The sequence below is a fragment of the Sander lucioperca genome, chromosome 11 (genome assembly GCF_008315115.2).
Source record: "Sander lucioperca isolate FBNREF2018 chromosome 11, SLUC_FBN_1.2, whole genome shotgun sequence".
Classification (NCBI taxonomy): Eukaryota; Metazoa; Chordata; class Actinopteri; order Perciformes; family Percidae; genus Sander; species Sander lucioperca.
The window spans coordinates 5,629,411-5,880,890 of NC_050183.1; the positions used below are offsets into that span (position 1 = coordinate 5,629,411).

General features: G+C 40.0%; 15 protein-coding genes and 1 long non-coding RNA gene across 49 annotated transcripts in view; 7 read left to right on the forward strand and 9 right to left on the reverse strand.

Annotated features, from left to right (window-relative positions):
• The window catches only part of p3h2 (prolyl 3-hydroxylase 2), a 58,898-nt gene extending 36,372 nt beyond the window's left edge, over positions 1-22,526 (forward strand). The window contains exons 2-15 of the mRNA XM_031307243.2: positions 6,550-6,702; positions 7,954-8,143; positions 11,323-11,454; positions 13,818-13,945; positions 16,394-16,483; positions 16,985-17,025; positions 17,658-17,749; positions 17,886-18,013; positions 18,099-18,194; positions 18,479-18,629; positions 18,917-19,034; positions 19,167-19,242; positions 19,881-20,021; positions 21,218-22,526. Coding sequence (XP_031163103.1) covers positions 6,550-6,702; positions 7,954-8,143; positions 11,323-11,454; positions 13,818-13,945; positions 16,394-16,483; positions 16,985-17,025; positions 17,658-17,749; positions 17,886-18,013; positions 18,099-18,194; positions 18,479-18,629; positions 18,917-19,034; positions 19,167-19,242; positions 19,881-20,021; positions 21,218-21,310 — 1,629 coding nt within the window. The 3' untranslated portion in view covers positions 21,311-22,526. The remainder of the gene's footprint in view (positions 1-6,549; positions 6,703-7,953; positions 8,144-11,322; positions 11,455-13,817; positions 13,946-16,393; positions 16,484-16,984; positions 17,026-17,657; positions 17,750-17,885; positions 18,014-18,098; positions 18,195-18,478; positions 18,630-18,916; positions 19,035-19,166; positions 19,243-19,880; positions 20,022-21,217) is intronic.
• A 193-nt stretch (positions 22,527-22,719) lies between these two features.
• ccdc181 (coiled-coil domain containing 181) lies at positions 22,720-27,715 on the reverse strand. Of its 2 annotated transcripts, none has more exons than XM_031307493.2 (6): positions 27,500-27,706; positions 25,973-26,077; positions 24,563-25,549; positions 24,258-24,404; positions 23,931-24,088; positions 22,720-23,343 (listed from the first exon to the last, which is right to left on the reverse strand). In XM_031307493.2, the coding sequence occupies exons 1-6, from the start codon at positions 27,554-27,556 to the stop codon at positions 23,172-23,174; spliced, it is 1,626 nt and encodes a 541-aa protein (XP_031163353.1). In that variant the 5' UTR covers positions 27,557-27,706; the 3' UTR covers positions 22,720-23,171. The 2 variants fall into 2 exon arrangements, with proteins under 2 accessions (XP_031163353.1, XP_031163355.1); XM_031307495.2 differs by having other exon boundaries at positions 22,721-23,343; positions 25,973-26,082; positions 27,500-27,715.
• A 1,268-nt stretch (positions 27,716-28,983) lies between these two features.
• On the forward strand, positions 28,984-33,405 carry cpox (coproporphyrinogen oxidase). The gene is made up of 7 exons (XM_031307438.2): positions 28,984-29,698; positions 29,975-30,118; positions 30,248-30,358; positions 30,521-30,662; positions 31,398-31,616; positions 32,599-32,703; positions 32,803-33,405. Exons 1-7 carry the CDS (start codon positions 29,131-29,133, stop codon positions 32,885-32,887), a joined length of 1,374 nt encoding a protein of 457 aa, XP_031163298.1. The 5' UTR covers positions 28,984-29,130; the 3' UTR covers positions 32,888-33,405.
• Positions 33,406-51,162: 17,757 nt separating this feature from the next.
• prrg1 (proline rich Gla (G-carboxyglutamic acid) 1) lies at positions 51,163-57,706 on the reverse strand. Its single transcript, XM_031307000.2, has 4 exons — positions 57,602-57,706; positions 56,747-56,787; positions 55,717-55,877; positions 51,163-54,199 (listed from the first exon to the last, which is right to left on the reverse strand). Exons 2-4 carry the CDS (start codon positions 56,754-56,756, stop codon positions 53,750-53,752), a joined length of 621 nt encoding a protein of 206 aa, XP_031162860.1. The 5' UTR covers positions 56,757-56,787; positions 57,602-57,706; the 3' UTR covers positions 51,163-53,749.
• A 4,696-nt stretch (positions 57,707-62,402) lies between these two features.
• Positions 62,403-69,131, forward strand: tmem47 (transmembrane protein 47). The gene is made up of 3 exons (XM_031307002.1): positions 62,403-62,837; positions 67,197-67,337; positions 67,632-69,131. The coding sequence occupies exons 1-3, from the start codon at positions 62,612-62,614 to the stop codon at positions 67,808-67,810; spliced, it is 546 nt and encodes a 181-aa protein (XP_031162862.1). The 5' UTR covers positions 62,403-62,611; the 3' UTR covers positions 67,811-69,131.
• Positions 69,132-69,356: 225 nt separating this feature from the next.
• On the reverse strand, positions 69,357-77,945 carry tab3 (TGF-beta activated kinase 1 (MAP3K7) binding protein 3). 6 transcript variants are annotated; one of them, XR_004898697.1, is made up of 8 exons: positions 77,713-77,945; positions 76,828-76,999; positions 75,287-76,544; positions 74,222-74,382; positions 73,698-73,791; positions 72,694-72,783; positions 70,669-70,752; positions 69,357-70,244 (listed from the first exon to the last, which is right to left on the reverse strand). XR_004898697.1 is itself a non-coding variant. In XM_031306997.2 (7 exons), the coding sequence occupies exons 2-7, from the start codon at positions 76,927-76,929 to the stop codon at positions 70,099-70,101; spliced, it is 1,845 nt and encodes a 614-aa protein (XP_031162857.1). In that variant the 5' UTR covers positions 76,930-76,999; positions 77,713-77,945; the 3' UTR covers positions 69,357-70,098. The 6 variants fall into 6 exon arrangements, 5 of the variants coding, with proteins under 5 accessions (XP_031162857.1, XP_031162856.1, XP_035862751.1 ...); XM_031306997.2 differs by lacking the exon at positions 72,694-72,783; XM_031306996.2 differs by lacking the exon at positions 72,694-72,783 and having other exon boundaries at positions 70,633-70,752.
• Positions 77,946-82,733: 4,788 nt separating this feature from the next.
• On the forward strand, positions 82,734-95,058 carry nexn (nexilin (F actin binding protein)). Of its 5 annotated transcripts, XM_031307376.2 has the most exons (15): positions 82,734-82,947; positions 85,054-85,510; positions 85,654-85,851; positions 87,113-87,197; positions 87,310-87,458; positions 90,244-90,447; positions 90,573-90,746; positions 90,919-91,107; positions 91,497-91,688; positions 92,089-92,133; positions 92,445-92,639; positions 92,876-93,097; positions 93,280-93,468; positions 93,600-93,963; positions 94,126-95,058. In XM_031307376.2, the coding sequence occupies exons 2-15, from the start codon at positions 85,103-85,105 to the stop codon at positions 94,137-94,139; spliced, it is 2,628 nt and encodes an 875-aa protein (XP_031163236.1). In that variant the 5' UTR covers positions 82,734-82,947; positions 85,054-85,102; the 3' UTR covers positions 94,140-95,058. The 5 variants fall into 5 exon arrangements, with proteins under 5 accessions (XP_031163236.1, XP_031163235.1, XP_031163237.1 ...); XM_031307375.2 differs by lacking the exon at positions 94,126-95,058 and having other exon boundaries at positions 93,600-93,983; XM_031307377.2 differs by lacking the exons at positions 92,089-92,133; positions 94,126-95,058 and having other exon boundaries at positions 93,600-93,983.
• A 3,002-nt stretch (positions 95,059-98,060) lies between these two features.
• Positions 98,061-108,087, forward strand: mindy4 (MINDY lysine 48 deubiquitinase 4). Of its 4 annotated transcripts, none has more exons than XM_031307426.2 (18): positions 98,061-98,369; positions 98,698-98,817; positions 98,903-99,126; positions 99,214-99,487; positions 99,592-99,833; positions 99,926-99,984; positions 100,180-100,289; positions 100,368-100,484; positions 100,589-100,680; positions 100,880-100,981; positions 101,203-101,266; positions 101,587-101,652; positions 101,739-101,806; positions 101,918-101,981; positions 102,247-102,408; positions 103,480-103,660; positions 105,288-105,366; positions 107,164-108,087. In XM_031307426.2, exons 1-18 carry the CDS (start codon positions 98,310-98,312, stop codon positions 107,210-107,212), a joined length of 2,133 nt encoding a protein of 710 aa, XP_031163286.1. In that variant the 5' UTR covers positions 98,061-98,309; the 3' UTR covers positions 107,213-108,087. The 4 variants fall into 4 exon arrangements, with proteins under 4 accessions (XP_031163286.1, XP_035863434.1, XP_035863432.1 ...); XM_036007541.1 differs by having other exon boundaries at positions 99,214-99,241; positions 99,338-99,487; positions 100,180-100,484; XM_036007539.1 differs by having other exon boundaries at positions 100,180-100,484.
• A 12,484-nt stretch (positions 108,088-120,571) lies between these two features.
• On the reverse strand, positions 120,572-128,572 carry alkal1 (ALK and LTK ligand 1). Its single transcript, XM_031307509.2, has 6 exons — positions 127,886-128,572; positions 127,330-127,608; positions 124,701-124,754; positions 123,960-124,043; positions 122,192-122,265; positions 120,572-120,811 (listed from the first exon to the last, which is right to left on the reverse strand). The coding sequence occupies exons 2-5, from the start codon at positions 127,595-127,597 to the stop codon at positions 122,201-122,203; spliced, it is 471 nt and encodes a 156-aa protein (XP_031163369.1). The 5' UTR covers positions 127,598-127,608; positions 127,886-128,572; the 3' UTR covers positions 120,572-120,811; positions 122,192-122,200.
• An 883-nt stretch (positions 128,573-129,455) lies between these two features.
• Positions 129,456-137,586, forward strand: zgc:153738 (uncharacterized protein LOC558115 homolog). Its single transcript, XM_031307492.2, has 19 exons — positions 129,456-129,635; positions 130,165-130,492; positions 130,646-130,765; positions 130,979-131,161; positions 131,260-131,331; positions 131,757-131,962; positions 132,078-132,162; positions 132,260-132,370; positions 132,527-132,602; positions 133,839-133,945; positions 134,613-134,699; positions 134,805-134,866; positions 134,984-135,066; positions 135,432-135,539; positions 135,623-135,822; positions 136,589-136,675; positions 136,779-136,956; positions 137,043-137,281; positions 137,382-137,586. Exons 1-19 carry the CDS (start codon positions 129,625-129,627, stop codon positions 137,490-137,492), a joined length of 2,454 nt encoding a protein of 817 aa, XP_031163352.1. The 5' UTR covers positions 129,456-129,624; the 3' UTR covers positions 137,493-137,586.
• A 1,304-nt stretch (positions 137,587-138,890) lies between these two features.
• si:zfos-1056e6.1 (uncharacterized protein LOC107988029 homolog) lies at positions 138,891-144,424 on the reverse strand. Its single transcript, XM_036007678.1, has 9 exons — positions 144,279-144,424; positions 143,072-143,139; positions 142,816-142,863; positions 142,593-142,657; positions 142,453-142,490; positions 141,941-142,020; positions 141,672-141,734; positions 140,246-140,296; positions 138,891-139,229 (listed from the first exon to the last, which is right to left on the reverse strand). The coding sequence occupies exons 1-9, from the start codon at positions 144,352-144,354 to the stop codon at positions 139,176-139,178; spliced, it is 543 nt and encodes a 180-aa protein (XP_035863571.1). The 5' UTR covers positions 144,355-144,424; the 3' UTR covers positions 138,891-139,175.
• Positions 144,425-146,329: 1,905 nt separating this feature from the next.
• obscna (obscurin, cytoskeletal calmodulin and titin-interacting RhoGEF a) lies at positions 146,330-205,008 on the forward strand. Of its 16 annotated transcripts, none has more exons than XM_036006987.1 (84): positions 146,330-146,582; positions 147,471-147,588; positions 147,678-147,944; positions 148,800-148,961; positions 149,146-149,250; positions 149,344-149,610; positions 149,829-150,098; positions 150,518-150,784; positions 150,938-151,201; positions 159,075-159,341; positions 159,651-159,920; positions 160,066-160,332; positions 160,527-160,793; positions 161,384-161,656; positions 162,350-162,613; positions 162,763-163,029; positions 163,490-163,756; positions 163,905-164,174; positions 164,717-164,983; positions 165,153-165,428; positions 165,826-166,092; positions 166,180-166,206; positions 167,002-167,268; positions 167,929-168,195; positions 168,279-168,545; positions 169,023-169,289; positions 169,531-169,797; positions 170,006-170,272; positions 170,526-170,792; positions 170,969-171,247; positions 171,386-171,643; positions 171,806-172,072; positions 172,393-172,659; positions 172,940-173,206; positions 173,481-173,747; positions 173,981-174,247; positions 174,528-174,794; positions 175,020-175,286; positions 175,569-175,835; positions 178,519-178,785; positions 179,040-179,306; positions 179,548-179,814; positions 180,058-180,324; positions 180,443-182,704; positions 182,791-182,863; positions 182,964-183,058; positions 183,163-183,275; positions 183,384-183,584; positions 183,698-183,780; positions 184,079-184,252; positions 184,573-184,732; positions 184,869-184,970; positions 185,240-185,404; positions 186,180-186,338; positions 186,419-186,596; positions 186,872-186,985; positions 187,927-188,094; positions 188,622-188,724; positions 188,820-188,949; positions 189,053-189,158; positions 191,822-191,930; positions 192,451-192,581; positions 192,662-192,774; positions 195,143-195,311; positions 195,508-195,595; positions 195,686-195,886; positions 195,987-196,047; positions 196,138-196,215; positions 196,305-196,477; positions 196,632-196,658; positions 196,784-196,936; positions 197,490-197,535; positions 197,637-197,714; positions 197,890-199,594; positions 199,798-199,926; positions 200,048-200,170; positions 200,847-201,014; positions 201,218-201,323; positions 201,726-201,965; positions 202,957-203,180; positions 203,293-203,307; positions 203,545-203,641; positions 204,015-204,164; positions 204,279-205,008. In XM_036006987.1, exons 2-84 carry the CDS (start codon positions 147,549-147,551, stop codon positions 204,457-204,459), a joined length of 19,452 nt encoding a protein of 6,483 aa, XP_035862880.1. In that variant the 5' UTR covers positions 146,330-146,582; positions 147,471-147,548; the 3' UTR covers positions 204,460-205,008. The 16 variants fall into 16 exon arrangements, with proteins under 16 accessions (XP_035862880.1, XP_035862882.1, XP_035862881.1 ...); XM_036006989.1 differs by having other exon boundaries at positions 203,566-203,641; XM_036006988.1 differs by lacking the exon at positions 203,293-203,307.
• Positions 191,025-192,754, reverse strand: LOC118496216. Its single transcript, XR_004898722.1, has 3 exons — positions 192,624-192,754; positions 191,766-192,526; positions 191,025-191,587 (listed from the first exon to the last, which is right to left on the reverse strand). It is a non-coding gene; the product is annotated as an uncharacterized LOC118496216 (long non-coding RNA).
• On the reverse strand, positions 205,006-210,875 carry guk1b (guanylate kinase 1b). Of its 4 annotated transcripts, none has more exons than XM_031307223.1 (9): positions 210,743-210,875; positions 209,420-209,535; positions 209,188-209,229; positions 208,709-208,834; positions 207,297-207,393; positions 206,398-206,536; positions 205,998-206,082; positions 205,832-205,917; positions 205,006-205,666 (listed from the first exon to the last, which is right to left on the reverse strand). In XM_031307223.1, exons 2-9 carry the CDS (start codon positions 209,529-209,531, stop codon positions 205,634-205,636), a joined length of 720 nt encoding a protein of 239 aa, XP_031163083.1. In that variant the 5' UTR covers positions 209,532-209,535; positions 210,743-210,875; the 3' UTR covers positions 205,006-205,633. The 4 variants fall into 4 exon arrangements, with proteins under 4 accessions (XP_031163083.1, XP_035862896.1, XP_031163084.1 ...); XM_036007003.1 differs by having other exon boundaries at positions 209,420-209,537; positions 210,746-210,854; XM_031307224.2 differs by lacking the exon at positions 208,709-208,834 and having other exon boundaries at positions 210,743-210,874.
• An 822-nt stretch (positions 210,876-211,697) lies between these two features.
• Positions 211,698-242,521, reverse strand: rnf220b (ring finger protein 220b). 3 transcript variants are annotated; one of them, XM_031307504.2, is made up of 16 exons: positions 241,711-242,521; positions 239,757-240,368; positions 221,585-221,711; positions 220,428-220,470; positions 220,244-220,336; positions 219,451-219,493; positions 219,046-219,135; positions 216,749-216,792; positions 216,261-216,348; positions 215,700-215,796; positions 215,257-215,316; positions 215,039-215,097; positions 214,860-214,944; positions 213,748-213,856; positions 212,549-212,623; positions 211,698-212,450 (listed from the first exon to the last, which is right to left on the reverse strand). In XM_031307504.2, the coding sequence occupies exons 2-16, from the start codon at positions 240,346-240,348 to the stop codon at positions 212,379-212,381; spliced, it is 1,677 nt and encodes a 558-aa protein (XP_031163364.1). In that variant the 5' UTR covers positions 240,349-240,368; positions 241,711-242,521; the 3' UTR covers positions 211,698-212,378. The 3 variants fall into 3 exon arrangements, with proteins under 3 accessions (XP_031163364.1, XP_031163363.1, XP_031163365.1); XM_031307503.2 differs by having other exon boundaries at positions 215,039-215,100; positions 241,711-242,520; XM_031307505.2 differs by lacking the exon at positions 219,046-219,135 and having other exon boundaries at positions 215,039-215,100.
• Positions 242,522-247,636: 5,115 nt separating this feature from the next.
• The window catches only part of dmap1 (DNA methyltransferase 1 associated protein 1), a 21,592-nt gene continuing 17,748 nt past the window's right edge, over positions 247,637-251,480 (reverse strand). The window contains exon 12 of the transcript XR_004106282.2: positions 247,637-247,668. The gene's annotated coding sequence lies outside the window, so the exon portion shown is untranslated. The remainder of the gene's footprint in view (positions 247,669-251,480) is intronic.

The window sequence follows — 251,480 nt, forward strand, 5'->3', positions numbered from 1 at the left end:
TTGTCAGTATACAATAACTTCTGTAAAACATCAGAAAAGAGTCAAAGTTGCCCATCACAATATCCTAGAGCACAAGGTAACGTTATCAAATGCCGTTGTCTAACTGCCAACAGTCCAAAACCCCAAAATATTAAAGGGGCTGTACTCGACATAGAGGTTAATATTATTAATAGCATCAAACAAATATTTGCTATGTAAAGATATAGAATCAGAATCAGAATCAGAAGGGTTTTATTGCCAAGTACGTTTTTTAACACATACAAAGAATTTGTTTTGGTGTTGTTGGTGCACGTCACACATTCTCTAGATGGAATATTAAACAATATAAGTATAGGTATAAACAATAAACAAAGTTAAAACACAAAACAAAACAAAACAGAGCGCACCAACACACCGTGTCACCATTCTGCGGCGTGGAGTAATGGCGTCCTGACCAGAGAATGAAGTCACACTCCCTCTGTGTGTTGTAATCTTTGTCTTGATAGCCGGTTCGTCAATATGTTATCACGTATTGAGGAATGGGCCATGAGACCAGCCCGCTGTTGAGTATAGCCCCTTTAAATTTACTACGATGGAAGATCAAGCCAAGCCGTCCTCACAATGTTGGACATTTTTGCTTGTGAAAGTAGGTGCTGATTAATATTATTTTGAGCGTCTTATCGTTGCAGCTCTAATCAATAAAACGATAAAAATGCCAACACAATACTTTTTTATACCTTACTTTGAGAAATTAAACCTTTTTCTCATTTAACAAAAGCCAAACTCGTCAAATTTAAAATTTTGTCTTAACACAAGCAGCTGTACAAGAACTCTAATAAAGCTCTTAGTACTTGACATTTGTCAATAGTCTGTTCTGCGGACACAGTTCAAGTGGTACCAGTAAAAACCAAGTGTTGAGTGTTGATACCTTGCCCTTCTGATAAACTTACAGCCGAGCAGGAAGTAACAACCCCTCTCTCAAAGTATTTCCTGCCACAATCCATTTAACAAACTCAAACATGGACTTTCATCTCTTATCGTAAAGTTCTAAAATGTTTAGCTTTGTTGTGTCTGCACATTTCATTTTCTGATAAACCAAAGACCGGTAATTATGTGGTTTACTTGCTTGTCTGGGGAAAACTACCTTTGTGACGAATATGCCTCATACCCTACACCTCATGACACAAATATTAGTTTAGTGACAGTAAACTTTGCTAATGCTCTGGTCAGAAAAAGGACTAGAAGTAAATATTCCTCCCATTAAAACACTCGGTGCTCCTCAGACATATGGCTGGGATGTTTAGGGCCCAGCTGTGCAGCAAATATGTCTGTCCTTGTGTTTATAAGTCCATAGCTCTTGGCAGTTATTATCTGTCTACTGTACATTTCAATACTGATCATAATTCTACTTTAATGTGATTTAAGTACACGCTTTATATTCTTTCCATCCTCTTCTTCAACAGTTTTTACAAGCTCAGGTTTAGCTGAAAAGATTTTTTGTTGTATGTCTGGTAACGTGACAGTTCCTCCACAGACCATTGCTTAACAGGTCTATCACATGGACATTTGTGAAGCAGACACCACCTCACTCACTTCACTGGCCTTAAATAGATTTAGCAGCCTTGATGGTTTATTTAACTGCAGCTGTAAGATTTTTTGGTGCGATTAGCACATAAGTGAAGTTCAGACTGGAATGGTGTTCATGTATTGTTGATTGTAAAATCAACCGCCCTGACAACGACATAGCTTTAAGAGCGTTCCCAAAAAAGAAAAGCGTTTGCTCCTGCCACGGTGAAGTCTGGGCGCCAGAGCAAAATCTGTGTGTGCAATGCAGGCTGCAAGTGCTTCATACCCTCACCTGTGATCAAAACCGCTTCCCCTGCACTGCCTCCCCTCATTGAAATTACTGGAGGCAGCGAGTTACCGCACGGCAGTGTGAAAGCCCCATTGGACTTCTACAGGAGGTCTAAAGGACACTCTTTAACATTAAAATCCTCACTGCACATGCAGTGCAGCTGTTCTTGTGTCCAGAGTTAACCTGAACACTCACCTTTCTCTATTAAGAGAGTTTCCTAATCTCTTGGGAACTGTAGTAACTCTTTGAAACAGCTCGTCTCTCTCTCTGCGGTTGCCAGGTTTGACACTCGTTGACCACTTGTTGCCAGCTCCTCTCTAATTTTTTTGGGTGGTAGTTCTGCCTCTGACAAGCCATCTGTGTAACAGTTTCCATGCTTGTTTGTGGCATTGGGATACGTGCTTTTTGTCACAACATCATCTCTGCATCTGTGGCGCCGGCCCAGGCCTATTTACATACCTGTGAATCAAGCAGGAGGCCCAGAGGAGAAAGACATGCAAATGTGCGTTTGCCTTGGCACTCCTCAGTGCCCACATCAAGAGCACTTCTCTCAGAGTGGCAGGGCGGTCCAGCAGCTCTAACACAGGTTGCTTTTTAATGAGGAGGGCAAACTGAGGGCTCAGACTGAGTGGTAGTTATTCACCTCTACAGGTGCTCCTTTGAAATTCATGTAAGAGGAAAAATGCACTCATGTGGTACAAGATGTACACTTCTGAATGTATTCAAAGGTTTGCTTTTAATGGCAGAGTTTTAGAGATGCTGTGATTTTAAAGGGGGCATATAATCAAAAACTCACTTTTTCAGGGCTTGTGCACATACATTTGGGTATCTGGAGGGCCTATCGACCTACAATCAGTACAATAAGAAAACGTTTTTATTTTTTGTGGGCTACCTAGATCAGAAAACATAGTATTCAACAAGCCATTCAAGCAATATGTCTGTTGCTAGCTCATCGCCATTTGTCAGTGTATTTGGAGCAAACTGACTTGCAAGTTGAAAAACAATTGAACAAATACATTGCTTTAATTAATATATTTCTCTTCTGTAGAGAGAAGTAGCACTACGGCTAAGGTGTTCACAAGAAAATAACTTACTTTCTTAGTATCCATTTTCTCCTCTGTGGCAGCAGACACAGGAGAGACAGTCATTTTGATTTACCCATACACGACTGTTGTCTAGGCTGTATTGTTTTCCATTACACTGTTCAGTATAATGGCAATCTCACTTTAAACCCATGATTGATTTCTTGTCATCCAGAGGGGGTGTTTCAACCTTTCACTCTGCTCTGCTTGATATATGAGCATGTGTTTTCAATTCAGAATCTCCAAACTTGGACTGTTTTGGTTTTTTGACAGTTTGATACAGCACTCTGACTCCCAGAAATCCTCCATGTTGAATGATCTGTCTCCATAAAGTAGTAGCGACCATCTTGTAGCCTATGTGTGGGCTGAGGTGCTGTTAAATATGATTGTAAATCACCAAATTGTGAGTCATACACTGAAACACACAGTAGATCTGGTCTTGTTTTCTTCTGCCTAAATGTTCCAGATAATTTTTTTTATTTTTATTTTTTTTATTTAAGGGTTTGTTCCTTTTTTAAATAAAAGGGTCCCAAAAGCATAATGTTAGCCATGACTGTGAAAACTCAACGATAGAAGTGGAAAAACACAGTGAGCCTCCAATGTTCAAGGCTTCCCCAGGTTTTAGGTCTCGAGACAATAGATCTGGCAATGGCTGACCACAGCTGTGTTTGTCCTGGGATGGTGTACTGGAGTAATTCCCCTCTTCCTCCAGTTGACCCTCTGGCCTGAGCCAGGTTATCCCCGAGGGGCAGAGGGCGGCCGGGGCCAGAGGAGGTGGAGGGAGGTCTGGTCTGTGGCTGCAGTCTAACTTACCCTTACTTCTTTCCTCCTTTGTACACCACAGCCACTGTGATCATTTCTGTTTAGTTTCCGGGAGATTTGACTAAACATATCAGCAGATGATTTTCAAATTCAGTAAAGCGAAGTTGACAATAGCGTCTTTAAGGAGCTATTCTTGGGGAGACCTTGTCAGGAATGCAGCAGCACACATGATAGAGCTGGGTTGTGTGCTTGAGATTGCAGCATCAGTTGGAGGAAAAAAAAAATCCACCCTCAGATACACTTACATTGATTTCATCTGCGTTTAATGCATTCCAAGTTTTACTGTGTGGTCAAGTGTTGCGGCTGAGTTTTTGGTTTCCTCAGGTTACCTTAATGTGCAGTCTATTTCTACTTCACTTGATTGTGATTTACATCTGCGTATTTTGTCATTCTTGCTTTATGATGAATTCAACTGCTGTTGGTGTTTCAGAACGCTGAATATGAATCTCTCTTTCAATTAATATCAATTGTAGTTGCACTGGAAATATAGCAGCATGGCATAACATTTTCTGTGTTGGGCGGGTAATCCATGTCAATAAGAAAACTAACATGATCGATACAGGAATGTCCACTACAAGTATTGAGTGCCAATAAACGTTTCTGTTAACATCCTTATTTGTCAGGTACACTTAAGTTTTTTTTTTAAATCTGAACTCTGGTATTGCTTTTATTCAATGTTAGATTTGTTCTTCAGCTGTTACATACAGTATTTTATTAAATGTGTAATGCAGCGCACATGAATGCAGTGCACAATAAGACTTTTTTTTTCACTCAACACTTAACCACGCATGTCCGGCTGGGCTTTTCTCTCCTGCCTCTTCTGCTGCCACATGAAATAGACCAAACTATATTTCACAATGAGTCATACTTCATAAAGAAGTGGGTTGTTTGTGAGAGAAAAAAAAGGCTTTCTGCTTCTTCTGTCAGACAAGTTTGTGTTTTATGATGTACTGTGCAGACTTTGTGGAACACAATGTGCTTTGTTTTTGTATCTGCATGGGTTTGTCTGTCCTACATTCAGCGGTATGCTGGTTGTCATTCTACTCTTGAACTACAGATTTCCCAAATCTTGTATAAATGTGGGATTTCCCAAGCTTTATCTTGCTAATTCACCCAATGAAAAAAAAAAAAAAAAAAGCACAAAGGTTTTCACAAAAACAAATGTATTTCCTGGCAAACGTGAATCAGTTCTGAGTGGCAAAACAAAGGGCTGAGTGTGTTGAGAAGCTCTCTCAGCCAGTTATGTTTTTGGCAGCCGTGCCAGAGTGACCTTCTCAACTGTGAAACGCTGAGATCTGCTTTACGTTTGCACCTGTTGGGAACACAAATGATTTAAACAAATGCAGTCAGATGTCTCTGAGATTACGTTGCTGCAAGAGGTGGTCAATGCCTTCACAAGAGACCAAGCTCTGTCTCTAACCTTGTCTACATTCACCTCTCTGTATCTGTCTTTCTTTTCTCTGCATGTCATCACCTTCTGTTTCCTGCATAACTCACTTTTTACCCAGTTCAGGTACTGTCAAACCCAACGTAACTCTACTATTTTTTATAAATTATTTATTATTAGTTGAAAGTACTGTATTCTATAGAGAATGTATGGGAAAAGAAGAAAGAGCAGATTTGGCATGCAACAAAGGTAACAGGGCAGCATGCATCTTCAGCTGCTTTTCTTTTGAGTGTAAAAACTGTCTGCGTTGAGTTCATGGACCTGTGCATCAAAGGGTTATTGTGAAATGTGGTTGTGTAAGACAGCCCATGTTGAGGCTTGAGCATGATTAGGATGTTATCTGATAGGGACCAGGCATGTTTGGATGGTTGAGTTCTTCCAAAATAAAAAAATAAAAAAGCATCTTAAAGCCACAAGAAACTAGCTGGCACCAGACATCTGGGATCTCTGAACTGAGCTTTGTTTTTTTGCTGAGAGCAGATCCACAACTGTTGTGTGTTGTGTAATACCAGAGAACAGAGTTAGATGTTAAAGGAAAGCTGTGGTCATGGTGGGGAAGGGGAGTATCCTCTGTCTTGCTAACTTCTCACTTATTTTACTACTTGCCACTAGGGGTGTCACGATACCAAAGATTCAGTAGTCGGTGCCAATACCAGTAAAATAACACGATTCTCGATGCCGATTTCGATACCATGGTAGAAAAAAAAGGATTTTCTAAGATTCCATGTACTTTAACTCTGTGTGTCCGCACCTTTTAGCTGTAATCATGACGGCTTTCTCTAATGACAGGATGTGGATGGGACTGGTGCGTCGCTGTAAATCTGCTCAGTTTTTTCTGTTTTCTGATTAATCAAATTCAGAAATATGACTTATTTCAAGTGGATTCCAAATTACTTGCCAAGAATGGATTCATTTGAAACGCTTGAATGCGCCCTCGTATTTTGGCAAGTGGTCTGTTTGTCCTGCAGGAGTGGCTTCAGAAGAACGTCTGCAGACTTGTCTGTCTGTTTTTCCTTATTTTTTAAAAGCAAGGATTCAGAGTAACATATGGCGGCTTTGGCAGTTTTAAACAATGGAGACTGGTCGGTCTGTTTCTGTTTACATTTTGAATCTTGATTGAAACTATTGAAATATTGATTTAACAGAAAAACACACTTATGTTGGGATTGTACTGTACGAACACCTTCTTCTTGCAGTTAAAAAAACGTCATTAATTTCACGTGATTTTAACTTCAACTAAACAGGTGAATGTGTGCCTTAAATGCACAGGTTGTACAGAAAGCTCAGCCACAGTGCTGAAGTCTGTTCTGTTATCATTATTATTTTAAAAACATCTCTCTTTCTTTCTATGTTTCTCTCTTTAGTTGAAGCAGCCTGAAAAGGCAGCAGCGGCGGCTCACACTTATTTCCAGGCCAACCCAGAACATGTGGAGATGGGTCAGAACCTGGAGCAGTACAAAGACCTGCAGGGCGTTAAGGAGGACCACTTTGTGGACCGAGAAGCTCGACCTCACCAGGTAAGGCAGGAAATCTTAATATGCAAGTTTGGATATAGATATGTAGATGTTAACTTTTTAGTTATTTCTCACTTGTTTCTTCTCTTTTTATCCCTTTCCAAGCATGTGTCAGATCATTAACCTGCCATCTTTTTTCAATCCTGGCCAAATGTCTGGCGACTTTTTCTTCTTCACGTCTTTGCTAAAGGGAAAAGTGCAGCTGTTGTCCCTGTATAAAGGATCCTTTGTGTTAATGGCCCGTAAAGTTTAATGACTGGAAACTCATATAGCGCTGGTTGTGGTGAAGCTGCAGAGTTTTGGATCCTTTGTGCTCTTATTCATTTCCAGTCTCATTCCACTGTCTGTCCCTCTATTATCTCTTTATCTTCAAGTCAAGCTCATACAAGTTCTTATGACACCTTCTGGGAGAAGCTTCACACTAGGGCTGGGCAATGTATCGCTATTATATCGATATCGTGATATGAGACTAGATATCATCTTAGATTTTGGATATCGTAATATCGTGATATGACATAAGTGTTGTCTTTTACTGGTTTTAAAAGCTGCATTACAGTAAAGTGATGTACTTTTCTGAACTTACCAGACTGTTCTAGCTGTTCTATTATTTGCCTTTTCCCCACTTAGACATTATGTCCACAATACTGATGATTGTTTATCTAAAATCTAAGCGTGAAGATATTTTGTTAAAGCACCAATTATCAACCCTAGAATATCGCCGCAATATCGATATCGAGGTATTTGGTCAAGAATATTGTGATATCTGATTTTCTCCCTATCGCCCAGTCCTACTTCACACTCAGTACAAACCTAACTACCTTATTATACCATTTATAGCTGTACCTCAAGTAAACTTTGAAACATTACTGATAATTGAAGTTATTGTGTGTCTGTAACATCCACTTTCCTGTCCAAAGCAACTTTTCTTTGGGGACCATAAATGAATGTACATTAGATCATATGTTAAATGTAGAAGTGACAGTGGGAATCCTTTTTGGCAGCTGTTCACTCAGCTCCAAACAAGGCATCATCGCTGCTGCAGGAACATTGATGTGCACCAGAGGATTTGTAAAGAACTTTTATGAACTGGCTACAGGTTTACATTAAAAGTGACCAACAAATATTTACTTGACTAAATGTCAAAGATAAATACTTCAATACACAGGCATATCATAAAGAGCTTTGCTGAACAACACCGGAGGTCATTATACTCCTTCCTAACTCTCATGATCCTCCGTCTCTCCTCTATCACAGCGCTCCTTCGCGGCAGCAGTGAGGTTGTATGATAACGGCGACCACAAAGGAGCCATCGCTCTGTTCGAAGAGGCTTTGGTGGAGTACTATAAAGCAGATTCAGAGTGCCGGGCCCTGTGTCAATGGCCGCAGAAGTTTGAGGGCCACGACTATCTCCGCTACCGTTACAGCCTCCATGAACTCGTATCAGGTAAGAGCCAACATCTGAACAGGTTCACTCCAACAGAAAACTGTTGTTAACATTCATCTATCCTGTATTCATCCTCAAGCAGCACAAAACATGTGATGTAAATAACCAGGGTTCTAATAAGGCCAGATATATTGCAATAAAATCCCAGTATGCACATGGACATGATTTGGATTTTGGATATAATTTGTTTGTGTAATCAGCTATATTTATTCTTAAAATTGGCAAATCAGAGAAATAATGAATATTTAAGTTTCTAATTGTAGAACCAGGACTTTCTTGTTTAGGTTGGGGTTTAAATTATTTACACCCTTTTTGTCCATCCATAACAACATGTTGATGTTGAATAGATGTTGATATGACAGCTGGCACTAATTAAAAAAAAACATGCAATACACGGGAAAAGTAAACAGTAAGATGCAATCTGACACTGGTTCAAGCTGTTTTAGTGTGAATTTAATTGTAGCATAATAGCATATTGTGATATTTTATTGCTATAATGAACTAATGTCTTATTTGACCACATCAATGCATTAAAGCTTGCTCAGATGTTCTTTGCCTTCTGAGAAACCCTGCCTTGTATTTTCAGTTGATTTGTAAATACCACTTTGTATACATTTTTAGACACACCGTCCTCTGACAGTCACTTCCTAAATCCTGTCTTTAGTTGATTCTGAAAAGTCCCAGAGGTTCATTACATGTTCTTAGATGAAAGGAATGAGACTGTCTAGTTGTGGAGCATTTCATCAACTTGTTCTGACTTATCCAGACTTATTCCTGACTTATTATTGGTTACATTTGAACTTCAAATTATTGTATTAATATTTTTCTAGTTTTCATCAGCTTTTACTGGCACTCCACGTTTAAATACAGAGATTTATATGCCAGTGCTTTGGACTTAAATTTCGTGGAGATAAAAAGGTGTAAATACATGTCTAACTGCAAAGGCTTCAGAGCAGATTCATAGGTACAAATAGGAGCATGGCCAGTACAGTGTAATCTGTGGGGAAAACAAACACAAGCAAGGACATAGACATCAGGTCCCTTACACAGATGTTGGATTTTGTCCCACAGACTTCCTTCAGTTGTTCATTATCTGATCATTGACATTACTTAAATAGGTGTGATTACATTACAGACCCTTGGGAGCTACTAAACTCTACGTATGATGTCATTAAGATGTGTTCAGACATGATGTTGAAGACTAATGGCACATGCCAGACGATGGCAAATGTCTTCCTATGTAGAATCAGGCATTTTTAGATGTGGAGGCATGAATGTATCCACAACAAAGCACCACATCATAATTACGTGATTATACTGTTATACATACACATCTACTTTAGTCGGTGGTGCTTTTGATGACACAAGTCAGGCCATTCTCTCTGGAAATTGAGACGGGTTTTGTGCAGTAGCCGCAGCTTAATTGCTGACAAGTGTGCTTTGTCTCAAATATGTATGGCCGGGGTTGCAAAAACACAGAAACGAAGGCTAATTAGTTTTGGCCGTGCTTTGTTTGACTTACAATCAGGGGATTATTTTCCATAGCACCATTCTAGAAGAGTCTGTGATTATGATGTTTATTTGTGTTCAGATGTACTTGTGTTTTTTGTGAGAGTAATATAATCTGTTGTGTGAGTTAAATAAACGAGAAAGTTTTTCATAGAATGACTTCCTTGTGTAGCGGTTTAATTTTCAGAAAAAAAAGATACCCTTTACAGTCCTGCATGATTCTAAGCCTAAAAACATTTCATAACTCTGCTCCTCTGAGGATCTTGAAGAGATCTAAACAGACCACAACTCTGCTGTCTGAGGGTGAGGAAAGTTACGCTGCAGCTGCTCAAGAGTGACCTCACTGTACATTCACGCTCACTAAACACACACACACAAGCATGCTATCACCCACTCAGCTGGCTCTTCTCCCGGGGACATAAGGAAATGATATGTCGCACCCTGTGAAATCGGTTGTTCCACAGGTAGTGATAAATCCTGTTGTTTGTCAATCCCTCAGGGAAGACAAAGACATGAAAGCAAATTACTGTTAAAAAGAGAACAACATTTAGTTGATCTACTTCACAGCGACAGGGAACAACACAATGACAAATTTGATTTGCTACAGCTTATCAAGTTGAACTCATTCCAGTGTTTTTTCCGCAACAGACCCTCCACCAAAACTGGACAACAAGAAACAACAGACACCACTTTCAACATTTGTTTTATACACAGTTCTTATTATTTACAGCGTAGGGACACATAATGAAATGCTCTCATGTTCAGTGTGTATCTATAAAGTATGCAATAGACAAATAAATGGCCAAACCGGTTTGTCTGTAGTCCAAGGAAATTTGTGTAATGAGCTTGAGATCTGCTGCTATTAGACTGACTGTAATGCTAACAAGTAATTAATTATTTCCTAGCTGGTTTTCAAGTGGTCCTTTAACCCTGAGCCAATATCACACCAATGATCTCAGCAGAGTTAATGGCTGTGGGCATGAGACCATACTATAGTGATCAGGGCTGTCAGACTGGGGGTGGAATTGTGAGGAGGGCCCAAAAAGATGCTAGAATGAATAGCTGTGGATGCGGTGAGGGGTCCATAGAGAATGCCTTTCTACAGGGTCCAGAATTCTGTGCTACACCCTTGGTAGTGACCGTTGACCATATTATATCAGTGCATTCAATTTACAACATACCACAGAAGGTCTCAAAACTGACTCAATAGGCCTAGCGGTATTAGTCATATAGCTAACTGTAACTGTAGTGCAAACACTCTGTAATGGAAGCTGGTGGCCACTGTTCTGGTTTCATATAAACAATTTACTGTTTTAAACTATGCTGGACTGATAAAACCATTATTTATCTTAGAATCAACCAATACAATAGTTTTGTCACAACTGTGTAAACAAGACATCTACTGCATGCCTTTTAGTCCTGGAGGAGAGGTAGGTAGGTAGGTAGGTAGGTAGGTAGGTTAAATATTTCAGAGATAGGGTTTACTGTCAGTGGATGCTGATATAAATGTTTTGGACTGAATGTACCAATTGGCTAATCAGTATATTTGACCCTATTGGTATCCAGCCCATAAACCAACACTCAATGTAATAAGAAGCCAAATGCCACATACTACTATCTCAAAGATAAGCTGATGATCTGAAAACTGATCTGAAACCATTTTGTTACAGATCACTTCACTCAGGTGCTGCACTGTGAACACGAGTGTGTTCGAGACCTCGCCACCCGGCCAGGCCGCCTCTCACCCATGGAGAACTACCTGCCTCTGCACTACGACTACCTTCAGTTTGCCTACTTCCACGGTAAGTTGTTCAAGGAATGTAAGACTTATTCAGACCTTTTAGAGGATTTACTAATTGCTGATTTCATTTTTAACCACTTTTCTGATCTCAAACATTTTTTAAAACACTGTGTAGCAAAGGGAGGAAAACTGTTCCCGAACACCTATCTGACTATGCTTGGTGTAATTATGAACAAAGAAGATGGATACACCCATAGGTCACACACTCACATACATGCACGTACAAGAACTCATGTTGACCACAAAAAGCTGCAGACAGGTTGAGTCAATCAACAGTTGGCCGCACCCCGTTTAGAGTTTCACAAGTATTAATGACATTTTATGGTGTGTGTTTGTGTCTGTCTGGGCAACTTTTATACTATATGGCATATCCAGTCTGATGTAGGGCCTCTCAGGTGTGTGTGTGTGTGTGTGTGTGTGTGTGTGTGTGTGTGTGTGTGTGTGTGTGTGTGTGTGTGTGTGTGTGTGTGTGTGTGTGTGTGTGTGTGTGTGTGTGTGTGTGTTGTTGAAGTAGTGAAAAACTCTTCTAGACAAGGGTGTTGGCACAACAACAAAGCGTATAGTTGGAAAAGACAGTGTGCTGAGTGGTTGTGAGATCACCAGATTATACTTAATGACCCATAAGCATGTGGCTCTAATAAAGCGAAGTGGATCGTTGGGTCTGTGCAAACACACTGAGCAGCTGCTGATGTGTGTGTGTGTGTGTGTGTGTGTGTGTGTGTGTGTGTGTGTGAGTGTGTGTGTGTGTGTGCTTGGGTGTGTGTGTGTGTGTGTCTTGTCTGTGTTTGTAAGGCTATTGAAGCGTGAAAAGCTTTTTTTTTTGTTTATAAAAAGAGTCTCAGTGAGTCAGATATTCTGTATTATAAAGTTGGAAATGGCTCACATCCCATCTTTTTAATATACATTCTTTACTTTTTTTCCCCGATATCGGAACTCCTATACTTATAATACTATCTATGACTGGCATTGTTCAACCATATCCATTCATTATATTTGCATTCTGTCCAGTCCTTCTTTTCCGTGAGTTTGTATCCAAACAATGCATGCATGTACTGGGTGAATTGCAGAGATTGAAAGTAAATGCTAGTGTAATGCAGTCATAAATTCAGAATTACCACTTTGGACATCTCGTTTAGTCTTTTTTTATTAAAGCAAGATTCAATGAATCCTCAGGTTTGTTCGGTTTGTAATCACAGGTGTAACAAGAAAATCTATGAAAAACATGGGGTTACTCATAATATCTATAATGAACATTGCTTTACATATTTGTCTGTCTTCCAAAACATTTAATGGGGAACAAAAATACCTGGTAGGATGATGCATTGTTGCAGGGGAGAGGTGCTTTAAAATGCAATCAGTTACATTTCTTAACGTACCTTAATCTTAAATAAATATTAATTGTGTTAAACATGCACTTGTTAAACCACTTGTGTCTTACCCACTTTAAAATGAAAACAGTGTATGATTTGTATGTTGGCAATCCTGTTTTCGAAACACTGAGCCAAGTTCGTTTATATCCAGCATAACTAGATATGTTTACAGTATGATTTTTACTTCTTCTTTTAAGTACCAGCATTGTTCTTGTTAAAATTGTAAATCTAAGTCAGTAATCTGAGTGCTTTAACACCCAGCAGCACTGTGGCCTGCTGTGTTTCACACTCCTCAGTTGCTCAACACCACAGTGCGGCATTGGACGTTTGCCATCACTCAGTAGAATTATGCTTTAGCTGCTTAAGTTTCCGAAATAAATTCTCAAAGACGTTTTCTGTTTGACTGAGCTCAAACCTCCAGACTCTTGTTGACCAGGGAACACGCAGCTGACAACAGCAGATACTACGCTGCTTTAGCCTTGGCCAAGACAGGAAGTCTTTGGCTAACCCTGAACCTTTACAAGAATGCGTTTGTGTGTGCACTTAGCGGCTGTTGTGTAGCGCAGAAGATGTGTGTTTGTGGATCTGTGGTTGAATGGATATATAGGATGACAGTAGAGAACGGTCCTGCTGTATGTTTGTCTCACTTCATCAGTGTCGCAAGTGACAACTCCTGAGTCCTATCAAGGCACCTCAGAATCGGCCGTGTGCGTGCGTGGGTGTGTGCATGCATGCGTGTGTGCTTTTTCCACTATGTCAACCAGTGCAGCTTTTGTCCCATTGTGGTAATGGTTTGGGAATGTCAGCCATGATAGATACATTTCCAAATTACACACACACGTGGATGTGGTCATCCAGTAGATAGCTCAGCAGCTGTAAATACACAGATCCATAGCGCTACGAGAGGTTAAAAACTCCACAGATTACTTTTAATTGTGTTCACTGTAAACCAAACAGAGAAACCACTTCAATTGCTTTCTGTCTCTCTCTGCAGTGGACAGGCTGGATAAGGCGCTACAGTGTGCTCTGACCTACCTGTTATTCCACAAGGGAGAAGAGTCCATGACAGACAACGTGAATTACTACAGAGAGGTGCTGGCACATGATGGCGAGCCAAGAGAGGTGAGGATCTGCTGTTCTCCTGGGGAAATATAAGAAATATTTCTCCTCTGAGATTTAAGTGTAGTTGATGGGATAGTTAGTAGAACTTCATTAAGGATAGTATAGTCTTTAGTAAGTTCAACATTATACTTTTGAATCATAGGGAATGTAGGGAAGGAGACTAGAAAGGAAAAGTGTGGATGTGAGGGAAAAGGAGGAGACAGGAGGCTGCAAGCCGTTTGCTGTATTTCTTGGATGAACTTGCTTCTCGCCACTTGGCAGCTATTGCCTCTTAAAGTTTGCTTTTCAGTTGTCCAGCTGGAAGTATTAAGCAAATTTTGCTACGTCAATGTGTTTACAACAACATATTTCTTCCTCAGGGCATGTTCCTTATTATTTCCTTGCCCCCTGGTATTCACAACACTCTGAATGATTAAAAGCTGAATGTCTGCCCGCTAGAGCAAATTAAATTAGTTAAATCTGGCTACCCATCAGCCACTTTAGCATCAAGAATTTCTTCTTGTGAGGGGAACACAATTAATTGGGAGGCAGTTTGGGACAACATTTACCACTGTTCCAAGAACCCAAACCACCAGTATATCCACTTCAACATATGTCATAGGACATATTGGACTCCCCAGAAGAGATACGTCTCTAAAGTCATTCCCACTCCCTATTGTACGTTCTGTCAACCTGAACAAACTGGAACTTTCCTGCATATGGTCTGGGAGTGTGAACAGGTGCATGAGTTCTGGAATACAACAACATCAATAATATCTGATGTGATAGGATATCTAATTCCTACTGACCCAATTGTTTTGTTACTTAATGACGACTCTAAATTACACTTGCTCGAGAGACAGAGGAAGATTTGGCTAGCCGGCTCAACTGCAACCAAGAAAATGATAGCTCAACCCCCCCACTCGCTTTGTATAAAACAGTGGTTAGCGTATTTTCTAGACATAGTTATGCTTGAGCTCTCTACAGCAAGGATTAACAAAGCTAAATCATCAACTATCAGCCTATGGGAAAGCACAGCAGCACAAATATCAGACCTAATGACCTCAGCGCCACAAGAAATAGAGGAGAGTGACTAGGCAAGGTGTGATTTCTGTTTGTTTGTTTGTTCTGTTTTCCTCGAGACCACAGAGGGTGGGGGGTGGGAGAGGGTTTTTGTTCTTGTTCAATTTGTGTTTCTCTGTTCTGTGCACCATCTGATATTTCCTGGCACATATTGTGGAATTTGTTCTGTATGTCCAAATAATAACTAATATTGCTATTGCTAATTGCTAATGCTAATAACAATAAACAATTGATCTAAAAAAAATAATTTCTTCTTGTTCCTAAAACTCTGATCAGCTGCTTTGAAAAGTCAAGCAGTGCCTAGTTTAAGTCTCAATTACAAAACCTCTTTTTCCTAGAAAGCCTGGTACTCATTATAGCAAGCGAGGCTCTCAGAAGGACTGTGTGAATGTACGAGTGTGTGTTGCTGACATCGCGTATGTGTGTGAGAGATAAAGAGAGGGCGACGTGTTGCAGCTCATGCTTATGTTTTTCTATTCATAGCTTACATTTTTCTAGCCCTCAAGTCTTTCCAGTCCCGTCAGTTTACAGTACAGTCATTGGCTCACAGATCGCCTTTCCTCTCTGCGTCCTCCGGCCTCAGGGAGCTCATTTAACAGACCCCTAGATCTCAGTGCCAGGCCCAAACTGCCTCCCTGCCAAATAATCCTGCCTTTCAGGAATGGTGGAGGAGGAGGAAGAGTCATGTCAGAGTGCCCACAAAAGTCTCTGGAACAATTTGGGGGCTGTTTGTATTCGGGGTGCTGGAAAAGAGGGCTTTTCTTTTTACTGGATGCTACTGGATTCTCAAGTTTCATAATGGTCATCATCATGGCCTTAACTCCAACCTCCTCTCCACTTCTCACACAGACAAAAATAACACACTTTCTGCACCCATTGTTGCTTTATGATCCAAGTCTTGTGAAAAAGCAGATTTTTGCTTCAATTCAAGTTTTTACTTCAGGCAGGAAACAGTAGTAAAACTGTCCCTCTGAGAGGACAAAAAGAAAGAGAGAGGCCATCACACTCCATTAGTCGTGGCACTGAGGCGAGGGAAAGAGAAATTCATTCTGGTTAACTTTGTAAGGGTGAGGACAACAGTACACTGTCACTTTAAGAGTTTGGAAAAGTTATGGTGATGAGCTTTGATAAATGAAAGATCAACATTAAACCATTAATAATTTTGTCTCTACTGTAACTGTGAGCATGGAAACAATGCAGTGATTTAAAAGACGATTCTCTCAGCTGACAAATTGGCATACTGTTAAATAAATAATGTATTTCTCTACCTTTTCTGCAGTTATTTTCCTACTTTACGTCCGTCAAGGACAAAAGCATGTGGTTACATTTACTTTAATGACTCAGGAAACTGTTCACAATAAAATGTTGGTGTATTTGTGTTCTCAGGAAGCTGCATGGTACCTGAGGAGGCACAAACAGGAACTGGAGCTTCTTCTCATTGGCAGCAAAACCATGGGTGTGGAATTTACAGAAGGGGTGAGTTACCAGAATGCATTATCCCAAATCTTGTTCATTTTTCATGTGCAACTACAAACTCAAAGCAGACTGCTAGTATTCATTGAAAGATCAGCAGTGCCCTTTAATTCCCAGTTTTGCCCAGAAATGAAAAGAGACTGTAATTTAACTGGCAGTTATCCATAAGCCAGTTCACATGTGTCTGATGCAGAGCAGATCTCCTGCAGGGTGTGTAAACACATTAGTGTGCCCCTGCTGCCTGGCTGACTCAAAGCAGGGTAACAGGTGTCTGGCACGGCCACCGTGCACTACTGTCTTCTCAGCCAACAGCGACACCTGCTGGCCACTTTGACACATCACATTCAACATTTCTTTGTACACAGCATTTATGAAACTACATATGAATAACCTAAATCATCAGTCAAATCAATCCCATTGTTATTTATCTGTTTATTTACGACCTGGCACCAGAGCTTTAGAAAGTAAGAAAATGTGCAGGTTACATATTTGTCTTTTTTGCAGAATTACTGGAGCAGCACAGGGGGAAGAGAGGACTCAAACAGGTAAAGAGATCTCTGCATCTGTAAAACTTTGAAAATGTAACGTCAAGTGTAGTGCTGTATATATTACAGTAGAGTTTGTCTTGTCATTACCTGGGGCGTTTTCTTCAGTAGTAGCAAAAGCCGTATATACAGATATATAGTAGCCTATATAATAAAAAAATTGAAAGTGGCTATATCGGTATTATTGTAATAACAATGGATCAAATGACTGATGAATAAGTGTAGTGTGAAAAGGGTCCACCCTACACTGCAGTTTCGCTCCAGTCTTTAGAGATTCATAGCTTATTTCAGCTCGTTGTTTTCAACTTTCCTGATTGTTTTGTTGACTCTCACTGCTCTTTTGTGTTTGGCCGCAGGTGTTTTCAGCTATAAAGCTCTAAAACCCAAATGTACGCTACCTGCTCAGCACTAACAGCAGACAGACACAGTTAACAACTAGCTGGTGAACATAATGCAGCATTGAGCAGCTAAAAAAAAACATATTTTCCTCAGGAGTTGACCATGTTAACTGAATATGTCTGCTTGTTTCTGCTGTACCCAAAAAAAAAATCTGTTATGGCAGGTTTAAAGTTTAAAATCAGAATTTTTGACCCCTAATGACAAAATGCATCCTCTATTCTGTGTTCTTCCAGGATTCCCTCTGGTACAGATGGCTGGATGGAGTATGTTCCCATTTCAGAGAAGAAGAACGTCGCTCTCGCTGCTCCACAGCGTCTCAAAGAAGGTAAACATGAGATGAAGCGGAACAGGAGTTAAACCGCTAAGAGAAAGTCATTAGTGTTCAGTTAAATGTTCTCTTACCACCACGGCTGAGAGATTTCATGTGGCATTCTTTAAATACTGTTCTGGGATCTGTGTAGGTGGCCCCTTAGTGTATGACAGCGTGCAGCTGGTGCAGAACTCTGCAGCCTTGAACGGGACCCAGCGGGTGCTGCTGGATCATGTCATATCTGAGGAGGAATGTTTAGACCTCAGACGCCTGGCACATGTAAGAACATTACACAATGTTGATAAAAATAATGATTTTAAATCTTAACTTTTATAGATTAATTCTGGCTGTTCTTGTCTTTTAGGCTGTCACCATGGCAGGAGACGGTTACAGAGGGAAGATGTCTCCACACACTCCCAATGAGAAGTTTGAAGGAGCCACTGTACTTAAAACTCTGCAGGTACACTCACCACTAAGCATAAACAAATGATTGCATGACTCGTCCACCCAATAGTTGTCAAGGTTGCAAGAAACCGGCATATTGTCTGAGCAAAGATTATTTGAAGAGAACAGTTGAATCTGAAGTCACAATTCAAACCAGGGGATCAAAATTATCTCGTCAGTAGCTTTATCATATACAGCCCTCAAAAAAATGTGTTACATTAGCTGTATAGTATCTGTCTTGATTTATTGTTTGACTCTAGGTGTTATTACAGTCTCCCTTTTGTTATTTCTTCCCTGCAGTATGGCTATGAGGGCAGAGTGCCGATGAGGAGCGCTCGCCTGTTCTACGACATCAGCGAGCGAGCGAGACGGGTTATTGAGTCTTACTTCCTGCTCAACTCCACCCTGCACTTCTCTTACACACACCTGGTGTGCCGGACAGCCATCACAGGTCACTCACACACACAGAAGCATACTTTACTTGACACAGAACACACATGTACTGTCATTTGAGACTCTTGAGAATAAGCTTAATTACTGTACTTTAATGATTCAGGGAAAGAAAGCACTCCATCAGTAGATTTAATAAATGCTCCTGCCATCCTTAATGGTTCACTTACTGTATGGTGGTAGATTTAAAAATAAAAGACCCAGGAAGAAAAACCTGGAAAAGTACAGAGGATATTTGATTTATCGATTTGTATGTATGCTTTTTGTGTGTTGGTTGTCCGTTCACAGGACAGCAAGATCACAGGAATGACCTGAGCCATCCCATCCACGCTGACAACTGTCTGCTGGACCCCGAGGCCAATGAGTGCTGGAAGGAACCACCAGCATATACATACAGAGACTACAGGTATGATTCACTAGGAATCATAAACTTACTTTGCTGCAGCTGTATTACACAGTAAAACATTAATAATGGTCACTATCATATGCGATTTAATGTTGATTGTACTGATGTATACTTTACTTTCTTTATTTCCAGTGCACTGTTATATCTAAATGGAGATTTTGAAGGAGGGGAGTTCATATTCACAGAAATGGATGCCAAAACAGTCACGGTAAGATGGTTTCTCCTCAGATGTGAGATTTACTTCCCACAGGGGACGGCCGCACAGTTTCTGCAGGTTATTTATTTGGTTAGTACAATCACAATGTATAGTTAAATTAAAACCTGAACAGGGTTTTTATTTTTAATTTTACAAAACTGGGCTTTTTTTGTTGAGGAATAGAGAAAGAGACTTCTAGTATTCTCCCAACATTTAGCCAGTCTCTTTTTTTGAGCCCCACCTTTGGCTGAAATCACCACAACTATTTGTATTATATGCTGGTTAGAGGAGGATATATGAGGGTTATGGGAAGTTATATGATGTTTAAATAATATATTGAAAGGGAGGAATCACTTCAGGGTAATCTCATCCTGCTCTCTTCTCGCCACAAGCATTTTACTTGACATCATATGGGTAGAAAGAACAAACCAAATATAAACACAACAGAGTGTTCATAAAAAGAGTTTATGATCAGCTTTGATGCTCACTTTGGATTACACTCTAGGACCCTCCAGCAGGGCAAATGTCTGCTTTAACAACCAAGCTGAACGTAAATAAGACAGTGAAGTGTTGGCTTTACTAAAATAAACAGATAATGGTAATTTTTGACCTCACCTCTGTTCCTGCTCCGTTTCCTCCATCCTCTTCAGGCATCAGTGAAGCCCATGTGTGGCAGGATGGTGGGTTTCTCATCAGGAGGGGAGAATCCCCACGGTGTGAAGGCCGTCACCAGCGGGCAGAGGTGTGCTGTTGCTCTGTGGTTCACCCTAGACCCGCTCTTCAGAGAACTGGTAAACTAATGTTTCAGTTAAAGAACTATTCATACCGTAGGGTAATAACCACTTTGCTTCTAGGTCCTAATCTTGGATCCAATTTTGAGGTTTTTGTATCTCAACAATTATTGGATATCTATAAGATTACATTTTGTACAGACACATTACCCTGGATGAATTGTAATAACGTTGTGATCCTCTGACTTTTCATCTAGCAACATCATCAGGTCAAAATTAATATAGGTCAAACTTGACATTCCCATCAGCCTCAGTTGTACTTTGGATTAAGTGCTAATTAGCTAATCTTACCATGCTAACACGCTAAACTGAGATGTGTTAGCATTAGCTCCTGACACCACTGTGCACAAGTACAGCCTAAGAGAGCTGCTTGCATGGCTGTTGACTCTTTGTTTCATCTGACTTCATCTAAATCTACCAGACAACGCAGCTTTAAATACTCAAAGCTAGTCTTTTTGGAACTATAAACTGGGGATGCCAAAGAGAAGCGTGCTTCTTCCCCATAAATGAAAGGCCATAGTTCCTCTATGTGCTGTCTGGTGTCAGATATGGACACTGGTGGGAAAACTAAGTTTGGGAGGCCCGCCAAACCAACACAGGAAATGAGCAAGCAGTCACCTCCTGTTTATTTTCTATGAGAAATTACTATGATTTTTTTGTGAACCTCTATAGTCAGTCTACATCCACGACATTCCACTTCTGGGATTGCTACGTTGCTGCCGGAAGTTCAGCCGGATTTCCCTCTTTTTCGGCCAGATGTCCGTTACCTTCCTCTTTCTTTGTGTTGGAATTTTAAACTCCGGTGGATTTATGAGGACTATGGTTAACTGCTCCTCAGATCTCTGCAGGGTAAATCCAGACAGCTAGCTAGACTATCTGTCCAATCTGACTTTTCTGTTGCACGACTGAAACAACTTTTGAACCAAAAAAAGTTCCTTCCCGAGGCTATATTGCAGCAGCACCGTGGCTCTGTCCAGCACTTAGCACTGCCCAAGACGATTGTGATCGGTTTAAAGAAATGCCAATAAACCAGAGCACTTTTTGCTCCCATCCTGGAATGCTATGGGGACTAGCCAGACCCTCCTCCGCAGCGCTGTGGAGGAAGGTCTGGCAAAGCGAGACTATGATTTGGCTAACTTGATTATAATTATTGCTCTAGTTTAAATATTACTTTTTTTCCTCTTTTCCTCTCCTAGGAGAGGCTGCAGGCAGATGAGGTGATCCAGGCGTTGGACACACAGTCTGTGTGGGGTCAAGGCCTCAACATCAACCCTAAAGATGAACTGTAGAAGCAGAAAAACAGCTTCACCCCATCCCCTACTATCAAATCCTTCTATATATGTTAACTATTTATTAAATTGACCTTTGGATAAGAACTTTTCTATTTTTGTACTGTTTGAAGTGCAAGATTAATAATGTTGTTATTTTTGTGTTGTCAGTTGTATTTTTTGAATGTTTCCTCTACACACAAGTACTTGAGTTTACCTTTTGTTCTTTGTCTTTCCCTCCAGTGACAGATTCTATTAGAGAAAAAAAAACAATTTACTTTGTTTTGTTGTACCTGGTGAGTCAGCTGTTTTATGCAAGACGATGATGATGATTTTATCTGTAATCTCACTGAACTGTGAAGAAGCTAAAGAGAAGAACGGCAGTTGACTTTTTCTTTTTTGCTTTGAGTTGTTCTTGTTCTGGACAACATATCCAATGGGTTTTATTCATAATTCACTATGTACAGATGTTAAAAAATAATCGTTTTAGTGGTCAGTAGTTTAAAAAAAAATCACAAATGGTAGCCTACTGTTACATATACTTTTTTTTTTCAGTGCCAGTAATAATTTTTTTCAACGTAGCCTGTGCACTGCTTTTCTAATTTTGGTACCTGATTTTCAAAAAACACTCATACAAAGAGTTTAAGAAAGAGATGTGTTCTAATATGCTGAATATTTAATGATCATGCACTCTGTCCTTCTCTGTGTGTCAAGTTTGAAACTGAAAATGTCTTCTGTCTACTTCTCTGTCCACTTTTCCTCTTGTTGGTGTGATGAATCACTCCGCTCCTTTCTGGGCACACAGCAGAATATACTGGTTTTACATGCTCACTGGCATAACAACATGGTGTTTATGTTTTACTTTTATTTATGTATTTTTATGAATAGACAGCTGCCGTCGTAACTGTCGGCATTTAATATGAGGAACTTTTTTTGATAAAAGATGTCAATCATTCCTGTTTCAAGGAATACATATTTGTATCAATCTTTTATGTCTTTATATTTGTGTTGATGATACAGATGATAGGCCGAGTCGTGCACTGTAAATCCAACGGAGAGAAAGGTACAAAGAGTAGCTTTTTTCCTACATAAATTCAAACTGCTAACCAAAAACTTAATCCTGTCGTTTTATGAGGTTGGCCACTTTTGTTTCACTGATATTTAATTCTGAAATGCTGTAGCACAGGAAATGTATGTGTACATGCCTATAAATTAAAAATATAAAACTCCATATCTATATTTAATTGTGTATTTGTTTTATTTATTCATGTCATAAAATTAAACATCATTATTTTGTATCAAATAAGAATGCCTTTTAAATGAAGAAATTGATACATTGCTTGTGTTTTGTCTGTTCCATGCCTTTCAAACAGACAGGCATATTTTCCTCTTACATATATATATATATATATATATATATATATATATATATATATATATATATATATATATATTTCATTCCTTATTTACAGTTTCATCTGTTCAAGTAACCTGTTGTGAACTTGAAGGTATCCTTATATCTATGTAACCAAAATCTCTCTGACAAAAGGCATACAGTAACAAATGGTTCAGCTCTTGTGTTTAAGCTGATTAAGGAGCTCCATTTAAAGTAAAGTGCATCTGCCACTACAGAAAGTAAATACAGTAAAAAAAGCATTCATTTTATCACACTGAGTAGAGGTCACTGCGGTAAACTTTTTTTTCTTTAGAAATGTGCTTTAACACAGCACAGAAAGATAATAAAACAAAACCCTAGCAACAACTGAACACAGAATAAACTATGTCTTATGTTTCAGAACAAGTCTTGCATTGCCCAGCCTGCGGTTTTTGATGCCATGTGAGGTGATGTGTGAATCCAGCGGACATGTTGGATTTGTTTGCTTCAGAAGCGGTAGGCCAGCTGTTCGGTGAATCTGAATGGCTTGGTTTCATTGACAGTACACAGCAGGTCCCTCATGCGGCGCGCACGTCGCTCCTCCAGCACCAACCGACGGGAGCGCTCTCGAGCCGCCTGCTGCTCCGCTCGCTTCTCCGCCTGTTTCCGCTTCAGCCACCTGAGGATGGGAAGAGGATGGAGAGGACCAGTAGCGAATTTACCCTTATGATAAAAGCACATGTGAAATGCAATCTTTCACAAGTGAAACATTTCACATGAGATGTTGTGATTTCACATGTTAAACCAAATCTCAAATTTATAAAATTACATGTTAGTATTAAAATTCACATGTGAAAAGAGACAAGTTTTTTTAACTTTACATGTGAATGCAAACTTAACATGTGAAATGTTTAACTTCACATGTGACTTAACTTTTCACATGTTAAGATTTGTATTCACATGTAAAGGTAACAATGTCTTGTCTTATCACATGTACATTTTAAAATAAACAGGTCATTTCTAAATGTATGAACCAAATTTGACATTTGGAAATGGCATGTTTTTAACTAACTAGTAACTAACAAATTTGTTAGCAAGTGAATTGTCCAATAGGCCAGTCTATGGTCATATCACACAAAAAAACATACAATAGTATTGTACTGTATATATGAAGATACAACATAAAGAGATAAATATTGATAAACTGTGAGAGGTTGTGAAATTATTTGGCACGTAAAGTTAATACAAATATAAAAGTACACTCACAGTTGGAAGGCACGTTCACACTCCTCGCGGCTGCGTAGGAAGTAACCACTGTCCTCCTCAAGCCTCTTCAGATCCACCAGCTGCCTCTCTTTCTGCTGCTGCTCGTGCTTCCTCTGAAGCCACAACCTGAAGGACTCCTCCGGGTCGCTGGAGTCTTTCTGCACGAGGACGCATCAGGTAATAAAGTGGAAACAATGGCGAACATTTATTATAGCAATGTTTTTCAATCGCCCTGGCTAGTGCAGTGATTTGCTTTTCCTTGTATTTTTTTTTATGAATGAGGTTGGTTGGTTCAGGATTATTTGCCTTAGAGCCTTATAGCCTTACCTTAAAATTCTTCCTCTCCATCTCCTGGGCTCGGTGGATCCTTCTCTCCTCCTGAAACTGCTCTTTCTTCCTCAGCAACCAGGCCTTAAACGCCAGCTCGTTCTCCTGCCTCTTCTGCTTCTCTTCCTCCAGTTTTCTCTGCTCTTCCTGACATGGTAAGCAAGAGTAATTAAAACAGTGTCTATGAAATTAACAAGCCTCAAATTTGAAATGCTATCCTGTTGTTTTAATGTTAGATGTGCTACTTTTACTGGTGAGAGTTCAGAATGTACAAACTTTTAATTAACATGTAACTATGTTCCTACCTCTCTGGCCAGCTTCTCCTTCCTCTCCTGTATCCTCTGCAGCAGCTCTTTCTGCTGCGGGGAGAGGGTGTAGGTGGCCTGGCAGGGTGTCCCGGTAGCTGACTGCACCCGCCGCTTGCTGCCTCTCTTCTGGCTGCCTCTCTGGCTGTGGCTGGCTGAGCTGGGTCTGCACCTGGGCTGAGCTGGAGGTCTGGGGGCATGGAGGGGATCGATGCCCTGCTGGAAGCAAGAAGAGCCAGCAGCACGAGGACGCGGAGAGGAGGACCTGTGGGTCCTACTGGAGCTCACAGTCTGCTCCTGGTGACGTAGGGAGGAGTAGTCACTGTAGTTGTTTGCTATAGGAGGGAGAAGTCCTTGACTCTCCACCTCTTTCAGGCTGACCAGGTCAAACTTACCATCCTTTTCTACAAGGACTCTGCCCTCCTTTATCCCCCCCTCACTGCTCTCCCCAGCCCTGCCGCATCCTCTAGATCCTACACTTTCCTCCCGAGGGGAAAGTTTGAGCTCAGAAAGCTTCCCTGACACTTCAATCTCTGCCTCTGAATCCTTGCTGCCCTTTATCTCTTCCACCTCACTACTGTTTCCATCTTTCTCAAACTGCAGTGGAGGCACCACCAGGTCCACCAGCATCTCTTTAAAATGCAGCCTCCTGTGCCTTGTCATATCTGGAGCTTCCTGGTCCTGTAGCTCCCGGTTAGCCTGCTGGATCTTCTCCAGAATGTACTTCTTCTCCTCTTCTGTCTGGTCATCCATCCCTGGAGGAGGTGGGACTATAGGTGATGACTTATTTGGGCTGTCTCTGTCTGAGTCATATTCTAGTGGCTCCATAGGTGAGGGCCACCTCTCTTCATCTTCTTGCAACTCCTCTGTTTTCTTGCCTCTCTTGTCCTCCTTGTGGCTTTTGGGCTTCTTTTTCTTTCCTTTCTGTTTCTCATCCTCCTCCAGTTCCTTGTCAATTTCTGCTTCTATGTCATCATAGTCAGGACCCTGTGGGGTCGAAAGGCAGCAGACTAATTAATTAGATTTGGAGGTAGATGAATGAGCAACATCGATACTAATAGGCGTGCTGGTGTGATAACAGACATGTGTACGTGTGTTCATAAATATTGCATCCAGCAGTGGCACACAGTGAAAGTATGTCACTGTATGTTAACAGAGTTGGTTTCACATGCAAACGGTGATATGTGCCAGCCAGGCAGGATGGGTAACTCAACACTACTCACTATTACACTTTCACAGAGCAGGGTCAGGGACCCATGCAGCACCCAGTCTGCAGTAAGCAGAGCAGCACTCCAAACTTAGTTTCACACAATAAAACAAAGAAGCAGGAGGATTTAAAAAAACAAACAACAGAAAGTAAAAAGGGGAGATGCAATTAGCCTGTCCAATGATCATATATGAATTGCTAACCTGGTCCTCACTCCGGCTTTCCTCACTGATCAGCCAGTCCAGATCCTTCTCAAAGTCGTCCTCATATTCTTCCTGAGACTGTTTGCAAACCACCTCACTCATAATCTTCACTGGAAGAAGATCAGAGACACATTTTAGACAAGAATATTACTACATTGGCAGCAGGGCCTGAGGAGAGTTATATTAGTCATTCAGTCCTGAGCACGATATCTCAAATTCTACTGACCAGATAACCAAGACATTTGTTGTAGAAATGTATGGTTCTTGGATGATTCCTTATGATGTAGGTCACCATTAGGCCAAAATATCCTCTTGACCCACACTTGGTCTAATGAAAAGGTCTCTCAAAAACTAATTTGGATATTTGTGGTTCCCAGAAGATGCATTCAAATATTTTTGATGTCCCCAAGACATTTCATCTCATACCAACTTTAATTTTTTAGCTTCACTACGCATAAAGCTTTTTTGTAAGTTTGGGGGTGAGGAAGTTGATGCCGGCAGTCTATGTCACTATGGGGCTGAACCCCTTTTTTTACAATTTATTTTTAATTATTTATATAGCCTATATTATTAAATATATATTAAATTTGGCCTTTGATTGTGTGGTTCATCAATGTATGAAAATTTGTGTTGAACCCTTCCAATTGAAGACCTATATACCTCTGTGGATAGAGCCACATAAAAACAGTTTGTCAGTGTTTAATACTTTAAATGTCAGTGTTGGACATGGCAGTCACATTAAAGTAGATATTATGCAAATAAAACACAATTTAATACAAATAAGAAAATATTGCAAATTGCATTATAATGCGGACATGACAGTAACTAATGGTGTATTTATATTTACCACTATATTGCCACCTCATGACGTCAAGGTTAGTATGAGCCAACAGAGGTTGGATAAGTGGCAATGCTACACTTCCTGTATGACCTGTGTGACTGAGGTTGTTAACAGACGTACAATTGCGGCTTTGAGGTTGGACAATCACAACAAGATCAGAAAAATCAAATTACAAGCAAAATTATACCAAATTATACATTCACTTTAGTTGTTGTGCCCCATGGATTGAAAAGCACCTAAGTTTTTTGGATTAGGCTATTGTGTCACTAATTCCATTTCCCACACATCTCACATCACTTTACGTACACTAGTTGTACTGTATTCGTGTTGGGGATTGGTCGTCACCTACAGGACAGAAACCAGTATAACAGGGTTACCAGTCATTTTATCTTGTTTTTGTTTGTAATATAATAATAGATAATAATAAATAATGCCCTCTGCTCTGCTGACATGTAGGTTATGTTTACAGTAGCTATGGTTCTGTTGTGATTTCACTGGCTACAATACAGAGTTTACCATAATCCTGTTTGTTTTGCTCCGTCTGCGGGCTATAAAAACAAACAGGACGCCGACAGAATTAAGAGGCTGACTTGTAGGGCACAGTTCACGCCCTAGACTCATTTTAATCAGAATGTTTTGGCTACTGGGAGTAAAAATTGAGGTAACATGGTTGTTAGTAAACTCACCACCAGCAGGTTCTTGCGTAGTATTACTGGCGAGTTAAAAGCGGTGAAAGAACACATCCAGCCGGGTTGTTTTGTGACTATCACTTCATCTAACTGGCCCACATAGTGCCTGGCAGTCTGCGAGCAACACCTGCGCACATAATCTGTCTCTAGTCCGTCTACAGCCCTAAAAGGTTTAATAGACCCGTCGTCATAGAGACCTACAACACGCTTTACTACATGCGCATGCGCACACTAAACTCGCTTACAACTAATAAAATATCCATGCACACAAGAGAAAACAGGCATCTGTTCCCGAAACTCAAAAAGAAAGATCTTAAAAAATTGTTAAGGGGAATTTAATAGTTTACTATAAAAAAAATATCACTGCCTGTGTATTCATTTAACACATGAATAGTTCCAAACAACATGTAGGAGATTTAGAATTAATAAAATTACGAGAATGACAGTGTTTATGGCTCGCTCATGAGATTTAAAACATTTAACTAAAATTGGTCTGCCCACGCCCTGGCCGCAAAAGAAAACCAATTTGGAAAAAATATATTATAAAATGTCCCCAATAAAAATTCCTCCAAAGACCATGTATTTAGTGTCAGCTGGATTGTGGCAATTAGATGTATTGCTTATTTGTTTGAGAGTATGCAATGCTTAAGTACATTAAATGAAATAATAAAGGCCTTAAGTGAGTCTTGCATGTGGACGGGTCAGCTTTGGTAGAGCAGGCACACACATATAGAGGTTTACTCCTCGACGCTTCGGGTTCGACTCCGACCCGCGGCCCTTTGCTGCATGTCATTCCCCCTTTCTCTCCCCTTTCATGTCTTCATCTGTCGTGTGGAAATAAAGGCCTAAAATGCCCCCAAAAAATTGAGAAAAAAAGTGAGTCTTGCATTATTACTTCTCTTGTAGAGAGGTTGTTGCAGACAAAAAAGAGATACAATAATACAAAACAGAATACTAAATGATGGATGAAATAAGATATCTGAGACGATTAAAAAATGAGGCACTATATAATTTACAAAAGTTTTGAATTCATATATAATCTTATGTATAACCAAGTTATCACAAACGTGGCTCCTACTCATTAGAGAGTGGGCCCAGCCAATTACTTTATTTCAGGCATATAGTCCATAGTCCAGAAAACTACAAGATAAAATAAAATATTTAAAAACTATTTATAGTTGACAATGCTCAAATCTTTAAGAATGCTTTGTGGACAAAAGACAATGCACGTTTAAACAATACATATACGAGATTCTGGTCGGAGTATAATTCAAGTTCTGTCTGTATATTGTATCTACATTCGTTTGAGGATTGGGTAAGTCAATCATGTAACACACAAAACAGAAGCACGTGAGTTTGTCTTTACTGGAAATGCAACATTTCTTTAATGCGCACTGCATTTTGGGTCTTGATGTTCGCTTTAGGCTTTCACTACGCGGAGAGCTCATAGGTGGAGCTCGACGAAGAACGACATTTCCCGTGTTGCCTCTGTCACTAGCTGGAAACTACACGCCCTTTGACTTGACGCACGACTAATAGCACGTAGGCAAAATTAAACTTCTGATGATTGAGTAAGTACAAACTGTCAACGGTCGGTACGCACCGAGAAAACAGCAGTTCTCCTACAAATGGCAACCATTGTCTTTTGTTCAGTAAACAAAATGGCACAGACCGCCGCGAGACGATGTTTGTTTTCACATTTAAAGGGGCTTGCTAGTTCAGGGGAGTCACGTCTGCCGTTATCCTGCACTCACAGCCCGTCAGTGACTTTCCTTGCGGGTATAAGATGTTTTTCCAGGGGTTACAGCGTGCGTTTCATGTCCCATGGGACCGCAGGCAGAGCCGCAACCGGGCGAACCAGAAGGGGAGCCCTGGCGCTCATTGGGGCCGCAGCAGTAACGGCATCAGCGGCGGTAGCGGGGTTTTTAGCCAACGCTAACCACTTCCAGCGTGCTGAAATGGCAACGAAAGTATCTAAAGCCGCGGAGGAGAATGAGCAAGAGGGGGATATCTTGGAGAGATGCCGGGGTTTCATGTCTCCTCCAGTGACCGACATCGGTGTGCTACAGGAGAGGAAAGGGGAGATGCGTACGAGGATGGAGATGTTGATCATGGAGACGCAGGCCGCCTTTTGTAACGCTCTGGAGGAGGTGGATGGTGGGAAGTTCAAGGTGGACCGGTGGCAGAGGAATGAAGGTGAGGGAGGCTCACCTGATATGGTTATGATGAGACTGAAACTGCAGAGCTCAGTGTGTGGAGCAGAACAGATCCATGTTCATCGTGGCCATAATGCTTAAGGTGTTAATGAGACTCTTGAGGTATTTGAGTTTCAAGCGTGCTGCATATTTTTGTGCTGAAAGCAACATGGTCAGAGATGCATGCAAGAAGGCAAAAAGCCTAATCTGCCAGGAAACAACCTAACTCGCATCTATCTCTTACAATGTATTCCATTTTTGACCATGTATGTGTCAGGTGGCGGAGGAATCAGCTGTGTGATGCAAGATGGAAAGGTGTTTGAGAAGGCAGGGGTCAATGTATCAGTGGTGTTCGGAAACCTGACCGAGGAGGCTGCCAGACAGATGAGGAGCAGAGGGAAAGTCCTCAAAGGGAAAGATGGTAAGTTTTGTTAAGTTGATATTTGTATGCACACTTAAAGCTTGATATCGTTCTTCAAGAGGTGTGGTAACCTCATTCAGAGTAATATGTGATGGATAAAGTTTTATGTCATGCTCTGTTTTTTCTCAGGTAAGCTGCCATTTTGTGCCATGGGTGTAAGCTCTGTTATCCACCCCAAGAACCCCCACATCCCCACAGTGCACTTCAACTACAGATACTTTGAGATCGAAGAGGAAGATGGTTAGTGTCAGTCCTTGACGTCAGCAGTTGTGTCTTGGTGTCAATGACACTATTGAGTGCATGAATGAATGAATGAATGATAACCCTTGTGTCTTTCTTGTGTGTGTGTGTGTGTGTGTGTGTGTGTGTGTGTGTGTGTGTGTGTGTGTGTGTGTGTGTTAGGCACTAAGCAGTGGTGGTTTGGTGGAGGCACAGACCTGACTCCAGTTTATATTAATAAAGAAGATGCATTTCACTTCCACAACACCCTGAAGGAGGCCTGTGACAAGCACCACCTGCAGTACTATCCAGACTTCAAGAAATGGTACAGTTTGACTCAAGATTAGTCCTGCGTTTTTGAAACTCCACATGTTTGTGTAACTCAGCACGTACACATGTGGAGGTCTGATTTGTGTATGTGGATTACAATGGGTGTATCCTCAATGTGGGATGATGATAAGAAAAAGTCTCTGCCTAAAATTCTTCAGTTGCAGAAAAACCGTTGAGCCCTGACGTAAGCCGGTGACTGAGCATTTAGGATATGAAAGGGACAGGTGTGGTTTAGCTAATGTCTTGTAATAAGTACATTTTGTTAACTTAATTTTAATTTAAATCTAAAAGGAATATTTAGGCATTTTGAGAAATATACTTATTTGCTTTCTTGCCAAGAGTTAGATAAGAAGATTGATACCATATCTGTCTATTAGAAATAAAGCTAGAGACAGCAGCTGGTTAGTTTGGGCTGAGCAGTAGGGGTGCTGGCAGGCATAGCCAGTCTAGTTGTTCCCCATTGCTTCCGGTCTTTATGCTAAAGCTTCATATTTAACAGGCAAACATGAGAGTACATTTTAATTCTCATTTAAATTCTCGATAAATTCTAGATGTGCTTTTATCTGACTTATTTTTAATTCCTTTCAACCTCTTGTCTTTAAAATATTCAGTAGATCTGAGCTATGCAAATATTTTATTTAAAGTTTAGTAACCGTGGTTAAAAAAAAGAAAAGAAAAATGGGAACAGCTATTGATTAATGTATTTGCCTATTTGGGTATGTATTTCTAGGTGTGACCGATACTTCTACATCCGGCACAGAGGAGAGACTCGGGGTATAGGAGGGATCTTCTTCGATGACCTGGACTCTCCGAGTCAGAAGGAGGCATTCAACTTCGTCCAGAGCTGTGCCCGCACCGTGGTGCCCTGTTACCTGCCCATCGTATACAAACACCTCAACGACTCCTTTACTGATGAGAACAAAGGCTGGCAGCAGGTACGACGAGGAAGGTGAGTTAAAAACGCAGAAAAGAACCAGTGGTTGTTAATAACTAATGTATACATAGCCCATTTTAGTTCAATGACTCAAGGCTTTTCAAACTAGTTCTACTGAACAAACATTACCTTGATCCATCATAAGTAAAGGCCAAATCTGACTTCCCCATACATACTGTTACTGCCTTAAAGTCAACCAAATCAACTATGAATTCATCAACTATAAATAAACTCACACAAACATTGCAAGTTGCTTTGCAAGTTGCTTACGATAGATGATCCATCACAGTTAACATTTAGTTTTCTTTATTTTGTAAAAGCTAAAATAAAAAAAGACTTTGAAACCCATTAATGAAATGCAAAATGATTTATGAAAAAGTTTTGATGTAGACTCAGTTAAAGTTTTGTAGTTAAGCAGCTGAAAGTGCTGATACATTTGAACTGTCTTTAAAAGGGTGATAGAATGATTATATAGGGTATTTCACACTGTTCCTTAAGGTCTCCTAATAGGGTATGTAACATTGGTTGGGCTGAAAATTGTATTTTGCAGTTTTGCATTCTATCACCCCTTTAAGGTTGGTGTGTGCATTTGTCGATCCTGAAAGACATACTGCGAGAAAAGATGGGCAAAGGTTGATGTGAATTAGATTGTTTTATAGCATTACAAAGGTTCATGCACTGCAGCTGAGCCTCTTCTATCAGAGCTGCGCACAGCCACATAAATGCACCAACCTGAAAGACTTCAATGATCATCCAAAAATAACTTTGACTGCAAATACAAATTACTAAATGTTAACTGTGCAGGATTACCTACATATCTAAAGAAAGTTTTTAGTGAAGTTTATTGTTGATTTGAATTCACTTTTGCACATTCTTGGTTTGCATGTTGTTTTGGATTGGATTAAGGGGCAACATATTTTTAATAGTGTCCACTTAATTTATCATAAACCACATGAAGCTAGGTGTCTACAGTAGGTTTTGTGTGTTTCTGTCGTAGATATGTGGAGTTCAACCTGGTGTATGACAGGGGAGTGAAGTTTGGCTTGGCCACGCCTGGCTCCAGAATTGAGAGCATTCTCATGTCCCTCCCCCTCACTGCCAGGTAAGATTACACTGGTTTGAAGAACTGCTAGCCCTGCTCTTGTATGACAGAAATGAGCAGTCTTTGTTGCTTGGTAACAAACTAACCCTTCATCCTCAGGTGGGAGTACATGCATGAGCCTGCCAAAGGTACCATGGAGGCTGAGATGCTGGAGGTGTTACGAAACCCCAAGGAGTGGGTGTAACCACCACAGTGTTCACAGGTTCACATGTCAATATGGACAAATCCTCCATGAAACTGTCTTTGTTGTATTGTATAATGGTGTCACCTGTCTAGATCAGCAGCAGTTAACACTGTGTTTACCAAAATAATATTGCATTGTATGTGTCTGAAAAGTTTTTTAATCTGCGATTGGTATTTTTCACTCTTTCCTGTTAGCTTTGTTTTGTCCAATCAGCCTTGTTAACACTGAATCACATTAGTTATGCATTACTACTGGTGGCCACAGGTGGTCATTGCCTGCTTTTTCGATGATGTGCTCTTTTTAAGAAGTGTTTGTGTCAAACACTAGCTGTATTTTTTTTCTATGCCTGGGCTGAATGTCGCTTGCTCTACTTGAAGCTCTTTAGCACTACTCTGCTTTTAACAAAGCACTGAAAGGGAAAATAGGGACAAACTGAGCCACAGCATGTACTGTATGTGTGTGCCACCACTGGTATCAAATGTTAATAAATCTGGTTTATATGTTTCTGTGCATCTGCTCGAAACAATGGGTTAATTTTGACAATCAAAGACAAATAATAAGGGACTAATAATTCCACTTGAGCCCCATTTATGTTGTGGTTTGTCCACTTCTGGTTAATGAGTCACTTCCTGGTTTGTTTGAACAGTAGTAAAACAATAGTTGGATGTTGGATCATGTTCCACAGAGAGAATGTATGTGATTTAAAGGCCAGGTGGCTCATTGACACAAAAAATGCAATTTTAAATGCAAAAATAATTTATATCTAACAAATAAATTGTTGTTCTGTTAACTTTTGTGTCTTTTTCTGACTTTATTCTTAATTCATTGTGCATCATTTTACAATAATAATAGTGTAGTCATAAAAAAGTCATAGTATAGTATGTCATAAAATCAGAAACAGTCATATGTCATAAAAGGTCATAGAATTGTATGTTATAAAAAAATTCATAGAGTAGTATGTCATAAAAAGTCATAGTATAGTATGCCATTAAAGATTTCATTAAAATGTCATTGTATTGTCATGAAAAAAGTCATAATATAGTAGGTCATACAAATGCAATAAAAAAGTCATGATGTAGTATGTCAAGAAGTCATAGTATGCCATAAAAAACAAAAATGTCATAAAAACCCACTATAGTATGTCAAAAAAGTCATAGTATGTCGTAAAAATCATAAAAAAAGTCATAGTATAGTATGTCATGAAAATTCATAGTATAGCATGCCATAAAAAACTAATAAAAAAAGTCATAGTACAGTATGTAATACAAAAAGTCATAGTATTGTATGCTAAACAAATCATGAAAAGATTCTTAGTATTGAATGTCATTAAAAAGTCATAAAAGGTCATAGTATAGTATGTCATAAAAAAGAATTTGAAAAAAGTCATAGTATGTCATAAAAAGTCATAGTATTGTATGCTAAAAAAGTCATGAAAAAAGGCATAGTATATTATGTCATGAAAAGTAATTAAAAAAATTATAAAAGTCATAGTATTATGTCATAAACATGTCATAAAAAGCCATAGTATAGTATGCTATAAAAGAAATCATGAAAAAAGTCATAGTATAGTATGTCATGAAAAAAGTTATGAAATAAAGTCATAATATAGTTTGTCATGAAAAGTCAGTGTTACAGTATGTGATAAAAAGTAAAAAAAATAAAATAATAGTATTGTATGTCATACAAATGTCGTTAAAAAGTCATAGTATTGTATGTCATAAAAATCATGAAGAAATCATAAAAAGTCATAGTATTATGTCATAAAAATTTCATAAAAAGCCATAGTATATAGTATGCCATAAAAGAAATCATGAAAAAAGTCATAAAAAGTCATAGTATAGTATGTCATGAAAAAAGTTATGAAATAAAGTCATAGTATAGTTTGTCATAAAAAGTCATAGTGTTACAGTATGTCATAAAAAGTAAAAAAAATAATAGTATTGTATGTCATACAAATGTCGTAAAAAGTCATAGTATAGTATGTCATGAAAAGTAATAGTATTGTATGTCATAAAAAATCATAAAAAGTCAGAGTATAGTATGTCATTAAAAAAGTTTTAAAAAATCCTGAAAAAGTCATCAAAAGTCATAATATTTTATGTCATAAAAATCTCATAAAAAGCCATAGTATAGTATGCCATAAAGAAATCATGAAAAAAAGTCATAGAATAGTAAGTCATAAAAAAATCATAGAATTGTATGTCATAAAAAATCTCAAAGTCATAGTATAGTATGTCATAAATAAAGTCATAGTATTGTATGTCATAAAAAATCATATAGTATGTCAGTAAAAAAGTTATGAAAAAAGTCATAGTATAGTATGTCATAAAAAAGTCATAAAAAGTCACAATATAGTATGTCATGAAAAAAGTTAAGAAAAAAGTCATAGTATAGTATGTCTTGAAATTCATAGTATAGTATGTCGTACAAAAAGTCATAAAAAGTCACAGTATAGTATGTCATGAAAAAAGTTATGAAAAAAGTCATAAAAAGTCATAGTGTATGTAAGAAAAAATCATAGTATGTATGTCAGAAAAAATGTCATAAAAAGTCATTGTATAGTACGTCATGAAGTTTTTTATAAAACGTCATAGTATTATATGCTAAAAGAAAGTTAGAAGTGGATGCCATAAAACACTTGATAAAAGCTCATGGTATAGTATGTCATAAAAAATCATTAAAAAAGGTCTCAGTATTGTATATCATCAAAAAGTCATCAAAAGTCATAGTATAGTATTTCATAAAAAGTCATAATGTAGTATAGCGTAAAAATCAATAAAAAATCATGGTATAGTGTGTTGAAAAACGTCATAGTATAGTATGTTAAAAAAGTCATCAAAAAGTCCTAGTTTAGCATGTCGAAAAAGTCATAAAAAAGTGATAGTATATGTGGAAAAACGAGATGACAAAGCATCAGAAGAAGGGCCAGCCTGGACTGGCCTTTTTTCGACATACCATACTGACTTTTTAATCAATTTTTTCAACATACTATACTACGATTTTTTAATCACTTTTTTTCGACATACCATACTATGACTTTTTTCGACATACTGTACTATGACTTTGTTATCACTTTTTTCGACATACCATACGATGACTTTTTTATCACTTTTTTCAACATACTATACTATGACTTTTTTGACATACTATACTATGACTTTTTTATCACTTTTTTCGACATACCATACGATGACTTTTTTATCACTTTTTTCAACATACTATACTATGACTTTTTTGACATACTATACTATGACTTTTTTATCACTTTTTTCAACATACCATACTATGACTTTTTTATCACTTTTTTCGACATACCATACTATGACTTTTTTTGACATACTATGCTATGACTTTGTTATCACTTTTTTCGACATACTATACTATGACTTTTTTCGACATACTATACTATGACTTTTTTATCACTTTTTTCGACATACTATACTATGACTTTTTTATCACTTTTGTCGACATACTATACTATGACTTTGTTATCACTTTTTTCGACAAACTATACTATGACTTTTTTATCACTTTTGTTGACATACTATACTATGACTTTTTTATCACTTTTGTCGACATACTATACTATGACTTTGTTATCACTTTTTTCGACTAACTATACTATGACTTTTTTATCACTTTTGTCGACATACTATACTATGACTTTGTTATCACTTTTTTCGACTAACTATACTATGACTTTTTTATCACTTTTTTCGACAAACTATACTATGACTTTTTTATCACTTTTGTCGACATACTATACTATGACTTTGTTATCACTTTTTTCGACAAACTATACTATGACTTTTTTATCACTTTTGTTGACATACTATACTATGACTTTTTTATCACTTTTGTCGACATACTATACTATGACTTTGTTATCACTTTTTTCGACAAACTATACTATGACTTTGTTATCACTTTTGTCGACATACTATACTATGACTTTGTTATCACTTTTTTGACATACTATACTGATACTTTTTTATACATATTATACTATGACTTTTTTATCACTTATTTCGACATACCATACTATGACTTTTTTCGAGATATTATACTATGACTTTTTTATGACTTTTTTCGACATACTATACTATGACTTTTTTATCACTTATTTCGACATACCATACTATGACTTTTTTCGAGATATTATACTATGACTTTGTTATCACTTTTTTCGACATACTATACTATGACTTTTTTTGACATACTATACTATGACTTTTTTATCACTTTTGTCGACATACTATACTTTGACTTTGTTATCACTTTTTTTGACATACTAGACTATGACTTTTATATCACTTTTTTCGACATACCATAATATGACTTTTTTCGACATCCTGTACTGACTTTTTAATAAATTTTTTCGACATACTATACTACGATTTTTTAATCACTTTTTTCGACATACCATTCTATGATTTTTTTTCGACAAACTATACTATGACTTTGTTATCACTTTTTTGGACATACTATAATGACTTTTTTATCACTTTTTTGACATACTATACTAATACTTTTTTATACATATTATACTATGACTTTTTTATCACTTTTTTCGACATACCATACTATGACTTTTTTTGACATACTATGCTATGACTTTGTTATCACTTTTTTCGACGTACTATACTATGACTCCTTTTTCACTTTTTTCAACATACCATACTATGACTTTTTTTGACATACTATACTATGACTTTTTTTATCACTTTTGACGACATACTATACTATGACTTTGTTATCACTTTTTTCGACATACTATACTATGACTTTTATATCACTTTTTTCGACATACCATACTATGACTTTTTTTTATCACTTTTTTCGACATACCATAATATGACTTTTTTCGACATCCCATACTGACTTTTTAATACATTTTTTCGACATACTATACTACGATTTTTTAATCACTTTTTTCGACATACCATTCTATGATTTTTTTTCGACAAACTATGCTATGACTTTGTTATCACTTTTTTGGACATACTATACTATGACTCCTTTTTCACTTTTTTCAACATACCATACTATGACTTTTTTATCACTTTTTTGACATACTATACTAATACTTTTTTATACATATTATACTATGACTTTTTTATCACTTTTTTCGACATACCATACTATGACTTTTTTTGACATACTATGCTATGACTTTGTTATCACTTTTTTCGACGTACTATACTATGACTCCTTTTTCACTTTTTTCAACATACCATACTATGACTTTTTTTGACATACTATACTATGACTTTTTTATCACTTTTGTCGACATACTATACTATGACTTTTATATCACTTTTTTCGACATACCATAATATGACTTTTTTCGACATACTATGATATGACTTTTTTTGACATACTATACTATGACTTTTTTTATCACTTTTGTCGACATACTATACTATGACTTTGTTATCACTTTTTTCGACATACTATACTATGACTTTTTTATCACTTTTGTCGACATACTATACTATGACTTTTTTTTATCACTTTTTTCGACATACCATAATATGACTTTTTTCGACATCCCATACTGACTTTTTAATACATTTTTTCGACATACTATACTACGATTTTTTAATCACTTTTTTCGACATACCATTCTATGATTTTTTTTCGACAAACTATGCTATGACTTTGTTATCACTTTTTTGGACATACTATACTATGACTCCTTTTTCACTTTTTTCAACATACCATACTATGACTTTTTTATCACTTTTTTGACATACTATACTAATACTTTTTTATACATATTATACTATGACTTTTTTATCACTTTTTTCGACATACCATACTATGACTTTTTTTGACATACTATGCTATGACTTTGTTATCACTTTTTTCGACGTACTATACTATGACTCCTTTTTCACTTTTTTCAACATACCATACTATGACTTTTTTTGACATACTATACTATGACTTTTTTATCACTTTTGTCGACATACTATACTATGACTTTTATATCACTTTTTTCGACATACCATAATATGACTTTTTTCGACATACTATGATATGACTTTTTTTGACATACTATACTATGACTTTTTTTATCACTTTTGTCGACATACTATACTATGACTTTGTTATCACTTTTTTCGACATACTATACTATGACTTTTTTATCACTTTTGTCGACATACTATACTATGACTTTGTTATCACTTTTTTCGACATACCATACTATGATTTTTTTCGACAAACTATACTATGACTTTTTTATCACTTTTGTCTACATACTATACTATGACTTTGTTATCACTTTTTTCGACATACTATACTATGACTTTTTTATCACTTTTGTCGACATACTATACTATGACTTTGTTATCACTTTTTTCGACATACCATACTATGATTTTTTTCGACAAACTATACTATGACTTTTTTATCACTTTTGTCGACATACTATACTATGACTTTGTTATCACTTTTTTCGACATACTATACTATGACTTTTATATCACTTTTTTCGACATACCATACTATGACTTTTTTTTATCACTTTTTTCGACATACCATACTATGACTTTTTTATCACTTTTGTCGACATACTATACTATGACTTTGTTATCACTTTTTTCGACATACTATACTATGACTTTTATATCACTTTTTTCGACATACCATACTATGACTTTTTTTTATCACTTTTTTCGACATACCATAATATGACTTTTTTCGACATCCCATACTGACTTTTTAATCAATTTTTTCGACATACTATACTACGATTTTGTAATCACTTTTTTCGACATACCATTCTATGATTTTTTTCGACAAACTATACTATGACTTTGTTATCACTTTTTTGGACATACTATACTATGACTTTTTTATCACTTTTTTCAACATACCATACTATGACTTTTTTATCACTTTTGTCGACATACTATATATACTATGACTTTTTTATCACTTTTGTCGACATACCATACAATGACTTTTATCACTTTTGTCGACATACTATACTATGACTTTGTTATCACTTTTTTCGACAAACTATACTATGACTTTTTTATCACTTTTGTTGACATACTATACTATGACTTTTTTATCACTTTTGTCGACATACTATACTATGACTTTGTTATCACTTTTTTCGACTAACTATACTATGACTTTTTTATCACTTTTTTCGACAAACTATACTATGACTTTTTTATCACTTTTGTCGACATACTATACTATGACTTTGTTATCACTTTTTTCGACAAACTATACTATGACTTTTTTATCACTTTTGTTGACATACTATACTATGACTTTTTTATCACTTTTGTCGACATACTATACTATGACTTTGTTATCACTTTTTTCGACAAACTATACTATGACTTTGTTATCACTTTTGTCGACATACTATACTATGACTTTGTTATCACTTTTTTGACATACTATACTGATACTTTTTTATACATATTATACTATGACTTTTTTATCACTTTTTTCGACATACCATACTATGACTTTTTTCGACATACTATACTATGACTTTATCACTTTTTTCGACATACCATACTATCACCTTTTTCGACATACTATACTATGACTCCTTTTTCACTTTTTTCGACATACAATACTATGACCTTTTTATCACTTATTTCGACATACCATGCTATGACTTTTTTCGACATCCCATACTGACTTTTTTATCAATTTTTTCGACATACTATACTACGATTTTTTTCGACAGATTATACTGTGACTTTGTTATCACTTTTTTGGACATACTATACTATGACTTTTTTATCACTTTTGTCGACATATCATAATATGACTTTTTTCGACATCCCATACTATGACTTTTTTTGACATACTATACTATGACTTTTTTATCACTTTTGTCAACATACTATACTATGACTTTTATATCACTTTTTTCGACATACCATAATATGACTTTTTTCGACATACCATAATATGACTTTTTTTGACATACTATACTATGACTTTTTTTGACATACTATACTATGACTTTTTTTATCACTTTTGTCGACATACTATACTATGACTTTTTTCGACAAACTATACTATGACTTTTTTATCACTTTTGTCGACATACTATACTATGACTTTGTTATCACTTTTTTCGACATACTATACTATGACTTTGTTATCACTTTTTTCGACATACCATACTATGATTTTTTTCGACAAACTATACTATGACTTTTTTATCACTTTTGTCGACATACTATACTATGACTTTGTTATCACTTTTTTCGACATACTATACTATGACTTTTATATCACTTTTTTCGACATACCATACTATGACTTTTTTTTATCACTTTTTTCGACATACCATAATATGACTTTTTTCGACATCCCATACTGACTTTTTAATCAATTTTTTCGACATACTATACTACGATTTTTTAATCACTTTTTTCGACATACCATTCTATGATTTTTTTTCGACAAACTATACTATGACTTTGTTATCACTTTTTTGGACATACTATACTATGACTTTTCTATCACTTTTTTCAACATACCATACTATGACTTTTTTATCACTTTTGTCGACATACTATACTATGACTTTTTTATCACTTTTGTCGACATACCATACAATGACTTTTTTCAACAAACTATACTATGACTTTGTTATCACTTTTTTGGACATACTATACTATGACTTTTTTATCACTTTTGTCGACATACTATACTATGACTTTGTTATCACTTTTTTCGACAAACTATACTATGACTTTTTTATCACTTTTGTTGACATATTATACTAAGACTTTTTTATCACTTTTGTCGACATACTATACTATGACTTTGTTATCACTTTTTTCGACAAACTATACTATGACTTTTTTATCACTTTTGTTGACATACTATACTATGACTTTTTTATCACTTTTGTCGACATACTATACTATGACTTTGTTATCACTTTTTTTGACAAACTATACTATGACTTTTTTATCACTTTTGTCGACATACTATACTATGACTTTGTTATCACTTTTTTGACATACTATACTGATACTTTTTTATACATATTATAATATGACTTCTTTATCACTTTTTTCGACATACCATACTATGACTTTTTTCGACATACTATACTATGACTTTATCACTTTTTTCGACATACCATACTATCACCTTTTTCGACATACTATACTATGACTCCTTTCTCATTTTTTTCGACATACAATACTATGACTTTTTTATCACTTATTTCGACATACCATGCTATGACTTTTTTCGACATACTATACTGACTTTTTTATCACTTTTTTTCGACATACCATAATATGACTTTTTTCGACATCCCATACTGACTTTTTAAACCATTTTTTCAACATACTATACTACGATTTTTTAATCACTTTTTTCGACATACCATTCTATGACTTTTTTCGACAAACTATACTATGACTTTGTTATCACTTTTTTGGATATACTATACTATGACTTTGTTATCACTTTTTTGGATATACTATACTATGACTTTTTTATCACTTTTTTTCACATACTATACTATGTCTTTTTTATCACTTTTTTTCACATACTATACTATGACTTTTTTATCACTTTTTTCGACATACCATACTATCACCTTTTTCGACATACTATACTATGACTCCTTTCTCATTTTTTTCGACATACAATACTATGACTTTTTTATCACTTATTTCGACATACCATGCTATGACTTTTTTCGACATACTATACTGACTTTTTTATCACTTTTTTTCGACATACCATAATATGACTTTTTTCGACATCCCATACTGACTTTTTAAACCATTTTTTCAACATACTATACTACGATTTTTTAATCACTTTTTTCGACATACCATTCTATGACTTTTTTCGACAAACTATACTATGACTTTGTTATCACTTTTTTGGATATACTATACTATGACTTTGTTATCACTTTTTTGGATATACTATACTATGACTTTTTTATCACTTTTTTTCACATACTATACTATGTCTTTTTTATCACTTTTTTCACATACTATACTATGACTTTTTTATCACTTTTTTCACATACTATACTATGACTTTTTTATCACTTTTTTCACATACTATACTATGACTTTTTTATCACTTTTTTTCACATACTATACTATGACTTTATCACTTTTTTCAACATACTACACTATGACTTTTTTCGACACACTATACTATGACTTTTTTTATCACTTTTTTCGACATATTATACTATGACTTTTATATCACTTTTTTCGACATACCATACTGACTTTTTAATAATTTTTTTCGACATACCATACTATGACTTTTCAATCAACTTTTTCGACATACTATACTATGACTTTTTTTATCATATTTTCGACATACTATACTATGACTTTTTTATCACTTTTTTTCGACATAGTATACTGACTTTTTTATCACTTTTGTTGACATACTATACTATGACTTTTTTATCACTTTTGTCGACATACTATACTATGACTTTGTTATCACTTTTTTCGACAAACTATACTATGACTTTTTTATCACTTTTGTCGACATACTATACTATGACTTTGTTATCACTTTTTTGACATACTATACTGATACTTTTTTATACATATTATACTATGACTTTTTTATCACTTTTTTCGACATACCATACTATGACTTTTTTCGACATACTATACTATGACTTTATCACTTTTTTCGACATACCATACTATCACCTTTTTCGACATACTATACTATGACTCCTTTTTCACTTTTTTCGACATACAATACTATGACTTTTTTATCACTTATTTCGACATACCATGCTATGACTTTTTTCGACATACTATACTGACTTTTTTATCACTTTTTTTCGACATACCATAATATGACTTTTTTCGACATCCCATACTGACTTTTTAAACCATTTTTTCAACATACTATACTACGATTTTTTAATCACTTTTTTCGACATACCATTCTATGACTTTTTTCGACAAACTATACTATGACTTTGTTATCACTTTTTTGGATATACTATACTATGACTTTGTTATCACTTTTTTGGATATACTATACTATGACTTTTTTATCACTTTTTTTCACATACTATACTATGTCTTTTTTATCACTTTTTTTCACATACTATACTATGACTTTTTTATCACTTTTTTCACATACTATACTATGACTTTTTTATCACTTTTTTTCACATACTATACTATGACTTTTTTATCACTTTTTTTCACATACTATACTATGACTTTATCACTTTTTTCAACATACTACACTATGACTTTTTTCGACATATTATACTATGACTTTTATATCACTTTTTTCGACATACCATACTGACTTTTTAATAATTTTTTTCGACATACCATACTATGACTTTTCAATCAACTTTTTCGACATACTATACTATGACTTTTTTTATCATATTTTCGACATACTATACTATGACTTTTTTATCACTTTTTTTCGACATAGTATACTGACTTTTTTATCACTTTTGTTGACATACTATACTATGACTTTTTTATCACTTTTGTCGACATACTATACTATGACTTTGTTATCACTTTTTTCGACAAACTATACTATGACTTTTTTATCACTTTTGTCGACATACTATACTATGACTTTGTTATCACTTTTTTGACATACTATACTGATACTTTTTTATACATATTATACTATGACTTTTTAATCACTTTTTTCGACATACCATAATATGACTTTTTTCGACATACTATGCTATGACTTTTTTTGACATACTATACTATGACTTTTTTTATCACTTTTGTCGACATACTATACTATGACTTTTTTCGACAAACTATACTATGACTTTTTTATCACTTTTGTCGACATACTATACTATGACTTTGTTATCACTTTTTTCGACATACTATACTATGACTTTTTTATCACTTTTGTCGACATACTATACTATGACTTTATCACTTTTTTCGACATACCATACTATGATTTTTTTCGACAAACTATACTATGACTTTTTTATCACTTTTGTCGACATACTATACTATGACTTTGTTATCACTTTTTTCGACATACTATACTATGACTTTTTTATCACTTTTGTCGACATACTATACTATGACTTTGTTATCACTTTTTTCGACATACCATACTATGATTTTTTTCGACAAACTATACTATGACTTTTTTATCACTTTTGTCGACATACTATACTATGACTTTGTTATCACTTTTTTCGACATACTATACTATGACTTTTATATCACTTTTTTCAACATACCATACTATGACTTTTTTTTATCACTTTTTTCGACATACCATAATATGACTTTTTTCGACATCCCATACTGACTTTTTAATCAATTTTTTCGACATACTATACTACGATTTTTTAATCACTTTTTTCGACATACCATTCTATGATTTTTTTTCGACAAACTATACTATGACTTTGTTATCACTTTTTTGGACATACTATACTATGACTTTTTTATCACTTTTTTCAACATACCATACTATGACTTTTTTATCACTTTTGTCGACATACTATACTATGACTTTTTTATCACTTTTGTCGACATACCATACAATGACTTTTTTCAACAAACTATACTATGACTTTGTTATCACTTTTTTGGACATACTATACTATGACTTTTTTATCACTTTTGTCGACATACTATACTATGACTTTGTTATCACTTTTTTCGACAAACTATACTATGACTTTTTATCACTTTTGTTGACATACTATACTATGACTTTTTTATCACTTTTGTCGACATACTATACTATGACTTTGTTATCACTTTTTTCGACTAACTATACTATGACTTTTTTATCACTTTTTTCGACAAACTATACTATGACTTTTTTATCACTTTTGTCGACATACTATACTATGACTTTGTTATCACTTTTTTCGACAAACTATACTATGACTTTTTTATCACTTTTGTTGACATACTATACTATGACTTTTTTATCACTTTTTTCGACATACAATACTATGACTTTTTTATCACTTATTTCGACATACCATGCTATGACTTTTTTCGACATATTATACTGACTTTTTTATCACTTTTTTTCGACATACCATAATATGACTTTTTTCGACATCCCATACTGACTTTTTAAACCATTTTTTCAACATACTATACTACGATTTTTTAATCACTTTTTTCGACATACCATTCTATGACTTTTTTCGACAAACTATACTATGATTTTGTTATCACTTTTTTGGATATACTATACTATGACTTTGTTATCACTTTTTTGGATATACTATACTATGACTTTTTTATCACTTTTTTTCACATACTATACTATGTCTTTTTTATCACTTTTTTTCACATACTATACTATGACTTTTTTATCACTTTTTTCGACATACCATACTATCACCTTTTTCGACATACTATACTATGACTCCTTTCTCATTTTTTTCGACATACAATACTATGACTTTTTTATCACTTATTTCGACATACCATGCTATGACTTTTTTCGACATACTATACTGACTTTTTTATCACTTTTTTTCGACATACCATAATATGACTTTTTTGGACATCCCATACTGACTTTTTAAACCATTTTTTCAACATACTATACTACGATTTTTTAATCACTTTTTTCGACATACCATTCTATGACTTTTTTCGACAAACTATACTATGACTTTGTTATCACTTTTTTGGATATACTATACTATGACTTTGTTATCACTTTTTTGGACATACTATACTATGACTTTTTTATCACTTTTTTCGACATACTATACTATGTCTTTTTTATCACTTTTTTCGACAAACTATACTATGACTTTTTTATCACTTTTGTTGACATACTATACTATGACTTTGTTATCACTTTTTTCGACAAACTATACTATGACTTTTTTTATCACTTTTTTCACATACTATACTATGACTTTATCACTTTTTTCAACATACTACACTATGACTTTTTTCGACATATTATACTATGACTTTTATATCACTTTTTTCGACATATATACTATGACTTTTATATCACTTTTTTCGACATACCATACTGACTTTTTAATAATTTTTATCGACATACCATACTATGACTTTTCAATCAACTTTTTCGACATACTATACTATGACTTTTTTTATCATATTTTCGACATACTATACTATGACTTTTTTATCACTTTTTTCGACATAGTATACTGACTTTTTTATCACTTTTGTTGACATACTATACTATGACTTTTTTATCACTTTTGTCGACATACTATACTATGACTTTGTTATCACTTTTTTCGACAAACTATACTATGACTTTTTTATCACTTTTGTCGACATACTATACTATGACTTTGTTATCACTTTTTTGACATACTATACTGATACTTTTTTATACATATTATACTATGACTTTTTTATCACTTTTTTCGACATACCATACTATGACTTTTTTCGACATACTATACTATGACTTTTATCACTTTTTTCGACATACCATACTATCACCTTTTTCGACATACTATACTATGACTCTTTTTTCACTTTTTTCGACATACATACTATGACTTTTTTATCACTTATTTCGACATACCATGCTATGACTTTTTTCGACATACTATACTGACTTTTTTATCACTTTTTTTCGACATACCATAATATGACTTTTTTCGACATCCCATACTGACTTTTTAAACCATTTTTTCAACATACTATACTACGATTTTTTAATCACTTTTTTCGACATACCATTCTATGACTTTTTTCGACAAACTATACTATGACTTTGTTATCACTTTTTTGGATATACTATACTATGACTTTGTTATCACTTTTTTGGATATACTATACTATGACTTTTTTATCACTTTTTTTCACATACTATACTATGTCTTTTTTATCACTTTTTTTCACATACTATACTATGACTTTTTTATCACTTTTTTCACATACTATACTATGACTTTTTTATCACTTTTTTTCACATACTATACTATGACTTTTTATCACTTTTTTTCACATACTATACTATGACTTTATCACTTTTTTCGACATACTACACTATGACTTTTTTCGACATATTATACTATGACTTTTATATCACTTTTTTCGACATACCATACTGACTTTTTAATACTTTTTTTCGACATACCATACTATGACTTTTCAATCAACTTTTTCGACATACTATACTATGACTTTTTTATCATATTTTCGACATACTATACTATGACTTTTTTATCACTTTTTTTCGACATAGTATACTGACTTTTTATCACTTTTGTTGACATACTATACTATGACTTTTTTATCACTTTTGTCGACATACTATACTATGACTTTGTTATCACTTTTTTGGACAAACTATACTATGACTTTTTTATCACTTTTGTCGACATACTATACTATGACTTTTGTTATCACTTTTTTTGACATACTATACTATGACTTTTTTATCACTTTTTTCACATACTACTATGACTTTTTAATCGCTTTTTTTCGACATACTATACTATGACTTTTTTATCACTTTTTTTTGACATACTATACTATGACTTTGTTATCACTTTTTTCGACATACTACACTATGACTTTTTTCGACACACTATACTATGACTTTTTTTATCACTTTTTGTCGACATATTATACTATGACTTTTATATCACTTTTTTCGACATACCATACTGACTTTTTAATAATTTTTTTCGACATACCATACTATGACTTTTCAATCAACTTTTTCGACATACTATACTATGACTTTTTTTTATCATATTTTCGACATACTATACTATGACTTTTTTATCACTTTTTTTCGACATAGTATACTATGACTTTTTTTCACTTTTTTTAAACATACTATACAGTAACTTTTTTATGGCTTTTTTTCGACACATACTATGCTATCACTGTTTCATCATAAATACTTTGGTGGCTCATTGGCCTAATGGTTAACACTGCTGCCAACAAGCAACCAAGAAGTACTCACAGCGAAGTTAGACATAGGTTTGATACCAAGTCCAGACTGGCCCTTCTCCTGTGCTTTGACATCACCTTTTACGACATACCATACTATGACTATTTTATCATATTTTTCAACATACCATAATATGACTTTTTATCACTTTTTTCGACATACCATAATACGACTTTTTTCGATAATACTATACTATGACTTTTTTCGACATACCATACTATGACTTTTTAATCAATTTTTTTGACATACTATACTATGACTTTGTTATAATTTTTTTTCGACTACTATACTTTGACTTTTTTATCACTTTTTTTGACATACTATACTATACCTATTATAACTTTTTTCGATAATAGTATACTATGACTTTTTTCGACATACTATATTCTGACTTTTGTTTCATATTTTCGACATACTATACTATGACTTTGTTATCACTTTTTTCGACATACTATACTATGACTTTTTTATCACTTTTTCAACATACCATAATATGACTTTTTTCGACATACTATACTATTACTTTTATATCATACTATACTATAACTTTGTTATCACTTTTTTCGACATACTATACTTTGACTTTTTTATCACTTTTTTGACATACTATACTATAACTTTTTTATCACTTTTTTCGACATACCATATTATAACTTTTTTCGATAATAGTATACTATGACTTTTTCAACATACTATATTCTGACTTTTTTTCATATTTTCGACATACTATACTATGACTTTGTTATCACTTATTTCAACATACTATACTATGACTTTTTTCAACATACCATATGATTTTATATAGTAAGTCGAAAAAAGTGATAAAAAGTCATAGTATAGTATGTCGAAAAAAGTGATAGTATGGTATTTCGAAAAAACTGATAAAAAAGTAATACACTATGTCGAAAAAAGTGATAGTATTTTATATTAAAAAAATTCATATTATTATGAATTTATATTTATAATTTTATATTATTTAAATTTATATGTCAAAAAAGTCATAGTATAGTATATCGAAAAAAGTCATATTATGGTATGTCAAAAAAAAGTTATAGTATAGTGTATCGAAAAAAGTCATATTATGGTATGTAGACAAAAGTGATAAAAAAGTCATAGTATAATATGTGGAAAAAAGTCATAGTATAGTATGTCATATCAATGTCATAAAAAGTCATAGTATAGCATGTCATGAAAAGTCATGAAAAAGTCACTGTAAGTATGTCATAAAAGATTAATAAAAAAGTCATAGTTATAGTATGTCATGAAACAATGCCATAATAAAATCATGGTATAGTACAGTGGTTCCCAACCTGGGGTCCGGGGACCCCTCAGGGGGGCGGCAAAGATCACAGGGGGGGCGCAAGTCTTTATCTGGTTTGAGGTTGAGGTAAAAATAAAATATTTGCACGTTAAACAAATTATGATAATACACTAGAATATATAATGTATACAAAAGTCTGAATAAAAACTATATATTTTTGTTCTCGCTTAAAATTGTAGTCAGGCTATTTAGTAGGCCAAACCTCCGGGACCTCTTAACCTGTGACCCTTGCTGTCATCAGGTCAGCTGCTAGCTGCTATCATCCTCGTTTTTCCTTCCGCCACAGCATCACTATTTTTTATGGATGAAACATGGCGGAGAAATGTAAAAGTTCTGATAACTCCTCTGTATCAAAAAAGAAAGTAGGACTATCTCGAGAGTTACCTCAACTTCGGTTTCGGAGGGGGGGGCTCAGCTTTTCTTAGACTTAAGTAGGGGGGGCGCCAAGGAAAAAAGGTTGGGAACCACTGGTATAGTATATCATGAAAAAGTCGTAGTGTATGTCTTAAAAAATTCATAAAATGTCATAGTATATTATGCCATAAAAATGTCGTCGTACATGCTGTGTTTTGTAGGTAATCTGGAACTGCTCCATCAGCCCTTGAGGTTATCGAGCAGCAGTCAGTCAGTAACAGTTGTCCTTTTCAAAGGATGTCAAATCAGGATTCCAAAAATAAACTACACAGAATCCTACTAAGCTCCTGCGCAATAACTAAATTCACATAAACACTAGCATACAACTTACTTTTATTACTTTTTAAGATTTATATTTTTTATTCATGTTCATAAGGTCCTTAATTGTCGCTAAATTCATTCATCAACTTTTAATAGGCTTTAAAGACCCTGCGGACACCCTGTGTCATGAAAAAGTCGTAGCATATCCTGTCATTCAGGCAGGGAATAAAACAGAAGAAAACTCAAGTTTAAACACACAGAACACAAAGATAATAATAATAATAATAATAATAATAATAATAATAATAATAAAATGAAATGAAGGAAACACATAGCACATTTTTTGTTTTATTACAAATTAATTCAAGCTTCTGCACATATGAAGGATTTATTACAAGTTATTTTGCATTTAATGTTATATAACATTTTGTTTGTTTGATAAGGCATTGTAAAAAACAAAAAAAAAACAAGTAAGAGTACAAGTGACCTAACCAAAATGGCTAGCCCCACCAGCACAACTCAGTTTAAGGTCATAGCAAGTGCGGAGGTTCACAGGTCAACTCACAAAAAATGTAGAATAATAATCAGTGCTCAAAGTCTGTGAGGTGTAGACAGGAAATGTGACATGTATCAGTATCCGTGAACATTAGACAGAGATATTTGGTTTTGAGAGTGTATGCAGAAACACTCCATATATAGTATGAGCACTCCCCAAGTGTTACAGTGACATTGTAACGGCTGAGAGCATCAAACCAGACTATCCTGATTTTAATCAAACATCCCCGTTTGAGCTTAAACACAAAGGGCCTTCATTTATCCACGGCATACTGTATAATAGTTACCTAGTGTCAATGCATTCACTGCATTCCTATGCAGTAAAAACCAATATCAATGTAACTTACTTTCACACGTACAGACTATACATATTTATATTCAGGTACATTACACATGCTAAACGTGAACTCTGTCCATAGTGTTGTTAAATACAGAACCTCCCTTCTGATACCTCTTTTCCCAAAACTTGTCTTTCTATTGCTTTCTGTCCCACATTCCTGTGCAAGTCACTCTACAACTTACATTTATGGTGTAGCTGCAAACCTATTTGAAGAACACTCGGTGTGCTTTTGGGAAAGTGGCGCAGCAGAAGACTCTGTAGTCATATCTAACACAGTTAGATTTGCTTTAGGGGAAAAAGTAGGGGAAGATTTTCACAGTTAAAGCAGGCTCTGAGCAACTGTCAACAGCCCAGAAAAGGACATGGGCAAGCAAGCACTGACCCTCAACAAAAAGTGCATAGCCAGATCCAACCTCAGGTGTACAGACCAAACTGCATGCATTACCAAAATATAAGCACATATGGCACACATACACAAAACACATTTCAGCGCTCCCCCTTTATAACTGCTGGTCTTATCTTGAATTTTAAATTCCAAAAACATTCACAAGTGTATACTGAAGCTGGACCGATGCATTTGTTTGGCAACTTTACTATTTAAACCTGCAATAACGGATTATTTTCAGAGATCATTTACAGTTAACAAGCCCAGACAAGCAAATCACAACTACTTGCCCAGAACGAAATTGCAAAACGTAAATGAATGTCTGAAGACATTTTTTGTATTTAGCAAACTAATGACCTAGATATTTCCCTCAGGAGTCGGTCGACCAAGCAGAGCTAACAAGTTAATATTGGACTACATAATTGTTTGCTTACAGGTTAGACTAGGGATGGGCCAATAAAGCCTTATGATGCTTTGGGGCTTTCTTTCTATTTGTGCTGAAAAACATTTGAAGCTTTAGGGCTTCAAACACAGCAAACACAGTGACATCTGGTAGCTTGTAAAACTTACAGCAGCCCTTCAAGACAAGCCAAAGCAGTACTTAACACCTCTCTGATTTTAATAGTTTTAGTCTCAAATGTGTGTTATTTTATATGAGTCGCAATGTTATGTGATTGGAGAATATTCATTAAATTAGTCTATTACTTTTATAACATTATTACTTGGTATCAGATGAAAATGTTATCATACTATCGATTATGGCTTTCTAGTGTACATTGCCACATTTCTCAGTTATTCTCCTCTTGTCGTAGTGTAGTAATATAGTTTAGCCGCTTCACTTTCTGAAGCACCAGTGATGTTTAAAGCTGCAGACAGTCACCAGTCAAGTGGTGTTCTTGTATTGACACAATCTCAGTTACACTGTATTAAAACGGTGCTCCTCACGGGAGTGAAACGATCTTCGGTATCATCCCCCCATCTCAAGATTAGACAAGAAATTATAAGCTTGATTTCTTAATGCAATTTTAATTTGTCTGGGTTTCACTGGAATTGTTGTTTTGTGGTCTAAATGCTGTTTCCAAGTCTTGCAAAGCAACATTTTGTAAAAGTATGCAATATACACAATTCTTATTTTTTGACAACAAAGAGGTCAAATTTAAAGGTATTAAAAGTTAAATATCTGCTATTGGCCACTTAAGCCTAAAAAATGTGGCACTAAACTACAATAAAGCATCGATTCAGGCCCCATATAGACTTTTGGAATAGTTGTGGTCCATTATGGCAATCAGAACCCTTTTCTTTCCTCCACATGCAACATTTGTTATGCCCGCTTAGTTAAATGATTTGCTACAGTGTGACAGCATAGATGCAACTTGAGGAAAATCAGCAGAGGTTGGTTGGTTTTGGTATTGCAATATCCTTCCTGCTATCACTTCACCTCAATGATGAAAAGGTTAGTGCAAATTTGAACAGCGCTGGCTCAGGCAAAGATTGCATTAGTCCATTGACCAGACAGTTAATAGTCTTTCTGAATGTGTTGAATGGGGAAGGCTGGTGATACCACAACAGTGATACTGCTAAATGATCAGATGGTCTTAGTGTAGGTTAGGGCTTTTGTTGGGGTAGTAGTGAGAGACAGGTTTACTTCCCATGGCCACCGCTAGTACCACTAGTAGAGCTAGTGTTGACTATATCCTCATACTGTGGAGGTGGCTCCGTCTCTATTTGGACGTCTGCATGGCCCACAGCCTCTTCATAAGATGGCGGCGGGTCTCCACCACTTCCTCTTCCTGATGTGAGCTCTGAGCCTGGATAAGCTGGGCTGCTGTGGACGCTGAGTTCTGAGTCCCTCCCCCAATGGTCCATAGAGACCACTGACAGGACGTGGTCGTTATGCGAGTGTCCCAGGCTGGGGCTGCGCTGCGAGCGCTTGCGGGAGTGGCAGCGCCACACAGTAATGGCGACGGCGACAATGATGAGCACAACCAGCAGCAATGGCACGATCAAGTAGAGAGAGTGGACTCCTCCAACCACTGTCTCCAGCCCTCCAGATGGACTGCTCTCCCGCACATACTCCTCCCAGAACCGTCTCTGCAGCCAATCAGGAGACAGACACACATGTTGTGAAAAAAGAAAACAATACAAGACCATAAATATTATCTTCAAGATAAGACTTTGCTACATTCATGCAGGCTAAGCGTAAACATGGTGGCATAGAACTGTTTCCAAAACACAGGGTCACAGTCCACACAGTGTCCACTGTATGAATGCTTTATATCTAGATTACTGCAACACAAAGGCAGCAGACAATAACATCTGAACAAAAAGCGACCACATGATTGTACACGTCCATCTGCGTAACTTTGCTCTCTGGCCTCCCACAATAGTTTTACAAATACACATCCTTCTCTAGCATGGACTCGGCTGTTCTTCCTGCTGATAATCATCACTTCCTGAAAAAACACCCACATTCCACAAGCGACCACTCTTGGCATAGGATTTCATTACTGGATACATGAACCAAACAAAATAGCACTTTGAAAAGATTTTTGGATTTTATTTAAATAGGGTGGCTGGTATGAGTTACTCAGCAGTAGTAATATTGATTTGTGGCATTTAGCTCCAGCTGTCCTGTGTTCAGAAATTTCCAGCCAGCAGGCAAGCTGAGATAAGAATTAATTATGAGAATTAAACAGCAGAAAGATAATTACATGTTTTTGTACTACCCTGTGGAACATTGTCGTTAACATTTTTAAGACATTTTTTTGGCGCTTTTCCCTTAATTTGAAAGTGGATAGACACGGAAGGGGGAGAGAGATGGGGGATGACACACAGCAAAGGGAAGCAGGTCGGACTCGAACCCTGCGCCGCTGCAAAGGACTCAGCCAACATGGGGCTAACGCTCTTACTAGGTGAGCTAGAGGTCACCCCGTGTTTTTGCTGCTTATTTTTGTTTAATGACCTCATAAGGTCTGGTACATTTTTGTCTGACCAGTCACCAGCTGGCTGGGAAACGTCTAAACACATGATTGCCTGCTTGAGTTAATATGTTACTTAATGACGACTCTAAATTACACCTGCTAAGGGAGACAGAGGAAAATCTGGCTAGCCGGCTCAACTGCAACCAAGAAAATGATAGCTCAATGCTGGCTTCCCCCCCTCACTCGCTTTGTATAAAACAGCGGTTGGCGTATTTTCTAGATATAGTTAGTTAGTTAGTTATGCTGGAGCTATCTACAGCAAGGATTAACAAAGCTAAATCATCAACTATCAGCCAATGGGAAAGCACAGCAGCACAAATATCAGACCTAATGACCTCAGTCCCACAAGAAATTGAGGAGAGTGGCTAGGCAAGGTGTGATTTCTGTTTGTTTGTTTGTTTTGTTTTCCTTGAGACCGCAGAGGGTGGGGGGTGGGAGAGGGTTTTTGTTCTGTGTAATTTGTGTTTCTCTGTTCTGTGCGTCATCTGACATTACCTGTCATACATTGTGGAATTTGTTTTGTATGTCTGAATGATATAAATGGTGCTAATAAAAAATTGATCACAAAAAAAAGAAAGAAGAAAGAGGGATTGTAGGTCTGATGTGATGCGTCGCTCATCCCCTCACCGTCTTCTCGTCGTTCTCAAAAGCCTCACGGGCCTCCTCATAAGTGCAGATCTCCTCGCGACACTCCCTCTGGATGTTACCCTGCTTCATCTCCTCCAGCAAGAAGTTGGCCCTGCGCAGCCGGTGCAGCACCGAGTGGGCCGCGTCCGCCGGCAGGAACACTGAGAGGGGGCAATAGCAGAGGTGTGGAAGGGGGAGAAAAAGACAAGGGCAGAGAGGAGGAAAGGATGTTAGATTGAGAAATGTGTGAGAAAAGAAATGCATGAATCAAGATCACAAGCAGAGACAAGAAAATAAAAAGATACAAAAAGAGAACAGAAGCAGAACAACATGGGGTGAAGCAAAGTGGGGAAAATGTAAACAGAGAGAGTGTACTGAAAGAGAGAGGAATGAAGCAGAAAGAGGAAGAGAGGATAGAGATGCCAAAAAAAAGCCAAAAAAAAAAAGGAGAGGAAGAGAGGTGGGGACTGAAACAAAGGCAGTAGAGCAGAGCTGAGCGCTGCACAGTGCCCACATTTCTGCATAAAAACAAAAGCTCCTTTGATTTAGGCATCCATCCCTGGGCCACATAAGACAAACTAGAGGAATGAACATGCATAGAGAGACAGAGTGGCCCTCTGTTTCACACATCCAGGACAAGAACATAAACTCTAACAGAAACTGCACACAAGCTGCCACAACATGCCCTGGGATGTGCTACCAAATTAACAAGTAATGGCATCCGTATTACTAAGTTTAGGGATGTGAGCAACACAAGACTTAAAAAAAGCTGAACATAATTATGGGCAAAATGCAGGAAACCCCCTTAGGAGAGAATGGGTATTGTGTTCTTATAACAAGAAAAAAAACCTGAAGAGTCACATTCCAACAACTAACACGAGCTTGACGAACATACATTGAAATTTCTTTTCTTTCCTATTGTGAATATTACACAATTGTAAACAAAAAAATAAGAAACTGGAGAAGCGTTTCTGATAAAGTTCATGTGAACTCCTCTGCCTGTGGGGTAAAAGCATAGCGTCACACTTACCACTCCCCATGATTCCTACGAGTCTGGTTAGGGTGATTTATCTGAAGAGAATCAAACACACACATTAAGGCATAGCTTAGATCCTGCCGTTACACGTCAGACAATAACTACCCAACCACACTTTTAAAAACCACACCTATTTCTTTGTTTCTTTCTTAAGATAAACAGTTATTTAAAGCAACAATATCCTAATAACTTATGAGACTAAAAGGGAGGTAATGTCCAACATTGTGACCATGCAATACAGGGAGCATCTGATTTTACCCAGATCTACATTATGACATTTTTCACTTTAGGGAAAATCCTTATAAAAAAAGTTGATTTAAAAAGGACGCTATGAGTTAATGCAGGACATAACAACAGCACACAGCCGTGGGATAACATCAACACCGCTTTAGTCAACATGTCCTACATTCTTTGGGATGAATAATACAATATGAACGAATAACAATATAACGGCACGTAGCTTCCCGAAATAGATCATCAGCGGTGGCAACATCACTAACAAAAACGCCGCCGCCCCGTTACACAAATTATAAGAGACGAGACAACCACTGGAAGCTAAAACAATGTAAGCTAAGCTTCATTGCGGAGGCATATGGTCTATTCTCGTCCGTATGAGTAGCGCTGTTAGCTATGTATGGAGCTGGTTAACGTGTATTGACAAGCGGGGGTGATTTGTAGGATCAGTGCGTCTCCAGCTTCGAATGCGATTTAACGAGCGACACATGATTCAAACGGCCGGATATCCTGGCACAGAGGTCGATAGAAGGACCTCCGCTGAATATTACAGCCTTTTACCTCGCGTCGAAACTTTCTGTTAGTATAGAAATAAACTTTATCATTTCAGCTCACCTCTTTTCGTCCTAAAAATGCGCACAAATGATCCCTCGGTTTCTCTGCTGCCTGTGTGTTGCTCGGTATGGTGCGCAGGCGCACAGCTCTGTTTGCCTATAGCGGCCCATTGGTAGCGGCCCCATGAAGTGCCCCTTCTTTTGAATTAAAGGGACAGAGATCTAGAGATCAACATAGGCCTACCATTTTCCATTGTCCCAACTTGGATGTTAGAGGAGTTAAGGGTAGATATGCACCTTTTAGAAAGTAAAAGTAAAGTAGTAGTAAAGTAAAAGTAAAAAACAGAAAATTATAGATAGGATTCGGGTTAAGACATATTTAGAAGAACATTATTATATACTTTGTTAAAATATATCTGATGCTTCAAAAAAATACAGTAAAGTAGGAGTAGCTTTCAATATCCCAGCTTTGAATGTTATGTCAAATAAAAGAACAAGTAATAATTTATCAGTGTGGGGGAAATGTTGGCTATTCTTTTAGCCCTTGAGTGGGTAGAATACAATAAACCAAGCAAAGTGTTAATAGGATCAGATTCAAGCAGTGCACTAACCAGTTTCAAAAACATGCAAGACACATTATGTTAGTAATAGCTGTTTACCTGTTTGTAGGATAAACGAAGCAGGAGAATAGCGTAATTTATCTGGATTCCAGCCCATATAGGAGTGGACGAAAATGAACTGGTTGACAAATTAAATATGGAAGTAAACTATAGTAAGGATGAAATGAAAGTATATCAAAGCAGAAATGAAAAAGAAGTAGCAGAAGGATTAGAACAGGGAAGCTAAAGCTAGAATGTTCTACAGTATTCAAAAGAAGGTAGGAGAGATAAAAAAGAAGAGAACATAATTTCGAAAATGAGATTTGGACATACTGGACTAAATAGTACGCTTAAAATAATTGGGAAACATGAAACTGGTATATGTGAGCACTGTAATAGTCTAGAAACAGTAGAGTATGTAATTATAAAAAAAATTTAAAATATTAAAATAATATTAAATTAATAATGAATATAAAAAATTGTACCAGCAGGAAAGGATAATTATGAAAAATGTATAGATTTAATATTAAAGAAGTATTGCAACTGAATTCAGGGTATGTGGGGTATAGAGCAATATTTATATTTTTGGAAAAAACTGGGCTTATTAGAAGAATATAAGGTTTATTTTAATATATATACAGTATATTTTTATTTTTTAGTAGTAGTAGTAGTAGTAGTAGTAGTAGTAGTAGTAGTAGTTGTGATTGTAGGCTATTCTGATCCACACTCCATTTCAGAAGGTGGCAGTAATGCACACCAAAAGTTGTTTGACAACATGTAAAAAAACATCACAAGAAGAAAATCAACACATACTGACCACCATAATTTCAACTCACAATAATAGTGGAATTCAAACAATGCCTTAGGTATTATTAATGCATAGGCTACTAATTACCAGACATGAGAGACTCGAGTCACATGACTTGACTCGAGTTAGCTTCGAGTCGCAAATTTTAGGAGTTGAGACTTGCTTGATAAACATTCATAAAAGACTCGACTTGACTTTGACTTGATATTCATGACTTGAGACTTGACTTAGACTTGAGTCAAATGACTTGAAATGACTTGATTTTCTGTTTAATAAATAAATATATATATATATATATATATATATATATATATATATATATATATATATATATATATATTCCCCTCTGATATTGAGGAGGAGTTAACTTTACGATTTTAGTGCTATTGCACTCGCGGGAACCCGTTGATATGATGACGCGGCACGCGGCGGCAGACCTGCAGTAAACGAGACTGGCTACGGCTAGTAACTTAATGTCATGGATCCCTCTGCACCGAAAATAATAAAGTTTGGCTATAAGGACGACGTCAACCACCACCACGTCGAATTTCATCAGACACTTTAAATCGGGAGAGATTCGGGTTTCAGTCCCCATATTCAGCTGAACCACTATTTGGACGTTTGTGATGGACAGAACTCCCTTCAGTTTTGGGCCATGAATAAGCACACCCTCTCCTCTTTGTTCAAGGTGGCGGTAAGAGTGAATAAAACTAGGCACACACATACATATTACACACAACACAAACTGCTCTCTCTCTCTCTCTCTCTCACACACACACACACACACACACACACACACACACACACACACACACACACACACACACGCACACACACACACACACACATACACACCCAACACACTCTGCACTCACACACACATGCACACATTCACTCACAAATACACTGACAAATATTAACATATGCTATCCATTCCATGTGATACATACACTCAGTCAATCTCTCCAAATTGAGTAGGAAAAAATGCAAATAAAACTCCAGCAGTTCATAACCACTGTCTTTAGCTTGTTTAAAAATGGAAAGTTTTGTATGACTTGACTTGACTTGCTTGATTGTCACAAAAAATGACTTGGACTTGCTTGAGACTAGAAGGTTAAGACTTGAGACTTACTTGTGACTTGCCCATGTGTGACTTACTCCCATCTCTGCTAATTACTGTAAGATGAATAATTAAAACCAACATTGCTTCAAATATTGTGACCACTGTCGGCCATTCATTTAAACTTTGCACAATCCAATTAATTGTCATTATTTATTAGTAAACAATATATGTATTGGTGGTATTTGCCTCACATTCCTCTATTTTGCTCACATTATTCAGCTGTGGTGCACTGCCGGCCACTTATTGATGGCAGAGGGAGCGACAACAGTTAACAGTTTTGGCTGTGTGTATTGACTGTGTGTGTTCCTGTTTTTACTCACTGAGTCTCTACTGATTGCATCATCAGTAATGATGTTGAAAGACTTTGCTGCCAGGAACAGTTGACCTACTGTAACTCAAAGACACACACACATCGAAACTGCTGTGAAAGAGTGATTTTTCGTGTGTGTGTGTGTGTGTGTGTGTGTGTGTGTGTGTGTGTGTGTGTGTGTATCGTTGTGCGTCTGTGAGTTAATCAATATGAATTAATTCCAAGATTCTTCCCTAAGGACAAAGGATTAGCTAAGTTAAATTAGGAAAAAAATGAGCTGTGTAAGCTTCTGTCGAAACAGGGTGTGTGTGTGTGTGTGTGTGTGTGTGTGTGTGTGTGTGTGTGTGTGTGTGTGTGTGTGTGTGTGTGTGATTAAACAAAGTGTAACGGGTATAGGGTAAAGTGTGTCGCAAGAGAAAAGCAGGGATGTAGTTAAGAGGTTAATCCACTAAAACAAAAGTTTGTTAAATGTAAGTTAAATGAGGGGGAAATAATAATTTACTTGTCTGAAAACAGGATTTTTTTGCCTGGTGTTGGCTGTATTTGGTGGATGCATTTTGCCAATTTTCCACATTACATAGGTTTACATTTTCTTTCCACAAAGTAGAGCAGCAAAACCTCTAAAACAGCATTTGACAGAAAAAAATCTATGTTATATTAAACCTTAGAGAATAGGTTTTCATAAAACATAAAAAAGTTGATCAAGCAGGTTTTGTCTGTGCATGCGATTGTAGTCAACAAGAGATTTTAATTGCATCCAGAGTGGATAATGTGACTGGGTGATATATACTATTTAAAAGAAAAATATCAGTTTGTGATGATCATTGTTAATAGATAATAGTACAGTTATGGATTGTGGCAAGTTATACCTTTGAGTGCCCCGATTTTCCATCAAGCTGGGTCTACTTTATGTCATTAAGTGGTGTCTTCATTTCCCAGAAGGCCTTTTGAAAATAGCTAACAGACAACAGGATAGGAAAAAAGCATTTCTTACAGGCGAAAAGTGTTGAGTGAGAAGTGTTTTCCTTTCTTTGCTAATTTATTAGTCACTGTTAGAGTTAAAGAAGTTGAGTCTTGTTGAAAGTTGTGGTTCAGCACTTAGAACCCTACAAAGAAGTTGTTATCCACTTTCATAGCACCTATATTGTGTAAATCAGTGTGGTTGTCAAGGAGCATAATCAAAATACACCACCAACCATCAATGAAAAGCCACAGATATCACAGACTTCCGTTTTCTGTTATTCTTACTGCATCAGTGATTTATTAAGAGTGTGAAGAGAGAGGGGGAGAGAGAGAGAAAGAGAGAGAGAGAGAGAGAGAGAGAGAGAGATACTCTGAGCAGGTACAGACTGAGTGGACACAGTCTGCCTGGAAACCAGCTGCCACAGACAGACCTGGACACCTAGGGAGGACAGGCTGCTCGCTCTGTAGAGAAAAGAGCAGCACTTTCTACTCTAGTGTGACAAATAAAGTAGACAAATTTTCTTCCCCATATTTAAAAGTCAATGTAAAAAATTCGAGACACTTTCAGACAGTGACAAACTGAAATTTGTTTTAGATGAGAATTGAAACTGCTGCATATCACCTAATTATGTCGACTCCAGCCACAATTTAAGAGATGACCACGGAAACACCACCCAGGAGTAAACCACCACTCCTAACCAATCAGCAACAATAAAACACTTTGTGATGAATTGTAACAATGTGATAAGTTAAGTGTGTAATGATTTTGCTGTACCATTGGTGTTTATGTTATACCTAGTTTGTGTTGTGCCAGTCATTGTCAATTTCCTTTTATTTATATGTTATCTGCTTTGGCAATATAAGCAATGTCTTGTCATGCCAATAAAGCACTCTTTAAATAAATAAAATGTGTGTGTGTGTGTGAGAGAGAGAGAGAGAGAGAGAGAGAGAGAGAGAGAGAGAGAGAGAGAGATGCTGATTACGTCGGACAGTTCTAGGCACTAGGACCCAGCAGGTGCAGCACCGAGCTATTTCAGTAGTCTGCATCCAGTCCCGTCAGCAGAGCAGAGTGCTGGTCTACAGCAGCGGCAGTAGCGTCCTCTGGACTCGGGACGCGGAGTGAGCGGCAGCTCCCCATCCTGCTACCCACAACACGGCACGGGAAGGGGGGACAACCACATCTTAAACCTGACTAATGTTGCAGGATTTGACAGACCCCAAAACACACGTTCTTTTTTTTGTTTTTTAATGAGTAAAATACTTTAGATATGGCTTCATCCATGAGCGGCGCAGAGGAGGTCCGGGTGTCGCCGTTGACGCCCCTGAAGTTTGTGGGACTGGTGTGCGTCTTTCTCGCCCTGTGCCTGGATGTCGGGGCCGTGTTGAGCCCGGCGTGGGTCACGGCGGATGACCAGTACTACCTGTCCATGTGGATGTCCTGTTGGAAGCCCGTCAGCTCCGCGGAGTGGTCCTGCAACAGCACGCTGGCCACCGGTGAGACAGACGCTCATGTGCCCAGAAACACTGACTTATTGAAGCTGATGGGGTGATGCGCCACCATGTTGTTTTGGAAGTTTTAAACCAGTGGCCAGTTGTAGTTTTCGGGAGGTTTCACCCTTGAAATGGCAGATTTCGGGTTGCAGACAGACACCCATATTCATATTCAAATGACAGAGTCAGATGCACTGCACTCAGGGATAACAAAGGGTCCCCGCAGACAGTGTACTGCTGAACCAATCTGTTCTCTGAGTGAGAATTATACAACATCACCCAAGAGAGTGCTAAATGTTAATTACTTTATGATTAGCTATTGCCTGGTTAATTTAAACTCCAGAATTTTTTTTTACATTAAATAAGATAGTGAACAATGGGCTTGCACATCATGCTTTCGAAGTGGGAAATAAAAAAAATAAAAAAAAAGTGTAAAAAAAAATGTATCCTTGAGTGTCAAAGTCTGATGAATAAGACATCTTTGCTTTTTCTATCTAGGCTAGTTAACTTTTCTTCTGAAACATTTGCCCAGTGCGCCACTGAATGATGTGGGAATTTTGCCTGACCAGGAGCGGTCCAGCTGGGGTTTCATTTGGCCTTTTGTTGCTCACAAAATGAGCCTTTGTGTGGTTTCTTCACCGGCCAAGGAGCAAGGGCAACTCAGAGTAGAGAACTCCCCAGAGATCCAGATGTCTGAAGATTAGTAACCAGGGAAACAAGTGAACCACTCCAGAAATGCTGATTTTCCTCTATTAAGGACACTTCTTTATGGAGTCCCCATGAAGGTTTTTTTCTGGAAGCATTTCATATTTCCATCACAGCCGATCATTCAGGGATAAAAAGGTGGTTGAGAATTGGCCATTATATGAACAGCTTCAACAACAATCAATCATGACTTCAGGAAAGCATTTATTTATGTCTAACAAAATCTAATGCAGCCCTACAATTTGTAATATTTTTTTTATTGAGACTGATTCAACTCTGGCACATTTTTAGGCCACAGATTGTGGTATTGCTGTATTAGGTTACACTGGATTGCAAGGTGGACAAAATAACAGAAACACTTTACAGTATAATCCAGTCCAGTACAAACACCACAAACTATAGCCTAAAAATGATGAGAAAAAGTAAACGCTCAAAGCTTTTTAAAAGTATGTTCACTGCAATGCTTTTTATGGGGTTGTATTGCTTTTTCATGTTTTTTCTTGTGTCCACACTGACTTACTATAGCCTGATTAGCACTGAATATTGTCATTTATCTCAAAAGGGATTTTTATCAGCATAAAAGTTATCTAAACTCTATTCTGCAAAATGTGGGTTTACTACAGCTTCTTTCATTTCTTTGTGTGTGTGTGTGTGTGTGTGTGTGTGTGTGTGTGTGTGTGTGTGTGTGTGTGTGTGTGTGTGTGTGCGTGTGTGTGTGTGTGTGTGTGTGCGCGCGTGTGCGTGCGTGTGTGCTTTTATATTTCATTCTTTGCTGCGCCTGACCTCCTCCTGTCTGCTGAGTGGTGAATTGTGTTTTTGTTAGTCTGACAAAATGTTTTCTTTCTGTCTGAGAGATGAGTAACTGTGGGTCACGCTGGCCCCGATCCTCCTCTGTCAGCGCAGACAAAGTGCACTTTGGTGCCATATAAAGACATGCAGTCTCAGTGTCAGCTCTCAGCAGCAGCATACCACAGTAAATGCACACAGCAAACTGCCCATTTCCTCAGGCGTGTGCTTGGCTAGGCTTATTGATTTGAATCCCAGTAATCACTTTCTACCGCCCTCGCTAGCCCCCCAATATTTACTCAGAATCATGCTCTGGGCATTAAATAAATCCTGTTAAGTTTGAAACACCAGCTGGCCGCTCAGTTGTTTTGAGCTTGTTCTGCAAGGCCTTCATGTATGTATGTGCTTGTGTGTTACTGTGTGTGAATTAGAAAGCAGATGAGACTTCATTGCCTTATGAAGTGTTTAAAATATACCGACAGAAATAGTAACTCCTCTCTTTCAGTTTCTCTCTAACACATACACACTTGGGCAGAGGGTCGGAGGTCACGTATAAAAGATACAGACTCTAAAAGGGCTAGGAATGTGGAACGCTCGTGCAAGAGCAGTGTGTGGATCCCAGGTCGGTGCGAGATGAGGGGACGAATGTGGAGCCAGTGTGTGAGCGAGCCCAGAGCAGTCAGACGCAGTGATGCCAAAGTATATTAATAATGTAATATGTTATCGATCACGTTTTTGGGTGACTGTCTTGTCTTTGAGGGAGGTCAAAGCTTTTGGTTACAGAGAGCTTGTAAAGGTTCAGCATCTTGCTCATCAGGTCTTGAACCAGGGACCCCTGGTTGACGATCTTCCTGCTTCTTTAACTTCTCCATCCTGCTGCCATGAGAGAGTGAGACGGAGTGTGTGTGACAGCAAGAGAGACACTCTAGGCTCTTCTGTGACACAGATTTTCCACCATTGTCTCAGACAAAGAAACAGAATTGGGGCCCCAAAGGATTCTTTCGATTAACACTTCAGCAGCGCCTGACATGCACACATGGGACCATAATTAATGCTCAGATTGGATCTTGTGTACTGTATCTCCTTTTCCATCTGTCATCATGCAGGGCTCAGATTAATAGTTTGGCGCTTCCTGCTCGTCAAAGCCTTTAAGCACCCCGACTCTGGCTGTGTTTCTTGCACAGCGTACGGGGTCTGTTCCAAATCTGGGATGAGACGACTTTCTTCCTCCTGCTGTTTTCATGGGCGCACTGATAAGGCTTTCGCGCTGACGGCACCAAACTGACCGAGAGAAGATATCTCACCAATGATATGCTTTGACAACTACAGGTCAAGTTACTGTGGCCCTTTGCTGATAGGAAACCAGTGAGGCAGCGGCAGAGAAAGTCAAGAGGTCAGTCTCCAAGGGGGCCTCATGTTGTGCAAGCTGGAGGCTGAAGGGAGCGGGTGCTCTGCTTTTTGTGGGCTCTTTCCAACATCCTGTGGAGACAGGGCCCATTTTTAAACTCTAAATCCTGAGCCATATTTGGTCAGAAGTAGTTGATGTTTGTTCATATTTGAGCTGCTTGGCCCCTGGAATAAAGTTTCCCTCCAACAAGAGTGAGAACTGTATTTTAAGCAGCTTATGTTCCGTCACTTTCTCTCCGCTGGTGAATGTTTTAATGATTTTCTGACTCAATAGAGAGGAAACATTCTTGGCAACGCTTAATCCTTTTTATTTCCTGGACTCCATAATAGATAATACCATGTATACTTATATATATAAAAAAAAAAGACAAAACATTCTAAACTAGTATTTCAATATACATTTTTCCACCCACTGTACTATTGAATCACTTATGCAGAGCCCAATCCCCTTTATGCTTTGATGTTATTTTTTTCCACCCACTGTACTTTACGTGATTTCCTCCCTTGTAATCAAATGCCTCATCATAATATCCTCTGCCTGTTTACAAATAGACCTCCTGTTTCCACAAGTACACAGTAAAACTACGAAAGGGACCCTTAATCTCTTAAGAATAACATAGAGTGTCTCCCACCAATCCTCAATTAACGTCCCATGGCTAATTAAGTCTCTAAAAAACACGCTCTTCTGCTGAAATGTTGTTTTCTTTGCACAGAGCAAACAAAAATCTCTACTGTTTTTTCCCTTTTTTGACATACTGTACACATTCTTATTTTGTTCACCTTTTGGTTTCCACTTTGGCATTCCAACAAAGATAGGAAAGCGAGATTTAGATGGCAGTTATTTCCACTTGAGTGTTTTTTGGAGTAAATCTGAATGAAATGCTGAGAATGTTGCTGAGCTGGCATCAGCCAAGAGGGAGGGATACTCATTATGTGAATCACCTCACTGAAGCCAATGTGCAGCATCAGGATCCGTTACTGAACGCGCTGAAATCCGTGCGTAGCCATGCGTTTGTGCATTTGTTTGTTTCTTGTCAGCCAGAAACTGCAGTGCTCAGTTCAAGGTTTCACTGCATGGTTCTCATTCTTCTTCTTTTTCTTCTGCCACTAGCTACGGATCCCCAGTGGCTGAAATCAAAACATTATGAGCCATCAGCAGCTTTTCAGAATACACTAGGAGTTGTCTCAGCCTCCGAACCACAAATAGTTTGTATTTACACTGTGGTAATTCACCACAAATGTTAGTGGATGGATTCATTTTTCTCTTGTGTGAGATTGAGCATGGCAGTGTTACTGTGGCTCACCAATATGGCCTGGGAACTGCTCTGTCTTTTTATTCCTCCTGTCAACAGTGCAGACACGGCTCTCCAGAGTAACCTCGTTTTAGCTACCTATGTCACTCTTTATCTCAGTGTGATTTCATGCCTTTCCTCCCTCCTCTCTGTCCCTGTGTGTTTGTCTCAGACTGGCAGATTGCCACACTGGCCTTGCTGTTGGGGGGGGCGGCCCTCACCCTGCTCTCCTTCCTTGTGGCGCTGATCTCCCTGTGCTCCGGCTCCAGGAGGCGCTGCTACAAGCCGGTGGCTGTTATGCTGTTCTCTGCAGGTATGTAAAGAGATTCTGTAGCAAAAACAAAACAAAAAGGAAGAGCTGAAGGACAGTCCAAAAATACAAAACAATGACTGTCCAGCTTCCAAAATGATCTACATCCATTATAGCAGTCAGGGGAAAGATCCAAGGCACTTACATCTAAAACAATTTGAATATACGATTTTGGTGGCCATCAGAGTGCTTTGTTCCAGTTTTTGTAAGATGGTCAGTCATTGCTTTAAATCTCTATGTATTTACCATACTTACATTGACTTAAGTACTTTTTCTCTTTCCTGTTTTCCTCTCCAGTGGTGCTCCAGGTGTGCAGCTTGGTCCTGTTCCCCATCAAGTTCATAGAGACAGTCAGTCTGAGGGTGTACCATGAGTTTAACTGGGGCTACGGCGTGGCCTGGGGATCCACCATCTTCTCTTTTGGAGGAGCCATCCTCTATTGCCTCAACCCCAAGAACTATGAAGACTACTACTAAAATGATGTGACACAAGAGGAGAAATTGAGACTCTGTTTCACCCCGTGTCCTCTCCTGTAATAGGAACTTTCTGTCTTTTACACAGTTCACAATCACAGATTAAAAAAACAGGAAATACAAACGCTTATTGTTAGTTTCAGGACTGGAAATGAGCTATTCCATTTGATACTGTGAACTTGTTGTCTCAAAGACTATCCTCATTCATTGGACCAAAGCCCTGTGCTCTCTGAGAAGGTTTGGCCGCAAACCCGGCTGTGAAAAAGAAATCCAACCCAGCCAGTTTAATTTGAATTTGATAATGTCAGCAATCAGATAACTCTGCGTCCCCTTTAAGTGGAACTCCAGTAGATCTGGGCAGCAAATCTGGAGGGAACAGATGGGTTCACTGACCCCATACCAGGACAATTCAGTGGAATAATCAACAAATCAGAGCAAAGAATGAGGTAAACTCGGGCCTATTAGGGGAGTAACGGACCCAGGGAGGAAAATATCCTATTAAAGTAATATCATGAGGATGACAAAGTGAGGAAGACAGGGCACACCTAAGGAAATGCTACATTTCCCCAGAGATACTGTACACTACAACAGGAACTTGGCTTAGCCTTCTTCCTCCAGTAGAGTGTAATAGATACATACTGATTATAAACAGAAGCTACCTAAGACAGTAAAAACATTCCACAGCCACCTTCCAAATTATCACATACTGGTGAGAGGGACATTTACTGGTTAATAAATAGCACAGTCACATGTAAACAGTAGAAAAACCTTTGGCTGCTAATGTAAACCTGCAACATAACCCAAGTTATACCTGCTTTTTGATAATAATAAAAAATGGTTGTAGTATATGTAAGTATGCACAATAAGCCTAATAAAGTAGTATTCATTACAAGAAGACTAGTGGGAAAGAAGATGGCAAATGACCATGTCTGAGTGTGTTCGCATGTCTGCATGATCATACCACCCAGCATGTGCTCACACACCTCCCCATGTGATGCCTCCTTATCTTCTTACCCTGTAGGGAATGCTCTCAGTGGAGTAAGCACCCTTAAGAATACACATTTCAGATAGGGAGAGGCTGTAGCATAAAAATTATTGTAGTTATTGAAAAAGTCTGTATACATAGTTTTTGCATCTAAATTAAGGTCCATGATGAAGTACTTTAGGAGATGCTAGAAAATGTGCTGTGCATGAGTAATGTTATGACTATTGGCAGAACATGGAAAGTTTCTAACCTGAAGGACAGTGGGATCACGAGAGGTAAGACTTGTGGCAGCAGAAGACCTACAATGGTAATAACTTCTCTTCTTCTGAAACCTCATTTCACATGGTTAAAAACTACTCCAACTTCCTCTTGCAACATTAATGAGTGTGTGCATGCCACTACATTTTGCTGCTGTATTTCTGATTCCCCCTGGTTTGATTACTTGCATAATAAACATGTACTGGAACAAAAAAAAAAAAATGTATGGTTGGTTCATGTGGGAAAAAGGAGCATCTGTGAATTATTAAAAAAACTATGCAGACATGCCAGCTGTGTGTGGCAAAGTCACATAGAATCAGCTCCTTTATTAACTACAGCAAGTTGAGGCATTTGCACAGGAAATTAACATCTTCTGAACACATAATACACGGTGGCACAATATGCATAAAAGTACCAGGAATATACTCCTATGCAAATGTCTTTAGTGTTCATCTTTCAGTGAAATTAGCTCTAATACAGAGCCTAATACAGTGTACAGTCTACATTTCGCATTAGTCAGAATGTATATACCATTGCTTTCATTGTTCCACTGTCAAGAGAGGGAGTTACAGGTCCTAGATTAAAGTGGAAGTGCCTCCATTTTGAGTTCAGGAATGGGAGCGGTTGTGTAAACTGGGCAGTCACTGTTTCTGCGTGGAATGTTCTCTAGGTAAACCGTAGCTCCTCGTCCTCCTCAATTGCTTCAACCTTTCTGAAGCTGCGGCCCACCAACTGCCAGAGTCGCAGTGTGTCATGTCACTCCCTCTTTTATACTTTTGCCATGAGAAGAGTCTCCAACTGTCCTGAATAAGAATCATCCTCCTCCAATTTAAAAAGAGTCAAAGTGCACAGGAGTAGTAGATGGGAGCAGGACAAGTGGGCAGAGAGGGATAGTGGCTCTTCCTCAGCAGGTAAGAGGAGCTTATATATTGATCGACAGAGGAAGACCTCTAGACAGATTCTGCAGATTTTGGAGGAGTGTGGCTTATACTATCCAAGGATTGGCATGGGATAGGGCAGGGGTGGGCAATACAGCACAGCGCTAAGCTCAGGTGTAGCGCGGCATCTCGCACTGTTCACAGCGATTGAGTGCAGGGTGGTTGAGGAAGGTGCAGCTTTCACAGTTCCACTGGGCACCTTCAAAGTCCTCGTCCCTCTGGGGCCCCGGCACTGGCTTGGGGACCTGCTCCACTTCTAACAAAAACAGAGGAGAGACGCAGCACATGAAAAAGGTTGTTAATTCACGCGAGTCACTCAACACACGTGCGAGACATGCATTCAAGCATCAACCATTCAGTATAAACGTTGATAGACATAGGCATTCACTAAATAACAAGGTTTCACATCTAGTTTTCATGTGAACACATTTGTTGAGACTGACATTCACCAAAATCAAATAAGACAAAATACTGTATGCAGGATGCAAACTCATCAGGGATGAAAAAGGTGACAAGGATGCAAACCCCCCTTGAATTGAAACTCTTGGCAACAGTATGAACATATGATTCTACCCTGTAGAACATCGATTATCTATTTTTCCTCTCTTCTTTACATATCCTCATAAAAATGTCTCATGACTCACTTTTATGTTCTGAAAACTGCGCTGAAAAATTCTTGCCTTTCTTTCCAGGTTTGGGTGGCACAACTGGACCGGGCTGAATGTTGTCATAAAAGTTGTTCATTGCATTTGGATCAAACTTCCCTGTGGAGGAAAGCAGAAACCAGATACAGACATTTGTTTAGAAGTGTCCATCCCAACCAGAGGTCCAATCAGTCCGATCAGTTTCCAGCTATTCTCTTTGAGCCTCTTGACTTGACTGCCGTGTTCAGACCGACATATGCTTTATAGCATCTTCATTCATTGCAAAGCACAGGACCCAAGAATGCAGGGTCAACAGGCAAAAAAGTTGGATTTGCCTCAATTTCGGCTGCAATATAATAAAACATCATCTGGCTACACATTACTTGTGCCAATCAAATACATGCAAGTGCACACACATTCCTGTTAGACTCATTTGTAACTTGAACAGCGTAATGCTATTGTTTACTTCAGGATCTTCAAGACGGAGATTGGTAAAATAACTGTTGCTGTATTAACTTTCTGGAGTTGTAAAATCCTGTACCATAGTATTATTAACCGCTGTGCAGTGTTTTGGCATCCAAAAAGCTTTGAATTCATGGATCCATTACTCAAACTGACCATGTTGGATTGTATTTAATCATCTCACTGGCACCAGAAGCAACACGCTCCAACCAACCCAGCCCTTTGTGTTTTGTTAATACAGCGCTTAAGTTGGTCTGAACTGGCTACTAGGGAAATCACCAATGCTGCAATAAGTAAGCCCATTCAAGCACTATTAACACATATAAAAGGATTTTGCCAGGAGATGATGCCTTGATTTTGTTCTGGCATGTCTTCACTTGGACACGAGAAATTTCTAAAGTTAACTGCAACTTGAATCTGAAGCTCACTCTTTCTTGTGTGTTTACAAAGTCAATGGGATGCTTTTTCCAAATCAGAGTTACGACACAATAATCAACATGGGATTTCATTGTCTGCTTAGATGCATAGTTGTATCAGCACCAAAAAGAAATAAAGTCCTAACACAGCTACAAGCTTACAGTCAGATGTTTAACTTGATTTTCTGATTTATTTTTGCAACTGGATGGAATTTCTCTAGCTCAATAAGCTGCTTTGTGAAGCTGGGCTCCAAGAGGCACGCACAGATCACGCACACAAATTACTGTTTTACAGTGGCTGTTTGTCACAACAATGACCATAATTAACACCATTTTTCAGAGGGCTATGTCAACATCTGGCCATTCGACTTTTCTCTAAAACTGTGAATTTTGGCTATTGAAGAAATTGGTCACAGCCCCAAATATCAAATAACAGTAGTCCCCAAAAATTAAAAAAAAGGCAACAAAGTAAAAAAAAAAAAAAAGTGTATTTAGATAACAGGAACAGTGATAAATAGATACGTAACATTTACATTGAAACTTTAACTTCACACTTTAACATTGAAAAAAAAATGCAATGCACTCAAGAAGCATAAGTTTAAACCTAGGGGCTGACCAGAAAATACAATTATTTTGCAGCAGCTTTTTTTGCTGAAAGTTCCGATTTCTTCAATGACAGAGTAGGCCATCCTCAAAAGTGTGAGAGGGGCACTGGTGAGTGAAGTCAGCGTTCAAAGGCTCAGAGGAGAGACATGTATGTATGTATGTATGTATGTATGTATGTATGTGTATATATATATATATATATATATATATATATATAAATAAAACAACTACTGCCTGGGTGCTTCACCATTTGCAGCTTTATGGAAGAGTTGCAAAGAGAACGCCAGTGTTAAAAACAACTTGCATACATGCAGGGTCCAGAATTAGCACCCGCCACTCGCCAAATGCGAGTAGAAATCTACAGTATGTTGGCGAATAAAATAAATGAGGTCAGCCGCCATTGGCGGGTTGCTGATATAAGACTTCACTACAAACGGTCATCACTACAACACATTAGTTGATTGACCACGTTTTGTTTTGCATCGACTCTTCACACTGGTGGCGACATGCAACGTATGGCTGTCAATTATTGTATCACAATGCTTTGACCCTCGCTGTCCACCGTTGCTACGCTTACTTTATCAAGCCAGGTACCACACAGGAGAATTTTGCGCTAACCGCAAAGAGTCTGCAAGTATGTGGCCGTACATTGCCGGAGTAGACCAACCTAAAAGGAAAAATGAAGAGCACAGTGGAAGTACGGTTAAAATAAAATTTACAGAGAAGTGGCGCTTCACAGTTAAGGGGGTGAGGAGAGATTGGCTTTTTATGACAGCAACGCCAATATATTGAGCTGCAGCATTCGCTGCAGGTACTCGACAAATAGAACCTGCTCTTTTGTTTGTGTTGATTTTTATCATATGCATGGCTGGTTGAAAAATATTTGGGCCGGTAAATTTTTTCAGTTTACCAACCACTGGCAGATAGACCAAAAAGCCAATTTTGGAGCTTGCATACATGACATATCGGCCAAAAGGCATTTGGAAGACTGAAACAAAGTGGAAGAACGCTCCACTAATTTTCTAGGAAGACCACAATCCAAATGTTCAGTGGCACTGGGCTGACTGCAAGTAAACTGGTCACACTCATGAGCCTGCTGCCAGTTAGACTGTTTCAGCTTCCAAAAACACCACTCCTGGTAAATATATAAAGCACTGCAACTAATTTCCTTACACTGTGATTCGGGGCATATTAAGGCAATGCTGTTATTAATTACGTAATCAACAAGGATCACGTACCAGCCAAACACTGTGTGCATGGGCCCAATGAGGGTCAAACTTGGATCGGCCCGTGTCCTGTCATGGACCAGCCAGTCATTTTAGAGCGCTGCATCTGTATGCAGTGTGATGGAGCCTCATCCATCACTTTGGACCCAACTCTTGTCTGCTTCTGGGCTTGGCTCTTTCAAGATCAATGCTTTCAAATAAATCAGAGACACACTTCAAAGGTTTACGTGTAGGAATGTGCATTTGTATGTATGTATGTATGTATGTATGTGTGTATGTGTGTGTGTGTGTGTGTGTGTGTGTGTGTGTGTGTGTGTGTGTGTGTGTGTGTGTGTGTGTGTGTGTGTGTGTGTACCTCTAGACTGCAGTAGATCTGTCTCCTTCAGGGTACAGTCGATATCAATCTGAAGCTGTCTGTTCAGACTCCGCAATCGGGTCATCTCTTCAGGCTGCAGCCGCCGCAAACACACAACCCAGTTAGAGTAGACAAAAATAAACCCCAAACCCCAAATATTCTCCATCCCTCCGTTTAAACTTTGTCGCTGTTTTAAACTTCACTCTGTATGATACAATAGAGCAATTATTTCTTAGTTTTGCATTTTGGCTGCACCTGGAATACTAAGTGGAATAAAGTTTGATTGTTTTTAAGATCAATTTGATTATTTTTCTGCCTTTTGAAAAGCACACATGACTAAGTCCAAAGCCTGCTTCAAACCCAGAGTCAGTCAGGAGCAATGTAGCTGCTATAGCCTACAGAGCTTTCATGACTATGGGATTAAAACATTCCAGATGCGGAACTTGTGAAATAATCATTTAACAGCATTTTGTTGTACTTTACCTTTTGTGAGCATGTGAAAAAGTATTCAAATTAGTCCTTACTCTGGGTATAAGACTGGAGGAGTTGACTCGTCGAAAGCGTCTTTGAAGGGCGTCATATTCCATATTGTTGACATCGGCCTTCAGGTTCTCTAGTTTCTGCTTCTCCAGTAGCAGCTCCTTCATTAGACGCTCCATCCTGGCCCGCTGGTGGAGCAGGAGAGCTGGAGGGAAACACACCAAAAACAAAATGCTTGAAATTCAAGAATGAAAAATTTAATTTTATAGAAAACCTTTTCTCACTTTAGTTCCCTACTCTATACCAATATACAAGCCCAACGCTGACATTGGATATTTTATATTTTATTTCGTCATGTAAATACTCAAGTGCCTTGATTGTGATTGTTGATTGTTTATTTTATGTCTTGTTGATTGTTTATTGTTATATCATGTTAAATTGTTGATTGTTCATTTTTATGTCATGTTAAATTGTTGATTGTTTATTCTATGTCTTTTCTATTTATAGAAAACTTTTTTTTTTTTTAAATTGCATTTTGCACCGTGGGTCCGAGAGGACTGAAATTTCATTTGTGCCGTATGTCATGCATGTATAGCACATCTGACAATAAAGCTGACTTGACATTAAAAGGTAATAAAACACTGACATACAACAAACTACAAAATGTATGTCTGGGAAGAAAGTTTCCAATATGATAGCAAACTATGTCAACAAGATCGCCACTAAACACTGCAAATTGAAGCTCATTCATCACGTAATAAACACTTCTTTATCATAATTTTAAAAAATATTTCAATTTTAAACGTAAAGTGTGAGGATTACTGGCAATTACGGTAGGATTGGTCCACATCTTAACCACCAATACACAAAATAGTCATCAAATTCTAAGATGATATGCATCTATAAACTTTGCTCAACAACAGTTTCATGCACACCAGCAGAAAGTCTTCTAAGATGAAGTCAGCTATTCTCAGGCTAAAGGCTTTGGTCTCGTCTTTATTTTAGACAACACAGCCCCAAACACACATCCAATGTCAACTCCAACTGGAAAACAGTATTGACAAAAAGTCAAAACTGCAGAGCAATAGAAAAAAACAAGAATCGCCTACCTTGTGTATAGGCATAGTCATCAGACCCTGAGCTTGAACGTCGGGGCATATGCTGAAACTGACTGACAATGTTCCCTGGCAGAGCGGAGATGGGCAGGATGGGTGCAGGGGCAGCGTTGTGCTCCCCTTGGTCTACTATGTTGAGAAGAGACTCTGCCTCGGCAACAGGAGGTGAGCTGAGTGGCCTCTGGGGCTGGCCTCCTGGGGACACTTTGATTTTAAAGGTGTATGCTGACTGGCCCGGTTGAGGAGAGGAGGCAGGACGAGGTCTTGCAGGGCCCGGATGCTGCAGATACATCCCAGGGTGGAAGGATGCCGGGCCTGAAGGTCCAGTCATAGTGATACCCCTCGAGGGGGAGCTGGGCGAGGGGCTGGTGGCCATGTAAATTGCTCCCTGAGGATGTGGGGTGTGCACAGGTGAGTTGCTGCGAGGTCGTGGACCCTCCAGGGTAATCTCTATCTGATTCTTGAGGGAGCTTTTTGTGTGGTAGGGCCTGTAAACAGCTGGCTGTGCCTGGGGCTGTTGCTGGTGATGGTAGGGCATGCTGGGAAGGGTTGGGGAGCTAATAGGGAGAAAGACATATTGCTGGTGCTGGGGTTGTGGCTGGGGCTGTGGCTGGGGCTGAACCTGATGCTGCGGGGAGCTGTAAGGTGAGCCGTATGTGGGAGTACTGTAGGGGGACTGCTGATGCTGATACACAGGCGCCCCTGAAGAGGACCAGGGTGCTGGCTGTGGGCTCTGGGAAGGTGAGGGTCTAATATACAGGGTGGTGTTGGTGTTTGCGTAGTGCCCTGGGGGGATCTGCAGAGCCTGTGGGACATTAGGTATACTTTGCTGCGGAAGTGTGACTGTTATGGGGTTCATAGAGTAACGTGGGACAGGGGCGTATGTGGGAGACATGCCCTGCATTGTGGGTGGAGGAGTGGGAGTGCTAGCCGAGCGGCTCTGTTCATTCATGAAGAAAGGATTATAACCCGGGGAGGGGGCCATGGTGGCAGGGGCTGACAGTGGCTCAGGGTAGCTGGGCCGCTGGGGTTCGATGTGACTGTCACTGGTGCTGTGTACAAGGGAGCGTCCTCCTACTGCTGCTCCTCCATTTGCCTTGCTTGCCTCTGAGCCTGGGTATCCCAGGCTAATGTGTAGCATGTGGTTTCGATTTAATCGCCCCTCCTCTGGACTGTGATGGAACTCCCCATACAGGTATCTATTACTCTCCTGAGCCAGCAGGCGGCAGCAAAGATCCAGGTTATTGTTGTTCTGAGACAGCAAAGGAGAACAGTGTCAGTCATGCAGTGTGGATCAGTCATAAGGTATAATACTACCAGTTGGTAATCGGGTAGTGCAAACATAGAGAGATATCCTAAAACAAAACAACCTTCTACCCAAGTGTACATTGCACAACATTCTCCAACAGCTTTTCTGAACATATACAGGAATACTAAATGAGCTGTGTAAGCTTCCGTCAGAACAGGGTGTGTGTGTGTGTGTGTGTGTGTGTGTGTGTGTGTGTGTGTGTGTGTGTGTGTGTGTGTGTGTGTACCTGCAGAAGGCACTGTGACACTACCCCCTCTGGGATCTCTGGGAAGAGCTGTTTGAGGTCCTGCAGGATGTGGTAGTCAGGCTGAGACCCTCCCTGCGCCATCCTGAGCCAACACAGAGAGTCAACGAGCCCAAAGCTGCGAAAGCTGAAATAATCGATCCCGTCTCATCCCCTGAAGATGCAGAGATGACAGACAAAACTGAAGACAAAACTCAAATGCCATGGGAATGTTCGCAATAATCCTATTAGCACTGTTGGCCTGCTAAATTTCTGCCACACACCCAATGTGTCAGCAGTAATCGAACACATCAATTAACAATCAACATTTGTAGGGAATGTCAACCTAAATTTTCAAAGAGATGTGTCCAAGAAAGAGAGGAGGAACAGCCGGAACATAACACACGAGCAAAGAAAAAACAAGCCAACGTCACTGGTATTCATTCGCATTAGCACAGGCGTGCTAGCAAGGTGCCTCTCAGTCTGTTGTTGTTTGTTTAGCCATACTGTTGCACCAAGCAACGACGACATACCATTGCTAGCCAGCCGGCTAGTTCTCAGCATGTTAGCCTCTGTACATCACTCAAATAAACAACCACACCGGTGTGCTGTGTGGCTACGACAGGAAACAGCATTACCATTCCTAGGAGATTGTCCGATGTTACCTGTAACGTTACCCAATTTAGCAACACAACACCCTAAACAAGTTACCTGTTTAAACAAGATTAACTTAAGTCGTCAACTGCCTGCCAGCTAACTTAGCTAATGCTAAGCTTAGCTTGGTCCTGTTGGCTGGTCAGCTGTCACAAGCCTGGGTGTTGATGGATTAGCTAGCTAGCCATGCTAAAGTCAGCGAGCGTTAGCCACTAACAGCTCTATAAAACTTACCATATGTTAGGAGTCTCCCTCATGTCTCGGACCATAGCTGAGTCCCGAGGAGAGCTGATATTTCCGAAATGGTACGCTGAGGTTCGTCAATGATTTGTTTTGACTAAATAACTTATTGTTTCGCATTCCAGCATTGGGCCCCTGCCGCTGAATTGCATACGAACAAGCTGTCTATCGCGATAATGTCAGATTTTCCCGGACCAGGAAGTTGTTCAAATTGGCTGGATCGACGCTGTTAGTGCGCATGTCTGCATGCCGTGCCACTCTGATGATCATCTGGCAGAATTTTATTCAGTTTTTACCTAATACATCTATGGTTTTTACTCATTTCTATTTAAATAAGCAACAAATGTCTCCTAGAAAAATAACTTGGTCCCTGTAAATACAGAGTGATTAAACATGATGTAACATTCTATAATTTAAATATCAGGACATCAAAAATGACATTAAACATAAATGAAAAACTACTACTAGGCTACTTAAGTAAAAGTATGTTGATTCTGTGGATCCGAGACGGTTTCTAAATATTGCATTTATTTTAGGAGGATTTTCTCAACACATAAAGGAACACTTCATCCTTCAGGTTATCACAAACATTCAAAATCAACAAACGTAAAGACATGGTTTTCACTAGAACAGGAAGGGGGATGAAAAACAGTCATCTGAAAAGTAGGCTTAAGCTGTCAGACAAACCTAGTGGAGTAAAAAGTACAACATTGCCCTCTAAAATATAGTGGTGTAAAAATATAAATTTGCAAAAAAAATAGAAATAGGCTACTCACATTTTAGCCTACTCAAGTTTGTGCTGAATACAGTACTTGAGTAAATGTACTTAGTTACTTTCCACCACTGCTCAGCTCAAAACACATTCAACATTAAATCTATGGGGCTACTATAAACACTATTTAGTTGAAATAAGACAAATAACTAAATTCTTTCATTTCGATTTCCCTTTATTTAACCAGGTGAAATTATCGTTGAGATTAAAATCTGTTTTTCAAGAGAGACCTGACAGCATACAAATATTGTTACAGCAATGAACACAATTCAAATAACATGAACAGGCTAAAAGACAACTATCACATGTTATAGAAGTATATAAACAATATCCAGTTAAAATGCATAAACAGGTATGAGTTTCCAAAACTATCTAAAATAATGTAAAAAACAAACAAACAATAAATTAAGAAGCAAATCTATTGACAAAGAAGGCTATTTTCTACTCCCTTTAAAATTTACTGGCATTCCATAATAGTTATCAGCTCTGAGTTTTCTGCACATTGTTCTGGATTGTTATGGAGAAGGATGAGCTCTCAATGTAATAATCCTACCTGAAGGTCCATCCACCTCTTGCTGTGTGTGCCTCCAATAATATCATGAGTCATATTTAGCATGCATGTGTGTGTCTACAGCCTGCATGAGAAGAGATCAGTCTCCTGATCTAAAGTCGTTTTGCATGACTTGATAACTGGTTCTGGCACGCTGATATGAACTGACAATTACACTGTATGTGTCAAAATGTACAGAAAGGCTTTGTATGATGGAAAAAGTAGCCATGATGCTCAATATCTATTTATATGCTTATGAAGTTAATTTTTCAGTTGTTCAGTCTACTTTGGTCTAGTGTGGTGGTCTGATCTGTGTGTTTTCACCAGGGGGCAGTGAGAGATCCATGAATTTGGCACAAGCACACCCACTTCAGTGACAACAACAGGCAGGAACTTTGGATGGATTTCTCTAAAGGAACATGTACATTGTGGTTAATTGGTTTAACAACTGAGGGAAAACACATCTTCCCTCATGATTGCTGCAGATTAAGTCAAAAACAGTAATACGAGCATGTGACCAACTGTTGAGTGATGCACAATTATATAGTAATCTTTGATAATGCAGTGGTTGGGGTTGTTAAAGGATTGTGGTCAGTCATGGATAGCACCAGTCTCTCCATAGGCTTGTCTACAAGCCAGTAATGCAGAGTTATGTCTTGCTTATGTCAATGCCTGTTAGCTGAGAGGGCTGACATCAGGTTTGTGAATATTCACAGAGGAAGGACACAAGACATTTTCAGAATACACTAGAAATTATTATTTTCATGTAGTGTATTTTAGCCAAATGTTTAAAATCATATTCATAAAGGTTTGTTATTTTCGGTATGATATTGAATTAAATTACTTTTACTGTACTGTCTGTTACTGTAATGTATTTTTGGGAAAAAAAAAACATTTTCTCTCACTTAAAAAGGTGTGCCTTCAAAGCAGCTTGGTAAGAGTGGGGTCTACTCTGTCTACCGTTGACACCTGTATTGTGGTGGGGTTGCTTTTTCTCTTTATAACAGCTAAGCATTTAGCAGTCACAGCTGGAAAAGTATGACATGTAGTTACTGCACGTGTAGTTCAAGAGAGAAACAGCTCCAATATATTCTGATGTTGGAGATACAGAGGCTGCTAAGGTAAAACAAATGTTACATACTGTAGTTTGCTTGTCCTCTATGTATTCAAGAGAATAACAGCACAACATATGTGGTTTCTAGATTGAAAGGCCTGGCCAGTAATTTTAGCAGCACTGTTGTAACCTCAGTTAACCCTGTATAACTGGGCAGCTGCAGGGCAAAAGACAGGGACATCATAGGGTTAGAGTTCATCACCTAAGGTGTCTGGTCAGTCTAGTCTGGTTAACGCATGCAAACCCTCAGCAAGAACACAACAGAGAGTCCTGACACACTGAATCTCACAATAAGAGGACAAAGTAAAGACATTATCGATCTAAATTGAGTGCCTGAGGAATGTGTTAATGAGAAATAGTTTTTATGGCAGTGGCATTAGGATGTTATGGTGGGCAGGAAGCTGTATTGTGATACTGATATTTAAATTATGTTTGTGACATGGTTTATTCAATGAATGTTTGTTGAAAATGTGTGCAGTGTGATCAGTGTATAAACGTGGAGGGGGAGCCATATGTTCACAGAATAAAATGTTAAGTCTTTGCTGAACTTTTTTTGGTAATGTGGTCTGATATTTACTATGGACTAATACTGTTTTAGTAGAGGCGTGGACAACTGGCATTGGTGTGTCTATCCACCAGCACAGTTTTGATCTGCTGAGCCAGTCCACTGGAGCATCAGCATGCATGGGTGTGTGGGCTGTACCACCACAAACATATTCATAGGGGTGTCAGTGCTGAGCTGCAACAGCTGAGGCCAAGTCTGACTCAGGTTAGCTGTCCATACAGTGTTGATAAGTTTCCACAACTGTGGTGCTATTTAAAGCAGTCCCCTTGTTGTCCCTGATGCCCTGAGAGTTCACAGAACAGACCCCCACCCAATTTATGCCTTAATCTGAGCAGGAAGTGAGTAAATGACGGGGTGAAAAGAGCCTCTCTAAAACACTGACAAGTCTGTAAGGTGCAGATAGGCAACTTAATTTCTTGTTATACATATGACTTTAAAAGGCTAGATTTATGTTTGCTCAAGAAATCACTAAAACAATCCAGATCTATGCATGTCAAATACAACGACATAAAGTGGAAGTTCCATGCTAGCTTCCAGGAAGTACTCTGAGCTTGAAGTACATTGGCTGGCAGTCTTACATTACAACCAGTCTTTTTTTTTTACACGTTTGTTGAATTGTGTGCACCAGTAGGTTTTACTTTTTGCAATAAAGGACCTTCCAGTAGTCTTAATGTTCTTTCATCAAAGGAATTTCATCAATGGCTCTAAAGTAGTGGTTTTATGTTATCATTATCAAGTGAATCATGTAATACACTGTGCCAAACCAGGTTTTCGGTATATTACAAATGATTATGTAGGCAGTACTGAAAAGTATCTGACAGTAGATCAATAACCTCAAAAACCTCTATAACATTCCTAGAATACTTGAATGGGTACTTTACTTTTCTGCCTGTGGCCTGTTTGGTCAGTGAGTCAGCAGCTGTGCGTGGAGCCATTAGAGCAGACAACATGTATCTGCTGTAGAGTTTCTATTTACATCCACCCACAGTAACAGAACCACTTTCTCATCTTAGACTCATCCATCAAAACTCTGTTGGATAGGCGTACACTGCATATTCCCTAAAATATGTGACATATAGGAATTAATGATCTCTAGATGTCACCATATTGAAAACATTTTTTGGGCAACTCTTAGCATGACGATATGCGTTCCAACCGTCATTGCATAGCAGAGTGACAGCAATACCTAGGTTAGGCGGGGGAAACAACCCTCTTAACTGATAAGTCGGGAATCTTGGCTCTAATAGGCCAACAAGCAGATACGGATAATGTCTGGTTGTAGTCCTCCCAAACAGACATGAGTGTCCAGTTTCTCTTGTACCAGACAATTCAGCTATTCTTATTTTGGTAGTCCATTTTTGAAAGAATGTGTAAGATAAAAAAAAGAAACATGGATTATGCAAACACAATTAACCAGACGAAATTAGCTGTAACAATAATATAAAAAACAGGAATATGTTGCATGATGCAAGCCTGACAAATAGGTTAGGGTAAAAACAACAGATAAACGAATTAGACACTTGTTTCTGCATACAATTACTGCCCTAAATTAGAGCATACACATCAATTAATCCTCTAACAACTAAACAACAAGCATAGCCTATTATTTTACAGGAATTACACAGTGATACTGAAGTAAGTATTATGGTCACTTTAAACTCCCTGATAGCTACAGCCATAGACTATTCATAATTGCAGACACACTATCAGCCTCTGCATTATGGCTATCATGGAGATATTAAAGTCATATCAGAGAATATACGAATATCACCTCATTAGTCAATAACCTGATATTAAAATACACAGTTAAATCATTGCAAATTAACCATTAAAACACAACAATATTGTAGGCCCTTATTATCCTTACAAAATTTGATTTGTAAGGACAATTATTAACAGTATTTATACAGCTGCGACTGCAAATGATCTGGATGAGACTATGTGTGTGTGTGTGTGTGTGTGTGTGTGTGTGTGTGTGTGTGTGTGTGTGTGTGTGCGCGCGCGCGCACGAGGCAACAGCTGAACCTGCGGTAGGCGCGCGCGGAATGCAGTATCCGGTAGAAAGTAACGGTACTTTTAAGGAAACTGCTCACCGACACACAACCAGCAGCCAGTCGAGTTGATGAACCGGGTGGTCGCATCTCGGATTGACCTGCGTTTCACTTCTTCTGGTTTATATCGATCTAAAGGATTTTAGTCAAAAACAGGAGCGACAGCACGCTAAAGAGGTAAACCCCAATTTTAATAGATTACAGCATGTTGTAAGAGGAGGTTTGTAAAGCCATAAAATAGTCTGTTCATCATTATGTAGCAAGGTCAAAGCTCCATGAGTTTAACGAAAAGTTGTCTTAAACAGATCATCTCAACTTAGGCACACATCACTTAACATCAGATAGCCTATCTTAAAGTGTAAATCAACCTCTTTTTAAAAAAAAAAAGAAATAAAAAAAAAGATTGTGGTTAGTTAGGCTACAGTTACAGTTTGTAGTGACAGTTCATCCAAGTCCACAATAGCCTACGTATGTGATCAGGCATACAGGAACAGAACACACTAATTCTGATAGGCTGTAGTAGTTAGAATGATAGACTATCACATTAATATATCTGCCTGTGTCAAACGTGTGTGACTGGCATGATATATTGTGCCAGCTGAGTACAGAAATAGGACATCACCACCCAAACCTAAAGATTGTCCTGTAACTGGATTTTTGTTTAGTTCAGTGTTGATTTAAAGATATGAAGATTTATGAAAGAGATCTTTTATAACCAAGTTCCAACAGATAAATATTTTACACAAAGTAGGTAACATTTTCGACATCCGCCCAAACAGAAAGTTAATATCCTTCAAGTCAGAAAGAATTACGAATTAAGAAAGATTACTTAGTTGTATATTCTGAGTCCAAAATGTGTGTTTGTTATTAATGCACAGCAGAAGAAACATTTCCACAGGCTGCAGTTTGAAAATGGCAGGTGAGTAGCCTATCTGAAACAGTTGTCAGTTTGTGTTTCTGTCGGCCTTCTGACATTCACCTCCCTGTTACTGGGATTGAGATTGGAATCCAAATTATCATATTTAATATATCATAATCAACTAGCAACCTTTCGTAATGAAGCAATGAAGATACAAAACATAACAAGCCATATGAAATCCTATTTTTTTTTACTGGCCTACTTATAAATTAGCATTTCTGATGTTATTCTGACACCAAAAACTTAATAATGCAACTGTGTTAAATCGGAAAATGAAAATAAAATGTAAACTGGTTAGAAGACTTTTGAGTCTCAATGGGCCTGGGAATTTTAAGTTGACCACACACTGTGGTCACACTTCCAGGTGGATTAAGTGTGACTGAATAGACTGATAAGAAATTAAAAAAATCAATGTGATATGGGAAATATTAGATATACTGTGGTACATCTACATTTCCACTTGTATTCCATTCAACAGAAAAATGGTCAACTTCCTGATCAGTGTCATAATGTCTATGATCTTCATAGAATATAAAAGGTATTTGAGGACACTGACAACCAGCAACAGACTTTAGTGTTGGATGACTAACAGTCCAAACAGCTCTCCTAATATCCCGTTGCCTAGCTCTTTGTCTGGCCATTTTGTCAAGGGTCTGTAGGGCGATATGTGGGTGCCAACTTGAGCTCTGTCCAACTGCCTATCACTCTTCAGAAATAGCCATGATCACATGCCCTGGACCCGCAAGTGGGCTATAAATAGAGGTCAAGCTTCCAGTGCTCTTTCTTAACATACTGGGAAGTGGAACAGCTTTCTTTGCCCCTAACTTTGTAGTCAATAAGTGCCTGTTGCACTTTTAAATCCGACTAGGAAAATAATGTTATTAAATAATTATAAATTCATTAGGAAAAGTAGAGGATCTGGCCTTTGAAATGTCTGTAAACTGGTTGCCTGATATTCAACAGTTAAAATGAAAAAAATAAGGTAATTGTCATTTTAACAATTTTAACAACAATAAAAATATGGATCGCTGAAAGACTCACCAAAAGATTTAATGAATAATCTGGTCAACGTTTGCTAAAAGAAGTGAATCTTTTCTGCATCTTGATTGTTTAAAGGGAGCACAAATGCAGGCACTGACCACGTACAAATTCAGGTGACAGCCAATGAGTGGCAATCAATAATCAATAACATTTGGCAAGGGACATAAATGCTTTATTTTAAAAGAAATACATCTGATAAATCAATGTAAATCTGACTGTTTATGTCAAATGTCGGTTACATACTTACCTTTGTGATGTGTAGATCGCGTGTGCAATATGCAATTAGAAAGTTAACATTTGAATCCTCCTCCTTTGCTTTGCAGGTAACATCTATACAGAGCCTGTTTGTCAACTTGTCATTGTGGTACAGACATGACTGAGGTGGCACAGATTGCGGCTGTAGTCGCACACGACATGGACGATGCCACAAATGAAAGTGAACTCAACATAAGCGATGCAGAAAACAAGGAAGATCATACGACACATGAGGAAGATGACGTGGTGGTTGATGAACAAGACGACGACGCAGCCGAGGAGAAAAGTGAGACTTCACATATAGAAAACAAAGCGCCTTACCACAAGAATGAGGAAGAAAGTATTGAGACTGACAACAAGACACACATGAACGGTGTGGATCACAAAGAGAAGGACACAGCCGATGAGAAAAATAAAAGGTCAGAAGATGTTAATGGTGAAGAACAGGACACAGAGACGAAGGAGGATGCAGAACCTGACACAAATAAAGACCAGATTATTTCGGATCTGGCACTAAAGAAAGAGGTGAGTGAAGAATTTAAGATCACAAGTGCTGAAATACATTTTTGTGGACAATGTGATTCTTGGCCATATGGATATTTCCCTTCACAGAGACCACGTACCCCTGCTGCACAAATAATTGTCCCTCTCTCACTGTTAAACCACAGAAACTCCTCCGATCCAGAAAGCCGGTGGCTAGAAGCTACGTGCCAAACCTGAACAAAGACAAGGGGGAAGTGACGGGCAAGTTTGAGGCCATGCAGAAGGCCAGGGAGGAGCGCAGCAGGCAGAGGAACATGAACGAGCAGCAGAAAAGGAAGGAGCAATACATAAAGGAGAGAGAGTGGAGTCGCAGGAAGCAGCAGGTCAAAGACAGATAACCCCACTAACCTCCGACCGTGACCTGCATGGCATGATGGGGCATGACGGGGGTTTGACAAGGCTGCCAGTTGGAGTGAGAATTCACTGTCTTTTATACACCACACAGTGTTTTATAGAATTAACCCATTTATAGTATTACCCATTCATACAATTATTAATTAACGTAATATTCAACTTTGGTTTGTGCTTGACTTCAAAAGATGGCCATTTTAACCCCAATGATGTACACAAGGAATACTAAAGGACTGAACCCCACTGGTCCTCCAACGGAGCCTCCATAATTCTAAACACATGTTGTGCAGCCAAACATCATTATCCAGATCCCAAATTTTACATGTACCAAAGCTACGCAATTAATTCAAGGGAAAACTGCACACACACACAAAACTCCAGCTTCTCAAATAAGATGATTTACTGCTTTTCTCTGTTTTATATCACTGTAAACTGAATATCTTTGGGTTTTGGACTATTGGTCAGAGTAAAGCAAGACATTTGAAGACATCACTTTGGGCTCTGTGAAATTATAATTAGCATTTTTCACTAAATTCTGGCATTACTGGACTAATCGATTAATCAACTAATTGTAAAACAATAGACAGATTAATCAATGATAAAACATAATGAATTATAATCTAGTATAAAATGATGCACGAGACATACACATTTTTTCAACTTATCTAATATTAAGCCATGACAAAATGGTATAGAGATAGAGAATAATGAATTGAACTGTATTTTATTTTTTATAAATGTAAAAAACAAACATACAAAAACCATAATAATGTTGAATATGTATGAATTAACAATTCTCAAAACTAAACCTCTATATATATATATATATATATATATATATATATATACACTATACATGTATATGAAAAGCTACATGTGTGAAAATAAAAGGGGAATGTCAGAGATCAAGATTTAAGACTTTGAGATTGACTGTGGTAAAATAAACGCAGTGATACGGTGTTATGTGAGTGGATAATCAGTGATACTCAGACAGAACAACCTCCCTGTGTACAGCCGTGCCATAGCTGGCCGGGCTCGAGCACCTACGCTCATCTCCTGCCTGTGCAACAACACCGGGCCCAATCAGAGGCCCATCTGCAGGTCACATGACCCGGCTATTAGCAGGGATTAGGCTCTTGTTTTTGCTGGGACCAGTATGGCTTCTGAGTAGCAAAGGAGATGATCCCAGCTAAACCGTAACCTCCCCACTGCTCTCTATCTGATCCACTACAGATAAAAGAACTGCTCGCTTCCAGTGATGAGGAAGAAGAGGTGAAGCCAGCAAAGGTAGAAAAATCCTACGTCCCCAAAATCACAGGTAAGACACACAAAGGGATGCAAAGGGTAGGGAAGATGGCTATTCGGCGAGGGATCTGGAAGGAAAAGGATGCTGAAGGCTTGTGTTGTCTTGTGTCCTGTGAAATCCTCAGGTAGTGTGAAGGGGAAGTTTGCAGTAATGGAAAAACAAAGAGCAGAGGAAGAAAGGAAGAGAATGGAAGAAGAGAGGAAGAAGAGGGAAGCCCAGGACAACATGGAAAAAGCCAAAATAAAGAAAGAATTGGCTCAGAAAGCAGCTGAGGTAAGTAATCCTTGGCTGAATTTCTTATACAGGGTCGCACCGCTCACTAGGACAGCATGTCTACACAGTTGAGGCAGCACTGCCTTTTCTGATGAGACTTGTATGTGTAATGATTCAGGTAATCCTCAGCTGCCACTCGGATGAGTTATTTTAAGTGGCATTTGAGATCCAAACAGTTGGCAGAGGCTGGATATAGGTCTGAAACCACTAGTTGCATTGTTGACGTGACCAGCATGTGAACTTGGTAATGTAGTAAATTAGTTATTATATCTTATTGTGTAAGACTTGAGGTAGTTTGGAAAATGATATAATGTAGATCAAATGAATATTTCCAATTTGTACAGAACAGAGAGAAGGCCTATTGTACCTTTAGACAGTGTAGTTCTTGGGAATGGTTACGTAAGTATTCCTGTGCCAGATGGGTAATTACAGGCAATTACCTGCTTCTTCTTCGCCCTAATTCTGCTCTATACAGCGAGAACAGTCTAATGTTAACAAGGCCGTAAATGTTCAACAGCTCTACAGAAATCTGGACACAGGACACTGTTGTCAAAGTAGTGATTTTATTTAGTTTTTGATTGAGAATATGTCTTTACTACTATGCTTTTATTATCATCCGTAATGACTACAACTGTCCACTGAGGACATGTCATTTGTATTTATTGGGGGAATTTAAGGGTTTTAGCAACTACAATTAAAAATAACTCTATGATTAAAAACTCAGATATAATTTAGGTTGATTTCACAGTTTTTGGACCTCCTATTAGTATTTGTCCACCAGAATTATATTTCCGTTAGGTTTAAGAGGGCTTTGAAACAGCATTTTAAAATCCTAATGCTGGGAAATAAAACACTTTATTTTATGGGTCTCTCTAATAATTTCGTTGGATGTTTTCCTCTGAAGAACTATATAATAATTATCGGGGAAATGGAGACATAGTTGTAAGCAGGTACTTAGTTTAGTCGGTTCGCTTAAAATATGAAACAATTATTGTTTTTCAATTGTTGAGGCTTTTCCTGAAAAGAAACTGCTCAATTTCAATAAAACTCGCAGAAAATATAATTACTAAATAGAAAAAGAAGCTAAATAACAAAAATCTAAAACTAAAAATGTATTATAATATTATAATAATAGATAAAGTGATCGTCAACACCATTCCCTACAAACCCTTCCTTCTAAAAGGTGACTCATCTACAATTACATTTACTAGAGGGCTTTTTATGTGTATTTCCTACCTGTCTGTAAAGTGAATCACTCCCCCATTTTATAGCTTGCTCCATTACTATTTTCTTTGTTGCCACTTATATGAAAAAGCAGAATAATGCTTTAATAAATAATAATAATAAAATGCCTTTTCAGAAACGGGGTAATGCCTCACGATTAAAAGGATCCTGTTTGAACGTAAGGAAGAACTGACTTGATGATCTAGAAACAACTGGACCTGCACACCGACAGGGCTGCCAGGTGTAGACAGCATGACTGGCAACTGTTTCCCACACCTCCCAGTGATTAAATTAGCTCTAGACCTCCTTACTGTGACTGAATTAGACTCTGCTATCTTCGACTGACAACCATACTCTGACCTACTGCAAATGGCAACATTAGGCTGATAGAGTTGCTCCCTACCCACCCACACGCTCTTATGGTCCGTTCATGCCACCTGGGAATATCTGGCACCGCCCCCGTGATTCCGTTGTTTTTCCGACTGCCAGCGTTCATGTGCTTCACTGTCTATGCATGTTCTTCTTCTGTTATATTGGCGTTTGGCATAACAACTTGTTGCATGACCAACTGCTGCTGTGTGTGAAAACATGGAGGTCACAATAACAAAGATTTGTTTTCTTATGCGAGCATACAAACAGCACATCGACAGGTGTTTGTGTTATCTGCAGGACAACGAACGGGAAAGGACACGGATAAGGTGTTGTTTTTTATACATAGGCCTATTTATGAAAAATCTGAAACATGTTTCTGTACGTCAGTTGTCAACAACGCGTCACCAACTGGGAAACTCTGTTAGCAAAATCTAGTCCGTTTCCCACCTCTGGTTCCCACATGAAGTGACGTGAATGATGCCGTTTTCTCTGGGAAAAATGTTTTTCCGATGCCCATGAACGCACGGTAATTCCCAGTCTGTGTGTGTGTGTGTGTGTGTGTGTATGTATATGTGTGTGTGTGTGTGTGTGTGTGTGTGTGTGTGTGTGTGTGTGTGTGTGTGTGAATTCAATACAATTTTATTTCAAGTGCAATATCACTATAATACATGGTCTCAAAACACTGTACAACAGGGAATTCAGTAAAAGTTAGGATTAAAAAGTGTGTGTGTGTGTGTGTGTGTGTGTGTGTGCGTGCGCCCTGCGATTGACCTGAATTTGTTTTTCCCTCTACCACTGAACAGTTATTGTGTCACGCTGTCTACAAGAGCTCAAGCCTGAGTGGTTGAAAAAGTTTTCAGATCTATTATTTAAGTAAAATGATCCATATAAGTTTATGTAAAATAAACTCCATTACAAAAATATATGCAGACAAAATCCCACTGAAAAAGAAATAAAGAAGTACTGTATTATTAGCAAAATGTACTTAAATTATCAAAAAGTAACATACAGTAAAATGGAAATACTGGAAAAACCTCAGAATTGTACTTAAGTACAGTACTATTAAGTTACTTTCCACCACTGTCAACCTCTTGCACACGATTTACCAATATGGTCAATTTTTCGTCATTCATTTAATTTTATTTTTTGTAATACCTATGACAATCCTACACTATCAAACACCTTTTAGGATGGAGATGACACAATCCTGGTACGAGTGGTTCCAGCGAAGTCATCCCGACCTCCGGGCAGAATCAAGCTGAACTTTGAAGACATGGAAAAGAATCGAGAGGAGGAAGTGAAGAAGAAGGCCGAGGAAGAGAAGAAGAGACGGTACGATGAAAACAGACGCTCCTTCAGGGATGCCAAGCGACGCTCGGTTGTTCAACAGGAGGTAGGGACATGAGGAAAGAAACATTATCATTAACATTAAATAAGATCTTTTTTTTTTTTTTTACAACCACCTAATGATTGTGGATCACAGTTAAACAATGCATTCTAACGCTCATTTGGATTTAGGATGAGGAGGAGAAGCCTTCAGAGAAGGCGCAGGTGACTCCTGGAAAGCTGAAGATGACATTCGAGGAGCTGGAGAAGGAGAGGCAGGAGCACAGGAGGAAGCAGGCTGAGGAGGAAGCCAAGCGCCGCCTGATAGACGAGAAGAAAGCTTTTGAGGAGGCCAGGCTGGGAATGGTAAGCAAAACTTCAAAACATAACATTCAACTTCACAACTCGATACATGTATAATATTTTAATATTCCTTTTTCCCCTTGCATCCTGATACTGACAAGCAGTGGTATCAGAAAAATATAATTTCTGTTGTGATTGCCTCAGACATTAGACTGATACGTTTGTGTGTTATCAGGGAGAAGATGTGGAGGACACTCAGCCAGCTCAGGAAGACAAGGACGAGTTCCGACCTGGAAAACTGAGGCTGAGCTTTGAAGAGCTGGAACGGCAGAGGGTAGAAGAAGAGCGCAAGAAAGCAGAGGAAGAGTACAAGAGACGAATGGTGGAGGAGAGAAGAGCTTTCGCTGAAGCCAGGAAGAGCATGGTCAGTATGCTTCCCATAGGCTTAATAAAAATAAAAAAAATGTGAAAAATTAAGTGAACTCAAAAAGCTTTCTTAGATTATAAAATGTCCTCTTGCAGTGTAGACATCTCAGTTTCCAAACATGGAATATTGTGGTATGTCATTGTAATTTAAATGCATCTTAGATCTGATATAGCCTTGAAGGAATAGTTACACATTACGGGAAATGCACTTATTCACTTTCAGGTGGAGAGTTAGATGAGATGATTGATACCACCGTAATATCTGTATACTAAAGATAAGACAGCAGCCAGTTAGCTTAGCTTAGCATAAAAATTGGAAACAGAGGGAACAGCTAGCCACTTTTTATCTACAGTACTCAAAGTTTACCGTGCTGTGGTCTTACTCAGCTTGTAGATGAGGATGACGAGGGGCTGATGGCCTTACTGAACCTGGAGGGTAGTAAGCCCGGGAAGATATGCGCCAGTTTTGAGGATCTGGAACGCCAGAGAAGAGAGGACGAACAGAAGAGGGCAGAGGAGGAGGCCAAGAAGAGACTGGAAGAGGAGAAGAGGCTCTTTGCCGAGGCCCGAAAGAACATGGTAAGTTTACATCACCCAAAAGTTATACTCGTGCGTGTATTTATATTAACAGAACATGTTCGTTTTTGGTGATGCAGGCTTTGACTTAATTTGCTGCTGCTGAGCTGCTGAGCTTTCCCTGAAACCTGCATTATAACAAAACATTACATTGCCCCAAAACACATACATGAAAATGAAACAACAAATGGCACATAGACATACTTAGACTTTATGTATGATATGTATGTCATTATAAACAAATATCAGTTACTGTAACTTTTCAGACTGATTGACGTGATGTGATCTCTATAATTGGATTCTAATTCTAATTGAGGATGAGGATTAATGTACTGGATATTAATCTGATCAACTCAAATGGTACACTGCACCTCTGTTCCCTTGTCCAAATTATTTCTTTAAGAGCTCTGGCCTGGATCAGGAAAAGTCTGCATATGGAGATGAAACAGTAAGATATTTTCAATTTCAAATGTATATGTTTCACAAAGAAATAAGAGGAAATAACATACAATATTCTATCATAAATGTATTCCCTATGAGCACAAGGGCACAAAGCTCTACGATCATAATGATGGTGATGCATGTTGTTTTTAAATGCTATGTGCAACAATAAGCTCCTGCTTAGTATTTGCTGCTTTTATGACATTATTTAATGCCGGGTAAGTAATTGGACTTTTGTTTGTTGTTTTGCTCTATTATGGACATAAAACTTTACTCCCATACAGAAACCTCTTCCTTCGTGTGTACTTCTGTTTAAAGGTACAAGATGAGGAAGAAGGGATGGTGAAGAGTGAATCTCAGGAAGCACTGCACCCTAGAAAACTGGAGATGAACTTTGAAGAGCTACTGAAGGAGAAGGAGGAAGCTGAGAGGAGACGCAAGGCAGAGGAGCGCAAAAAGAAAATGGAGCAGGAGAAGCAGGAATTTGAACAACTCAGACAAGAGATGGGCGAGGTCAGTTTGGAACAGATGAAAACACACGCTGTTTAACTCTATCAGCCAATTATGCTTGAGAATACAGTAGGGTACTCACATTTGAATTTCTATACACTCAACCATGAGATATCGTAATGCAATGACAACTGTAAAGTCATATTTTGTTTTCATTCCACATTGTGGTCACTTGTTTCCATCATTTACGTGTTCCACACCTATGCAAAAAATAAATGGGCTTCTACTGTATCTCACAGGATGTAGTAAATGAAAGCTCAGATGTTGTAAGCAAAGAGTATGAAGAACTGACCAAGCTCAAGAGGACTGGCTCCATCCAGGCTAAGGACCTCAAGTCTAAATTTGAGAAGATCAAACAGCTGACTGAAGAGGACATTCAGAAAAAGATTGAGATGGAGAGAGCACGGAGGAAGGCCGTTGATGATGAAATTAAAGAGAGAGAAGCTGAGAGGTTCCAGGAGGTAAGAGAATACACACGGTATACAGGGACGTGAATTTTCCAACAAGAGATCAATAATTCAAGATGCCACAAACAACATTTGTGAGTTTGATTTGATAAAATTACAAAAAATTGTCCCTCCTTTTTTTTATATCAATGGAGGATTATCATAATCTCACATATAATAATTGCAGTGTTTTTCAGGAGGATGAGGAAAGACAAACAACTCCGGCGAGGGCCGAAGAGTCACCATTCAAACAGAAGGTGGATATGAAAGCCAGATTTCAACAAATGGCCAAAGCCAGAGAGGACGAGGAGAGGAGGAGGATAGAGGAGCAGAAGCTGCAGAGGATGCAGTTTGAGCAGCAGGAGATTGATGCTGCCCTCCAAAAAGTAAATCTTCCATGTCCATTTCCATAAATGCAAGATCGTTCTTTATGCATGACAGCATAGCAAGAGTTTGGTTTACGGTTGCTTTGACCCTGGCAACAGTTTGTGATTTTCTTTTTGTCATCTGTTTGCAGAAGAAGGAGGATGATGTGGAGGACGAGGGTAGCATCATCAACGGCTCTGCGGCCTATGAAGATGAGGAGGATCATGCCAGATCGGGGGCTCCGTGGTTTAAAAAGCCCCTTAAAAATCAATCGGTGGTGGACTCGGAGCCAGTTCGGTTCACCGTTAAGATCACCGGAGAGCCCAAGCCAGAGGTGACCTGGTGGTTTGAGGGAGAGATGCTCCAGGACTGTGAGGACTATCAGTATATAGAGAGAGGAGAGACATACTGCCTCTACCTGCCGGAGACCTTCCCAGAAGACGAGGGAGAGTACATGTGCAAGGCTGTGAACAGCAGAGGCACAGCAGCAAGTACCTGCATCCTCACAATAGAAAGTAAGACCACCTTGGTGTGATTGCATGCCTGCATGATACCTCCTATCTGGATTTCAACCTCTCTCTCTCTCTCTCTCTCTCTCTATGAAGTGCATCGCATGCTCCTCTTCCTCGTGAACTCAGGCAGATGTGGATAACTGCTCTTCTGTTTCTTTCTTGCAGCTTATGACTACTGATGCCCTTCCATGTTCTGGAAACTTTCCCAGTTGTCTCTCACTCCTTTTTAAAACTTTGTCCCTCATGGTATGGTCAAACAGCAGAGGGAAGAAAATAGCAGTATGCTTGGCATTCCTAAGGGAGGGTTACACAACACAAAAAAATGCGACATGTTGTTTACGTTTGTAAAGCTGCACTCCCTGTAGAGTAGGATGATACTTGTGCCAAAAACAGACGATTCTTGTTCCCATGCCAAGGGTTGTCTTTGCTGCGAGGCCCTTATGATATTTGTGAGACTAGCAATTTTTAAGTATCATAGTACTGTATTGTAAATATCACGCTTTATAGTCCAAACATGGCAAACATTATGTTTGAGACAATGAAATGTAAAAAGTAAGATGTGTACTAATTTTAAAGAACAAGGTAAAGGAATATCAGTAAAACATCTTGCTTCGGTATTCTACTACTGCTCAATAACTTTACAATATTAATCAATTTTCTGTACTCTTTGCCATATTACAGTAGTAAATGGTATTGTGATACTTGTCTGGTGTTATATAGAGGGGTAACATCGCTTAATCATCACTTAATTAAAATTCCACAGTGAAGGGTCTGTTGACAATGATATTGCAAGAACAAATCAGTTGAACTCACCTGTACATCCTGATATTTAATTAAACTCTTTCGGTCCATATTAAATGTAATGTAATGTTAAACTGCAGCATCTAAAAAAGATGAATATGTTGATTTTTCATGTATCAACCCCCATTTTTTGTTTTGAGTTAAATGTAATACTCTTAATACAGTTGTCATTATTCAGTTGTGCTGGACAGTAGGTGACCGTTTTATGATTTGATAATAAAGTAAACATAGGCCAGCCTGAATATTTGTCATATTATAAATGAAAATGTTTTAATAAAATTAACAAAAATAGGGTAATTTTTGCGGTGTGTTTTATTGTTGCATGGTGGGGACTTGAATAACTGCTGCCTACTGGTCTGGTGTACTTTGTACTTGCTTTGGTTGTGGGTGAACTGTTCCTTAAAGTGAATATAACCCACGGTTTCATCATCATTGTATTCACACAAACCTAAAGTGACTGTCAGACAGCAGGACTGGTATGGGGAGATTTTATCGTAGTGGCCAAAGTTGGAACTGCATGTCACATGAAGCACTGGGACATACAATACAGATGTATTGCAAATGAAATTTCTGTTAAACCATAACCAAAATCTATCAAATGTAAACTACCATTTAAGATAATAATTTGTTTCACTCCTGTGTCATAGCCATACAAATTATATAGTGGTTTCCAAACTATTTGACATGAGATCCTTTTAAACAAAGCAATGTTTTCTTGCCACCCCTCCTCATCAAGACTGGATTACCAGCTGGGCGACTGCCCCGGGATCCCGAGGGCCCCCATAGCGCCAGGTTCACTGCATGTCAATTGGTCTTGGTAATTTGATTAATTTCAATTTTTTTTTGTGAATTTGCACACATAGATACAATATAATTTAGGGTGGTTGCTGCATTATTAGTTTTGTCCATGTCTTGCAGAGGGGCCTTGTATCAAAAATATAGTTGTCAGAGCTTCATTATTTCAGTTTATATTGTGTTCATATGATGAATTTTCCTCAAAAAGTTGTATTTAATTAAATGCTAAAGTAACAAGTAATTCCTGCAAAGGAGTACTGGTTGCTCTAAACTTAATTATTAATTAACTTGGAGGCAACCAAGTTCAGACTGTATTAAACGGAGGGTGCTGGGTGAGGGATCAATAGGGGTCCAAATGTCAATTCTGGTGGTTGCATAGTCACCAGTTCAAATAAAGAGGGATTTTTCCTTCAAATAAAACATTTTATATTATTATTAATTATTATTATTATTAATTATTATTATTATTATTATTATTATTATTATTATTATTAGTATAACACATTCTCAAAAAAGTATGATGATTCTTTCTACTCTAATTATCTTGTGACCAGTTAGATTTATCTTGCGACTTTTTTGGAGATCCAGCCCCCACTATTCCAAGTGCATCATGTTGAAACATTTATGGAGGCACTGAAGAAGTTGTTGATGTAATTTAATAGAGTGTGAGAAGAAGGAAGAATCCCAGAGTGTTGGATAATTATTCTGATAAGGAAACCTGGGAAGGATGCCAATAAGCCATCAAACTACAGGCCAACTGCCTTGACATCACACGTCTGTAAATTGATGGAATGGATGGGCAATAAAAGGCTAATGTATTTCTTGGAGATAATAATTATGGTGGCTAAAAACCAAAGTGGATTTAGGAGAGAAAGTGGCACTAAAGACAACACTATGGTGTTGGGTCTGGAGGTTTAGTTAAGAAAAGCTCAAGTAAAAGAACCGTAAAGCAAACATGTTGTAGAGGATGGACCACCTCAGGGGAGTGTTGTAAATCCAACTGATTTTTCTGTGATTAAATGCCAATGGATATGGGAAGATCACTGTTAGCAGATGAATGGGCTCTGTGGAAGACGGGAAAAATGTGAAACATATGGTTAGAAAAGTAACAAAAGTTAGGCTCTTCACAAGAAAGAGACTGAGGGAAGTAATAATCTGAAAATATAGAATATAACTTGGAGAGAGTTGAACGTTTGTTTTTTCTTTTTCGGTCATGTCGGTCTCCATGTTAATCTCGGTCATTTAAACCGAGATTAACATGGAGAGAGCATGTTAGAAATGTGGAGGATGAGTGTAAAAAGTGATAAATGTTATGAGATGTCCTGCAGGAGTGGAATGAGTATCTGATATTGCATCACTGAAATATGTATCTCTAATCAGATCAAGACTATATGGAAGGGTGGTACATGGATCAGCAGCCAAATGTGTGCTTGACGTAATACAGGCTCTGTATACAGGCTTTGAGAGTGTTTTTAGGGGCAGTGAAAACATCTGTTCTGCAGTTAAAGTTCCTAACCATAGTTGAGATATGCAGATGAACCACAAATTGCCTAAGTGTATACAGTATACGGTTGAGCTGTATTCCATTTTTTTTTTTAAATCTCTTTTTATTCATCAAGAACAACCAAGTTAAATACTTACATGAAATATTTGTTTTACTTTTCATTTCCAAAATAGAACCCCCCTGGCCAAGAGCTGTATGCCATTTTGACGACTTTAGAATAGGTTGAACAAAACAAACCAAACAAAGTCTGTAGTGATTCAGTCTCTGCTCTGTACAGTCTCATGCCACGTGCATCCTCGACTCAACCAGGCCGAAGGCTCCAAGGTCTTATTAATTTAGGTTCCTGCTAGAGGAATTTGGGGTAATGAAAGAGTGGACAAATTGGCCAAACAAGCTGTTAAAAAAGAAAACACAGACACACATTAGTCTCTCAAAATCAGAAGGAAAAGGCATTGTGTGGAAGGAAAGCAATCAAAGAGTGGCAGCACTTGGGATTGGAAGATAAGAGAACAACATTTACATTCAGTTCGAAATCAAGTTGGTATTGTGAGAAATAGGGAAGGGAATAGAAAAGAGGAGACAATCAGGACTAGGTTAAGAATATGACAAAGTAAACTAAACAGCACACTTCACAATATATGCAACAATCATTCGTTTTTTGGGATCATGTAGAGCATATGTGCTTGTTAGTTGCAGGAAATATGTATCAGATAGAAAGGACGTGATAGAAGAAATGATTAGGGCTAACTTGAGCAGGTGTAAAGAACATACTGGAGTGTGATGGTAGTGGACAAGGCAAAAGATGTTTGGTCAGCTTCCTAATGAGAACAGGACTGATGAGGAAACTCTGACATACCGGACACTGCAGGAGTTAGTTAACTCCAGAAGGTGGTAGCATAGACAGTAAATAGAAAGGGTGGTGGTAGCACCATTAAGGATGTAAGCTGCCGGTAAAACCCAAAGAAGAAGAAGTATTGCGCAGGATCGCCATGGTAACGTACATTGCTGAACAACAACTGTGAAAGACGCGCGCAGTTTCACCATAGCCAGTATATTTCACCCATCTCTAGAACAAATGGACCTAGCTATACATCCATGATATGGACGGTCTCTGAAAGGTTGCGGCGCAGCACATCCCTCAGCCTAGTTATGGTTCACTAGACGGTTAGCTAAAGGCTACTGTCAAAGCAGCTAACGTTACTTGTTGGTTATCTAAAAGGCTATCACATCCGGACACGTTCCCATCACTATGGCCGCTTCAGTTGAAGAGGTATCTTTATCCGTTGTACGGGAATATCTAAGTCGAAAGGTAAGTTAGCTAACGCTAGGTGGTGAACGAGCTCAGTGCTGGACAGCAAACCGCTACCAGTGCTAGCTAGCGTTAGCCCCTGTCTAGCTATGGTAACGTTAGTTTAGCTATGTGTTAAACTAAAACCTGTGATTCGTCAGATTCTGTGCCACAAACGTCAGAGATTCAAGTCCGAAAGCAGTTTCTGCTGTCACAACCGACACAGTGCGTGACCCTGTTTAGAAGGATGATGGTATCATAGCTGCTACCATTACTATTTTCGAGACTCTCAAAACATGACTGTTAAACACTTGGATTGTAAACGATGTTAAATACTGTTGATGTGCAGGGACTCAGGAGAACGATTGCCTGTATGGATGAGGAGCATCCACGCACAGAGGCCAGTATCAACAACAGATCCCACTTGAGGCAGATTCTCAACATGGAGGGTCTCTATAGAAATAATAAAGTAAGTCTTGCAGCTGGGGGTTGGCTGCTTTGCAAGTGGGTAATGTAAAAAAAAAAGTCTGTTGCTGACTTCTCTGTCATTGCAGGCTCTGAACTCCCCCCTTAAAACATTACTGGAGATTATCGTAAAGCATCATATTGAGGGCCTCAAGAATGACGAGATCACCTGCAGTAAAAGTGATCCGCTGCAGTCTGCTCGAACTATGAGCTGGATTGCTAATTCTTCTGCAGTATCACCAACAGTGATGAATGACACACAGACAGAGGATAGCACAACAGCTTCTGTTATTAGCAAACATGTCAAATTGAGGTATTTCACAAGTGTCATTTCTGATTCATTATGTTTTGACTTTTTGAAAATTGATTTGAACATGTATGGAATTTATTTCTCTCACAGGTCTGATACAGGAGAAGTCTGCCCTTCTCAGCCTCTGTATGCGTCATTATTTCCTGAGACAGACAGACTGTCCAGTCAAAATCTAACAGGTTTCTGGGCTTATGACTCAGAAGACCAAAAACGCCAGCCACTGATGGCTTCCCTCCAGGACAATGATAGCTTCATCAGAAGAGAACCGGAAAAAAAGACTTCCACCACTGACAGCACCCAAAGGAGCAGAACTAATCGAATTAGACGTGGCATGATGGCTGGACCAATAGCAAGCACATCTCAGGTACTGGACTACTGATGCAGTTCTTAAAATCTCATTGATCCCATATTCATCATATTACTTATATTCATCATACTCTCTTTCATCACTGATGTTTTTCCTTTAAGGAATCAAACAAAAAAAGGCAGAATCAAAGGCTAGAAGTGTCCCAGAAAAAAGAAGAAAACAGGCATGCTGGGGATGGACTTTTAGTGGCTGACGTACATCAAAAAAGCTCAGAAAGCGGCCTAACTGAAATCACCTCAGTTGACTGCGTAGGAGTGCAACAGGAGTTGTGCATTGCACAAGAGAGAGTGCAGAGGGAAAACAGCTTTGAAAAAGTGCGACAAGAGACACTGAAGACTACAAAGTAAATAGATTTAAGATGCTGTTGTACTGTTGAAATTATTTTACTACCAAGTTTTTGTTCATATGTTTATGTACATTATGTCTCTTTCTTAGAGTTAAGTCTTTGCCCAGGCCAAATGTGGCTGATTTGGATGTGTCTGAGATGGTTTTGGGTAGGTACTGTGTACTTCAGGGTTGGGGACTACAGATGAAAATGAGCCTTTCTGGCACTTATTTTCAGAAATGTTATTAAGATCAAATAAAGTAATAAAGTAAACTATAAAAGAGGCGGCATCCATTGTCTTTGCCTTTTTGTGATTTGTTGCCTTGTATTAGTCACATCTGATGGTATGTAAATCATTTTCCAGATGACATTGATGATGACGATGATCTGCGAGAGCTCTCCAAAGTGTCCTTTCAAAGAACCGTTGCAGAGCACAGCTGTGCAGGCCGCCCGATGGACCAGCACACTGCCATGGTTGGTGATTTAGACCAGTGTTTCTTTAGAAATGTGTTTGCCTTTGATTTTCTGTTTTCTGTTTTTGTTTTTCAACAGGAATTGAAAGCGGTTCTGCTTGGTTCCAGCCTACATTGTTTCAGTGTCGAGTGGAGGAATCAGGGTTTCACATTCTTAGAAACACATGACCTGAGATACGGAATCGTGCAGAAAAAGGTTGTCTTTACTGTGCCATCTTGCTAAAATTCAGTTATCCAGAAAACTGATTTACATATGATTAATTGATTTGTGGTATTATGCACTCTGTTTTTATTTTCTAGGGTGGACCTTGTGGAGTTCTGGCATCCATCCAAGCCTTTGTCCTAAAGAAACTGCTGTTTGAAAACTTTGAAAGTAGTGATACAGGCCTTCAGTACGTTATCCTTCAACTCAGAGCTTTGACTCATAATGTTAACCTCAGTGCCCTATTGTAATCACTTGGATGCTTTTCACAGCCAATAATTCACATCAAGGCATGCTTTGTAGCCACTGCATTGACCTCTGCATTTGGTATTAACTGTATTATTACCCCACACAACCTGCTTTTTACTGAAATGCTACTTTGTTTTTAGGAGGTTAAGACCTTCTAACACTACCAGGCGAATGTGTCTTGTTTTAGCGGCGGCCGAAATACTGTGGAGGGCTGGCGAGGGAAAACAAGCCACAATTGCAATGTAAGGTCATACTCTTATCCACTTAATACTCTACACCCAGAACGATACACAGGACCTCATTACTCATTATGTATTTAACTAGGTTGAATGCATGTGAATGCCTGGCTCAGATGTTAAGAGTCGGGGTGACCCATTGATCTCAGAAATTGCTATAAATCTTCTGTTTCAGGTGCAGCATTGATTTAGACAATCTTTGTGCTTAACTCTATTTTTTAAAACAGAAATTCAGGACAAAATCAGTTCACCCCAACTGGACACTACAAATCTCGAGGAGTGCTTGAAAAGGTATGGAGATACCACACTCTTAAATTGAACAAATGGAATTCAGTTGGATTTAGCAGAATATCAAATACATCAAATAAACATTCCTCAACAGTGTTTTAATGAGCTGTTGGGTTGAATTTGTGGAATATCTAAAATGTTATTGCAGGAGATTCACAGCCATTGGATTTGCAAAAACTCATTCACACATTTGTTGTTTTTATTTGGAATGAATTGAATGATAGTGTAATAAAGAAGGTGTAGCTGTGTCAATACTATCAATTTACAAAATTAACTTTACAAAAAATCTGCACTGGAAGTTTTATAACCACCTTCTGTTTTAGATAACATGTTTTACTGTGGATAACATCAAGGACCTGCGGTTGCTTCTGGAGCGGCATATTGATCAGGCAGGAAACTCAATATTAACGTTTAATTTTGCCTGTCAAATGTACGAAAGATGCCAATCTTTTTGCTTTAATCTCATCTTCCACAGTTTGAGACTGGGGTGTTAGGATGCATACTGTTCACCATATCTGCTGTTCTCTCTCGGTCCATTGACAAGTATGTTGTGCTTTTTTTAAGATCTAAGTGAACAAGATGTGAGTTATTAAAATCACTATTGGCTAGATCATGAAACATCACCCTTGTTGTTTCTCGTTATTCTTTCTTCAGAGTAAGAGACGATATGGACGTGCCCACCACGACACTCATCGGAGCCCATGGCTACTGCACTCAGGTTTGACATGCTAAATTGGTTCAGAGCACTTTGTTTGTGATTCAGAATCACACATTTTAATGAATAATAAAAGGTACAGGAATCGGTCTTGATGACATTGGTTTTGGGACTTACGTTTCTCTAAGTGCATGCCGGACTTGTACAACAAAGGGATCTCAGTGTAAGACACAAAACCAGACAGTAAGCAATACTACTTACTGTTACTGCTGTATACACAAAATATATTCTGGTTACTAAGAGTGCTTTTTTGTATTGTGTTCACCAGGAGCTGGTCAACCTGTTGCTCTGCGGCAGAGCAGTTTCTAATGTCTTTGACAATGACACGGAGCTGGACTCAGGCAATAGCAACATGACTCTACTCAAGGGAGTCAAAGGCCACTGTGACGTTGGCCTGCTGTCCTTGTTTGAACACTATAACATCTGTAAGGTGAGTGAAATTAGTGGCTGAGTCTCTGCCCCCCCCCCCCCCCCCCCACTGACAGACCAGATACTTGTCCGATTCATGTGAAAACACAAGACCTTAGGGGGCATTCTTTACTGTAATTATGGGCACATCTGTGCTGCTGACGGCACAGATGTGCCCATAATTACAGCAAAGAATGTTCTTAAGACTATTATGGGATTTATATGCTAGTTAACAACACATACTGCCTGAAAATGTTTACTCAAAGTGCTTCAATTACACGAAAAAAGGATAACTGAAGAACATGGAAAGTAACAGGCTCTAATTATCAAGCTGTAGCATGGTAATAAATTCAATTCGCCAGGTGAAGTGAAATGTAAAACTTGCACTAACTCATAGAAAACAGATACTTGGCGGCATCTACCAGAACCTGAAGTACAGTAGAGAGGAAGCAGAGCAATGAACCTTCATGATAGACCAAAAACTAATTCAAAGTCTTCACTACATATTGGGGCTGCACAATATGAGGAAAATATGCGATAACGTTTTTGAATATCACGATAACAATATTACTTGCGATAAATAAACAGATATTAAACTGTGCTCAGTTCTGCATTTATGCTGCTTTCAGTATTCTGCTAAAATAAAACAAATTGCTTTTTGAATTTAAAACAAATGATGGAAATCATTTCCAACATTCTCCAACATTGAACTGCATATGAAAGGCATCACTAAAAAAAGAATGACAGTTACATTTTAAAGTGCAGTTTTCTACTGGTATTTTCATTGCGAGTGTCTTTAGCGATATGTCGCAGCCTTTCATGATGTGTTTATTGCGCCAGTTGATATCGCGAAGACGATAAAAAAACAGCCCTACTACATATATTATGAGTCTGGACAGACATGGATGTAAATTGCAACTTGACTGTTTGACGGAAGCATACAACCGCAAGGCGGTAATGCTAGTTTAATACTTTTTGATATGTTAATAATAAAATTGATGGTGGCTAAATTCCATTTTGCTGCTTCAGTTATCGGGTCCTGGTATTTAATAGATTAATTTGCTCTGTTGTGTTCTACTTTCTTCTATCTAAGGTAGGGGCTTACTTGAAGACTCCGTGTTACCCCATTTGGGTGGTCTGCAGTGAAAGCCACTTCAGCGTGTTGTTTGGCCTGCAGAGAGAGCTATTGACCAATCAGGACAAAGGCCTGGAGTTTGACCTCTACTATTACGATGGACTGGCCAATCAACAGGAAGAGATCCGCCTCACTGTCTGTATGTAACATCACTTGTTCTCAGTGCACATGTGCTTTCTTTTTTGGTTATGTTTCTTATCATCCCCTCTGTGCATTAGGGTATAATTTTGTTATTATGATGTGATCTTGTTTTCCTGGCAATCTCAATGACCAGGGTCCTTCTTGTGTTAAAGGTCCAATATGTAATATATATACTGTAATAAATCCAAAAATGACCCCAATGCTTCATCAGATATTAAGTAAACATGCTAAGTTGAAATACTATCTTTTCTGACAACAATGCTAATGCCAGTATTTTCTCCTTTTCAAATTTCCGTTCCGTGACGGAATTTCTGTTTGTGTTTTGGCCTGTGTGTTGTTATCAACTGCTAGTTTGACAGCCAGGCTGGGTTGCCAGATATACCTGTAAAAACGTAAACCCAGTGCGCTACAGCTGTAACGTTAGTACAGCCATGAAAGCAGCAAACAAACAGGATCAACGGAGATAAATTCTAACCAACTTAAAAAACCCTGGCATGTTTCTAACAGTTGCATGACCAGAGACGTTACAAACCCCAGGTAAATATTGGAGATGTATTTGAAAGATGGAGACAGCTTAGAGCCCAAAGGGACGCTGAGTTGATTAATTTCCTCCTGAACAGGTAGCTAAGCATTAGCTTATCACGGATACAAGGGGCGAGCATTTTATGTAATTTCAACATTTGTGTATTCACATTGAATTATATAGCTAGAGTACCTGAGTTGGTTATTTGCAAAAACAAATTGAGACACAGCCAGTAAAGTGATCCCGACTGGTCCTGGCTAACGCCGCCATGCTAACCCTGCTAACGTTACCAGAGGACCAGGCAAGCGGGCCCTGCTGTTTACGTGTAGTAGAGCTGTAGTACAGCCTCTGTTTCACCTCCTCAGCATCCATTTTCACGAAACTCATCACCTGATCGCTCATTTACCGCGCAACCCTGTCGGGTCCCGTTGGGTTCGGGAAAAGATCTTCAGCTCTACCGTGTACCCTGTTCAGTGGCCATAACCGACAACGGTGAGCTATTTTAAGCCAAGAGAGGGGGGCTGTAAATTGGGAAGAGAGGACCGTGAGTTTGCACTGTGTTTAGCAATTGTTGCCGTAATTCTAAGCCAATAAAGTGTGTTCAGTCGGGTGGAGAGGATGGCAAGGTAGTGTTATTTTTCCTACTGTAATTCTAAGCCTAGGAAGTGTGTCTGTCCGTCGAGTGGAGAGGACGGCAAGGTTGTTGTGTTTTTAGCGGTTCCTACCGTAATTCTAAGCTGAAAAAGTGTGTCTGTCAGTTGGATACAGAGCTTCGTGTAAGCACGGGCTTCTATATCCGCTGTGCTGTGAAGTAATGTCTGGCTATGTGAGACAAGCGTCTAGCAACATTGTTGTGGATGCTCCTTCAGCGCGCTTTGGAAGAGGGTCTGGCAAAGCGAGACTATGGATGCTGCGGTCTCAGTCTCTTAGTCTGGGGAGGAAAGGTCGGGGGAGACGACTCTCTCCAGTATTTTGAATTTGTACTGCAGTAACTATTTTAAACACTAGCTGTCAGTATTACATATTGCACCTATAATGCTTGAGTATTGTTGAGTTATTTTGCTGTTGCACTAATTGCTAATTAAGCATTCATATTTTTTAGCTGTCGGCAAATCGACCCTGAGCTGTCAACTTGTCGACACTGATCTCATTCCACCACTGGAGCACTGTATCCGAACAAGGTAAGGCTATTTTGGCATTTCAAACACAGACGTATGCCCAACCTGCACAGTAATGTCTGCAGATCCTGAAAACAACCATAAAAAGAGCTGGGGTCTCATTTATAAAACTATGCGTAGGATCCTTACTATAAGTGTATGTACGCCCAAAAGCCCCAAAAAAAGTCTGATTTATAAAACCGTGTGTATGCACATCTGTAAGCAATGTGCCCTTTATAAATCAGAGATTACCTACAAGTGTGCGTACGTGGATCAGCCTCTTATCCCGCCCTGTACACGCCCATTTTTAACCATAAATAATCAATGCAAAGCACCTTGTGAATGCTGATCCTTATATGAATGACACTGGCAGTTGTTAGACCGAATCATGATGACTGGCGGAGAAAAAGCAAAAATCTTCTCAGACATTCAGGAATTGCTGCAAATTGAATTATAATTTCAGCCTGTTCTTGCACAGTGTAGGGAAACCTGATCTATAACTACATGAATTAATAATACGTCCAAAACGGCAGACATTACGGCACTCAGGGACAGCTTCGATATACCAGACGTATATAATAAGATTTCACAGAACTATATATTGTATCCAAACAAGCCTTAGTGATAAAGTTGAAGATTATATAAAATATTTATGAAAAAAAAAACATTTCCCTCTGGAAACAGCCGGTTTCCCCCAGAGTGGCGAGGACCTGTATTTGGACCGGGATGGACTGGGATGGCACGGTTCCGGCGCATTATTGCCCTCTCTACTGGACCCAATTCAGTACATAGATCCAAGAGCACAGCTTTAGGGAATCATCGTCATGGTCCCTGAAGTCTCTTTTTCTCCTGATTCTTACATTAGCGTAGTCTTCCTGCATTGCCATCAGTGCCATCATGCAGCATTACGCACAGGGTCACTGCAGTATTTATATGTTTACAACAATTTATGATTGTTGCCAACACAGCATCAACTAGTGGTATCCCCCACCCTGAGATACAATTTGAAGAGGAAAGAAAGTGTAATAGGCAAACACACTTTTCTTCATGCAGGTGTTGTCACGAACAGTATTAAAGTTAGGACCGATAACGAGGACATTAAGGGTAAAGATTGTGCAAGAGCATAACGGCTGTATTTTCAGACTTTGACATTTGATGATATATGCACAGTATTAAAGACAGATATTTAGTTATTTACACTGTGTTCTGCTGTTATCTAATGCTAGGGTATTTGATGCTATCCTGTATTCCATGCACTCCTCCTCCTGCGCTCCGTAGCGGACAATGTGACGGCGAGACAGCGCCGATTAAACATTAAGAACACATTTTTATTTAAGATTTGAGTTGCAGGTGTTTATGGAACAATTATCACTCAGTACAAGCGTAAATAACACTGCTGGATTTAATCTTCATGGTAACGTGGATGATATGGAGTGAAAAAATGTGCGTGAGGCATCAATACTTGAAAATATTACGAGTAATCGTTCTTTCCACATTTACTTTCTGCAGTCTGACTTCAGTTCACCACCTCACCATCTGCGTCGCCAATTCCTATTGTCTCCAAAATGTGCGTACGCATGGGTCAGAGTTTGCGTACTGCACATTCTCCCGTCAAGTTTGTTTTTTATAAATCACAACCTTTGCGTGGGAAGTGGCGTAAGCACATTTTCAGCCCCGTTTTGTGCGTACGCCACGTTTATAAATGAGACCCCTGGTGTTTAAATACCTTGCATACTCTAAATAGAGCTTAAAGTTGTAAAGCATCATGCCGTATGTACCTGTGTCAGCTCTAAGTGCCTTAAACTGTTTGTTTTGTTTCAGGTGGAAAGATGCGTTTGTCAATTGGAATGATACAGAGCCTATTCTCTGACTGATCACAAGGTTTGATGTTATTTTAATTATAGATTAACATCCATTTTGCATCACCAATACAAATACTTTTACATACGTTCTTTGAAGATTTCATATTTACCCATATATTTTAGCATTAGCATTGTTTTCTCTTAATAGTGAGACCCAGTGTTCTTCCATTTGTTTACATGACCTGAAGGCCTGGATCTTTTATATCACATAATGTATGTGCAGCTGGAAGGGTTTGGGCCCAAACTGGGATCATATCAGCCATAAATTGTCATGCTGATGCCTACAAAATTATATTTTTTTAAGTTTAGCAATAAGCATAAGGTACATTTTTCAAGTTCTAAAGTTTGGAGGGAAACTTGTACTTTTGTTGATGGTGAAATGTAAGCTGCTGCAAAATGCCGTATTGACCTCAGTAGCCTTTACTCTTTTTACATAAAGACATAATAGATTGATGTCCATATTTTACACTAAATTAATATGGTTTCCCTGTTATTAGAAAATAAATGAATATGTGATATTTTAATCAAGAAATGTTTTGGAAAATTACTTAATTTCACATCATGTCTTTACTGATTTTTGTTAGTTACTTACTGTATAATCTTGTATTAGTTTGGTTTTCAAATGGCCTGAAATCTAATTGCCTTTTATTATGCACACGCTTTAAATGAGATCATTTGTTAGGTTGTACTGTGTTTGTTTTCACTGCCTCAGTTATAATCCTGATGTGTTGCCAGAAGATTACATTGAATAAATAGACTGGTGTGTTTGTCAAAGAGAAAGAATATTATACTAAATTGCTTATAATTACCTTGATGAATTTTCACTTTTAACAGACCTCTCACGTGGAACAGAAAATAAAACTATTCAATACCTCAACTCACAGGGATAGTTGTTTTGTGTTCATTTTTATGTGCCTTTTGTCATATAGCTGCTTTTAACTGCCAACAGAATAGAAAAAAATACTGCAAAACTGCCGTTGTGTGTAACTTCAGTATAGTTTAATATACAGTATATGTGTTAGTCCACCCCTCATTTGGTAATGCAGAGGTCTTAATACAGAGTTAAAATGGATTCAGAAAGGATGGAAACAAATTTGGTGGTGGAGTGGCCTATATCCAGAGTCATATTCCTTAGGGGTTGGCTGGCCTGTTGTGGCCTAAAGCAGGCAAAAGCGAGGAAGAGGAGAAGGGTAAAAGAGCTAAAAAAAAATGTTTAAAAGTAAACGAACAAAAAGAATAAATAAATACATAAAATTCAGCCCTGACCTAGCTGTCCTGACATGATCTGCCTCGGTGCCTCTTTGTCCTCTGGCCCAACCGGGGAAGCCCTCCCAAAGCATTGTAGTTCCACCTGTTGCTCTATCTCCCCTCTTTATCTTTTACACAGAAAGGTTCTGGTCATAGACTGTAAAACTAGTTCATTTACCACACACTAAACCTATAATTGGATAGTTAGAAGTACCTACTTACTGGGAGACATCAACATTGATTGGCTTTCCACCAAGTATCCCATTAAATGCAGGCTATAATGGCTCAAGTTTGCAATTTGATACAAACTGTCAGTCCGGTGTACATTTTCACAAACATAACCTCTTCTAAACTTAGCACAAAAAGTAAGGAAATTTGTGTTTGGTAGATTATTTCTCTGTGGTAACAATGCTTTTTGGCAATAAATCTTATACCGTTGGAAAGCCTGTTTAGTTCCCTTTCAAATGGTGCCCCATTTGTAAGGAACATGCATTTGTGGGATGAGCAACAGCGCTGAGTATGTGGGTTGCGCCCATGAAAAATTTGCCAAATCTTTTCTGCCAATGCCAAACAGCTTATTCTGCCATTGACTCATTTGGTGTTTGGTGGATTGGATGATTCTGCCTACGGCAGTTGGATCGTAGGGTCAAAGTGTGGAGAAGACGTAGAGAACGCTATGCTGATTGTGGCACCGATAAGAGTAACACCTTTTGGTGGAGGCAGTGTGATGGTGTGGGGCGGCATCTCCCTCACTGGAAAAACAAGGCTTGTCATCATTGTAGGCAATCTCAATGCAGAGAGATATAGAGATGAGATTCTGCAACCAGTGGTAATCCCATATCTCCACAGTCTGGGACTGAACTCTATCCTCCAAGATGACAATGCTCGCCCCCACAGGGCGGGGTTTATCAGAGACTACCTCCAGAATGTGGGAGTGGAGAGGAGGGAATGGCCTGCCAGCAGACCTGACCTCAACCCCATTGAACACTTGTGGGATCAGCTTGGGCGTGCTGTTTGTGCCAGAGTGACCAACTCAACCACGTTGGCTGACTTGCGACAAATGCTGGTTAAAGAATGGGATGCCATCCCACAGCAGTGTATGACCAGGCTGGTGACCAGCATGAGGAGGAGGTGCCAGGCTGTTGTGGCTGTGTATGGTTCTTCCACACGCTACTGAGGCTCCTGTTTGTGAAATGAATAAATTGTTAAATTGCCAATATGTCTTGTTTCTTTAAACTTCAATCATCCAATCCACCAAACACCAAATGAGTCAATGGCAGAATGTGCTGTTTGGCATTGGCAGAGAAGATTTGGCAAATTTTTCATGGGCGCAACCCACATACTCAGCGCTGCTGCTCATCCCACAAATGCATGTTCCTTACAAATGGGGCACAATTTGAAAGAGAACTAAACAGGCTTTCCAACGGTATAAGATTTATTGCCAAAAAGCATTGTTACCACAGAGAAATAATCTACCAAACACAAATTTCCTTACTTTTTGTGCTAAGTTTACATGTTTCATGTTTTGTCTTCAACTCTCCAGGGGTCTCATTTGTAAAACTGCGTCAGAAGTGGCATACGGACGAAACATACGATGTACGCACAGAAATATTCAGATTTATAAAAACGGTGCACGCGCACGTCCTACGCCAGATTCCCTTTATAAATCACAATCGACTCTAAATGTGGCGCAGCTTTGGCGGCTTCATGTCACGCCCATAATTGCCCTTAAATAGTCAGTGAAACACCCAAAATTAATATTCATCCATACCGACATCATGACTTTCACTCAATGTGAAGTTGTAGTTGTTGTTAGAGAGGTGAAAAAGAGGAAAATATGTTTGGCGGGCACAGTGTGGGCATTAGGCTACTAATGCCAAAAAAGCTGTAGAGTGACAACATGTTGCAGACGCAGTTAATGCCACAGCCTCAGAGGTCGGACTGTGGTCCAAATTAAAAAGAAATGGTCCGATAATAAAGTTGATGCAAAAAACTCCTAGCGCTACTCCGAGAATGTGTTTCTGCCACGTGACGCCGGAGCTGACCCCTCTTGAAGTCGGACAGGTGTTTTCTCTGAGTGCTCCTCTCTGTAACGCAAGGCCCAAAACAGCACAAAGATCCAAAAGGACAGCTCGAGGCAGTCGGAAACGGCTCTGAGGCCACTCGTCCTCTTTTGTCAGCAAGTCTTCTTGCTGTCGGTCTCCATTTTCCACATCTCCCAACAGTGCAAAGCCAGCCATTGTGCGTCATTACGCATGGCATGCCTTTTCTACCCATCAATTTGATTGTATCTAAAAAGCTATATTACAAATGACAAATAGTTCTGCGCAAGGAGCATGTCAAACATTTACAGCAAAAATAAAATGATCTAAATTAAGCCATAAAAATAAACACTGTATAAAACACTATAATACAATACTGTATGATGAACATATCTTGTTTTATTTCGTCTGTTTTTCACCGCAGATCGATCAAACAGGTGTTTGTGTAGGATATTAATTGTAAGAATGGCTTTGTGAATTATTCATATCATCAATGAGAGGCCATATTTCGATTTGTTTAACACAATGGTCTCGTTTCTCATTTCACCCGTTACTGTGCGTACGCCCATAGATATAGTTTTATATCTGTGCGTACGCCTGGGTCAGAGTGTCCGTGGAGGACCGCACATTTTCCTGTCAAGTTTGCTTTTTATAAATCCCAATTATTGCGTAGAGAGCGGCGTACGTCTTCTTTTGTACGTACGCCACATTTATAAATGAGACCCCAGAATACTGTTCTATAGCTGTTTCCTAGTAGGATTCAGCATCATAATCATAATTTGGTTGCCCTGTCGAGGAAGACTAAAATCCCTAAATGACATAGCCTAACAAGGTCATCTATAAGACATCTTACAAACACTTCAACAAGAAAAGCGTTTGTAAATGAGGTAGAATAAGTAGATTGGTGTGTAATATGCAATGAGAACAACCCTGAAATAGAACTCAACGTATTTATGAACTTGAAATAGCAAATAGGCATGCACCCCTTAAAAGATTTAGTTTAGTTAGATCGAAAAGTGCTCCATGGCTGGATAAAGAACTCATGGACCTAATGATTTTAAGGGGAAATGCAAGAAAACAGCAAATATAGGTTTGAAGTCAGAAAGAAAAGTCTACTGTCAATTAGGGAATTTAGTGACTAAGCTAAATAAAAAGAGAGTATTATAAACGGGATTAGTAAAATTAAAAAAATGATGGGGAAAAAACTGTTTAACACTGAATGAAATATTGTGTAGGAAATGAAATCTATCACATGCATACAATCTGAAGGGGCATCCATTACAAAACTTCATGACACTACTTTAGCGACTTGTTCAAAAGTGAAGTTGATAAAGTAAGAAATGGTAGGGGCGCCTGGGTAGCTCACCTGGTAGAGCGCGCGCCCATGTACAGAGGCTCAGTCCTCGACGCAGCAGGTTCAATTCCAACCTGCGGCCCTTTGCTGCATGTCATTCCCCCTCTCTCTCCACTTTCATGTCTAAGCTGTCCTGTCACAAATAAAGGCCTAAAATGCCAAATAATCTTAAAAGAAAGAAATGGTAAGCAATGCAATGGTGGCACACTATCAGAGACATTAACATAGAATGACATTATGAAGGACAAGTGCCTTTTTAAATTCAGTCATATTGACAGAGAAGCTCAATGGTGTTTTTTTGCCTCCAACAGCGCCTTCCAGGCAGCTAACCCTAACCTTAACCCTAAACATAACCATTGCCGCGCTGCCTGGGAGGAGACGTTGGGGGCAAAAAACACCAAAGACCGACAGAGAAACTGTTATGAAATTACTCATGTCACTAGCAGACTCCACTTCCCCTGGCATAGACAACCTAGATAGCAAAATGCTTAAACTTGTAGCCAACTCTATTACATTTCCAATATGCCATTATTTTAACCAATGCCTAAACATTGGGGTTCACCTGACTGCATGTAGGGAAGGCCAAAATCATTCCACTTCCGAAAGACAAAAACAATATTTTTAACTGTCCCAACTTTCGCTCTATGAGTATTTTACCATAATTAAAATAATGCTTCAACAATCATCTGCTTTCCATCTCTCAGCATGCATACAGAGTAGGCCATTCAACAAGCCCTGCACTTCCACATATGGCCGATGACTTACCATGGCTAACAGGCATGGATAACAAGACATTAGTGGGAGCAGTAATACTGGACTTCAGCATGGCATTCAAAGTAATTGCTCATAGCATGCTTATTGGCAAGCTACAGTGTTATAGTTTCACTTCCAATGCAATCTCATGGTTCAATGTCACAAACTGTGGGGTCTATTTTTTACAGTCTATGGGGGTCCCACAAGAAAGCTGTCTAGGGCATTTGTTATACTCCTTCACCAATGATCAGCCATTGTGTGTAAAACATGTCAACACAGGTATGTATGCCGATGACACCACTGTACAAATTACATCATAAACAACCGAGTCTCTTGCCGTTCCTTGAATTTGTCTGATGATTTCGGTCATCCTGACCAACAGAATTTCACGAACATGCATGCATTCATCTCAAGCAGGTTAGACTTCTGTAACCAGAGATGGGAGTAAGTCACACATGGGCAAGTCACAAGTAAGTCTCAAGTCTTAACCTTCAAGTCTCAAGCAAGTCCAAGTCATTTTTTGTGACAATCAAGCAAGTCAAGTCAAGTCATACAAAAGTTTCCATTTTTAAATAAGCTAAAGACAGCGGTTATGAACTGCTGGAGTTTTATTTGCTTTTTTTCCTACTCAATATTCAAAAGGCATTGCGTCCAAGCCACATACATCTGAACAGTTTACATTTATACAGATAAAAGCACAGCCTAAAACTGATATTAGGCCAACAATAAATCAACATACATATTTGTTCAATATGCCTCAAACATGACATCAAATCATGAAATTCATTCAAACAATTCAAGTATAATGGTTTCTAGTCAAATAATATTCTTCAAACATGCCTCACTTTTATGGGACAGAAACACATCCTTTAACCTTTCCTTCTCTTAAAGAGTAAGAATAGCTGAATCCCATCACCTTTGCGTAATTTGGAGAGATTGACTGAGTGTATGTATCACATGGAATGGATAGCATATGTTAATATTTGTCAGTGAGTGTGTGTGTGTGTGTGAGAGAGAGAGAGAGTGAGTGAAAAGTTATTAATATTGGTGAGTGAATGTGTGTGCAGGGTGTGTTGGGTGTGTATGTGTGCCTAGCTTTATTCACATACTTACGTCTGTGTGTGTGTGTGTGTGTGTGTGTGTGTGTGTGTGTGTGTGTGTGTGTGTGTGTGAGAGAGAGAGAGAAAGAGTGCAGTTTGTGTTGTGTGTAATATGTATGTGTGTGCCTGCCTAGTTTTATTCGCTCTTACCGCCACCTTGAACAAAGAGGGGAGGGTGTGCTTTACATAACTCTAATTAAAGGCTTGCAACTGTCTTGCTTCTTGTAGTTCAATACTAGTACTAGCACAATATTTACTGCTGGTGATTTGTACATGCATGCAGGCTCAGGTAAGCTACTCACTGTTTCCAACTGTCCAGCATCCAGTACAGACAGTAGGTTGTTGTTTTTTTATTTTATTTCATAATGATCATTATGTGAGAAAAATAATTGTTAATAATGTGTTTGAATTTTATTATTTTATGTCATTAATAAATATTTCATTTTCTTTTTTGTAATGGTAAAAAGAGCAAGAGAGACAGAGAAATCCCCACAGACTCCCTGCTATGATGCTAACTGGCATGTCATTGAACACAATGTTGCTCACCTTCTTCACTGGGACAGGGAGGGGCACAGTTAGGGGGAGACTGGGCTGCTGCTGACTCATCTGTTGTTAAGTCTGCTAAAAGGGGCAGGGACAATGATTTAATATGAATGTCTTGCTAAACGTTTCCCTGCACTGATTAAATGTAGGCTAACACTAGTCTGTAGCTAGCTAGCTTATTTCACTATGGACATTAAGCCAACAGGTTAATACCACTCACAGACTATGAGTGGTACTGACTACAGACTACTGTGGTCCTGCTCTCTGGAACAAGCTGCTTGATGAAAGCAAACTCAAAACCTTATTTTCTCAGGCATTTGATTAACTCTGGCTACCCACCTTCCTTGGTGAAAAACTGGGTTACAGTTTGACACCCTTTCCTTTGTCTTTCCTCTCTTTCCTTTTTTGAAAACCAGATTTGGATTTAACGTTACTTGGCAACATTGTGGTCACTGTAGTTCTGGCGCATGCATCTACTGACTGCAACTACCGCCACTGAGTGCTCTAAGGCAGGACCAAACCATTTCATGCAGATACAGGGGGGTGGTCGGTCAATATGGATGTTTACTTTTTGGTCAATTTAACTTTTACTGCCAAAAACAAGTAAAAACAAAGAGATCATTAATTTTATTATTATATTTGAAATATATATACTGAATGATGATGGTTTAATAATTTTATATTAGTTTTTACCTATTTTTTGGGGCCCCTGTCAGTCATGGGCCCTTGGAATTGTCCTAACTTTTCCCCGCGCCTCTGGGTGTGCTAATTCATGGCCCAAAACTGAAGGGAGTTCTGTCCATCACAAACGTCCAAATAGTGGTTCAGCTGAATATGGGGACTGAAACCCGAATCTCTCCCGATTTAAAGTGTCTGATGAAATTCGACGTGGTGGTGGTTGACGTCGGAAATTGTTGTACTGCAGACAGTTCGTTTCTTCTTTGCCTGGTCAGATATGTAATCCTTATAGCCAAACTTTATTATTTTCGGTGCAGAGGGATCCATGACATTAAGTTACTAGCCGTAGCCAGTCTCGTTTACTGCAGGTCTGCCGCCGCGTGCCGCGTCATCATATCAACGGGTTCCTGCGCATGCAATAGCACTAAAATCGTAAAGTTAACTCCTCCTCAATATCAAAGGGGAAAAAATATATATTTATTAAACAGAAAATCAAGTCAAGACATTTCAAGTCATTTGACTCAAGTCTAGTCTCAAGTCATGAATATCAAGTCAAAGTCAAGTTGAGTCTTTTATGAATGTTTCAAGCAAGTCTCAAAATTTGCGACTCGAGGCTAACTCGAGTCAAGTCATGTGACTCGAGTCCCCCATGTCTGACTGTAACGCTCTTTTTGCAGGATTATCCAAACAATCAGTTGGACCGTCGACGCCTAAAACTTATTTAAAGGCATGCTATGTAACTTTTCCCTCTTCTGTCCCCCTACACGTTGTCTCATTGGAACTACAGCCACACAAGCTGTAGTTCCAATGAGACAACCTGTAGGGGGACAGAAGAGGGAAAAGTTACATAGCATGCCTTTAAAATGCAGCAGCTGGTGTGGCCGGGTTAGCTCAGTTGGTAGAGCAGGCGCACATATATAGAAGTTTACTCCTCGACGCAGAAGCCGTGGGTTTGACTCCAACCTGTGGCCCTTTGCTGCATGTCATTCCCCCTCTCTCTCCCCTTTCATGTCTTCATCTGTCCTGTGAAAATAAAGGCCTAAAAATGCCCCAAAAAATAATCTTAAAAAAAAAAAAAAAAAATGCTGCAGCCGGAGTCCTTACGCGTACACGTAAATTTGAACACATTACTCCGATACTTAAATCACTTCATTGGCTTCTGGTACAACACAAAATCACTTTAAATTTTTCAGTTACTGTGGTCCTGCTCTCTGGAACAAGCTGCTTGATGAAAGCAAACTCAAAACCTTATTTTCTCAGGCATTTGATTAACTCTGGCTTTGAAAGAAAGTAGCTCATGTTCACAAATATTGATTGAACTTCCTTTGGCCATGGAAATAACATATTGGAAATCTCAATTTAGGTGGTGTTCCCCTTTAAGTTGTCTGTACTTTTATTGTCTGTCTGTATTGTATTTGTATATGTTCAGGACCCCAGGAAGACTAGAGGCATGCCCATGTGCTTCTAATAGGGATCCAGTCTCACGGCAGTTTGTGAAATGGTCATGTTATTTAATCTATTGATTCGTGTACACGGCACATTTTTCTCGTTTTTTTCGTGGTGGCCAGCACGAAAATGTGAACTAATGTATTTCAATGGGAAGCATATGTCGTGATCACAGCATGACTATGGTAGCGAGTAGTACGAAATGCCGAAAATCCACACAGGACTTTCACCCCTAACACCGGGGATCGTGGCCCGCGTGTGGCATTTTGTTTCCCCGTTGTTGTTTTCCTAATCACAACCGTCCCGTTATTGTTGCGCGTCCCCCGAGGCCGCCTCCCGGCGTGTGACGCATCCTTTCCCCGTTCTTCTTTTCCTAAACCCAACCTCCGTATAGATAGTTCCCATTTCGTGCTGGCCACCATGAAAAAAACGAGATAAACGTGTTCTTGTACACGAATCAATAGATTAAAAATAACATGACAATTTCACGAACTGCCGTGAGACTGTGTTGCAGATAGACAATAAACAGAGCATACTCTGGCTTTTTACTTAAAAATGTGAGTCCTTCATCATTTTCAGTTTGCCCAAACTAAAATGGTATGTATTTGGAAGTAAAATAAATCCTAATAAATGAATATATAAATAAAAAATAAATAAATGCTAGTTGCAGAAAACAATGTATTCTTACTATACTGACATTACAGATTACTTGATGCATGAGGATGGTTTAACATCGCAACTTGTGTAATGTCTTTTTAGCAAATCTGTTTTTAAAAGATGTTGAACTATCTGTCAAATGTAAATGTGGCATCAGTTATCAGTTATTATCTGTTAATATTATTTAAAGCATGAATTATTGAATGATGAGTACAATAGACCAATATAAAAATGACTAGAACCATCACTGTGCTTGGTGGTACAGATGTACAGTTCACTTTTATAAAAAAATACCACTGTGCAGAGTCATTTATTTTAACTCATTTGATGAATAACCATTATGTAATTCTTACACATTTTTCCAAATGAAGAAAAACTCAAAGCTAATTGTGAATTAACTCCTAACTATGACACATGTTGAAAGATGCCTTGCCGTTAATCTGTCTTTTAGCCATGACAGGCGTCAGAGCACACACAGTGTGGGGCATGCAGAGGGGGTGGCAGGGAGACCTGTGCCAACACCTCCAGCACATGGGATCAAAGACGCTGCAGCTGGCACACAGACAGAGCTGCAACTCACTTCCCATTAAACTGTCTTGTACAATGTGGATCAGAGTCCCCACAGTATCTTTGAAGTGAAATATGGGGGTCAACCCATATCAAAAACATGTTGGCAACAACACACAATACAACAATAGAAGCTGCTTTCTTTATTAAAACTGTCCAAGTAAGTCTATCTGTAACATTTCTGTTTTTGTGCATTGTAAATGCTGAAGAAGAGCTCAATGTGACGGTAACAAGTCATTCAACTGTCAAATTCCTAATTTTATTACCTGAACGTATACAGTATTATTGGTGACTCATGTAGGGATTTATGCATTCGACAAAACACAAAGGAAGAGTCATGAATTAATCATGAGATATGAAGCCCTCTACAACAATTTTACAGCCATCAAGGCTACTGCAATCACTATAAATAAGGTGGCTTGCTTAAATGAAGCTTTAGGGTCTAAGAAATTGGATTAAAGTGTTTACTTTTACCACAAAATTCTTCTGCGGATGGGGGGAGTTTGATATACGTCATAAGGAGCCATGTTTAGGTTTTAGGTTATATGCTAGTCAATCTTCCATGAATAGTTGGTACGTGAAATATTTTAGTAAGTGCCAAAGGGCTAAATCAAATTGCAAATCTATATATGATTTCAAAGTCAATTAAAGCAAGGACTCTTATCTACCCTATCTGTTTCAAAGAACTGTGCAGTTGGACTTGACTAGCTGGTATGGTTAAAACCTTGAGGTGTGTCTTCTCTCTGCTGCTGAGCTTTGGTGTATCCGGGTGCAGCATGACAGGAAACAAATGGCCCTGGCTTTGGTCTCTATTTACCATTTATCGCACCAGCATTTCTCAGAGGTATCAGAGGAGGGATTTGGTGCTTGTGTGTAATTGTGTTAGAGCCTGCCCACATGCTGTCCCCAGTGCATCTTCTGTCTCCTCTCCTAATCTATGCTGTTTGTCTTCAGATAAGTGATATCCTCCTCAGATTAAGATCCAATGTCCCTGCCCTGCCCAGCTGGAGGGAAAGGGATCCCCAGTGCTTCCATGTGAGGTGCAAGCTGTATTTTTAGCTTCCTAATCCTTTTATAGCTCAAGCAGAAAAAAACACCCGTTTCCATTAATTGTCTGAGGTAATCATGATAGAATATGCCAGAGAGAAAGTACTACAGGTTTGACAATATTCAGGTATTTGATGGAGCATACATTTCTAAGACGGACTCTTCTGTTCCCGAGAAAGCTGGGCTTTGTGGAAGAGAGGCAACCGTCCATTTTATGGCCCTTCAGAACAAGGGCATCTCATATCTCATATCAAGTTGGAAACACTGCATGGATTGAGATATCTAGATACACTGTGATAATTATGTATGTAATAATGTGAGCTGCATTGTCCCTGACAAATAAACTAATAAATCAAATTTAAAAAAAAACTTTGAGTTCACAAACTTTGTACTGAACTGACTGCTTCCAAAGCCAAGTTGAATAATGCACGATCCAACCTAACAAACTGTTCCTGCTGAGTCTATAGAGACATGCTGGCGTGAGAACTGAGCTGTTGTAATCTTTGGCTTAGTGGATGTTTCCTTCAGAACCTATCAGCACCTTTATGTGTGTGGCTCAATATTTATTTCACTTCCATAAAAACCATCACTGTAACTATTCCCCAGGCAAATATCTCAGCACAAGATGATACAACATGACAAGAAGAGGAATGTTGGATCCTGTTTATTTTTTCAGGACTTTATAGCACTGTTACTGTAAGGTTAGGTCATTTAAACTCCCTACAGAAATACACAATGATCAAGAAACGTTGCATTGAATGGCAGCTCTGATGCCTTTATCTACCATAGCTAATGTGAGGAAATTGCAGCTTTGTTTGTTTTAATCTCTTAAGATTCCCATACATGTTGTTTGCTGACACTTTTCTTGTCTGGCACAAAGTCAAGTTAGACATGTTCGCCGCATATCAGATTTCAGCCAATTTACTCAAACACGCAACAAGGGGTCTGAGGCTCGAGGTCTGCAGGCACATTGGATTATGTTGATGTGGAACAGGTTTTACCTCCTAAACTGCTTTTTCAACTGTATGAGAAACTCTTGCCAAAGCAATGTGCCAAGCCTTCGCAAAGGCAAAAAGACACTCCCAAGTAAAAAAAAAAGATAAAATTGTGATCATCCACTTACATTGATATATAGCTACACAATTTAATATCCGTAGAAAACTACAAACGTTTCGAATGCCTTGCACATGTGATTACTTAAGGAGTTTGCTAAGCTTTTGCTAATCTTATCCAATACTCTGAATTGCTCAACATCCTGTTGAGTCCCACAATCCAAGATATCTGACAGTTATGACTGACTGCCAGAACTTTTGCAACAAATTTGTGTTAGAATGTACAGCAAAGGAAACACCTGCTGAGAGGAGCAGGGAAGGACAGGGGAGGCTGTATCATTAAGGAGCTGAAAAATAAAAGAGTAATGTTCGAGCCAGAAAGATAAGAAAATATCATTCTCACTGCAACATCAGTGCTTTTTACAAATTGAAATGACACTGAGCAGAGGACAAGTCTGTAGTCTGGGATAAATGTCGGGCCGTCATTAAATGACCACACACACTTACCCTCATCCCCCTCATCTCCAATAATAGCAAAATATGCTGTGCTTCAATATTTCTTTATTGTTTAATATGGCAGTGCATATCACCACTGTCATTCCATATGTTCTCATTGTCAGCAATCACTCAAAGTGCCAAATAAAATGTAATGAAGACAACGGAGGAGCATGACAGATCTTTCAGACCAGTTTCAGAATATAATATCAGCATATAGTGGAAAAGGAATTCATATATACAGTATATACTGTATATATATATATATATATATATATATATATATATATATATATATATATTATATTACATAAACGCTTCCTCTCCATCAGATACGACTTTTATAACCAGTAGACCGGTTTGTGAAATGATTATATACATACCCTTTCAATAAATAGGTGCATTTAATATTAAATGAATGTCTCCTCACAAATATATGGTACACACAGGTACATTAAAATAAAAAGCACATCCATTGAAAAACCAACAATGTCCATCAGCATTTACAATAATGACAACAAAAACAACAAAAATAGAAACACTATAAACATAACAATGTTAATATGACTGCTATGGATTTGAAGGCACTTCCTTGGCAACACATTGATCCCTCTTCCATTATTACCTGAAATGAAATAAGAAGAAATACTGGATTAGAGTAAAACATCTTGAGTTTCTGCATGCTTTAAAGCTATATTTGAACAATTCTTCTGTCCAGTATTGGCAAAAACGCATCTTGACTTTCTGAGGAAGTCGTGTTGTCAGCTTCTAAAGAGGTCCATTACTGGCCTGCCATTTCTCAGTGTTATGTCTAAGCTCATTCAGAAATTATCAGGATGACTAAACGATAAAATAATGAATCACTTAATACGCCTCAAAAGCCTCGATTGTGATATACATTTGTCAGATTTCTCAGAACAGTGCAGGCAGGATGTTATCTGATTCACTTGAGAAACTGAATACCTGAGAATGTGTCATCCTGCTCAATTTTTATAATCACCAGAAGTCCTACGTGCAACGAAAACCAAATGGCCACTTGTGTAGATAAACTCTTTCGCAGTAATCACTCACCAGATAGACCTAATTGCGTTCACCGAGAGCACATGCTATTACCCATGTCGCATTTAGGACTAGACGGCAGCGAACGCATCAGACCTGCTGTCATCGAAGATCACCCTAACAAAGGGATGACTATGACTATGTCCAAAATGATTCTACTGATAATAGTCTGAGTTCTACCTTTGTCTTCAGAATGGCCACGCTTAGGTTTAGTGTGGTTAATGTTGTTATGTTTAATGTCTGGCAATAACAATAGATTTCATTAAAAAAAAAACACCATGCTCTGTTCCTGTTCATCTAGTTCTACTTTTCTTAGACTGTGCATTACTTAATATAAAATGTTTTGTTTTATATCCACCTACAGACAGATACAGAGAGTTTGTGGAAATTGTGTTGCTCAACACAGACAATAAAATGAACTGTTCATGTCAGTTAACAAAAAGATGGCATGGCATTATGATTGTCTTCTCTATAAAAGACATTCCTGGTACTGGAAAACTAATTTTCAGTTGACACATAATCACACTTACAAATGTTCTCTTATTCAAAAACCTGGTACAGTGGTGCCAGGACAACAAATGATGACAGAAGATTAATAATCATAAAAACAATCAACAAAAATTGATTATCATCCATAATCAAAATAATATTATTCGAGAGGGACATATAAGTAGTACCCTAAATGTTATTGGCAAATTCTTCCTAGCAGGATGCAGGAGACAGTGCATCTAGAATTTTCTCAGGCGGTCATTTTCCCAACAAGACAAAACACTTTGTCCTGTTTTTGATATCATGATTTCAGAGAAATGACTGCGTGAAATCAGTTGTTTTCTTCAGTTGCACATTGTACACATTAAAATAAATCTGAAGAAGCTGACAAGGAATCGGAGTACGTATGGACAGAAGACTGAACCCCACCCAAGAAGAGAAAAATGCTTTTACTCACATGCAAAATCTACGATTGCATGCAGAGGGGACTCATTGCTAATCGTGTTAGCAGTCTTGCACATCTTTTGTAATCTGAAAAAAGACAGTAAGAAAAATTGTCAAAGTGAGAGAGAAATAAATACTAATGAAAAAGACATAAGAGGCAGTCCTGATGTCAGAGGTGTTGCAATATGCAATTAAAGTAGCAATTATTACAGTTCTTTTAACAGAGCAGCATGTAAAGTTCACAATCACTCATGTTTTCTAATTTCATCATCAGTAACACTAGAAATGAGAAATGAGAGAAATAAACCATACATTCAACAACACTGCGTCATCTCAATCCAACAGACAGACAAATGAATCCTGATTGTGTCCACCATGTCTCCCTGTCTAGTATAAACTACACTACCTACTGTATATTTATTCATTGCTTAAAGTCTGACTTGATGCTTACTTGACGGCATCATAAATAGAAAAGGCAACACAAAGAGAGGGAGTTCTTTCTCTTATTTAATCTGTCCACTGCAAAGACCAGCTAAACAGATATCCATCTGTGAGAAGGGAGCAATCATCTGTAATCATTCTCTGATGTCTGTTTGACGTAATCTCCTTAATTTCTAAATGTAAACAGCCCAGAAAGAAGGACTGCTCCATCAGTTTGTAGACTGTAAATAGCTCTGGGTGCTTCTACAACAGTGGTTTCCAACCAGGGGTTTGGGACCCTCCACAGGGTCACAGGGTAAATCTAAGGGTTCGCGAGCTGATTAAGAGGTAACGAAAATAGAAAATAAACATATTCTGCTACATTATTTTAATCTTTGTTTTTTTTATTGTAAAATACGGCATATTTTTACATCTGTATGATTCTGAAAAATATCTGTGACACTTCTTGGTTGAGCTGCCTGTTACAAGGCCAAGGGGTCAAGTAAAAGCTTTCCTTCAAATGGTCATATGCTAAAATGGTTGGGAACTACTGCTCTATATACTTTATGTTTATAAATTCTTTTTGTTGGATACGGACAGGCCAAAGTTGAGGCTAGTTGTGCTACAGCTACAAATGAATCCTAACACTGTGGTCCAACACTGCGCCTTGCAGACCATTGGGTCTGCAGTGACCATTTTGAATGAGATGACTACTGCCAGCTAAAGAGGAGCACATTTTCCTAAAGAAAAATTCTGTTCCAAGAGAGCAGCAGACAGAGCAGAGATAATGCTATTAGCTAAAGTTACTGTGTTGACCTGGCATCAGTAAGTTACACACAAAACCATGGCAGGATAACGGCAACTTCTTCATCTTTCCATAATGTTGTCAGACACTTATAATAACAATCTGAGTCTGTGGCAAAAACAGCCCTTTTTGTGGACGTACATTAATGGTGACAATTGCCCCGAGCAATTACATTGTGGCCCTGTACGCGGCTACCAGCTGCAGCGCTCTCACTCCATAGACTAAATATGCAACATTCAAAGTTAAGGTTTTTTTAAAATTATTTAACTCCTGCTAAATCCTGATTGGTGCGTGGAACTATGTGAGATCAAATTTTTTTCAACTAAGCCCCAGCCACTGAAAACCAGTAAGAAGAGCACAAAAAAGTTCCAAAAAACTGTTTCAACTTTGGCAATAAAATGTTGCTCATGTGGGAAGAAATCACCCACAGTAAAGAAGCTGATTGACACAAAACATAAACAAAACGTTCTGGGCCTTTAAAGCATAATACTTGTTTTGATAAAGGATGACACAACACACACTGAGCACATTATAAAAAGGAAAAAGGCATACATACATGCTGGTCTTGAGCAATCCCTTGTGTTGTGATAAAGTCTATGAAAGTGTGTTCTGCACTCCGACGAGAACTTGACTGGTCCTGCTTAATAGACAAGGTCTTATCAGGCAAAATGAAAGAGATTTCAACGGCTTTATTATTTTATCTTTATGTATGTTGCAAGTACTGTATACCATGCCTAAGCCTGCAGTGAACGTGTGACTAATCAACAGGGGGAAGAAGCCAAATAACAAAGTGCACTATAACAGACATGGTTAAGGAGTCAGGGTTCAACTGGACTTAGTGAACAGAGGTCTTGAGTTTTCAATTATAATCTCTTTTCTGCACCAACATTTAAACTTGCCACACTAATAAGAAAGTCTATTCACAGGTCCTGAGACAAATAATCAGCTTAACTTTGCACTGCCTTCAACTTAATTCTGCCGGCTTTAAACCATGTGCTGTTTCTCTTCACTATACTACCCCACAGCTAAGCCAGGCAACCCTTCTCTGACCCACAGGGGTGCCAGTATTCATAAAGCTTCCCAGACCTGAGCATACTGTACAGTATGTTGGCTTACAGGAATGGTTTTCTCAAAGGGGCAAAACTAAGAGTTTCTAGCCAAAGATTGCATGGGGAAAGGGACAACTATGCTCTAAAATGTGTTTTGCCAGTTAAAGTAGTTTTGAAATGTCTGGAAAGGGCATCAACGAAATGCAATCAAGGCTAAAACTTTGCACTCGTTATGGTGATTTTCTTACCTGTGAAATGCTGAATGAATTTGCCTTTCATGTTTACATCTCTAGGAACAATTTCTGGAAAAGAAAATCACTGTCAATCAACAGTCCTTTTACAACAACTGAGAACAAACCAAAATGTACACAGTAATCACAATGAATGTGATTGTTGTTGTCAAAGTCACCTTGCCCTCCATACGTATATCAGTGTGATGCAGGGAATTTGTCAATATCACCACTAGTTCAAAATTTAGGTCAGTTCAACATGTGGCTGCACCATTATTTGGGCATCAGAATGATTTTACAGCACTCATTGCATCTCATATAAATATAATTTCTAACAATGGCATTCTAAATGAACATTATTCAACCCTGTTCATCAGTAGAGCAGCAAATCTAGTATTTCTGTGATGAATCTATACTTTTACATTATTCTCTATGGAGATATGATGTCAGTGGATGTCTAGATGGGGGTAAGGGCATCAAGTACCCCCCTTCTACTCAATGTCCATGCAGGCAACACATGGAGGTGTCCAATAACACGTTACCCACGCTAACAGGCTAAAGAGATTATTGTATGAGAGTTTAATGCTCATCAGAATAAGTCCATGCAAGTAGTTACTGGGCTAACATTAAATTAGCCCCCAGACCCACGAACATGTAATGCTGTAACTGCAGGAGGAGGATGAAGGATAACTATTTGAAAGCCAGCATAGGAAGTCTTTTTGAATATATTTAAAGTCCAGATATGCAGTTAAACCAAAACCAACCACCCTATCCAGACTAATCAAAAGGATGAACGCAACTATGTATTTTACTATTCTGCAAAGAGTTATGACCATTAAAGAGCCAACTGTGCCATCAACCTAAAACCCAGATGTGAAGAGTGAAAATGGCAGCCTGGATTACACGAAGCCAGCTAATGTGGTTTGTACTGTACCAGTGTACTGTATTTCCCAGGCATTAATAAACGCATGTCAACAAAAATAAAATACAAAAAGCTAAAGCATCCATTTTAAAGTGTATTTCTTGTGCCGTACATATGAAAAGAGAAACTGTAAGAGATAAAACTAGTTGTTAAATAAAGGTGTTTCCTTATATATCATGTCCGTCTTATAACTTTCATTCTGATGACACAGCCACAGCTTCGAAGTAACACGTAAAGACAACTACAGGGTGAACGCATCAGAGGGGTTACAGATGTTTCTCCTTCCTTCTCGTTCAAAACATCTATCCTTGCGTGACCATGGATCTTTTTGGTAATGTCACACGCACCAGTTGCTAATATGCTGCTTTTAATATCCTCAAAAGATAAATTCCATCCAGTCAGTGGTCTGAGAAAGGTACTTTTCCAACTGCATAAGCTGGGGCCAAGACTTTGAGCTTTACGATGCCTGTGTAACATCTCAAACATGAAGATAATTTATAGTGATGGAAGAGAGAATCTTATACTGCAAATAAGCAATACATTATGTTCACTCGGCTCCTAATAAACTCCCATTGCACATACCAGTGAGGCAATCCTAGACTACAGCACAAAGTTAACTTTGCCTGTTGCAAGAATACAAACAGTTACTGTACATCAAAGGATTTTCTGGTATACTTTTTCTTTATTACGATCTGATTTGGGGAAACTTTCTGTCTTGGATCTCAGATAATTGAAGAGGAATGTATCAAAGATTTACTTAAATGGCTTAATTCCAGTCTGGACATAATGCTTTATATAAACCAATAAAGGCAGAGCTGCACCAAGCTTATTCTCACTTGTCAGAGACCTCAGATACGGCAACAACCATTTATGTCAGTAGGAATGGACAAGGATCAATTTTAGTGATAATAATATTAAAGGCCAATTTGTTTGGGTAAGCTCAAATCAGTAACCTGGCCTGGACTGTTCAATGTAGATAAATGAAGTGTAGTCTGTATAAAGTCTCCTTGTATGGTCTCATTCCATAATTACAGTCAGAAAGACTTTGATACAGCGCTCTAAATTACATGAATGTGACTCAACGACAGCCCGTCTTTTCTCTCTGCTCTGGCTGATATGTCTCGCGGAGATGCTTGCGATTGGAGACGCTTGCGATTGGAGATGCTTTAAGGGATGTCACAGTGTTTGTGTGCGTGCAGGGTGGTCATCAATCATGTTTAAGATTCCATAATGAATCACACTGAATGAATCATTCACAAGTTTGATCCAATGATGCTCCTCCTACATGAGTTCCTACCTATCCACGTCTCCGTCCATCCATCAGTCAATCACAGTTTGAATGATACATCCAAGATATGTGATGAAACGGTATCTCTTAGAAATAAGAACACCAAGTACGTTAAATGTGACATAACCCTTTTTCCCTACGCAGATGAACATGCATTATTTAACCACTTCAAATTGAGTTGGACATTTGAGGACAGCAGGATCTAAAGGTGTCTTTTAAGCATATTCTTGCCAATAACCATTTATGAAAAGGCAAACCTTATTTTTATTTCCATACATCTTGAATTAACATGCATACACCAGGTTCCCTCCAGCAAAATTAAATAAGGCTGCTCAATAAGATGTACAGCACAGACCAGACCAATGACAGCTGTCTCACAGTAAAATGGAGATTATGCTTTCATCATCAGGACCTAAAAATAAATCTTATCAGCTTACCTATGAGTCTACTGTTATCCAGCCTAGGAACATAGAAAGGCTTTTCCCGGGAGGAGAACTTCATGTCTTGGGCTGAAGTGAGTCCACTGCTACAGCGCCTGAAGACGGGTTTGTCCCTTTGCTGACTGTCTCTAATAACCTGTAAGATTAGATCCAACAGGGTCCTTCTTTCTTTCTGCTTGAAGTCCTTGCTGTCCATACACTGGCCCGAGGTAATGAGCAGAAAGAAGATAGTAAACAAAATGTGCCATTTCCTCTCCACCTGCATGACTTCAGTGTCTGAAAACATAAGCAAATAAGTTTTGTTACACATGGTTTCTATTGAGTCTATGTAATTCTAAAAACGAAAAAGATAGCTGTACACTTTGCATCATGAACTCCAACAGCTGTATCAACATTGCTTGCCATTTGAGATCCAAAGTAACTTTATCAGAGGTATCATACATAGCCTCTAAAATTGGAATTAATCACCAGAATGCACTTTACGCAGCAGTCACATTTCGTCTAGTTTAATACAAGGGTAAAACAAATAAAGTCATTCTAACTTTAGACTTACTAGTTTAGGAGTTAAAGATGCTTATGTCCTGGAGAGTGGACACAGTTGTCTTCAGCAAATTCTTCCAGGCGTTGTCTGTGGTCCGGATAGGAGAGAGAAAGAGTACAGCCAGCAGATTGTGCTCACCACCGTCTTTCTTGAAATAATGCGTCCCTATTTATACGAGGAGCCACCTTGTTGAAGGTAATACAATCGATTTCGTGTGGGTGGTAAGGCAATGTTGACATCTTTGGTGCAATTTCTTCCAGTGGCATTCGCTCACTTTGGCATGCGCCCCTCCTTTACGCACCAAAACATCACTAGTTGTAGGTTAACAGGACTATTCAGCTCCAAATAAAAATTACCCTTTCCAGACAGAGTAATGGTTTAACAATTAAAAAAGAGCCCCACTGAAATTTCCATTGAAGAAAATAAACGACAAAGACCCATACCGTGGCGCAGCACCGCGCAGGACAGTCGTTTTCCAAATGGACCAACTTGTTGGATGTTGGATACAGAGAAGAGAAGAATCTGTGGGCCTGTAAGCTTCTAGATGACCTGTCAGCATGTCGATGTTTTTGCTCACCGATGTCCAAGTCTTGTGACCGCCTAAGCGCAGCAGAGAATGCGCCTTCAGGAGCAGCCATCCGGCAGTTTTCCACCCTTCTATGAATCTATAATTATGATAGAGCTTTTTAAAATTATGAAATTTGGGTACATTAAAAATGCATTTGAAAGGGAGTTCAAAAAGTTAGTGGACTGCTGGCTCGATCAGCTGTCTGAATAAGCTCCCCTTTAAAGACAATAAACCAAAATGAATTAATGCAATAATTAATTAATGCATGAAGTCTGCAAATTGGTTCATATTTATAGCTGGGGTTTATTTGGCTACAGCTTCCTTTTTTTATCACATACACTGGCAGCGCATTCACACTTTGCATGACACCGGGTATATTAGACGACAAACTCATCTTTACTGACTTTTACTGTAAGGTTCTGTGAATCCAAAGAAAGGACGTCACCTAGTGGTGTCTCACTTGTTGCGCAAAGATGTGGTTCGAAGAAGCTGTGGGCCTATTATTACCAAAATTGCTAAATTTCTCGCGCAATAGTGAAAAAAACCCAATGTTTGAATTAAGATTATAATTATTATTATTGGTATTATTATTATTTATTTATTTTATTATTATTTTTTTCATTTATTGTGATCACAGAACAAGTGAAGACAAGTAGGGGCACATAAACAGCCAAAAGAGGTTATATAAGGCAAGACAAAGGCATACGACAAAAACAAAAGATAAACTACAAAAAACAGGGAGGGTTATGCGGTCATACAAAATACATATATGCACACTTATTTATATAAAAAAATCTATCATAATTATTATTAATGGTATTAGTATTTCCGCAATGATTTCCACAGATTGTTGAGAAAAAACAGGTGAGTTATTGCATAGATATTACTCTCGTTATATCCATAGACAGTATATAAATATATAAATATATATATATATATATATATATATATATATATATATATATATATATATATATATATATATATATATATATGGACAGTTATATCTGTGGAATTACTTCCGGAATGACTGTTACCATGGAGACGAGCCAAGCACTTTGTCAACTTTGGAAAAGCTGACCTCATGTTTGACGCACTGTAGCTAATGTTAGTTTAGTTGTACCGTCTGTAAGTTGTTTGGTTATTTGATAAGAAACGTTTTTCTTTCCCTGGAGGCAGAGCCATGTCGCAAAGGTAACGTTAAACTTCCCAGCAGTCACCGCCGTTACTGCTTTAACGTTTACGCCTACCGTAGTTCAACTTTAACGTTAGCGTATCAAAGTTAACTTTAGCTAACGTTAGCTAGCTGGTTTCATGCCAACAACCCAAGCAATGTTTAGCTAGTTAAGCCAAGTTGTAACTGTAATGCTGTGCTCATAACACGTCTTGTGGCTCAAAGTACATTTGAAAACAATACATTGTCACTTCACCTGCAATTTGGTAATGTTAAATTAGCTTAATCTAAGTTAAGCATCAAACAACACGACAGCAAGCAACACGTTAAGAACAAGGTACCGCCGGTAACGTTATTTTAAAGTGTGTTTTTTCAAACCTCATTCATGGCCGCAATAATCACACGTGCGACTCTCCAGTAATTGTTAGCACATGAGACTCCTGCTGGTTAAATAACAGAGCACCTTGTCTTCTTGACTATCTCTCACCTACAAGTAATTAAGGTACCATTTTCGAGCCTCGGCTCATCATATTGTTCACATTATTCCAGGACATACAACCAGCTGTGGACAGATGCTCAGTTAGAGTTGGGCCGTCTGCTAATGGAGGAACTGCCTACTGAGCCCCCTCGCCCAGAAAAGGACAGGGTAGTGTTCTTCCAGCGTCTGGCCATGCTTTATGTGCGCTACATCCAAATCTTCAGACAGCTGGAGAAGGTCTATGACCAGGTGGTCCACCCTCAGAAGAGAAGAGTTATTCGGGCGATTCTTGATGGCGTGATGGGGAGGGTGTTAGAGCTAAAGAATGAAATGGTGGAGAAAGAGTTTTCAGAGTACCACTACATGGATGATGTCCTTCATGATTTGAAGCTTACACCTGTGAGTTTCATTTTTAAGAGCAAGTTTGCTGAAATTGCCTGAACAACATTATATTGACTTATTCACAGCAGGCATTGGGTATATACAGTATATACTGTATGTGATGACTCTTCAATAATGATGCGGCAGCTATTTTCTTTGTTGTCACTCTAGGTAGACCTTGAGATCCCTATCCCTCGCTATTTCATCAGTGATCGCAGCAAAGAATTTCAAGAACGAAAGACAATGCTGACAGATCTTCTTAAATTGGTGGAGGTTACTGAAAGCCCAGAAGTGAGTTGAAAAGTAGCCACATCTTAGTTAAAGCCTGTATGTGTAGGACTGGATATTTGTTGACTTCATTTGTTCATTTTAATTTGTTACATACAGAAAATTATCTGGAAAAATAATAATAATATGGGAAACAAAAATATTGTTTTAATTTTGTAATAATATTTAATTAATCAATGCCAAGAAGAGCAATGTTTCAATATTTTGTCCTTACAGCCTCTAATGACCAAGGGCATGAGTCAAGAGGAGGCCATTAAGATCCTTCAAGTGGTGGAGAGGGCCCGCCAAGGACGCCTGAGGGCCAAGCTGAATGAAGAGAGCAGAAATATGAACAGGATGTACAAGACCAAGGACCCTGGAACAGCTGCCATTGAGTTGGCTACAGTCTGCATTCAGAAGGTCCTCTGCTATCAAAATAATCCTACATGCCTCTTTCTCTGCCGCTGTCTTTGGCTTGTGGCATCTCTCATGCTGAAAGGGTTGAATGTGATTTGCAGGTGTGGAGGGGCTACATACAGAGGAAGAGGGCAAAGATTGCTCGAGACGAAGAAATGATTTTTTTGGGAATGGTGAGTAAAATGTGCCATACATTTTTCTAATTGCGTTTTAAATGTAAAAATAGATCCCCAACTTTTCACAAAGCCACCAGTACTTCTAATGAATCCAATCCAATCCTTAGGACCTTATGTTCCTCCTTTGTCTTGTTTGAGATAATAAAAATAATAAATAAATAAATAAATAAAAATAATAAAATAATAAATAAAATAAAAAGAATAAAAAAAATGTTCTGTTAAAAAGGAGCAACTACTGTATATCATGAAAGCTGTATTGCAATATTTCCTTGTTCCACTTCAGTATGAATTAATATACCACCACCATTTTTCCCTTAAACCATTGTCTGTTCATTGATTATAATTTCCTTTTGAGAGCTTGCAACAAATGAAGAAGTGCAGGTTTTTAATATATAAGGTATGTTTGGTTACTTTCATGTTAGGCTATGGATCCAAAATACCAGTTGCCATGCCCTGCAGAAATCACTGCCCAGACTAGTGAAGCTTGTACACGGAGTAAGCAGGTGGAGCACAACGAAGACTATCAGAAGTCTGTAGTGGCTGTCACAAACCAACTACGTGATGTAGAGGGTCATGACATGATCAAAACCATGAAAGACCAAATCCGACAATGGTTTATTGAATGCCGGTAAGGTGGCAGGGAGAGGCTTGTTTTGATTTTTTTTAAATTTGATTTCCACATTAAATAAATCAAATAGCTGTGTTCTCTCTTTTTTCCTCTTCTGTTTGTCTTTTTGAAATAGTGATGCTACAGGATCGTTTCCAGACTACCCAGATGAAGAGGACGGAGGCTCAGCCCTCATTTTTGCTGAAAAGAACCCTCAGCAGGTAAAATGCTCCCAGAGTCAAAAGTAAGATTTATTACATATTTTTACAGAAGTTTGCAGAATGAGAATTATGTTTGGTGTGCACATATTTCTTTCAGTTAATGGAAGAAATTGCTGCAAAGGAAGAGGAGGATTCCAACAACAAACCAAAAGGGAAGGAGGAGAAGAAGGAAAAGGGAAAAAAGGACAAGGGGAAGGATGATGAGGAAGTAAGGACTCACAAGCTGTACTGAATACATTTTTAGTGATTTATGTAATATTCAGTAAATTCTGGTACTACATTTGATTTCACTTATTCATACCTATCCTTTTCAGCTGTTTCACTTACATTCAGTGAACCAATGTCCTTTTATTCTGAACCACAGGAAGAGGAGGCAGGGTTGAAGATGCTACCTTCGGCTTTTCTGTCAGACTTGGAAGTAGGAAACAAAACCTTTGTAGGTATGTTAAAATGTGTGTATGTCTAAAAAAGAAAAGAAAAAAAGGTCAATATAATAGAAGAATGGATATATTAAAGTGTACAGTAGCCCCTCAAATGAATAAAAGTCAACACTAGTGGCATAAAAAAACGATTCCACATTCAGTTCAAAATCATCTCCAGACTATATTGTTGTTTACATGGAAACCTACTAAATGGGAATGGGTATGCAACATAGCATCAATGTTGTTGTTTTTTTGGCAAATCACCACGACTCATTGTATAGGAATCGGGTTAAGTGTGCCGGAACGATCTGGATTGGTTCCGGCACCTTCGATTAATCAATGAAAAAAATGAATCTAATTGGCAGTTTCATACATCAGTGTTCCCCGTTCGTTTAAAATAGAGACAAATATCCATTCCAGGGGCGGCCTCTAGCTCACCCAGTAAGAGCGTTCACCCCACGTTGGCTGAGTCCTGCAGCAGCGTAGGGTTCAAATCCAACCTGCTGCCCTTTGCTGCGTGTCATCCCCCATCTCTCTCCCCCTTTCATGTCTATCCACTTACAAATAAAGGGAAAAAGCCCCCAAAAAAATAATCTTAAAAAAAAAAATATCCATTCCAGTGTTTCCCCTGTTTACCCTCAGCTGCTCACCATCATGAATCCATGAACGAGGCAAGTGGCTGTGTTTAGTTCAAAATAGCAGGACAATCGTGTACTATCTGGTAAAGTCAGTTGAACAGGTGAAGATCACATTGTCGGTAGCCTACTGGTTTTAGCTGAGGTACAGAGAATATTCAGTCAAAACAGATCGGTGACGGTGTTCTGCTCTCATTGTTTTCTGGAAGTCAGCTGGAAGTGAATGTAGCCCAAAAGTTGTGTTGTATGTGGAGTGAGTGCATTGGACTCCGTTTAAAAAACAGCCTTTTAAATGCTTGTCAGCAACCCCTCATATGGTAACTTAGGAGGCAATATGGCCTTGTGTGCTCTGATTAACTTTGCATGCATATTTTTGTTTTAATGAAAACTCCTGGCTGTTTTGAAAGAAGGAAATAACGAGAGTAACAGGTGAACTAGCTTTAAATGTGAGTTTTCTTTACGTGCTGTGATAGAGACTTTAAAGTAGTAAGAAGATTGAAAATGTGCCCCTTGGATCTTAGGGTTCCCCCACCTGCCAGATCCCACTTTAACCCCTGATAGTAATATACTAGTTATATGCACATAAATAAAACCTAAACTGAATATTTTTCATCCTCAGATTTTTGGCAAACCCGCAGTGAGTCTAGAAACTTCAACCAGAGGCACGAGGTGGAGCTGATCAAGGAAGAAAATAGGAAAGTCATTGAGGCAGAGATTCGAGTACAGGTGATACTGACTACAGAAAACAAAACATTTTAAATGCTAAACAACACGGTAGGAATTTAATAGTCTCGTATATATCAAGTATATCCTTGACATTCCACTTCCAGGATTGCTCCGTTGCCGCCGGAAAATCCGCCGGATTTCACTCATTTAGGCCGGATATACAGTACGTTGCATTGGGCTTCCTTTGTGTTGGCATTTTGAACTCCGGTAGATTTATGAGGACTGTGGTTAACCTTTTCTCAGATCTCTGCAGGGTAAATCCAGACAGCTAGCTAGACTATCTGTCCAATCTGAGGACTAAAACAACTTTTAAACGTACACCACCAAAACAAGTTCCTTCCGAGATTATTTTGCAGCGGCACCACGGCTTTTCTCCAGTGCTTAGCACCACCCAAGACAATTGTGATTGGTTTAAAGAAATGCCAATAAACCAGAGCATGTTTTCCTCCCATCCCCGATTGCTATGTGGAGGAGCCAGACTCTTCCAGTGCGCTTTGGAGGAGGGTCTGGCAAAGCGAGACTAGGAATTTAACAACCAACTGTTTTCTATTGTCTATTGGTCACCGGTACTGTACTTTTAGCAGTTCAGTGTCTCAGTCACTGGTGTTTAAAACTGATAACAGCACCATCTGTAGTTGCACTGCTTGGTCTGTTCTGCTTTTATCAGGTAGATGAGCAGATGAGACAAGAGCTGGCTGAATGGAAGCTAGCTGTGGATAAAGACAAGGGTGGTAAAACCAAAGGAAATGCCAAGGTAATAAGTGAGAGAAAACTCCACACATTGTATATTTTTGGGGGGTTTTGGCCACTGTTTACATTGATCACATTGAGCTGTGTCCTGATATGTATTTCTCCACAGAAAAAGAAAGGATCTAAGAGTGGGAAGAAGAAAAAAAAGGACAAAGATTTGACAGCCGATAGGTGAGGTCACACAGAGGATGCGCTTATGAAGTACATGCTTTTCATTGTAGAATTTAGTTTTATGAAGTCGATACATTATTTAATGCAACGATTACATTATCTTTTCACGTCTACTAGGACTCTTGAGTCTCTGTGTCAGGAGCTGGTGGAACAGGGCTTGTTGAAACAGGCAAATAATGTTAGGCTGCAGGATTACATGGGTAAGCCTTTGTATATTGTTTGTGTAAACTGGTGTGCCATCTTTCAGATCTCTCTGTTATTTAGATCAGAATTGTACGTGAGCTTTTAATCTGATTGAAATCAATGTGTAGACAAAGCAGAACTCTATCAATAGAGCACTTTGTAACGGTCAAGGTCTCTGGAAAGTATTTAGTGGTGATGTGCTGCCCTCCTCTGGTTTGTGATTGCCAAAACACTATGACACTCTTACCTGCACATTAATCGTAGCAAGGAAATAGATTTTCTTTATTTCTTTCTTTATTATTTCTTTCAGTTTTCCCAATGATTTACAGTGCAGATGAATAACTATTGGCCTAATACTGTAGTTGTTCCCTTTTGTTCCTAGGTGACTATAGCTACCTTGGGACCACACTGAGGCAAAATGACATTGAGCCCATGCCATCACTGTCAGATGTGCGGCAGGTCTTATCTCTATATGCAATTTTACCATTAGGTATTAAAGTGTTTCACTTTACATTTTAAATAAATATAACTGGAATATATTCTGGTTTGAATATAAGGTGTGTGTTGTTGCAGGCTCACAGGTGGTACATGAGAAAGCTCCTCTGATAAAGGCCATCCTGCTGGCAGGGCCGGCTGGTGTAGGGAAGAAGATGTTGGTCCATGCAATCTGCCAGGAGACAGGAGCCAACCTGTTCGATCTGTCTCCTCTGAACACTGCAGGAAAGTACCCAGGCAAGAATGGCCTCGCCATGATGCTTCACATGGTGTTTAAGGTAACACACTGGCATTTAAAAGAAAGTTTGTAATGATAGCGGTTATTCTAAAGCTCTTTTAATGACTGCTGCTAAACTCTTTCCTTTGAAGTCATAATCCCAACATATATAAGTAGCACTTCATCTCATTAGAGATCTTATGACTAAGTACTGTCAAATACCCCATAAAATGCAAACAGAGAATATTCTCCCACCTTTGGTATGCGCTGCAGTATGTTGTCATGTCGTAGCACCATTAGTTAAGATTAATACACTACCTAGAAATTTACATTCCGCTCCATTATAGACAGAATACCAGCTGAGATCAGTTGCATTGTTTTTTTAACCAGGGCAGCAGTTTTCAGATTACATTATGTGCTTACATAATTGCAAAAGGGTTCTCCAATGTTTTCTCAGTTAGCCTTTTAAAATTATATCAGATTAGTAAACAGAATGTGCCTTTGGAACATTGGATGAATGGTTGCTGATAATGGGCAATGTAGATATTGCATTAAAGATCAGCCACTTCTTTCTACAACAGTTGAGAACCCTTTTGCAATTATATAAGCACATAATGTAATCTGAAAACTGCTGCCCTGATTAATAAAACAATGCAACTGATCTCTGCTGGTATTCTGTCTATAATGGAGTGGAATGGAAATTTCTAAGTGACCCCAAACTTTTGACTGGTAGTGTATGTCATGGTAAATTTGGTGGAGCATGATGAATTTTATGGAAGTGCCTCTTGCAAGTAAAAATGCAGTTTTTCACAAAAATCTTCGCATAGGTTGCAAGACTGTTGCAACCTTCGGTAATATGGATTGAGGACGCAGAAAAAATGTTCTACAAGAAAGTTCCCAAGGAAGAAAAAGAGGTATTTCTGGGAAGGATAAAGTTGAACAGCATTATCATGTTGTTTTAAATGTTTCAGTTATCGATTTGCATGGTAACTGAAACCATTTTGTACTTGTACACAGTTAGATCCCAAACGCTTGAAGAAAGACTTGCCCAAGTCTCTCAAGTTGATCAAAGGGGAGGATCGTGTTCTGATAGTAGGAACCACTAAAGACCCACTCAGTGCTGATATAAAGTCACTGTGTAAAATGTACAGCAAAATCATCCTCATCCCAAGGCCTGACTACGGCTCAAGATACAGTAAGAATAGACACATTGGGGAACAATTTCATTTAGCTGTGGTTGTTGGTATAAAAAAGTTGACCTTTGACCTTGTTTGCCTTCAGTCTTGTGGAAGCAACTGATCAGAAAGCATGGTGGTGATGTAACCAGGGCGCTGGACGTCAGCTCTCTTGCGAAGATTTCTGATGGCTACACGCCAGGTCACATCGTCCGGGTGATCCAGAGCGTTGTCACCAAGCGTCGCATCCTACAGCAGGCAAACAGACCACTGACTGCTGCTGAGTTTGTTGCTCCATTAGCCAAGATTGACCCCGTGTTTCAGGAAGAAGAAGAGGCCCTTAAAGTACAGCAGATATGTCATATTTTGTTTTCATTGCATTTTCATGATTGTAATTGCTTTGTTGCATATTAATCATATGTTTTTCTTTCTTGTGTATCACTAGAACTGGTATGCAAAGACCCCCCTGGGAAAGAAGAGGATTAAAGCTGCCACAGGAAAGGAAGAAGAAGAGGCACCAGTTAAAGGCAAAGATGCAAAGAAAGGGAAAAAATGAGTTTGTCACAACTGAATGTCGTTAGATATTTATTAAAGCTTGTATGTGAATTGCCTTCTGATGACTGGCCCATTTACTCCCTACAAAGTCAATTTAAAAAAGGGGTCATTTTGTTTTTGTTGTGTGTTTTCAAACGGGGTTGCCAAGTACGTATTTGTTCCAGTGGTGGAAGAAGTACTCGGATCTTTTACTTAAGTAAAAGTAGCAGTACCACAGTGTAAAATACAAGTAAGTCATGCATTCAAAGTCTTACTGAAGTAAAAGTACATAAGTATTAGTATAACAATATATTTTTTAACCCACACACATACGGTCTTTGGTGTTTTTTGCCCCCAACGTCTCCTCCCAGGCAGCGCGGCAATGGTTATGTTTAGGGTTAAGGTTAGCGTTAGCTGCCTGGAAGGCGCCATTGGAGGCAAAAAACACCATCGAGCCACACATACGTGGGAACAATTCACTGTACACATCATTTTTGTCTTTCCATTTTCTTTAGTACTGTATCCAATATAAGGCTGCATATGGTTTTACATTAGTCACTTTCTTATAAAATGCAAGTTTTTAGGCCTTAGTTTAATGATTTAATCAGAAAAAAAATAGTTAGGCTAGTAACGTTACCCAATTTACCAGTATATCTGCACATCAGTTGATTACAGCACAACAACATAACAATGATCATATTACATTACACTGGAATTGTCACCTGTTTTCTTTAATAGTTAAGAATATCGAATAAGCCTATTTCATGATATTCAGCACTAAACTCAAATTGTCTTCAGTTTTCATTTGAGAAATCGGGTCACCTTATTACAGTATATACGTGCATGCGCTTAAAACATGCGTCAACTGCCCTCCACACTTCCCTGGAGTGTTTTGAACCGGACGTACTCCATCAGCGCGCTTTGAGTCGTAGTCGTTTCCATGACACCATACTGTGAATCAAAATTGGATTTTCAGAAATGACCATGATATCCACTGATTTTCACCAGTAATGTGAATATATATGTATTATTTTCTTGTTTTCTGTTTGTTCTACTTTGTACTTATATTAACTGAGTATATATGTGTATTTTGACCACTGATTTTGACTTATGAATATATAGAACAGACTTGATTTACACATAGATATTGATTTTTTGATTATATTTTGTTGTTTTAAGTAGTGTTATAACTTGGCTATAGTATATATCAGAGGATCCATATGTTAATAGTTGAAGTCTGAAAGACCTCCAAAAGTGCTGATGAAGCATGAACTTTATATTACAATATGGTATATATACTACTGGTGTATATATATATACTATTTGAGGCTGTGTAGTTTACTTCTAAATATTGCAGCAAATCATTAAAAGAAAAGACTATCTCACCATTTCTCTTTTATTTTATTGATTTCATGGTACACACAACAAAGGTTTTCTTCCATAATTAATTCTACTGTAGTAAGGCTCGACACAAAAGGGTTACAAATATGTTCCTCAACTATACAAACGTGACACACTACATTTCCAGGCAGAAAAAAAGTGTGAAGGATTTCTGTTAATATAGTTGTAATAAAACCTAACAAACTATGAAAATAAGTTGTAAAAATTCAGATCATCATCCATCCTCATTTGGTTATGATTTGTGTAACCAAAGTCCTACTGATGGTCTGTGTCTTCTAAAACAGCCGGAAATACTGCTGTTTGGTTACCACAGAGGGGCTCTGGTCAGCCCCCCCTTCCAGCTGCGAGAATCTGCCACCTGCAACAGAGCGGGGCAGAGTGCAAACATGAAAATAAAGACATGCAGTAAGATACACAAAGACTGTGGAAACAATGTAGAGAGTTAAAGAATACATGAAAACATTTCTTGGAAGTGTTTCTGAGACTGTTGCAGCTAAATACTTAACTATGAGATCTGGAAAATTGCAATGGGCAGGGTTTGTTAATAACATTTATAAAACGTTTTTTACGATTAACAAATTTGATTTTTATTTTAACACAACACATAAAACATACCATTTGCAACATGAACATACCTCCCCCCCCCCTTTGTTATGATCACCCACCCAGACAAAAATCTAGAAAAGATGACACAGTAACCACCTTATTCAAAACCATACAACAAAATAATAACAAAATAGACAGACTATAAACCAAATAAACATATGTATAAATGACAACACCTTAAGCCCATCATACACGTCTCTCCATAGCACAAAGCTTCTTAGGACCCCTCCAGAAAGCTCAGGTACCTTCCCCACTTGTATAGACATCCTATCAGCCAAAGCGTTTATATGACATCTTTTCAAATGCTGCCACCCTAGCCATCTCACAAGTCCACTCCTGGATTGACGGCACCCCTTCATTCCTCCATCCTCTTAAAAGAATCTGTCTGGCTATCATTAAACTAGCCTGGACCCAGCTTTTTGTGTACTTATCTATTCCGCATAGGATTGACCAATCTTCCAGAACAAATAATCATGGGCTGAATGGAACCTGTGTCCCTGCAATCTGACATAGGTTATGATGTGTCCCGGTCCAAAATTCCTGGAACTTATCACAGGACCATAGGACATGAAGTAATTGGCCTTCCTATGTCTTACATTTCCAACAATTTGGTGTGTCTTTCAAACCAAGTCTTAACAATCTGGAGGGAGTCCAATAGAAGCATTGCATAATCTTGAACTGAATGAGGCGCACCCTCACATCGCTTGACATAGTTTTAATATTCCTACAGATTCTGATGTTTTATTATGTTTGATCACAATGACCCACCTGCATTCTCTTATGAAGAAACCTCAACTTTTGGTTGAGACATTCAATCTCCTGAGACAAGACAGAGAAGCCATGGTCAGGTGGATGTAGAGATGCATATGAATGTAAAATACCTCTGATTGTAGTTGAATCATAACACACGCTGTCCCATTTATATTGTCACATTTTCACAAATAAAATCAAACAACATTTCCCATTAGTAAGTGGCCAGCGTTACTCTCATAAGCATCGCTGTAAGGGTTATGTTAGTCTATATCCTTGACGTTCCACTTCCGGGATTGCTCTAGTGCCGCAGGAAATTCCACCGGATGCATGTATTTTCCGTTTCCTTCCGCTTCAATCTCCAGTGGATTTATGAGGACTACTGTTAACTGCTCCTCAGATCTCTGCATGGTAAATTGAGACAGCTAGCTAGACAATCTGTCCAATCTGAGTTTTCTCTCGCAGCGGTTCTGTGTGGAGCTTAGCGCTGCCCAAGACGATTGTGATTGGTTTAAAGAAATGCCAATAAACTAGAGCACGTTTTTCTCCCATCTCGGAATGCTGTGTGGACTAGCCAGACCGTCCTCCGCTACGCAGCGTGTGGATGGTCTGGCAAAACGAGACTAGCATTGTGTTAAAGGTGGAGTAGGTAAGACTTATAAAACTAACTTTCTGTCATATTTGCTGAAACTGACCCTAAGTTCGAGTAGAACTACATGAAGCAGGTAATTTAAAAAAAATCCAGCTCCTCTGGCACCACCTACAGCCTGTAGTGCGATTTGCAAAAATCCACAGCTCCCTGTTCAGATGCACCAATCAGGACCAGGGGTGGTGTCTAACTGCGTGTCAATACAGTTAGACTTTTAGACAGTTAGACTGAATGTGTGACGCAGTCGTCACACATTCATTCTCCCTTGTGGGGGGAGGGGCTTAGGAGTACGTTTTGGGCTTTAGCAGAAAGGGGGGAGGGACTGAGAAGTTGTTGATGTTCAAATTTTTTGGCCTGGATCCTGGATCTTCGCAATCCTACCTACAGCACCTTTAACTGCTTAGATGGTTAAAGCGCCTGTCTAGTAAACAGGAGATCCTGGGTTCGAATCCCAGCGGTGCCTTTTCACTGTGGAAGCTGACCAGGCCTACTTAACCTATACTCCGCAGTTCAAGTCAAGGAAAAACGGCTGATGACCTTGTGAATAATTATAATATGTGGTGATGGCTCAGTGGATATGACACATGCCTTTGGTGCGGGAGACCCGGGTTCGATTCCCACTGTGATACATCAACCAATGTGTCCCTGAGCAAGACACTTAACCCATAGTTGCTCCAGAGGCGTGCAACCTCTGACATATATATAGCAATTGTAAGTCGCTTTGGATAAAAGCCTCAGCTAAATGACGTGTAATGTAATAACTGTTGTAGACGGCCCAGAGAAAAGTTCAAATACCTGGCTTAGTTTTTCGTTGCGCCTGAGTTTAATTTGAGGCAGAAGCTCCTCCAGTCTCTGAATCTGTAATAAAACATGGAATCTACAGTATATTCATGTTTTGGCAGGTGATACAGCTTTATGATCTAGACAAAAGTAAAATGGCATGAAAACACTGCACTATTATTCATTCGATGAAAGAGTCTAAACCTTTGACAAGAACATTCATACTGTACCATTACCAAACCATTATTGTATAGTATTAGTGCTATGTGGTTACTGTGTCTTACCCTCCTGTCAATAGTCTGTAGCCTGGTCTTCATGCTCTTGTTGAGCACAGTCATGGGAATGGTTCTGGGCTTAGGACACACTGGGAACAGAAATATTACAAACATTATAGACATTAAAAACTTACCTTTTCTTCAGGCTGAATTTGTGTTTCACTTTTGTAAGAAATAGATATGGCTAATAACTGATTCAGGCACAAGTTAATTAGAACTATTACATTTCTGCAGCACACAAAGGAGAATACAGTATCAACAATTCCAGATCCCCATGAACATTTTATGAGGACAGATGTGTAGTTAGCCATGCAGGAACTATGATTAGTGATATTTTAAGTGTTTATTAATATACAGTATTTGTCAACAATTAGAACTTCTCCTATGAGGACATATGTTATATTATTACAACTGTGTTTCAATTATATTGTCATTCATTATCTGTTTTTAAACCAGCATCCACTGGACCCACAGTTTAAGAAAACACTGTCAAAGAGAACAAAAGGTGAGTCTGCTCTTACCATGCTGAAAGATCTTGGCTACCTCAAGCACATATGGCCTGTAGTGAAAAGCATGTCACCAGTTGACATTAATTAGTGCTTAATAAATGCAATATGTACTGAATTATAGGACTAATTGTCTCCATTCAAAGACTCCTTACATGTGCTTGCTGTTAGCAGGGATTGAGCTGTTCAGAGGGATCAGGCAGCCATGGTGGTTCCTTATCTGCAAACAGATCAAAGCACAAGTGATCATTTGACAATTTCAGCTACAACCAAAAACTGTTTTTTCTCTTTTTTTTTTTATTCTGCAGACATACAAATTTCCCATTAAAGATTCAGAAACAAGGCTGCATCTCTAATAAGAAGGCGAAAGAATCGTACCTTGAATATGACATCGGAAGTGTTTAGCCCAAAGGTAGTGGTGATAATCTGAAAAGAGATAAAATATCAATATATATCAAAATATATCAATAATAATATATACTACATAAAAGAAATGAGCCAGAGTTTCAGTTTTTGTTGTTGATTTTTTAAAATAATTTATCTTTGTTAAATTTTAATATTTATATTAAATAGGTGAACGAGAACATACTATGCAGGTACAATAACAAAAGCAACAGGTGAACCCCTTGCACACCTGTATGATCATGGTGACCTCAGCAGCTGGAGGAATGGACACTTCACGAAGAGCCACCACTCTGTCATCTGCAACAGATACATGAGATTATGCTACCGCTTTTTAATATGTCACTATTTAAAAAGTGTTTATATGTTGTTTTTACATTCATCTGCTGTAAGAGGAACGTTTCTCTGTGCTCACCTTAAATTTTCTGTTTCAAATGTGAACACAAGAACATGATTTTGTGACATCACAACTATTGTAAGCAAATCACACTCCAGTACACAAGTGTGATGTGGAAACTTCAAACCTGAGTACACATATACAAATAATGGACTTTACAGTGAACTATATTTTGTGTCCAGTATTTAAACTTTTGAAATAAAAAAAGAATTGCATCTTCATAAATTCTGGATTTTTCAATGAGAGAGAAGGAGTTAATGCAATTTTAAGAATTTTTCAACATATCAGTCACATATTATTATTCAGAACAGAGTATGTTTATGTATCAAACACACTTAGATCTTGATTGATACTTAATGGATTATAACCCTTTATCAATCCCTCATCAACATTTGCATGCTGAAGATTTAGTCAGGTTTTTTTTGGATCACTTATTAGAAAATGAGAAACTCATGACCCTGTATTCATTTCTTTAGCTGCAGACTTGAGCATTTATTATTGACTTGTCTCACCCGCCAGAGATTTCACGTGGCAATTATATGCTCTTATTAATAGTTTATTATAAGCATTACTACATTATTTATAAAACGCCATTACCACCACACACACACACATCAGATGATATGGAACCGGCAGGAATCATGTACTAGTTCAATCGTTTAATAGTAATCATAAATAGGCTTTTCATTCCCTCTTTGAATCACTTTACTGAAGATAAGATGAAGGGCTGCAGCCAAGCTGATAACACTCAACAGTCAAATACAGCTGCTCTCGTCTTAGACCATTTATGGATATAAACGTCACTAGCTATACATTTGCTGAAGTTTAAAGGAAACATCTCATGTAGGCCTATGGATAACCTAAACCTATATGCTGGATGTCTGTGACAAAAACATAAGCGCTCTTCTAATCTCCATTTAGTCTTTAATGGGTTAAAGAGGCCGGTTGCCATGGACACAGACTCACAGACCGAGGACATCCGTGGCTGAAAAACAATAAATCACTGCTCGTAAAGTCGAAAAACTTAGAGAAACCTACGAACCGTTTTTATCAAGTCGTCTCAGAGCGATCCAGGCCTTTGATCCACGTGGTGATTTATCAAAACTGGCGTTAGACATTTTAATTATCCGAACAGCAGCACGAGACACAAGGGTAGCCTACCTGCGACATCCGGTCTGACTGGGACTTTCAAAATAATTATTTCTAAATCCACTTTGCACTCCAATGTGTAGGCTATGACGTGTCTAGCCAGCGAGAAATAAAGTAAAATAATGTGAAATGACTTGGGTACCCAAGACAGATCAGTTTGGAGAAGTGTAACGTAATTTAAGTTAACAAATAGTTAAAACAGGGGATTTTAGGGGCTCTATTAGTTGTCTGAGTTTATAGATGTATGTATCCCAGTTCCATATAGCCTGTGTCCACACAGGTGGAGCTACACAATAAGTGACCTGTACTTAGATGCATGTAATAATATATTCTATTCTTTGCTCAGTGTTGTTTCGTTAGTGTACTGCTGCTGTGACATGTGAAATTCTGTCTGTCTATCTATCTATCTATCTATCTATCTATCAACAAAGATTATCACCTCTGCAAAACGTGCTGCTAAATGAAAAAACATTTGAGGGCGAGAAACAAAACACACTTTTTTAAATATGTGTTAAACATTTCTATATTCCTCTAACCCTGTCTGGTGTCTGGACCAGAGGACATGTGACACACAAAATGGGGAGGGTTTCCAAACACAGATCCAGAGGCTTAGGTGGAGTGTTCAGCTGTTTTGTCGACTTCTAAATTCACTCAACACATCCTCACATTGCCTTGGTTCCTTAAACACTGCTCTATTTTTAGCCTATGTGCACCATCAATAAGATGCTATACACGAGAAGGCCCACATTTCACGATATCAAGTTGGCCGTCTTCATTGTGGCGGGATAGATTGGGGGCCTTCAGGTCTGTTTGAGTGCACTCTTCAAAGGGGTATGACATCATGTTTTGAAATTAGCATTTAGCAATAAGCAAAAAGCATAGTCAAAGCCCGTCTACATATTAGAAATTCTTTGGCGTAGTGTACTTAAATTGACTCTTTCCCACTCAAATGTCTAAGTAAGCGGCTACAGTAAAAGCTTTGTAATGAATGGGTTGCAGGAGATCTGTAAAATGAGAATGGTTCGCTTCTGCAGGCCACCGTTCCCTTCTCGGTGACGACAAGTTGTTTTTTTTGTGCCCCAAGAGATTATCCTGTCAAGTTTCACTCGACTTAGGAGTGCTCAGTGGCACATGGAGCTGTCTATCAAACTGAGGCATACACAATGCTGGGCAGTGCTGGCTTTGTTCTGTCTGGCAGTCTTGCTGTTTTACTGTAATGCAAATAAAAACCTCAGCCCAACATTTTTTTGAGTTGGAGGAGCTAGAGGAATAATATCGGAATTGCATGGCTGCTGTGTTACTTTGAATGTTTTCTATGGGGTGTTTTTATCGAGAGCTTAGCAATCATGGGTCGCAAACCACTTTATACTCTGATGTCAGGAAATGACCTCACACAGGAATGCCAATCAAGTGTTATTTAAGAGAGGATTTGTGTGTCTTCATATTGTTGAATCTTTTGTGACCTTTCAACTGCAGCAGTGGTGGATACTCCCTGTGGAGATCCATGGACTTTGAAATGTCTAACCCAAGGTGTAGGACACTGACAGATATGGGTCAGAATTGCAAAGAGCATGTGATTAAACTGCAATAACGTGATTAGTATAATGATAAGAAAACTCTACTTCTGTCTTGGATCAGTCATTTTAAATCTCTGTTCGAACAACCTTCACTTACTGAGATGCTTTCAAGTAATTTGCGCTAGGCTTGTCTCTCACTCATTCATGCACATTGGAAAACAATCAAACAACTACGCTAAGCATACTGTTTACATTTTGATTGTTTTTGATTGTTCCATTGATGCTGGACATGAGTTGTCTTACACCATTAAAACTGAAGCTATCTTTGCCCTCATACTGACAGAAGGCTATTTTGGAGGTTAGTATGTGGGGAGAGATATGTCAGCTGTTCAGCCCTATGCTCCATCAAAGAAAGAAAAAAAGAGAAAGCGCTATAGGCTCTCTGCTTTGGGGACAGGGACGCAGCTTGCAAACCTGGGCATGCTTTCCTTTGGCTAAACGTTTGTTGTTAATCTTAAAGGCTTTGTGTGAAACAAGACAAGACTCAGACAGATCTGTTGCCATGGTGGATGTGTCTGTCCTCTTTTTTCAGGTGAAGGTAATTTAGTTTTTTGTCACTGGTGCCACAAGAGGACATGCAAGGATTTATTCTTTCCAGAAAACTCCAGTCTAAGTTGAAGGTTGGTGCATCGCTGCAGGTGATCTGACATGTTCTTGTGTTATTTTGGTAGTTTTTCTTGGTATTATCTATTTGCTTGTGTACTTTGATGGAAAATGAATGAATTAAAGTTAAATCATATACTGCACAGTTGTATTATAAGATACGCAAGTTTCACAAAAGGTCAAAGTCTTTCACTCTGAGCTGTTTTGAGTTTTGCTCAACTCATCATTTTTATTTTCATGGTATTTTTTCAGCTTACATGCCATGTTAGAGAAGATCTCAATGGCTATCATAACTGATTAGGCCTGTAGAGGTAATCTAGATAATGGCTGGCAGATTCAGTGCCATTCTGTGACGCATTACTGTAATGTGATTTTAGCTGGTAGGTAATGAGAAATAATAACCCTCCTCTTGGAGTACTTTGAAAACATCATAATGATAGTGGGAGGAACCAACCTCCCAAAAGTGTCATGATCTCACATATATCAATCAGTTTAGTGATTGGCAGTTCTCGTTTGGCCTCTTGTTTGTTTTTTAAAGCTTCCCCTTCTTCTCAGTTCAGTGCATGAAGCCTGATGGAGGTGGCATCACAGCTGAGGTTATATTGGTAGTGCTGAGCTCAGCCAAGTGAGGTGACAGAGATTACTCTGCTCTTCAGTACTGAGGAGGAATGGCATGCTATCGCAGGGATTAACCGTTTCAGAGTGATGCCATGTGAATCCATTTTGACATGCCAATGTTGCCATTTTGGAAGTGATGGTTTTATATCATTATTGGCCTGAGAAGAATTTGTTTGGCATGTAAAATGTAAAATTTTGTCTAAAACAACATGATGCATTTATGGCTGATCCGATTATTCGTTTTTCTTCTAAGCCGTTACCTGATATATATTTTCATCATATTATAGTTGTAGTCCTTCTGTGATCACTGTGGCAACAAGCAAACAAGATTCTCCAATCACACTGAGAGAAGAGCAGGAGGGGGCATGGGAGACAATATACCTGGAGGAATTGTAGCTGCTGCAAGTAAGTTCTCTTTCCCACACAAAGTGGTCAATTTCAGTGTAGTAGCACATGAGCATTTGAGTCTCTAATGCTGCGTGTTTGTGTGCCAGAGAACCGTCTGCAGGTGGTGAAGGGCTTGGAAGATGTGGAGGTGTCTGAGTGTGAGAGCTGCTCCTTTGAAGTGAAACTCAACCTGGCCTATATCGAGGGTGTGTGGACCAGAGATGGGATGCAGCTTAAGTCAAAGCCCAACTGGCGCATCAGCACACATGGGAAGAAACACTCCCTCGTACTGAACAGGGTGGCTTTGGGAGATGCAGGCCTGTTCTCTTTTCAGGCCAATGGCATTCAGACCTCATGCAGACTCAGTGTCACAGGTAAGGTGGCTAAATAGACTGTCCATGTCAAATTTAAGTCAAAGACAAGACCTGACCAAGGCCTAAATGTAATTAAAATATGACCACACTCTTGTGTTACTACATCACGTGATAGCCTAATGTATACAATTACGAATGAGTAAATAAGTCATAATAAGAGGTCATATGTAAGAAAAAGAGAGGACCATGTACATTGTGGAATCTTAGTTTATCCAACTGGAAAAAATAATGCCTAAATGTTTTTAGCCATGTTAGTTACAGGGCTCCAGGGATGGTTACGTTGGTCAGTCAGTCAGCCCATGACCACTCAGGACTGAAATATCTCAACTACTGTAGGATGGATTGCCATCAAATCTTTTGCAGACATTCATGGTGTATCGAGGATGAAACCTTGTGACGTTTTTGATCCCCTGACTTTTCCTTAGCACCACTAGCAGGTTGACATTTTTTGGGTTGTATTGTCATATCTCAACTATTGTATGAATTGTTTTGAAGTCTTATACAAACATTCATGGTCCCCAGAGAATGAATTGTAATAACTTTGATCCCCTAAACTTTTACTTAGCACCATCATCAGATCAAAATTTCAATTTGTCCAATACATTGGTTTATACACCTGCAAAACTAATGTCATTCCCAGCTGTACATTGTGTTTGATGTTAATTAACAAATGTGAGCATGCTACTACGCTAAACCAAGATGGTGAACATGGTAAACATTATGCCTGCTAAACATCAACATATTAGCATTATCGTTGTAATCATTGCTATAAGAGCGATCTGACAAGCAGATTCATAAAGTTCTGTTGGTTGCTTTAACAACATTTACAGTAATGGTTTGGTTATCTTCTGCCAGCTAGGGACATCCACATAGTGAAAGAGCTCGAAAATGTTGACACAATGGAGCGTCAACCTGTGAATTTCCTGTGTGAGGTCAACCAGGTGGATTTGGATGGTCGGTGGTACAGAGATGACTGCCGAATCCGACCTGGGGACAACATCAAGATCAGATACCAGGGTGAGAGACCAACCACATGGGTATCACAGGCTTTATAGTACACTCAACTTTCCAAGCTAAGAAGCTGTGTTTGAGTTGTCATAGTGGTTGCACCGGGCAGTTCTTAGGTGTAAAGAAAATATAAAACCTGGTTAAATACAATACATAAAAAATTATAAAACATTTTCCTTTGATCTGATTGCAGGTAAAACTCACACCCTGTTCTTCAAGTCAGTCAGGCCAGAGCATGCTGGAGAGATCAGATTCACTGCAGAGCGTGTCTCATCCTATGCAACTCTCACAGTGAAAGGTGAGCCACCAGATTGTTTATGTCACGATTTAACATGGATTTATGGAGGGGATGATTTGTTCGCTTGTTACAGCCTGTTCCTCCCTTCTTCAGAGCTCCCAGTCCAAATAGTGCGTCCTCTGAGGGTCAAGATAGCCATGTATCGCCACCGGGGTCTGCTGGAGTGCCAGGTGTCACGGCCTAATGCTCAGGTCCGGTGGTACAAGAACAGGAAGGAGCTCCTGCCCAGTAAAAAATACCAACTGATCAGCCAAGATGTCTACAGGCAGCTGACCATCGACAACGTCTGCTCTTCAGATGAGGACACCTACACCTGTGATGCAGGAGATGACAACACCTCTTGTCAGCTTCTCGTGGAGGGTAAGCTGCCTGCTGTCACAGCAATCAAATCAAATAAGGTTTATGGCCTACTAATAGTACATGTATAAAAATAATAAAAAATACTTACTGTATCATGTGTAATGCCCATGTGCACATGCGTTTCTAATGTTTAAATTATACAATCAAGAGTGTTTTGTAATGTTATAAGTCAGGAGTTGTATTAGTAGTGGTAATGTGTATTATGGCTGTACATGCAGAGCAGGCTATCAGAATAGTGAGGGGGATGAGCTCAGTGGAGGTGATGGAGCCAGAGCCAGCGCTGTTCCAAGTGGAGACCAGCCTGAAATCAGGGAGGCCTCCCCGGTGGACCCTGAACGGTGAGGTGCTGGAGCCTAGCGCAGCAGTGAACATCGACAGGAAAGGCACCCTCCACAGCCTCTGTCTCACCTCCACAGAAAGCTCCATGTCGGGCCCCGTGCTCTTTGTAGCTGGCAAGAGTCGTTCCACTGCTCAGCTCACTGTCAAAGGTGAGTTGGCTGAACCTGGTCTGAGTAAGGAAGAGAGACCGTGAATAAAGCACTTTGAATTTGTCAATGAGATCTGCATTCCTTTTGGATGAAATGATTACAGGAAAAATAAATTATAGAGCAAGCTAGCTAGGCTAATGAGGCTAATTTACGATTGATAATTACTGAAATAAGTCGATGACGTTCCACTTCCGGGATTGTTCAAGTGCCGCCGGATATTACGCCGGATGTCCCTCTTTTTAGGCCGGATGTCCCACACCTTCCACTTTCTTTGTGTTGGCATTCTAAACTCCTGTTGATTTATGAGGACTAATCGCTCCTCAGATCTCTGCACGGTGAATCCAGACAGCTAGCAGTTATCTACTATACTGTATTTGCAGGAGTGTCTCATTAAGCAGCTTTACATCTCTCCCTTCTAGAGCGACCTCTCCAGGTTGCCCACCACTTGGACGATGCAGAGGCGAAAGAGAACAGCTCTGTGACTCTGAGCTGTGCGTTTTCCCCGTCTCCCAGGGTGGTGCGGTGGTTTAAAGGTCGTACGGCTCTGAAGACCTCGAACAAGTACAGCATGAAAAGGGAAGGGAAGCGAGCACAGCTGACCATTCATGGCTTGACAGGGATGGATGCAGGACAGTACCGCTGCATGGCTGGGGGCTCCCAGAGCACAGCTCATGTTAAGGTTGAGGGTAGGTAAACATGGTTTTGGGAAGAAATTGAGGTGTGAGATAAAGTAATAACACTTTCTGTTTTGGAGATTTTTTTTAGTTTTGTATTACTTTACCTCTGTATGTTAGTTCAGTTGATGATTTAGTGTCATTTATTTCCCCCTTTTATTGAAGTGCGAACACTGAAGTTGGTCAAACACTTAGAGCCAGTGGAAATGGAGGAGGATGGCATGGCAACATTCTCCTGTGAGCTCAACTATGTGGTCGCCAACGTGGAGTGGCTCCTTAACAATGTTCGCCTCTATTGCAATGCCATCAACAGGATCCAGCACATGGGCACTATGCACAGCCTCACAATAAAGACGCTGCGACCACAGGAGAGCAGGGTCACATTCAAAGCCGGCCTTCTCTCTGAGACAACCACCTTAAAGGTCAAAGGTCAGCTTGGGGAATAACTGATATTGCAGCTGTAAGCAGTCCAAAATATTGCTGCCGCAAGGGGCTAAACACAGAGATACACACTGTGACGCGCTCAAGATTTTATTGCAATGATTTTTATTCTTCTTCTTCCACACGTAAAATACACTTAGCACTGCAGTTACCAAATGTAATTGTTACCTGGTGAGTAGAATAATTGCGTTAATGCAGCGTGATGCGTGATACGGTCAACAGAAAGTGTTCGCTCCCAGGCTCACCCCCTCTCTGTCAATGTCCAAAAAACCCAGGTGCACAGGTGAAGCAAACAAATAGAGTATCACTTCCGCTCAAACCGCGATGATAACGCCCACCACCTGCCATATCAGTGCACAACACAATAATCAACAAACAACACAAATGAGACCATAAACAACATCCAATATGTGGCTCCTACATTCCGGCCCCTAATTATTTTACCACAATAATTACACAACTACACATTATGTAGGAGGCCAACGATACACCTTTTTTTTAAGGATAAAAAACAGTCCATTTAAAAAAGTCCATTTAAAAATGTCCTTTTCTTCTTGAGCTCAGAAAAACAAACCGCATAGAAAGAGTCCATAGACTATTCAAAAAGGGTGATCCTTACAATCACTTAGTCAGTCATGTAGGGACAAAAAAAAAAAGGCCCGTGAGACAATATTCAAGTCACAGTCAAAGTCTATGAAGTTCAAAGGTCAGCTTGATGTCCTCATGGATCCTCTGCTTCCTGTAGAAGGCAAATCTTCGTAATAGGCCTGTCCAAATAGCTGGTCTTTGTCTTGACTCGCACCTGACGAACAAGTCCTCTTCTATCAGGGATAGCTTGCACAATCCTTCCTGTAAGCCATGAGTTGCGAGGTGCTGAGTCGTCAACTATGAGCACAATATTTCCAGGAAGAAAGTTGCGCTTGACACTTGTCCACTTCTGACGCCCCTGAAGAAGAGGCAAGTATTCCTTAATCCAACGTTTCCAAAACAAGTCAGTTATATACTGAACTTGTTTCCATCTGCAACGAGCATAGATGTCTTCCTTTTGGAACTGTCCCATTGGCAAAGATGGCTTGCTTTTAAGCAGCAAGAGATGGTTAGGGGTTAGTGGTTCCAAATCATTGGGATCATTGGATGCCTTGGTAATGGGACGGCTGTTTATGATAGCTTCTGCTTCACAAAGAACTGTATAAAGACCTTCCTCATCAAGGTTCTGCACCTTCAGGGTGGAATTCAAGACCTTCCTCACAGATCTTATCAACCTCTCCCAAACTCCTCCATGATGTGATCCTGTGGGGGATTGAAAACCCACTTAATTCCTTTCTGAAGGAGGGTGTTGTTGATTTGAGCAAGATTCCAACCCTCCATTGCCTCCCGTAATTCACGCTCAGCACCAACAAAGTTGGTTCCATTGTCTGAGCGCAATTCCAATATTTGTCCACGTCTTGCGATAAAACGTCGAAGAGCATTAACAAAGGAATCTGTGTCCAACGACGATGCTACTTCGATGTGTATTGCTCTTATAGAAAGACACGTGAAGAGAACTCCATACCTTTTCAATATACTCCTTCCCCGCTTAACTTCGAAAGGTCCGAAGTAATCCACTCCAACACGAGTGAAAGGAGGTTCATCCGGAGAAACTCCTGAGGTAAATCCGCCATCTGCTGTTGCCCTGGAGCTGCATGCAGTCGCCAACAGACAATACACTTTGACAGGGTCTTCCTTATGGCCAAACTAGCCCCAGGGATCCAGTATCTTTGCTGCAGGCTAGCTAGCATGTGATTGCGACCACCATGTCCCATCTCTCTATGTATATGCTGAAGAATCAGAAATGTCAGAAATGTGTAAATCTTTTGCCAATATGGCAGGATGCTTAGATTCTTCAGGCATAGCTGTTCTGCTAAGTCGTCCTCCGACTCTCAGGATACCATCTTCCAGTACTGGGTTAAGCTTGTAAATGTGGCTAGTCCTTTTCACATTTTCTCCCTTTTGCAAGCTGTTAAATTCTTCTGGAAATCTCCTTTTCTGACAAAACCTTACAATCTCCATCTCAGCATTTCTGAATTCCTCAATTGAAAGAGGCTCACCAACAGTCTGAGCCTTGATACTCTGCATCTCCTTTGCCATCTTCCTCTCCTGTTGGTCCTTATCCAAGCCACCTTGAGCAAAAGCCACACTCAACTGCTTCCTCTTCTGACTGAAGCACAGTAGCAGGCTCCTAAGCTTAAGGATCCAACCAACACTCTTCTTCAGACGGATCAAGGAAGAGAAGTGATTGATCAAGCAGGTGACTGCATCCATCTTCTCTTCAGCCTGCACAGCATTCACCATCAAGCTCATCTTGACTTCAGGGTCATCTGGTAAGATTCTCCTAGAGCCATCAGGGTTTTCAGGCCACCTCTCTTCTGGCCCAACAAGAAACTGAGGCCCAGACACCCAAATGTTATCTTTCAGAAGTGTTGCCACCTTTACTCCCCTAGAAGCCAGGTCAGCAGGATTGCTTGTGGTGTTAACGTATCACCACTGAGATGGATTTGATACGCTGAGTATCTTTGAAACCCGATTGGCTACAAAGGTCTGAAACCTTGAGGTCTCATTGCTGATGTACTTTAGTACGGAAGTACTATCTGTCCAAAAAATGGAGTCCTGAAGTGGCATCTGCAACTCTTTCCTCCACAACTCATCCATTCGACCTGCAACCATGGCAGCCGTCAACTCCATACGAGGAATGGTAATTGGTTTCAATGGGGCCACTCTGGCCTTTCCCATTATGAAAGCACAGTGAACTTATCTGTGAATATTGTGTAAAAGCAGGTATGTCACTGTTCCATATCCACTCTCACAGGCATCTGCGAAGTGGTGTAACTGAGCAGAGATTACTTTTCCAAAATCCACTGGTTTCAGACATCTGTCAACTTTAAAACTTTCAAGCTGACAGAGCTCTTTCAGCCAACTTCTCCACTCTTGTACAGCCGAGTCTGGTACAACAGCATCCCAACCTAGGTTCTTTCTGCACAAATCTTGAAGGATCCTTTTGGCAGACAAGACAAGAGGTGCCAAGATTCCTAAGGGGTCATATATTGAACTGACCGTGGAAAGGATCCCTCTTCTGGTTAAGGGTTGCTCTTTGATCCTGACTTTGAACTTAAAGGTATCGGACTGAACACACCACTGAACGCCCAATGCTCTTTCTACAGGAAGTGTATCATTATCCAAATCCAAATCCTTAACCTCTTTCGCTCTCTCTGTGGTGGGTATAGCTGCCAGCACGGCACGTCTGTTGCTAATCCACTTCATGAGTTGAAAGCCCCCTTTAGCACAAAGGGTACGAAGATCTTTGTAGAGTGCCGTTGCCTCTTCCTCAGAAGCCACTGATGTAAGGCAATCATCCACATAGAAATCGTGCAGAACTGTTTCAATTACCTTGGGGCTGAACTGTTCCCGATTATCCTCTGCACATTTCCTAAGGGCAAAACTTGCGCAACTTGGCGAAGATGTGGCTCCAAACAGATGCGCAACCATTTTGTGCTCTACCAGGTTCTGACTATGGTCTCCATTTGGCCACCAAAGAAACCTCAACAGATCTGAATCCTCAGCTGGTACTCTGACCTGATGAAACATTGCCTCGATGTCTGCCATGAGTACAACAGGCTCCTTTCGAAATCTTGTCATAACTCCAACTAGCTTGCTAGTAAGATCAGGTCCCTGCAGGAGCTGTGCATTCAACGAGGTTCCTTGGAAAGTAGCTCCGCAATCGAAGACAACCCTGATCCTTTTCTTCTTCGGGTGGTATACACCATGGTGTGGTATATACTATACCCTACCGTCACTCCTTTCCAGATCCTCAGGTGGTACCGTCTCCGCATAGCCCTTGGAGATGACGTCATTCATGAACGCAGTATAATCAGCGTGAAATGAAGCATCTTTACCAAACCTCCTCTTGAGGCTCAGAGCACGCTGTTCGGCAACTCTCCTATTATTTGGCATGTTTACATCCTTTTTCCTCAAAAGGTAAGCCAATACTATAATGGCCATCCATCCACTTAGCAGTTTTTGTAACGTATTCCAAGAACTGACTGTCTTCTCTCGATAACCCCATCTGCTCGTCCTGACTGCATTCAGGAAAATCGGTCTTTAGCTGCTGCTTCCACAAATCATCCAGGCTTACAACAGAGATTCTATTGACAGTGACATCTGGCTGTCCACAAGTAGTTTTTGTAATCCCGTCGCCTTTCAAAGGTCCATTTACAGTCCAGCCCAGCATAGTTTTGATTGCGTATGGACTCCCATCCATGCTTCGGACAACTTGCCACGGCTCCAGTGCCTTTGGGACGTTGGTTCCAATCAGCAGGTCAATCTCTGCTTCAATCTCTCTTATTTGTACATGTTTCAGATGTGGCCACTGTAGAAGATCCTTCTGGCGAGGAATGTTGCCTCGATGAACTGGCATGTTTTTCTGTGTGTAGATATCAGGCAGTTCACAAAAACAATCTCCGTCCAATTCAGCCACCTCCAAATCTGAAACAATATGGCTTCCAACAACTTTCTCCTGACCCATAGTCCGGAGAAGAATACCTGTTCTTCTTCCCCTGAGATTCAGCCTGTTCATCAGCCGCTCCGTGCAGAATGATGCGGAGCTCCCAGGATCCAGGAAGGCATAGGTGATCAATGTCTTATATCCCTTCTTAGACTTAACTTGAACTGGAACTATGGGGAGCGTACAGTCTTGCTCACCGGCCCCTGTTAGACCACTGGATTGAACAGAGATCAGAGCGCTGCTCATCGCTGTCTCAGATTCTCCTTTGGCTTGCACTAAATTTATTTCCTTCTCTTTTGGGGAAATATGGAGTACACTAGGGTGTCTCTGACTGCATATCTTGCATGAGAGACGTTGCTTACAGTCTCTACTCATGTGCCCAATGCACAAGCATCCAAAACACACACCCATGTTCCTTTAAGAAAGCAATTTTCTCATTGTGCAACCTCCGTCCCAATTGGATGCACAGATCCAAGCTGTGCGTACCTCCACAAAACATACAAGCCTTTCTATCAGATGAGCTTCTCTCCTTCCATTTTGGTCCAGATCCAACTTTCCTTTCCACTGTTGCTATGGTGGTAGCAAAGCTACTTCCCTTGTCTCTAGAACAAGGCTGAAACTTAGATTTCCTCAGATCCTTAGTTGCTGCCGTCAATGGAGTATCCTGTATTTCTCCAAATAACGGATCACCTGCTATCTTCACTTGTCTTTCAATAAAGTCAACGATGTCTGTAAATGTGGCTCTCCTCCCATGCCTTTCTTGCAGCTCCCATGCCACAGTTCTCCATTGGTCCCTATGTTTATAGGGCAACTTCTTCACAATGGTCAGCATAGTGGTAGGCATGTTCAATTCTCCCATGTATTCAACTTCTTCCATGGCATTACAACATCCTCTCAGAAACAGGCTGTAGGCCTGTAGAGATTTCACATCCTCGGATTTAATTGGTGTCCATGAAAGAGCCTTTTCCATGTAGGCAGAAGCAATTTTCTGTACATTACCAAAATGCTCTTGTAGCAAAGCCTTAGCCTTTGCATACCCTCTATCATGTGACATATGTTGGCAGCTTCTAACAAGCTCTCTTGGCTGCCCCCTGGTGTACTGTTCAAGGAAGTATAAGCAGTCTTTAGGATTGCTTGCTTTCTCTTCGATGCTGTGTTCAAAAGCCCTTATGAAGGTGTGATATTGCAAAGGATTGCCATCAAAATCTTGAATATCTCGTTTTGGCAGAAATGAAAGAGATTGTTGCTGGACCAATAAGGCAGTTATTTCATTTTGTTTTTCCAAAACCGTAATTATTTGACTGTGATCATCGCGACTTGGCACCAGTGCTACAGGCTGATTACTGTGGTGCTGAAATGGTGGTTGTGATTGAATGGTTTGTACTGCACCTTTGTGCCACCTGAGCTCTGGGTATCCTGATGATGTAATTTGGGTTTGGGTCGGCTGCATGATATTTTCCACTTGAGGTTTTGCACCCAACAAATGTGGACTTGGCTTTACATGTACTGGGATGTTTGAATCAGGCACAAATGATTTTGCATTAGCACTGAGTATTTTGTCTTTCATTTGTCCCCTTTCAAAATAAGAATCCATGCCATTGGACTTTATAGATGGATGACTTGAAACACGAGAACCTCCAGAGCCTCTTAACACACTCACTTTAGCCATTGTTGCGGCTATTTCCACTTCCAGTGCAAGCTGTTCCTTTTTTTTTTCTTATCTGCTCCTCCATGTCTTCTAGCTCATGTTTATCCTTCAATAGCCTTTGTCGTGCAATGAGAGCAGCCATGTTGGCCTCAGCTTTAATGCGTGCTGAAGACGTTGTTGAGACACTTGACCTCGAACGAGCCGAGCTCCTCCCATTAGACGTTCTACTTCCAGTGTTTGACACACTGTCACTTGGTTTAACTTCATCTTGTATGACAGAGGCTTGAATATTTAGTCCCAATTGTTGTGAAACATGAGAATTATTCTCATCTTGATGTACATCCAGCTCCTTTGGTTCCTTTTGTGATACAGACATGGGAACATCATTTATGGAAATATGAGCAATATCGCTTCTTTGTCTCCCAGTTTCAGAAAGCCATTTCTTTGCATCCTCATGCAGTCCGTTGTGGCGTTTAAGTACACTCGAAAACCACTCATTTTGTTTTTCATATTCCTCTCTAGGAAGTAGAGGAATCACCGACTCATGCAACTGATTAGCTTCACTAACCATTTGATTCATATTCTCCAGATGCAATCGCACCTGTGAGGCATTGTCATCATTTTGCATTAGATCCTTTATTGTCTGTATTAGACCTTTAATTCTGTGAATCTTTCCTTTGCGTTCCTTCTGAAGTTTCTCAATTGTATTCTCCAAAGCTTTAGAGGTGAGTATGATTTCTCTTTTTTGTTCTTCCATCTTTGAGAAATTGACATTTGAAATTGCTTATGATCCACTTGTTGCCTTTTTCCAATGTTCCACAAATCACACGAAAATCCACACCTTCAATCACTCAATCCACTGTTGCCTCATCAACCACATCAAGAGACCAACAATAAACCACACAAGCAAACAACAATGCGTCCCCAATGGACAAGCGGCAGTAACTAATTGACACAAAGTTACTAGGCTACCTACCGCTTCCGTGGCTGGGCTGCTTGCGGGCCGGTCTATTGTTTTCGGAGCGCTATTGAATGCACCGCCATCCAGTACAGCGGAGCCCCGTGCATTCAATGTTTCCTCCGATATCAAATGCATTCCATTGTGGTCCGAGGAATCCGCAGAGAATATTCCATTTCCGTAGATTCACCCTGATTTAGAACGTTTTCTGTTGACTAATATTGCGGCTGTAAGCAGTCCAAAATATTGCTGCGAGGGGCTAAACACTGAGAGATACACACTGTGACGCGCTCGAGATTTTATTGCATTTTTTTATTCTTCGTCTTCCACACGTAAAATACACTTAGCACTGCAGTTACCAAATGTAATTGTTACCTGGTGAGTAGAATAATTGCGTTAATGCAGCGTGATGCGGTCAACAGAAAGTGTTCGCTCCCAGGCTCACCCCCTCTCTGTCAATGTCCAAAAAACCCAGGTGCACAGGTGAAGCAAACAAATAGAGTATCACTTCCGCTCAAACCGCGATGATAACGCCCACCACCTGCCATATCAGTGCACAACACAATAATCAACAAACAACACAAATGAGACCATAAACAACATCCAATATGTGGCTCCTACAACTGAAGTGTATGATTAGTTTTTCCTGATACTTGCATTTCTATTTGTTCATTTCTGAGAAACATGCACACTTTATGTATGCTGATCTTGGCTCCAGAGCGCCCAGCAGTGTTCCTGAGGTCTCTGGAGGATGCAGTAGGAGAAGAGCAAGGGGAAGTCTGCCTGCAGTGTGACATTTCCAAAGAGACAGTGACCCCTGTTTGGAGGAAGGATGGTATGGTCCTTACCGCTGATGATAAACATGAGTTACTCCAGTTTGGGAAGTCCATGGCATTGATCATCCATTCCCTGAGCAAGGATGACGCTGGACTGTACACCTGTGACCTGGGCACCAGCCAGACCAAGGCCAAAGTTACTGTACATGGTGAGTAGTGGGAAAAATGTTGTTGGTTATTTGGAAAGTCTTGAAAATCAAGTGTTCACATTAAGCTGTCTGCCTTTTCACAACAGTGCCACCAAATTATTGATAGAATGAAAGGAACTTTCAGAGGGTCAGTTTTGAATTGTGAACCTCAAGTAACATTTTATTTTTAAACTGACAAGAAAGTACTCAGTTAGTCTGTCATAAAAGTTGTTAAATTACTTTCTGTGGTATTACAGTAAATGTCTCTCTCACTGTAATGATACTCTTTAAATATATATAACACTGTTTTGTTACTATATTTGTGTACAGACTTACATATCACTATTGTTCAACGTATGAAGACAACAACTGTCCTGGAAGGCGAAAGCTGTACTTTTGATTGTCACCTCTCTCATGATCTCAATGATGAGCCTTCCTGGACCATCAATGGCCAGGTGTTGGTCCCCAATAGCCGTATCCAGGTTATCAACAATGGCCGCAACTATAGGATGACCATTAAAGATGCTATACTGACTGACGCTGGAGACGTGGTCTTCACAATTAAAGACTTGAGCTGTAGGACTATGCTCTTTGTTAAAGGTGAATACCTGGCTTTCTCAGAAAACAAGATAAGCACTGTTTTTTTTTCTGTGTTTGTGGGGATACCTGACTCTGTTTTATTTTGAAATATGCCATTTGGTAGATGCATTTAAGCAACTAAGCTCTCCCATCTCCTCTCCTTTAGAGAAGCCAGTGCACATATTCAGGGAGTTGTTGAATGTCAAGGCGGTACCTGGTGAGGACGCAGAGCTGAGCTGTGAGATCACCAAACCAGAAGTCACTATCCGTTGGCTGAAAAATGGCCATTTGATCAGGCAGAGCCCAAAGTATGAAATGAGTGTGGAGAAGAACTTTGCGCGATTGGTGATCAAGAATACCACCATCAGAGACTCTGGAGAGTACTGCTGTGAGGCCGAAGGCATTGCCTCGCGTGCCAAGCTGGAGATCAGAGGTAGATGAGGGCTTTCGAAATAATGTTTTTGAATATGTTAGATGATGACTAATACAATGTAGCGTTCGTGCTGTAGTGTTGTGCAAATCAATGCTGCTGTCCAGTGTTTTGTCCTATTTTGCAATGCGGGTCGGCGACTGGAGTAGAAAGTGTATAGCTTGACTCAATTTCCTAAACTTCATTTTTCCTTTCAGAACTTCAGCACACATTTGCGAGGGAGTTAAGGGACACACGAGCAGAGGAAAAGGGTAAAGTGACCCTGGAGTGTGAGACCAGGCGGCCAGCCAAGCGGGTGACCTGGCTGAAGGGCATGGTGGAGCTGAGGTCTGGTAGGAAGTATGTCATCAGGCAGAAGGGCGTGGTGCTGTCCCTAACCATCACTTCACTGGAGAAATCGGACACAGATGTATACACGTGTGATGTCAGTACCATGCAAAGCCGGGCACAGCTGACTGTGCAGGGTGAGAAGAACATAGTGAAGGGAACGCTGGGCATTGCATCACTGTGGTTCAGGTTCATGGTAGTTGGTCTAAAGGTATCTGTATGTGGGCCACATCAGGACGGATCTGTGTATTAATTGTACATTCAGTTGTAGGAGAATCTCTGGGATATTTTAGTCCCTTAAACTGAATGAGAAATTGATTTGCAAAGTAAATAATATGAAGGAATATACATGCAATAGCTGACATATGGAACCATACAGCCAGTGCAGGATATGACAGAAGGTACTGCAACTCTAATGTATCAAGCTGATACTAAACGTGTTCTTATGTTCTTTTTTGACTAGTAAATATCCAAATATACAAAAATAATAGGCTACTCACTGTCCATTAAAGTCTTGATTTCAAGGGCCTCAATTAATTAATTGAGAGATGATATATGCTAACAGAATTAGATATTGCATGTCTGAGAAATAGTATATCCCCACTGTGGCTATAAATGCTAGGCTAAAATCCTTTGCCAAAATGATGTTTTTTAAAGCTTCTAGTACCCACTGTATATGATGTTTATGGGATTTATGACTTTTCCATCTTTTCCATGATTCTCTCAGGTCAGAAGGTGTTGATCCTGGATGAATTAGAGGATGTTGAGTGTCTAGAGGGCGACACAGTCACATTCAGGTGTCGTATTTGTCCCAGTGACTACATCGGGGTCAAGTGGTATCTGGACGAGACTCTGCTGTACACCAATGAGCTCAATGAGATCCAGATGTTGCCCGAAGGCTTCCACACCCTCACATTTAGACAGCTTGCCCGCAAAGACACTGGCACTATCTCGTTTGCAGCAGGGGACAAAAGATCGTACGCCTCAATGTTGGTTAGAGGTGAGGCTTTAATCTGCCAGAGTTTTAATGTGTATTTTCATAATAATAATGATAATAATATACGTATTTATATAGCGCCTTTCATGAAACCCAAAGACACTTTACAGAATTACAGTGGCTATGCTAAGGGAGGTTGTAGGCTGTGGTGACCAAGTGGTGTTTCAGGAGTTTTTTTTTTTAAATGTCCAGGGATGTAGCATTTCAAATATCTGCAGGGTGTTCCAGAGGGATGGGGCTGCAACACTATAGGCTCTGTCTCCAAAGGTACAGAGTCTGGTGTGGGGAAAGGAGAGCAGGCCAGCATCTGAGGACCGCAGGTTTCGGGGTGGGGTGTATGAATGGAGGAGGTCGGAGAGGTACAGTGGGGCCAGGGCATGGAGGGATTTGTAGGTGAGAAGGAGGATTTTATATTTGATGCGGGACTTAATTGGGAGCCAGTGAAGGTGGATGAGGGTTGGGGTGATGTGCTGCCATGTCTTGGTGTGGGTGAGGACCCTGGCAACAGAGTTTTGGACATACAGGTCTAAGGTTTTGCTGGGGAACCCAGACAGGATTCCATTGCAGTAGTCCAAACAGGAGGTAATGAAAGCATGTATGAGGGTTTCTGCCACGGAGTCAGAGAGTGATGGCCGTAGTCGGACTCTGTTTTCATGTCACATTTTCTAATTTGGCTTTATTTCTTTATGTTACAAGAGAGACGTCCCACCATCATTAAATCGCTTGAAGACTGTGAGGCTATTGAAGGAGGTGGTTTGGTTTTGTCTTGTGTGGCCTCCAAGCCATGTCACATCCTGTGGTACAAAGATGGCTGCCTGATGTGGAACTCTTCAAGGTATTTTGCCAGTCGTTCTGGCTGTGAGGCCCGGCTGACGATTCGGGAGGTCTGCAACAACGATGCTGGAGTGTACGAGTGCAGTGCTGGATCTGTTACAACTAGGGCCGTCGTAACTGTCAAAGGTTATTACAGGACTGGTATTGCTTACTATTGGCCAACATTAAATGCCAGAGGGATGTGACTGATTATATAGGATTATACAGGTAACAATTGTTATAAGTATTTAAGTATTAGTATCCATCTGTTTTTCCTATTTATTGTCTTTTTTTAGCCATCCCAGCAGAGTTCACCCAGTCTCTAAAGACTGTGGAGGCCAAAGAGGGGGAGACCGTGACCCTGACCTGTGAATACTCTCTGCCTGGGGTCCAGTTCCACTGGAGGAGAGGTTTTCAGAGTATCAGGCCTGGAGATAAGTACCTGATGAAACAGAGGAAGACCATTAATTCCCTGACCATCAAAGCCCTGAAGCCTGAGGACTCAGGAGAATATACCTGTCAGTGCAGAGATCACCAGACTACAGCAAGCCTCAAAGTACATGGTGTGTTATCAACTTTTTCTTACCTCCTTGTGCATTTTACCATACCTAATTTTACCAAAAATATACAGTTTCATCAAAACACAATTTTACAGTATATTTGAAAGTCAATTCAACATTTTCTCACAGATTTGCTGTTGTGCTCTGCAGTAATATTTATGCTACTCAGTCTATGGTATGGGCTGAGGTAGTTGGCCACTTGTCATGAACAGCAGAAAATGCAGCCAGTTCACAAGACCATTTATACCTATCACTGCAAATGCATTTTTCAACTATTTTGATTGTTAAATAGCTCCATTACACAGAGAGATGTGGCATTTTGTTATGGTTGGTTAAGACGCTTTATTGAGTGTTGTGGTTTAACATGTCTTTGCTGACTGGCTGGCATACTTTGCACAGCTTCACCATTTTCGTCTTCCTTCTAACTGTATTTTAAAAAAAAAAGTCACCTCTTGCTTTCCAGTTGTTCCCATTACATTTATACAACAGTTAAAGGACATGCAAACAGAGGAGGGAAGCAATGTCCTATTGCGCTGTGAGCTGTCTAAACCTGGAATTCCAGTAGAATGGAGGAAGGGACATGATCTGTTGAAGAATGGAGTTAAATACCAGATAAGGAAAAGGGAGACCAGCCTGGAGCTTCTGATCTGGAAGCCTGTTCCTGAGGACAGTGGGCTCTACAGCTGTGTGTGTACTGATCAAATGACATCTGCCACTGTCAAAATCACTGGTAGGACATCATTTACAAATAGGCTAATAGGTTTTAGTGATTTCGTGGGTTTAGCTGAAAATCATTTCTACAAATAATGTTGATAATTATCAATATTTCATCATCAATGAATATTTATCTTAATCTATGGTCATCCATGACTCCACAGCTCTCCCAGTCACCTTCAAGCAGAAGCTGAGGAATGTGCTGGTTGAGGAGGGCAACACTGCGGCTTTACGCTGTGAGCTGTCAAAGTCTGGTCACACTGTGGAGTGGAGGAAGAGGGGGGATGAACTCATCCGGAGTGGAGAGAAATATCATATGCGGCAGAAAGACATGCTGATTGAACTGAGGATCTTCGATGTTACACCTGAGGACAGCGACATCTACACATGCATCTGTGGGAACATAGAGACCACTGCAACTCTGACTGTTAATGGTAGGTGTTTGTTATTGACAGTTTCATTGTGTTCTATTTTTTTCATATTGAAGCAGAAAGTGATATTAATATCAGATCTGTAATGTTCCCTGTACAGTAACAAGTAGGTTACTTTCAAAAAGTATGTGATATTAAACAGCAAAACAGAATTAAAAGAGCAATACAAAACTGATTTCAATTAGACAAGGTTTCTATACAATATGCACATGAGCCTCGCCGACTGTGCATGGAAGCTTCTTTTGTCACAATAAACAAAATAAATATGTATGAATTAAAAATAAGGTTTTTGATAACTGAACACAGGCTGTAAATGTTGAAAGGCTGCAAATAGAAAAGAGAAGAGTTAAAGTAGGGCTGGGCAATATATCGATATTATATTGATATCGTGATATGAAACTAGAAATCGTCTTAGATTTTGTATACCGTAATAACGTAAATGGCTTAAGTGTTGTCTTTTCCTGGTTTAAAAGTACTTGCTGTTAGTTAAATTCTTGTGATTATTCATTTCTTTCTCATGACCTAACTGTATCTTTGCCTGTAAGCTCTTCCCATCAACTTTAAGCAAAAACTGAAGAACCTCCAAGTAGAGGAAGGTCACAACATCACACTATATTGTGAGATCTCTAAAGCGGGTGTCCCAGTGGAGTGGAGGCTTGGAGGAGATCTGCTGGAGAACGGAGAGAAGTACCAGATTAAGCAGAGGGACTCGGCCCTGGAGTTGATCATCAGAGATGCTGAACCAGAGGACAGTGGGATCTACACCTGTGTTTGTAGAGAGCAGAGAACAAAGGCCACTGTTAAAGTTATCGGTATGTTCAATGTGTGAGATGAGTGTAGTGAAGCACACTGTAGTTTCTTTGTTTATTGTCCATTGAGCCTTTTTTTAAGTCTATTGAGCTACCTGTTAAGTGCTTCTTTAATGATCTTGCCTGTTTTTTGCTTCATGTGTATGAACAGTATCTGTGTTTGGTTCAACAGCTGTTCCTGCCACATTTAAAGTAAGTCTGAAGAGCCAGGAGGCCGAAGAATATAGCAGTGTGACATTATGCTGTGAGCTTTCAAAGAAAGGAGTCGCGGTGCAGTGGCAGAGAGAGACTCAGGTGCTGTCCGAGGAGCTATATCGAGGAAAGTATCAGATGAAGCTGGAAGGAAAGATAGCTCAGATGACTATTCTCAACGTCCAACCAGAAGATGCAGGGAAGTACAGTTGCATCACAGGAGATGAGAAAACCACAGCTGAAGTCAAAGTGAAACGTAAGTTTAAAGCGTGCAAAGAACAATGAGAATATATTTCATTTCTCTTGCCCATATATTAGCTTATATCTAAACAGCTGTTGTTATGGGTGCCTCCTTGGATAGTCCATGTCTCAGTATATCTCTTACTTACTGAAGTTGTGCACCTGTGACTTAGTGATACATAACTACAGATCCATTAGATTTCAAATGTCTACGTGCATTTCATGTGGTGCAAAATCCCAAATCCCATACCTGTGATACCAGTCTCTAATGAGAGGAACAGGAAAATGGCAGTGCCTGCCTCCTTGTATTGCAACAAAATAAAAATCGAGGAGCCCGTTTGATTAAGACGAAACGGCAGGTTGCGAATGAATGCCAACAATGAATACAGGGTTTTCTAATATACCCACAACAGCACTTCCTGTGACATTTAAACGAGAGATCCAGCGCCTGGTGGTGAAGGAAGGGGACAGTGGAGTGTTCTGCTGTGAGCTCTCCAAACCTGGAGCTCCAGTGGAGTGGAGGAAAGGCAGGGCGATCCTGAAGCCTGGAGAAAAATACGAGATGAAGCAGGAGGGACCTTTCACTAAACTGGTTGTCAACAACGTAGAGGAGAACGATGCTGGAAAATATATCTGCAAGACTAAAGACTGCCAATCGACTGCTGAGCTCACTGTCCAAGGTAAATCTAAAAAGTCTCCCCCACATGTTGGATTCATACATTTCTTCCTTTTTTTTTTTTTTTAATTGTCCCCAATATATTCAACAGAATCACCTGAGCGCAGACGCCAAAGAGGTCAGCTTTAATGTAGTACAATAAAAAACAAAATAGACCTAGTGGGTATGAGCACTGTGTGAGCTCCACTATGTAGCTTCACTTAACTCAATGGAGATATTATTGTTTCATATCTTGTCCTGCTTATGGCTTAATGTCACAGTACTCTGTGTACTGTACATTACTTCTCATAAGCTGGGTGAAAATATACAGTAGATATATGGGATGTAGATTCATATGGGATGCAATAGTTTACAATTAGATACATCCCACACAGTTCTGTAACTTAACTATTAGTATTAACGTGTTTTTCATGTAAGTGATATTACATGTATGTTTAATATGTAATATCAATCATATAATCCATTCCACTGTTCAGTTTTAACTGAATACTTAGTTTAGTAGAAAAAAATGATTTTGAGCATGACAGATTGTTTTGTGAGTATGCCGTGTCGCTTATATCACTGCTGCAATGTAACTTCCATGCAATATTTATTATTTTGTCAAAGCAAAGACAAGTAAATGTGTTACTGAATCCAGTGAATTCAGTAGAAATGTGCATGATCAGATAATTGTTACCATGTTTCCACTTTAACTGGAAGAGATACGCTCTCCATCGATGCTTATTTGGTCCTTTATTCTCTCTAAAGCTTTAAGCTGCTCAGGCTGCAAAAAACAGTTCTCATTTTGAGAATTCATTCTAGTGGGATTATTCATTTTATGAAAGTGTAGGGTAGACTTTTTTGTCTTTTATTCCTTTTAGTTGAGTTTCAGTTTCATATAAGATCTTTTGTAAGATTTGACTCTGATTGACAGGTTTACCACCAAGTTTTAAGATGCCCCTAGTTAACCAGGAAGTGATGGAGGGCAACAGTGTGGCGCTGTGCTGTGAGCTCAACAAACCTGCCCCTTCAGTGGAGTGGAGGAAAGGAGGAGAGCTGCTGAAGAACGGAGACAAGTACCAGATGAGGAAGAAGGACCTGCAGGTGGAGATGAAGATTGCGGACCTCAGTCTGGACGACACTGGAGATTATACCTGTATATGTGGAGATCAGAGTACCAAAGCTAGGATCATTGTGAATGGTGAGTACTGCATACACCACAATAAGTTGCGCTGTTCTGCTTGAGTGCTTTTGAGTGCACTCAAAGAGCTCATGAATACACCGTATACCAAAAGGTAAAATATAAACATGCTAAATACAATACAATACAATCAGTAAAGAGTAAAACAACACAGAACTAAATGCAAAGCAGACAAAGTTGACATTTTAAATGTGTTGTTAAATGTTATTGTTTAAGTGGATTTCACCATTTGTGTAGGAGAAATACATTGTGTAACATTTGGTTGGTTGATAGTTGGAATATACAGTATCAGTACAGTAGAGTGACATAATAAGTGATTAACGTGTTAGCAATTATAGAACAGCTTCCAAAAATCGTGGAAACTAATATAAAACACCAAGTTCTCTGAAAGTAGTGATCCAGACAATCCACTGGTATTGTTTTTACTTTGGTGACATCCTTGCTATTGTACTTGGCAGAACTTTGAAACAGCGTGGCTTGTATTGTCCCCTCTTTCTTTCTGTAGAGGAGGATGTTTCTGATGTTACCTGAACGCTTGTATGGTCTATACTGTATATGGTTGCGTTAACATGACTTTATCAGTGTCGGGATTAGAGAGCAGCAAAACAGACATGAACATCTTTTCAATCATTTTGATATTTCTCCTGTGGTCTGCTGCAGAGCGGCCCATCAAATTCCTTCAAGAACTGAAGAATATTCAGGTGCAGGAGGGCAATGGAGTGACGCTCTGCTGCGAGCTCTCCAAACCAGGCATTCCAGTGCAGTGGAAGAAGGGAGACAAGGTGTTGACCAACGGAGAGAAATACCAGATAAAGCAGAGCGGCTCCACCCTGGAGCTCCTCATCAGGAAAAGCCAGCCTGAGGACAGTGGCACATACAGATGTGTTTGTGAAGACCTAAAAACGACTTCCACCGTCATCATTACTGGTGAGAACCATTACACAATATGTAATACAATTGTGCTTTGGCAATTTGCACATCTTGTACAGTATTTTGCGTTCACTTTTCAGCGATCCCGGTGACTTTCAAGCAAAAGTTGAAGAACCAGGAAGCTGTGGAGGAGGGCAGTGTGACACTGCGCTGTGAGCTTTCTAAAGCAGGAGTTCCAGTGGAGTGGAGGAAAGATGCTCAACTTCTGAAGGAGGGAGAAAAATATCAGATGAAGCAAGAAGGCAGGACGGCTGAGATGCTGATCAGAAATTTAACTCTCAGAGATTTGGGGGAGTACAGCTGTTTTGTTGGCACTGTTGTGACTTCAGCTGACATCAAAGTAAGAGGTATGTTTCACTACAGCCATTCCATGGATAGACCTCAACCACAGTGAGACAGACCTGGTATTTCCTACAAAGTAAACATGGATGTATTAAGAATACATATATTATTAATAATAATAATAATAATAATAATAATAATAATAATTATTATTATTATTATTATATTATTATTTAAAATTGTGTGGAAAATTGAGAGCTGTCCCAACCAGCAGTGTCATATAGCTGCCCATCAAGAGTCAGGTTCTGTCAGAAGTTTCCTCGCCACTGTTGCAATTAATGCTTGCTCTTGTGGGGAATTGTTGGGTCTCTGTAAATTATAGAGTGTGGTGTAGACATAGACTGTATATAAAAGGTGAAGACCTACTCTACCTGTAAAGTGTCCTGAGATAACTTCTGTTATGATTTGACACTATAAATAAAATTGAATTGAACTGAGAGTGAGCTGTTTTTAATTTCAGATTTGTTGTGTTTTCCCCTCAGCGATTCCTGTAACATTTAAACAAGCGCTGGAGAATTTGGAGGTGAAGGAAGGGGACAGTGGAGCTTTCTGCTGTGAGCTCTCCAAACCTGGAGCTCCAGTGGAGTGGAGGAAAGGCAGAGTCATCCTCAAACCTGGATACAAATATGAGATGAAACAGGAGGGACGTCTCACTAAACTGATCATCAACAACATGGAGGAAAGTGATGCCGGGAAATACACCTGCAAGACTAAAGACACCCAATCAACTGCTGAGCTCACCGTCAAAGGTAAAGTAGAAACCCTACGCTGAAAAAACTGATCTAAGCCTTTCTTAGCTATCCTTTCCTATTTGAGTTAATTGAAATTGAAAGAACTTACAAGATAGGATAAAGTAAAACGATATAAACCAATACAAGATGTAAAACAATTTAAAATTAGGAGTAAGAATTTCAATCAAATAACAAATAGCAACTAATTATTTGCACATTTTTAAAGAAAATAACCAGTCCGTGGTTCTTCTCCTTGCAGCTCCTCCCATCACATTCAAGACAAAGTTAAGGAACCAGCAGGTGGAGGAGGAGAACAGCGTGATGTTGAACTGCGAGCTGTCCAAGCCCGGCCTTGCTGTGGAGTGGAGGAAAGGACAGGAGCTGCTGAAGAATGATTTCAAGTACCAGATTAAAAATCGAAACAGCAGCATGGAGCTGACCATCAAAAACGCACAGCTAGAGGACAGCGGACTTTACAGCTGTATCTACGGCGACATCAAGACCACAGCCAACATCACCATTACACGTAAGGGAAGAAATTCAGGCATTTTGCGTTTTTATCTTATTAAGCTCTTTAGAATCTAAGAAAAACTGAGATAAAAAAAATCCTTGTAGAGAAATGTCCTCTTTTATTTGCTTTCATAAGCACAGTGGTTTGACCTTATGCCAGTTATAGGCAGGTTAACATATAAACAAAAAAACAAAAAACAATACAACATGAACTTTTTCCACAGCTATCCCCCTCTCCTTTAAAATGGGTCTGAAGAACCAGGAGGCCCCTGAAGGAGGCAACGTGACCCTTCGCTGTGAGCTGTCCAGGACTGGGGTGCCTGTGCAGTGGTGGAAGGCGGAGGACCAGCTCTATCACGGAGGAAGATATCAGATGACATTGAAGGGGAGGACAGCTGAAATGCACATCAAAAACATCCAGCCCGAGGATGTTGGCGAGTACAGCTGCGTCTTGGGGGAGCAGAAGACAACGGCTGAAGTCAACGTGAGAGGTATTTGACATGCTACCATTTATTTTACATCTTACACTTAAAACTTACATTGTGATAAGTTGCATCGTTGTTGCCGATGGTGTTATTTTTTTAAATATCCATCTATTGCCAGTGCAGCTCTGTGTTCTCTGGTAACATTACTATTTCACTGTATTTCTGTTGCTTTGGCAAGCCATTAATAATAGGATAACTTATTATTTTAGGTGTACATTCAACTTTTCCAGCATAACGTCTCCTTTCCTTCTGTTACCAGCGGCAGCATCAGTGTTCTTTGAGAAGGAACTGCAGAACCAAGCGGTGATGGAGGGGAAATCTGTGCTGATGTCTTGTGAAGTTTCCAGTGCTAATGTCCCTGTCACTTGGAAGAAGGACAACAATGTGGTAGAAGGAGGGCAATACATTTTAAAGAAGAAAGGCCCCACACACACCCTGGAGATCAAGAAACTGCATATGGAGGATGCTGGAGAGTACTGCTGCATCTCCAGAGGCAAGAAGACCACTGCCAAGCTGATTGTGAGGGGTAGGTGGTTACCAATAGAAGTTTATTCCTTATTTACTGGTATATTTGACTACCTCATTTACAGTACAAGAAATGCGGCATGAACAAAACCAACAGGCTATTCTCATCTAAGTTGTAAATATTTCCCATTCCATCTCTAAAAAGCCAGCTGTATATAGCTTCCTCTTCCTCCACAGAGCGCGTGCGGATCATTACAGAGCTGCAAGGTATAACAGTGACAGCGGGTGAGGACGCAGTGTTTGTGTGTGAGCTGAGCCATGCAGACGTGAGTGAGGGTGTCTGGTGGCTCGGCTCCAGCCCTCTGCAGAAGAACGAGATGAACCAGATGACGTGCCAGGGTCGCCAGCACCGACTGGTCCTCACTATGACAACACCTGAGGAGACGGGCATTGTGGCATTTGTGGTTGGGGAGGAGAGGACCTCTGCACGTCTGCAAGTTGTTCCTAAGGCCCAAGGTAAGCAGAAACACACGGAATAGAGGGTGTAATTTAAAAAAAATATTAATACTTCAGAATTCAGTACTGTGTAAGTTCAACTAAAATGATTTCCTCGGAACCAGACGTTCTAAAGTGGCATTTGATTTCACATTCTAGTTTTATTTGAGGAAAAGCCTAAAGATGTCGTGATCATGGAAGGAGAGACAGCTACTTTGTCCTGCACAACCTCGGATTTGACCTCCCCTGTTACCTGGAGGCGCAACCACATCCCTCTCCGAAATGGTGATAAATATGAGCTACTTAAGGAGGGAAAAGTCAACCTATTGCTTATCCGTGATGTGGATCCCCTGGATACTGGCACATACTGCTGTGATACAGGAGATGTGCAGACCAGTGCTATACTTACTGTAACAGGTAAAAATGGAAGTAATGTTGCTTTTCGATAGTGGATTAATGTTTCACGTTCTGATGAAAAAAAAGGTAGAAACTGTAAAATGTACCTTCCTCACTTGGAATGCTAACAGCCTAAATACTACATTATTACACCAAATGTCTCTTTTTGTCCTATTTTTCCAGAGCTCCCTCCATTCTTCCAAGAAGAATTGCAGAGTGTGGAAGTTGAGGAGGGAGGTACAGCCTCTCTGTACTGTGAGCTTTCTAAACTTGGAGTGCCGATTCAATGGAAGAAGAACAGGATGCCACTAAGAGCCAGCAGAAACTACGAGATCAGGCAGGATGGCTGCCTCCTCCAGCTCCACATCAAGGATCTCAAACCTGAGGACAGCGGCAGCTACACATGTCAAGCAGGAAGTGCAGAGACCACTGCTACTGTGACAGTGAAAGGTGTGTGTGTGCATGTCACAGTGAACAATTGCTCAATAGACTAAATTTAATGTACTGCAAATTTTAGTACATCAGAATACTCTCAGTCACAAAAAAGTAATGTATTTTGTGAGTTAAGGTACTTTCCTGTGATTGTGTGAACATAAGAATTGCCCCATGAATGTTCCTAAATGTAATAAGATTCAGTACATTTTGTCAACACTGAATGTCGTCTAGCCCAAGTACAATGAACCTCTTGCTTTGAAATGTTGCATGTACTATTATTAACTAACATGCTGAACTGGATTTACAATTTTGTCCTTCCCAACCTTTTTTCTTAGAGCTCCCTCCGTTTTTCAAGAGAGAATTAAGAAGCGTGGAGGCTGAGGAGGGAGGTACAGCCTCTCTGTGCTGTGAGCTGTCTAAACCTGGAGTGTCAGTACAGTGGAAGAAGAACAGGCTGCCACTGAGAGCGAATAGGAAGTATGAGATGAAACAAGATGGCTGCCTTCTCCAGCTGCACATCAAGGATCTCAAACCTGAGGACAGAGGCAGCTACTCATGTCAAGCAGGAAGTGCAGAGACCACTGCTACTGTATCAGTGAAAGGTGTGTGTGCATCGATTTGCATGGTAATGGAAATTCAGTGTCAGCAGGATCTAAATCATAGAAAACTAAACCTAGTCATTTTTCAATGATTTTTATGAGACTCAAAAACTTTCTAAAAGGCAATATGATTTAAAAAGATATGGAGCAAAGTCCACTGATCTATCATATAGGCAACAAAAACATTAACATAATGTATACTACTTACTTGCTAAAGTTTGAAATGTTTCTTACAATAAAAACATTTTACTTCATTATGCTCTGGCTTTCCTATCTTTCCCAGAGCTCCCACCATTTTTCAAAGACGAATTGCAGAACGTGGAGGCTGAGGAGGGAGGTACAGCCTCTCTGTGCTGTGAGCTGTCCAAAGCTGGAGTGTCAGTACAGTGGAAGAAGAACAAGCTGCCTCTGACAGCGAACAGGAAGTATGAGATGAAACAAGATGGCTGCCTTCTCCAGCTGCACATCAAGGATCTCAAACCTGAGGACAGAGGCAGCTACACATGTCAAGCAGGAAGTGCAGAGACCACTGCTACTGTATCAGTGAAAGGTGTGTATGTTTGGCAATGAGAAATCCAGTGTTAGTAATACATGCATTCAACCACACACACCACCAAACATCTGAAGTACTAATGATTGTCTAAACTTTCTGGTATCTACTGAGCTGCTATTATTGCAGTCCCACCCATCTACACTGTCAAATTTGCGGACAAATCGTGACACTGTATTTATAATCAAAGACAATTTGGTCCCCTTCCATTAAGGTTTCAAGTAGTTTCCCATTATACTAACGTTTTTTTTCCATTCCATACCTATTTCCCCAGAGCTCCCTCCATTCTTTAAGGAATATTTACTAAGCATGGAGGCTGAGGAGGGAGGTACAGCCTCTCTGTGCTGTGAGCTGTCCAAAGCTGGAGTGTCAGTACAGTGGAAGAAGAACAGGCTGCCACTGAGAGCGAACAGGAAGTATGAGATGAAGCAAGATGGCTGCCTTCTCCAGCTGCACATCAAGGATCTCAAACCTGAGGACAGCGGCAGCTACACATGTCAAGCAGGAAGTGCAGAGACCACTGCTACTGTATCAGTGAAAGGTGTGTGTGCATTTGGAGAGTTCTGACTTTATTAGAACATTTTAGTATTATAACTGCATGCATTTTATTATGCAGTGCTTTCCTGTGCTTATCTGGTAGCCATTATGTTTTCCTACCCACTCACTTAGAAAATAGGTTTTCCAAAACAACAGTTCAAATTCTGTCCTGGTGAGGTTTCGAGCACTGTTCCCATCGCATGTACAATTGTGTTTTTATCTTGTCTATTTTCCCAGAGCTCCCACCATTCTTTAAGAAAGACTTAGAAAGTGTGGAGGCTGAGGAGGGAGATGCAGCCTCTCTGTACTGTGAGCTGTCTAAACCTGGAGTGTCAGTACAGTGGAAGAAGAACAGGCTGCCACTGAGAGCGAACAGGAAGTATGAGATGAAACAAGATGGCTGCCTTCTCCAGCTGCACATCAAGGATCTCAAACCTGAGGACAGAGGCAGCTACTCATGTCAAGCAGGAAGTGCAGAGACCACTGCTACTGTATCAGTGAAAGGTGTGTGTGCATCGATTTGCATGGCAATGAAAATTCAGTGTCAGCAGGATCTAAATCATAGAAAACTAAGCCTAGTCATTTTTCAATGATTTTTATGATAGTCAAAAACTTCTTGAAAGTCAATATGATTTAAAAAGATATGGAGCAAAGTCCACTGATCTATCATATAGGCAACAAAAACATTAACATAATGTATACTACTTACTTGCTAAAGTTTGAAATGTTTCTTACAATAAAAACAGTTTACTCCATTATGCTCTGGCTCTCCTATCTTTCCCAGAGCTCCCACCATTTTTCAAAGACGAATTGCAGAACGTGGAGGCTGAGGAGGGAGGTGCAGCCTCTCTGTGCTGTGAGCTGTCCAAAGCTGGAGTGTCAGTACAGTGGAAGAAGAACAGGCTGCCACTGACAGCGAACAGGAAGTATGAGATGAAACAAGATGGCTGCCTTCTCCAGCTGTACATCAAGGATCTCAAACCTGAGGACAGAGGCAGCTACACATGTCAAGCAGGAAGTGCAGAGACCACTGCTACTGTATCAGTGAAAGGTGTGTGTGCATTTGGAGAATTCTGACTTAAGTATTAGAACTGCATACAATTAATGTGTAGTGCTTTCCTGTACTTATCTGGTATATCTGGTAGCCATTATGTTATCCTACCCACCCACTTAGAAAATAGGTTTTCCAAAACAGTTCAAATTCTGTCCTGGCGAGGTTTCGAGCACTGTTCCCAACACATGTACAATTGTGTTTTTTTCTTTTCCATTTTCCCAGTGCTCCCTCCATTCTTTAAGAAAGACTTAGATAGTGTGGAGACTGAGGAGGGAGGTACAGCCTCTCTGTGCTGTGAGCTGTCTACAGCTGGAGTGTCAGTACAGTGGAAGAAGAACAGGCTGCCACTGAGAGCGAACAGGAAGTATGAGATGAAACAAGATGGCTTCCTTCTCCAGCTGTACATCAAGGATCTCAAACCTGAGGACAGAGGCAGCTACACATGTCAAGCAGGAAGTGCAGAGACCACTGCAACTGTATCAGTGAAAGGTGTGTACGTTTGGCAGTGAACAATTTAGTGTTTGCTCTGCATACAATTAAGCACACAACAAAATTCAATGTACATTGTTGAGATTGTCTGAAGTTTCTGGAATGTCTTAAGTTGCTATCATTGCAATTCGGCCATCTGCATTGCAAGTTGGTGGAAAAGCTTTGATGATGTCTATATTACCAAATGCATTTTCTTCCATTTGTTAGGTCTTAAGCATTCTCCGGCTCCACTTAAGATGTTTAATTATGTTCTTTTTTTTCAATCCATACCCATTTTTGCAGAGCTCGAACCATTCTTCAACAAAGAATTACAAAGCGTGGAGGCTGAGGAGGGAGGTGCAGCCTCTCTGTGCTGTGAGCTGTCCAAAGCTGGAGTGTCAGTACAGTGGAAGAAGAACAGGCTGCCACTGAGAGCGAACAGGAAGTATGAGATGAAGCAAGATGGCTTCCTTCTCCAGCTGCACATCAAGGATCTCAAACCTGAGGACAGCGGCAGCTACTCATGTCAAGCAGGAAGTGCAGAGACCACTGCTACTGTATCAGTGAAAGGTGTGTATGTTTGGCAATGAGAAATTCAGTGTTAGTAATGCATTCATTCAACCACACACACCTAGCCTGACAAGCCAGACCCACATCAAGATGTTACATCCGGGAACTCACCATTGGCAGGGCTCAATCCGAGGGGCGGGATAAACGGTTGTCTTTCAAATTCCCTCTGCACTCATAGCCAACCAGAGCAATACTAGTTGATAGATTAAACTTTTGCCGTATCCGGTCGGCAAAACTCCGAACACATCTTCCTTTTTTAAGAATGACTTCTCAACCATATGGGGACAGAAGTTTACATCCCCGGGGTTCTGAACCGGGCGGCGGACCTAATGTCGAGGGGAGGGCCCTCTCACAACGAGTGGAAATTGAATCCCACTATTGTTCAGAAGCTGTGGAGCAGGTTCGGGAAAACGGAGGTGGATCTGTTCGCCTCACGAGAGAACACACAGTGCGCACTGTGGTTTTCCTTGAGCACACGGGACAATCCACCCCTCGGCGTAAACGCCTTCTCCCACCATCCCTGGCCCAGAACCCTCCTATACGCTTTTCACCCGGTCCCTTTGATCCCTTGCCTCCTGGAACGCATCCAGGAGGAGAATCTGTCAGTCATTTTAGTGGCACCGGAGCGCACGAGCGCATCCTGGTTCCCGACTCTGGTTCAGCTGCTGGCAGGCCCTCCCTGGCAACTACCGTGGCGTGAGGACACTCTGTCACAGCTGAACGACGCAATATTTCACCCCCCGGTGATAACCCAGCGGCTGTGGGGCTGGCTGCTGAGCGGGAACGCTTGCAGAGACTAGGCTTGCCCCCTGTTGTGGTGCGCACTATCCAGAACGCAAGAGCTCCCTCTACTACAGCGTGTTACGCAGTGCGTTGGTCTGCTTTCCAGCGCTGGTGCACGGAGAAGGGTGCAGACCCCATATTGTGTCCCCTGCCTCTCGTGTTGACTTATCTCCAAACATCGGTGGATAATGATTTGGCTCCGTCTACAGTCAAAGCTTACGCGGCAGCCATCTCGTCCTGCCACGAAGGCTATGGAGAGAGGACGGTTTTTGCGCACCCCCTGGTGAAGCGCTTTCTGAAGGGGGTCAGGCGACAGAAACCCGCCGTGCGCTCTCTCACACTCCAATGGGATCTAGCCCTGGTGCTTCGAGCTTTGGGGAGGAGACTCCTTTCGAGCCCTTGGCACAAGCCTCTCTCAGGTTGCTATCACTAAAAATGGCGCTTCTCCTTGCCCTGACGTCAGCCAAGAGACTGAGCGACTTATGTGCGCTGTCAGTCTCGCCGTCCTGCCTCTCCATTAGAGGGGACGGGAACGCAGCCACCTTACAGCCTAACCCCTCATTCACACCGAAAGTTCTGACAAATTCCTTTCGGTCGAGAGTGTTTTCCCTCAAAGGGTTTTTCCCCCCGCCTCATAACAACGATGCGGAGGAAGCTTTTCACCGTTTGTGTCCGGTGCGTGCGCTATCACAGTACGTTTTACGCACGGCGGACATAAGGCAGACACAGCAGCTGTTTGTACATTATGCCCATATATATGCCCCCCCAGGGCATCCGAGCACACTCTACGAGGGCATTATCGGCATCCGCCGCCTTATTCAGAGGTATGACAATAGCCGACATCTGCGCAGCAGCCTCCTGGGCATCCCCATGCCCATTCATCCGTTTCTATCTGCGTGATATGTGTGAGCCCTCCATGACCCACTCGGTCCTATCCACACTCAAAGACGAATAATGCGCCGTTGTATGTGTGTTCCGCCTGCTGTCCTCTCCCCCCCTCTTGCACTGGGTCCCGGGAGGAGAGCGGCTGTCACATATATATGTATGTTGTCACTCATGATACACTTTTCTCACTGATCATGCACGCCTACAATCACGGAATAATGCGCCGTTGCATGTGTGTTTTCCCTGCTGTCCTCACCCTGCATGCACTGGGTGCTGGGTGGAACGCAGGTGTCCCCATAATTATCAATCATGATACAATCCTCACTAACCATGCACGCCTTCAATCATGGAATGATGTGCCGCTGCATGTGTGTTTTCCCTGCTGTCCTCACCCTGCATGCACTGGGTGCTGGGTGGAACGCGGGTGTCCCCATAATTATCAATCATGTACTTTTCTCACTAATCATGCACGCCTACACTCATGGCTTGGGCCTTGCAGCCAGTTAGGCCAAGTCATTACCATGGCAGGCTCTCTTATCAGAATAACGGTTTATCTGATACAAATCTCCTGTCAGTGCATTAGAGAAAAAAGTTAGTCTATGTTCTGCTTGTGGGCTCTGTGTCGCAGGTGGCATTGACTACATCAGCTTCGCCCTAACCCAATAGCGTAGCCTTAGAGGGCGAAGCCTATACGAAATAGAACGATAGTTACGTATTGTAACTCCAGATTCTATGAGTATAGGCGCAGCCCTCTAAGATTCAGGCCACCTGCTCCTGTAACATTAGCTGAAGAAAAAGCTGATGTTGGGAGATGAACAACGGGTCCGCTCTGTTTATATACAGTTTCTGCGGACGTAGTTGAAAGCCCGTGCTGGACGCAAGGGCGGGAAAGAAATCTTCACGACTGCGCATGCGCAAAGGGATAAACCCAATAGCGTAATCTTAGAGGGCTGTGCCTATACTCATAGAATCAGGAGTTACAATCAATAGTTACATTCCTTGCCTATTTTCTTAGAGCTCCCTCCATTCTTCAAGGAAGACTTACAAAGCATGGAGGCTGAGGAGGGAGGTGCAGCATCTCTGTGCTGTGAGCTGTCTAAACCTGGCGCATCAGTACAATGGAAGAAGAATAGGCTTCCACTCAGGGCCAGCAGGAAGTATGAGATAAAGCAAGATGGCTGCCTTCTCCAGCTGCACATCAAGGATCTCAAACCTGAGGACAGCGGCAGCTACTCATGTCAAGCAGGAAGTGCAGAGACCACTGCTACTGTATCAGTGAAAGGTGTGTATGTTTGGTAATGAGAAATACAGTGTTAGTAATGCATGCATTCAACCACACACACCACCAAACATCTGAAGTACTAATGATCTACTGAGCTGCTATTATTGCAGTCCCACCCATCTACACTGTCAAATTTGCTGACAAATCATGATACTGTATTTATAATCAAAGACAATTTGGTCCCCTTCCATTAAGGTTTCAAGTATTTTCCCATTATACTAACGTTTTTTTCCATTCCTTACCTATTTCCTCAGAGCTCCCTCCATTCTTTAAGGAAGATTTACTAAGCGTGGAGGCTGAGGAGGGAGGTATAGCCTCTCTGTGCTGTGAGCTGTCTAAAGCTAAAGTGTCAGTACAGTGGAAGAAGAACAGGCTGCCACTGAGAGCCAGCAGGAAGTATGAGATGAAGCAAGATGGCTGCCTTCTCCAGCTCCACATCAAGGATCTCAAACCTGAGGACAGAGGCAGCTACACATGTCAAGCAGGAAGTGCAGAGACCACTGCTACTGTATCAGTGAAAGGTGTGTGTGCATTTGGAGAGTTATTAGAGTATTAGAACATTTTAGTATTATAACTGCATACATTTAATGTGTAGTGCTTTCCTGTACTTATCTGGTCTATCTGGTAGCCATTATGTTATCCTACCCACCCACTTAGAAAATAGGTTTTCCAAAAACAACAGTTCAAATTCTGTCCTGGCGAGGTTTCAAGCACTGTTCCCATCGCATGTACAATTCTATTTTTTCTTTTCCATTTCCCCAGAGCTCCCTCCATTCTTTAAGGAAGACTTACAAAGCATGGAGGCTGAGGAGAGAGGTACAGCCTTTCTGTGCTGTGAGCTGTCTAAACCTGGAGTGTCAGTACAGTGGAAGAAGAACAAGCTGCCTCTGACAGCGAACAGGAAGTATGAGATGAAGCAAGATGACTGCCTCCTCCAGCTCCATATCAAAGATCTCAAACCTGAGGACAGCGGCAGCTACTCATGTCAAGCAGGAAGTGCAGAGACCACTGCAACTGTGACAGTGAAAGGTGTGTATGTTTGGCAATCTGCATAGCAGTGAAATAATCTGTGTTAGCAATGTAACACTTACACAATAAAATCTAAAGTACTTTCGATTGTCTAAACCCTCTTGTACACATTCTGTTGCTCATAACCCACCTACATTATAAGTTGGCTAAAAAAGTCTTGATACTGTATGTATTCTGGTCTTAAACATTTCCCCATTACACTGAAGATGTATGATTTATTTCCAATTTGCACCCATTTCCCAGAGCTCCCACTATTCTTCAAGGAAGACTTAGAAAGTGTGGAGGCTGAGGAGGGAGGTACAGCCTCTCTGTGCTGTGAGCTGTCTAAACCTGGAGTGTCAGTACAGTGGAAGAAGAACAAGCTGCCTCTGACAGCGAACAGGAAGTATGAGATGAAGCAGGATGGCTGCCTCCTCCAGCTGCACATCAAGGATCTCAAACCTGAGGACAGAGGCAGCTACTCATGTCAAGCAGGAAGTGCAGAGACCACTGCAACTGTATCAGTGAAAGGTGTGTGTATTTTAATAATAAATTGGAAAAGTGACAGAAACAAGGTAAGTTTAGACACTTTTTCCATCCAACCTCCACCACACATAAATCAGTTGTCAAAAAAATGTGTTTTATCTAGCACTAGAGCTGACTCCACCAAAGGCAGAGCCTCCCACGATACTGCCCCGGGAAAAGGGCACTGTTTCCAAACCAACTCCTACTCCAGAGAACCAGAAGCCTGGACTCCAAGAGGCCAATCCTGTTCCTCCAGAGCCAAAAAAGAGAGCTAATAGGAAAGCATCTATTACAAGTTTAGAAAAACATGTGGAGCCAATGTTTGACCTAAAACAAGGCATCCAACCTGCAAGATCTATGGAGAAAGACTTTGATGTTACACAGAACGTAACACAACTGGAGAAGCATGGGGAGAAAGACAGTGAGGTGTACAAGGAAATTGACAAGACAATGAGACTACTGGAGAAGGATGATGGGGTTGACAAGGAGGCGGAAGAGCCAGCAAGGCCTTTGGAAAGGGATAAAGACGTTTTCATGGAGAAGAGACAACCAGGAACGAATTCAGAGAAATTACTCAAAGTTGACCGTAACGCAAGTCAGTTAGACAGGGTTCAGGGAGACACTTTTTTGACACTGTTTGAACAAAAGAAAAGGGGAAATGAAGTTGAACAGAGCTCAAAACAAGCAGGAAAGCCTTCAGAGAAAACAAGTGAAGTTGAGAGGAAGGAAAGCCATCCAGGAAAAGTCCTGTGGCAGAACAGTCAAGATGAAAAACAGCCTGTGAAACTATTAGATACGTTTACTGGTAATAAAACAATAAAGGAACAAGAAGAGAAGTTCACAGTAAAGGAGGGCAAAGTAGAGGAAGAGGAACCTTTTAAACCACCAGTAAGATCTAAAGGAAAGGTAACAGGGGTGAAGGAGCCGCTTAAATATGTTCTAAAGGAAACTGAGGAGATCATTGTCCAATCCGTAAAGACTACTGTAAATGATTCTGAAGAAGACCATAAACATAGAGACCATGTGAAACAACAAGTGGCCATAGAGGCAGAGAGAGAGGAAAAGCCACTAAAACTAGTGCCGTCTGTAAATCAGATGGACAAACAGTCAGTCGAACAACCAGTAAAGACTTTAGAAAAAGAGGCTGCATTTGCCCCTCCAAAACCACCTGTGAGGATAAAAAGCAAAGCAAAGGGGGGAATGAAAAAAGAATTATCAAGGGACACAGAGACAGATCAAGATGATGGGCAGATGACAAGAGTTGTGGTGAAAACAACAGATGATCAGCCAATTAAAATGTCAATAGGGTCTTTGAAAAAAGAGGTTGAAGAGAAACCAATATTCGAGAGGAAACAATCAGTAACAACAGACGCTGAGATAGTTGAGAAAATTAAGCAACCTGTGAAAGCTGCGGAGAAAGATGCAAACACTAAACAGCTGATCAAACAACCAGTAAAACCCATGAGAAAAGAACCTGAACTGGTGCAGGAAATTAAACTTGTAGTCGAGCCAATGAGAAGGGAGGAAGAACGACAAAGAACAAAGACGACAGAAGACATTCCTCTCCTCTACATTTCTGAAGATGAAACTTTCTTAGAGGCTTTGACTGACATACCAGCCAACCACAGCAATGTCCCGCCCCCTGGTGCTTTTGTTGAGGGGTCCACCCAACCTGCTACTCTTCCTCCAATTAATGTACCGCAGAAGGCACAACCACCAAATGGCGGTACACCGGAGATTGACATCAGCGTTGAGGACGAACCACAAATGAGAGAGGCTGCAGTCAAGATCCAGGCTGCCTTCAAAGGCTACAAAACCCGCAAAGACATGCGACCTGTCTTTAAAGAGGTGTTTAAGAACCAGAGTGCAGATCTTCATGGTACAGTCACTCTAGTGTGTATTGTAGAAGGAAAAGTCAGCACAGCGCGCTGGCTAAAACACGGCCAACAAATCCTTAATGACCAGCGACGCTGTGTTGAGACTACAGTGAACGGTGTATGCACACTGGTTATCAAAAACCTGACTACCCTTGACAGTGGAATCTATACATGTGAGGTGGTGAATACGTTTGGTGTGACCTCCTACAATGGAAACTTAACAGTAGTACAGCCTCAGAAGCCTGTTCCGGCAGTCCAAAAGCCTGTACACCCTCCACTTGCAGCTATAACTCCTCTGCAACTCACCCCGCCAAAGCTTGAGGCCCAGGCCAAAGCACAGACTCAGGATCTGCCTGAGACTCAAACCCAGATACCCATTTCAGCTGCAGATGCTGCGAACTACGTAGAAAATGTGAGTGTCTCTCTGTGGGAGGCCTACAACCTGACGGAGGACACTCAGATGAGCCTACAAGAGAGGAGAGGATCCTCACTCATTGGTGCCAGCTCCAGTGAGTAACACGTTTATTTTTCAATTGTAATAACAACAAATATGGATTTACTTGGCCATATATTTAAAGTATAATGCTTCCAACAGTGTCGAGTCCCTCGGATTATGATACAGCTCCAGATATGATGGAACCTGTTGAGACTGGCCCAGCTGTACCAAGGTCAGCGGGCAGAGAGAAGATTAATTTGTTACCTGACTTTGATTGCTAATCTTTAATATTGTGCTCATAAAGACACACAACACATGTAAAACTGTTACAGGGAAGTGACAAAAGCAGTGGACAAAGTGCCTCCAAAAGATGATAAAGAACAGATGGTTCCTCCACAATCTCCGAAGAAACTACTGAAGGTCAAAGGTCAGCAATGTTGATTTCTTTCATTGCTGTTTTTAATTGTTTATCACTTCTCCACTAAGTTTCTTATCAGGTTTATTATAGCTATGTTACTCTTTAATGTATAGGGGCTCACGAAAGTAGAATGAGGACACCCTCTCCTAAGCACCACCGCGCCCACACACCCTTAACTAGTGCCGTCTCTGGATCAGAGTCAGAAGGGGAAGAGGATAGACGAGAGGTACTTGTCATATGACACATGTGCTATATTACTCAAAGTAGTAGTAACATTGCCCATTTCACTTTATAAGCCTTTAAATATGTTACATATTTGCTTTTTTCACCTTAGACATTTGAAATGTATGTGGCTCGAGCTGATTGCAGTCCAAACAGCGGAAAAAAGGACAGTTTTGTTCTCAAGGAGGGCCAGTTTGTAGAGGTCCTGGACTCTGTTTATCCGGACAGGTGGCTGGTGAGGACCAAACCCACCAAAACCAACCCTGCTCGACAGGGATGGGTGTGTCCAGCCTACCTGGAGAAGAAGAGGAAGGTAGGGTGTATAAATCCAGACATCAACTCCAATACTGCATAAACATGTTTCATCAAGTAATGAGAAATTAAAATGGCTTTTTAATAATAACTAACTATAAGTCTTTTGAACAGGAGACCTTCCCGCAACTGAGAGCGCCTCAAGAGGATCTTGATGGAATTGGGTCTACAGGAGAAGAGTACAGGAGAGCTCTGAGGTCCGTCATTCTGCAATTATATACTGACAGGTTAAATAAACTTTGAGGAACATCACAAGGCACATTGCTGTTGGATATACATGTATTTGTAATTATATTTATTTTTTAATTGTATGTATGTTTATTACTATTTCTATTATTTGGTTATTCCTGCACGTATTCCATGCAACACCTTGATAACTTGGCTTTTGTGATGATGGAGAACTTATTTGTTTAAATAACAAATCTTAGATGTGAACAGTAAAAACAAACACTGCTGCATCACATCTAATCTGCATTAACTTCCCTTTATCTTTAGCCAGCTGATCCAAGGCCTGATTGATGGAGAAGAGGAGTTTGTAAAGGAGATGAAGATGTTTACCTCTCACCAGCTGAATTATTTGGATTCTAGCCGCCACGTCCCCATTAACATCCTTAACCATAAGGAGATAATTTTCAGGAATATCAAGGACATTGTGTTTCTGCATGAGAGGTAATGCAAGCACAAGACATGCATTGTACTTGTACTGTGCATAACAAATATGCTAATTTGAATTTGCAATTAAATAATACATAATTATCAAATCATGCCACCTGTATGCATCAATACTCAATCCATAGAGTTGTGTACTGTACTTATTCTCCTGTTCGACTTCTGTGCCTCTTCTTAATTTATTTTTAAGAAGAGATTCCGTTGTATTTCTCACAAGAAGATTTGTGTGGCCAGTCTGTATGATGTTTTCGAATGTCCCTTTGTGTCCTCTTCTCCTGTCAAACTCAGTCTGATGTTAACATTATTTTATGTCTTCTCAGGTCCATCCTTCCCGGGCTGAGAGAGTGTGCCACAGACGACGATGTGGCTATGCATCTGATCAAACACACAGAGGACTTTGAGAAGTATCTTCACTACATGGTGGGACAAGCACAAGCAGAGGCCTGCGTCGCTGACAAGGCTATCCAACAGTATTTCAAAGTATTCACAACATCTGTTTGTATTTAAACATAAACATTTAACATGGACATTGTGGAAACTAATGTCCTGAATAGCAACATTATTACACTGATCTAATGTTCTTAATTTCTTCAATATGTCACTCATTATACTTCAGGAGTTACCAGAATCTGGTAAGCCTGAAGATCCTGTCATGGATGTCCTTACCTTCCTCCAGCGACCAGTGGAGAGGATTCAAACTTACCAGGCTTTACTGAAGGTCAGCATACAGTTTTATTTTATTTATTTTTTACAAACTTTGATAATTAATGTCAGCTTGATAGTAGTAATGCCTGATATATATTGGTATATTTTTGCCTGTTTCTTTATCTTGTAACTCTCAAACAGGAATCTTGCAAAGAAATTTGAATATTTATTTTAACTTAACACTGAGCATTTAAGCTTGTTCTGCTGTTGCACACATTGTAGTCTCTCCTTGAAAGTGTGTCATATCAATGCCTGAGATGTAAATAAAAATGTTATTTGCAGGAGCTGATCAAGAACAAAGCCAAAAGTGGCCAGAGCTGCTGTCTTTTGGAGGATACCTTCTCCATGGTGTCCTGTCTACCCTGGAGGTCTGACAACCTGCACCAGGTGTCCCTCATCGAGAACTACCCAGCTCCTCTAATGGCCCTGGGCGAGCCCATGCGACAGGTAACTACAAATAAACTACATGTTTTCATATTCAGGTTAAGCTCTGGGTCCAGTATGAATATAAAAACCTGAACACCATTACACAGGGAAGTCTGGAACACAGCGCAGGTGTAAGCATCGCGTATAGCAGCGTAGCACAGCTATTTTTATTTCACCGCCCATGTTATCCAATCTGTCCGGCCATACTGGCCGCGTAGCGTCCGTGTATGCCCCCGCGCTGCAGGGATAGTTCGGCGTCTCCTATTTTTTACGTGATACGCGAACGTATGTGTCAAGCCAGGCAGTTAATCACATACAGGAAGACTACAGTGCAGCCGGACTCTTTACAAAAATAAAGCACATTTCAAAATAAAACACCTAGGTTCATGGTGATTTGGGCTGTCTTGACTTCTCACAGAGAGAGCTGAGAGAGAGCCGAGAGAAGAAGGATCGCTTTGTGACCGGCGCATAGAAATATGCATCTGGTGTGAAAGGCCAGGCGCACGATCAGGCTCGTATCTACGCTACGCGTCACTTAGGCCTGCGGTGTGTTCCCGGTGTTAGTGCCACCAACAAATAGCTTGTATTAGTTTAATGCTGTGAGCAAAAGTGAAGATTTGATTTAAGCTGAAATTATTTTTTATAACCGTCTTTTCTATTAATTTGCAGCACCAATTCAACTTATAACTTTGTTTCACAATGCTGCTTAAATAGAGAAATCTCAAGTATAAATATAAGCCTTAAATGTGCACTCTGATAAAAAAAAAAGACTCTTCACTTGCCGTCTTTCCTTCAGGGAGTCTTCACAGTGTGGGAGGAATCTCCAGACATCAAGACGGGCTCTAGAGGTCATCAAAGACAAGTCTTTCTCTTCAAGGAATGTATTGTACTGTGTAAACTTAAAAGAGACACCAGTATGAACAGTGACACCTTCACCTTCAAGAACAAAATGAAGGTAAGATCGGTTTAATACCACAATTGACCACACGTGATGACAATTCCTCTTCCTCATTCTCACTTTTCAATCTCCCCTAGCTGAATGATGTGGACATAAAGGAGACTTTGGGCGGAGATGAAAAGTCTTGGGGGTTGTGGCATGAGCACAGGGGCTCAGTGCGGAGGTACACACTGCAGGGACGCTCCTCCCTGGTCAAACTCTCCTGGCTCAAGGACCTGAAGGAGCTACAGCAACGTTCCAGTCTGCCCACTAACAGTAAGTGGTTCTTTGGGAAGGGAAGTACATGCCAGGCAATGAATCATAAGACTATCAAATCTATTTTCAATATTACACTGGCAGCTAAAGGATTATTGATTATTATTGACTTCTGATATGAACTCTTTGGCTTTTGTGATAAGTGAACCAGAGGTTAAGTCTCTTTGTCTCTTGTCCTGCTGGTTCAGGGTCAAATTGATATAATATAAATTTAAAACATTTTAATTAAATGCTTGGTGGGTGATTTCTGTATTTGTGTTTGTGTCTATGAACAGGCCCACCAGTGTTTGAAGCACCGTTGTCTGACTGCACAACAAAGATAGGACAGACAATCAAACTGACCTGTAAGGTCACAGGATCACCAAAACCGGTGGTCAGCTGGCTCAAAGGTCAGAAACAGCTTATTAGAATATGTAGATACTGCACATATTGTACCATAGTGTTACACAGTGTTACAAGAAACAGTTTTGTCTGCAATTTACCCACTGTATTTTTTTCACCTTAATTTATCCAAGGATAAAGTGTACAGGCATACATACAGTAGGTAAATCAAGGGAGGGTGAGGGGGTGCAAGTTAGAATCTATGGCCCCGACCATGGCTTTGACATATCAGTAACCTATCTGTGCTGTGTATAGGGCTGGGTATCATTCAAAAGTTCCGATACCAATACCATGACTTTGATCCTGGTTCCTAAACGATACTTTTTACGATACCAATTTTATAAAACAAAAAGAAATGGCAACATTACACGTTACAGCACAAATCTTTTAATGTATTTTTCAGCTCCTACTACGTGAGCCCCGTCTCTGTGTAAAGTAGACTTTTTCCTGCGTGTCTCTACAACGTGTAACGTTAGACAGCCAATAACAGACATTATTAGATCTTGGTAGAAGCATGCTGCATGCTTATTGGCTCACTGACGCTGATGAGATTTACTCTTTAGGTATTAAAATTGGGTATTGAATGACGAGGCATTTTTTGATACTCGATTCTTTAGAGGCAATTCCGTCAGTGCCTAAAAAGTATTGCGTTCGGTGCCTAAAAAAGTACTGAATTTGGTACCCAGCCCTAGCTGTGTATTGATAAATCCATGGCGCTGTCCGTGGTGCTGAAGTAGCAGATAGATTTGTAATTGCGGGTTTTTCTCTCAGCCCTGCTTTTCTGTCAGTTTCGTCTTGGATCTTTAATATCCTCTAAACTATATAGCTAAGGGAGGAGGGGGTTATTAAAAAATACAGAACCAAAAGGGTCGTTCATGGGGCGGTTCGCTAGTATTGTGGTTTGGTTATAATTTGGTTTCACAGTAAAAATCTGATATCCACCTCTTAGACGGCCTTCCTTTAGAGGACGACCCCCGTCACATCATCACGGCAGACCGATCAGGCACCTGCAGTCTCATCCTCGACAGCCTCACTGCAGAGGACTCTGGACAGTATGCCTGCTATGCTATCAGCTGCATGGGCAGCGCTGGTACTCTGGCTACGGTTGTGGTGCGCGGTGAGTCTATGGGTGCATCTAAACCACTTGTGTTGAGCGATGTCTGTTTGTAGGTGATTGATGTACGTGCCATGCACTGTCACAGAGTAACACAGGACAGCTATACTACTTACTACTACTACTTTATCATAGTACTGTGACTAAAATTACAATTACCAATACTACTACTACTACTGCCACTACTACTACCGATGCTAGTTTTATTACTTATGCAATTACTATTTTTACTATAACTTTTACGACTACTACTACCACTGATTATACTAGCTGTCACACTAACTACTATTGTTGTTACTACAACTATTACTACTGCCATTGTGATTTCTACCTACTACTAATATCAATATCCTAACTATTGTTACAACTGCTATTACTTTACTATTGTGACTGCTACTTCTATTAGATCTACTAGTACTACTACATCTACTACTATTACTACTGCTGCAATTACTGTAACTGCCATTATTGGTCTATTTCTTATCATAGGAGCACAGATGACACTTTAATGTATTTCTTCTTCTCTCCAGCTCCACCCAGATTTGTGTGTCGGTTAGAGAGCGCTTGTCTGATAGAAGGAGAGAATATACAGTTTACCTGCTCCACACTTACTACTCCTTTACCACGAATCAGGTATGGCAACACAGAGCAAAAGTAACCACAGTACTTGCTACATGATATTTTTGGTCATTGTGTGAGTCAAACACATCCACCTTTGGGTTTTGAAGGTGGTTGAAAGATGGCAGAGAGTTGACTGACCAGCAAAAATACGTCATCCTGAATGATGCTCGGAGTGGAATCTTGAGTCTGGCGGTAATCAGTGCAACAGAGGCGGACATTGGACAGTATGAGTGTGAGGTATAAAACCCATGAAGTCTAGAATGTATGAAGATAGTCCGAATCATTGATATCAGAGATCTCCCTTTAAAATACAGTATGTCAAATGTTTTGTGTTGTTTAGCTTTGGAATGAGTTTGGCTGCATCAAGTGCAAGGCAGGGCTGTGCCCCGCTTATGTACCACCAATCGACATTGAGGATGACCAACCACAGGACTTACCTTCTAAAGGTAGGACAGCCAGAGCCGCTGAAGGTAAATATCCTCCACACAGGATGGAAAGCCATGGCAGGGTGTTCATGTGGATGCTCCACACTTTCACCAGTTCAGCTGTGTTTGAGAAGGGATGAAGCACATGCCATTGTTTTACTTCAGTTCACCTCACTTCTGATCCTGTCACCCTTTTTACTTCACATAATGACATCTCTTCACTTTCCAACAAACTGCAACAATTTGCATCAATTTCCACTTTCAACCACTACCACTCATCCATTATATCCAGTTGATGCCATTTTGAGATTTTACTCACATTTTCCTTTTCTTCCATTTCACACACACACACACACACACACACACACACACACACACACTCACATCATAAATAGTTCAAACTACAGTTGTCACTTGACCCCCAGGAATTATGGCATGGACTGCATTGTTTGATATTGTGGTATGCATGAGCTAAAAGCACCCTGACATGTTTTGTCTTTTCATTTCTCATTTTCCTATTTCTGGTATTATATTTATTTTATTTTTAATCTAATTGAATTGATGTCAAAAGCATTGTTTTATGGGTATTCTTTGTTAAGATGCACATATTTTTAATACATGTCTTACATCTTTCTAATACATTTCTCTTGTGTTCTTTCATATAACTAAGCCTACAGAAGTGTAAAACATAGCCCAAGTCTAGGGCTGCTCGATTATGAAAAAAAATCATAATCAGGATTATTTTGGTAAATATTGAAATCACAATTATTTAACATGATTACGCATTGACTTTTGGAACAACATGACATCATGACTTACACGCCACTTTCCTAAAGCCTAGTGGCGTGTTATCTGTACGCATTTTGAGCTATCCGTGTGTGTCTACGCTCTATACAGCGGACGGCAGTCTGCAACGTCACAGCGATAACACGCCACGTGACACTTTCTGAAGCCACGTGGCGTGTTATCGCGAGGCTACGGTTTCGGAAAAGAAGAAACGGTTGGGTTTAGGAAAACAAAAAACGTGGAAACATCACACGCGGGACACAAAGTCACACGCGGTCACTTCCAGTCTGTTTGGAAATATGTTGCAATTATTTAACTTAAAAAACAGTTAAAAAGTTTAAAAAATCAACAGTGAAAACACATTTCCATTTGAAACCACCAAGAGTTTACTTGCAGAACTTAATGTGCAAAATAAGTTTTATTTTTCGATTATTCAGTTTTTGTGATCAATAGGAGGCAAAATCGTATTCACAATTAAAATTTCGATTAATTGCACAGTCCTAGCCAAGTCTAAGTAGTCCAAAGGACATACCTGAGGGGGTCCCCCGTATATTCTCTATCTTGTAAGGGGTCCTTGGCAGAAAACAATTGAGAACCTTTGGTCTAGGTTACTTAACTTAAAAGGCATGTGGTGACTAATGCATGCTTCATACTGTAAGTTCACACTGGCTGTGTATCTACTGAATTCAAATATCATGATTAAGCCCTCTCACAAACTGTCATGTCAAACATATCTGACCTAACACCTGTACATTACCAAACTTAACCTTTCCTTTTTGGTGTTGAATGTTTCACCGCTCATTTAATCTGTTACTCTGACTAGCCAAGCACTGTGATATGTGTAAAAGTTAGTCACAATCTTGACAAAAAAAAAACTTTTTTCTCAAACTTAATACCTAACATTAACTATTTCTAACAACCGTCTATTGCCATAACTCAGCAGGATCTAATGACTACCATTCAACATAGACACCATACTGCATCCTCACTCATAAAAAGACATTGATACATTTATTGTATGGAATGTTTTTGTGTTTTTCATCATGTTTCCACTTTCCACAGAAGGGATTGGGATAGACATTTTTTCATCCATTAGACCAACATTAGGATCCAAAAGTCAGACGAACCTTGAGGTGCCAGAAACTAACAGCAGTAATTTGACTACAGAGATAGCAAGTATCCGCTATTAGTCATATATTACGTCGTGATTTTTCAACAGTGTCTCTATTTCTATCACATAGGGTCAGAAATAAAAGTAGTATAATACAGTAGAATATGATACAACCAAATTCAATAGAAATATTAGATGTTGCTGAAAACCAATTGTAAGTTTGACGTACAATATTCTTTATACAGGCTATAATGTTATTTCCCTTAGATATATGCATTTTCTTTCTGGATTTTTTAAACCGGTTCACCATGTTTGCCCTTTCATTTTCCATAACCTACATCTTTTTCCATTTTCCCTCCACTATTCCTAAAGCAGGAAGTTCCTCACATGGACTGTTCCATGTAAGTCATCACTGTCACGATAACAAATAACCATGCAACATTCCCCTTTCTCTTCTTGCCAACGCATGCCCAGCTAACTCTTCACTCCTACGAACACAAGATGGTCATGTGCTGGGCAGGTGTTCCCTTTGGAGTAGGCATACGCTCATGTCCTGTTGATGTGTTGGGTTAGTGGGGTTAAACTCTCACGTACTGAGGTAAGAAATGCATTATTTTCTGTTCCCGGCATGTAAGGTAATGTACTTTTTCACTTTTCCTTTTCCACTGATTCAGTAAAGTACAGTCAATGCAACATATTAATTCATCCAGATATATTTGAAGAATACATACTTATTTTAAGTGTCTGATCCATAAATTCCTGCTGAATGGCATTTTGGTTTTCATAGATGCAGACTCAGAGGGCTGGTCCACTGCCTTTGTGAAAAAATGGCTACAGACGGATTTCAGTCCGACCTCTATTGCTAAGATGCTCTTCCCTCCTGGACACCCTGAACAGTAAGCAGTGAAGAAAGAAGTATTCAAATCCTGACTAATAGCACACTGTGTAAATACTTCACTACAAGTAAAAGCATTCAAAACCTTACTTAAGTAAAAGTATGTAAGTATTATCAGCAAAATGTACAGTACTTAAAGTAAAAAAACTCATTGTGCAGTATATGATGTTTCTGGATGAATATTACTGCTGCATTATTGTGTATGTTGCAGTTTACTGCTGTAGATATTTAAATTTGTGCTAATTTACATATTCTGTAAGAGCATTATGTTTGTAGTGTTGCTGTCCTGTGAGAACCATGTATCTCTAAAAGTCAACATTTGATGGTGTCTGAAAACTGCCCTGTTTTTAGCTTTGTGGCGATACATTTTCTAGCTGATCCAAGAGGCTTTTTAAATAGTTTATTTATCTTAAGAAGTAGGATCATTTTCTCAGCACATAAAGGAACACTTTGTCCTCAGTTTATCACAAACATTCAAAATCAGCAAATGTGGAGAGACATGGTTTTCACTTTGTCTCCAGAACTGAATGTAGCACTGAAGAGGCTGTTCCTGCCTCGACATCCATGGATCAGGCGATACAGCCGCCTGTGTGTTACCTCGAGGAAGAAGAGGAGATCTACATCTCAGAGCAAATGCAGGAAATTACAGATGGTATTATTGTCTCTTTAACAAAAGAGTATGACTTCTTTCAACCTTTGTGTGATTACTAACTGATCTAATCTCCTGCTCAGCTCCTCCCTCCATCCAGGTACCCGCTGAGGATCTGTGTGTAGAGCCTGGCCAACCAGCTACATTTACTGCCATCATCACAGGAAGGCTGACTCCTAATATACAGTGGTACAAGGTAGGAGCGCTGTAGATTAGTGATCACCTAAAGGGTTGGTTGCAGGAAGATCTTGGGGTGGCTGGTTCGTGGCATGACTTAGGGCACTGGTTCCCAAACTGTGGGTCTCAGCCCCCACTAGGGGTCATGAGGCCTTCTTGATTTTAAGGGGTGTAATTGTTACCGGTACCAGACCTAGGGGAAAACTGGACCAGCAGCAATGGTTACACAGGATAGGAAGCACTCCGTAGCCACAAAACAGGAAACTGTGACTCTGTGAATCAATAGAGAGAGCACCAAAGTTAGCATGTTGCTCACAAAGCTCGTTTATTTCTGAAACATTTGCATGAGTTCCTATACATTCACATTGCCTTTATAAACTCTCTAATTAAAGTGCATGTTAAAATAATAATAAACTATTTTAAAATTAAATAAATGGTGTAACCAAACTGATGATAAAAAATATGAAACAAACGGAAAACGGAAAATAAATGCACATACATTCAAGTGATTTAGCTAACAAACTACAAACACCAAACTTAGCTTAACTCAAAATAGAAAAATGTACCAAAATAATATAACTTCACTTCACATTCACTTTACTCTTACAACTAATGTTACAGTCTTTCACATATAACATATGCTGACCTGTTAACAATAATTTTAACATGGAGCATAAGATACACAAACCCATATTGCATCCTTATACATCTGGATTTAAACAGTAGGGCTCGACATATGGCGTCGATAACGACATGTAAAACTAGCTTAAAACAGTATTTACTTATCACCATTCCATCACTGCTGGCTGGCTAATACTCTGAACAAAATATAGCACACATTTTCTTATGCTACATACAGAATGCTAATATCAGTAACTTACACTTATAAAATACTGTGTAAAACTATGTTGTAAAACCAAAGTTCATAAAAAGAACTAACATTACTCAGTATGCTGACACTGGTCGGAACAATGCTTCAAAGTTAAACTTTTTACCCTTAAAACACACCTCAAAATCCTCTCACAACATCACACAACGATTACTATAACATTCGGATAATATGCTGATATAAGCTAGAAAGTGAGTTTTGCAGTACCTGTGGCTGTAAATCAATAGAGAGAGCACCAAAGTTAGCATGTTGCTCACGGTAAAGCTCGTTTATTTGAGCTGCGGGCTCCCTAATGGATCTACAGCAGCGCCATAGCGCCATCTATTGACATGGAAGCGTAATAGCTTTAAGTAAGTCTATAAAGACCTGCTTTAGACAGTAAAGACTAGTTAGAATGGTTCAAATGTTAACAAAAATAGTGTAGTGTCTGTTTAAATAAAAACTAAACTTTTAGCCTTTTTAACCTACTACATAAGGCCACTTAAAAAAAATCATTAATTTCTGTGTAGAAAACTGAATTAAATTTAACTTAATTTTGGATTATTATACAAGATATAAACTTTAAAAAGAACTCATAGCATAAGAGCACGGTGAAGACCTGAACACAAGCTACTGTGTATTGACAGAGCCTTCCCTCTCTACTAAACAGCCTCGTCCTGCATTAGAAAAGTACGTAGTTAAAATAACCGAAGAGCTAATATAATAATGGCCAAGAGTCAGGGAGAAAAAAAACCCAGAATTTGTAAAAAAAGAAAAAAAAAAAAAGTAAAAGTATGTATGTTCTAAATATAATAAATATATACATAATACATAATACAGTTGAGGTGGTTCGGGCATCTGGTAAGGATGCCCCCTGGGCGCCTCCTTAGGGAGGTGTTCAGACACATCCAGCTGGGAGGAGGCCTCGGGGAAGACCCATCACTAGGTGGAGGGATTATATCTCCAACCTGGCCTGGGAACGCCTCGGGATCCCCCAGTCGAAGCTGGTTAATGTGGCTCGGGAAAGGGAAGTTTGGGGTCCCCTGCTGGAGCTGCTGCCCCTGCGACCCGACCCCGGATAAGCGGATGAAGATGGATGGATGGATGGATGGATTATACAGAGAATTGTCTTAAAAGTTCCTAAAAATCATCTCTAATGCATGCATTCACAGTTAATAAATTCATCAAAATTGCTCACAAACTTCCTGCAGGAAAAAGGTTGGGAACCACTGATTTAGGGGATAGAATAAAATATCATCTTCCTACTATGCAAGTTACTTTTGTAGATATTATTTTCAATCACCTATATTTAGCCAAGCAAACCACAATGGGTACCATAAATATAAAAGATGTTTTCTAGTGAAATTCTAAATAGTTTACATTCATACTGCCTCATCTGAAAATAAATCATAAAAGGTTTTTAGGGTTAAACGTTACATCACATTACAAACGTTTGACCAGCACTTGTAGACCTGATAGCTGCCCCTATTAAAACTTTGCTCTTTCTTCTTGATTGGAGGATGGAGAGGAGCTTGCCGCCAATAATAATGTAGAGATAGTACAGCATGGCGCCCGCTGCACAGTGACCATCGTGTGCCCCGAGAGTGAGGACAGTGGCATATATACCTGCTTGGCCTACAATGACTCTGGCCATGCCTCATGCCAGGCTGAGCTGACAGTGGAGGAAGGTGAGATAACAGCAATGCTGCTATGCATCATTATTTTAGTTCTATAGACATAGATTCATCCATCAGATCTAACTGCAATGTAGCTTAGGCTTAAAGCATGTCACAAGATGATATTGCTGTAAAGGTTAGGAATACATTGTGACTGATGTTGTGGTGGACGGTCCTGTTTTATTCAGAGGTTTTGTTTTCCCTGCAGGCCCACTGGAGTGTCAGGAAAGAGAGGTGGAGCTCGGGAAGAGAAGGAAGTTATTCTCCGTCTATGATGTCCATGAGGAAATCGGAAGGTGAACCTTTACTGTTTATTGATGTAGTCCAACCTGCCCATGAGCCCTGTCAAGATTTAATGTGATCAACATCATCTCTCTGTGTTTTAGGGGAACCTTCGGGGTAGTAAAGCGAGTAGTCCACAGAAGAACATGTGAAGTGTTTGCTGCCAAGTTCCTGCCTCTGCGGAGCAGCACTCGGACCAGGGCCTTCCAGGAGAGGGACTTGCTATCCCGTCTGGCTCACCCCAGAGTTGCCTGTCTGCTGGACTTCTTTTGTACCAGACGCACTCTGGTGCTGATCACAGAAATGTATCCTTTCTGTTAAATGCTACAATATATTCACTACAGTGGGTTTAGTTTGTTGAGTTTGTTTTGTATACAATTAAGAGTTCTTTAACACCATTTCTAGCTGCTGTTCTCATGGACTTCTGGACCATTTATTACTAAAAGGATCAGTCTCTGAGAGAGAGGTGCAAGCATACATTTAGTCCCTACAAACTTATTTTTATCCTGCAAATATTATGTATGGTTTTTGACTAATATTCTATAATTTATTTTAGGTTCGGTCATACATCCAGCAAATCCTTGAAGGAGTTGGTCACATTCACAGCATGAACATTTTGCACCTGGACATTAAAGTGAGATTTTGGGGTCCAACACTGCACTTTTGGCTGTCATTATTTTTTAATGCGGTTCTTAACTTAATTTTTTTTTATACTCCCTTCAGCCTGATAATATACTCATGGTGTATCCACCCAGAGATGAGATCAAGATCTGTGACTTTGGCTTCTCCCAAGAAATAGACACATCCAGACACCAATACAGCATGTTTGGTACACCAGAGTTTGTTGCCCCTGAAATTGTTCACCAAGAACCAGTCACTGTGACCACCGATATTTGGTGAGTTTGGTGAACTACTAATCTGGCAAACTGAGACTTGCATCAGATCTAGATTTAAATAAAAGCTAAAAGTAATTTGCAATAAACCATGTACAATTGTAAATAACAGCAAAAAATAGTACATTGCATTAATATCTCTTATTCTCTCTACTAGGTCTGTAGGTGTAATAGCCTATATATGGTATGTATCACTGCACTTTTGATAATATTCTCAAAATCTTCAATATACAGTTTATCCAAAAGCTATGCATATGGCTTGAGTTTCTGTTTGTCTATTTACATGACACTTTATCTTTGTCTTGATAGTCTGGTGTGCCGTTGCCCTTTTGCGGGACCGACAGACCGTGCTACACTGCTGAGGGTGGGGGAGGGGACCCTGAACTGGGACGCCCCTGACGTCTCCTCAAGGAGCCCTGATGCCCAGAACTTTCTCCACATGCTCCTTCAGCCAGATCCAGAGTAGGGAAGCAGTTTTATTATTGCTTACACTGCCACATCAATCCAGTGTCTCAAAGTCGTCAAAGATATATTTTTTTTAAATGTTGTGCAAGTGACACAAAGTCCTCTTTCATTGGACAAATGAGCATGAAGGAGTCTCTTTGCATCAGTTATATCAATGCCATTTCTGACCCAAATTTTGTATGTATTCCTGTTAAAGCTGCATTTAGCTAATTTTGAACCCTCACTGATCAAAAGTAAGATCTGGTGGGGCTCAACGAAAAAACAGGAAAACAAACAATGATTGAAAAGTGACTGAAAGCTGCATAAAACTACTTCAACTAGGCTGATCATCTTCGTGGCTGTACTAGCACCCCTTTCAATTAAAGACAGTTTTTGATTTAATGTTAATAAAAAATATATTAATTATAGAATAACATTACATGTGTTCACCACCTCCAGTGGTTCATTACACAGCTGCAGTGATGTAGTGGTGGACTCAGGTTGTGTTTAGGTGTGGTTTCATGGTGCAACATAACACACATCTGACCGCTCTCAATTTTCTTCTACCTAGGAAGCGACCATCTGCCTTTGAGTGCTTGAGCCATGAATGGCTCCAGGTGAGAGGAAATACAGCACAATGGGTGCTTTAATCGAGCTTCACTGGATCCAAAAACTTAGGAACACAACTAAACACACATCTTTGTAACTGTGTTCATAGGACGAACATGCAGGAGAAGATACGGATGAAATCAACACCAAGACTTTGAAAATCTTCATCTCAAAAAGGAAATGGCAGGTGAGTTACCTGACTTCATCAAAACCATAACATCTGGGGACAAAAGGAAACTGGTTTCTTGTAATGTTGAATGTTCAATATGATTACATGAGTTGAAGTCACAGTAGATAATATACTGTCCTTAAAAGAAAACAGTCTCTGTCTACACCAGTATCTCTCCCATCTATCTCCCCAGCGTTCGTTGACCTGCATTGGCTCAGTTCTCACGTTGAGGCTCATCCCTGAGCTGCTGGACGCTCCTCTCAGAGAGACTGCAGTGACAGTGCCCCGCGAGCCCCAGGAGCACAGCAGCACCTCTGTGAGCAGTGGCTCCTCATCGGAGTATGACGAAGCTGACTCTTGGGACTTTTTCCAGCACTACAGCCCGACTGAGGAGGAGGAAGAAACTGAGGAGGACTATGATCCTTTAACGGAGAGAGCGCACATCCCTGAGCCTTTTGCCAAACTCCACCTAGATGCAGAAGAGGAAGTGACATTAGGGGAGGAAGAAGAGCGGAGTATGAGCAGGCAGTCAGTTGCGTCGTCAGATGTGTCAGGCCAACAGACACCTCACAGGGAGCGTAGGTTCAGCAAGGACAGCAGTCAATCTCTCTACCTTTCTGATGGAAGTGAGGGTTCAGGGAGTGACGGAGCTCGTATCCCTCGTGGCAGCGTCATCCGAAGCACTTTCTACAGCACCTCTCATCAGCTTTCACCCATGTCTGCCAGACACATGACATTACGGGACAAATTCCAGGTCAAAAAGCAGGAGAGAGGCCGCAAACCACTCCGGAGAAGCTTTTCTGGACGTCTCAACGAGCCTCTTATTGAATATGTGGAGGATGAGACGGAGACCAATCGTGGCCAAAGACGGGGATCTGTCCAGCCTACAATGCAGAAGTCATGTTCCTTTGACAGTGGTGTTGGCCTCGCCCACACCAATGTACCCCCTCACAGGAGGAGCAGGTCTCTTGATGAGTATTCACGGCGATCTCCCAGCTCACCCAAGCGCACAAAGTCGGGTGAAGAAGAAGGCTCTCAAAGTCTAAAGGAAGATTTAACAGATGATGAAGTGGCAGGGAGAGGATTGTTGGCCATCCCGAGCCCTCGGCGACCCACAAGAAGAAGAGGCTCTGTCGCTCCAATACAAGGGACTCGTGTGCCAGGTGGATCATCTGTTCCCTCAAGCCTCCTTGCTGGAGACAGAACGAGCCCCAGACTGGATCAGGAGCAGGCAGCAGGTGACACCTTCGCTGGCTCCCAGGGGTCTCTTGCTGAGTCGTCTATTTTAGAGCATGGTGGCTCTGAGTCTTCAAGCAGACTCGGCTCCTGTGAGGAGCTAAGTCATGGTCATCTCAGAGCGAGGCACAGATCAGGAGAGAGTGAAGTGTATGATGACCAAGGGGAGCCTCTGATTTCACCATCCCCATGCTCATTCCAAGAGGTTAAACCGAGAAGCTTGTTTCCCCAGGCACCGCCACGTAACCGCACCCGCTCCAACCCCAACTTATCCACAAACAGCAGGGGTCAGCCAGGGACCCCACTAACAGTGAGCCCCAGTCCCAGCCTCTCTTCTCTGCAGGCCCCAGAGAGGCCTCCCAGAGCCAAGGACAGGAAGGAGGGCTGTGGCCTCCAAAGACATGCATCTGCTCCGGCCCTCGAAGCCCGGCCACCTACAGGAAAGTCCCCCAAGCTGGGACTGCTGAAGATCTTCCGCAGGCAGTCCTGGACCAGCCATTCATACTCCCAGCTGGACAACACAGAGTTAGGACCCACACTAGGAGAGATCATGAAGCCAGATACTCCCACCATGTCTCTGAGGAAGAAAATGAGAGCTTCAGCCTCCAGCCTGACCAAGCTGTTTTCCAGGTCTTCTAGTAAGGAGGATGTGAATAAAGGAGGTAAGCTATTACAAATAATGCTAATTTTATTTGATAAATTAACAGAAAATTATGTTAAGCAGCATCCATACTAAGTAAAATGCTAAACATACATTAGGGATAATTTATTTTAATTTACCTGAGCTGTCACTAGTCTCTGTTATGTTGTATTGTACATCTACACTCATTTCTTTCCTTTTGGTGTTGTTTGTCTTTTATAACAGGGCCGATAGTAAAAGTTTCAGCTCCCATCGCACCTGAAAGGCAGCATAGAACTGGTCTTGAGAGTCCAAAAAAGAGGACTTCCAAACTATTACCTTCTTTTAAAATACCTGCATTCAAAAAGACCAAAGGTAGTGAATGAGCTACATTCTGTGGATTATGTATTTCCAGTCCGAAATGTCCTGAAAACCTGCTATCATCATTTTGCTACAAGCCTGGCTGTGTATGTTTGTTCTTCTCCATATTTTCCAGATCTGCTGGCCCGTCCCAACAAGCCTGAAGTGCTCCAGTTAGATGGAGGTGGAGTCCTGCTGGTTTGGAAACCAGTCCAGTCCAGTAACCCTGTCAACTTCTGTGTGCAGTACTGTACAGAAGGTGGGTTCACAGAGACGATACAGCAGCACAGATATTTAATTGGTTGTTAGTGTTAAAAGGAAACCAAATTAGTTGTTTATGTTAGACATATATAATAGTTCTTATTACTGAAATATAAAATGTAATTTGCCTACAAAATGTTTCATAATGGAAGTTAAATTTTAATTTAAAATCTGAGCATATTAACAAACATTTTTGGACAAGCATCAGTCAACGCTGAATTTAATGTAGATTGTCTTTCTGCACTTAGAAATATCAAAATATATCTCATCAGACATGTGCAGTACATAGTGTTTGGAATGATGCGCTACATATGTTTTAGTCATCATTTTTGATTTTTTTAAGTTTGTGGAGCTGACTGCCAGTTAAAGTCCAATAGTGTGACTGTTTTGGTTTGCAACACAACACACAGTGATGACTATTATTCTTATCCTGATACAATATATTTAAAGACAATAAAGTTGTTGTTTTTTATTTGAAGATATAAAAAGTTTTGCCAATTGATACCGGCTACTTTCCAGTAAGTCCATGCCATATACTTCTTTTACTTCCAAATTGACCTCAACAATCATTTACAATAGCACTAATATCACTGTTGCATGGATCTACTGCAGGATTAAAATGTGCAGTAGGTGTGGATTTCAGAGTAAAACTCATGTGCCATGTGCCTTCTCAGGTGGGGAGTGGACGGTCCTGTCGGAGGAGGTGACTGAAAGCTGCTATGTGGTGAAGGACTTACCCAGAGGAGCCTCTTATGTGTTCAGAATAGGCTGCATCACCAAGACAGGAGCAGGACCTTTCAGTGATGCTTCAGCACCTGTCGTTATGGCTACTCATCCTGAAGGCAAGACAAATACTCAAACATAATGCTACATATTTTCTGTTGCACATGTGTGATCTAATTCATGTGGCAGTAATTTGCCTCATTGGTTTGGTGTCTTCACATACAGATTTACAGCAGTGATATACACATCAACTGTGAAATGTTCAAACAGCTACTACACGAAAGGTTACAGTGTTTTTACCTGTATTTACTCTGTTGTCCAGAGATTCACATTCCTCTAATCCAGACTGAGTCACTGGGGTCAAAGGTCACTGGGTCAGAACGACAGACAACACACAAGAACTACAATTTCCTCTCTGAGATCAACAGGTGGGATTTTTAAGTAGAAGCTGCAATTTTTGAGCAAAACGATCGGTAACTTATCTTTTATGTAAATGTATTTTTATTTACTGTCATGTTTACTTTATTCTTTTGCACATGATGATGTTTTTTTCTATTTGGCTTTTATTTTGAAATGTAGGTGTGATTTTTCAGGTTTTTCAAGTCTGTCACAGATTCTGATATTTCTGAATTTAACCTGATGTTTTGTGCTAATTTTTCAGTATTTTTATGTTTTTCCCCTATTATGAAAAAAAAGAAACAATATTTAAACAGATTTAGAATTAGAATCTTCAGATGCATTAGTAAAAGGATAATATCACCTTGTTTCTCCCACTTTCTCTTAGGCACTAATATGTGATACAGTACCTCTTTTGTTTTGTTCTCTCTCAGGGGTCGTTTCAGCGTAGTTACCCTGTGCAGGGATGCTGAGACCAGCCAAGTGTTTGTTGCCAAGATCACCCCTTACCAGGCAGAGCAGAGACAATTGGTGCTGAGGGAATACCAGCTGCTGAAGAGGCTTCATCACCCTCACCTGGTGCAGCTGCACACTGCCTATCTCACCTCCTGCTACCTGGTGTTAGTGGAGGAGCTCTGTCCCGGCAGGGAGCTGCTCTACAGTCTGGCAACGAGGTAAAGGAAGGCTTGAGAAACATAAGCCAGCGACCAAATCGTTTGTGTTTGGATTGATAAACTGAGCATGTGTGTGTAATTCAGGCATGTGTGTAATAACAACAGAGTGAAAACAGTGTAATTTCCCCTTGCGGGATTAATAAAGTATAAATTATTATTATTATTATTATTATAATCCAGGCAGAACAGATCATTATATAATTACAAAATAAGAAGCGCTAAAAACTAAAATAAGCACCAGATGTCCTATGAGAAATACTGCTTTAATTAGGGCCAACAGGCCAAATTTGGCTTTCTCAGACTTACTGCAACACTGGTGTTACTGAGAATGATTTAATGTCATCTAATGGACTATTTCGATGTAATTTAAACATACGTCTTAATTTACATTAGGGCTGCAACTAACGATTATTTTCATAGTCGATTAATCTGTCGATTATTTTCTCGATTAATCGATTAGTTGTTTGATCTATAAAAATGTCAAAACATGGTGAAAAATGTGGATCAGTGTTTCCCAAAGCCTAAGATGACATCTTCAAATGTCTCGTTTTGTCCAAAACTCAAAGATATTCAGTTTGCTGTCACAGAGGAGAGAAGAAACTAGAATATAGTCACATTTAACAAGCTGGAATCAGAGAAATCTTATTTGTTTTAATAAAAAAATGACTCAAACGATTAATCGATTATCAAAATAGTTGCCGATTAATTTAATAGTTGACAACTAATCGATTCATCGATTCATCGTTGCAATTAATTTACATTGAGATACACAAATCAAGGTTAACTGAACACTGTTTGTAGATGACCGATATGTGCCAAATGGACACTTACTGTAAGTGATCAATGTAATATCTTTTTTAAATGATTATTATCTATATTCTGTTTCAGACCTATGTCAAATAGGTTATTTTTGTGCAACCTGTAGCATTTGTCCCTCACATACTGTAGTTAAGATTAATAAACCTGTCTGTCTTTGTTTGTGCCCTCTCAGAGATCTGTACGCAGAGACTCACATCACCGAGCTGCTGGTTCAAATTCTGAGTGCAGTTGACTACCTTCACAGCCGTCGAGTCATCCACCTGGACCTGAAGTCTGACAACATGCTGGTGGATGATTGCAACCACCTGAAGATAGTTGACTTGGGCTCGGCTCAGTCCTTCACACCCGGTCAGCCTCTCAACATCGAGCACATCCAGGGCCTGTCAGAGAGCAAAGGTACTGATGTATTTCTGGTTTAATTTCAACTAAATTGTATACGATTTAGAAGCTTGCATTGTTGTAGGTTCTTCTAATGTACTAAAGCTTTGACTGTCATGGCCTCCAACAGACTGCCGCAGCAAAGGTACACATTCTTTAAGGGAGGACGGATTGATGGATGGAAATAATTACGCCTAACTTCATCCACCTCAGCTGATCTATAGCCTAACAAACCCAAGTCCATTTTCTTATCTGTTTTTATCCATTTCTTTCTGGTTTGAGTCCTTTAACTAATTCAGGAAATTAAGCATGTAAATTGTGGCATTGCCAGTAACAGCACAACTCTTTATGAACAATATCCTGTTTCTGTCTGTTTTGTCAGTTTATATTGTCCTTCCTAAAGCTCCGGAAATCCTGGAAGGTCACGGTGTCGGGCCTGAAACTGACGTTTGGGCTATTGGAGTCCTGTCCTTCATCATGTAAGTATAGAGATATATAAAAGAAAGTACAGTAGTCAACCATATTCTTACTACTTTAAAATAAAAAATATATATATCTGTAATTTGATAAATGTGGCTCCCACGTTTGAAAAAATAGTTATTACAATATTATTCTGACATTTGTTTAAAGGATAGCAGGCATCATTGGATGACAAATTAACACTTCTAAAGACTGAATCATCCACATTTTCTTTCATTGGATAATCCTCTTTTTCATTATGGATTATGAAATGTTACCAATGAATGAATCTTCTGTAGTTCGGTGATGCTGAATTATAAACTACTTTATTAATATATACTGTTGTATTTTTGTATGCCGTATGTGTTTTTTTTCTTCTCGTTTCTTCACTAGGTTGAGTGCCGACAGCCCGTTCCATGCAGAGCACAGCTGGGAGCAAGACAGAAACATCAAGAAAGGGAAGATCCAGTTTGGGCGCTGTTACCCTGGTCTGTCAGAGGGAGCGTTAAACTTCATGAAGAGCAGCATGAATAACAAATCCTGGTGAGTGTGTCTCTTAAAATGTAGTTTGCATTAGAGAGATTATTTGTGTAAAAACTCATATTAGTAAATTAGGAACATAAATGTGTATATCCTAATATGATTAAAACTTTGCAGGGGGAGACCCACTGCAGCCGAGTGTCTCCAGAACCCGTGGCTGCGTGCCCATCGTGCCCCACACAAAGGCCGACACTCCAAAGTGTGTTTCTCCACAGACAAGCTTAAAGATTACCTCAAGCAGAAGGAGGAGAAACGAGACCAGGTCCGCACCAAGCTTCAGGGTCCCTTCTTCCAGTAAGGCAACACTGTGGGGGGTTTCTTTTACTAGTGGCTTTTCCTAGAAACTATAATCAGCACATTTCATTTCAACTAATAGTTTCCTGTGTGGCTCATTTCTAACTAGATGGAGCCAGGCCAGATTATAAAAATCATTATAGTATCCTCTGATTTTAAAATTGTGATGTGTCTTAATGAATTTTCAAAGTGTATTTATCCATTAGCTTGTATATGTTAGTGTGCTGCATTGTTTGTGCTTTGGTTTATATGGAAACATATCAGGGATAAGATTTAGTCTAAGAGTGCATGAGTTGTAAAATTTAGATTTTGTGACACAAGAAACTGTTGTTTTGCTCCTCAGTGTCAGACAGATTTTGTCAGGCAGAGTTTGGCCTTAAAGTGCAAAATGTTTTCTTGTAAATGTACACATGTTGCCTTAAGTTATAATGTACAAATGGAAAATCAATTAGATTTTTGAATGCTTCATAATAGTTAAATATTGGGTTAGTCACCCACCCGAATGAGTTGATGAATGAAAGATTAATTAAAAAGCACAAAAGTGGTCAAGTCATTGTCCTCACATTCTTTATTCAGACTCATTGGTACACAAACACACATGCAAATGTTTTAGATGTAATACATGCAGTGATTTTATCTCAGATGCATGGACTTCCTTCATAACAATTAAATAATATGCAGCATGTGAGTAACTATTTAAATAACATAATATTAGTTATAATCCCCATATACTTAACTATGAGTGAACTTATTTATACTGTATTAGAATTCAACAAAACAAATAAATGAAGGTGAAACTATTTTGCTGTGAGTAGCTGACTGGTGGTACTGATGTGTACTCCACACTTTGGCTTATAAAGACCAAATGTAGCGAGCTGGCAGAGATGTATGGGCTAGGTGTTCACTGCTAGAAATCAACCATTGATTTTTCTAAATCTAACACAAACCCCCGTTCTCTCAGTCAAGAAAAAAAAGTCTTTCAATTCAGAGTCCCTCTTTTCCACCTTAGCATAAGTGAGCAAACCTCCGACCATATAACACAGAGGGTGAAAGAAAAACAAACTTTTCTCAAGAAGAAAGTTTCTTTCAGATGCGTTTGCAATCAGTGAAGATGGAGTTATTCAGGCCAGAGTCAAGTGTTGGTTCTTCTATCCAGCAGCAGAAAGACTGTTTCCTTCCTATGATTTGGCCTCCTGAACTTTTTGGATATCCTGCTCAAAGAGAGATGACGATACTTTTCACCTTTTGTGCGTTCAACTAATGCTCTTGTCCAGAGCGTTATGAATATAAAATGGTCTATGCAACAGCTGACAGACAATAGTCGCAAAGTAGTTGTCACATAAGTAAGCGAAAGGGTATTTTATAATTTTACTCACGTCACTGAGGATATCTTTCAGCTCTTCGTAAGCCCTCTCTAAGTCATCATTGATGATAACAACATCGAACACTCCGGGCTCGTTACCTACAGAAGAGAATTGGGTCAGCTGCAATGGTTGTCTTTTTTTCAGCATCATGCCCGAAGGGAACTGCTTAGAAACTTACTGAGCTCCATATCGATGCGCGCTGCCTCCAGGCGTTTTTGTAAACTCTCCTCTGTTTCTGTCTGTCTGTCCCTCAGACGTTTTTCCTGAGAAAGACGAAACAAGACGTTATCTTTCAACTGAGAGCTGCTCCAAAACAGCTGTCATGTCTGAAGTTTACACATTTCCCAAAGTTGTATTTGTTTTATATTTAAATTTTTCTCAGACCAATTTTTGTCTCACTAGAATTTTTCAAAGAAAATGTATGTACATTTATTATTGCAATCAAAGTATACAACTTTTTTTTTTTTAAATGCCGGTATGAGCATATTTGACACTCTTTGACAGCCTACTTTGCACAAGCAACAACAGAGCTTAAGAAATACAGTATGTTAATTAAATAAACTACATTGGACATTTACCAGGATCTCCATGGAGGGAGGCTGGATGGAGATGTAGATGGGGTTCAGGTCAGTCTCTTTAATTCTCTTCACCCCCTGGATGTCCACATCTAAGATGCAGATTAGGTTTTTGGCCTGCACGTCTTCTATGGCAGCTTTACTAGAGAATCAATGTATTGTTACATCATAAAACCATAAAAAAACAACCAGGACTATACATCTGAACATGGATGGGCTTGATAATGTCCAACCAGGTATTGAGAATGTAATCGGGTCATTTTGTGCATGTCACACCTAGTAACTAAGGTTAAGAGGATCGCTGCATTGATCAAAGAGTCGTTACAGTGAGTGTGTGTTATGTTCAGAATAAGAGGAAGAGATTAAAAGGCACGTAAGAGCTGCTGAGCTGCAGCATTGCTCTTTTTGACCTGAGGGGAGGTTAAAGCTCCATCTGTCACCAGACTATATCCTCTTGAAACCTGTGGCCAAGCCAGAGGGTAGTCTCTAATATAAGACAACAGCCTTACTTTCTACTAAATGAAGTTTAACCAATATCAGTGACACTGATACTATATTGTATTTCACTCATATTAACTCAGCTTATATGTCGTTTATATATGTTATATGAGTTTTATCCTGTGGGTGGATTTTGCTTCTGAAACAACATTTAGACCAATAGAAAACAGTGAAAGCATACAGATTATGTTCTTTTTTGCAGATGAGCTGTTTGCTAAGACATTGCCCTTTAAATGGTCATTGAAACTGGGACACCTTTGGTCCAAAAAATGAATCATTTTAAACAAGGAAAATAAAATGTGTACAAAAAGGATCATGCATCTAAATCATAGGTGTTTTTAAGGTTGCTCCTGATTACGTGGTGAAAGATATGGTGGCATTCATGCAGAGCTGCAAATATTTACCTTGTTCCATACAGGTTGCCAGAAAACTCAGCGTTTTCAATGTACTCTCCGTTGTCAATTCCCTCCTGCATGGCTTCTTTTGTTGTGAAGTGGTAGTCTGTAAGGTGCAACATTAATAATGAATCTAGCTCAGCCGTGAAAACTTGCACAGCAGAAAGAAACGATTGAAGAGAGGTGATGCGAATCACATGAACGCTCACTACAGTTTAAAGTGCGTCTAGTTTCGTCACAATAACCACAAACATCACAGGCAAAAAAAAAAGAAAGAAAAGAAAATCTAGGCACAAAGGATAAACTTGTTTACAATTTACTAGATAATATTACTGCTTAGCTGATGGTGTGTGTTCAAGTGTATGATATTCTCCTCTGAGCTTAATTTGAGACTGCGTATGTAGTATGCAGTCATTATCGAATGATAAAGCATGCAAAGATGAGAAATGTTTTTTTGTAATGCTTCTATTAGTATAACTGTTACAGAGCAAATTATATTATCCATACTAGATCCATAGGCCTAAATCTTCATAACATCAAAACCTCTGGGGATCTAAAACAGCTGAATTTTAGAAACAAACACGTTACTACTTCTAACACTCATGGACACTGCGATAGCACACGATCATTAGCATTAGAACATGAAGAGTCGGCTCAGACTGAAGTAACAAGCTGAAGGGAAATGCTGGATAGAACAGGAAGTGGATGTGCTGTAAACAAATCAATAATAAACCTGGAAACTAGGCAGACATTATTTTAAACAGGGAAACCTGCAGTACATGAAATATTTCCACCCAAGATCAAAAGCTCAGCTTGGCCCAAATTGAGCAAAATCCACTGTTTTGTTCTATATCAATAATAATCTAATATTTAGTGTCTGATATTGTCAGTACAAATAAAACACAACGGCATCTTACAAAAGATTGGCTATCCTTTCCAAAGTATTTTAACACATTACAGGGAAGTGACAGCAGTGTTTAAAAAGCTCAAATGGATCCCATCTAGTCCAAAGATAAATTCACGTTATAAATTCCCAAATTCCTTGTAAGTGTTACTTACTTGGCAATAAATCCTTTTCAGATTCTGAAATCTTTCTCTTGGGATGCTAATGGTTGGTTGCAAATCATCAATGCTCCATCAGCCACAGTGGGAAATGGGACAGGTTTTTCATTGACACAAAACCTCATGGGACTGGAAATGGGAATCACTACCGAGGCATCACAGGGGGCTATTTTCAAAAGCTTTTTACTCCAAAGTGTAAACTGTCTGATCCTGATTACTTAAATGATTAAACGTTTTTATTCTCTCTTGTTTGTTTGTCACAAAGTTACTAGTTCCTACGAGTCCAATGTAGGGTGTGAGGATGATGAAAGTAACCCCTCTGCCTTAAAAACTGTGATCGGGAATCACACCGAGGTCACCTTTATCTGTGGTTTCTGATTTGTTTGCACACGACAATGAGGCTGACTTTTCTAAGTCTTCAGAAGAGAAGACGGCTGCTACGGGCAGTAAAGTAGCCCCCAGAAGCATGGGGAGTGTGTTCAGCCCTATGAAGAAAGCAACAAAGGCAAAAAAAAGTGGTTTATCCCTTTATATCAAGGCAGTTATACAGGGGGGAGAAAACAATTCATGCAGTTCACTTGGGAGTAAGTGAGTGTTGTGGGTGTTTTTTTTTATAGAGCAGGCAGGTAGAGGAGGTGAGGAAATGTGGTACAAAAACAAAAAGCAAAGAGGAAGACAGTTCTACACATTCAAATCCAAGTCCAGGGCTTCTATACAATGTATCACAGAGCCTAGGACAGTCTGAAGGTGCTGAAAACATCAACCACCCACTTGCAACACTTGTGCAGATACCAAAAGGTGTCTCAAACCAGTTTGTTTTGAGCCAGAACTACTGTACCTTTTCCATCTTCCTCTCCAGGTCGAGGGTTTCGTGTTGTGTCTGTACAAGGAGAGGATTTCATCATTAAACCCCATCCAGAAATAAGTGAAAAACTTCAGTCTCAAGACTTACTTATACAACACAAACATGTATTGGAAGGTTTAAAGTAAGACCATCAAGCTGACATTCTGACTCCTCAGACAGGATGTAGAGACAGCAGCCAATAACCAGTTGGCGCACTCAAACGTACGTGACACACTGAATCCAAAGACGTCCTCGTGATCCTTCATTAGCCTCTTCATCAGAGTGCTCTTCCCTGCTCCTGAGGGGCCGCTCAGCACCACGGGCCTCGGTCCTGACATTGTTCTGAGACAGACGGACAGACAGATGGGGACAGAGGGAGCTCAGGTTTGTTTGTGCCAAGAGCAGATTAAAACATTTGTGCCAGCTGAATCTTTTCTTCTTTTTTTCTTTTCTAGAATAGGATACAGGGCATTTGAAAAGTTTATTCAGAAAATGGTTTCAAATTATTGATTTTTTACCTTTTCAATAAAACACCATTGCTATTAAGTATTTTAAACTCCTCTTATACATTACTTTGCAGTGCTGGTAAAGCTCACCAACTATCCTGTCAACTGTATGTTGAAGGGGCAGCAAAGTTAATCCTTTGATCCAAGCTTCTTTTAACCACTACAACGTCAGGAAGAAACATCCCAACACGCACACACACCAGGTTAAAAGCAGACATTTGCTCTTACATTATTGTGCCTTCTCCATTCATAGTTAATAAAAGACGACACCTGGAAATTCTACTTCCTATTCCCTTAATTGAAATATTTAAACACGTCCATGCCCTAATTGCCGACTCGTTAGACAGCCGGAGGCCCCAAGGTTAATGTTAAGAGTGCCTGTTAATGAAGTCATGACAGGTCAGCCAGCAGGATAAATTGGATCTGGGCCAGGTGGCACAAAGGGTCCAGGACAGGTGACCCAGTTACCTGCTGCGCTAAGAGAGGATGATATTTCAGGGTTGCTGCTGAAACAATTCATTTACGTAAAATCCCCACTAATACAATAACTTAATAATACAGTCAGAGTCTGTAACAGTCAAAAAAAACTCCAACCTCTCCCTTCAACATGTTGGTATTAGGAATTATTCATGGCTGCACTTTTAGATAAGAACAGTTAGACATCAGTAATATCACAAACCATTTATTGTTAGCCCCTTTTCTAAAGCTGGTTAAAAAGTTATTAACAGATCTAAAGGAACATCTATTTTAGCCTTTGCAAAGTGTTGACCTTAATGCAAGATTACATTAAATGCACACACTGGTGAATAGCATTTCAAATATCTAAGCAGCAAACACTTAATGCACATACTATATATATATATATATATATATATATATATATAAATGTGCAGTATGACAGGCTGTACTTTTAGCTGTAATACAATTTAAATGCAGTTTTCCTTTAGTTTTAGTTGAGGTTTGCATATGAACTTAAATTCACATTAATCCCATTAGTAATTGAATCTCTGTTTATTGTGTAGTTAAAAAGAAATCCACCTTACCTTTTCTTCACAGCTCTGCACAGTTTGTGTTGTACAAATGTTCAGTAGCAGATGATTCTTCAGCCAGGCTCACAGTCAGTCTGAATTACCACCACCTCCCTCCAGCTCAATGACCAATCATGTGTGCATGCTGGCTTGTTTTTACCCACACCGGCCATACAGGTTACACCTTGAGTTCACCGTGTGGGCAAGGTAGAAGGTGTTCATAAACAAATGATCATGCACGCTGCAGCAGAAGCTTTATTTGCATTTATTTGTTAATTTGTTTCTGCCAAAGACGTGTTACTTAAGCACCAGATTTGGGATTTTGGCTTGGAAATGAAAAACTTTAGAGAAAGAGGTAAATATACTGTAATTTTTCCAGAATTTCCCTGTATGGTTGTAAAAATCTAACATAACTCTTCTACACAAAGTTGGTCTAGAATCATGAAGCATTTGTTTTACCTATATTTATCCAGGATAGTTTTAGGAATGCCCTGTTCACATTTAGAAAGTTACACATATTCAAACCTAGAAGCTGCTGAGTGCAACCATATTCAACAGCTCCACTAGAGCATGTTGGAAGATGACGTGGTGGCATTGTGGGGAGCATATGCTCTGCTCTTACACTTTTCCCACTACAATGGAGTTACATTTTGAAAACTGGAAAATAAATGACATCATCCTGCTATTATCTATAATGAATTGAGGATTTTTGTGGGGTTTTCCTTCTCTGTGATTGAACCTTGCAGCGTCTGTTCCTCACGCAGTAAAAGCTCAGCAGGGTTTAGCGTCCCTCAACTCCAGATGAGCTGTGATGGGCTCTGCCTGACTAATCCTGCATCGACCCACTTCTTAAAGGGCGAGTTCACCCCATAAGAGTCATCCTAACAAGGCTGTCGACAGGCTTACACAAGAAGCTAATCCAGACACTCATGTTACCCCAGCAGATAAAATATATTGTGAAACAACAACCTTTTAGACACACATTTTATTGTAGTAACATTGATGAAATTAGATTTAATGAGCCTATACAAAGAAACACATCAATGACAAAGACAAAATGAGCTTGAATGTGAAAATGTTTCCAACCTACAAGAGCTAAACAAATAAATGATCCAAGCAAAGACAAACCCTGTAGAGTAAATACAGTCGGGTTGTTCTACTAGTCAACATCATATATATATACACACACACACACACACACACACACACACACACACACACACACAGATCCAAACACACCGTTCCAAACACTAAACTATGTACATGTGCTTTGCATGTGATTCAACTAATTTGTTTTCCTCACAAAAAATATTACAAAATCGATAAATATTGTCCCAAAGCATTTTCTTTTCTATTAGTTTTTCAGTGCCTGAGCTCTCAGTTGGTTTTATATGCGTCTTCTGATCTGGTTGATGTTTTGATGTTGCAGCAGGAACGTGGATATTGTACAGGTCTGTAATGAAGGTCAAAGGTTACACTTGCTGTTCTTCAAATTGTCACGGTTTAGTGGATGTTATTACACTGACAGGTAGGACCAGGAAGGTGTGAGGAGGAGGAAAAGGGTGGGAGAGTCTATGACAGGCCAGCTGCCCACAAATCCACCCCTGATTGGTTAAAACAGAAGAAGCTCCTTATTTTGTGAGTGGCTGCATCACAGGTAGACCCGCCTCAGGTCTCCAGGTGAGGTGATGGTGTTGCACTGTGGACACAACTTCTTTGCTCCCTAAAGAAAAGAAGAAATGAACGTACTTTATTAACACACGCTGATCATTTTACTTCATTTTCATGTTTTTGTGAATCATCACAAATCTGATGTTTTACCAGCGTTCGAAGCCAACATTCCTCACAGTGAACATGCCAGCACTGGATGGAGGTGAGCGGGATTGTGTACATGTCCTGCAGAGAGAAAACACAGGTGATGAGATTCCTTACATGCAGTACATAAAGCTGCCACTAGATGTCCACGTGAAACTACAATAAGAGCATTTAAAGAAGCCCTTTCAACTCCAGGAAGGGTCCAGCTGGTGTGTTTAGTGATTTATTACACTATACTGTTCATGTTTTAATACACGATAAAATAAGTATTGTTTTAGCAATAATTTTTATAAGTTCAACTCAAAATGAGCAAGCTAAGTCCATCACTTTAAAATTACATTGATTTTCCTCCTTCTACATAAAAGTATGGCTTTAGCAATATTAGTGTATTCACAAGAACAGGAATCTGATCAAAGGTCGACCTGGACATAGCAGCTTGATTTTCTCAAAGAAATGTTAAACTATGCTTTAATTGTATGAAGTTCATATGGAGTCATAGAGCTGTTCCTGTGCTGGTAGTGAAATAACATGTTCTCTATTAATCTGTTAATCATTTGCTCTATAAAATGTGATTAAAGTTATGAAAAATATTCATCACAAGTTCTCAGAGGCTGGCAATACAGCCGGATCTTCGAATAGCTTCTTGTGTTCAGCCCAAAATTATGATATACAGCAGAGAAAAGCAACAAATTCGCACATTTTAGAATCTGGAATAAGCAAAATTGCCATAATTTACTCAAATGATGAATTGATTGTTAAAATATTGTCTATTCATTTTCTGTAGGTCTACTATTTGAGTCATTGACTAATGATTTCAGCATTAGAGTCAAATAGTTTAAAAACAAAAATCTGATCAGTTTTAGAGCATTTATACAGTATATCAATCTATATTAACATAATACAGAATTGACATACATTATAATTTCATGTCAAAAAACTGATTTAGCAGAGATTTTAGAATAGTATTACTTAAAGTGTTTCACATACAGTATCTTTAAAAATAATACATACAAATCTGTATCATAGGATCAAAATATCATCATCACCACATTTTACAGTATGTTCCATTGAAAGAGCATGGCCGATATTATTGACCTACTGGCCAAAACACAGGTCTCAATGGGAATATCACCAGTTTCTGCATGACTGCGCTGTTATCTCTATTCTGTGTCTGCTCTGTTGATTTAATTTGCCTTCGTACTCACCATGCAGATTAGGCATTTAAATCTGTCTCCTTTAGACAACTGTTTCTCCAAATCCCGTATCCGAGCTTTAAGTACATCCAAAGTTGTCAGCGTGGAATCCTCTGAGAGCCTGCACACACACACACACACACACACACACACACACACACACACACACACACACACACACACACACACACACACACACACAGACACACACGAATGGACGGTAACAGGAGGGGAGATGGTAGGGTTCGTGAGTTAGGCAGACACTGGAAAGTCATTTATAAATCGAAGACAGATTAAATTATTCGCTGGCCAACATGGACACTGAGCATGAAATTTAGCAGCAATCACATTGCCTGCATTCGCTGTCTCATTTATCATAGGCAGAGGGTGTGTGTGTGTGAGGTGTCAGGGTCCTCACAGAGATAGACAATTGCATAGACGCATGCACAATTACAGGATAGACTATATGTGCAGACATACTGTACAGCGAGGCAGACAGGCTGCAATGCATTAAGTGTGATGAAATGTGTGTACACGCGTGCGTCGCCTGCTATGACCTGGATTGATGATATCATCACATTGATATAGTATTGTGTATCAGGCTGGTGGGTGCAGGGGCAGATAGTCTGAACTGATACGACACAGAGAGCCGGGCCGCCAAAATACACTTTACAGTAAGGCATGCTATCACTTCCTCAGCTCTGATTGGCTGATTCACACCTGATTTTACATCTGGGATTTATTACACCCAACCTACCTTACTCTCACCAGTATGACCTATAATTTGAATTGATTTTGAATTGATTTTTAACTTAGTTTCAGTTCTGGAATCCAAACCATCTGAGTTTACAAACATAAAAACTTCTTTATCAAACTTATTACACAAAAAGACAACATCTTTGGTTGTTTTTGTTGTTTCTGTAAATGATAAGTCTAAAAACAATAAGTCACTGAACCCTTGTAACTCTTTCAATAAAACTGTAAATTACAACCTGAAGTGTGTTATCACTTACATTGAAAATGTTTTTGAGATTATAAGCAGTGAGAAGAGGATATCTCTGGTACGGGGAAACGTGACATAAACATGTTTGCTGTGTATTGTAAGCTCTGAGTGACAAACTTACATTTCTATCTCAGAGTTTTTGCAGGTTTTAGGGAGAGCAGCTATACTGCCGTCCACTTTCTCTCCACTGCTGGTAGATGGACTCCCTGAGTGAACAAACAAATAAGAGAAGCATCAACCTCAGATCCTGTTCTTGTACAATTCTTCCATTTTTCCTTATTCAGAGTTTACTTAACTCACCATCATTTGACCATTTGGAAAATTCTAGGCTTACTCTGGAGTCAGGTAACGTACTGCTGCTGCTGACAAACAAAACAAAACACACATTTAAAAACCCCAAAACATAAAAGATTGAAAGAAAAATCTCTCGTAATATATTATAACCAATAGACTATGATCATGTTCATGTCTTATTGAATATCCACTGTGAATGAGACCCTATCAGGTAGGATACATACTTCACTATTGTCTCTTTGGAGCTTTCTCCTGAGCAGGGGATTACATCTGTCTCTGTGTATCTGAGAAGAAAGGTCAGGAAACAGAACAACACAAGGCTGACAACAAGCAGTGGTGAAAAGTAACTAAGTACATTTACTCAAGTACTGTACTTAAGTAAATATTTGAGGGACTTGTACTTTACTTTCAGCTACTTTATACTTCCACCCCAATACAATTCAGAGAGAAATATTCTCTTTAGTTACTTTGCATATATATATATATATTATTTGTATTATTATGCGTTATGAGTACGTCTTCCACCACTGACAACAAGTAAGACACTTTATCCTAATTGAAATCTATTAAAAATTGAACCTACTTTATTTTAAATCCACCACTCGCTTTGTACTGTATTCTTTTCACTTGATTATAAACTCAAATATACTGCTGTGTTTAAGGATACTGCGCCCTGCCGTACTCCAGAGTATCATCTCCATCCACGTCCAGGTCGGCGTCGCTGTCTCGACACTCCTTCGTAGTCGTGCTCACCAGCACTGCACCTGAGGAGACATTTGTACAAGAACAATTACAACAAGTTTTGATGGTTTAAACAACTGTGGTATGAGATGCTTATAAAAGGACAAAGTAGAGAGAGAGAGATAGAGTGGGCTGTTCTTATTTCTAAGGTCACAAATGATACAATACAATAAGGCATGTGACTTGTTTCTGTCAGTCAGCGTGTGACCAGTCTGCAGGTCAGAGCTTCCTCCTCGGGTTAGAAAAAACATTACTTTAATCTAACCTTCAAGGCATCCTGCTCCGCTGTAATCTGGACTGAAAAGTTCAGTGGTTTTTCAACTGTCACTCAGTCACATTATTCACCCTCCACTGAACAAGATCGCACACATGGGTACCTCGATGGCACACACACACACACACACACACACACACACACACACACACACACACACACACACACACACACACACACACACTTATGAGACAGACACAGATTCATGCTTACCTTTAAACCCTCCCACTATAGACGACATCTGCATCCTTCTCCTCTCATTCCACGCGTCCTGCAATGGCACTAAGTCCGCTGAACCCTCCTTTAACACACACACACACACACACACACACACACACACACACACACACACACACACACACACACACATAAATGCACACATAAACATAAGGTACACAATTTCACTTTCTCGATGAATTTGTCCATATGCCTCCAGTAGCCTCGAGCTACGTATCTGCTTCTGTGTTTTCATAGCTGTGAACCAATGCCGGCAGTGTTTTCACATGGATACACAGCGAGCTGACAGTGATCCTGATGCTACGTGAAGAAAAGCAGTCAACGGTGTCAGGGGGATTGGACCACCGACATTCTCTCAACCCTACACGTTTTATATATATATATATATGTATATATAAATACTCATCTCTGATTACTATAAAAATGTCAAAGATTTTTAGCTGTCTTCTTGGGGAGACACACACCTGTCCATCTTCTAGTTTCCTCCTCTTCAGCTTTCCGATCCTGACTGGGAACAGACAGAAGATAGAGATGAGATGGTGATAGATACTTTAAAAGCAGGCCACAGTGACTCAAGTCTCTCCACTGGCTACCAATCAAATACTGTATAGGACTCAGTTTAAGATTCTCATTCTCACATACAGATCATTGCACGGTCAGTTACCTGCAGATGTGGCTGACCTACTACAACCCTATTTATCAGCACGCCCCCTAAGGTCCAATATGTCCAATCTCCTGACTGTTTCTCGCACCCGGCTTAGGAACTTTGGGGACTGTTTTTTTCAGTCCGTAGCACGGAGACTGTGGAAGGGTCTGCCTCCTCCAATACGGTCTGCTGTCTCTGTGGACTCTTTTAAAAATCAGTTGAATACCTACTTTTTTAAACAGGCCTTTGGATGACCTCTCTGCTCTTTATTTTTATGTATTACCTTGTGATTATAATTGTACTTTGTTTTAATATGTATCATATTGTTTGTTTTATGTAAAGCACTTTGTGATATATTATATATTTATCTGTGAAAGCACTACATACATGTACTTACTTTTACATACTTACTTTAGTTGGTCCCTTAATGACTCTCAAATTTTATACAAACTGTGTATTGCTCCCATAAAAGGATTAGGGAGGCTAGGCAGTAGTTTGTGTTAGAAGTCCCATGGAGAAAAGTAAGGGACTATATAGGGGGGAGGGTATTGTAATTTTTCTTTTGGCTGAAGGTTGTCTGGCTTTTTTGCGAGACCAAGGGAGGCTCTTTTTTCCCTCATCCAAAATGTTGACATTTCTTTTGTTTTTTTTTGGGCATTTCTGCCTCTACTGGACAGGAAAGCTGAGAGAGAAAGGGAAGACATGCAGGAAAATCATTAGAGGTCAGATTTGAACCCTGAACCTACTGTGTTGAGAAACAAGCCTCTGTATATGTGCACCTGTTCTACCAACTGAGCTAAACGGCCACAGTCTTCCTTTGTGGTGTAGGTAATACTTTTATAATGGCAGAAAAACATAATTCATGCTATGCCACAGTGTGATCTTCATTTTAGAGTTTGAGCTCATTTCTTTACTTTTGCCATTTAAGTTTTTATTAATTTTCACATTTTGACAACATACACCAATGAAAGTTTCAGGATCATTATGTCTTATATTCAAAAGATTTTGCAACAATGTCCACATTTCTATTATGAGTAGTGTTAAATAACATCCAGTTCAGATGAACACATTTGGAACATAAGGGGGGGGGGGGGGGGGTTGATGATGCGGTACTTGAGCACATCTGACAGCAACAACATAGTTTATATGTGGATCAGCCTGTAACACAATCACATAACAAGTCAACAACATTCACACACAGACCCTGAGGGATTTATGTAACCAACGACTGCAATGGATGCAAAATGTTCCTCCCATCCCCATCCTGTCATCCCGCCCTCCTCCCCCCACTCTCCTCTCTGATATAAAAGTTAACATGGCAGAACACCAACTGCACCTCCTCTCCCACTGTGACCTGACTGACTGCAGATTGCATAAGGGACATTAAGTTTTAGGGCCCTCTAATTCCCGTTGGATGACAGTGGCCCCCCAAGGGGGGGATGGACACACAGAGAGCTGGTGGCCGTGACCCGAGTGCCGCCATCCTAGCGGACATAATGAGGGTTAAAGAGACGGTCATAGATGAGGAAAAGCTCATCAAACAGAGAGAGGAGAGAGAGGGAAAGAGAGAGAGAGAGGTTAATTAATCAACAGAAGAGCCCCTCCTCCTCCCTTCTCCTTTTTCCTTCCTGACATGTATTTAGAAGCTCATTATGCTGTCCTGTTATAAGGCCCAATAAAGGCTAACAGACCTCGACAGCACTGACAGTTTGAAGAGTTAGCTAAGAGCTGGAGAATCTTAGTGTTAATAATAACAGTAGTAAGATGTCTGTAGTGTCAGCCACAGCTTTATTCTGTAAGTCTACATGTCTGTATCAGTGCAGAGACACTATTATATCACTTTTACAATGGTTGAATGATTGCAGAACATGGCAAAAAAAATAAAAACGTTATTATTGTTTATTTATTATATTTTTGTTTTATTAATATTTTTGGTACCATTTTCTAATAAGGCACTCTTGATAGAGGGTGTATCAGTTGTAAGTGATGCCTATAAATCCTTTACTAATCATTTGCTTCATAGATCGGTTTTAAGAGAGACTGGAAGCAAAACTCAACAGCTGCTCATTCTAGTTAAACGTGATGGTGAAAAAAGTGCTTCTCTCTGTGTCTTACCAGCTTGTGTGCAGTCTAGGTGGGCTCCTGCGCTGTGGGGGCGTAATGGGGCAGATTTGACGTAGCACCTGCACCAGCAGAGGTCATCGACTGTTAACATATCAAGAGGTCAAAGTTGAAAGGTTAATAGCTTCTCTGCTCGTGTGGGCGCTAGGCCGGTGTGAGATGGTGTGGGAAAAAGGGTGATATCTGACCGACTGGTGAGGGGTGAGGGGACTGGGGGTTGGACGAAACACATAACTGGTCGCATCAGTGTGAACATAGTAAACTAAAAAAAATCTCTTAACTCCTTTTTTATTCAAAGCCATTTAAAACAGCAGACTGGGAAAAGTCTAATGTACTGAGCTTTCTCTTATTGTCAGCAGCAAAGAAACACAACATTTGCATCAGCGTGCATCAACGTACCATTTAGTCTTGTGTGTCTGTTGGCCCGCACACGGAGAAATGTCTGCAACAATCACAAAGGAGGACATCAGAATGTTTCATATTTTACAAAACATAATATCATTCATTCACATTTCTACTAAAATAAATAAACAGCAGCACAGTAGATGACAGTAACATATTAAAACACTGGATGTCTTCATTTCTTGTGCTTGACGTTGATAACACTCAACAGCTTTAAAAAGTGTTTTTAGAGCAAGTGCTTAACCGACAGTGAAATTATCTTTGTACGCTTTCCTCTTCAACTTATCACGCTTAATATTTATTTAATTTGATGTTTTTTGTGTGTGGAATGTTTCTATTCTAAATTGAGGGTGTAATATGTTGTGCAGTTTATAAAGTCCTTCAAAACAAACTTGTGTTTTTGAGCTTTATAAGTAAAATTGACTTGACTTGCCTCCTGATGAACCTATTACTTTTAAGTGAGTGGTTGAGTGTTAGCACAGTATTTGATCAACCTCAGACAATAAACTGGTGAGTCACAGGCACCACACCAGGTAAAAAAACACGTATTTAAACACATTTAAATACATTTCAAAACATACTACTGTATTTTAATCCAACCTTACAGTTTAACAAATTCACTGTTGCTTTGGCATTTCTGTATATCTTCAGAAAAAACAGGGTGCATTTATCCTTTTTTACTTCTAAATCTGAGCCCCAGCGGAAATGTATACATATGTACAGTTATGCCACTCTGTGAATCTGATTCTCCTGATAATTTAATACTGGTTTAGTTATTTTTGAACCTCACTTGGTATCGATCAGAGTGGACATCATCAGATGTTCGAGGGGGCGAGGTGGGAGAACCTCCTTCACGCTTGATATGAAGAGAGAGCGAGAGAGACTGGACAGAAAAAAGAGAAAGAACGAGAGTCAAAGGAAGGATTACAGCGACTGTGTTCTCTTTTAAACACACGAGGATATCAACTGTTTACCTTCGGCGTCCTTATGAGGTGGTTGTGCTGCACTGGAGTGACACTGCAGAGAAAAGAGGCAAATGATGCAGAAGCTCACATGTTAAACAAGCACACACACAAATCAACTATGTTGGTCCTATGAAATATACAAACACGATATTGTCTTTCAAATATCATCTCATAAATAACCTCTAGTTTTATCTTGTCTAAATCTGTAGTTAACCTCATTTTACTTTCTCACTTCATGCCTATCACACACACACACACACACACACACACACACACACACACACACACACACACACACACACACACACATACACACACACACACACACACACACACACACACATACACACACACACACACACACACACACACACACACACACACACACACACACACACACACACATACACACACACACACACACACACACACACACACACAGTTTCCCTGTGGGCCAAGTTCAATTTGAAACCATTACTGTCCACGGAGCGGTCGTTAAGCAGATTTGGAGTGTAATGTCTTTATTGGAGGAATCATTCTTCTGGTTTAAGCAGCAGGTAATGTGTGTGTGTGTGTGTGTGTGTGTGTGTGTGTGTGTGTGTGTGTGTGTGTGTGTGTGTGTGTGTGTGTGTGTGTGTGTGTGTGTGTGTGTGTGTGTGTGTGTGTGTGTGTGTGTGTGTGTGTAAAACTCTGGTCCTCGTATGTATGTTTTAAACTGTGAGTGTGCGTAGGGCTCAAAGCAGCCATTAGCAGGACATTATCCACCCGCTGTGTGATTGGTCGCCTCAAGGCCGGAGGCTGTGATATGAAATATGTAAGGAACAATGAGGCAGCTTGTAAACACTGCACGCAGGTGACAGAGAAGACAGGAGATACCACCTGGGGAAAATGAAGGTGGGGGTGTGGTGAGGGGGGGGGCTACAAAACCTGTCAACATTAATTATCCCCTAAAAGCTGAACAGAAATAGAAACTCTTGGACGCAAAACAGGAGGAAAATGACAAATGGATAAATGGAGGAAGTGAAAAGTTGGAAGAAAATGGTTCGACATAAATGTGAAAATGTGCTGCTGTGAGGAGATTGCTTAATAAAACCACTTGGTGGCATAATGTTAAATAAAGATTTACTGATTTATAATGTGAATGCTGTGAAATCAGATCATGATACCTGATTTGTATTTGGGCAAGTTTGGTCAACTCCTGCTCCATGTGCTCCTGCAGCTCTCCTGGTCGCAGAATAGACTGGCAGACCGGACACACTGGGGCCTGAGCGTCATAGAGACCCTTCACTTTGCCTGCATAAAAAGGAGAGTGAGAGAGTTAAAAGAGGTGTTACGGGAAAAACTGTATAATAATTTGTTCATGTTGGCTATGAAAAGACAGTTTACTATGGAGGACAAACAAAAATATAATTCAAAAAAACATCAGATATGTGCATTAAAGCAGCCATATTATGCTCATTTTCAGGTTCATAATTGTATTTTAAGGTTGTACCAGAATAGGTTTACATGGTTTAATTTTCAAAAAACACCATATTTTTGTTGTACTGCACCGCTCTCTCTCACTGCTGCAGATCCTCTTTTCAGCTGGTCTCTGTTTTAGCTACAGAGTGAGACCTCTTTTCTTCTTCTTCTTCTGTACTATCTTTGATTGCACTGCACATGCCCAGTAGCTCAGATGTAGATCATGTCAGCTAGCTAGCTCCATAGACAGTAAAAGAAAGGCTGTTTCTACAACTTAGGTCAGTTACAAGGCAGGATTAGCTGGGAGACTTCTAAATGAGGGCGCACATGTAAGTAGTTCTTTTGTAGATTATGGTGAACTTGTGTGTGTTGTAGTAGTGCTTTGCTACTGAGAACGAGGTAGCATGCTAGCGTTAGTATGCTAGCGTTAGCATTAGCGTTAGCATGCTAATGCTACGAGCTAATGGTTGTGGTTAGCCTGCTCGTTTCGGTTTGTGATGTCACAAGCCGTGCCGATTTTGAACAGCTCACCCAGAGACTGAAGGCAGGACACATTCAGAAACTGTATCTCACTCTAAACAGCATGGATGGATTTTTTTCAAAGTTTGTATGTGTGTGGAAGCACCAGAGACACAACATAACACCCCAAATCCCAGAAAAAGTGATTTTTTCATAATATGGGCACTTTAAATTATTACTATATTTTTTTGTATTTTTATTTTAATAGATAGCAGTCAGTAACAAAGGTATTAAACTGGACTTAAACTGGCGATGACAACCATGACACCGCTGCTCAATAAACTCAAACTCATAGTTAGCGTAGGCTTATTGTAGTTGAGAACAGCCTTCACTGTGTGTTTGTGTGTTCAGTAGACCTATCTGTACTATTGACAGAAAGTGGCAGTGAGAGTAAAATAAGGTTACGCACAAACATAAACACACACAGACTGACTGCTATGGCCCCCTGCTGTCAGTGTGTTGACATCATAGGCTGTCAATAGGAACATTACCCAGGAGGGCCACTCGGCCCATTGGGCCCCACTGATGGATTACTGCCATAACCAGCCAGCTGGGAGCCTGAGGAGCTTTACTATATCAAGATTTTACCTAGTAGATGAGGTGATTTACTCCTGAAAGCCATCAATCACACGAAGAGAGCTAGTAGGCAAGATGCACCTAATTTCCCCTCTCTGCACAGTCAAGGGAAAACAAATGACAAGGCTGGCAATCACAATTTTATACTTTTTAATACAGAACATTACAAACAGATTAGTATTTTTGACAGTTTCTCAGTTTCACCTCAATGGAGAGCATAGAGGACTGAACTTCCTTCAGGACCTTATCACCCAAACACTTTTTTCCAGCTCCATTTCAAATGACCCAGCGATATGACAAGCTCAGACGCCGATGTCTGTCGGCAAGTGTTGTGCCCTGACATTAGTTGAGCTATGAGCCCCCATAATGAGGAACCAAATATGACAAAAATGGCCTCTAAATAAAACATGGAGTGGAAAATAGAAAGCGGAGTCAGGTGTCCTTGGGAGAATGACAGCTTTCTTGGTTTTACTCCCAGCCCCCCCTCTGTCTCTCGCGCCTTTTTTGCATCCCCTCGCGGAAGCCTAAATGACTTTTCCCGACACGCATCGAACGTTCCCGGGCTTTCTGCGCTCTGCCGCCCGGAACATGCAGGCATCAGTAAACAATGAAATCTCTGGGCTGAAATTGAATTTATAACCACATTACCTGCACAGATAACGTCTCTGAATGGCGCCGCGATAAGAGCAATGGGATTTGATTTTCAGGTGTTTTATTGGTCCACTTTTTGGATAAGCCCCCCCTCCTCCGACTACAGCATCTCCCCCACCCTTCACCTCTGCTCCACACAAACATCAGATTTAATGGTGTGGAAGTGGGCTTGCTTGAATGTATGGATGGATGTGTGTATGTGTGTACATGCTTTTGCTGAAGCCTGACTCTGTGCTTGTGCTGTGCTCTCATAAGTGACAGTTGTTGTGGTTCATGACCACCTTTTTACACGTCTCCATCCCCCTGCTGCCCTCCGCATCCGCCCACATAAACCCTGTCAGTATCAGTCAGCCTCAGCCCCTCTTTAGCCTGGGGGGTCTCAGACACACAACAGGGGGCTGTAAAACCTGCCTGTGGGGCTTGTTAACTGTTCCCTCACTACGGCAACTGGCTTGGATGGATTGGCCCTCTTTCGCCGGGCTGTGCAGACTTTGACTGGCTCCTCTTCTAAAGGATTCACTCTCTCTGTGTCTCTGATTGTTTCCTTTTTCTGTCTTTGTGTCTCGCCAGTTCAGGACCTCCTTTCCTGGATGTCTAGCCTTTGTCCAGCTGCCATTTGCTCTCTTCACTTACTGTTCCCACTTGGGAGGAAGCTTCTTTGGCTATATTCAAGTCTTGTTCCGATGAAACAAAATCAGAAAGGCATAATTTCTTCTTTTATCTCTATTTTGTGTTCACTTTAAAATTGACTAAACTATTTTCATAATCACTTTACAATTGTGCTTTTATGTACAACTGGAAACCCTAAGAAAGGGATTGTCATGGAATTTTTTTTATTTACACAGCATATTTTCAGGAAGGAATCACACAGATGAGCATACATGATGAGCATGCCTAAATACAATTCCTCATCTCCCCGTGGATTTGAAGACAACACACCCCTGGGGCGAATAACTCATCAGGGCGCTGCGATATCTCTCTGCCCTGTCCTCCCTATCAAGAGCATCATGAGATAGTAAAGTTCATGTTTTGAAACAAAACAAGATATCGCCATCCTCGTCGTATTGTATGATTGATGCTCAAATCCTGTTGTTCTGCATCAAGACGTGGACTGTGACCGTCCGCGTTCAGTGCTCGCCACTGCAACAGAGAGATCAGAATCCCGCTGACAAATCCTTAAAGCATTGAGTCCCCCTCAGGGCCTGGGTAATGGCCGATGCCAGCGCCCATATGACGGCTGCCAGTTCTGCTGATGCAGACAGAGCGGAGATGCCTAACGTGACCTTTAGTGAATGCCACATCACATCATGCCTGGATGTCACCCGCTGACATTATGCAGGGGCATGAAAAGGCTGTTCTGCAGGGGAGACATGGTGACAAATGTCCCCCTGGTGACAAACCTGTGGACGTGGTATAATTCTGATTGACGTGAGGAGGATTGCATGGCTTTGAATGGCAGTGGACGGGGAGGATGTGGAGCTTGTTTTGCGTTGGCTAGGTCTGTTTTTCTCTGTGTTCACTGGCGATAAAGTGCTGAGACAACTCACTCCAACTGGCATCATTATCCCAATCATCAAACAATTCTCTAAGCACATCAGAAATCCCTCTATAAAGTCATAACAAGCACAGACTCTATATAACCAGTAGGCATGTAGAGATTGGCGGGGGGAGAAAAGTTAACGCTTGGCGGCTAACACTGCAGTGGTGGGTTGTGTAGGCAGGTCCTTGGCACACTTTCAGAGGAGATGGAGGGCTATAAAAGCCATTGGCTCCTGCCACACCTGTACCCCACCCTATCCCTAGGCCTGCTTCCTATTTAAAAGCATCACATGCAGGATATTAGTCAGGGTTTTTTGCCGTCTGTGAGGTAGAACTAACCTCTGAAGCGGAGGGGGGAGAGGGGAAAGTATGCAGGCCGCCGTTTGTTTTTTATTGGGGAAATAATGGCCTATTGAGAGGTTGGGTATTTAATGGGCAACATAATAGGCCCTGTAGTAACACATCTGCTATGAGCAGAGTCATTTCCTCAGCTTTCAAAGGCTGCTGCTCTAGCCTTTGAAACAGCAAGTTTAGTTGCTTTTGACTTACTACTTCTAGATATCTGCTTTTTATTAATTGCAGGATTGCTACACCGGTAATACGCAAAATACAAATGTGCTGCTAGGCTCCATGTTCAATCCTAACCACATTCAACGGCCAATGAAGGCACACTCCCTCTTCTGGCTTGACCTCAAATCCCTCACTGTCCAATCTTATTCCAGCATCCTTCAAAAATATCCCTCCTACTTTGCAATCAATTGTGTTTAATGCATTAAAGACACTCACCACAACCACCGCAACCTTTGGACCTTGCACAAATCAATGCCTCGTTAGACCACTAATGATCATTCATTGACTAATAAGATCTGTATCAACCTCTTGTAGAACATTGATTGGCCTTTGGCCTCTGTAGTGCTGTGCACATTACGTGGACAAAGGAAGACGGCAGCTGTAAGTCCTGGGGAGTCAGATGATGAAAAAGCTCCTGGTGGGAAAGGACAGGAATCCTAAACCCCAAATAGACTCATTCCGAAGCACCTCAGGCCAAAGCCCTTTTCTTCTGCCCTACAGATCAATGGACATAACCTCTCTGAAAACAGGTCAATCACCACACAAACCCCCAATTTCTCTACCTCTCGTTCTTTCGCTCTCTCATCGTCTCCATTAGTCACTACAATTGCTCCATCAGGTGCGGGCGTGACTCAGTATGTATGTGTCCAATCATCTCACTGATGGAGAGCGGACTGGGTAGCTGTGTGACTGTGTCCCGTTGACCATATTTCCCTTCTCAGGACCTCAGGGCAAAGATCGAACCCTGTCTCCGCTTCGCTCCATCCAATCAATCTAGCCCTCATTGAGATGCATGGCTCAATGATCTTTGATAGTGACTTACAGATTGGAGACAGGGAATGGAAGTCATGGGGGAAAGTTAGGACTGTCCTTGGGTATTTGCGATAATATGAGGCTACTTATAAGTCACCTCATATCTGCAGGTCTATTTGAAGAGATTTGTTCTGAAATATATCTGAAAAACTTCAAGTCTGATGGGGATGGGGAAAGAGCTTATGAAGGCCAATTAAGTTCTTTTATTATTTTTTGCAACATTAATGAACACTAGAAGTCCTCACAGGTCCACTTGGTTCTGTAACTGAGACCTAATCCAAGATCTGAGTTGGATGGGGCCCAAATTGTATTCAGCCTAACTGGGTCAGGTAGGGTCCCATTTTAATGTTGCCACTACCTGAGTGGATCCAAGCAAACTTACTATCAGCAGGGGTGAGATGGTGGGTGTGAACTTTGGAAAAATTGGGAAAATGGCCGACGTGAGTAATAGGAAAATAAGTACAAAAAAGTAAATCTCTTTTGTTTTGCAAATAGTAGACAAAGATGACAAACAAGTTAGCTTCTCCATAATTGGGTCTGTTAAGGTCCTGTTAGGGCATCTTGGATCAGGTCTAATTATTGGTCCTGACTGTCCTTGGGTTTCTTTGGGATCGGTCTTTTGCTAATAAATTGGTTTGGGATAATTGGGATTTCCCAGGTTTGTTTTGAATCCAGTCCAAAATCATGGACCCGCGGAGACCTACCTGTTTCAAGTCCTACTGGGAACCTTTGTTGCATGTCTTTCCCCTTTTCTCTCCTCTCATTTTAACTATCTGTCAGTAGTTATGATCCTCCAAAAGCTGAGATGTAATCAAGCTCATACTCTGGGCAGCAAATGCCAAATGCAGACTTTGAAATCCGTTTGCTGACTGCTGTCTGTCAAAGTCAGCGCAATCCCGTTGGATCAAGAAGCCGCTGACAGCGGACAGCGATAGAGATGTTCACCGGTGGCCTGTCACTCAATCTGATGCCATCAACCTGCACTGGCATGACAGACGGAAATATACAGAGATCCAACTCTGTCACACTGTATCATACTGTCAGCAGGACTCAAACCTCTCTCAACACACTTCAGGCATCAATTGCCATAATCGGTTTAACTAATAAAAGTTTAACTTGAGTTCATTTTTGCCAGGAGGGAGAAGTTTTTTCTGGTGCACCTCAGCTACATATTCATCCCATTTAAGGGATTATACAGTCTGGTTTGGGTTTTTAAAAATCTACCACACTTGGAGTTTGTTAACAAGATTAAACCAAAAAGTATCGATCAAACTGAAAAACACAAGGGTGCTTCTGTTAGCTCCTTAAAAGTTGCCATTTTGCAGTTAATGGCGACATCAACACCCTGCTTGTTAGCATTTTTAGCAGCAATGAAACCAATTGGCACGAAAAACTGCAAGTTTGTTGGGTCTCAATGAGTACTTTCCTCTGGAAGTAAGTAACTCATGAACTCACGTGTAAGCCTGCTGTGAGGTATTTATATTTTATGTACAGTTTTTCCTTTTTGTATGTGCATGGGAGTTGAAGCAAACTTGTTGATTAAATTATAAACATTATTCCTGTCATGATCATCTCAACCACTCTGTGTGTGTGTGTGTGTGTGTGTGTGTGTGTGTGTGTGTGTGTGTGTGTGTGTGTGTGTGTGTGTGTGTGTGTGTGTGTGTGTGTGTGTGTCATTGTCAATTTCCTTTTATTTATATGTTATCTGCTTTGGCAATATAGGCAATGTCTTGTCATGCCAATAAAGCTCTAAAGAGAGAGAGAGAGAAAGAGAGAGAGAGAGAGAGAGAGAGAGAGAGAGAGAGAGAAAGAGAGAGAGAGAGAGAGAGAGAGAGAGAGAGAGAGAGAGAGAGAGAGAGAGACCAAGAAGCTAATGGACAGATCACAATCCCTCATTAGAGGGTAATTAGATTGGCTCCAAAACTACAGATCACTATTACCCGGCCCACTGATTAATATACATTAATACTCTGTGTGTGTGTGTGTGTGTGTGTGTGTGTGTGTGTGTGTGTGTGTGTGTGTGTGTGTGTGTGTATGTCTCTCTCTCTCCCTTATTATTCCATTGTCTCCTCATCACATCTCTCTCATTTTCTTTTCCCCTCTCGCTCTTTCTCTCAATTAGTGGTTAATAAGGAGAAAATAAGGGAATCGCTCTGTTGCTTGCACCAAGTACTCAACTTTTCTAAACAGTCTTGGACAAACAGTGTGTCATTGTGTGTTGAACTCACTGAAGAGTTTAATTATACAAGGACTCATCAGTGGTACTACAACAACTATACAGACTATAAAAGTGAGTTCTACTATGTATTTGATGAGTTGTGGTCATTTTCTTACAGCAGTATCCAAAACAAAGAGAGCTCTACTCCTGCATGCTGTTTTTGGTGTTTTGTCTGCTTCTCCATCATCGAGTGATTTTCTATATTTCCCAAAAAGCCTTGAAAATAAAATTCACACCTGAGCTTTTTGCACCAAGTAAGCGACTGCAGTGTCAACTCTGACACATTCAGTTCTGAAGGCACATGCACCAGCGCTCTGTCGCATGCTCTTAAACTCCCTAAACAAACATCATGCTGCAATTTTGGCAAATTCAAAACAACGAGACTTAATAAGAGAAAAGTGAGTGCTTTGAGCACATTCACTAACAGTGAATGCTTTTTTTTTAGCAAGGCAAAACTGTGGATTTACTGTGTTCTTATTGCTGCTATCAGGTGCAAGAGGCACATTCAGAAAATTCAGATGAGCTTCCCAGATGGTGGTGAGAGGTTTTATGTATTCACATAGTTACAGCATGTAACAAAAAAGTCTGGACATATCTCATGTCATAAAGACTCCAGATGAGTTTGCTGGGAAAATAAAGGACTAGAAAGAAGGAAATCCTTAAAAGGAAGAAAAAAAAGAAAGTTAATTTTTACTACAACACCAAACACCTTCAGCAAAGCACTGAATCACCGAGCATCAACCCTGACTAAAAGCACAGCGTGTGCAAAATGGAAAAGTGTTGCTGTTCTGTGAAATCAGCATTTTACTTTTTTGAGATTACCTAAAAGTTTTCTGAATGTTATTATAGCAGTGCTTGTCAGTGTTTTGCCAGAAATCCATAACAATAATAAAAACGCACCACAACACTAAAAATGCCAGAAAATGCAACATACTACATCATTGGAAGGCTGTCTCATGTGGACGCGCGGACAGTTTTGTTGTCATTACTTAGAATTCCTCACGGGGGCGGCAGAAACTACGCACTATAGCTTTCACATGTTTTGAACTACATTTTCCTTTTCAGCCGGTAATTGGGGCAGCTGACACACACTGTCCTGCTCTACCAAAAAAAACACCTACCTGCCTTCCCCATACACACCTGTCCCACATACACTTTGTGCAGCGCAGGTGAGCAGCGGAAGCCTTAGCCATTAGGGACACGCTAATACACTTCAAACAAAATCTAAATTGTTGTGTTCCCCCTGAAGGCAATATGCTGGGTTAATAACAAAAGAAAAGCCCCGCATTGGATCTCAATTGCAGTGGTAACAGGCTTCCAGTCAGAACTTTTCGGACACCACCCCACAGCGCCCCTCCCTCTAGCTTCATCAGCAGGTATCATCAGAGATAAACCATCTGCCCCCCCTCCACTCCTCCAGATAACATCTGATACTGTCAGAAACAGTGTTGACTGCTGCTGGTACATGAGGACCACAAGCACCTGGCGCTCTGTGATACACCTGTGTTTGGGTTAGTCACACTTCCTAAAGGATGTTATTGTGTCTGCCTGGATGAGCAAACAATTATGGCAGATGAAGATGGTTTTATCTTCAAATAGTGGAAAGGTACAGATGATTGAGCAGCTTATCGTTAGTAACCCACACACAAAGGAAAGGATGAATCAGGCATTTAAAGCACTGAGCTTTGAGGATTACTTCATATTAAAAAGTGAAGACAACTCAGAGGAAAATTTGCTTTTATTTAAAAAAAAAAAAAAAAAAATCTATGGAAAGCATTTGTGTAAATGTAAAATATTCTTATTATTTTTAGCAGATGTTTTTAATTTTCCTTGAAAAGTTTCAGATTTACAGCATAAGGACCAGGTTACACTATGATTCACATAAAAGTATGAACATTGTATGAAACTATTTCTTGTAGTTGCAGTCATTTTCCGCCAACTTTGAGGATGTTACAGTAAAGTTACTGCAAGATCTAATTTGTAAACTCTTTGTCATATGTAATCCAGAGAGGAGAGCGACCGGCCCTCAGAGAGGACAACATGTAACGTAAAATCACATTCAATACAACCAAATCCAACAACATCACAACCTGAGGCTCCCAAAATGAATGAATGTTGATGGCATAAGAACTAACTAATGCCATCAACAAAAAATGTAACATCATGAACTTCACAAGCAAATATTTGTTGCAGGGCTGTTGTGTTGGATTCAATTAGATTGTACAATATTCAAGTTATTGTGTTCCCTCCATGTGATGAAATAATTTCAATTGTGCATTACTGTAAAATATTTGCAAGTATGCTGTCTAAATGCTGAAATCTATTGTGCGATTTAAACTGCAAACAAAAGAGAGCAGTAAATAATTCTTTTAGTTGTTTTACTTTGAGGATAAAGGGCACAGCATCCCTGCATGCTGTGTGTGGTATCCCAGCACTAGACTGACTCCACTCTACCGCTTGTTGAGAGAAAGATATATTATGCTTTACAGTAATACAGCACTCTGAGTGGACGGGGGACCCTCCACATCAAAGCAGAAATCACTGTTGCTGATAGTTTTACTGTGTGTGTGTGTGTGTGTGTGTGTGTGTGTGTGTGTGTGTGTGTGTGTGTATGTGTGTGTGTGTGTGTGTGTGTGTGTGTGTGGGTGTGTCAGTGAGTGTATAGGTGGATTTGTCAAAGAGCAAGTGTGAAGTGAAACTAAGACTGTGAATATTATGCACACATTGTAATAGTTTATGTGTGAGAAAGAGGAAGGGTGAGAGGATAGAAATGTGTGTATGTGCTCTTGTACATATTGTTTACACACACTGCCTGTGTAGCCCCGGTGAGCGCAGCGCAGTGTGAGCCCCCGTCGATACGCCCCTCCGATCTCCCCTGTCAGCAAACACAGGAGAACAAAGAGGCCTGTGGCAGCGCCAGCGGGTATAGATCTTCTCCCCTGTGTTCTCGCTCAGCGGGGTCACACAGGAGACGCTCACAGTTCAATCTCCTCTACTTGACTGATCAGGAGCTTTGAGTCGCTGCTAATGAGACTGGACCCTCTCCAGTCTGCAGGACCCTGAACCAGCCCACCCAGAGTAAAACTACATCAAGTCCAGGAGTCCACTCCGATATAAGGAGCTATTTCAAACTGTCCAGATAAAACTAATTAAAAGCAATTATTGGTTATAGACATTATCGGTTAAAGCCCCTTATATTCAAAGTTAACTTACACTGTTAGTACAGAGACACTGATTCAATGTGTGTGATATCAATTTTACACTAAAATATGTCTCAGATGAAAAAGAGCTTGTAAATACCCCAAAGTATTCATCTTCAATCTTACAACAGTTATACCACCATGAAGAGCAACTATGGATCACCATGTAAAACTAAAATATTAAAGTGATACAATACAAACAGTTTTTTTTAAGGCATGGAGAAATATCCATATTTTCCAAGGGGGACTTAAGCTGAAGATATTTTGGTGTATATTCAATGACTACAAATTTCTATAAATTAAAAGATAAGTATTGTATGTTTTTTGTGGACTGGAAATGTCTCTGGCAACAGCATATTTATACTGTATAATAGGACATTAACATTTCCTTTAAAATCCACATTGTGATAAAAAAAAATCAGAATCATTACACATATACATAAATATTTGTACATGCATATTTAGATTCTGATTTAAGGATCAGCATTATAATCAGTTCAGGTCAAAGACTTCAACACAACACCCAGCATAGAATTTTTGTCCTACCAGAGCAGATTTTGAAAATAAATCTGACCAATATAAGACAAAATTATGCTGGTGTGATTTTAGTTTGGAATGCAATACTTCATACAATAAAATAAAAATAAAAAAACAATTTCTATTTTTCCATTTTCTTCTACTAAAGTCTAAAATTTCCCATTGAAAAAACTTTTAAATTCTAATGAAATTCTGGTAAAACTGCCATGAAAACTTGTTTGACACTTTCAGCTCTCTCAGCACTCTGAACTGGATTATCAATGTTAAAGCTGCTGTATGACTTTTCTTATGTGAAACTCTGCTACAGTAGCATATCAACTTGATGTGCTATAATGGTGTCATTTGCACTGAAACAATCCACAGCATGTATCCCATAATCATTGAGTGATTGATTTATAGTTGCACTAATAGGGTCACGAACGAGACAATAGGATGTGTAAAGCAGAGTCCCTGCTCTTACTCAGCCTCACAGACTCGCAGCGGGCCTGCTGAGCGCTGCCTGTGTGGTCTGTGGGGACAATTAGCACAATCTCCATACTAATGGCAGCCTGTAATGGACACTGCTGAGCCTGCCAGCCACTGTATGTGTGTCTGTGTGTGCCTGTGTGTTTGCATATGCATGTGTGTGTGATGGAATGTTTGCATATGCGCATATCCTTCAGTGTGAGTGTCTTCCTGTGTGTAGTTGAGCATCTGCCTGCCCTCTGGTGTGTGTGTTAAGTGCACACTGAGTTCCTGTGTGTGTGTGTGTGTGTGTGTGTGTGTGTGTGTGTGTGCCTTACCAGTGTATATGTGTGTAAGTAGCCAGTAGCCTGTATTTTACTGAGGTGAACCCCCCCCTTTGCTCGCGGCTCTAACCCTGATCCGCGGCTACTCATTAGCACCATAATAAAGAGTTGAGACGACACGTAAAAGGTTATATACTGCTGGACTGCTGTTTTCCTATCAATTATCAGGCCTGTGATTTATGGCCCAGACCCAATGCTATTCTCTCAGGAGAATTGGGGGAGTGTTTACACCCCTACACAGCGGGGTGAGGGGTCAATCCTGGCAAACTTTGACCTTTAAGGCAGGGGTGCACCGGCCCTGATGGGAGTTTGCGAACAGCTAAGCAGCACTGGAAGTGACTAAATCGATCAATGAAGCTTTAAGGATGCATGTGTAAGTAATCTGTACTGTTTCATGTGTTCCATGAAGTGTCACATGTACATGGTTACATTTCCTAGTAACTTTCTCTCAAAGTGTCAGAATTCTAAATTTACTGCTTTAGAGTAAACTATTGAGTGTCTATTATGTAGGGAGCAGAGAATGAGCAAATGAGTCCATTGTCTAATATTTTCGCTCTTTCACCCAAACTGTTCTCCAAAAAAAATGCACATTCAATAATCTACAATAGCTGCCAATCCTGCTTATGAAGCCATTGAATGATGTCGGGACGTCATGTATTTGGAAGTAAAGCTTTATAACGCCTGGCACGCCTTTGACGTATTGGCTTTTGTCAAGCTCCTCCACAGCTGGGAGACTTGCAACAAGCACAAGTGACATGCTGTAATGAGGTCTGTGTGTAACAAGGCAAACACACATACAACACACACATACTGTATATCATATATGTGTGTGTGTGTGTGTGTGTGTGTGTGTGTGTGTGTGTGTGTGTGTGTGGGTGTGGGTGTGGGTGTGCGTGAGTGTGTGTGTGTGTGTGGGTGTGGGTGTGGGTGTGCGTGAGTGTGTGTGTGTGTGTGTGTGTGTGTGTGTGTGTGTGTGTGTGTGTGTGTGTGTAAGTTCCTGGCTGCCATCCAGGCGTGCAGGATTGGTGTGGTCTTGCTGTCTGTCTGCATTGCTCCTCAGCAGCATGTGTTTAACCCCAGCATTTGGCCTCCCTGCCCTCTCTATCTGCCTGACTGATTTGTTAGGCTCCGGGGACAGGACGAAGGATGTGAGTTTGTGCGTATGTGTCCGTAAGGAACATGCATTTCACGCTACAGAAAAACTCCTCTGCCTTTACCCCAAGACTTTCATACACACACACACACACACACACACACACACACACACACACACTCACACACACACACACCAGGTCTTTGATGTGAGATCAGAGGCAGCCGTGATGCAAGTCGATCAGGTGCGTAGAGAGAAGAAGTAGAAAGAGGGAAAACGGAGAGAGGGGAAGAAGTAAAGATGGCCTCCGTTAAAACAAGATGTTTTAACGACCCCTTCTGTCTGTCTCTCTCAACACACTCGAGCCTCCCTCTCTCTCTTTACACAGAAGCAGCGCTGTTCGTGTGGGCCGATCACAGTAGACGCTGGAGGCAGATGCTGCGAATACAAGATGTGTTATGACTCATGTTTCGGCAGAACATTCTGTTGACCGTCTAACAGGTGCTGATGGTCACACAAAAAGACCCCCACGCATACACACACATATGTCCCCATGCTACTGTAAAGGCCTACTGCCAGACTTATAGAAATCCTGTCTGTCTCTGACAAGCCGTGTGGTCCACAGCCTGACACGCTGAAACCTTTGAAGAATACATCGGCCTGCATGGAGACCGTAACACACAGACACACACACTGCATCCACAAATACACGATCATGTATAAAACCACAAAGACAACACGTAAATCTAAATACATGAGGAAAAAACCTCCATGTTCTCTCTCCCCAGCCCTTATAAGATGAAGGGAAAGGAGGTAAAAAGCCAAGAAGAGTTTCCCCTCCTGCCAGGATGAAAGCCTCTTTTACTTGGGAGAACATTAGGAGAACAAACTACCATCACAACAGGAGGGGGAACAGTCAACCGCGGCGTGCTCTCACATCAAACACAACCACCATTAATATTGTAATGCTTCCTCCCCGAGTGTTTGAAATCAAGAACAAGACTACCAGTGGGGTCAGTAAGAGAGCTGGTTGCACATGTCACTTATTTGAGACAACGTAGCTTTAAAAACAGAATGAACAACACGCTGCAATATGCAATGCTGTCAGGTAAAATGACCAAGAGTTTTTTACTTTAGATTTCTTACTAAAGTTTCTTTGTGACAGATCACACTGACACAAAATCACAGAACAAAAGGAACATAAAAAAAGAGGCATAAGCATACGGTGAGTGTGACTGTTGATGCATGGAGGGCACATGCAAGTCCGCCTGATAAGAAGGAATATACACCCTGGGAATAATAGCGGGCAGCGAATACTATATGTGTATGCATGAGCATTGAGTGGTTGCTATTGATCTCCTGTGGCCCGCCAGTGGGATGTAAACACTTGTGTCTTTCAACAGGAAGCTCCACTCAATACGAGCAGCCGTCAACGACTGCTACACAGAAAACACAGCGCACAGACGCCCTTATCAAATCAGCACAGCTAGAGTGTGTGAGTGTGTGTGTGTGTGTGTGTGTGTGTGTGTGTGTGTGTGTGTGTTTGTGTGAAAGGGAGCGAGACGTCAATAGCATAGCATACACACTTATATGCACAAATAAGTGTATGAAAAACACGCACACACATGCACTGCCATGCAACGGCATAATTTTGATTATTTTACTGATTTAATGACTAAATGACCTCAAGCTCCTGACAGCAGTAATATACTAAGATCTAAGTCACATCCATCTAAACGTGTGCACGCAGGCATACACCCTCCTTCAAACACTCACACACACAGAGCATATGAGCTCTGTCTGGATCAAGCTCGAACCCATCAAACCTCACCACATAATCCATGTGTCAAATCTAAGATGAATCTATATAATATTGATTATTTTCGGGCAAGCACTAGTCAGCTAACAACCTATGAATAACCGACCGAGGAGTACACTTACACTCTGAGCACATCTGGTGGAGAATCCTCAATGTGTGTTACGCTTACACGTTTTCCCTCTATTAACTTCCTGTAAGATTTCTTTTTTCGCTCAGGTGAAGATTTGGCAAGTCTCTCTGCCCCTTCTTATCCCAGTGATAGAAGTCTGCAACGGCCCGGGCCTTTGATGCACAGATTTTGTTGTGGTGAAGGGTTTTGTCCATGTTAAATGCCTGCAGATTCAATACTAGTCTATTGAAGCTATCATGTGTTACCTTACCAAAGTGGACACACACAGACTTACACAGGTGATAGACAAGCAAATTATACTTCTCACATATATTGTGCACGTACGGTCTATGGTAAAGTTGATGAGCATGATGTTTGGAAAAGCAATATTTGGAAATGTAATGGCTCTATTACACCTAGTCGAATTAAAATAATTAGCGCTGAAAAAAGGCAGACTGATAATTCACCTATATTATCTTTAGTTAAAAGTCACAAACTGCAAAAACTACAACTGAACGCCAGCTGGCCACTAATATGTATGCATGCATGCTTAACTGTTAATGTTGGCGACAAACATTTGTGAAACGGGGCACTGCCACCATATACGTGTGAGCACTGCTCACAGATCGTTTTTGTGAAACTGGCTCCATGTAAGCCCATTATTTGTTTCAGAAAGAAAAGAAAAGGAAAGAGAAAGCTGTGTTAAATAGGTGAACTCACTGATACAAAAGGCTATTGCCAATTGGACAACGGTTGACCATCTTTTTTGTTTGGTGGCCTTCATGGATCTGTTTGTCTACTCTGCAGGTGAAAGGTTTTCACTTTTCTGACAGCTATAACCAGGAGTTTGGCGTGTAACAAGTATCACAACACAGGGGCTCTCAAACATCTGGCTCCAGTTATCACAGCTCTCACTCAGCTTTGCCACCACAGTACGATACAGACGTTCACACACATACGCACACAAACCACTCCGTCATCGTCTGGCCATGGTGTGTTTTGCCACTCCACTCCTCCGGTTTCCCAACTCGTGTTTCTGGTAAAGGGCCATTTTAGTTCCAGCTCAGGCCTGCAGCGGAAAGCATCTCCCTGAGGAAAATAAGCATGACTCGCTCCAGTGAAGACATCTGCCCTTTGAAAGCGAGCATGGCTGTTTGAACAGATGTCAGAGCACACCGTGCGTCTCAGACGTTCCCTGATAAAACAGAGACGAGTCTGGGAGGGAGAATCGACAGAAGACAGACACTAAATGGACAAAAGGCGACGTCCACTGGCAATGATGGGAAGAGGTGCCCTCCCTGCATGTTGTGTAGACTGACAAGGAGCAGCGACAGGAACTACAGCACCTAATCACCTGTGCTAAGAACTGGAGACCATGTGACATGGCCTCAAAAAGTCAAATGCAATTTTTTTGTTTTTTAAGAAAAGTTTTGATTCGTTCAGAGGACAGCTGACATAAGCAATGTTATTTCACTCCAGGTTCAAAATTACTTCAACAAAGTGCAGGTATATTTAGTTGAGCATTGGCGGCCACAGTGCCCAAGGAACTCCAGCTTTGAGGCCAGTGCTTTGCTTAAGGGAAGTGTCAAGCATATTCCTAATATCTGACATGGAGGCCGAAGCACTTGGAGTAAGCCCATACAGATACAGGGAGAACATGTAGCCCAACATAGAAGGTCATCTCAATTATGAAGTAAACCTCAAAAGTATAAAAGTAGGTTTTTAAGGTTTAGTTTGTACATGTGAGTATTTGCATTGACATTGCTGCAGCAGTATGCAAGCAGTAGACACACTCTCACAACCCAAGAAGATTTCAAGCTTAGCAGTTAAGACTTTTGGTCCTGAAGTGACTGTCTGTTACCCAGTCAAGAGGAACAAGTGTATGTCAGACTTAGAAAAGTGCTGGGAGCTCAATTGCATTAAAGCTCTTAGTTTGCCTGAGCTCCAATCTAATTGGATAAAGCTGGAAAAGCAGCTTCCAATGTGCGTGAATCAATTTTGTTTTTTCTCAAACTCATTTTTTTGGAGGAGAGATGCTTCCCATGTTCCATCCCTCCCCATCTTTTGTCCTTGTCAACATTCCCCAAATGAGATTCCCAAAATCAGGAGGTGAGGGGAGCATGCATGCACGAGTGCAGAGAGCAAACATTGTCAGACAGACACACCTCTCACACCAGCATGCTGGCTGGCATCTCTTTCCTTTCCTGTCCTTATTAAAATTCCATATTGAGATTCCTTCCTGCCACTCCGCCTCCCTGGCCTTGTCACTCAGCCACCAACCAGCGACAAAACCAGCAAGTTTTAACAAAGACACACACATATGCATAGAGACACACACGGCACACAATCCAAACTTTTCTTAAGACAACTCGTCCCTGCTCCCGCCCTTTATGTGTGGGATGAAAGTTTCCTTTAGGTGATATGTATGAGAGCGTATATCAGCGTCTCCTTCTCCTGCCTTCGCCCCTCTCCATCTCATGCCCCCCCTTCTCATTGTCATTATTTTCTATGGTGTCCCCCTCTGATCTGCCGAGCCTTTGGGTGCTCTCTCTCCTCTCTCAGTCTTTCTCTGGTCCCTTTCATCTGTCAGGCGCTCCCCTTGGCGACCGCCACTGAGGGGGTTTGATTTCCCATCATGCCTAGCATTGCCTCCCTGACTCCAGCTCCCTCTCTCCCCACCCCTCTCCCTCTGAGGCGAGTGTTGTGCCCCCGCGTCGTTGGGCAATTATCCCCAGGAGTAATGAGGAGCGGCTCTCCCTCTGCGGCGCACTGACTGACACCTCTCCCACTCATTTGTCAACAAATCAGACGGCTGGTGTGGGCGGCCATATTGAGCTGAGGGTTGTCGTTGGGAAGCTCAGGCTGAGGCGCATCGCCGCGTCTCTCTCTCTCTCCCTTTCTCTTTTTCTCTATCCTCCTCCATCCCTTCCTCTCTATCTCTGCCACCTCGTTATCTCTGACAGGGTGTCATTCGTTCCAACTCTCACTCCTCCTATGTCAACCCGCCACACGCTCCGATGTATTTGTGTTTCTCAGCCGCCAAGAAAAGTCTGACTTCCAATAGGCCTAATGGTCATATGTGGCTAATGATCACTAAGCAGAATAAGTGACACTATTCAACTTATTTGTGTCAAAGTCGATCACAGCCAGTCGCTGTAAACACTTTACAGTGCAAAAGGGAAAATATTTTCACATACGTCTTTACTCACAAAGGCTCCTTTCAATTTGTCACCATTAGTCGCTGCAGCTATAGAGGATAAGTGAATCTCATCTGCCATGCCATGTCAGGCTGAGCAAGGTCTTTGATGTGCCAATTAAAATGTACGGTTCAATGGATACGAGATGTGAGATGAGTGACTGTGTGTGAGCTTTACATGTGCCATGCATGTTTACATATCAAAATGTGCATCAGATGTGTGTTTCTGTGAGCCGTGTGTGTACTCACTGTGCTCTTTGCGCTCCTCCGGGCTCGATGAAGCCTCTCCATCAGAGAGCAGGCCAGACATGGAGAACAGCTTCCTCCCTGAGTCCTCCACAGCTTTGAGGGAGCCTCCCGGGGTGCCAAAGTCAAACTCCTTCCCCTCCACCTCCGGAAAGCAGCTTTTCAGCCTCTTGGCAGGGGTGAAAGCCGACTGGTAAACCCCTGACTCCCTCTCCTCTTGCGGGGAGGAGAAAGGTCGGAAGGCGCCTACTCCGCTGTGGTTGAGCATGCTCAGGGTGGAGCAGTCCAGGTTTGGTGGAGTGAACTGGTGGTGCAGGTGAAGCAGGGAAGCTGGGAAGTCTCGGGAGGGAAAGGTGCCTGACATGGGGCCCTGGCGCTGATACATGGAGGTGAAGGTGTAAGAGGCTGAGGGGAAGGGGAGGTGGAGGTCCTTCTCCACGGAAGTGGGGACACCGAAGGGCCTCGGCGCTTGGCAGGGGACGGAGGCGTCTCGGCCGGCCTCGGCAGTGGAGGCGAGGACCATCAGGGCGGGGGAGGCCAGTGGAGTTGGCAGGTAGGAGGGGCTGTCCATCTTGAAGGGGCGGTGGAGGTCCATTCACCTCCCTGATAGTGGTCCTGAGGAAAGGGAAAGTAAGACACACAGTCAGGTGGAGAAGGCTGAGCTACAACAGGACATAACAAGAAAATGCAAATAGTTTCAAAAGATAATCTATTTTAGGTTCTTTTTTCTGTCAAATGTGGCATACAAAAAGTAGTAATTTTCTTTTTACCATTACTGGATTGTAATATTTAATTTGACTTATCATATGAATAAATAGAAAGTTTGATCTAGGCTAACAATTTTTTTCTTCATTTTGTTAAGTTTAGAGGGAATTTTTTTTTATGATCCCCAACGCCAAAAAACACACCCAGTTGCAACTCCAGAGGCATTTTTACAATTACAGTTTTGGACTAATTTCAATGGAAAAGAGTTGGAGGAGGCCTACTGTGCCTGTTAATAATTACGACGGAATAAATTGCCAATAAAACACACACGTAGTCGAAGCCTGCAAAAGATACATTTGATAGTGAGGTATACGCAATTAGATTTGGGAAAATCCTTCAAACACCTTCAAAATAAAAGAACGATCCCTCTTTTTTTCTCTCCGTATAGAATGAATTGTCTCAGTAAATCAATCAATTGTAAATCATGTTAATTGTGTCCAATAAAATCAAATGTGAGGTGGGCCTTTTTAAGTAAAATTAGCATCCAGGAATAAAAGCTTTTCAACATTTCTGTTCTAAAATGTGAAACACCAATCTGCACATCACCACTTAATGATTACATGAGTTTAATTGTAGCTTATTTAAAATAATACGAAACGGTTTACCAATAATATATTAGAATCGGGGCGAAAAAAAACAGCTTTATCTGGTTCCATGTTACTTAAACTGAGTTGTAATAAATAGAAAATGATTGGCATTTCTTGGAAAAGGCCGAGATAAGAAAGCAAAGTTTAGGCCCACTGATTCACCTTTGTGAACTGCGTCAGTCTTTTCCAGTTAATGAACCTAAACAGGCTATATTAAGGAGGAGAATTAAAGTTTGCACAGAGTGGCAGACTTAATCGACTTAAGACACTTCACCTAAAGAATTTTATATATATATATATATATATATATATATATATATATATATATATATATATATATATATATTAGGTGAAAATTCTGCGACTTTTTACACAATCTAAAACGCAAAGTTCAAGATTTGACCCTGTTATATCCCAAGAATTAAAATGTTCTCAAAGTCTTTACATCGTTTCAAACCCGAGGACACAAGTTCCCTCACTTCAGAAAAAAAAACTAAGCTTCTCATCCGACAGAACACATGGCAATAACAAAAAACACAATTAAAACAATTAAAACAAATGAAGCTGTAATCATTTGTTATCACGCAGCATCAGCCGGCACTTACCGTGTAGGAAGCGAGATTTATTTCTCCGTCAAGCAACTCTCTCCCTCTCTTTCAACTTCTAATTTCAAGGCACTTTCTCCCGGTCGCGCAGGAAAGAGAGAAAAGAAGAAGAAAAATAAAAAAAATTATAAAAAAAAAAACAACAACAACCGTGCAGCTGCGGGCAGCGTCGGCTTTCCCAGTCCTCCTCCAGATGTTCCGAGTGTTAACAGTGAGTTACCGCTGAGACGTGTGGAGTTCAGAGAGGTGTAGTCGCTGCGTTTCTAGGCTGGATCAGAGCATCAGTGAGTGGACTGGCTGCGGGTCGGTCTGACTCTGTTGGTCCTTCATTCGCTCCGTGTGACAATCCCCCCCTCTCCTTCTTTCCCTGCCCTCTTTCTCTGTAGCCTCTTCCCCCCCTTCTCCACTGCTCTCTCTCCATGAGACGCGCTGCCTGCGATGGACACATTCAATTTCTTGCCCTCGCTGGATGTGTTAGAGTGAAATTGAATCAAAAGATAAACACAGTATTCAGTTTTGCCAAAGAAAAAAAAAACAAGATCACTTTCTTCCATAGATGTGCCACACCATAATATAGAGTAAAACAAAAATCTGGATTCTTAATAAAACATAGTCTATCCTTTCTTATAATGATACATTGTAACTTTTACAAGAATTACACCTGTAAATACCTTGAAATTTGGAGGATAACGTCCACCAAACATGTCTATATTAAGGCCATACATGCACTATATGAAGACTTTTCACCATAAAATGTTTAAATTCAGTGCATTAGGGAGGCTTTACAAGTTAACCCACTGAAGTCATCACTTTCACTGTGTGTGTGTGTGTGTGTGTGTGTGTGTGTGTGTGTGTGTGTGTGTGTGTGTGTGTATGTTACTGGAGTTATCCTTTCCTCTGTGGCTCGCCTGTACAGTCTCCAGCATGTCTGATTGACACTTGGGAACATTCCTTTTTGATGAGACACAATGCAAACCAATGGTATTATTTGTCACAGATAATCTGCTTTCAACTCCAACACATTACGCACAGCGTAATATCTGCATTATTCATATCTGATTTCCAGCACATTGTCAGAAAACACATCTCAGAGCGCCACAAATCAGCCCAAATCACTCTTAATTTGTTTTTATCGGTATTGGTATTGCTTAAAGACTTTTTGAAATAATGTAATTGAAATAATTCCTTATTCCCCCGAGCCAATCCAGAGGCTTTACACTGCTAATCTAATGTGACACGCAATTTCCGTCTCTCAGACGATTGCTTCCCCTCAGGTCCCTGTCTTTAATGAACAGCCATTTGGCTGTGAGCCTGTGTGTGTGTGTGTGTGTGTGTGTGTGTGTGTGTGTGTGTGTGTGCGTGCGTGCGTGCGTGCGTGCGTGCGTGCGTGCGTGCGTGCGTGTGTGTGTGTGTGTGTGTGTGTGAGATAGGAAATGAGTGAATTGGGAATATCACAGCCAAGAAGAAGACACAAGGAGGAGGCTTGTGGGGAGACATAGCTCGGAATCAGTGGGGTTCAGCGTGCTAACTCAGCCTGACAACAAACTGGATAATTGGGATATAAAAATAAATATTGACTCTCTTGCCTACATTACAAGACTGAGGAGAACCATGATTTAGCCTAGACACTTCATCTGCCCCTTAAAATGATCCCTGAGATGGAGCTTTCCGTGTGAGCCGCTTCCTCTCACACCTAAAGACAGCCGGTTGGTGAGGAGGTGGAGGGCCAGACAGCAGATGCAGATCTTTAAATGGACACATAAACCAGAGTCCAGACTGACTCTGTAACAGTCTTGCCCTCGGACCAATATGGGAGAGTGTAACACATGTCTTCCTTGTGACAAGGCAAGGTCATTAATCCGCTTAGGGGCACCCTCTCCCTCACACATTGTTTTGGGGTTAGACTACCACATGCCACCACACACACAAACTCATAGTCCAGGGTTAGATAAGACTGAATTCCCAAATACGATCTGCTCAGGGCAAGGATAAGCTTTGTTTTATTATTATTAATAATAATAATCAAACAAGGAAACTGTGATTCTACTCCTCTACAAGGAATTGCCAAAAAAGAATATCCTAATTGCCAGCTGATCAGTAAACACACTCGCTACAAGTGGCTCATTGACATTCTGATTATTATTTCTACCCTGTTCCTCCAATTTGTGTGCTAGTGGCTGTGGGTGGTGTATAGTGGATGATGATGGGTGTGTGTCCTGCAGGCTCAGTGAAGTGTTAATGATGTCCCCGCTGCCTCAGCCAGGTTATGGCACAGGGGCCGTTAGCCGCCCAGGGTAAACTGCATGGCTCCCAGAATAAATTGCCACCCGGAGCCACGCAGGCTGGTCAGCCAGCCAATTACAGGCCTGCCCACTCAGCTGAGGATGATGGGATACGATGTTAATTGTATGTCTTCATTTTCTGGCAGGAGGTGAGTCACTTGGCTTGTCTTTTTGACTGCCATACACACACACGTGCATGCACACAGTGTGTAACATCATAATGTATGCTGTTTGTGCTTTGATTCAGTCTCTTTTTTGTGTCTTTGTTCTGTTTATCTGCATGGTCACATTCCTCTCTTCTATCTCACAGATTTGAGTTTTGAATCATTTTCAAGCATTTTAATGTAATTTCACGTTTATAGCTTAGTTTCTGTGGTCTTCAGTGTAATTCCCAAAAAGTAAGAGATGAGTTGAGGCAAATTAAATCAACGTGATGAGAGTTCTCCACTTCTTTTATTACGATGCCAGGGGTCATCAGCGGAGTCTTTTAACTTTCACAATGCGTAATTGGAGAGGTGAACAGTAAATAGTCATGTCTTTATTTTTTTTTACTCTCCTCCTTTCATTCCCGGTTCTTGTTTTTGGGGCATGGAGTAAACTAAGTTACTGCTGTAATCATTTCCACAGACCAATTAGCGATAATTACCTCACAATCTCCAATTACAGCACATTGCCTTCAAAATTCATACGATATCCCCTAATCAAAAGCAGAAGAGCAGGGAAATGAAAAAAGAAAGAATTATTTGTTTTTTTAAGTGATTGTGCCTGCTGGAAAAGCTGAAGGGGGATGTGCCAGACTCAAAACAAGTGTACAGGACAACAGAGTGCCCCAGCAGCAGCCTCGCAGTGGCAGCAGCAGTTGTGGAGATAAAGAGTGCTCAGTTCTCTGGAGTCAGTTGGGTAGTAGTTGTACAGCGGAGTTCAACACTCTCCTCAGTATATCAACATAGAGACTGTCTGGTAGCAGTGCTATGGAGAGAGGTTAGCTACTATATTAACATAGGGAGAGACAGCGCCAGAGCAGAGCAGTCTGCCAAAGACTGAGCAGTGGAAGTGAGACAGAGAGAGAGGCCATCGACCAGACAGCTACAAGATGGAGTGGAAGGGAACGTGTGAGAGATGAGCTGTCGAACATGTGACAATGTGCGTGTGCGTATGAGGGAAAGTGAAAGTGTGTGTGTGTGTGTGTGTGTGTGTGTGTGTGTGTGTGTGTGTGTGTGTGTGTGTGTGTGTGTGACAGCTCCCCAAAGCAGCCAGTAAGTGTGAATGTGAGGAGGAATACAGAGAGGTGCATTATGGTCTCAATCATTGATCGCTTCCTCCCAAGGGGGCTAGTGACTGCCCCTCATCATATACACACACACACACACACACACACACACACACACACACACACACACACACACACACACACACACACACACACACACACTAGTATCCTGTATGTTTACACATTCATAGCACACCCGTGTCTGCGGGCCAATACTGTTTGCATGTACTCAACTTTGTCTCTATAGGGCGCCTGGGTAGCTCACCTTGTAGAGCGCGCGCCCATGTATAGAGGTGTACTTCTCGGCGCAGCGGCCGTGGGTTCGACTCAGACCTGTGGCCCTTTGATGAATGTTGTTCCACTCTCTCCCCCTTCATGTCTTCAGCTGTCCTGTACAAATACCCCCCCCCCCCCAAAAAAACAACAACTTTGTCTCCATATTGCTGAAGTTAAATTCCTGAACTGAATTGTTTCATCAACAGAACACTGTTTAAGTGGTTGTAAAAGAGGCAAAATATTCAATTGGGATAGAGAAAAAGCAATGAATACTGTCCATTATATTGTAAATTAAAGGATATATTTTTCTTACTTTCAACAAATCCCATTAAAAGACCAGAATACCAGAATGTTGGTCTTCCTGTATAATGGTTAATACTGAAGACTTACATCTTTGAAAGCGGGTCACAAATGTAAAGTTTAAAAACTTTAAAAAAAGCTAAGACATTGACTGAAAGACCCACTGAACGTGGTGCGATGCAAAATGTACCCCTAGTTATTTTCTATGGGACGCAAGTGAATAATTCAGAAGGCATTGTGGGATTCCAGGTGACCCAAGACTGACCAATGAACAAAGAGGGGTCAAACGATTTGGGGGTGAAAATGAGGACATTTGCATGGAGGCACCAAAAAGTTTAGTCTTCTTCTCCAGTGGATGAATGTCTGAAGATCATCAAGATCGAAGATTACAGACGCAAACTTAAAAAAACTAAAGAAATGCAGCTTGGCACGTCACGTGAATTGTTGGAGAAAGTGATTCATTGTTTACACAATTGACATTCCCTCAGCGAGGAGCAAAAAAGTAACAAGCAACAGAGGCAAACGTCCAATCGTCCAAAATTAACTGCAGTGTTCATGTTTGCCTAATGGAGCGGGTTACCCAGTGCAACATCGTGGCTTAAAGTTATAAAGCAGTAGAAAGCCTGTGCACCAGTTCCTTTTCTTCCACTCACCTTCATCTTTAGTCTTATGTAGCCATGAGGTGAAGAGTAAAGTGCAGTGACAGCCTGTGTCCTCAACCCACCACCACCACTTCAATCTACACATAAACACAACACTGCCCACCACCAAACATCACACCCTTTCCCCTCCCCTCCCCTCCCCTCCCTGTCCGCCTCACCCATCCAGCCAGCCTGGGCCCCCGCCCTCTCTCCTCTCTCACCGCCACAAGGCTGACACTAATGTGACACTCTGGAAAATAATTACCAACAAACGCACTGCTGACTGCAAACAGCTCGCTCCCCTCAGTGGACTGTCACTAGTCATTAGTCTGAACCCTGGGAGAGGACATGACCACCGAGAGGGGGGATGGAGGGTGATGAGGAGGGCCATACCATGTGAGGAAGGAGGAATTAAAGAGGAGGAAGGGAGATCTGACAGGTGAGATATAAATAATCTGCTTTCCAGTTGTAAAACATGTAAAGCAATGTTGTAAACTTACATGTCTGGTGGAATTGCAGCTGGATCTTGTGGCCCAGTCTTCATCATTGGCCCCCTCTGGTGGTTTACATTATATTAACTGTGGGACGACAGCAACACCTGGCCCACCTTGTCCAGGAGAGTAACACAGACTGTGTTAGCACGCTTAGTATATTGGTTCCTATTGTGGGCAGTGTCCCTCTGATTTCCCTCTGACACAGCTTAGTTCGAGGGATTTAAAGAGAAAGGGACACCGGAGTGGGACCTGAAGAGACAGTGAAATCCAACATTTAACGGTTGAGAAAGCAGAAAAGATCTATGGTCCAGGTAAAGCAAAGAAGTAAAATGAAGAAAGGGCGCTCAGTCTGAAAGCTGTTCAAGGTGGCAGCAATTCCAACACAATTATCCAAATGCCACAGGGTACATCAATTCTTTGAACACTGACCCACCCCCCTCCTGAAGACCATTATTTGAGTTGCCTTGGGGAGCAGCCGTGCCAGAGAGAGATTAAAAAATTTTAGAGCTCCTAGAATGGCCAATATTAAAATGTCTCAATACATCTGCCTGGCTATTTTGATTGGTAACTTAACCCCTGACTCCTGAGTGAAAAAAGGCCCGTTCTCGAAGCTATTGTCAGCAGGCTGGAGTCTAATTCCTGTATGATTCAGGCTAATGAGCCGGTAATAGGTGTGTGTGTGTGTGTGTGTGTGTGTGTGTGTGTGTGTGTGTGTGTGTGTGTGTGTGTGTGTGTGTGTGTGTGTGTGTGTGAATGAGAAGGATATTACAGTAGTGGAGAGAATAGGAGGGCAGGGGTGGAGGACTCTCATTGTTTAATAATTTGAGGTTTAATCTCTGAGCAAGAGACTGTTTCCTCTCTTTAAAATACAGCAGGGGCTTTCATTGATAGTCAGTTTCCACATAAACAGGCAGACTTGATTGAAATACGTTTTCACACTTCTCATTCTGAAGTCAAGGCAGTAACCGAGAGAGAGATAGGGAGTTTGAGAGAAAGTGAAAGTGTGTCTGTCTGTGTGTCATCCAGCCAATGGCTTTATCCAGCCTTATCCTGAACCATGAAACCATAGTGCATGACACCCTTCTATGCTCTGCACAGATATGGCTATTCACTGTTAGCACAGAGATTTGACAAGCCAGACTGCTCTCACTCAACAGCCTGGGTCAAATGGATGACTGTCACTATCTTTTCATCTTTCTCTCTCTCGCTCTCTCCTCTCTATTCCACTCTGTGCACCCTCCTTTTGCTCCCCACTTGCCGCCAATCTCCCAACTTTGCCTGTTCAAATTGACAAATCCAACCAGCTACAAAGGAATAAATGAAAGAGAGAGAAGAGGCCTCTGAAGGGGATAATCTTTGCAGAGGGAAAGATCAGGTTGACTGGGAGACAGGCAGGTGAACACATGAATCTGTTATTCACAATGTAAACATTCAGATGTACATGTAAATTGTGTCAAAGTTAAAGCTTTGAGAAATCATTTAATATAAATTGTTATTTGAATTTTACAGAAAAGTGTCACAAGAACACATTATGTGATTAGGAACATTTGTCACCCTTAACCTGACCAGAGGACAGTGGTGTTGTATGCGTGTGTTTGGCGCATGCATAGAAGGCTATCAATGTATTAAAGCGTCTATTTAGATTTTTTGCTTAAAGGTCCCCTTTGGAGTTTTTGATCTCTAGTAGCGCTATGGAGAAAGGTTATTATGGGTGGTTCCTCCTTTTGTTTGTGTAGTTCACACACACACAAGCTAGCAGGCGTTGCGATTACACCCTGCATTTGTTTTCTTTTTTGCTGAACTACAGATGGTGGCAGTAACCTGCAAAGAAGCGTAGCAATGTGCCAACAGGTCAGTGAAGAGGAAGAGTACTAGCTAGTAAATAAAACACATTTAAAAAATCGGCTTCGAAAATGTTTTATGAGGAAGGAAATCAACATTTCAGCATTTCATGACTTTTGGTGAGATACACTGAATTTCCACCTAACTTTTGTTTGTCACTTTTCAGTAGAAGTACCAATACAACAATGTAAAACTCAATTATTAGTGTATTTCATTCAAAGTCCCATTAAAGTAAAAAGTACAGAAGTATTATCTGCAAAACACACATTAAGTATAGTGAGTAAAAGTACGCAGAAAAAACGCCGCTGTAATTGATATATTACTACATATTACATCATTTTAATGTTAAAACTGGTTGCGGTGGAGCTAATTTGAACTACTTTCTAAACAAATTAATCTTGCATTTAATTTCATAAGGTCACCATTTTGTCATGTAAAATCTTAATCTAAAAAGTCACTTTAGCTCTTAAATAAATGTAGTGGAGTAGTAAAATGTAAATACTTAAGTAAAATACATGTACACTTAAAAAAGTACTTGAGTATACTATATGTACTTAGTTACTTTCCACCACTGGAAAATGTTTTACACATTCATACGCCTTTATCTTTGCTTACCTGTGTGCATAATGTAAGTAGTGTCTTGTAAACGCATGTGGTTTTGACATATGACACTCAAATAAAAGTATGCATTTACTCATTCACTCTAAATGAGATTTTGCCACAGCATTATTTAAATCTCCACCTAGCAAACCTTGTACTATGTTTCCTTTGTCTGTGCTGTGGTGTGTCACCTTTGTCTATGTTTATCTACCATGAGTCCCATGAGGCCCTTTCATGCAGCCTGTGGTTTTGTGTGTGTCAAAATCCTAATCACCACACACTCCCCAGCCCCTTCCACACACACACACACACACACACACACACACACACACACACTATCAGTGTTCAGTCAGGTAAAGGTCTTTCAGTTGTGCTCTGTGAGTGGCCTCTGCTCAAACAGATCAATAGACACTGGCACGTCCCTTCACCAACCAAGAGAAAACAATTAAAAGCCATCGATCCTGTGCCAGGCTCCTCCATGAATATGCATGTGTCCTTGACCTTCCCTTGGAGAGGAGAAGAGAGAGCGACAGATAGACTGACAGACAGGGGTAGGAGCGCTCTCTTTTTCCCTTAGAGTTGTAATATTAACTGCTTTGTGATTGTGATTTGTGTAGCCTGTACTGTTCTTTTCTCTGTGAATCCGCTCGCATCAAATCTTTGACATGCCTCGCAAGCCTACATGAGGCGAATTGTCGCATTAAAGCCTGTGAAACCAGTTGCTCTTTTATAAACTTGTTTTAGGCGCAGACTGCTCTTTTCTGAGCCGTGTGAAGAACAGAGATCAAGTGGTCCCACAACAACCGTCCCCTCCAGCTCTCCCGCTGCCTGCCTCTTTTCTAATTACAGATGTGTGACATGCACATGGGGACGTCTCCATGTTAGCACATCACTGTGCCTGTCCTGACACATCTTGTGGTTACAACAGCAGGGGCTGCAGGGGACAGCCCTGCCCTGTCCCCCGTCACTGGGGATTAGCATTAGCATGCTAACCGGACCCTGGGGGGAGCACTGTGCTAAGGGTCAAGCTGACAACTGTCAACAGCCTGCTTTAATTAGCTGAGCCTGGTCATCAAGGGGCTATGCTAAGGTTGACTCTATATTCAAAGTCCTGTCTACTAAGAGCATATTCTGCACAGTTAGAAAAGTATCACATTAGCTTTTGATTGGTGGCAACTGAAAGGATTCAAGCATGACAGGTGTTGCAGTTATGTATAAAAATATGAGTGTTCCCCTGTATCTCCTCTAATCCATCAGTCATCATCAATCCCCATACCTCCCCGACCCAGCCTCCTTTTGCTTTAATATTGTACATCAGGAGTCAACTGTGTGAGTGCTGACATGTTACAATGGCTGCCTCTTAACCTGACAGTATCAAGATGGCGTTGTCATAGGCCTGGAGACGAGGTGAGAAGCAGAGTGTGTGAGAGGTAGAGTGTATCGTCAGTCAGACAGTGCATTATCCAGCTGTTCTGTGGCTGTCTACCTTTTTCTGTGGCGGGGTAATGGGAGTGTCACACACTAGCAGACAGTTGGAGTCTCACTATTCAGCTGAGAGACCACATCCATATACACTGCCTGTTAACTGACTGCCAACGCTGCCGAGGCTGTCCTGTATGCCCCACAATGACTGTCAGTGGCAACCTGGAGGCTGGTTGGCGTGACTGTCAGTGACTGGTCACAAAGCATTTACCTGCTGACAGAATTGCAATTAGTCCAGGGAATGTTGTTACTGGGAGAAAGAAAAAGAGAGACAGGGGGGAGTCGGAGAGGGGGGAAGGCAGGAAGGACAGGTATAGAAGAGAGGGAGGGGAAGGGGCGGATAGATGGAGAATGAGAGGTGGGTAGATAAAGAGGAGAGAAGGTGTGTTTGGGGGTGGAGGGAAAGAGATGTGGAGACAGCAGCAATGGAGAGTGAGAGGTGAGTAGATAGAGAAAGGTAGAAGAGGATTGTGAGATTGGGGACAGGTTTGATCTCTGAAGCACCTCTGTGTGTGTGTGTGTGTGTGTGTGTGTGTGTGTGTGTGTGTGTGTGTGTGTGTGTGTGTAAGATTGGCCTGGCCCA

Bases quoted from the DNA above. Each gene is read 5' to 3' on its own strand.
- obscna (XM_036006987.1), top strand. From the start codon at position 147,549: ATGGGAGACAATATACCTGGAGGAATTGTAGCTGCTGCAA. The intron at 170,793-170,968 runs GTAGGTGGTTAC...CTTCCTCCACAG, and splicing joins TGCCAAGCTGATTGTGAGGG to AGCGCGTGCGGATCATTACA. The intron at 196,478-196,631 runs GTGAGTTTGGTG...TCTCTCTACTAG, and splicing joins ACTGTGACCACCGATATTTG to GTCTGTAGGTGTAATAGCCT.
- rnf220b (XM_031307503.2), bottom strand. From the start codon at position 240,348: ATGGACCTCCACCGCCCCTTCAAGATGGACAGCCCCTCCTACCTGCCA. The intron at 221,712-239,756 runs GTGAGTACACAC...CTTTTTATGCAG, and splicing joins GGAGGAGCGCAAAGAGCACA to GCAAAGTGAAGGGTCTCTAT. The intron at 220,337-220,427 runs GTAAACAGTTGA...TTTTCTGTCCAG, and splicing joins ACCTCATAAGGACGCCGAAG to TCTCTCTCGCTCTCTCTTCA.
- tab3 (XM_031306996.2), bottom strand. From the start codon at position 76,929: ATGGCGCAGGGAGGGTCTCAGCCTGACTACCACATCCTGCAGGACCTC. The intron at 76,545-76,827 runs GTACACACACAC...TTGCTGTCTCAG, and splicing joins TGTCACAGTGCCTTCTGCAG to AACAACAATAACCTGGATCT. The intron at 73,792-74,221 runs GTAAGGACTAAT...CGGCGGCTGCAG, and splicing joins CCTCCAGTCTTATACCCAGA to CCTGAAGAGATGACCCGATT.
- mindy4 (XM_036007539.1), top strand. From the start codon at position 98,310: ATGGCCGCTTCAGTTGAAGAGGTATCTTTATCCGTTGTACGGGAATAT. The intron at 99,834-99,925 runs GTAAATAGATTT...TCTCTTTCTTAG, and splicing joins GAGACACTGAAGACTACAAA to AGTTAAGTCTTTGCCCAGGC. The intron at 105,367-107,163 runs GTAAGGCTATTT...GTTTTGTTTCAG, and splicing joins GAGCACTGTATCCGAACAAG to GTGGAAAGATGCGTTTGTCA.
- zgc:153738 (XM_031307492.2), top strand. The intron at 134,867-134,983 runs GTGAGGTCACAC...CACGTCTACTAG, and splicing joins AAAGATTTGACAGCCGATAG to GACTCTTGAGTCTCTGTGTC. The intron at 137,282-137,381 runs GTACAGCAGATA...GTGTATCACTAG, and splicing joins AAGAAGAAGAGGCCCTTAAA to AACTGGTATGCAAAGACCCC.
- tmem47 (XM_031307002.1), top strand. From the start codon at position 62,612: ATGGCTTCATCCATGAGCGGCGCAGAGGAGGTCCGGGTGTCGCCGTTG. The intron at 62,838-67,196 runs GTGAGACAGACG...TGTTTGTCTCAG, and splicing joins CAACAGCACGCTGGCCACCG to ACTGGCAGATTGCCACACTG. The intron at 67,338-67,631 runs GTATGTAAAGAG...TTTCCTCTCCAG, and splicing joins TGTTATGCTGTTCTCTGCAG to TGGTGCTCCAGGTGTGCAGC.
- alkal1 (XM_031307509.2), bottom strand. From the start codon at position 127,597: ATGCAGGTGGAGAGGAAATGGCACATTTTGTTTACTATCTTCTTTCTG. The intron at 124,044-124,700 runs GTAAGAAAATCA...TTGTCTATTAAG, and splicing joins ATTCATTCAGCATTTCACAG to CAGGACCAGTCAAGTTCTCG. The intron at 122,266-123,959 runs GTATGTATGCCT...GTCTTTTTTCAG, and splicing joins GGATTGCTCAAGACCAGCAT to ATTACAAAAGATGTGCAAGA.
- prrg1 (XM_031307000.2), bottom strand. The intron at 54,200-55,716 runs GTGAGGGGATGA...GATTGGCTGCAG, and splicing joins TTGAGAACGACGAGAAGACG to AGACGGTTCTGGGAGGAGTA.
- si:zfos-1056e6.1 (XM_036007678.1), bottom strand. From the start codon at position 144,354: ATGTCTAACGCCAGTTTTGATAAATCACCACGTGGATCAAAGGCCTGG. The intron at 142,864-143,071 runs GTGTGCAAGGGG...ATCTCTTTTCAG, and splicing joins AGGTCACCATGATCATACAG to ATTATCACCACTACCTTTGG. The intron at 139,230-140,245 runs GTGGGTCATTGT...GCTCTGTTGCAG, and splicing joins TTCTTCATAAGAGAATGCAG to GTGGCAGATTCTCGCAGCTG.
- ccdc181 (XM_031307493.2), bottom strand. From the start codon at position 27,556: ATGTGTTCTTTCACCGCTTTTAACTCGCCAGTAATACTACGCAAGAAC. The intron at 25,550-25,972 runs GTTAGCAATTCA...TCGACCCCACAG, and splicing joins AAAGCCGGAGTGAGGACCAG to GGTCCTGACTATGATGACAT. The intron at 23,344-23,930 runs GTGAGTGTACTT...TCCCATCCTCAG, and splicing joins TGTGAACGTGCCTTCCAACT to GTGGCTGAAGCGGAAACAGG.
- nexn (XM_031307375.2), top strand. From the start codon at position 85,103: ATGACTGAGGTGGCACAGATTGCGGCTGTAGTCGCACACGACATGGAC. The intron at 87,198-87,309 runs GTAAGACACACA...TGAAATCCTCAG, and splicing joins CTACGTCCCCAAAATCACAG to GTAGTGTGAAGGGGAAGTTT. The intron at 90,448-90,572 runs GTAGGGACATGA...ATTTGGATTTAG, and splicing joins GCTCGGTTGTTCAACAGGAG to GATGAGGAGGAGAAGCCTTC.
- cpox (XM_031307438.2), top strand. From the start codon at position 29,131: ATGGCAACCATTGTCTTTTGTTCAGTAAACAAAATGGCACAGACCGCC. The intron at 29,699-29,974 runs GTGAGGGAGGCT...TGTATGTGTCAG, and splicing joins CCGGTGGCAGAGGAATGAAG to GTGGCGGAGGAATCAGCTGT. The intron at 31,617-32,598 runs GTGAGTTAAAAA...TTTCTGTCGTAG, and splicing joins CAGCAGGTACGACGAGGAAG to ATATGTGGAGTTCAACCTGG.
- guk1b (XM_031307223.1), bottom strand. From the start codon at position 209,531: ATGTCAGGACCGAGGCCCGTGGTGCTGAGCGGCCCCTCAGGAGCAGGG. The intron at 207,394-208,708 runs GTGACCTCGGTG...TGCACCTTACAG, and splicing joins ATCAGAAACCACAGATAAAG to ACTACCACTTCACAACAAAA. The intron at 205,918-205,997 runs GTAAGTTTCTAA...TCTCTTCTGTAG, and splicing joins GCGCATCGATATGGAGCTCA to GTAACGAGCCCGGAGTGTTC.